Source organism: Adiantum capillus-veneris, chromosome 18 (genome assembly GCF_014529385.1).
Source record: "Adiantum capillus-veneris isolate H3 chromosome 18, ASM1452938v2, whole genome shotgun sequence".
Lineage (NCBI taxonomy): Eukaryota > Viridiplantae > Streptophyta > Polypodiopsida > Polypodiales > Pteridaceae > Adiantum > Adiantum capillus-veneris.
The window spans coordinates 14,181,585-14,469,942 of record NC_140948.1 but is presented as its reverse complement, the minus strand read 5'-3'; the positions used below and the strand labels follow the sequence as shown (position 1 = coordinate 14,469,942).

Sequence of the window (288,358 nt, the reverse complement as noted above, 5' to 3'; positions counted from 1 at the left end):
ACAAATTGACTAGTATAGTCACAATAGAAGCTCCACATAATTCTACTCCACATTTGATACCATATCTGAACTTTGATCCAAGTGTGGCTGATGTGCACGAGTGAGGCCTTCTTTGGCTTTTAGAGCATGTCTTTCTGGAATCTTTATTCTAGAAAATGGTCCTTCTTTGTTGGGTCTCCAGGACCAAACAATTGCATCTATAGTTTCCCACACTTGTGGGTCCTTATAGTTGACAGCCCAATAACCCTTCCAACAATTACTGTAAGCTTGAGTATCTGTCATCCCACTTTTTCTCGCGCAAGGTGCCCAATATTGAATCAAGAGTTTTCTGTAGTTTGGTGATGTAGGCTCATTATCAATGTCAGATAAAGCCATTGCAAGCCACACTGGATAGATTTCTGTGTCACTCGGAACAAGCATAAGAAAGTCACCTTGGTGCACATCAGACATAGGGTCAAACTCTTCCCTTGGCCTATCTCGTTGAGGCCCACAAAAATGATCGTTCAACTCTTCAAGGCCTAGGAATCTTTCTGCTCCTTGTTGCAAATTCATTGTAGTGCTTTGTAGATGAGAATATTCTTGAGTTTTTGGCCAAAATATTTCATACAAGACTCCCTCTGATATGATTGCTTTTCCAATCTCTTCAATGACCTTACTCCAATAATCTATCACGGGTCTATAATATCGCGGAATACTTGAACCATTCCCTAAATTTTTCCAAAATTTTATATAGTTCTTTAGCCCCAAAATGACTTCTTCGTGGGCCTTGACATACTCCGCCATTTGTACTAGAGGTGGATCTCCATGTGGTAACATTGGCTTGCCTTCTGTGTCTGTTTTCCAAAGGCGAATACTTCCACTCCAACTTGATACACCTACATGTGCCTTATATTGCATCATTGGTGTCTCATCCTGCATAAAGAACCTGAACTGAAGCGGTTTGGAATGTCCAACAAGTATGTCTTGTCCATCACAAAGATAGCCATCACAATATTGCTTGAAATCAGGGATCTTTGTGAGAAAAAATGGAGCTGGAGATGAAGATGAGCTGTTTCGTAATGTATCCATCAAATGTGGCAAAGTATAGGTTTGTGTAACTCTCAACTTCTCTGAAAACCTACTAAACATGGCGTCTATGTCCTCATGTGTATGCCCAACCATTAAAAATCCCAGCTGGATGGTTTTGAAAACACCCCTTGCAACAAGCATTGACAAATAGGCAAATAAGTATCGATTTTTGTTTTCCCCTGCACAATTATCCAATTGTAGCAACAAGTTCTCTGGCAATCTGCGAAATGTTGACCCCAATTCCTCTTCTGCAATTTCTGACGACTGCACAATGGGCTCTTTTCCATCACTCAAGTTATGGTAGTCCAAAGCATCCCTTGAGTTCAAAGCATGTAGTAGTGAAATATTGCTCCTTGGAAGTCCATTTGTTACTAGATCACCAAGAGGATGCTTATCTATCCTCTCGAGGTTATGTAAACAATTAGCAATTGAGCCAATTGTAAGATTTGGATCAGCTGGCCACAAACCATTCAAGACAAAGTGTCCGTAATGACCTTCTCCATGTCCATGAGTGATCATGCCAATCAATGCCACCTGCAGATTATATCCTGAATCCACACCCTTGGGAACAATGCGTAATCTAGGAATGGCAGTCTTCTTTTGATCCATCTTATCATGGATTATGCATACATATTTTTGTGGTTGAGTTTCTGAATACGTGCGCCATGCATAATATAGGCTTCTGCAACTCTTTTGTTGTGCCATGTGAACTTCTCTCTCCCTCAAGAGAAGAGCTCTCTCTTCAAGAGAAGGTTTAGCTTCTAACCTTGCCTTGATTGAACTACAAATATTGCACTTAGAGAACTCACTCGTCTTTGTTAAAGTGACATGTGGGTACTCTTTGTTCCAAATTCTACCAAAAGAAGATTGGGATAGCTTCTTCTCATAGCCCATTTGGTCAAGTGTCGTGTTGATTTCACATAAAATATCCACTTGTTTGTATGTTGATGGAATCACCAATTGAGTCTCTCTTGAGCCATCTAGCAGTGTTCTACTTCTATGTGGCATTTTCTCAGAGTTATTTTCCACAAACTCGTTTAGTAGTGCTCTTGCTAAACTAGTATGTTGAAGTCCCCTTCTCAATGTACATGTGTTCCCATGTACATATTGGCGCACACCATTTTCAAAGTTCTCCTTGTATCGATAAAATGATGTCTTTGGTATTCCATGTAGCTCATACCATGCTCTACAACAAACAATAGAGCCATTTAGCCTGAATTGGTATCGTGACTTCTCATCTTTCTGATAACATATAGAAAGAACATCATAAACATAATTAGTGCGTGATTTTTGAGACTCTCCCCAAAATTGTTGTCGTAACCTTGTCACCATATCACGATCTGCAAATTGGCAGCATTTTTGTGCACAACAATCAATGCATGATACCCTTTGAATTGATTTGTTTGAAAGGTAAAAAGTCGAAGCTGGTGCTGCTTTTGATTTTTGAGTCCTGTTCATGAAAGTGTATCGTCTCTTCCTTGACAACTGGACAACATTACTCCCATCAAGTTTTTTTCCAACATTGCCATCGTTGGATACATCCTCATATGTAGCATGCATGCCATCAACAGGAACAAAGCGTTGTAATGGGCTCCCATTCAACATTGTTGTCTGCTTGATGGGCCACTTTAGCAAAGTGATGCTACCCACTTCAACCACATCATGAATGCTTGCATTTTCTCTTTCAATACCCACACCCACACAATCAGGACCAAGTTCCTGAAAGTTGACATAATCATGTGGAAATACATATAAGATGGTCCCTTCATTCATGGTTTGCATCATTGTGTCATCTTTTAAAAGGACCCTCTGATTTCTCCAAGACTCTCGAATCATTGCTTCAAATTCTGGGCTTGTCATAGGTATTGCATCTGTAACTAGAGGATTAGAATGATCATGTTCTTCATCACCATTGTAGCTTTCGTGTGGATCAATTAAGTTCCCATTTAATACAAAAGATTGCAAAAGAAGCTTTGACCATCGAACAGCACTCCATAATGAGCCTTGGAGAGATGAAGTATCCATTGTAGGAAAAGGTAGGACCACATCCTTCAAGCATTCCTCCACTAGTATGGAGACATTTCCCAGCCCTATCTTTGTACCACCACAAGTGGAATATGGATCTGTTCTACACACACAACCAATACCAAAGATTTCATTGTCAAGTATCATATGTACTTTCTCCCCAGATTCGAAGTCCATCCTGTAAGTAAAAAGATTACATTGTTAAATCCATAGTTATAGAAAAATACTCTTCAAACCAAAAATCATGCTACAACATGAAAAAGGTTTGCATAGGTTGGACAAGTGGTGAACCTTGAGACCAAATCCTCCTTGCTATATTAATGGAAGCAAGGTTGGACAAGTGGTGGACCTTGAAACCAAAGCCTCTTTGCTATATGAGAGCATAGGTTGGACAAGTGGTGGACCTAGTTGTAATACCCACTGCCACCTATCAACTACTATAGGACTATGCTTTCCAATGTCCAAGTATCCCTTGAGTCTTTCAAAGTTGAACACGTGGTGGACCTTGAAACAAAAATCCCCTTTCTATATCAGAGCATAGCTAGGACAAGTGGTGGACCTAGTTATAATGCCCAATATCCAAGGTGAAATACCTTAGGACTTTGCTACCTTGCTTGCCAATGTTTACGTAGCCCCTCATTTCTTTAATGGAAGTAAGGTTGGACAAGTGGTGGACCTTGAAACCAAAGCCTCTTTGCTATATAAGAGCATAGGTTGGACCTAGTTTTAATACCCACTGCCACCTATCAACTACTATAAGACTATGCTTTCCAATGTCCAAGTATCCCTTGAGTCTTTCAAGGTTGAACACGTGGTGGACCTTGAAACAAAAATCCCCTTTCTATATTAGAAAGGTTGAACACATGGTGGACCTTTAAACGAAAATCCCCTTTCTTTATCAGAGCATAGCTTGGACAAGTGGTGGACCTAGTTATAATGCCCAATATCCAAGGTGAAACACCTTAGAGCCTTGCTACCTTGCTTGCCAATGTTTACGTAGCCCCTCATTTCTTTAATGGAAGCAAGGTTGGACAAGTGGTGGACCTTGAAAGCAAAGCCTCTTTGCGATATGAGAGCATAGGTTGGACCTAGTTGTAATACCCACTGCCACCTATCAACTACTATAGGACTATGCTTTCCAATGTCCAAGTATCCCTTGAGTCTTGCAAGGTTGAACACGTGGTGGACCTTGAAACCAAAATCCCCTTTCCATATCAGAGCATAGCTTGGACAAGTGGTGGACCTAGTTATAAAGCCCCTCCTTTCTTTAATGGAAGAAAGGTTGGAAAAGTGGTGAATCTTGAAACCCAAACCCTTTGGCTATATATAGAGGATATCTTGGACAAGTGGTGGGCTTAGTTGTAGTATCCAATGTCCAAGGTCCAAGGTGAACTATGTAAAGACCTTACTTCCAAAAACAGAGTCGTACAAGTGGTTCTCCTTGAAACCAAAACCTCCTTAGTGTATTAGAACATAGCTTGGAGAAGTGGTGGACTTAGTTGTAATGGTGAATGTCCAAAGCAAACTATTATAGGACCTTGCTTCCCAAATCAAGTTTGGACAAGTGGTGGATCTTGAAACCAAAACCCCCTTACTCTATTAGAGCATAGCTTAGATAAGTGGTGGACCTAGCTGCCATGGAAAATGTTCAATCTGAACTGCTGCAAGACCTTGCTATTAAATGTCTAAGTAGAGCTAGCTTCTTTAATGGAATCAAGGTTGGGAAAGTGGTGCATCTTGAAACCAAAAGCCCTTTATTGTATTAGAGCATAGCTTGGACAAGTGAGGGACCTAGTTTTAATGTGTGATGTCCAAAGAAAAGTATTACAAGACCTTGCTTTCCAATATTTGAATTGGTCAAGTGGTTAAAACTAAGTATAAAACTTTGACCATTTTCTTCTCGAATTGCCAAAAAGCTAGTTTTAGACACCCCTAAATGAAAATGGTTTAGGGTGGCCTTAAACAATGTTTTTTCAAAGACTTGAACAAAAGGGTTGTCGAAGAGTAATGACAATTTATTGTGGCTTGAAGTGCCTGAGTATGTGAAAACAAGCCTAGGTTTTCCACGAGGCAAAAGGTGACATAATAAGAACATTGGAAAGTTAGGATTGACCATGTGGCCTAAACTTTGGCAAGTGAAGTGGTGGCCAAGTTTTGTGGCACAGTGTGCACTTGGTCCTATATGTGTTGACCACTTGGCTAAATCTAGGACCATAAGGCCAAACCTTTGGCACCTTAAATATAGTATGGGACATAATCTAGAACTGCTATAGTAAATTAGTAGTATAGCTAATATGTTAATATTTGTATTATATTTAAGTATGTGCTAATATAATTTATGTTCAAAATTTCACTAATGAAGAATGTTCCCATTTAGCACTCCAGATGCGGGGTCTTAGGGCAATGCCACAATGGGGTGACAAGGCAGCGCTTCCACGTGAGGTTTGGGGATAGCGCTCTTGATGGGGATGTGGAATATAGCGCTCTCGATGGCGGGGCTTGGGAGGTTGATTTTGGGATATTGTTCTGGGCGCCCAAAGATTTTTTTTTTTTTAAAGTGAATTCCTAGTATAGATTTATGCATGTTTTTCATATTTTCAACCATGATTTCTTTAATTTTGGCCGTGTGAATTGGTTAATTTTTTATATTGCTTTTGTTTTTTTTAATCCTATGATAAAACATGGACTTGTAGCATACGTGGCATTTTAATAAACCCTATCAAAAACACAGAAAGCACACACGGATCGCACACAGTTGGAGTATACGCGCGCGTAGAGGAGCAAGCTCGGCATCGTACACAACACACAGGTGGAGTGCACAGGATTGAAAGTTCGCGCACAAGACAAAGAAACAGCAGCGTACACAACGCTTTCCAGAAGGGCAGGATCGGGCAGTCTTCTCAGGAGACATTGCACACCTCACGAATAGAGAAAAAACAGGTATTTCTCTCTCTCTCACTCTCGGTCTTTCTCCATATAGAGAAGATGGTTCTCTGTAACTCTTCTTGCACACACACTCTCTCGTCAAAAGACAGAGATACATAGTTTAAACGTATCCCCGCACACATACACATATTCCCACACATCGTCTTCCTCTCTTCCACATACATAACCACAGTGAAATCTGTTATCTTGCTGTCTCTCTCTTGAAAATACATGCACATATTCCCACACATCGTCTTCCTCACTTCCACATACATAACCACAATGAAATCTGTTATCTTGTTGTCTCTCTCTTGAAAATACGTGCACATATTCCCATACATCGTCTTCCTCTCTTCCACATACATAAACACAGTGAAATCTGTTATCTTTCTCTCTCCTCTCTCTAAAAAACAGTTATTTATCTCTCTCTCTCTCTCTATCTATCTATCTCTGTATTTGCTATCTCTCTCTTGAAAATACATGCTCATGTATGTGTGCGTCTGTGTTATCTATGTGTATGTATGTATATTTGTGTTATTTCATTGTAATACTCATACATAATGCAGATACACAATTACACTTAATTACGATATGCACACATAGTATATATACATACATAAATATCACAAATAACTAACACATTGTAATACTAGTAAAATTGAATGGAAGACTTACTTGCGTGATCTGTTAAAGTCGATTCTTGTAGCGAGTTCTGGATGTATGCTGAGCTGATTTTCCTCTAATCCATTTGTAGATATGATTGTAACTTCTGTTTCTCAAAAATAGTAGTGTTGTTTAGTGATACACCTAATGGACATAAATGGTTTAAACTAGGACATGTAGACCAAAAATACGTGTATTTCTTTGGATGAATATATACACTTTTTGGTGACCCTTACCACAAGTGGTGGACCTTAAGACCAATGGACTATAAGGACCTCCAAACAATACCTTGTACACTCAATCCTTCTTGGTATCTAGGTTGGACAAGTGGTGGACCTTGTTCAAATTCTCTAACCACTCTCTCTAACATGGTGACATAATTTAGGTGTGATAAATTCATATATATGCAAACTAATATCAGTTTAGGCTTGTTAATTTGAATTTGTTTGAATTTATGTACAATATAATGATTTGAGGTTTGCATATTTGAATTTAGGTGGTATAATGATATCTTTTTGTGGTAAACTTGAATTTAAAATCAATTTTGCGTGGAATATTTTAAATTTAAGTAGTAAAATTTAAATTTTTATAAAAAAGTTTGAATTTTAAAATTTGGGCGGGATAGTTTAAAATTTAGGCGGGATATTTAAGATTTGGGAGGGATATTTTAAATTTAGGCGGGAAGGTTTTGAATTTATAGCGAGATCTCCCTTACATAAGAGAGTATAGGTTGGACAAGTGGTGGACCTTCAAGCTAGAGCATCCATGCTACTGGACATGATAGGTAGGGAATCTAGTTGAATATTGTATGTATAATATATATGTAATAGATCTAGCTTGGACAAGTGGTGGACCTTGGAATAAAACCCCATGTAAAACATATCATGCACATTCCAAGTGGTCAAAAAAAATATCATTTAGAATATAGCCTTATAGGTTGGACAAGTGGTGGACCTTAACACCGAGATATTCTTCATATAATGACATAGCGTGGAAAACTGGTGAATCTTGAGACCAAACCATGCTACTAGCGATAATAGCTTGGACAAGTGGTGGACCTTGAAAGTAAACCCCCCATCTACGAAATATCGTGGGTTTAAGGTATTTCGATGGAGCCTAGCATCTTGGAGACATCGTGCATCTTGCTTCTCTTCATGTTTCAATGGAGCCTATCTTGGACAAATGGTGGAGCATCCTTCTCTCCATGTTTCAATGGACCCTAGCTTGGACAAGTGGTGGACCTTTACTTCTCTCTATTATTCAATAGAGTTAGCTTGGACAAGTGGTGGACCTTGGAACCAAACCCCCATTTAAAACCTATCATGGTCACTCCAAGTGGTGAGAAAGAATAACCTTTAAGATATAGCCTTATAGGTTGAACAAGTGGTGGACCTTAACACCCTAATATTCTTAATATAATGACATAGAGTGAAAAAGTGGTGAATCTTGAGACAAAACCACTCGTGCTACTAGCACTAATAGCTTGGACAAGTGGTGGACCTTGAATGTAAACCCCCCATGTTTCAATAGAGTTAGCTTCGACAAATGGTGGAGCATCCTTCTCTCCATGTTTCAATGGACCCTAGCTTGGACAAGTGGTGGACCTTTGTTTCTCTCTATGTTTCAATAGAGTTAGCTTGGACAAGTGGTGGACCTTGGAACCAAACCCCCATGTAAAACCTATCATGGTCACTCTAAGTGGTAATAAAGAATAACCTTTAAGATGTAGCCTTATAGGTTGGACAAGTGGTGGACCTTAACACGCGCATATTCTTAATTTAATGACATAGAGTGGAAAAGTGGTGAATCTTGAGACCAAACCACTCAGGCTACTAGCAATAATAGCTTGGACAAGTGGTGGACCTTGACTGTAAACCCCTCATCTACGACATATCGTGGGTTTAATGTTTTTCAATGGAGCCTAGCATCTTGGAGACATGGTGCACCTTGCTTCTCCTCATGTTTCAATGGAGCCTACCTTGGACAAATGGTGGAGCATCCTTCTCTCCATGTTTCAATGGACCCTAGCTTAGACAAGGGGTGGACCTTTGCTTCTCTCTATGTTTCAATAGAGTTAGCTTGGACAAGTGGTGGACCTTGGAACCAAACCCCCATGTAAAACCTATCATGGTCACTCCAAGTAGTAAGAAAGAATAACCTTTAAGATGTAGCCTTATAGGTTGGACAAGTGGTGGACCTTAACACCCACATATTCTTAATAAAAGTGGTGAATCTTGAGACCAAACCACTCAGGCTACTAGCAATAATAGCTTGGACAAGTGGTGGACCTTGAATGTAAACCCCTCATCTACGAAATATCGTGGGTTTAATGTATTTCGATGGAGCCTAGCATCTTGGAGACATGGTGCAGCTTGCTTCTCGTCATGTTTCAATGGATCCTATCTTGGACAAATGGTGGAGCATCCTTCTCTCCATGTTTCAATGGACCCTAGCTTGGACAAGTGGTGGACCTTTGTTTCTCTCTATGTTTCAATAGAGTTAGCTTGGACAAGTGGTGGACCTTGGAACCAAACCCCCATGTAAAACCTATCATGGTCACTCCAAGTGGTAATAAAGAATAACCTTTAAGATGTAGCCTTATAGGTTGGACAAGTGGTGGACCTTAACACGCGCATATTCTTAATATAATGACATAGAGTGGAAAAGTGGTGAATCTTGAGACCAAACCACTCAGGCTACTAGCAATAATAGCTTGGACAAGTGTGGACCTTGAATGTAAACCCCTCATCTACGACATATCGTGGGTTTAATGTTTTTCGATGGAGCCTAGCATCTTGGAGACATGGTGCACCTTGCTTCTCCTCATGTTTGAATGGAGCCTACCTTGGACAAATGGTGGAGCATCCTTCTCTCCATGTTTCAATGGACCCTAGCTTAGACAAGGGGTGGACCTTTGCTTCTCTCTATGTTTCAATAGAGTTAGCTTGGACAAGTGGTGGACCTTGGAACCAAACCCCCATGTAAAACCTATCATGGTCACTCCAAGTAGTAAGAAAGAATAACCTTTAAGATGTAGCCTTATAGGTTGGACAAGTGGTGGACCTTAACACCCACATATTCTTAATAAAAGTGGTGAATCTTGAGACCAAACCACTCACGCTACTAGCAATAATAGCTTGGACAAGTGGTGGACCTTGAATGTAAACCCTTCATCTACGAAATATCGTGGGTTTAATGTATTTCGACGGAGCCTAGCATCTTGGAGACATGGTGCAGCTTGCTTCTCGTCATGTTTCAATGGATCCTATCTTGGACAAATGGTGGAGCATCCTTCTCTCCATGTTTCAATGGACCCTAGCTTGGACAAGTGGTGGACCTTTGTTTCTCTCTATGTTTCAATAGAGTTAGCTTGGACAAGTGGTGGACCTTGGAACCAAACCCCCATGTAAAACCTATCATGGTCACTCCAAGTGGTAATAAGAATAACCTTTAAGATGTAGCCTTATAGGTTGGACAAGTGGTGGACCTTAACACGCGCATATTCTTAATATAATGACATAGAGTGGAAAAGTGGTGAATCTTGAGACCAAACCACTCAGGCTACTAGCAATAATAGCTTGGACAAGTGTGGACCTTGAATGTAAACCCCTCATCTACGACATATCGTGGGTTTAATGTTTTTCGATGGAGCCTAGCATCTTGGAGACATGGTGCACCTTGCTTCTCCTCATGTTTGAATGGAGCCTACCTTGGACAAATGGTGGAGCATCCTTCTCTCCATGTTTCAATGGACCCTAGCTTAGACAAGGGGTGGACCTTTGCTTCTCTCTATGTTTCAATAGAGTTAGCTTGGACAAGTGGTGGACCTTGGAACCAAACCCCCATGTAAAACCTATCATGGTCACTCCAAGTAGTAAGAAAGAATAACCTTTAAGATGTAGCCTTATAGGTTGGACAAGTGGTGGACCTTAACACCCACATATTCTTAATAAAAGTGGTGAATCTTGAGACCAAACCACTCAGGCTACTAGCAATAATAGCTTGGACAAGTGGTGGACCTTGAATGTAAACCCCTCATCTACGAAATATCGTGGGTTTAATGTATTTCGATGGAGCCTAGCATCTTGGAGACATGGTGCAGCTTGCTTCTCGTCATGTTTCAATGGATCCTATCTTGGACAAATGGTGGAGCATCCTTCTCTCCATGTTTCAATGGACCCTAGCTTGGACAAGTGGTGGACCTTTGTTTCTCTCTATGTTTCAATAGAGTTAGCTTGGACAAGTGGTGGACCTTGGAACCAAACCCCCATGTAAAACCTATCATGGTCACTCCAAGTGGTAATAAAGAATAACCTTTAAGATGTAGCCTTATAGGTTGGACAAGTGGTGGACCTTAACACGCGCATATTCTTAATATAATGACATAGAGTGGAAAAGTGGTGAATCTTGAGACCAAACCACTCAGGCTACTACCAATAATAGCTTGGACAAGTGTTGGACCTTGAATGTAAACCCCTCATCTACGACATATCATGGGTTTAATGTTTTTCGATGGAGCCTAGCATCTTGGAGTCATGGTGCACCTTGATTCTCCTCATGTTTCAATGGAGCCTACCTTGGACAAATGGTGGAGCATCCTTCTCTCCATGTTTCAATGGACCCTAGCTTAGACAAGGGGTGGACCTTTGCTTCTCTCTATGTTTCAATAGAGTTAGCTTGGACAAGTGGTGGACCTTGGAACCAAACCCCCATGTAAAACCTATCATGGTCACTCCAAGTAGTAAGAAAGAATAACCTTTAAGATGTAGCCTTATAGGTTGGACAAGTGGTGGACCTTAACACCCACATATTCTTAATAAAAGTGGTGAATCTTGAGACCAAACCACTCACGCTACTAGCAATAATAGCTAGGGATAACCATTAAGATATAGTCTTTCAAGAGGTGAGAAAGAATAACCATTAAGATATAGTCTTATAGGTTGGACAAGTGGTGGACCTTAACACCCAAATATTCTTAATATAATGATAGAGAGTGGAAAAGTGGTGAATCTTGAGACCAAACCACTCATGCTACTAGCGATAATAGGTTGGACAAATTGTTGATCTTGAATGTAAACTCCCCATGTACAAAATAACGTGGGTTTAAGGTATTTCGATGGAGTCTAGAATCTTGGAGATATGGTGCAGCTTGCTTCTCTTCATGTTTCAATGGAGTCTATCTTGGACAAATGGTGGAGCATCCTTCTCTCCATGTTTCAATAGACCCTAGCTTAGACAAGTGGTGGACCTTTGCTTCTCTCTATGTTTGAATAGAGTTAGCTTGGACAAGTGGTGGACCTTGGAACCAACCCCCCATGTAAAACCTTTCATGGTCACTCCAAGTGGTCAGAAAGAATAACCATTAAGATATAGTCTTATAGGTTGGACCAAGTGGTGGACCTTAATACCCAAATATTCTTAATAAATAACACAGAGTGAAAAAGTGGTGAATCTTGAGACCAAACCCCTCATGCTACTAGCGTTAATAGGTTGGACAACTGGTGGACCTTGAATGTAAACCTTCCATGTTTCAATAGAGTTAGCTTCGACAAATGGTGGAGCATCCTTCTCTCCATGTTTCAATGGAGCCTAGCTTGGACAAGTGGTGGACCTTTGCTTCTCTCTATGAGAAGAATAAAGTTAGCTTGGATAAGTGGTGGACCTTGGAACCAAACCCCTATGTAAAACATATCATGGACATTTCAAGTGGTGAGAAAGAATACCCTTTAAGATATACGCTTATAGGTTGGACAAGTGGTCGACCTTAACACCTAGATCTTCTTTATATAATGACATAGAGTGGAAAAGTGGTGAATCTTGAGACCAAACCACTCATGCTACTAGGGATAATAGCTTGGAAAAGTGACTGACCTTGACGTTAAACCCCACATGTAAACAATATCGTGGGTTTAAGGTATTTCAATGGATCCTAGAATCTTGGAGACATGGTGCAACTTGCTTCTTTTCATGTTTCAATGAAGCCTATCTTCCACCAATGGGGGATCATCCTTCTCTAAATGTCTCAGTGGAGCCTAGCTTGGACAAGTGGTGGACCTTTGCTTCTCTCTATGTTTCCATAGAGTTAGCTTGGACAAGTGGTGGACCTTGAAACCAAACCCCCATGTAAAACATATCATGGTCATTCCAAGTGGTGAGAAATAATACCCTTTAAGATCTAGCCTTATAGGTTGGACAAGTGGTCGACCTTAAAACCTAGATCTTCTATAATATAACGACATAGAGTGGAAAAGTGGGAAATCTTGAGACCCAACCACTATGCTACTAGGGATAATAGCTTGGAAAGTACTGACCTTGACGTTAAACCCCCACATGTAAACAATATCGTGGGTTTAAGGTATTTCAATGGATCCTAGAATCTTGGAGACATGGTGCAGATTGCTTCCCTTCATGTTTCAATGGAGCCTATCTTGGACAAATGGTGGAGCATCCTTCTCTCCATGTTTCAATGGAGCCTAGCTTGGACAAGTGGTGGACCTTTGCTTCTCTCTATGTTTCAATAGAGTTAGCTTGGACAAGTGGTGGGCCTTGGAACCAAACTCCCATGTAAAACCTATCTGGTAACTCCAAGTGGTGAGAAAGAATAAAGTTTAAGATATGGCCTTATAGGTTGGACAAGTGGTGGACCTTAGCACCCATATATTCTTAATAGAATGACATAGAGTGGAAAAATGGTGAATCTTGAGACCAAACCACTCATGCTACTAGAGATAATAGGTTGGACAAGTGGTGGACCTTGAATGTAAACCCCCCATGTACAAAATATCATGGGTTTGAGGTATTTCAATGGAGCCTAGCATCTTGGAGACATGGTGTAGCTTGCTTCTCTTCATGTTTCAATGGAGCGTATCTTGGACAAATGGTGGAGCATCCTTCTCTCCATGTTTCAATGGACCCTAGCTTGGACAAGTGGTGGACCTTTGATTCTCTCTATGTTTCAATAGAGTTAGCTTGGACAAGTGGTGGACCTTGAAACAAAACCCCCATGTAAAACCTATGCTGGTCACTCCAAGTGGTGAGAAAGAATAACCCTTAAGATATAGCCTTATAGGTTGGACAAGTGGTGGACCTTAACACCCAAATATTCTTAATATAATGACATAGAGTGAAAAAGTGGTGAATCTTGAGACCAAACCACTCATGCTACTAGCGTTAATAGGTTGGACAAGTGGTGGACCTTGAATGTAAACCCCCCATGTTTCAATAGAGTTAGCTTCGACAAATGGTAGAGGATCCTTCTCTCCATGTTTCAATGGAGCCTAGCTTGGACAAGTGGTGGACCTTTGTTTCTCTCTATGTTTCAATAGAGTTAGCTTGGACAAGTGGTGGACCTTGGAGCCAAACCCCCATGTAAAACATATCATGGACATTTCAAGTGGTGAGAAAGAATACCCTTTAAGATATACCCTTATAGGTTGGACAAGTGGTCGACCTTAACACCCAGATCTTCTTAACGTAATGACATAGAGTGGAAAAGTGGTGAATCTTCAGACCAAACCACTCATGCTACTAGAGATAATAGGTTGGACAAGTGGTGGACCTTGAATGTAAACTCCCCATGTACAAAATATCATGGGTTTAAGGTATTTCAATGGATCTTAGCATCTTGGAGACATGGTGCAGCTTGCTTCTCTTCATGTTTCAATGGAGCCTATCTTGGACAAATGGTGGAGCATCCTTCTCTCCATGTTTCAATGGACCCTAGCTTAGACAAGTGGTGGACCTTTGCTTCTCTCTATGTTTCAATAGAGTTAGCTTGGACAAGTGGTGGAACTTGGAACCAAACCCCCATGTAAAACCTATCATGGTCATTCCAAGTGGTGAGAAAGAATACCCTTTAAGATATAGCCTTATAGGTTGGACAAGTGGTGGACCTTAACACCCAGATCTTCTTAATATAATGACATAGAGTAGAAAAGTGGTGAATCTTGACATCAAACCACTCATGCTACTAGTGATAATAGGTTGGACAAGTGGTGGACCTTGAATGTAAACCCCCCATGTACGAAATATCATGGGTTTAAGATATTTCAATGGAGCCTAGCATTTTGGAGACATGGTGCAGCTTGCTTCTCTTCATGTTTCAATCAAACCTGGCTTGGACAAATGGTGGAGCATCCTTCTCTCCATGTTTCAATGGAGCCTAGCTTGGACAAGTGGTGGACCTTTGATTCTCTCTATGTTTCAATAGAGTTAGCTTGGACAAGTGGTGGACCTTGGAACCGTACCCCTATGTAAAACCCATCATGTGCATTCCAAGTGGTGGTAAATAATACCATTTAAGATATAGCCTTATAGGTTGGACAAGTGGTGGACCTTAACACCCAGATCTTCTTAATATAATGACATAGAGTGGAAAAGTGGTGAATCTTGAGACCAAACCACTCATGCTACTAGGGATAATAGGTTGGACAAGTGGTGGACCTTGAATTTAAACCCCACATATACAAAATATCATGTTTAAGGTATTTCAATGGAGCCTAGCATCTCAAAGACATGGTGCATCTTGCTTCTCTTCATGTTTCAATGGAGCCTATTTTGGACAAATGGTGGAGCATCCTTCTCTCCATGTTTCAATGGACCCTAGATTGGACAAGTGGTGGACCTTTGCTTCTCTCTATGTTTCAATATAGTTAGCCTATATTAGACAATTAGTAGACCTCCAATCTCTCCATGTTGTCTAGAGCTAAGCTTGGACAAGTGGTGGACCTTACTTCTCCCTTCCCTTAGTTTACTAGCTTAAATGATCACTATGTATACTTGCTTAGATCTAGCTTGAACAAGTGGTGGAACTTGTATTCACACAAACTTAATCCATTACAAAAAAGTATATGTTAAAATAACATTTGGTTTTTTTTGTTTCAGGAAAGATGGCTCCAAAAAAACAGGTTGCAAGGGTTGCTGTCTCAGTTGACTATACTTGCAATGATCTTAGGAAATGGTATTTGGACATACATGGTATAGAGGGTGCACAATTTCATAAGGTGCATCTATTTATTGCCAAAAAGGAGAATGACAGCTTGTTTGAAGATGTTGGACAAGTTGTGGAAGCATCTGTCTCTGTAGTTGATAGTCATCCAGAGGTGGAATGCATTGACATTCTAGTTCCAATGAATCTAGAATTTCAACTATCTCCAGGAGCATATGCATTGGAGCGCATGTCTAGAAACAAAGAAGAGACAATGTTTTCTCGAGGATGGAAGTTTGCAGAATCAAATCCAAATATCACAGCAGATCAACTTCAAAGCTCCATCATTGCCACACTACAACGAAAAAAGGTGAAAGCTTCACGACCACCATCCACAAAGAAGCAAGCAAAAGTGCAGAAAGTAGAAGCTAAGCGAACTAGTTCCATTTTGGATGTAGACAAGGCATCTTTGGCATCCTCATCAACAGAGGGTTCAATGTCAAAGATGAGAATTGTGGATCCAGATGTTTTAGAAGCTGAGGCCATGAAAGGACAAGAAAAAGATACAGGTGGAATGAATAAGTACATAAATTATTTTCCTTTCCAATATAGGGAATTTGATATCCCTATTCAAAATTGTTGGCTTGCTCCTGATCACTATAATGCACGTATTATGGATAAAAAACACGCTGAAAGTGTGTTATTTGGATTTTCACGGAGTACGACCAAGCCTGCAGCATGTGCATATTTGATGCCTGTTCGAAATGCAAAATCAAAGAAGGGGACTCCTTTGGCAGTAGAAGAGGTAGAGGAGCAAAAAATTAAAGATTATCATTATTGGATTCTTGATGGGCAGCATTCAATCTATGCTGCAAAAGTTTTGCTTCACAATGAACAAAACAACAAAGAGATCTTTGAAAGACTGATTAGCGTGTATAAATTTAGAAAGGCTCGCATTGTTGTGAATGCTCCTCCATTTGTTGCAACTGCTATATCTGCCATTGCAAATGAGGAGGCTCAGGCATTGTATGTCAAGCAACCTTACAGCCAAATATTGAGACATTTACGGAGTCAATGGATCTTCTCAGGACGACCACCAAAGGCAGCAAGTGGAATTGCAGAGGGACATGCATCTCGTGCCGGATGGGATGTAAGTTATTTTCTTTGTCTTTTTGATAGTGTTTAATTAACAAATCTTGCTCAATAGTTTAATTATTTCTCTATTTCTTTTCAGGGTTTTCTTCGATTGGCAAGAATGAGTGCAGCAGCAAGTTGGATTGCTAAACAGGCACACATGGTCACCTACTCTGATTTAGTTTATGATTGCTGGATAGAAATCATTGAAAATCTAGAAGAGGAGAATAAGAAACCCCCAACAACTGTATTTAGATATCTTTGTGGCCTTGAGGAATCAGAGGTAAAGACTATTCAAGAAGAGATTAGAGATGAGAAGATTTTACTGTCAAAGAGTGCAAAGGATGGTGATGCAACTGACATGTATGATCGAATCAAGCAGTTGAAGCAAGACAAATTGATTCAAGATGCACTTCTTGAAGGCTTCAACAATTTGAATGAGTCTTCACCATGTAAAGACTGGGAGGAGGTGGTCAAAATGTATAACATCAATGATGTTGTTTATAAAACAATTTTAATGCTATGCGAGGAATGGATCAGATCTAGTTTGACGCGTGGAACAAAGAAAATGGCTTTTCCAGATGGAGCAATAAAATACATGCAATGGGCAATTCACCTTCAAAAGGAGAAAACTGAGCCTAGAGATTTGCCATGGTCAATCTATGTGGTGAGCCTACAAATGGAAGGCAATCTCTACTTGATGCGCCACTTCAATAATAAAGTGCCTATTGGCTTATGTGTTTTAGATATGACAAAAAACGTTGGAGGCAATTTGAAGTGGAGTGAGGAGACATTTAACAATGCTTTGGATGGGATCTTGGCTATTGCTGGAGGGTCAACAGATCCTGGATTTGTCTTTCTTGCATTTGTGGATTTCACTAACTTCACAAAATTGCAATGTGCCTTTCACGCCATGGGAGATAATTTGAGCTACCATTGTTGTGGTGCATTGCATCACTTTCCATCAGCTCCTTGCAAAGGAGCAATTCAATTCCTAACAGTTATTGCCTTCTTGGGACAAGGCAATGCATTTGAAGACCTGAGAAGAAGATCAGAGGAACATCCCATGCCAATTGATTGTTCTCTTCTTCAAGTAGCAGATAACGATATGTCAGATTTGCAATATTTGGAGGCCAAAAAAAGAGCTTTGGTCAAGCACTACATTCGTACATATTGTTTTGAAGACCGCAAGCTTGTTGATGTTTTTGGTGATGGCTCCTTGGTTGCACAAGAAGGAATACAACAGAAAAAAGAAGTCATCTGCTTAATTGATAGTGTGGAGGAGGCAAAAAGCATGGAGACCATGCTGCTAGACTTTGTTAAGTCTCATGAAGATATAGAAAAATGGGCTGGACTTCAACAATCCACTTCGCAATCAGGCGACATTGTGCCTGTTACAGAGGAGTGCTCTCCACAAAGAGAAGAAGAACAACAACAACACCATCCTCTGTCAATGGAGGACTTTTTGGAAATGGAGACACGTATGTTTTGAGTTTCTTGTGCATGTTAGTGTTTCTTGTTACTGATTTGATACTCTTAATGTTAGATTTTGCTTTATATAGTATTGATTGAGCTTGTATTTTTTATCTCAAGCATTCAAGGTTTGAATGTAAATAGTAAATTACTTGAGTTTTTGAATGGTGGATCTGTAGACTAAAACTAAAACATTTAATACTCACAAAGACTTAATTACTTAAGAGCTTGAACTCAATAAGTTTTGGACCTTTTATCAATACCCCCTTGATATGATACATTAGATCGTAGCATGGTTAAATGGTGATGCTTCATAAATTGAACCTAGCTTAGACAGGTGCTGGAGCCTAAATTTAAACTAACCTTGCTAGAAGGGAGCTTATGTTTGGACTTTGAGAGAAATAGCATAAGTAATCAATTAGAGCATAGATTAGACATGTGGTGGTGGCCGGCCTTAGAGACCAAAATCTTAATGAGCTTGGAAAGGTATTTAAGTACTGCAATTTACTTAGTTTTAGTACTCATTAAATGCATAGCTTGACAAAAGGTGGACCTTACATGGATCCTAATTTCAAGAGGTGTGGTAGACCTTCAAAACAAGCTCATATAGCTTGGACATGTGGTAGACCTTGCATGAAGACTAGTTTAGACAAGTGTGGTACACCTTGTAACCAACACCCATTTGTTATATTAGCTTGGACAAGTGGTGGACCTTGCTTTTATGTTTCAATGGAGCATATTTTGGACAGGTGGTAGACCTTGTTTCTCTCCATGCTTCAATGGAGAGAAACTTTAGCTTGGACAAGTGGTGGACCTTGTTTTTATGTTTTAAAGGAGCATATTTCGGACAAGTGGTAGACATAGTTTCTCTCCATGGTTCAATGGAACCCACCTCAGACAAGTGAAGTACCTTGAAACCAAACCCCCATAATACAACCTACTAAATAGGTTGGAAAATTGGTAGGATATGAAACCATCCATGATAGAGCATAGTATAGGTGAAAACGTAGTGGTCCTTATATCAATTACCCATGCATAGCTTGGACAAGTGGTGGACCTTGATTCTCTCTATGTTTCAATGGATCCTATCTTGGACTAGAGATATATCTTACTTAGTTCCATGCTTCAATGGATTGTAGCTTGGATAAGGAGTGGAACTTCAAACAAAACTCCACAGCATAGCATATATTAACAATTCATGGGTTTTATAGAGATTGTCCTGCCTATTTTGGAGAGTTGGTACACCTTTATTCTCCATTCTTCAATGGATCTGAGGTTGGACAAGCGGAGCTGGAGAAGTGGTCAACCTTAAAATGAAACCTCCCATGCTACAACCCATCATAGATCGTATATGTAGTGGACCTTGAAACTCTTTTATGTCCCTAGCTTAGAGAAGCATTGCACTCTTGATTATCTCCATACATGAAGGCAAGGTTGGACAAGTGGTGGACCTTCAAACCAGAATCTCTATGCAATAATAGGCAAGTGGTGGAGCTTGTTTTCTCCTTGTTCCAATGGAGCCTAGCTTAGACAAACAATGGAGCTTGCTTCTCTCCATGTTTCAATGGATCCTAGCTTAGAAAAGTGGTGGAGCTTTGCTTCTCTCCATGTTCCAATGGACCATAGCTTAGACAAGTGGTAGACCTTGAAAAACACCCCTCGTATACAACATATTATGGGGTTTTCATGTTTCAATGGCTCCTAGCTTGGACAAATGGTAGAGCTTGCTTCTCTTTATGTTTCAATGGATCCAATCTTAGCCAAGGGGTGGACCTTGAAACAAGAATCCCCCCCCCCATGTACAACGTATTATGGGTTTTGAAAGCACTGGGAGAAAATAATAGCTTTGATAAGTGGTGGACCTTGCTTCTCTCCATGCTTCAATGGAGCCGAGGTTGGACACATGTTGGAGAGAAGATGGTTGCCCATGAAATAAGACCATGCATGCTATAATCAATCATATGTTGTACACATGGTGGACCTTGCAATTGTTTTATATGCCTAACTTGGACAAGTGGAGGACCCTTGATTACCTCCAGATATCAACAACAAGCCAAGTTTGGACAAGTGTAGTACCACCAAACCAGAATCTATATGCTACAATAGAGTATAGGTAGGACACGCGATGAACCTTGATATCAAACCATCCATGCTACTAGAGATGATAGGTTTCACATGTGGTGGAACCTTGTATCAATGTTCTATGTGTAGTTTTTGACTAGTGATAGACCTTGAAACTAATCCCTCTAGGCTACAAGAAAAAAGAGATGGATGAGGAGGCTAGACTACTTTTGTTGCATCAATGCATCCCATGTTACCACATATACTATAGGGTTCTTGGATAAGTGTTGGATCTTGTGTCAATGCTCCATGTCTAGCTTGGACAAGTGGTGGACCTTGGTTCTCTCTATGCTTCAAATGGGCAATAGATTGGAGACACAGTGGCCTTTTTTTTCCAATGATTTTATTTTTTGGAAACCTTGGAGGCACCATGTAAGAGGCACTCTAAGTCTTCCATACAATGGACCTATTGGACTATAAAATAATGATATCTTTCTTTGATATTGTCATTATTTTATGCATAATATTTTCTTCTTTTTGCAGACACAAAGGAGTTAAGTGATATAAAATCTAGATGTATTTCACACTATGATTGGCATGAAGATCCTTTTGGGACACCAACTTTTCCTATTCCCAAAGATGTAATTTTCCATATTAACGGTGTGGATTTTGAAGTGCGACTTTCATGTATTGAAGGAGCTGGTTATGGGCTATTTGTGCATACTACCCTGGAAAGTGGTTTGACTATTCTAAACTATGGAGGGCATAAGTATAGATTTCAAGACTGGAAAAAGATATGCAAAATATTTCCAAGAGCTTATAAATATTCTCTTCTAGAGGATCCAAACATAGAAGAAGAGGAAGATCAATCATACATTATTGGTTGTGTAGAAGAAGGAAACGTGTCGGGCTATATAAATAGTTCTCACAGTACAAATGTCTGTCCCAACGTACGCTATACATTTGATCCAAATTTGCCACCTTGGCATAAATGCACCTCTTCACACATCAAGTCAGAAGAATATGGCCATGTATGCATTGAGACTATTTGTCAAGTTGAAGCAGGAGAAGAGTTGTTTGCTGACTATAACTTTACTTGACATTGTAAAGTATTGTACATGGATGGAAATCTCAAGTACATCATTTTCATTTTTCATGGATGAAATCTCAAGTGAATATAACATTTGATTATTGTTTAGTTTATGCTCAACGAGAATCTAGAGTGCTCTTATGCTTTGTGTGTTGTCTAACATATTTGACTACCTTGGCCATAGAATCTTGATTCTACTCTAGATTTGTGATAAATCTTACCAAAATTTAATCAATGTCTAGGTTGGACAAGTGGTGGGGCTTCAAACATTACTGTCTTAAACAAGTGGAGTTATCTTACTTGAATAAGTGGTGGCCTTTGAATCCAAATCTAAGCCAAATCTCTAATTATTTTCTTGTAGTCTAGGTTGGACATTTGGTGGACCTTGTATCCATGTTTCCTCAACAAGGGTGGCTTTTAGTTTTCACTTTAAGTACTCATCTTTAATAAAGTGTAGGATGGAAAATGTTGAGTTAGTAGATTGTATTTTAGACAAGTGGTGTTTGGTGTACGAATGCTGAAAATGGTTGCAAGGATTCTAACAACGACTTTACCTTAAATAAATTTCTTACTAGGAGTTCTACATATAAATATGGTGAATAAAATTCTAGTGGTTTTGAGATACCATTTGTGTGTGTGTTTTCTTAGATTCACAAACTGGGATGGATAACGCTCCTATGGTTCAGTCAACAACTATAGAATCCATAGATTCTATGGTTTCTAAAGTGCCCAAGATGGATGATATTTCTATACTAGAGTCTAGTGTTGTGCAACTTGAGCAAGCTTCCAATAATGAGAACCAAGAAATCGATGCTTCAAAAATGCAACATACATCAAAAGAGACTGAAAAGTCCACTCACGAGCTATTGCCAATTGGTACTACGTCATGTAGCGTAGATGTTGAGAAATCCATGCTTACAATTATATTGGATTTAAATGGTCTATTGTTGAAACGTTCCCCTCAACCATCCTCACACCACAACTCAGTGCAAATGGATTCAAAAAGATATATTATACTCAGGCCAGGTTGCATCCAATTCTTGAAGACTATTTTACAAAGGTTTAATGTTGCAATTTGGTCGACAGCTACTAGGAATAATGTGTATCAAATCCTTGCAGCACTAAACAACTTAGCTGAGGATACATTGCCTTTCTTTGCAATTTGGTCGCAAGATGTTTGCTACACCGCTCAAACTCAAAAATTGTTTAGACCCGACAATCCAAACGTTGAGGCAATGTTCAAGCCTCTAGCCAAAATTGCCATGGGGTTTGAATGTGATCCACAAAGAACAGTGCTTATTGATGACTCTCCTTACAAGGGATGTATTTCACCAGCAAACAATTGCATTTTTCCACCACAATTTGATGCTGAGAAGATGGTTGACAATATGCTCTTGGAGGAGCTACTGCCATACTTGATTCAGCTTGATGAGAGAAGGGATGTGCGTGATTTAATTGCTTCTAATCGTTATGGACAACCTATAGTGACAAATGATAGTGAATACAAACAAATCATGGAGTATTGGAAGCAGAAAAATGATGTTTGGTCAGCTAAGGTGTTCTTTACAAGAAGAATACCACCTGCAAAAGGTGACAGAGATGAAACTATCATTGAAGATGCAAGTGACACAAGCCACCGCAATGAAATGAGAAGAGCCCAAATACAAGAGATCTTGGCAAAGGAGCGTACACCCATTGAAAGCATGAAGGCGTCACAATTGACCACTTTAGCTAGGCAATTGGGTTGTAACACAAAAGGAGTTTTGAAGGCAACCACAGCAAAGGCTTATATAAATAAGGTGAAAGCTGAGAACAATCTTCTAAGGCTGGATAGAAAGCAACCCTAAGGTACTAGTGACATGTCATATATTCTTGATACACATGCTTGAACACTCATGTGCATGGTATCTAACAAATCTTTCTTTTTATTCCTTCTTGCAGGATCTTACAAAGGATACTACTAGATGGAGCTCAATCAATAGAGATTTTGATATTTTTGCTCAAAATAATGAAGCAGTCACCTACATTTTTTGTTTATCAATTTCTTGAGAGACTTTATTTTAGTTTGTAATCATCAAATGAAATGAAAAGTATCCGTCTTATTAAGATTGTTGATCTTTTTCTTGTTCAAACCTTTCAATTGTGATTTATAGTTTTGTTAGCATGAGATTGTGCTTTTTTAGTTTGAAAAAAACTGTCAAAGATCCAAGTCTTTTTGGCTTTACTTAAGTTATTAATTGTGAAAGATCCAAGTTTTTTTTCTTTACTTAAGTTATTGATTGCCTATGTAATAGTCCTTAAAACAATATCGGATGGCTTTCTTGCTCCCATGTCTCACATTGGTCTTTAGGTAAGACAAGTGGTGACCTTGAAAGTATGGTCTCATATCTCGATCAAGTGAAGAGACATGAAGCTTAAATATCACTACTATGTATCTAGTGTTAAATCCATCGAGACAAAGACTAGATAGCCAAATTGCAGTCGAGTTTAAGTGAAAAATCCATTTGAGCTAAGGTAAAACTTATAGTGCCTCATTTTTCTAGGATTCTACCCCATCAAGGAAGTTATAATCTAGCACAAACCAATTAAGACTCTTTTGGAGCCTAGATAGGACAATTCGTGGAACTTATGAAACTTATTATTGAGTTAGAGTCTAGTTTAGATAAGCAAAAGATCTTCAAACCAGCACTTGGTCTTACTATTCAATATTCAAAGTCCCTTGAGGCTAACAAATTACATACCCACTTGTAACCTAACTAATGAGTAATTATATAGATCTAAGCAAGTATATATAATGAGTCTTCAAACTAATAATCCAAGGGAAGAGAGTAGCAAGGTCCACTACTTGTCCAAGCTCAGCTCTAGACAACATAGAAAGATGCTAGTTCTACTAATTGTCTAATTATAGGCATGGAGAAATGATAGAAGGTTGACCACTTGTCCAACCTATCATCTCTAGTAAGATGGGAGGTTTGGCCTTAAGATTCACCATGTAACCAACCTATACATCATTGTATTATGAAGAGTAAAAAAGCAAAGCTCCACCACTTGTCCAAGCTAGTTCTAAAATCCACATGGAGATAAGCAAGCTCCACCATTTGTCGAATCTCTCTTCCATTAAAACATGAAAAAACTCATCTATGTTGTACAGGGGGACTTTTTTCCAAGGTCCACCACTTGTCCAAGCTAGGATCCCTAGTAGCACGAGTGTTTTGGTCTCAAGATACACCACTTGTACACTCTATGTCATTATATTAAGAAGAACTATGTATTAAGGTCCACCACTTGTCCAACCTATAAGGTTATATCTTAAATGGTATCCTTTCTCACCACTTGAAATGCCCATGATATGTTTTACACGGGGGTTTCATTCCAAGGTCCACCACTTGTCCAAGCTAACTCTATTCAAACATAGAGAGAAGCAAAGGTCCACCACTTGTCCAAGCTAACTCTATTCAAACATAGAGAGAAGCAAAGGTTCACCACTTGTCAAAGCTAGGCTCCGTTGAAGTATGGAGAGAAGTAACCTCCATCATTTTTCCAAGATAGGTGCCATTCAAACATGGAAAGAATCAAGATCTACCATGTCTCCGAGATTCTAGGCTCCATTGAAACACCCTAAAACCATGATATTTTGTACATGGGGTGTTTGCATTCAAGGTCTACCACTTCTCTAACGTATTATACCTAGTAGCATGAGTGATTTGGTCTTAAGATTCACCACTTATCCACTCTATGTCATTATATTAAGAATAACTGGGTGTTAAGGTCCACCACTAGTCCAACCTATAAGGGTATATCTTAAATGGTATCCTTCACCACTTATCAAGGTCCATCACCACTTTTCCAACCTATAAGGTTATATCTTGAATGATATTTTTCCTCATCACTTGTAATGTCCATGCTATGTTTTACAAAGGGGTTTTGTTCCAAGACCCACCACTTGTCCAAGCTAACTCCATCCACCACTTGTCCAAGATAGGCTCCATTGAAACATGGAGAGAAGGATGATCCACCATTTCTCCAAGATAGGTTCCATTGAAACATTGAGAGAAGCAATCTCCACCATGTCTCCAAGCTAGGCTCCATTGAAATACCCTAAACCCATAATTTTGTACATGAGGGGTTTACATTCAAGGTCCACCACTTGTCCAACCTATAATCCCTAGTAGCAAGAGTGGTTTGGTCTCAAGATTCACCACTTGTACACTCTATGTCATTATATTAAGAAAAATATGTGTTAAAGTCCACCACTTGTCCAGCCTATAAGGTTATATTTTAAATAGTATCCTTTCTCACCACTTGAAATGCCCATGATATGTTTTACATGGGGGTTTCATTCCAAGGTCCACCACTTGTCCAAGCTAACTCTATTAAAACATATAGAGAAAGAAAGGTCCACCACTTGTCCAAGCTAGGCTCATTGAAACATGGAGAGAAGGAACCTCCACTGTTTCTCCTAGATAGGCTCCATTGAAACATGGAGAGAAATAAGCTCCACCATGTCTCCAAGTTGCTAGGCTCCATTGAAATACCCAATACCCATAATTTTTTGTACATGGGGGGTTTACATTCAAGGTTCACCACTTGTCCAACCTATTATCCCTAGTAGGTTTGGTCTCATGATTCACCACTTGTCCACTCTATGTCATTATATTAAGAGGAATTAGGTGTTAAGGTCCACCACTTGTCCAACCTATAATGTTATAGCTTGAATGGTATTTTTTCTCACCACTTGTAATGCCCATGACATGATTTACATGGGGGTTTTGTTCCAAGGTACACCACTTATCCAAGATAAATCTATTGAAACATAGAGAGAAACAAAGGTCCACCACTTTTCCAAGCTAGGCTGCATTGAAACATGGACCTTAATACCAAATTATTTCTAGTAGCATGAGTGATATTTTGTACATGGGGCGTTTACATTCAAGGTCCACCACTTGTCCAACCTATTTCCCTAGTAGGTTTGGTCCCAATTTCACCACTTATCCACTCTATGTCATTATATTAAGAATAATTGGGTGTTAAGGTCCACCACTTGTCCAACCTATAAGGTTATATATTGAATGGTATTTTTTCTCACCACTTGTAATGCCCATGATATGTTTTACATGGGGTTTTTGTTCCAAGGTCCACCACTTTTCCAAGATAACTCTATTTAAACATAGAGAGAAACAAAGGTCCACCACTTGTCCAATCTAGGCTCCATTGAAACATGGAGAGAATGATGCTGCACCATTTATCCAAGATAGGCTGCATTGAAACATGGAGAGAAGCAAGCTTTACCATGTTTCCAAGCTAGGATCCATTGAAACACTCTAGGGGGTTTTATTTCAAGGCCCACCACTTGTTTAACCTATTATCCCTAGTAGCATGAGTGGTTTGGTTTCAAGATTCACCACTTGTACACTCTATGTCATTATATTGTGTTAAAGTCCACCACTTGTCCAACCTATAAGGTTATATCTTAAATGGTATCCTTTCTCGCCACTTGAAATGCCCATGATATGTTTTACATGGGAGTTTCATTCCAAGATCCACCACTTGTCCAAGCTAACCATATTCAAACATAGAGAGAAACAAAGGTCCACGACTTGTCCAAGCTAGGCTCCATTGAAACATGGAGAGAAGGAACCTCCACCATTTCTCCTAGATAGGCTCCATTAAAACATGGAGAGAAGTAAGTTCCACCATGTCTCCAAGATGCTAGGCTCCATTGAAATACGCAAAACCCATGATATTTTGTACATGGGTGATTTACATTCAAGGTCAACCATTTCTCCAACCTATTATCCCTAGTAGGTTTGGTCTCACAATTCACCACTTTTCCACTATATGTCATTATAATAAGAGGAATTGGGTGCTAAGGTCCACCACTTGTCCAGCCTATAAGGTTATACCTTGAATGGTAGTTTTTCTCACCACTTGTAATGCCCATGACATGCTTTACATGGGGGTTTTGTTCCAAGGTTCACCACTTGTCCAAGAAAATTCTATTGAAACATAGAGAGAAACAAAGGTCCACCACTTTTCCAAGCTAGGCTCCATTGAAACATGGACCTTAATACCAAATTATTCCTAGTAGCATGAGTAACATTTTGTACATGGGGGGTTTGCATTCAAGGTCCACCACTTGTCCAACGTACTTTTCCTAGTAGGTTTGGTCGCAAGATTCACCACTTGTCCACTCTATGTCATTATATTAATAATAATTGGGTGTTAAGGTCCACCACTTTTCCAACCTATAAGGTTATATATTGAATGGTATTTTTTCTCACCACTTGTAATGTCCATGATATGTTTTACATGGGGATTTTGTTCCAAGGTCCACCACTTGTCCAAGCTAGATCTGTTCAAACATAGAGAGAAACAAACATGCACCACTTGTCCAAGGTAGGCTCCATTGAAACATGGAGAGAATGATGCTCCACCATTTATCCAAGATAGACTCCATTGAAACATGGAGAGAAGTAAGCTCCACCATGTTTCCAAGATGCTAGAGTCCATTGAAATACCCAAAACCCCTGATACTTTGTACATGGGGGGTTTACATTCAAGGTCCACCACTTGTCCAACCTATTATCCCTAGTAGCATGAGTGGCTTGGTCTCAGGATTCACCACTTGTCCACTCTATATCATTATATTAAGAAAAATTGGGTTTCCATATCTAAATGGATCTTTGCTTGGATAAGTGGTAGACCTTGAGACCTAAATACCCATTCTACACTAGAGCATTGGTTAAGCCTTATACACTTCAAGCATACCTTTAACAACAAGTAATAGTTATTAGTTGACTTAAATCTAGTTGAACTCCATGGTATTGAGACTAAGAGAGAGTGTAGCATAAAAAAGAGTCAGGATTTTAATTTGACTTTCTTTCTATTAATGAGTAGATCATAGATGGATTTTGGTATCTAATAAAACCTTAGGGTAGACAATGTAAAAATCATGTCTATTGTTGTGTTTGCATTAAGTGTTCTTGTTCTTTAATTTCAGAACCATTACAGAAAAATGGATTGGCTATATGCTGGCATAAATTGAAGAAAACTATTGAATTACCCATCCAACCTCCTCCAAGACCTTGTCCAAGGAATGAATCACCTCCTTATCACCTACCACTTGCTTTCAAGGACATCAAAAGAGTACTTATCTTGGATCTAGAGGGGTTACTTCTCAAGACAGTTGAAATGAAACATGGAGATTCTATGCCATCTTGGGCTCAACACATGCGACTTGTGGAGGACAAAGATGAAGTTTATCATGTGGTGCGACCAGACGCACAAAGTTTTTTGGATTTTTGTGCTGAATACTTTGAGCTATGGATATGGAGTTGCTATAACTTAACAAGGGTACAACGCATCACACAAAAGTGTTTTCCTGAGCAGTATACCAAGTTCAAGGTGTTTATGAGTAACAAAAATTGCCAAAATCCAAATATCATGTTAGGATTTACAAGGGTTTATCACAAAAATCTGAGTGATATTTGGAAGATATTTGAGGATTTGGATGCAAACAATACCTTAATTTTTGATGACACTCCATATAGGGTGATGTGGAACATGCCAGGGACATATCTTATATTTCCAAAGATGTGGAGGCAAACTTCCGAGCAACTTCAAAACTTCTTGCAGAGAACCATAATTCCATGGTTGGTAGGATGGTTGTATGCAAGAGATAAGAGAGTCTATACATATAACACAATTGTAAATCAGTATAGTGATTCTGAGACAAATTATGTCCTTGGTGTGTACTTGTCAACACGAAAGCATTGAATAAATATGGCTATAAGATGCTTTTTTTATTCTAGTGTGTATCTTTCAACATTTGTATAATTTGATATAGTCTTTTTTTTTATATATAAAAGGTGTGTCAATTTTATGAACACTTGAATGGAGTGCACCCTACTCTAAGGGGACTTCAATGTACTATTGGAGTGCATCCTATTGTAAGGGGACTCTGATGTATTGCTAGAGTGCACCCAAATTTTTGGGGACTCATTTTTTATTTGATTGGGGCCTATGTTGGGTCATATAGTAAAAGAAATTCATTTTTTGTCAATTCATATCGAGGTTGCATTTATTTGGAACTATGAAAGAATTGATGTTTGATGTCAAAATAAAACTTGTAAGTGTGGATCAGAGAATTCATGGACTTTAAATATGTGAGAGGGATCTTTTTCTTGGGCACAAATGTTTGCTTCAAGAATTTTGTCATTACATACTTTATGTGAAAGAGTTTTAGAACCTAAAAGACTTTGAAAACAAAACTATGGAATCTAAGTGCATGTATTCTTGAATGGCTTGAAAGTTGATGTATACATGCATGTCGCCTTGATGAAGATTTAGATCTGACAAGATGGAAAGATATAATTCTTGGACGTTACCTTTGTCGATTTGGTAATAACATATTTAACTTTCTTTTAATATGGGTGGAAAATATATTATTATGTGCATTTGGAAAATATATTATTATGTGCATATTTAACTTTCTTTTAATATGGGTGGAAAATATATTATTATGTGCATTTGAAACCTAATTGCTTGACCTTCAAACCAAGATTCCTATGTTATTTTTTCATATACTTTTTTATACTGAATTAAGATTGTGGATGCAAGGTCCACCACTTGTTCAAGTTAGATCTAAGAAAGTATATATACTGAGTCTTCAAACTAGTAAACCAAGGGGAGAGAGAAGCAGGGTCCATCACTTGTCCAAGCTCATCTCTAGACAACATAGAGAGATGTTATGTCTACTAATTGTCCAATATAGTCATGGAGAAATGATAGAAGGTTGATCCACTTGTCCAACCTATCATCTCTAGTAAAATGGGAGGTTTGGCCTTAAGATTCACCATGTAACCAACATATACTTCATTGTATTATGAAGAGTAGAAAAGAAAAGCTCCACCACTTGTCTAAGGTAGTTCCAAAATCAACATGGAGAGAAGAAAGCTTCACCATTTGTCCAAGATAGGCTCCATTAAAACATGGAAAACCTCATATATGTTGTACATGGAAGCTTTTTTCCAAGGTCCACCACTTGTCCAAGCTAGGATCCATTAAAACATGGATAGAAACAAGGCTCCACAACTCGTCCAACCTTTATAGCTGCGAAGTGTACCGGTTGTCTAAACTAGGCATGGGAAAATAATAGAAGGTCCACCACTTATCCAATATATTATCTCTAATAGCATGGGAGGTTTGGTCTCAAGATTTAGGAATTGGCTGACCTGTATTTCATTGTATTATGATGAATTTGGTTTTAAAGTCAACTACTTATCCAAGCTATAAGTTTATATCTTGAATGGTATTCCTTCCCATCACTTAGAAAACCAATGATATGTTGTACATGGGAGGGTTTGTTACAAGGTCCACCACTTGTCCAAGCTAGTTTCATTGAAACATGGATGAAGACAAGCTCCACCATTTGTTAAAGCTAGACTCCATTGAAATCTAGAAAATCCATTCTATGTTGTACATGGGGTTTTTGTTTTAAGGTCCAACACTTGTCCAAGCTAAGATCCATTGAAACATGGAGTAGAGAAACACTCCACCACTTGTCCAAGCTAGGCAACATTGATAGTAGTTGGTTTATTTTGAAGATCCACCACGTGTCTAAGCTAACTCTATTGAAACATAGAGAGAAGCAAAGGTCCACCAACTGTTCAAGCTAGGCTCCATTGAAACATGGACAGAAGCAAGCTCCACCATTTCTCCAAGATAGACTCCATTGAAACATGGAGAGAATCAAAGGTCCACCATTTCTCCAAGCCAAGATCTAGTTGTCCAACCTATAAGGTTATATCTTAAATGGTAATCTTTCTAATCACTTGGAATACCCATGATATGTTTTACATGGGGGTTTTGTTCCAAGATCACCACTTGTCCAAGCTAACTCTATTGAAACATAGAGAGAAGCAAAGGTCCACCACTTGTCCAAGCTAGTCTCCATTGAAACAAGGAGAGAAGCAAGCTCCATCATTTCTCCAAGATAGGCTAGCATGGATAAGTGCACCTTGAAACCAACCTTCCTATAAGGCAATAGAGCATATGCTACATATTTTATGTATGCCCCATGCCTCAAATTAAGAAGTTATAGATTAGAAGTGGACCTTGCTTAAATGTCACATGCAATAAATTAAGGAAAAATAGCCAAGTGGATTGTATTCCTCAATGGATCCTTGCTTTCACAAGTTGTGAACCTTGAGTCACTTTTACATTAACTTGGACAAGTGGTGGACCTAGAAACCAAGCTCTCCATGTTGAGATAAGTTGTAGGTAGGACATTAGAACATAGACAACGATAATGGATGCAATATACTCCTCTCCTAATAATCCAATTGATTGAAACCATGATATTTTAGTTGTTTTCATTGTGTATTGTATGTGCATAAATTGGAATGAGACCTTAAGAAAACTCAAATTTTTGACAAAATGTCTATATTTTATACATGATATATTGAAAGTTGTCCAACCTAGGAATTGGGATTTTCCCACTTTACCTAATATGGTATTTGCTAATTATTTTTTAAAATTAAGTGTGTAACACAAATTGACCTACACTTTGCACCTAATTTGATACACCTAGGAATTGGGATTTTCCCACTTTACCTAATTGTGACTAATGAACTTTGTGTGTATCCAAATAATACTTAATTCTCATCAAGAATTCATGTGTGTGCATAAAACTCATTGTATGTGTGCATGCACCAAAGAGGAAAAAAACAATCAAAAATTTCAAGTATGTGTGCACCTAATTTTTAGTGTGTGCATGCATATAAAGTGATGGAATTGATGATACATGAGTATGCAATCATGTAAATGATGAGTATGTGAGGATAATTCAAACATTGGATAAACCTAATTGTCAAAAAATTGGGCAAAAATTGAGTGTGTGTACCCATCCATGACCACTTGATTTTCACTGATTGATGGTCAATTGGGACACCTAAATGGTTTTTGATTATGAAATTTTCATGAAAAGTGTGTGCAATCATTAGGTGTAAGCCTAAATGCATTGGCAATTGAGCCAAATTTGAACTTTTGTGCTTAATTTTTGAGTGTGTGCATTGCTTGATTGGGTCGAAATAGTGTTAATTTTTGAGAAATTAAGCATGCGTACATTCATTTATGCTTGATTGAGTTTGAAATTTGTGCATTCTTATGTGGAATTGATGTAATTTTTTCATAAAATTTTGGCCTACATTTGGGTGTGTGTGCTTACTCAATGGCATGTGCAATCCGGTGCTTGTAATTGCAAAATCATGTAAGACACTGCCCTTGTAATATAATTTTTGTTTTTCTTTGTTTTTTCCGCTTGTAGCTGCTTTGTAGCTCCTGTATACCTCCCCCCCTCCGAGTCTGAGTCCTCCCGGACGACTATGAAGTGTCTTTGGGTGAAGCATTGTAGTTGTTTTGGTCATAAGTTCCCAATGCAATTGTAGAGCGACGATACAACAGTCTTTCCAATAAAGCTGCTCTTTGTTTGATTGAAGGATTGGTGGTCGGGTTTTGGGTTGGTTTTGGCACTTCGGTTATTTTTTACCAATTATGATGATTGATTCGGCCAAATAGTTGATATGGGTATCACAAATTGGGTCAAATGTGAGATAAATTACTCAACTAATGTCCAATTGTGAAAATTTTTAATGTATTGATATGATGAACTTGGCGATGATGGCATTCATTTGTGCGTAATTGTATTCAAAATTCACTCGTGTAGCCATGCAAATTTAAACCAAGTCCAATATTTGAGCAATCGGAGATGAGCATGCTATTAAATCGGACTCGAATTGGGTCAACAAAGTTTGTTCATCCATATGAAGTATGTGCATTATACAATTGATGGATGGAAATCAACTTCAATGCATAAAAATTTCCAAATTAAAAGTGTGAGATCGAGTAATCCTCAATTGGGGACAATGTGAAGGAAAATCAGATTAATGGTGCACAAAGTAATGAGAATGTTTGGAATTTTGATGAAGAATTGCCTTTAATTCTCAAAAAATATATAGGACAACATCTTGTTTGTATTACGGAGAAAATATCAAAAATTGTTGTAATTGCCATCTCTTTGGAGATCCTCACATGAGGATTAAGGCTTTCAAACAAAATTGAGAACTTTAAATAGTCATGTACTCATAAGAAGTCTACATTATTTTTTAACTTATTTAACTTCATTCACCATGCATGATATATGAGAAAAATGACCCAATCACCATGTAAGAAATCTAAGTAAAAGCTCTTTTGATTTAAAAGCCATTGACTTAAAGAATTAGTCAAGCAAATCTACAAAAGGTTGGAAAGCTTTTGGTGGGAAAGTAGAGTAGGTTTAAAAAAACCTTATGTAGAGAGTGTAACCATACATATCTGAACCGTGATGTCCATAAGCAAGTTTATTTGATATAGAGTAAGACCTATACCTTACTAGTAAGTCAAACAAATTCTAGATTCCTAGAGTACACAAAGTTAAACTCTTTATGTAAGGTACTAATGCAAACTTTCTATATCAAGCCAAACTGCTTACAGGTATAAACCGGTTCACAATCAATCCAAAAAAGTTCAAATTATGACAATTATACTAACAATTGGTGATAATACACAATTATTTAATGTTTTAGAAAAAAGTTAGATACATTAGTCCTTGAATATTTGAGTAGCATCTTGTTTGATTTATTGATATGGTTTCCAAAACAAACTGTAATCAAATCCCACTTGATTAAGTTCATCCACGAGATCAATTATTCTTCACTTCCCTACTCATCTTGTACCCCGCATGCAAAGGGGGACAACAACTAATTCAGTTAGACTTTCAAAGTTCCTTGCCATTTCTAGTAGTGATCACACCTCCCATCCAATACCATGTTGGTAAGTTGAACCAATTTCAAGAATCTAAGAGTGTAAAGAGATGAACTTTATGTGGAAGGTATCAATGCAGAATTCCTACCTTGAGCCAAGTTGTCCATAGGTATAAACTGGCTTACAACAATCAAAATAGGCCCCAAATTTGACAAATATACTAACAGATGGTCATATTATTTCACAATTTTATAAAGCTTCCGAAAAAAACCATGTCAGATATACAAAAAAAACGCTGCATGCCATCTGTAATCTACCCACATGTCATAGTCACCAATTTTTACTATCATATTGTACTTATATCTATACAGTTTGGGAAACATATCTTCTAAATTTTGAATAAGTTTTCAAAAAGTTAGATACTATCTCATGAAGAACCCTCTACAGGAGGATTTAATAACCATAGATCACCTAATGTAAAAATTCAGTGTAATGTAATTCAAGTACACCTAAAATATCTTGCAGAACCAAAATTGGCCAGATTCTAAGTAGGTGCACGAGCACCTACATGTGGGTAATCTTAAAATGTCCATCCATAGCCAAGGTTGATGAGGGCTTCCATCGCACATATTTTCATCATATGGCACAATCCAACATCCTGCCATCCCCAAAGGTGTATGTATGAAAGAGGTCCTTTGTAGGCTGCAAGAACCAACCAATGCAAACTGAGAAGCTGCTTCCTCACATTTCCTTCCTTGATGGGGGTAGGTTGTCACTACACCATGAATCATGTGTGTGTTGTTGATGCAAATAGGTTGACATCAAGGTGGTATCTTAGTATCGATCCCATGATAGGTACCATGTTTATATTCTACATCATGACCTCCTATTGACATCATAATGGGCAAAGTGGTAACACATCATGACGGGGCTACCGAGTAGAACTATTACTTACGGGGAGGATGTACATCATGTAACAAGAGCCATCATGCGTGAAGGCGGAGAGATGGGATTGCAAAGAAAGGCCAGCAGGGCATTGAAAAATGTTGTAGAGAAATAATGTGTAGGGTTAATTAAGTGTTTTCAAAATTTCTTAGTTAAGGAGATAATACTCCGCATTCAAGCCCCAAAATGTGAAGCAATCTGTCCTCGGATAAGATCGCTATCCCCTCATCAAAGGAGGGTCGGTTCATGCCAAGTTAGTGTAGGGACTCCATCTTGGCATGGGAGAATCATCTTATAAAGCCTGTTATGCTCATAATTGAGCCACTATACGACACATTTTTGGAGAAAAATGATGTTAAACATAAAAACTACAAACTAGTGTGGGAAATAAAGAGATAAGGAGAGGGAAAGGGTGAAGGAACCTATAGGTTACCAGCATATGGTGAGATAAAGAGAGTGTGTCTGAGAAGCATATTCAGTGTCGCCGATTGGTCCACCATGTAGAGAAGGATAGAGAGATAGAGAGAGATAGAAACAGCCAAATTACCAGAGACGGAGGAATTTTCTCAAGGGTAAGCCAAGGCATTGTTGTCAAGATAAAAGTGTGTGTGTGTGTGTGTGTGTGTGTGTGTGTGTGTGTGTGTGTGTGAGAGAGAGAGAGAGAGAGAGAGAGAGAGAGAGAGAGATTTGATGAAGAGAGCTGAGCAAGGAAGCTTTTCTTTGGGAATGGCAGTTGCAAGGGCCCTAGAAGGTTCACTGGTAACAATAAGGGGACGTCATTTGTCTGTATTACATGTCCTTTTTGCTTTTACTTACACAACCATTCTTTGTAAATTGTACCTTCTCTCCTTTGCATATTCTCCCCTTTCTTACAAACATGTGTTCTTATATAATAAGCCTCAATGAATCCCTAAGGCTAGTTGACAGTAGTACATGTAGCTTGGAAATCATCAATGGCCCCTAGTCTTTATGTGTTATCCAAGCAAATGCATACACATGAAGGTTTGGATGTAGATTACAAACCTTGCTGTTTTGTTGAGATGGACTCATACTTGTCTATTCAAAATGTGCATTGTTGTGAGTATTTATGCTTTATGCGGTACACATCATAAGAATATAAACTTGTCCATCTTAGGGTTGTATGAAAATCTTGATACAAGTTGCTGCTCTTTTGAAGTAATGTAAGCGTGTCTTACTTCACCCTCAATCTACATCTTGTTGGTGCATTTGATCTCAATGATTGATTTTCTCTCCAATGTATCCATAGTTTGGCTTTATGCTAGTGAGAGGAAGTGTTAGGTGCAAGCCAGTAGGATAATTGATTACCACTTTCATACAATTTTCACAAGTGACACATCAATGTAGTACCTTGTTTGTTCTCTTAAGAATTTTGGTTCATCCGCAATGAGCTCAATTTCAAGCTCCCCTTCAGCACCTTCATTTTAATACAATATTCAAGATTGTTAACATCATAAATGGGGTGATCCCTCACATCAAAGGGCCCTCATGCCATCAGCTTCTTAGATTCTCATATCTCCAGTGAACTCATTCTCTTTAGTGGTCACCTAAAGGCTCATTTTTCATCCTGTTGACTTGCTTTACAGAACTAGAGCTGGTGGAGGCAATAGAAAATCTTTGAATTTTTTTGACAGAATGTGGATGTGGATTTGTGTATAGCTATGTGCATTCATGTGGATAAACCTTGACATTTCTTTGAGAGGGTACAAAAAGTTTTCAATAGTATCTGACATAATTGCACTAATCAAAAGTTTATGCCCTTCAGATCTGTTTAAAGCTCAAATTGTAGGGCCCATGATAGAATCAAGGCTAACTTCTGTTTGAAATGCAACACATTCTACTGAAATCTCTCCAACTGACAACCTCTTGTACTTAAAGCTATGGGATCACCTTGCATTGTATTCATGGAGACCTTCCTGCCCTCTTCATGGTCTCCCTCTATTGCAACTCCCCACTTAGATTTCATCAATGAGGGTGACATAAGCAACATGCCTTTCTCCCTCATCTAATTTGTCTTTTGATATGGAAGTAGCTCTTTGATATCTTTGTAGTAGTTGTGATTCGTACTAGCATATTAGCTAGGATGAGTTCGATGTGCTCATGGTTGATCCCTTGTTAGATTATGTCAATCATATATTGATGGAGGAGGGCACTAATGCCGCACATGCATTGTGGTGTCAAAGATTCTTATTGCACCATTGTGAGTGGCTTGTACAACATTAATGGAGGAGGGCACTAATGCCGCACATGCATCGTGATGTCAAAGAGTCTTCTTATTGTACCATTGTGAGTGGCTTGTACAACATTATCAGTGATAGTTTGTCCCTTGAGTCTCCTCTTTGAATTTTTTTTGTTTTGATGTCTCACATAGAAAAGATTTATCTCAAGATAATAGCATCCATGAGAGCCATCCTTTGCATCCATCCAATAAAAGCAGCCATCATGATCTACATCTTGATATAATGAAATTCTACAATGCGGTCAACAAACCTTCACCAATGACACACATCATCAAGAGGTGTCACACAGCTTTGTTCTTGATTTTGGTGTGTTTGAGTGAGCATGATGTAGGAGAAATCAACAACTTTATGTGAAATAGTTCATAATCTAGAGACAACTCATGTCCATCAATGTAGTACTATCATTGGAGACATTCATAGCTCTTTTTGTTGCCCTAACCATGCTAGGAGTTCGGACCCTGCTAGTGTAGCTGAATCAAACACTTCCACAGGTGTCTAGTTCACATCTTTGTAACTATGGTCTTTTAGGTGTATTTTGGTTGTAGTCTCGCCATGTCTGAGGTATATGTGGTCGTAACCCCAGTCCTGGACCATCTTTAATTGTCGCATGAATGGTCTTCCCGAGATGATCTTGTAATTGTTCTTTTTGTCGAAATCGACTATTGCAAATGTATGCTCATACTCGATTCCGCACGAAGTGACAATTACTTTTTCTAAGAGCCCTAGAGGCTTCTCCATGAACCCATCTGCCGATTGCGATTTCATTCTGGTAGCTCTCAAAGCCGGTTTTCCCCATTTTTTCCAGATTTCCTTAGTGGCAATAGTGACTCCTACTCACTGTCTAGAATAGCTTTGGAAACTACTCCTTGGAATTCTACTGGTAGCGTGGTGTTTCCATCTTCTCCCTTGCAATATTCTCCAACTTTGTTTAAAGGTACTGGCCTTGTGTTTAGTTGAGGCCTATCCAATTCTCTGATCCCTTCTTGAAGCTTCAAGGTGGGGTCTTTTAATCTAAATTTTTCTAAGCATTTGCCTACTGTGGTCCACATGTTTGGTCGTAACCTTAGGAGTTCAGCTAATGTGATTGTGCATGCCACCGGGGTGGACAATAACTCAATCAACCCTTGTGAATCCATCACTCTGTTAGAAGACAGTCTTTAAGATGGGATTTCTCTCACCTCATACTTGTCTTCATACTCTCCTAGGTAAGAGGGTAGAGTTTTTAGTGAGTCTGGTTGGCTCCGCCCTGAACTAATTGATCCCTGGTCTCCCCCTTGTGAATGTATATCAAAGTTCATTTGTGATCTTGCCTCAAATTCTTCAATAGGAGGTAAGATCTCATTTTTCTATTTTCTCGCGCTATTCATGTGGTAACTCACCTTGTTAGCTTCGTTGGCATCACGGACTTGCTTCCACAGGTCATCCAGACCGTTACAATCCTTACCCATTTCTACCAATGTTTTATGTTGGAACCCGTCACTTGCCTCATCTGTTGTGTTTGGCACTATGATAGGTTCTCCCCTAGACTCAGAGGCATTCGTGAGTCTCTCTTTTGTGTCTACTTGTTTCTCTAAAGTTGGGTTGATAGGGGTTGGAGCTGGTACTTCATGCCAACTTGCAGGTTTACTTTTCTATCAAGGATTGAGCTGTTTCAATCATCTTTCTACACATTTCCAACCTCTATTTTTCTATCTCAGCATATGGATAAGTCATCCACCTTTGCTCTTGGGTTTGGTTTTTTTTTAGTCTGGATTCGTAGGCTTTTAACAATGCGTCTAACTGCTCATTTACCTTTTCTGCCAATACTGATCCTCCTGATCCTGCACTTTTGGGTTCTGCTATTTCCTTGGGTGCAGTGCTACGGTTGCCGCAGTGTGTGAGCTTAGGCTAGCTAGATCCTCTAACCGCTCTAATCTAGCTTAGGCTAGCTAGATCCTCTAACCGCTCTAATCTATCCTTGGTGTGTTTTAACTCCTCAGATAGAGTCGTTTGCTCTCGTTCTCTCCTGGCTTTCATACGCACCTTTCTAGCTTTCCAAGTGCTTCTCTGATTCTTCACTTCTGAACTTGGGGCATCGGTTTTTGGCTCTTCAATTATGGGTTCGTTCGTCATTCTTTGAGCTTGGGCTCGTGTCATTGCCTAAATAGGTATTATTGTCTCGTTTTCTGACCCTCCACTGGAAGGCACTGCTTCCAGCATGTTCAAGGTAGTTTTTGCTCGTTTGCTCAGGTTCTTAGGGCAATCCGGAATCAAATGAGTAACTCCGCATTCCGTCCAATATGCGTTGACTCAAATGATTTCTTCATGGGGACAATCTCTTAGCCAATGGTCTCCACCACACTTGTAGAGCAGGATCCCTTAGGCTGTTGAGGTGCTCCTTGAGCTCCTCTTTGTTGGTATGCGTGTCTCTGTCCGCCCATGCCTCCGCTATGAACAACAATATTCGTTCATCCAAGCTATATCTTCCTTCTCCTACTGCCTGTGCAGCTGTTGGTGGTCCTGCACTTCCTATCATGCTCCATGGTTCTGGCGTTGAGGGTTCTTCCACTGGATAATAGATAGAATTTGCAGCATATCCATTGGGATCTTCGTAATATGCATGCATAGGCACCAAAGCCTTCTCTTCTGATTCGGTTATGATTGGTGTGTATCTTATGCCGACTGGTCGTAATCCTGGTAGGGGTGGTTGTTTCCCCAACACTGGTTGTGGTCTTTCTACACCTACAGGTCCTGGTAGGTTGCCTGCTTGATATCTAGGCATCGATGGAAGTTGAGGAGATGCTACCTGAGCTTGGGGAGCATACGGTCGTTCTCTCACATACCCCTTGTTATAATAACATTCCTCCGTCCCATGGTTTGTCCATTTTTGTTCAATAGCACACAATTATGGCTGTTTAGCCTGAGGTTTGGCGTACAGGTTAATCTTTTTTAGCACTTCCTCTACAAGCTGATCCTGGCTTACAGCTACTTCTCCTTTCGGTGTTGTCTTAGCGGACTTGCTTCCACTTTGTTGTGAGGATGAATCGTCGTCAAGATCCTTGAACTCACCCTATATGTAGACCGCACAATTGTATACAAGGTAAAGAGCCTCCTTAGTTAACTCGTTTAACGTTTTGCTCCTCTTAATATGTAGGTCCTTCTGGAGATTTGCATTCCTTAGTCCTTGAATAAATATAAACATAAGTCTGGACTAAGTTGGCAGTTCTTCCACAGTGCAAAACTTAACATATCTTTTTAGTCTTAGGGCCGCCTTTCGCACAGATTCCCCTTCTTTCTGTTTGAATTTATGGATTTGTGAGACTGTATTATGAGCTATTCCCCTTTGTGAGAATTCCTCGATAAACTCGTCAAACACCTCCTCCATAGACTCAAAGTCTCTACGCTCCACAGAGTCAAACCAAGTAGCTGCATCATCCTCTAGGGTTAGTCCAAACCTTGCAAATTGGGTAGGGAAGTCTAACACCTCTTCAGCTCTAATTACACGCACAAAGGCTGCTACATGATCTCTAAGATCTCTATTTCCCGTGTATTTCTTGTTTACCCATTTTTGCACTTGAGAAGGTATAATTCTACAATGGTCTACAAATCTCATCATTGGATCTCCACGTCCTAATCGATATACTTCCTCTGGCCTTTGGTAGTAGGCGGGCTCCTCTCCCAGTGGTGCTCCTAAGCCATAATTTCTGAGGGTTCTTGCAAGAGATGGTTCATCTCTTTGAACTCGCTCTATGGGTGGTCTTCCAGGCTCTCTTAACCCTTGAGTTTTCTCACCCTGATACCGTGAATAGAGTGGTGGTGCTTGTAAATCCCTTAGCCCTTGTGTGGCTTGATAACCATCTCGGTTTAGGTTTTGTTCTAATGTTGCAATCTGTCAAAGCCATGCCTGCAATGATGGTTGGGTTGCTAGTTGGCTCTGGTTGTTGAATGTCTGTTGTCGAGTAGAATGTGAGGTCGCGTCATATTCTTTTGAAAATGGATTTTTCGACTTGCTAGGGGTGTAGGTGGCTCTTGGCACTTCTTCTGGGGCATATGTTGATGCTCCTGGAACTGTTGCCTTTTCTACCTCCTCTGGGAGAATATATTTGTATTCTCGCCCGTACCTATCACAACAAAAACGATATCCTTCCCCATAGCAATTTCATAAGAGAATAAGTAAAGAACTTGTCTTTGCTTAATTAGTTTGGGTAGGGTTCTTTGCAACGAAAGTAAGAGATTATTCCCTCACTCTCATGCTTGTAAATTCCCGCGTTCTCATTATAAATTGAGACCCTGGTTGTTTTCTTATCATACATGAAAAGCGCTCAAGGTCGATCAATGTTTGGTGGCGGTTCTTGAGTTTCTGAAACCATTTTTCCTTTTGCCACATTATCTCCATATCTGTTGTAATCCTCAGGGTTACTAACTATCAGATAGTGGTTCCCCTTTTCGTCTCGGAATCTATCTCCATCATCATAGACTCGAATTATCTCCAGTCTCTGAGCCGGTCTTTCTTCAATACAAATACACTTGCGTCCTCAATAGTCACAATAAACTAAGGCTCCCCTCAAGTTTGTTCCTTCTAAGAAGATTACAGTGAACTTGGAATCATTCAAATGATTTAGGGAGGTGCTTCCTCCTGGCATTAGTCCGTCATAGGTGAAACCTTCTGGCTGTTGACTACCCATCATGAAGAAGGATTTATCGGATGAAGTGTCAGTATCACTACCCTCCTCAATAATTGGTGCTAGTGGATCTAGCCTTGCCTGAGTTACACTCTCCTCGGTGGACACTAAGCTACCCTGATCACCTGCCACCTTTTGGTCTCTAAAAATGTATCTTCCTGATCTTAAATTCATCAAACTTAGCAATGCAATTACACAAATCCAACCACTCACCTGGCAAAGGATCAGTTTCCGCACAACTTCTTGCTTTGCCACTGAATATACCTGTACACAAGCGTTTAATTTCGACAATCGAATCAAAGCATCTAACCGCTAGAGGTGATTTTAGTAATGATTGGTATAACTGGAGAGTTAACCTCACTACTGTATTTATACACTTCTGATGTTCTGGATTAGGTCTACTAATCTGGAACTGTACTTCCCTCGGATGTTGGTCAATTTACCTGAAAAGTCTTAATTCCGCTTTTGCTCCATCAAAAGGTCAAACAAGGTCCAAATTCACTTCTGAAAGAAGTTCTGGAATCCTTCAGTCAAATGGAACAACACTGTATAACCTCGGTCAAATTTTCTCTTTACTAAGTCCCAGTAGACATCCTACGCGTAGGATGTTGTCTCCTGCTCTGGTTTGCCTGGATTTTTGCACTAAAGATTTCCCTTGATGTGCGAGTCCATAGCTGTTTTTACTTTTTGATTTGGACACCTATAAGCTGGTCAATGGATTAGAAATTTGTTTCGACAGCCTGATGTTGGTCTGACCAGTCAAATCAACTTCAATTTGGACTAAAATTGACTAGGAGGCTTGCCTCAGGCTATACAACACCCTGCTATGCCTACAGTCAGTTTCTGGCTTCAACTTCATACATTAGACATTCTACGCGTAGCATGTCTAACTGCTCAAAATGGCTTCAAATGCAAAGCACAGACTCCTCTTGAGGTGCTGATCACTTTGATATGCTCAAATTTGGAATTGGAGTGCTAAATCACCCAAAACACATCCTACGCGTAGGATGTCTTTTTGGCATGTTTGACCCCAGACTTGACCCACAGCTTCCCCTTGATGTCAGCAACCCAGTGCTATGCTTAGATTTTGGTTTGAATTTCAAAAGACCCCAATTTTAGCTGTTCCAGTCCTTTTCAGTCAAAAATGCTAAAGTTTGCTTAGAACTCAATTTTCACACCCAATTGAGATGAAACCTTTCTCAGTCACTCAATATATCATGCAGATCATACCCATGCAGCCATCCTATGGTTTTGGTCTTTAAATAATGCCTTGGCAAAATTTGGGTAGGATGTCTGGCAATTTCTGTCTATGTGGCCTTATCCTGTCAAGATATGGTCAAATTTTCACTTTCCATGTGAAAATAGGGTAAACCCTACCTTCTGAACACACTGGTCAACTCAAAATTCCAAAATTTCTACCAGATCAACCTGTAGACATCCTACGCGTAGGATGTCTCCTGGCTTAAAATGTATTTTTTTCCTGACAGAAATGCTCCTGATGCTCTGCAGCTCTATCAGAAACACTCACAGTAACTTTTGGACTTCACTTCAGCTTTCACACACTCTTTTGCGTCTTTTACAACCTTGTGATGAACCTAATAGCAAGTATAACATGCATGAAGTACTCTAGATCATGAATCATGATGTCCTCCTACTTACCCTACTCCTACTCATCATGTGAAATGGTGATAATGGTGTTTTGGTTGCTTCCTGGCCTCTCCGGACTCTCAAGCTCTCCTTTCACTGCATCTACCACTCAAACTCCTACTCTTCAACTCAACTAAGACCTAAAACTATCTCAGTCTACCTAAATCTACCTAAGTCGAAGGATCTAGGCCAGACACACGCTCTCTAGACTCCCTCTAAGACCTAGAGAGTCCTCCACCCTCTGATCCTATCTAAATGTAAAACGAGACTCTTGGTAAGCCAAAGAATCCCTATCCTCAAGGACTAGTCTCGGTCACCTACCTAGGGTTTTCGTCCCCGGTAACGGTGCCAATGTTGGCTGGATACGCCGTGACGGACGTCAGCATAGCGAGAACTCACCTAACAAGATTTGTCAGCTAAGAACGAAGCTCGACCCGCATACACGTGGAAGCAAGTATAGAGTGTCAATCTGCACTGGACCGACTCCCGACTAATTCCTACAGAGGTCTCTACCCAATGTCTAATCTACAGCCTTCAGGAGTGCATAAGAGGAGATTTCCTACAACGCTTCCTAGAGCCAAATACCCATCAAACGATCTCGAAATGCCATAGAACTTGAAGGAGACCCTACTAACACCAATAGGTCGCTCTCCCTAAGGTTTATGAACCAAAATCTCAACCCAAAACACTCAGTGCAAAATCACGTAGTATGTCTGGCCGAAATTTGCAGGTTGTCGTTTCCGAAAACTAAAGTGTCTAATGTGTAGCTCTACTCAATGCGAACGCGTGGATATGCTGCAATGCAAAAACGGACAATGTATGCTCACCGAATCACCAGATGAAGCTCGTAGGTCGAGCTCGCAAAACCGGACCGTACGCGTGCAATGTAGGTATTGGCGCGTAGCTCTCATCAGGGGCAACACGCTGCACTTCTTCTCACTCGATTCCGACCACCGGTGCACACGTAGTGTCAAAATAAGCTCTCACTCTCTCTCGTACACATTACGCTCACTCACAGACTTCACTTTTTTAAAAGGGAAAATTACCAAAATACCCCTCTAATTTGTGAAAATTCCCAATATACCCCTCAAATTTCAAAAATTCCCAAAATACCCTTGTATCTATTTTTGTTGGATCTTCAAGATTTTCTAATCTTTATTCTTGTTTGACAATTGAGATTGGTTTTTGAGTGCTTAGCATGTAATTTTTTGCAAATTACCTCCCAAAGAAAAGGCAACTATGTCTAAAAATAATGAAGGAATTCATCTCCAAATCCTACATAACCAGCTCAAAATTTAGTTTTAGCATCCTGTATGGTAGACCATCACTCTTCTTATGAAAAGCTACAAGTGTTTTTGTTTTTCAAGAAATTTACTCTCACAACCAGGGGTATTTTGGGAATTTTGGAAAATTTGAAGGGCACTTTGGGAAATTATGACAAATTATGGGGGTACTATGGGAATTTTTGAAATTTGACGGGTATTTTGGGAATTTCCACAAATTAGAGGGGTATTTTGGTAATTTTCCCTTTTTAAAATGACAAAGGTTTTTTTCATTAAGGTCAAAAAGTGGTATAAATACCTTACAATCTCAAACCCTAAAGTTCCAATTTATTCATCTACTCAATTTAAATGTCAAAACTAGGATACAATCTGGAAACTTCTGTAAGCCCCAATATTTACAAAGGTGAAATGTCGGGTTTTCTCAATCAATGAATAATTACAAAAAATAATAATCCGCCGAGCAGTCATTTTCCGTAGGGTGTGTCCAGCTTCTAACACCTTGTATATGGGATATGGGGTGATTTGGATCAAGAAATGTGGCTCATAACTCAGAATTTAGCTTACAAATACTTTTTTGCGTTTTTTGGTAATTTTTCAAGTTATATGTGATCATTTTGGCTCATACTTGAATTTTGGCATGTTTTAGGTGTGTACAAATGATATGTGAGGTGATGATGTAACTTTCAAGCAAAAACAGTGCAAAAGTAAAAAATCGTGATTATATACAACTAGCTGTCACATTTTTCTTGCAAAACTTAAAAATTTTGACCTAAACACATTCTCTACACCTAAAACAAGTCCTAAATTGAATATGGTAAAGTTTGGTCTTGCCGGCATCACTTTGTGCTTTGTCGACTCTGAAATCACCGATTTCTGTGACTACACTACCTGTGGAGTTGGTAAGTCACTTTTGAGGCTTTGGACTTGTCTGCAACATAGTCATGAAGCAATTCATCTGATTTTGGCCCATTTGGAGTCAATTTGACCTCGTATGTCGAATTTGACGCTTTCTAGCCTTCCAGATGTTTACTGCTTTTCGAGGGCTTTGCTTGATTGATTTCATGAAACCAATCATATACATTGTATGTAAACCTCGTAGGCAAGCTGTCTATGGAGTCAGAACCGAATTCTAGCATCTGCCAAAAACCTAGCTTTTCTACTGAGAACCCCCTCGATCCCTGCCGAATAGTCAACTGATGATATAGAAAGGTTCTATTATATTAGGGAATGCTATAGTTCAAATCCCATCCGATTTGGTTGAGCTAACAGGATGCTATGGTCAGTTTTTGGTCGTAGGTCTTCGTGCATTGTTCGGATTCTAGGGGTTTTTCCAGGGATTTAGACTAGCTACCGGCCATACAAAATGGATCATTGATGAGTAAAGAACTTACCCCTCATGTCTTGTGTGAGAGGGCGCTGAAAACGGACAACTGTAGGCTCCAGAAAGTACACGCAAAGAAGCGGAAATGCTCTCTCTCCAAGGGCAACAAGTGGAAATGAGGTGATTTTAGCTTACCTTGGGTATCTATACTCGGACTTCCCAAACCAATTTTTCCCAGATTCCCCTATTAGTCTTACTAGGCCGTGAAATCTATGTTAGACTCAAAAATTTTCCCAATCGGATTCATGTAGCTCATTCTGCAAGAATTCTACAAAAGTAAGTCTGGCCGCCTAATTTAGGCTTCCCGCTTCCATCTTTCGATTTCATTGAAAATTTTTGTGCTTGTCCACCTTGTCTTTTTTATCACCACCGTGTCTTCAATTTTTCCATCTGAGCTCCCTTGCTATTTATTATCAAATTTTGACCTATTTATTGAGAAAAATCAAAGAAAATAACAAAATACACTAAAAAAGCAAAGTAAAAATCCCATAATTAAGAAAATCCATTAAAAAACACAGCTTTATTGTTTTTTATTGGATTTCTTCATTTTTAAATCTCATTATCGAGAAAAATGATAAAAGATAACCAAAAAGGACTATTTCTTGATGATTTTTTGATAGTATATACACTATTTACACTCATGGGGAGATATTATTCCATAAATTTTCCCTTTTGATGATATATAAAGGAATTATTAGTTAATTTTGCAAAAAATAACACGTTAACCTCAAACCTTTTTCCTCCCTCTTCAAACATTGCCCTTAATTACTTAGTGCCCTTCCACCCCTCCTAGATGGCGTACTCCGGGACAATTGTGTGCATAGGTTGAACAATCGTGTCTTATGCATAGCCTTGGTTGGCTCTACCATGATTTGAAGATCAATGCAGTTCAAACCAATATGATGTGCAAGAGTTGGGTCTTGAGTAATCAACTCAAGGGTTTCTTACGTCGAGGCTTTCTGATGTTGTCTTCCAAAGATCTTGTAGCTTGTGTGCTCTCTGCTTGATTGTGCCATCAAGATGCTTCATCACGCTGATTGCCTGAGATTTTGGCATCAACAATGGTTGTTGTCGAGCTTTTTCTCGCCATTGGTAGCTTGGTTTGCTTGGTGCAGAATGGTGTAGTGGAGTCTTCTAAGACTTAACTCTCCATTGCTTGATTGGTGAAGATAAGTGCTCTTTTTTCTTCCAAATCCATTTCATGTTAATTTCCTTGCTCGGAGAAGCTCAATTCTGTGTTTTGAGCTTTGGAACCACCTTTGGTACTGTCGATGATGTTTTGGGCACCCGGATTTGAATCGGCTTATCCTTAAGCTGTGCTTTTGGTACCCAAATTTTCCTGACTCCTTGCATGCTACTAATAGCATTTGCTTGTCGAGAGGATGGAGAAGATTGATTACTTTGTGGGTTACTTTGTTGATAATTGCCTTTCCATTCCTCCTTGCTTGGTGCAATTGGAACAATGAGTTGTCCGCCTTTAGGTGATAGCTTGAGCTTATTTGTATCCCAATCTGGTATTGCTTTGTATGTCCGCATCCATGGAATTCCAAGAATCATCGTCTCATTCATGTGTTCATCTGGTAAGCATACAAACTTATGAGGGCATGAACATCCATATACCATCACGTTTAAGTTGACTACTCCCAATGTTGGTGTTGGGTTCTTGTTGCATCCTTTGATAATCGCTATTCCTGATGTCAATGCTTAACTTATTGCCTTCTTGTATGTGGAATAACTGACTGCATTTACTTGAGCTCCTGTATCGATCAATGCATTTGTGCTATGGTTGTTGAGCTGTACTTTGATGCGAAGGTCCATTCCATCTAACCATTCATCATCTGTTGATACGACATCTTTCGGCAATTCCCACTGTTGGTCCTCTATTTTCAGAGTGTTGATGGGAATCAGTATTTGTTGATTCTTGAGAGCAGCCTTCCGTTTGAGTACCCGAAGCTGATCTTCCTCTTGGCTTCATCAATAACCTGATGTCGTTTAATCCTCCTTTGCTTGGATGCATGCATTCTTTCTACAAGTTCATTGGTTAGCGAAAAATTTTATTTCTTTAAACGACATCCACTAATCCAATTAGCCATTGGTTCACCATCTAGGGTGGACAACTTAACTGCTCCACTTGGAGAAACATCTTCAATGATAAAATGTTCGTTTTCCTTTTTCTTAAACTTGGGAATGTGTTGCTTAAGGGAATAGAATAAAACTAAGTCCCCTTTCTTGAAGATTTTTGTAATTAGATGGGAATCAAAAAAAAAAAATCTGCTTTTGTGCATAGATGTGAGCTACGTATAGTTAGCCTTTGCTCATCTAGCTTTTCTAAATTTTCTAGTCTTTCTGACAATTCATGTCCAGTCCACTCAAGATCCTTTGCTACCCTTAGTGTCGGCAATAGAAATTCTATTGGCAGTATGGCATCAAGACCATAAACAAGGTTAAAGGGTGTAGCATTTGAAGCTATTTTGGATGAAACTCGATAAGCCCATAGAGCAACATGGAGATTCATTTCCCAGTCTGTCCTTCGTGAACTAACCACTTTAGTCAATACCAAGCTAAAAATCTTATTCGTATGCTCAGCTTGTTCGTTTTCTTGTGGGTGATAGGGAGCTGATTTGTTATGGATGACCACATTGGGCTTTATACCCCAACAACCTTCCACTTAAAGTCCAATGTGGTACTTTAAGTGTGAGAGAAGCTACTATACAAGCTAATATACAAGAGATGTAGAGAAGTGATGTACTACCCTACACCTAACTGCTTGCGAAAATGCGCAAAGCTCTCTGAGGGAAGTTCTTTTGTAAGTAGATCAGCAGGATTTTCTATGGTGTGAACTTTGACAAGCTGAAGTTGCTTATCCTCGAGCATCTCCCTGATGAAATGATACTTCACATCCACATGCTTTGTCTTTGAGTGATAAACTGATTGCAAGCCAATTGTATAGCACTTTGACTATCACAATATAACACAGGCATCTCTTCTTTGATTCCCAAATCTGTTACTAGTCGATTAAGCCAAATTGATTCTTTGCATGCCTCTGATGCTGCAACATATTCACCCTCTGTATTAGACTGAGTAACACAATCTTGTAATCTAGAACGCCATGATACTGCTCCACCAGCCAATGTAAAGACATACCCTGATGTAGACCTTCGGTTGTCTAAGTCACCTGCATAATCTGAGTCTGTAAAACCCTTTACACTTAGCTCCTGACTCCCATAGCATATACGCATACTCTTTGTAGCTTTCAGGTATCTCAATATTCCTTTCACTGCCTCCCAATGTTTCTTGCCTGGGTTTGACATGTATCGACTTACTACTCCCACTACAAATGCAATGTCTGGGCGAGTAGCAATCATTGCATACATCAAACTACCCACTGCAGACGTATATGGAATCTTATCCATTTCAACCTGTTCTTCCTCAGACACAGGACAATCTTATTTGCTAAGTTTCACATATGGTGGCAATGGAACACTCAGTGCCTTTCCCTTCTCCATATTGAAACGTTGCAAAACCTTGTCAATATACTCTGTTTGACATAACCAAATCAACTTCTTTGATCTGTCTCTCTCAATGCGCATACCAAGTATATGACTTGCCTCACCCATGTCTTTCATGTCAAACAATTTTGCCATCTTTGACTTCAAAGCTGAAATTTCTTCCAAGTGCTTGCCAGCAATCAACATGTCATCCACATACAAAATAAGGATCAGCCAACTACCATCCTTAGCCTTCTTTGTATATAGACAGTGATCGAACTCACTACGTTTGTAGCCTTGAGAAAGCATAAACTTGTGGAATTTATGGTACCATGCCCTCGGTGATTGTTTTAAGCCATAAAGACTCTTTAACAACTGGCATACCCAATCTTCCTTGCCTTTCTCAACAAACCCTTTTGGCTGCTGCATGTAAATTTCCACATCTAAATCACCATGCAAGAACACTGTCTTGACAACAATTTGGTGCAACACCAAATCTAATATGGCAACCAATGCAAGAAAGCATCTCAATGTAGTCATCTTGACCACCGGAGAGAAGACTTCATCAAAGTCAATGCCTTGTTCTTGCTTAAAGCCCTTGGCAACAAGCCTTGCTTTGTACTTTGGCTGACTATCATGAGCGGTGATCTTATACCTGTAAACCCATTAACAAGGTAGAGCCTTTTTGCCCTATGGTAATTTAACTAGCTTCCATGTCTTGTTTTTATGCAGATCTGTCATCTCTGACTGCATGGCCAATCGCCAATTCCCGGAGTCCTTCATTTGCACTGCTTCCTTGTAACATGAAGGCTCATTGCAATCAGTCAACATGACATAGTTCATAGATGGAACAAACCTATCAGGAGGTCGCGTGACACATCCAGATCTACGCACAATAGGTGGCTCAGGCTCAGCCACAACCTGTGGTTCCACTCTATCCTGTCCTTGCTCCTCTTGAGCCCTGACATTTTGTCTTGCATGTGCAGGTCCATCTTCTTGGAAGACAACTCTTCTAATCTCCTCAACCCTCTCTGGTTTAGAATGATATTTGGATTCATTAAAGTGAACATCATTGCTGCGGACAACCTTTCTGGATTCGGGATCCCAAAGTCTGTACCCCATCTCACCAGAATTACCATAGCCTAGAAAGATGCACTTTCTACTCTTTGGCTCAAGTTTGTTCCTAAATTCCTTTGGAACGTGAGTATATGCCTCACAGCCAAAGACTCTGAGATGCTTGTATGAGGGCATTTTGCCTGACCATACCATCTTTGGCACTGAATCCTTTTGCAAAACCTTGCTAGGAGATCTATTTACAAGATGAACAGCTGTTGATACAGCTTCAGCCCAAAACCCATTTGGCAGCTGTGCATTAGACAACATACTTCTGACCTTCTCTTGTATGGTCCTATTCATCCTCTCAACAACACCATTTTGAGGAGGATTGTAAGGAGCAGTAAGTTCACGTTTTATACCTTTTGACTCACAAAAGTCCTGAAAGGCCTTTGAAACATACTCTTCACCATTGTCAGTGCATAAGCATTTAAGCTTCTTGCCACTCTGATTCTCCACAAGTGTCACAAACGTTTTGAAAACACTAAACGCTTCATCCTTGTGCTTGAGAAAGTAAACCCATACTTTCCTCGAGTAATCATCTATAAATGTCATAAAGTAAGAAGCTCCCCCTAGAGATAGGTTAGGCATAGGTCCACACAAATCACTATGAACAAGTGCCAACTGTGTATCTCTTCTACTGCTTCTATGCTTATGTGGCTGCTGTGTTTGCTTACCATACAGACAATGTTCACAAAATTCAAAATCATTAAATGAAAAGCCAAGAAAATAACCAGAACGAGACAAGATTTAGGTTCATCAAACTTGACACCTTGAGCTGACAACTGACTATAGATTGTGTTGAATTCATTCAGATGATTGGACATAGGTGTCCCTTCTTTCATCTTCAAGTCAACAAGCTTCTTAAGCTAGTATACCTGTGAAGCTGCACTCTGCTTCTCATAAAGATCACTCAGCTTTAACCACGCTTGATAAGCCGACATCTCGTCTGCTACATTGAAGTAAACGCTTTCTTCCAAAGTCAGCATAATGGTAGAAAGTGCCAATTCATCCATTTCGCTCCATTCATCTTCGTCCATATCTTCTAGTTTTATCCCCTTGAGGTTTATAGGTTTTATCTGCTTCTTTTGTACCAACACGTGCCAAATCTCGTGCTTCCACAATGGGAAATTGGTTCCATCCAGCTTCTTGATATTGTAAAGAGCAGTGTCCTATGATCCAGCCATAGCTACGCTTCACAGTAGTTTACTTTCCTGGGAAAAATTCGGCAGAGTTTCCCCTATAAACTGACCTCTGAACCAATATCAACCTGTCAAATGAACCAAGAAAACTTCAGACTCTGCATAAATTTCGACAAAGTCTCCTTTGTAAAATGGCTCTGGTGTACTCAAAAATAGACCAAAAAACAGCTCAAAAAACACTGTCTCTCTGACACTGTAAGCTGTGGTTAAACCTGTCCTGCACATGTACTGTCTCTGACTGTCCTGTCACTGTCCTGTAAGCATAGACTGTGACAATGCCTCAACGGCAGTAAAGCAAAGATGCAATCCCAACTGTCTAACTCACAGTCAATACATCCTAGATGCCTATCTAATGTGCTCGAGGGATCGCTCCAAGACCTTATCACCGAAAGGATCTCAACATTCGAGAATCCCCCAGCTCAATAAAACCTCACTCGACCCTCAACAAAGGCTGCAGTAAATCTGACAGTACATAAACTTCCCACAAAGTCATACATCCACAAATTTCCCACTGTATGCTGTAACCGCTGCGGCGGTTGTTTGCTGCGTGACTCACAGCATGCAAACCCTCAACAGACATACATCATCTCTGACAATACATCCCATGTGGAAGTACCTGCAATGTAAGGATGAAATCTGGAATATCAAGCAGCAAACACAAGCTACCTGATGAACTAGTGGATGTCGCCTACAGTCTGTGTAGATGCGCCCGTGTCGTATGTGACACGCCTCCAAGAACTGTGGGCCGTCCTTCGATGTGTAGACAGCCACAAATCAACACTCTGGGAGTGTCGATATCCTCAGCACCTACAGTCGTAGGCCGAAAACCCCAAATTTGCAGAGTCGGATCTGCACCCGCTGAGACCACGTAGTCGAAAATGGCCTGCGCAGAACTTTGTCGAAGCCGAACGGTGACCGAGATGACCTCATAATTAAATTCTGAGCACACCGAGCCCTACGGCCCCCTCCACAAGATTTGGGGCCGTGTCTTTGCCTGTCGAATTTCACTCCAATCTGAGCTAGTGACTCTAGCTTCCTACAGTGCTGCCCCGAGCCTCGATCTGAGCTCTGATACCATTTGAAGGAGTACGAGTGGAAGTGCGACGCGAGAGAGAATGCGAGAAGAAGAGCACGACGATATGGTGAACTCGCTCTACTGTAATGTGTAGAGCATAGTGAGTTCTTATTAGGTTTTTACAAAAGAATATGTATACATACCTGGCGGCCCGCCCACTTACCTGGGCGACCACATTGGGCTTTATACCCCAACAATTAGGTTGTTGGAGTTCCCCTCTACACGCATCCTCTTCCGCGACTTTTATCCCATAGGATGTATGACTTTGTGTAGACACTGGATCTCATCTTATGCGTCAGGTTCAGTCTTGAGACAGATACAGGTTCTGTCATCGCCCAGACAGGAGATAGTGTATGCTCACAGGATAGCATATTACATAGATTTTTAGATTTGTCACTGGTCAGCTATTTATGGTTGTTTTTGAGCTATCTTTTGGTTTCCAGAGCTCAGTTTACAGGAGAAACTCTTTCAAATTTTTTCAAAATACTGACAATTCTTGAGGAGAGGTGTTCAGCTTGTTGTTTACAGCTTGTTTATTGTGTACAGAGGCGAGTTTACATGGGAAACTCTATCGGATTTTTCTCAGAAGTAAACAGTTTGGCAGATACGGCATCTTCTCAAAGTGAGACTCTTTACAACATAAAGAAGCTGGATGGCACAAACTTTCCATTATGGAAGAAGCTGATTTGGCAAGTTTTGGTGCAAAAAGAACAAGTGAAGCCACTGAAGCTCAAAGGGGAGAGACCAGAAGGTATGGCTGAAGATGAGTGGGAAGAGCTTAACGAGTTAGCTTGTTCCACAATCATGCTGACACTGGCAAAAAAATGTTTTCTTCAACGTAGCAGAAGAGACTACAACGTATGGTGTATGGCAAAATCTATGTGGTATGTATGAGAAACAAAGTGCTGCTTCTCAGATTTACTGGCTCAAGAAATTGGTGGATTGGAAGATGAAGGAAGGGACAGCCATGTCAGATCATCTCAATGAATTTCACACAATTTTCAGCCAGTTAACAGCACAGGAGATAGTCTTTCCAGATTCAGTGAAGGCTATGTTTCTCTTAATCACTTTGCCAGACAGTTGGGATACTTTTGGCACAGTGTTAAGTAATTATGTCGCGCCAAAAGGTCTTACAAGTGCCAATGTAGATGGCAGCTTGCTCACAGAGGAAGTGAACAGGAAGAACATTGACAAAGGCAAAGGCAATAGTGTTTTGGTCGTTCGAGGGAGACAATAGTCTAAAAAGAAGAAGGATAATAAGGGACAAAACCAAAGTAAGTCTCGTGACTCAAAGTCAAAGGATGACATAGAATGCTACCGTTGTGGCAAGAAGGGTCACATGAAGAGAGATTGTACGAAGTGGAAACAAGAAAAAGGCAAAACAAAGAGTTCTGAGCAAGATGAAAAGAAGAGTTCGGTGAAGATTGAAGAGGTGAATGTCACAGGATCTGGTTCAGACAATGATTCTGGTATAGCAGCTGGTGACATCTTCCTCGCAAGCAATCTTGATTCTGTTTTCTTGACTGCAGAGGATGGACATGCTATCAGTGATTGGATTATCGACTCAGGGGCATCTTTACATGTTTCTCCGCACAAAGAGAGGTTTACATCATATGTGGCTACTAAAGATTATGTCAAACTTGGCAATGAGAAGATTTGTGACATACTTGGAGTGGGAGATGTGCAGTTGAAGTTTCAAAATGTCTCTTCTTTATGGCTCAAGAATGTCAGACATGTTCCAGCAATCCGAAAGAGCTTGATCAGTACAGGGAAGTTGGATGATGCGGGTTATGTGATAGTTTTGGGGAACAACGCTTGGAAGATCTCCAAAGGTTCAATGACTGTAGCACATGGCAGCAAGTCAGGAACTATGTACACTTTACATGTTTCAGAGGTTAAAAACCATGTAATTAATGTGATTGAGCAGCCAAGTGTGTCATTGTGCCGTCGTAGGTTGGGACATATGTCAAAAAAGAGGAATGGAAATAATTTCTCGTTACGGTTATTTGCCTGGCTTTTTATTTCAAGATTTCGAGTTTTGTGAGCATTGTGTTTATGGTAAGCAAACACAGGAACCACACAGATCAAAGAGGAACTGTAGGGACGAACGGTTAGCTCTTGTGCACAGTGATCTATGCGGACCAATGCCTAGTTTGTCGCTAGGGGGAGCAGTGTACTTTTGTACCTTTAGAGACGACTATTCTCGCAGAGTATGGGTTTATTTCTTGAAGCACAAGGATGAGGTGCTCAAGGTCTTTAAGACATTCTTGCAACTTGTGGAGAGAAGCTGAAATGCTTAAGGACGGACAATGGTGGAGAGTACGTTTCCAAGGCTTTCCAAGACTTTTGTGAAGCAAAAGGGATAAAGCGGGAACTTACTGCACCATACAATCCTTCACAAAATGGAGTTGCATAACGTATGAATAGAACCATAAAAGAGAAGGTCAGAAGCATGTTGTCAAATGCTAAGTTGCCTGATGGATTTTGGGCAAAAGCAGTGGCTACAGCAGCCCATTTGATCAACAGGTCTCCTGTAGAGGAAGTTATAAGTGATTCGCTTATTGGCATTTGTCGTTGAGGCTTCTTGTGGTATCTTGAGTTGGCTGGCAGATTTTCTTTGCAAGGAGCAGTTGTAAATCTGCCGCTCTTTGTTTGATTGTTTTCCACTGGTTTTGAATTGGCGTAAGTGGTTCCTTTGAAGTCGATATTGTCATAGCTGGTGGAACATTCTCTTTTTCTGCTTTGATGACTTGGGTCTTATAGATCCTTATAGTTTTTGTTATTGATTCTGTTTGTTTCTTCGTGCTGTTTGCATGATGTGGCTTGACCTTGATAGTTGTAGATAACTGCTCGATTGTCATCTTTGGTTTCCCTTCTTGTGTTGTTGGTCCATTTTGAATTGGCAATTTTGGCCGCCATACCAATATAGTCCATTGCGTATTCGACAGATTGACTATTGTTCTTTGAAGTTTTGCTGGCTTTCGGTGTTTTATCTGTTCTTCTGACTCCTTTTTTTTTGGAATTAGGTTGTCGTGCCTTACCCAAACTTTGTATTTCCCCTTTTGATGTAATTGGGCCTCGTCAGCTCTGTACGTCGTACCCAAACTTGCCTGGTTCCCTGCATGGTTGCTGATTTTTGATAAGACGTTGCTGGACTTGTAAACTTTGTTTATTGTTGGGCAGATCTTTGCGGTTGTATTGACTTTTGTTTCCTCCTTGACCTGAATTTTTTATATGATAAGAAGGGTTCTGAAAAGTTTTCATTTCTGAACAGTGCTTCATCAGTATCCAAATCAATGAATATCCTGTTAGCCTTCATCCATGACACTGCTAAGATACACAGCGTTGCTGATCTACCTGGTGGTAGTACATGGAATTTTGTAGTGTACGGGTGTGCCTGCACTGTGATTGGTATTATAATAGACCACAACGTGGTCACCTCATCACCCGATGCTACTTTCAACCGGTGTGTCTCTGGGATCGTCTTCATTGTTCCAAGTTTCTGAAAGAGCTCAAAGCTGATGACACTCATTTTTGCTCCAGTGTCAAGCAATGCATAGATTTCAACTTGTTTTGTGTCTGCATAAGCTTTCATGTAAGGACTACACCATGTATCTTCCAAGTCGTCGATGATGCTATCGTCCTGAGCCCTAAGGTCTGTCATGGTCTTTTCTAATTCGTCGCTTTGTATATCCGCTTCAATTGTTTGAGATGTTGAAAGAGGATATTCGTCAGTCATCATTGGGGTGACCATGTTTATTGTCCTGAGAAACTGCCTTCGTTTAGCAATCCGTTCCTTTGCTTCTTGTTGTGCCTGGTCCTCAATTCTTTGTTGTTCCTGTCTATAGGTTTTTCCATAATGCAGTTGAAACAACATTTCCGGTGTTAAAGGTAGATGATATTTTTTTAAACGACACCCACTAATCCAGCTCGGCATTTCTTTTCCATCTAGTGTCGACAGTTTTACTGCTCCGCTGCACGATATTTCTTGGATCAAATAAGGCCCCATTCCCCTTTTCTTTAGCTTTTTGGCATGTTGTTTAAGGGTGTATACCAAGACATAGTCTCCCGTTTTAAAGTCCTTGTTCTTGATATGTTTGTCAAAAAACTCTTTCTGTTGTCTTTTTTTGCATATATGACCGCTACAGCATTGAGTCGTAACTCATCGAATTTTTCAAGGTCCTCTAACCGTTCGGAAAGTTCATGCCCCGTCGAGTCCAATTGTTTGGCTATCCTTAGTGTGGGGATCAAAAAGTCAATAGGCAATATTGCATTTAACCCATATACCATATTAAATGGTGTAGCATTGAGTGTTGTTTTATATGCAACTCGATAAGCCCACAATGCCGAATAGAGCATCTGATCCCAATCTGTTCTTGTTTCACTAACCAGTTTCGTAAGAACCGTGCACAATATTTTGTTGGTCGCTTCCGCTTGGCCATTGGCTTGTGGATGATAAGGCGCAGATTTGCGATGAATTACCATAAACTCATTTAAGAGATGTTGGATAACTTCATTTACAAAGTGTGTCCCTCTATCACTCACCAGCTCGATTGGAAGGCCATAACGTGTAAACACATATTCATATAAAAATTGTGCCGTGGTTCTAGCGTCTACTTTTGTTGTTTCTTTTGCTTCCACCCATTTGGTCATGTAGTCCGTGGCCACTATGATTTGTGCTTTGTGAACGATACACTGGTGGAGTGATAGGACCAACAAAGTCCAATCCCCATTTAGCGAATTCTCGAGCACTCATCATTGGTCTTAAGGGCATTTCGTCTCTTTTAATTGGTACCTTAGTGCGTTGACATTCATCACACCTTTTCACGAATTTTGTTGCATCTTGAATCATGGTCGGCCACCATATACCTGCAACCATAATGATTTTTACGGTTCTCTCTGCTGAAAAATGACCTCCTGCTATGCCTGCATGAGCTTGTTCCAATAATGGAAAGTAGTCATTTTCATGAGGAACTAACCTCAACTGGTCATCAGTTCCTCTTTTATACAATTGGTCACTAATGAGGGTATACCTATTCGCTTCAATTTGTAAAGCCTTTTGTCTGGCTTTGGACCAATCTCCTGGTAGCTCCTTATTAGTCAAATATTCCACAATAGCATGACTCCATGCGGGTGCTACTGTCACTTGGTATAATGTGGCATAATCCACAGTGGTATTGGATGTGCAAAAGTCGCATTTCTTGATGTAATTAGCTACATCGCCTGCCACTCCTGGCCAATACACTCCAAGTCTTCTTAATTGTTCATACATCATTTGATTTCCTCTATGGAACCCCCCTGTTTGTGTATGGGCCTCCTCTAGATACGCTTCGTACTCCTCTGGGCCTATTCACAACCTTAGAATCCCATCGTTTCCATCCTCCTCCACAATTTTTCTCAACATGTAGTATGGTATGATATCGTAGCCATTCTAATCACAAAATTTGGTGGGAGTGACTTCCTTGACGCATACATCCAGTGTAGCCAAAATTTGAGACCATTCTAGGGGTTCGAGCTTCTCTTCAGGAAAAGGTTCTCTTATATAGGCATCGTCTTCCAAGACCCTCTCTAGTGTCCTTTCATTGTGGTCAAATTCACTACATTGAGATGCCCCGCACATCCATATCTCCTTTTTCTTACAAAGCCACACTGGGACTTCTAATCCACTAATGGTGACTAAGTCAAATTCTTCCACAGGGGTCCTCGTGACATCATGGTGGCTATGATTTTTCATGTTTACGCATGTAGTAGTTTCAACATGTCTTAGATACAAATAATCATACCCCCAGTCCTGCACCATTTTGAGTTGCCTCATGAACGGCCTACCAAGGATAATTTCATAGTTGTTCTTCTTGCCGAAATCTACTATGGCAAAGGTATGTTCGTACTCTATGCCATAGGAAGATACCACAATTGCCTCAAGCAATCCTATAGGCCTTTCTATGTGCCCATCCGCTAGTTGCAATTTCATTCTAGTTGTTCGTATTGCTGGTTTTCCCCATTTTTCCCATAGCATTTTGGTTGCAATGGCAATGCCAGCTCCACTATCAAGTATTGCCTTAGTCTCTATGCCGTTATACTCAATTGGTAGGGTTGTGTTGCCATCTTCACCTTCACAATACTCTCCTACCTTGTTGAGTGGCACTGGTCTAGTGTTGACTTTCTTCGGTTCTCTGTCATTAAGCTCGGTTTCGAAGACTTAAGAGGCATCCTTATGCCAAATTTTTCAAGACATTTTCCCACTTCCGTCCACATGCTTGGCCTAATTTTTAACAATTCTGCCAATGTGATTGTACACTTGACCGGAGTGGTCAACAAGTCTGTCAGGATTTTAGTGTCCAATTGATTTGACCCGCCTATTCTCTGAGAAGGTACTCTTCGAATTTTTGATCTTGCCTCATAGTTCCCCATATATATATGATGGCAAAGTTCTGAGTGATTCTGGTCTGCTATCGTCGGATGCAACTGAACCATTATCCCCTTGAAATGATTTAATGTCTAAATCCCATGGAGGCTTATTCAAGTTCAGCTCCGAGAAAGGCGCTGACTCGACTGTTTTTGTCTCATATTTTTCTTGAGCTTTTCGCACAGTTTTCCATAGCTCTTCCAGCCAATTTTCTTCCACAATAGGGGAATATGGTGGAAAATCTTTCAATGATTCATAAGTGCTATTAGGTACGTCTCTTGCATCCTCTACATCCGGCAAGGATTTAACGTTTTCTATCTTGTCGGGTATCCTTTGTTTGGTTTTGTGAGGTGTTTCATTGTTTGGTGGTTTGATTACTCTATCTCCCGCTTCCATAGGTGGAGGTTCCAGTAAAGCTTGTGCAATTCCAATCAGCTGTTTGCACATCTCTAGTCTCTGTTTTTCTATCTCTGGATATGGATATGTCATCCACCTTTGCTCTAGAGTCTGTCTGTTCTTCAATCTTGCTTCATATGCTTGCAAGATTGCATCTAAGGGTTCATTGATCTTATCTACCAATACCGACCCTCCTGAGCTTGCACTTCTTGGTCCCTCCGTTGATTTTAGAGAGTCGGACTCTCTTTGCTATTTAAGTTGCTCTCGAGCTATCGTTAGATCAGTTTCTACATCTTTTTGTTTTCGCTCACGTCTAGCTTTCATTTTCGCTCTTCGTTCTTTTCAAGGATTATCACGACTGACGCTAGACTTGTCAGTCTTGATTTCTTCTTGATTTTCATCGTTACTCTTGGGCTGATTGTCATTTTTCCTTGCTTGGGCTCTCGTCAAGACCTTAACAGGAATCGGAGTTTCGTTTTCTGACCCTCCATTGGAAGGTAACGCTCCCAGCATACTCAAGGTAGTTTTTGATCCTTTGCTCGGGTTTTTCGGGCAATCAGGGATCAAGTGAGTAATTCCACACTCGGTGCAATATGCGTTGACCCTAACGATTTCGTCATGAGGGCAGTCTCTCAGCCAATGGTCTCCACCACACTTGTAGCATGGTCCTTTAGGTTGTTGAGGTGCTCCTGGAGCTCCTCTTTGTTGGTGTGCAATTCTTTGCCCGCTCATGCCTCCGTGGGCTATGAACAACAGTGTTCTTTCATCCAGGCTATATCGTCCTTCTCCCGCTGCCTGTGCAGCAGTTGGTGGTCCTGTATTTCCTATCATGCTCCATGGTTCTGGTGTAGAGTGTTCGTCCGGTGGATAATAGACAGAGTTTGCCGCATATCCATTGAGCTCCTCGTAGTATGCATGCATAGGTACTAAAGCCTTCTCATCCGACTCAATTATTGTGGGTGTGTATCTTATGCCGACTGGTCGTAATCCTGGTAGGGGTGGTTGTTGTCCCAACACTGGTTGTGGTCTTTCTACGCCTACAGGTCCTGGTAGGTTGCCAGTCTGATATCTAGGCATCGGTGGGACTTGAGGGGATGTCGCCTGAGCTTGCGGAGCATATGGTCGTTCTCTCACATATCCCTTGTTATAATAACACTCCTCCATCCCATGGTTTGTCCATTTTTGTTTAATCGCACACCATTTTGGTTGTTTAGCTTGTGGTTTGGAATACAAGTTAATCTTTTTAAGCACTTCCTCTACAAGCTGCTCTTGGCTTACCGCTACTTCTCCTTTCAGTGTTGTTTTAGCAGATTTGCTTCCGCTCTGTTGCGAGGAAGAATCATCATCAAGATCCTTGAACTCACCCTCTTTGTAGACCGCACAATTGTCCACAAGGTATAGAGCTTCCTTTGTTAAATCATTCAACGTCGTGCTCCTTTTCATATGTAAGTCCTTTTGAAGATCTGCATTCCTTAGTCCTTGGATAAATATAAGCATAAGTCTGGACTGAGTTGGCAGTTCTTCCACGGGGCAGAACTTAACATATCTTTTTAATCGGAGGGCTGCCTTTCGCACAGACTCTCCATCTTTCTGTTTGAATTTATGGATTTGTGAGACTGTATTATGAGCTATTCCTCTTTGTGAGAATTCCTCGATAAACTCGTCAAACACTTCCTCCATAGACTCAAAGTCTCTTCGCTCCACCGAGTCAAACCATGTAGCAGCATCATCCTCTAAGGTTAAACCGAATCCTGCAAATTGCGTAGGAAAGTCTAACACCTCTTCAACTCTAATTACACGCACAAAGGCTGCTACATGATCTCTTGGATCCCTGCTTCCCGTATATTTCTTGTTTACCCATTTTTGCACTTGAGAAGGTCTAATTCTACGATGGTCTACAAATCTCATCATGGGATCTCCCCGTCCTAGTCGATACACCTCCTCTGGTCTTCTGTAGTGGCCAGGTTCCTCTCCCAGTGGTGCTCCTAATCCATAATTTCTAACAGTTCTTGTGAGAGATGGTTCATCTCTCCGAACTCGTTCTCGGGGTGTTCTTCCAAGCTCAGTTGACCCCTGAGTCTTTGGCTTACTCTCTCCTTGATACTGTGCATAGATTGGTGGTTCTTGTAAATCCCTTAACCCTCGTGTTGTTTGATAACCCTCTCGGGTTCGGTCTTGTTCTAATGTAACACTCTGTCGAAGCCATGCCTGCAATGATGGCTGAGTAGCTGGTTGGTCCTGGTAGTTGGACGTCGGTTGTCAGGTAGAATGTGAGGTAGCGTCATACTCTTCTGAAAAGGGATTTATCGACTTGCTAGGGGTGTAGGTGGCTCTTGGTACTTCGTCGGGGCCATAGGTCGATGCTCCCGGAACTGTTGCCTTTTCAACCTCTTCTGGGAGAATACGTTTGTATTCTCGCCCGTATCTGTCAACAAAAACAATATCCTTCCCCATAGCAGTTTCATAAGAAAATAAGTAAAGAACCTTGTCTTTGCTTAATTCATTTGGGTAGGGTTCCTTGCATTGAAAGTAAGAGACTATTCCCTCGCTTTCATCCTTGTAAATCCCTACATTCTCATTATAGGTTGGGACCCTGGTTGTTTTCTTATCAATCATAAAAAGCGTTCCAAGTCGATCAATGTTAGGAGGTGGTTCTTGGGTTTCTGAAACCATTTTCCCTTTTGCCACGTTATCCCCATATCTGTTGTAATCCTCAGGGTTACTCACTATCAGATAGTGGTTCCCCTTTTCGTCTCGGAATCTGTCACCATCATCATAGACTCGAATTATCTCTAGTCTCTGAGCCGGTCTTTCTTCAATACAAATACACTTGCGTCCCCGATAGTCAGAATAAACTAAGGCTCCCCTCGAGTTAGATCCTTCCAAGAAGATTATAGTGAACTTTGTTTCGTTTAAAGGATGTAGGGAGGTGCTCCCCCCTGGCATTGGTCCTTCACCGTTGAAACCTCCTGGCTGTTGACTCCCCATCATGAAGAAGGACTTTTCCGACGAAGTGTCAGTATCACTACCCTCTTCAATGATTGGTGCTAATGGGTCTAGTCTCTTCTGAGTTACACTCTCTTCGGTGGATGTGGTACTTACTTGACTTTTGACACTTTTAGCTCCCGACTTAACAAAGGCTCCTGACCTTAAATACATAAGAATGAAAGTTTGGTTGCAAACTTAAAGCTTACCTGGACTCCTTCTTCCTGTGTGGCTTTGTGCTGATCTCCTTCTGGGATCTACACAAGGATGGTTAGTCTGTTCACAAGGGTTTTCCCTGAATTACCAAAAATATTTCAAGTATATACAGCAACCCCTTAGTCAGTCTTCTGGTGGTCCAATTTCAAATATGAAATGATGGTTGGGATCTATATAGAGAGTATGTCCTAGCAGTATAGTCACAAATTGCAAAAAGTGTCTGATTTACTACTTTCTTAGTCTATCGCGATAGACCGACAATTTGCTCAGCATAAGTCAATTCAAAATTGTGATTTTACCCTTGAGTTCCAGATACCCTCTATAGCATATCCCTCAAGTTTTATGAAGTTTGGACACTTGGGGTTGGATTTTGGTCCCATTTTAGTATTTCAGTCAGAGCTTGATTCTCTATCTGACCCTCAGATTGACCTTCAATGATCTAAATGCCTTGAATTTTGGTGTGTCTGCTATATAGGCCCTGATAAAGCTCTCCCTAGGGGAAATTTGAAAGAAAAGTTCCCAGGCAGCACTTTCCTTGGTCTATCGCGATAGACTTGGCACTTTCTCCAATTTTAGCATTTTTTCCAAGTTTTCTCCACAGTTGTTTCAGCCTCCCCTTGTGTAGTGTATTGACCAATTTTGGCACTATTTGGACATTTGGTCAAAGACTTCTTGCCCTTGTCTCTGAATTCAGACTCTAAACACCAGTTTTGAAGTTTTGTGGTCAAGATGGTGTTCAAATTCACCCAATTTTTGTGAGTACCCTTGTATTGATGTGTGAACCCTGGGGCATAAAGGTTTTTTTCCTTGTTGCTAGTCAATCACCACCTTCATCAGTCTATCGCGATAGACCAGGTAGAGAGCAAAGGGGATTTAATTTTTTGTCTGTTTTTGCATAGTCTTGTTCCCTGTGCCCATATAAGTCTATTCCCCAAGTTTTATGAAGTTTGGACTTATTTTGACCTTAAACTCAAGCATTTCACAAATTTTCACTTTCCTCTAACAATTCACAACTCCATTGCACTTGAAGTGATGCAAATTTGATGACACTTCATCTTAAACTTGTGAACACCAGTCGTACCTCATGACACAGTCAGTTTACCCTAGGCTAATGGTTATATCTCTTCTTGGCCTCTTTAGGTTCACTTAGTGTTTCCTTATGACAATCACCTGTTTCTTTTTTGTTGGTTTTGCTCGCAATTTTTATGTTTTCTTGAGTGTTGGATCATAAACTTCAATGTAGACTCTTTTCACCCTTTTCCAGGGTATATGAGGTGGGTTTTGCTTTCAAGGCAAGCAAACAGCCTTATTGTTTCTTCTTTTTGTTTGTTTTTTGCGGTTTTACAGTGTTTTTCTACTCTATTTCTTCACATGTATAACAAGCATTCAAAACCAAAAAACATAACTCCACATTATCCTACTTAACTAAATCTAACTAGTCGCAGACCCTCGGCAAGACACAGGCTTCCTGGCTATCCACTAGACCTCAAGATACTCTATCCTGGATCTTGTTCTAAAAGTTTAAGCTCTCTCTACTCAAAACTAAAGTAAGCCAACCATCACACGAGTGACGTAGATTTTCCTACTTAAGGTCTTGTGTCCCCGGCAGCAACGCCAATGTTTTAGGGCAAAACTACTCCACTGTTCATACTCACGAGCACGACACAGACAACATACTTATCATCCGATGACACGACTAACCCGTAGGTGCACGTAGGCAATCTCGTTAGCTTGTCAGGCTGAGACCAATCTACACATACGCACTTTTATGATGCATCAATCACTAACCCTGGTAGAATGCAACCCACTCTATCCCTAAACGCTCACAACACAGTTTACACGTCCAATGAACTCGGAATCGCATCAAACTTACTAGGCACCATCCTCTCACTAGGATATACTTACCTATAAGTCTAATCTCACCAGATTTGAACCCTAGTTATCTCGAATACAGTTGCGATAGACTAACAGGTCATAATCCAAAAGTGGGCGAAACTTAAGTTTATGAGTATCTATGTTTAGCTCTTTCTCATTCCATAAAGCACTTGATTATTGAAAACAGACACTGTTTGTGCTACTTACAAGCAAAACAAGCTCCAGGACGGATCGATCGCGATCAGCTTGAAAAGGTGAATGCGTGGCGTGGGCGCGTAGCTCTCGAAGAGACTACCGCGATGGTGTGGTCACGTCGTGAATCCGGTGAGGGAGAAGTGCGTAGCGAAGAGGATAAGACACTCTCTCTCTCTCTCTCTCTCTCTCTCTCTCTCTCTCTCTCTCTCTCTCTCTCTCTCTCTCTCTGAGTCGTAAGACACAGGATTAATATTCAAATGTTGTTCAAAAAATGGTTCTAAGGTGACTTTTATACTTTTAGCTCAAAAATGTACATGGGGTTCTCTTACTCACTATTACAAAGTGGGAACAAATCTGAGTCCTGGCTAACTAATTAATCTTTACATAACCCAGACAAATGGATCAAAATGATATGACGTCTTTTACATAAAATGGAAATTTGATATGCTTTACAAGATGGGCTCATTACAACAGTTGGACCAATGGGGCTCCAACACAACGCATCCTACGAAACACTACAAGCTCGAAACAGTCTCAAATCATATCAGAATGACTCGAAATTGGAGGGCAAGACTACAAGGATATATCCTATATGGCCAAACACCTAAACCCTGAAAACCATAACTGTAAGATCTCTAATCGCTGTCGCGATAGACTCAAAACAGCAATTTCCAAAGTGTCCGGAACTGATCTACAAAGACATCAACACGAAGAGCTTCTCGCCCTGATTCTAACGACTACTCGATCATTCAGAACGGATGTCATTTGAGGTACTTACGACCAAATATAGCTCGTAGCAGGCGGGCTCGGGATGTGGTCCTCGGCTTGCATTGATTGCGTCGACGCGGAGAGCTCCTCGATGCTAACACGCTCCTACTCTCATATCTGCAATGTGATTAGTGTGCGCGACGGTGTGTGTGTGTGTGAAGCTCACTACTGTGTGCTGCAGAACCCACAACTGTATATTAATTGAGATAACGTAATGTGTCCTTTACAAAGCCTTAGGTTTCAGCTTATATACCAAGCCTTCAAACCTAATGTCCGGCCAAATGACTTGAATTGTCCCTAGGCTTCTACAGAGCTTAATTACAAGAAACTGAGTTGTCTTTACTCATCATACAAACATCTGCGGCCAAAATACAAGTGCCGATTTAAAATATGAGGTTCCCGTAAACATTACAAAAGTGGCCGTAATGGCTCAAAATAATAATAACGGGATATTCGATGACGTCCATGAACTCGTATCTTCATGTTGCAGCATCCATCTTCATCTTCATTACTTCATCACCATGTTCATGTGGAATCTTTATAGAATCTTTGAGGAATCTTAATGGAATCTTTTTGGAAACGTTGTTGAAAGGGCGTCCTTTCAACACTCTCCCCCTCCGACTTCTTGTCGTCCCCGACAAGACCCTATGCCTTTGCTGGCCTTGACGAGTTCTTGATGTCTTGGTGTTGATTGAAGTTGTTGTGGCAGCCTCTTCGATAGTTGGTTGCTTTGCGTGATGTTAAAGCTGCCTTGAAGTTGTACCTGTAGTGTATCTGAAGCCTGGAACTCTCCCCCTCCGATTGGTTGTTGTATCTTGAATTGCATGAGGTTGTATCGACTTGTTGGTGCAGCAGGTTGTTGTCATTGTAGCTCTAGTATTTGCTTTTCATGTGGTTATTATCTAGCAGTTGTACCTGTAAGTTGACTTGAAGCTTTGTCAAGCTGTTTTTTTAGCGGTTCTAACGCCTCTTCTAGAAAATGTTCTCTTATGTAAGCATCATCTTCTAAGACCCTCTCTAAGGCATTCTCATTTCTCCCAAAGTCACTACACTCCGATGCTCTGCACATCCAGATTTCTTTCTTTTTGCCCATCCACGGATGGTCTGTTGATCCACTTTGTGTTGCAGAATCAAAATCTTCCACGGGCATTCTAGTTACATCTTGGTAACTATGATTTCTCATATTTACACGTGTTGTGGTTTCAGCATGTCTCAAGTATAGATAATCATAACCCCAATCTTGTACCATCTTGAGTTGCCTCATGAATGGTCTTCCAAGGATGATTTCATAGTTATTTTTCTTGCCAAAGTCAACTATGGCAAAAGTATGCGCATACTCTATACCACAAGAAGACACCACTATCGCTTCTAGCAATCCCATGGGTCTTTCCACATGCCCATCCGCTAACTTTAATTTTATTCTGGTTGTTCTAAAGGCGGGTCTACCCCATTTCTCCCATATTCGTTTTGTTGCTATGGCAATTCCTGCTCCGCTGTCAAGTATAGCTTTCGTTTCAATCCCATTGTACTCGACAGGCAAAGTGTCATTACCATCTTCTCCTTCACATTACTCTCCTACTTTGTTCAGAGGTACCGGTCTTACATTTGATCTAGGCTTCTCGATCTCATCTAGCTCTTTTTCCAGAAACCTTAACGGGCTTTTGATCCCAATTTTTTCCAAGCATTTTTCTATATCCGTCCACATACTTGGACTGATTTTCAAAAGTTTTGTCAACGTAATTGTGCACTTCACTGGCGTGGATAGCAAGTCAGTCAAAATTTTGGTGTCCAATTCTTTTGTCCCTCCTAGCCTCTGTGATGGAACTCTCACAATCTCAGACTTTGCCTCAAAATCTCCCATGTACTGTGGCAAAGTTCTTAACGATTCATGTCTACTGTCTTCGGAGGCTACCGATCCTACGTCACCATAATATGACCTCGCATCAACACTCATTTGTGGTCTATCTAATGTGATTTCAGGAAATGGTGCTGGTCCAGCATCCTCTTCTCTTTTTTGGGCATCTCGAACAGCCTTCCATAACTCCTATGGCCACTACTCCTCAACTATAGGAACATAGGGTGGGAAATCCCTCATTGATTCATCTGTTGTATTTTGGACTACCCTCGAGTCTTGCGACCTTGGCAGTGGTTCTTCCCTATGATCTACCTCTTCTCTAGGCAATTCGTCTACTTTAATGCTCTCGTCTTTGTGCACTGGGGTGACTATCCTATCCTTCAATTCTGGTGGAGGTGGTTCTAGCAATGCTTGAGCAGTTTCAATGAGCTGCTTACACATTTCTAGCCTCTGCTTCTCTACTTCAGGATAAGGATGGTTCATCCATCTTTGTTCTAAGGTCTGTCTATTTGCCAATCTAGCCTCATAAGCCTGTAAAATCACGTCTAAAGGCTCATTCACTTTGTCCACTAGGACAGATCCTCCTGAACTAGCACTCTTGGGTGCTTTAGCTGGTTTAAGGGTTTCAGATTCCCTTTGCTGTGTCTGTTGCTCTTGAGTTGTTTCCAACTCAGCTGTAACAACCTTTTCTTCCCATTTTTCCCTTTCTAGTCTCGCTTTCATTCTAATCCTTCTTGCTCGTCTAGAGTTTCTATGGCTTTTGGAACTCTTACTAGTCTCTCAATCTATAGGCTTCTGCTCTTGCACTTTTGCTTGTGCTCTTGTGACAACGTTTATTGGAGCAACTTGTTTAAGCACCTGTTCTTTTGCAATTGTTTCTTGCTCTGTTGTTGTTGTCGTCTCTCCTTTAATTGCGGCTCGTTCTTTCTCTAATTTGATGGTAGAAGGAAAGGTAACATGTGGTTGCATTTTACCTTTCTTTCTTGGATTCTTAGGACAATCCAAAATCATATCTGTGACTGCACACTCATTACAATATACATTTACCATGATATCATGGTGTGGACAATCCTTAATCAAGTGATCACTACTACCACATTTGTCACATGGACGTATTGGTTGTTGTGGCAATACTTGATATTGACCTTGAAGTGGCCTCTGATCTACCACATATCTTTCTATTTGAAGCTCATGATTCACATATGCATTTCTAGCAGCTATGGGTCTTTCACTTAAGAAAACTTATTCCGCTACAAGATGATATCTAGGCGGTTGAGACATAACATGCTCAAACCCTGGTGGAGTCTTAGGTCTATATTCAGGAGAATGTTGCGTCAGATGGTCCCCTCCACATGTCATGCACCTTCGTCGTTGAGGAACTCTATAGGCTAGTACTCTGTCAGAGTAGTTGATGCGTTGCATCACATTCTCTATGATTTGCTCCTCAACATTTACTTGGTTTTGTCCTAGATTCCCTCTTTGATCCTCAAGATCAGCGGTTTTCTTTTTCTCACTCGCATCATTTAGCTTCTTCTGACCATCTTCATAGAATTTGAAATTGTCAACTAGGTCAACTGCCGCTTTGGTCACCTCTTCCAAGGTTTGGTATCTTTTCACGTATAGGTCCTTTTGGAAATTCTCATTCCTAAGCCCTCTGATGAAGCATAGGATCTGACGTTTTGGCGTGGGTAACTCTTGGGTAGGACATCTAGCAACATATTGCTTGAAACGCAGTATTGCATGTCGCAGTGTTTCTGTTTCGCCTTGTTTAAATTCCTGAATCTTAGGAAGGGTGTTATGTTTTATGCCCCTCTTGGTGATTTCTTGAACAAATTCATCCAACATTTTCTCAACGGTTGTGAACTCTCTCGGGTTCAATAGTTCAAACCATGCTTGTGCATTGTCCTCCAATGTAAGTCCAAAACCCTCATACTGCGTGTGGAAGTCCTCTACTCGTTCTGCTCGTAGGACTTGCTTGAAAGCCGAGACATGGGCGTATGGGTCTCCTATGCCATTATACTTTCTATTTACCCATTTTCTTAGCTGAGATGGTCTTATACTTTGGGGTGCAAAGTATGGAACCATACTCCTCTTTGGTATCGTTTCATCTCTCGTTATCGCTCTAGGAGGAAATCCAGGTGGTGGTCCCCTCTTTGGAATTCTCTTAGAGGTTCCTGTGTTTGGTGGATGTATCTGAGGTCCTTCATTGACCAAATATCCACTCATCTCTAATTTGGTTCGCGGATTTGTGCTTTCTACAGCTCTATATTCTCGTCCATACTTGTCAACAAATAAAGATGTCCATTGTCGGTCGACCTCGTATGTATAGACATATAAGAGCTTGTACTCTGTCAGCTCTTCTGGGTAAGACTCTAAGCAACTGTAAAGGTTGAATTGATTTCCATTAATATACCTATATAGTCCTTCACTTTCATGGTTATACGTCCAAACTCTCTCCACAAAATTGGTCTTTATGTACTATAGGTTTGGAAGATCTATTCTGGGCAGGTGCTCATCTATCCCTGCAATCCATGTGCTTGTATAAGTTGAGTCTGAGTCTGATGTAGACATGACTTCTAGGCTTAATAGCTCTAGCTTGCCGTAGTAATACCTCTCTCAGTGTGTTCAAGTAAGTCTATCTGATCACTAGAAAATAGACTTAGGATAACTTCCCAATGTCCAAAATCCACCAAATTTTGTGTGTAACCTCCTGAGAGGCTAAACAAGCTATGCTCCAGAGGGTTTTGAAAATTTCAATTTCTTTGGCCCTGCTTTGAGTCTATCGTGATAGACTCAGCAAGTACCCCTTTTATAGGTCAAACTTGAACTTTGACTATACCCCTGTGTTCCAACACCTCTCCTTAGTCCTCCTACCAATTTTCAAGTGGTTTGGATTTTTACTTTGTCAGTTAGACCAGATCTGGTGTTTTCTACAAGCTGAATCCTCTCAAATGGTCTTAGACCTACTTTCTGATGTCCAAATGACTTCAAAATTTTTATGTGTCCTTGAGAGCACCTTTCCAAACTATGCCACACAGGTTTTTTGAAAAATTCAGTTTCTATCTATCACTGGGTTCTTAGTCGATCACGATAGACTCACCAAGTATGCTAAAATGACACTTTTTTCAAATTTTCTCTTCACAGATGTGTTCCCTACCCTCCTGCTTACCTTTTGCATTTTTCTTTGCGTTTTTTTCTCTTTCAAGTTCTTCACAACCATAAGTCACAACCAAACACACAAGCCATAAAACCTAATCTAAACACACAACAAAATAATATAACCCTACCTCAACGTCATGGTGGACCACCTCGATGAGACGCACTCAGTCAAGAGATCCGCTCTCTGACTTCCCACTAAGAAGGCAAATGGTGACAACACTCTAGAAAACTCTAAAGAAACGCTATACTATCAAACACGAGTGATGCAGTCTACGCTAGTTTAGGTGCTTCGTCCCTGGCAATGGCGCCAATGTTAACGGGTACGTCGCGACGGACGATGGAGCACAGCGAGAACACAGACCAACAAACTGTCAATCCAAGGACGTAGCTGACCCGATTAGGGCATGGAGGCAATCTCTGGGTTGTCAACCCTGAGCTAGACATGAACAAAACTCTACAGTCACTAATCCTACCACAACACTACCATATAGCAAAGAAACAGACAACGCATCCTACAAAACACTACAAGCTCGAAACAGTTTCAAATCATATCAGAATGACTCGAAATTGGAGGACAAGACTCACAAGGATATATCCTATATGGCCAAACACCTAAACCCTGAAAACCATAACTGAAAGATTTCTAATCGCTGTCGCGATAGACTCAAAACAGCAATTTCCAAAGTGTCCGAAACTGATCTACAAAGACATCAACAAGAAGAGCTTCTCGCTCTGATTGTAACGACTACTCGATCATTCATAACGGATGTCATTTGAGGTACTTACGACCAAATATAGCTCGTAGCAGGCGGGCTCGGGATGTGGTCCTCGGCTTGCATTGCTTGCGTCGACACGGAGAGCTCCTCGATGCTAACACGCTCCTGCTCTCATATCTGCAATGTGATTAGTGTGCGCGACGGTGTGTGTGTGTGAAGCTCACTACTGTGTGCTGCAGAACCCACAATTGTATATTAATTGAGATAACGTAATGTGTCCTTTACAAAGCCTTAGGTTTCAGCTTATATACCAAGCCTTCAAACCTAATGTCCGGCCAAATGACCTGAACTGTCCCTAGGCTTCTACAGAGCTTAATTACAAGAAAATGAGTTGACTTTACTCATCATACAAACATCTGCGGCCAAAATACAAGTGCCGATTTAAAATATGAGGTTCCCGTAAACATTACAAAAGTGGCCGTAATGGCTCAAAATAATAATAACGGGATATTCGATGACGTCCATGAACTCGTATCTTCATGTTGCAGCATCCATCTTCATCTTCATTACTTCATCACCATCTTCATGTGGAATCTTTACAAAATCTTTGAGGAATATTAATGAAATCTTTACGAAAACGTTGTTGAAAGGGCGTCCTTTCAACAGTATGTCGTTTGAGAAAGAGTCTCTATGGCTTGAAACAGGCACCAAGAGAATGGTACAAAAAATTTCACCAATTTATGCTTTCTCAAGGATACAAGAGAAGTGAGATAGATCATTGCCTGTATACTCGACAAGCTAAGATGGTAGCTTGATAATCCTCATCTTGTATGTGGATGATATGTTACTTGCTGGTAGACAAATGGCATAAATTTCAGCTCTTAAGTAAAAAATGGCAAAGGTTTTTGACATGAAAGACATGGGTGAGGCAAGTCATATACTGGGTATGCGTATCCAGCGAGATAGGTCAAAGAAGATGCTTTACTTATCTCAGGAAGAGTACATTGACAAGGTGTTGCAACGTTTCCATATGGACAGGGGAAAGGCATTGATGACACCATTGCCGTCATATGTGAAACTAAGCAACCAAGATTGCCCACAGTCTGAGGTGGAAAAGGTTGAAATGGATACGGTGCCGTATGCGTTTTCATGTGGGAGTTTGATGTATGCAATGATTGCTACACGTCCGGATATTTCATTTGCAGTGGGAGTGGTTAGCAGATATATGTCAAATCCCGGCAAGAAACATTGGGAGGCAGTGAAAGGTATCATGAGATACTTTAAACATACAAAGAGTATGCACATATGCCATGGTAGTCAAGATTTGAGTGTCAGAGGATACACTAACTCAGAGTATGCCGGAGACTTGGATAAGAGGAGATCTACATCAGGCTACGTCTTTACATTGGTTGGAGGTGCCATATTATGGCGATCTTGATTACAAGATTGTATTACGCAGTCTACTACGGAAGCTGAGTATGTTGCAGCAAATGAGGCATGCAAAGAAGCTATTTGGCTTGGTAAATTGGTAGCAAACTTGGGAATCAAAGTAGATATGCCATAGTTATATTGTGATAGTCAAAGTGCTATACAATTGGCAAAGAATCCAGTGTTCCATTCGAAGACTAAGCATATTGATGTGAAATATCACTTCATTAGGGAAGTACTTGAAGACAAGCAGATACAACTGCTGAAGATCCACGCCAAGGACAATCCTGTTGATCTACTCACAAAGGGACTTCCAGGAGAGGGCTTTGTGCATTGTCGTGAGTTATTGGGCATTGGATAGATGGCAGCTATGTAAATCTTTTTACATTTATGTTCATAGATTTATAGTTACTTAAAGTGCCACATTGGACTTTAAGTGGGAGGTTGTTGGGATTAAAGCCCACGTGGCCTCTTATATGGATATGGCCGCCGGCCCACCTAACACTCTTATCACTAACTCTTTGTTTATACTTGTGTGAATAATAAGATTTGGGATATAACCCTTCAATGAATTCTCTACGTACTGTGTAAGCTCTCGGTCTGTGTATCTTTTTGTGTGTGTGAGTCGATCTAAGCTCCGCTCTGCGACTTCAGGCAGTCCATATCTTGTGAATACATACTCATATAAGAATGCGGCACTGGTTTTGGCATCTCTTTTGAGATGCTTTAGCCTCGGCCCACTTGGTCAAATAGTTCGTAGCTACAATGATATATTGAGCTTGGGTTCTATAAGCAGGTGGTTGTATTGGCCCAACAAAGTCTATACCCCGTTTTGTGAAAGCTCTAGCCCCCATCATTGGTCTTAAGGGCATGCTATCTACACGTGTTGGCATTTTTGCTCGTTGACAAGCATCACACCTTCGAACATATTCTTTGGCATCTGCAAAAACTGTTGGCCACCATATGCCTGCCATCAAGATTGCTCTTGCGGTGGTTTCACTAGAAAAATGACCTCCAGCTAATCCAACATGTGCTTGTTCTATAATTGGAATATACTCGTCTTCATTCACACAAAGACGCAAATGTTGATCCTTACCTCTCTGATACAATTGGTTTCCAATAAGAGCAAAGTCTCTTGCTTTAGTTTCAATTGCTCTTTGACGGTGTTTACTCATATCCTCAGGAAATGTTCAGCTTGATAAGTAAGTAATTAGATAGTTACTCCACTTAGGAACAGGTGACATTTGGAACAATGTTACCTGAGGTATGGGTGTCTGTTTTTGACATTGAGGACAATCCTTTACAAAAGAGTGAATACCACTCCTCATAGTTGGCCAAAATACTCCAAGTCTCAAAATTTGTCGCATAGTTTGGTCTTCCGCAAAGTGAATTCCTACTATGGTAATATGTGCTTGACTTAGGTACTAGTTTTTCTCTTTAGGATTAATGCATAAGAGCAATATTCCGTCTCGATTCTTTTTGTATAGCCTACCAGCTAGTAATTGATACATAGCCGATTGCTCGATTAATCCGATTGTAATGCGAAGTGGTAATTGTGAATCCACTTGAGCTATTGTCATCAGTGATACCATGTTTTCCGACCATCGAGGTATCATCTCCACGAAGAACAAATAGGCATCTTTTAGATCATCATCTACCCCTTTAGGTGATTCTCCTCAAATAATCCTTGACAAATGATCTGCTCTTTGATGTGTAGTGCCCTTTTTTACAACCACAGTGAAATCAAATTCCAGAAGAATGATGAATCATCTCACTATTCTTCCTATGCTACATGGCTTGTTGACCAAGTACAACAAAGCTTGGTGGTCCACAAAGAACACAAACTTGTTGGCTAATAGGTAATGTCTATACTTTTTAACGGCATAGATCATTCCTAATCCTTCCCTTTTTGTGGTAGTGTAATTCTTTTCTGCCATGTTCAACTGTCGGCTAGCATAAGAAATAGGAAAATTGATATTCTCGTCTCCTTGTTGAGCTACAACCTATAGCAAAATTGGAAGCATCTACATGTATGTGGAATATCTTATTCCAATCTGGTGCTTTCAATATTGGAGCTGAGGTGAGAGCTTGTTTAAGCTTCATGAAGGATTCTTCACATGTCTCAGTCCACTCAAAGTGTGTAATCAAGCTATACATGGGTTTTGCAATTATACGTATATGTAAATGAACCGCCTGTAATATCCACAATGCCCCATGAAGGCTTAAACCCCCTTGACTGTTGTTGGTCTACGCAAATCAGCAATAACATGAATTTTATCCATATCAGTAGCTATGCCATTTTTAGACACTATATGTCCAAGAATTTTTCCTTGTCTACCCATGAATGTGCACTTTTCAGGATTTAAGCAAATCCTATAAAGTCTACATTTTTCGAATACCTTTTTGAGGTGTTCAATATGATCAGTCTGGATTGATGAATGTACGCTTAGATCATTCATATACACTTCCAAGAATTTCCTTAGATACTCTTTAAAATCATGGCTCATCAATCTTTGAAAGGTGGCAGGAGCATTAGTTAACCCAAAGGGCATAACCCAATAGGCAAAAATACCCCATTTCGTTGCAAAAGCAGTTTTATGCTTATCTTTTGGGTCACCCAAAAGTTGATTGTATCCCAAAAAGTCATCTAAGAAACTGTAAGCTTCTTTTCCTGCAACTCGTTCTAACACATGCTCAGTGATTGGAAGAGGAAAGTTGTCCCTAATGGTAGCTGCATTCACTTTTTTGAGATTGACACACACTCGTATTTTCCATTCTTCTTGGGTACTACCACAATTGGAGACACCCAATCTGTGTGTTCAATTTTATAAATGAATTCGGCTTCCTTTAGTTTCTCAATCTCTTCTTTGATCTTCCTAGCATATGTTTCATTGTATGTGTATGGCCTTTGTCTACTTGGTTTTGCATCATCTCTCATGGGTATCGTGTGTTAACAAATTTCTGGATCAACACCCTTGAGATCCTTGTAAGACCAAGCAAAGATATCTCAGTATTCTTTTAGTAAGCTTAGTAAAAGCTCTTCTTCATCTTCCGTTAGGTCATTTGCAATGTAGGTAGGCCTAGGTTCTTCCCCTCAGCCAAGTCTATCTTTTTCGCATTCTCAGGCCCTTCGTAGAACTCGCCTTGTTTTTGTAGTTCTTTAACAGGTTGTTCTACTATGATTTTTCTGTCTTGGAGAGCATATTTTTTGTAATGGGATGGAACACTCATTACATCTTTACCATCCTCTTCTGTGGTTTCCATTTCGGTTGTATATATCTCCTTTAGATCTTTCTTCAACTCTTGATATTTCTTTTTCCGCTCAATTCGTGTCATGGTTGGCTCCTTGTCCTGTTTGTTTGGCTTTGCTTGAGTATCCTTCCTTGTTTTTCTCAATGTTCTCGACATTTTTGGATTTTCATTTTAAGGATATCTGCCAATGATTTTGTCCTTCACACAATCATGTATCTCTATCTGCATCAGGAATTGTGTTCTACTAGAGACTGATGGCATAGGTCTAGTTTCCATTTTTGGTGTCTCTTTCTTGTCTATACCATTTCTGTCTTCTTAGTTTCTGGTTTGGAAATTCAAAAAACTTTTCCTCCCCTCCTTTCAAGAGTAGCTTAGCTCTCACATGTTCTTTTAAAATCTAACCCCGAATCTTCTAACTCATCTGTTGCATCGTAGTAGAGGTTTGAAAAGACTTGTTGAGCTTTCATCAAGTCCTTGGGTTCCTCAATTTCATCTTCAATGTGAAGGGTTGAAATCATTTGGATGGGAATTATGTCGTAGACATCTTCATTGCAAAATTGAGTAGGCAAAGACGTATTCACACATACATCATTGTCGCTAAAATTTGAGTCCACTCAAATGGCTCAAATAAATGCTCTGGAAAGGGTTCAGGTACGTAGGCTTCGTCTGTGCAATCCCTTTCTAGGATACATTCTTCTCTTTTTAAACTTTTGTTTTTTGAAACTTCGCACATCCAAATAGGAGTGTCTTTGTTTAACCAAGATGGAAGCTTAGTTTCAGCCGAAGAGACTGAATCAAACTCTTGTATGGGCATTTTCATGACATCTCTATAAGTGTGATCTTTTAGATTAACCCTTGTTATAGATCCCACTTGCTTCAAGTACAGATAGTTGTTTTCCCAATCTTGGATAAGTTGTACCTGTCGCATGAAAGGTCTTCCCAATTTGATTTTGTAATTGATTTTCTTCCCAAAGTCTACTATGGCAAAAGTATGTTGATATTCCATCCCATATGAATTAACTATCACTTTTTCTAGCAGTCCTAAGGGTCTTTCAATGTGTCCGTCAGCAAATTGCAATTTCATTCGAGTTTGTCTAATGGTTGGTTGTCCCCAGGATTCCCATAATGTTTTTGTGGCTATGGCTATGCCTGCTCCACAATTCAGTATTGCCATGGTTTCAATGTCATTATATTTCACTGGAAGGGTGGTGTTTCCTTCTTCCCCTTCATAGTATTCTCTGACTTTGTTCATTGGAATAGATCGAATCTCTTTGTTATGCATTTCGTGTTTCAATTTTCCCAAATTTTTTGCGATTAGCCCCGTTATCCCCACCTTCTCTAGGGTTTTCTATACATCATTCCATAAATATGGTCTGAGTTTTAACAGTTCTCCCAAAGTAAGAGTGCATTGGATGGGTGTAGACATGATTGAATGAATGTTGTCTACTTCTAGAGTCTTCTCCGCTGTTTTTACTTGAGTGGTCTTGCACACTATGGATTCATCTTCGTTATCTCCCAAGTAAGAGGGTGATGTTTTCGAGGTCAATGGTTTAGACATTCCTGAAGCTTCAAATCCGCAATCCCCGTACAAGGATTGTACATCCATGTACATATCAGGAGGTAGGTTATCCAACCAAACTTCCTCTATCGGAGCTGACTTTAGAGTTAGGCTCCCATCATTGATCTCTCTAACTTTTTCCCATAAGTGTCATGGCCAGTCTTCCTCTACGACTGGAATTCCGTCTAAGGCATCTTCATTGTCCGGCACTACAAAGTCTAGTTCTTTTGTTTCAAGGTGGGGTTCTACCACCACTTCGGATTTTTCTTTAGTGTCTCTTACCACCCACAAGCTCTTCAGGTTTTGCCATACTTTCGAACTTGGGTTTTTGTTTTTTCAGCATCTCTTGTGTGATTCTTACCAAATTTTGATAAGCTTCAAGCTTAGCTGCTTCCATGCCTGGAGAAGGATAGTTTTTCCATTTGTTTTTCATGTTTTGGCCTGCTTTAAGTCCTGCTTGGTAAGCTTATAAAGCTGCATTAATAGGCTCAAAAATTTATCAACCAAAATTGATCCTCGAGATTTCACAGTTGTTTCTTTGATTTCGCTTCCACGTTCTTTCACCTTTTCCTAGAATAGCTTTTTTGCTTTCTCCTCGATTTTAGCTCGTTATTTCTGTTTTGTCAATTCATACCTTGTGCTTCTGCTTTTTTTGGTCTTTTGAGAGGCAGCTTTTGTGTCCTCCGAATCTTCAGAGGAGTTATGTTTCTTTTTCTTAGCCTGAGCTCTAGTGATTACCTTGACTAGAACAATCAGTTCACTCTCAGATGAGCTACTAGGTATCACTTGGACTATATTTACTACTGTTTCACCCTTGTTTAAAGGATTTTTAAGACAATCTTCCAGAAAGTGTCCTCCCTTTTTGCAACATTGTATGCAATAAGCTTCAATCAGCTTGAGGTTTTTATCAGGCTCTGGGCATTCATTTTTCCAATGATCATCTGCACCACAGTTATGACAGTTTCCCATTCTTGGCTTAATCATGGGTCTTACCATAGGAGGTCTAATAACTTGATTAGCTACATAATACATTGGTGCGAGCTCTGGTGGAGCATAAGTCACAAGTTCTTCCATTAGTGGTGGATGTGAATTATACCAATCTCCTTCTACTACTGTAAATGGGCTAGGCTCCGCATATGGTGTAACAGGCACTAGTGCTTGTTCATCTATGACTCCTTCTGAATGCATGTACTTTACAGGCACTGCATTATGTCCTGGATACGGAGGTTGTTGACCCAACACAAGTTGAGGTCTTTCCGTACTCATCGGTGGTCTTTGAGCTGGTGCCATGTTAGGCTGGTATCTGTACATGGGTTGTCCTTGTGGCCTCATGGACAAGTACTGAACATTCCCATCATACTTTGGTTGGAAGTAGCACTTGTTGGTCTCATGGTTGGTCCATTTACCCTTGGTTAGTGGATGTTGTTTTCTCACTTTGATTATCCTTCGGGACATCTTCTTTGTTAAAAATATCACAATTGTCTCCTAAGTCAATAGCATCTGACACACTTGCTTCTAGGGTTGTATACTTCTTGCTATACAGTAAAGCATTAAGTTTTTTGTTTATCGGTCCCTCTAGAAAAAATGATGTTAGTCATTCTTCTGCAGGTATCTCGGGCTTTGGGCATCTGGTAATGTATTGTTTCATTTGAGTTGCTGTAGATTTGAGCTACTGTATTGTGTTTGATCCCCATTTTAGAACAAGCAGCTACAAATCCTTGAGCTAATGTGTTCAAGTCCATGATTGACCTTGGTGGGATGTTTTGGAACCATGTCAATGCTTTTCATTCTAATGTCATTCCAAACCCCTCGAATTGAGTATGGAAATCAAATATACTTTTTGCTCTTAGCACTCGCTTAAAGCTTGCTAAAGGCGGTCCGACCGTATGGATCCCCTGATCCACTGTATTTTCTGACCCATTTTTGAAAATCAGTTGGTCTGACACGTTTGTTTGGTTCAACTCCCGGTCTCATGGCAGTTGGTCCTGTTTTGAGTCCTTCAATCCAGTCTGTTGAAAATAGTGGCTCATGTAGCCCTGGACTGGCCTTAGTGTCACCCTGTTTTCTACGTGATGAGGTGGTTTCTGGTTTCTTAACATTACTCTCAGAATATCTCTCATAGTTTTCATCTCTTGGAATTGTTTCTGATCCTTGTCCCAATATCCAATCCCTTCTGGAATACCCTTGGTATTTGGTTTGTTCTACCTCCTCAAGAGTCATCATAACAAAGTTGTTGTTATAACAATCTAAACAGGTAGGTTGGTAGGTCTGTTGATCCCTTATCTTTGATCTTGAAGATATTAATGATCTTCATGGCCAATAGTTGTCCTGATTTGGCATGCAAAGTCCACGAAAGATCTTTTACGTTTCTATCCTCCCAACAATAGACTCCGATCCTAGGATTATCAGTACTAAGCCGTTTCAAGGGCTTCAAATCAACTTGATCATATCCATAAGTTGGTGGTCCTTCTTTTGCAACCATATATGGAATTATAGTGTTTACTTCTAGCTCCCATTTGTCTATCACGTCAGGGTTTTCGACTTGTAAATACTGAGTTCCGTTTCGATCCATGTACATTTTTCCTTGTTTGTTTGCCCTAATCTCTTCCTCGAACTCAATACCATGGTCATCAATGCAAATGGCATCCTCTTCATTAGGATCCAATTAAACCTAAGCTCCATGGCAATTAGTTTAATAAAAAGAGAGTATATGCTTATAGCGCACTGTCGTTTCGGTTTCCGAGTGAGTCGAATAGGAAGACATTTCAGATGTCGAATTAAAAAAATTGTATGAGACTTCTTCACGGATAGTGTGCAAGGAATTGCCTTGATTCACACTTTCTTCAGTGGATACTCTACTGGAGGTTTCTCCAAATATGCCTTGATTTCCTAGTACACGACCAGATCTAAGGTTCATAAAGACTTGCGAAGCCCTGGATAGAGTACTTACCTTTGGATTGACTTGTCGTCAATTTCCACTTGATTTGATTGCAACTTTCTGTCAAGCTACCGATTCCTTGTCTACAACCTGATTCATGTATCAATTTGATCAAGTTAGTTTATCTCTCACAAGACTGTATAATTTTTGCTAACTATTGTGGTTGGTCTGTGTATATCACTTCAAATCGAGCTATGGGAGTCAGCAATTGACTTTCAGATTTGACTTTGGCAAAACTCAAAGGATTTATCTGCAACTTGGAAATTGAGTGAACATGTACCAATTTGGATCCGATGGAACCCAAAATTGCCCGGTGGCTTTGTATTATGTTGGTCTAACACTGTACAAGTTCAAAAGTCAAAACTAGTGTCCTTGTGTAGCAGTAGTAAATAATCACAATTATTTACTTTTGCCAGTTTTTTGCAATCTTTGGCTTGGTTTGCCAAGTATACAACCTGTTAAGGTCCTTGGACAAGTTTCAACAAGTTTGGACAAAATCTGTTCAAGTTTATCAACTGTTTCGTGTCCGCAGACTCTGATTTCAAGAATCTGGCTTAAGTCTTACTTTTTTGATCCAAATTTCATCAAAATTGATTTGTGTGGTCTAATTGATATGCTTGACCTTGTGGTATGCTCAAATAAATAAAATTATCAATTTTTGAAGCAGATGTAAATAATCGCGATTATTTACTAGCTATATTTTTGCAAGTTTTTATCCCAACCTTTGCACAGATCTGTTAAGCACCTCAAGTTAAGGTCTCTAGACAAGTTTCATCATGTTTGGACAAGTTTTGGTCAAATGGTCATCAGTTTTCTGTCCGCAAATTAACTTTGCAAATTTGGTCACAATTTCTAATCCAATGATCCAAATCTTGTCAAATTTGGTTTGTGGGCTTATTGCCACATGGTAAAGCTAGTGGTATGCCAACTTGGTCAAAAAAGTTGAAAAATGGGACAGATGTAAATAATCACGATTCCGTACAACTGGTAACTTTTTGCATCTTTTTGGTCAACTGAGCATGTACACATGTTTATCACATCAATATAAGCCTATGAATCAAATTTCATCAAGTTTGGACAATGTTTTTCCCGATTTACACTCAAGATTCAGAAAGTCAGTACTTTTCTTACAAACTTTCTCCAAGTTAAGACACAAACACCATATATGATCCTACTTCTTGAGTCGGGATCTCTTCCAATTGAGGTTATGGGCATGGAAAGGGTTGTGGAGTACATGATAAAGATGTGTCAAAACCCCTTACATCGACTTCCTACAATTGCATGGGAAGCATGCAAAAAAGTTCAAAAGACGCATAAAAGCAAGATCTTGAGTACGGGATGGATGCAAGACATAAAGAAGTGGTTTGGGAGATAGGATGCATGATGCTTCAATTGACTCCCAAGTGAATGAAGCTTTTCTACAACACCAATGTGTTACGGCTTGGGAGAAATCCGATGGGTACTCACGCTTCATACATTACACCACCCATATTGCCCCCAACTACAAAACCATGTTCTTTGCTGAAAGAGGAAACCGTACTCACACTTACATGCTTAAGCATATCATCTTGTCGGCGATACGCACTATCGCAGCCATTCGGATTAGCTCCCATCCCTTTGATGCGAGACTGGGCGTTGGGGCAATGGAGAATAGTCAAATCGATTGTGCACATTATGCTCACTGAAAGTTCGAGAGTCCGAGTACCACACACTACTAGAGTGCTCAACTTTTGGTCACATCCAGACTTGCTTTTCTCACATTTTCATCCATGACTTAAACCTACACACTTTCCTCTCCCAACCACAGTTTGGGCTCTCCATTGCGACTCTCATCACCACAATTTTGGAGCATCAAGAGTCACTCATCAGCCATACACATACTACATCACATGTAACTTTGGTCCCATATAGAGGCCAAGTGTGTGAGGCCCATTAGTAAGCATTCCTTGTGCCAGTAAAAGTACAAAATCCTAAAAGGTGATTGGTTGAGAGCCTACCTTTTCGGTACCCTCTTCTAACTTGCACAAATTTCTTCAAAATATCAATGTTATTCTTGAAAAATGCGCCAAAATATATCAATGTTAGTCTTGAAAAATATCGCCAAAATCCTAAAAGGTGATTGGCTGAGAGCCTACCTTTTCGGTACCTTCTTCTAACTTGCACAAATTTCTTAAAAATATCAATGTTAGTCTTGAAAAATCCAAATATATCTTCATATCTCAGATTTGCATTGAATAGAAAAATCCTTCCCAAAATTACCTCTTTTTTGTTACGTGCACATTTAATAGCACCTTTACCCTACATGGATGCAGGTGAGGACTCTATTCTTTCTTAGGAACTTTTTTGGCTTAGCTGCTTTCCGTCATTGATGTACCTAAACCTTTTTCACACTATAGTCACTCCATACTACCTTATGTACAAAAGTACTAGAATGATACCTCATTCTCACATTAATGTACAAAAATAAATCAAAGACTGAGTAGTTTTTGTGCTACTCCTTGTCCCTTGTTTAAATCCAGCTGTCTTTTGAACTATTATGTTCTTTTGTGTATAACTATTAGTCTAAAAATAGCAACAACAAAAAAAAACACATGCACACACAGCTTGCAACACAATCATGGTGTGTATTAGTGACTCCCTATGAGTGGAGGGGTGTGATTATGGATGTAGGCTTTAGGCTTTGCTAGAGGAGAGAGAGGAGCTCCAAGAATAGGGCGTCCAATTTTTACCCCAAAAGCAAGCCAAGATCTTAGTCAGAATCCCTATGTTTACCTAAAAGCTAGTCTTGCTTTAATTTAGTTAATGCTTATTGGGGATTTCAATTTTTATCTTGAGCTTCTTCAGCATTTTAATAAACACTTCAAACGTTTTTGACATTTTATGAAATTTTTTGGGCTCTATGAGAATCAATAGTGAAAAATGAGATAAGTACAAAGACATTCATATTCGAGTTTATTTTGCACTACTTATATATGATTGATGGTAAGGGTTAAACTTATACTTGTTAGGGAAATCAATTTAGTATGAAGAACCATTTTGATTACAACAAATACTTACTGGTACACACACCCTAAACAAGACAATAGATTCGTTAGCCTTGATACATATTACAGGTGTCGACAAACCCTATCACTTGTTATCCATGTCCAACTTACAACCTTTTTAACCTTAAACTACTATCCAAATCCATGCGAAAAAAAAATCACGGAATATGTTTTTTTTGTCTTTTTGCAAATATATAAAGATTAATGCCTAATAGACTACGTTTTAAGGAGTGTTTTAGTTCTTTTTAGACTTTGTTTTTAACTTGAGATTAAAAAAAGGTCATCACTCCTTTTAGATCAAGTGAGATTAATAAGGTTATTTAATTACCCCAATTTTTCAAGGATTTTTCACTAATTTATTTACATAGGATAAGTTCTAATCAAAAGGCCACCATCCCATTCAATCCAAGTGTTTCATCCCCCAATTTTTTTGAGTCACATAAAGTCAATTTGTATTGCAAATATATTTTAAAAGTGCATGTTTACAAATATTTTTTGTAGCTTTGTAGGCAAAATACCTTGAGTACTTTCTAACTAGCATGCCAAAAAAAAAATCGCTACAGGTTCTTTACAGATTAAAAACCCAACAGTCAGGCTACCTCCCAAAAAACGGAGATTTGAACAAATGAACCAGGGTTAGTAAAATTTACCTCGAATTGGCTAAATCATTAGAGCCTACACAATTTTGTAACTTTATCAAAAATACTTAAAAGGTAAGATTTAAATGGTTAGCACATTCTAGAGTTATTAATGGACCACTAAGATGATAACCGACCACAAAGTTGATGTCCAATCTTCAAAAACGACTCCCCTACCATCGATATATGAAAAAATATAGCATATGTATCACCTAAATTAGTGGAATATGACCATTACACAAAATAGCTTTACAAAAAGAATTTTTAAGAACCATATGAGAAGGAGCTTAAACAACATGCTCAATCAATCCCATATCAAGATGTAGTGAGGCATGTCGAACATAGCCTAGCACTTGAAAACAACCAGTAGCAAAAACCCCACCCCCCTTTTTGTTTCACATGTTTTCAAATCAACTTACAAACAACCCTGACAGTAAAAACCACCATGTTTAACAGAGAGTAGTTTGCACCATTGTGTGCAAAGTAATACTCTTTAATTAAAAAACTGTTTAAGGCAATGGCTACTCAGATGTATAAACCAAAGCATGTTTAGGAACCAGCCTGCGAGGCTTTTCTTTATTTGAACAAATCCAGGCAGGGAAGTAAAGAAATCCACCAAACAAATCACACGATAGATAAAGATAGCGCTCAACCTAACTTTCCCAGACACGCACAATGCAAAGGTTGAGCCAATTCGTTTTCACTAAGTGGAGCATCCCCCATGATATGCATACTCAAATGGTCCAAGGCTCGAGGCAAGCAATTACACCACCTAGGGTAGTCAACAAGCATAGGTAGGAGAGAGAGAGAGAGAGAGAGAGAGAGAGAGAGAGAGAGAGAGAGAGAGAGAGAGAGGGAGTGAGATGGACAAAATCAAAATGAAGTTTGCGTGTTAAACCGCCTGTAGGAGGTGCGTGACAGAGAGGGAGAGAGAGTGAGCAAGGGAGGAGGAATGTCTAATGAGAGGCTTAGTAAAATCAATTACCCATCTCACCTAGGGGTTATAACCCATTTAAATGTTGAGTACTTGATTCTAGACAAAGTGTATCTCAAGCGCCCGTAAAGGGTAACATTCCCACGAGGGGTTTAAAGAGGGGGTTCCATACAGAAAAAGGGTGGAAGTTCCCCAAATCAGTGAGAGAAATCCAAAACTCAAAGCATAGAGGTTTTCTCTCACCCAAAACACTTGGTTGATTAGAGAAGTGGCTATTATTATAGGAATAGCAATAGTTTAAAGCTAAGTAAGGTTAAGGGTTCATAGCTCCTAATAGGTTGCCAAGAGATGTTGTAGCATGTGTGTATAAAATAGGGTTTAAATTAGTCAAAAGTAAATCAAAGTGGTGTGTGTGTGTGTGTGTGTGTGTCACCATCATCATCTGGGTGCTCTTGGTCCCTCAGTGAAGTGCTCTTACTCTCTTGCCTCCTTCTCAATAAGCAAGAAGAAGAAGATTCTTTCTCTTTTTGCAATGATAGTGCTCTTCACCGATGTCTTCATGGCATAAGCTCTACATAGCACTCTCTTACAAAAAATGTGAGAATCGTTTTGACAATCAAAATCAACCCACAAATGACAATGAGAAACTCTTTACTCTATAGCCATCTTCTCTTTCTCTCTCTACATCTCTTACGTGCTCCGTACACCAAAATCATGTCACTGAGTGACGGTTTTACCTACACTTAGGGATGTATGGACTTGTGTGAGTGTATTATTGGTTCTTGCTTATCTAGTCTTGATTAGCATAGTGAATTTTGCTTATGGTGTATATGCATTTGCATGAGTATGTAAAAGCATGTACGCTACCTACCTGTAGTAAGCAATCGAATTATTATTTTGGTCATATAGTCTTCTCCATATTAATCATATGAACCCTCACTCGCTCACCCCCCCCCCCCCCCCCCCCCCCCCCCCCCCCCCTCTCTCTCTCTCTCTCTCAGGTTTGGTTTCAACTGAAGGCTTTTACAACCACCATTATTTACTTCATCATTTATTTACAATTGCTTTCAACTGAAGGATTTTACAAGCACCATTATTTATGTTATTGGTGGCAGTGCCTACTTGCAAGTAGTGGTATAGGCATGCAATGTGTCCAATCTTCATGTTAGCTATATATATGTATATCTTGAAGCTATCTTAAGATAGCTTTATTTTAAGATTTCTTACTCTCTCTCTCGCCCAATGCAAGGTAGAAGGTCGTGTCTGATAGCTATGTGTGTGTGTGTGTGTGCACGCGCACGCGTGCGTGCATAGGTAGTGCCACCATTGGCTTGATAATGACAGCCTCTTGCTTATTTACAACACTCCTCTAATAAGGTTTTGATGTATCGTGAGCCTATGATTGGCCGTTTGACATTATCTAGGCCATTTCCTAATAAAAAATCTTAGGTATAAGATAGCGGAGGTGTTTAATGCAGTTAGTCACCAAGATCTCACTTTTGTGAAGATGGAGAGAAGCTAGATCAATGTCTTCGCGCTTGTCTGAGAGACGAAAACAATAGCATGAAATTGAAAGGGCACATTATAGGTACCGACATATGCTAACAATCGTCGCCTACACTACTTGAGCCCTCCCAATGAATTTCAGCCTCTATTTGATCACTCTATAGACATGATAACAAGTAAAGGAGGCCTTCCTTTACGATTTTCCATCACATTAATAAGGCAAGGCCATTGCATTCGTAAAATATTCCATAATCCAATACATGCAATCTCGACATGGCCTTTGCTATCTTGAGAATATTCTGTTTTGCAAAGTATTGCATAATCTTTGTTAATGTCGTCACCCCCCATACCACATGGTTTAGTTAAAATTGCTTTCAATTAAATGCTTTTACAACCATTGTTATTTACATTATTGTCGGCACTACATGCTTGCAATAGTGATATAGGCGTGGAACCTTTCCAATCTTGGTGCACATTTTAAAGGCTATTTTTAGCTTTTTTAAGATAGATTTATTTTAAGCTTTCTTACTCTCTCTCGCCCTATGCAAGGTAGAAGGGCATGGTTGTCAGATCTCTCTCTCTCTCTCTCTCTCTCTCTCTCTCTCTCTCTCTCTCTCTCTCTCTCTCTCTCTCTCTCTCTCTCTCTCTCTCTCTCTCTCTCTCTCTCTCTCTCTCTCTCTCTCTCTCTCTCTCTCTCTCTCTCTCTCTCTCTCGCGTGTGCCTGTACCACCCTTGGCCCAATAGTGATGGACGCTTGTTTATTTACAACACTTCTTTGCATTACTTGGTAGGCCTAATGAGTTTTCAAGTATCATGAGCCTACAATTGTCCGTTTAGCATGATCTAGGCCATTTCCTAATCAACTCTCTATGTAAGATGGTGAAGGGATCCTCACTAGGACCTCACTTTCATGAAGATAGAGAGAAGTTGCATCAATGTCTTTCCACTTGTGTGAGAGATTGAAACAATGGCATGAAATAGGAAGGGCACATGATAGGCATTGGCATATGTTGGCAACCATCATCTACACTACTTGAGCTATTTCAATGAATCTCAGTCTCTGGTTGATCACTCTATGGATGTGATAACAAGTAAAGGAGGCTCCCCTTTATGATATGCCACCACATTTACAAGGCAAAGCTATTGCATTCCATGCAGTATCCCACAAACCAATATATGCCGGCTCAACATGACCTCTGCTACCTTGAGAATGTTCTCCTTTGCAAAGTAATTTCTTTAATAGATGATGGTCACACCATACCACATCTTTTCTAGAAGATTCTCAAGTTTGGTATGAGAAGGGACATGTTCTCACCCTTAATTCTTATCGGTGCCTCTTATCCCTCCTATTTGTGGAACCATAACATCACAAAAATAGTGGGCAATGCATTACAAGCTATGCCCTTGTAAAGAGACACCATGAACATGATACGATTCATGAGAATTTCACTTTTATTATTTAGATCTCCCACTGGCACGATCTATGCACATGCCACAAGCAACTCCCTAAGACCCACAAATCCGACCGCTTTTGCCATACTATTTTTGATAAATTGATTGCCCTTTGGTGCCGACTTTAAGGAGGTCCTCTTATCCCCATTTAGGGGGGTTTGATGAGATGTCAGAAATCAGGATGCTGGTTGTACCATTTCTCATTGATGTACCCCAAAGAGTAGGCTTTCCAACATATGTAGCTACATAATTAGCATAATGTTCAACTTTGCAAATGTCTATGTTGCTTAATTTTTCCATAGATTGATCATCTTGGTTAACACTAGAATGGTAACAAGACACTTTTATGTCCTTGGACACTTTTGTGTCCTGTTAAGTGACCATTTTGCTTGAATTATTTGAAGAGTATGAAAATGAATTTCTAGGTGCTATATATCCACAAAATTGCCTTATGAGCTGAAAAAAAACTTAGCATTTTTTTTTGAGTATCGATCTCACCATTTACCTTACTCTTGCACAACATTTTTGAACCTAAACTGTGTGAAAAAACGGGTCTTGTTTTTGGCTTTTTTTCAATTTTTGGCAACTATACCACTCTAAACTTCATGTTTGTGAGGTTTAGATGGCTAGAGGTTAGGCCTTCATAGTTCTGAACATGTTTGATGCTTGTAGGGAGAGCTAAGTGTTAAAATTGAAAGTTATGACCAATTTACAAGAATTGCATAATCCTGTTTTTTGGCCAAAATTAGCACTTTTATGATTTTTTTGGTGGCTTTCTTGATATCTAAATTCAATTTTGATTGCGTAAGTGTAATGGATAACATAAATCTAATATTCCTTGAGTTTTGGGGGACCTAATATGCTATATATCATAGTATATAATGATGGTTGAATTTTTTTATTTCTGAAGAATACGATACATTTTAGAGTAGCAAGTATAACTTTCTCAATATTGCTAGTTTCTTAGGCCAATTGTGTGTATTTTGTAGGTAGTGACCATATCTAATCATAGACTACAAACTTGGCTAGATATTGAGTAGTTTCTATGGGTTTCTAGAGGTCATAATGCTAAACCCAATTTTTTCATGTTTGCTGTATTTAGCACTTTATCATTGCCCCCAAGGTTCCAATTGTAAGAGATCCATTATCCTTTTGACATGCTCCATGGCTCCTTTTGAATCCAAAGGCCCAAAGGAAACTAAGAAAACATGTATATAGTATCTGTATTGAGCGTGACTATAGAAACTTTGATGATAGGTCCGTAGAATGGCAAAAATGCAACTTTTTTGTACCTTTTTTTTTGCCCAAAAAAAAAAAAGTGAGGTAAAAGCAACCATATGTTTTGGTCACCAACCCATTGAAGTTAACAGGGCATTTTATCTCATGTCCTACAAAAATCTCCACTCTTATTTATATGCAATCAACCGTAAGAAATTGCTGTTTTGGGCAAAATGCACTGGTCCATCAACTTTGGAGGCTTGTAGTGACCAAGAGATGAGAAAAATTACAAGTTTCTCATTTTTCCCATATGTAGTAGTTATTGAAATATAAGCTCATGAAAGGATTTTTCAAAATGAGTGGATCTACTATGGTTTTGGAATTTTTTCCCAAAACCCTGAAAGGACACTTTTATGTCCTGTTAGGTTACCATTCTAGTGTTAAAGCTACAAATATCCTCCTTTATAGGTTTGTACTTTTTTAAAATTGTTATAGCTAAGGTCACTAATGGCTCCAATGATAGTACTACATTGATGGACATGAGCTATCTCTAGATTATGAACTATTTCACATAAAGTTGTTGCTCTCTCCTACATCAAGCTCACTCAAAGACACCAAAATCAAGAACAAAGCTGTGTGACACCTCTTGAGATGTTGTTGACCCCAATGTAGAATTTTATTATATCAAGATGTAGATCATGATGGCTGATTTTATTGGATGGATGCAAAGGATGGCTCTCATGGATGCTAGCATCTTGAGATAAAGCTTTTCTATGTGAGACATCAAAACAAAAAGAACTCAAAGAGGAGACTCAAGGGACAAAATATCACCGATAATGTTGTACAAGCCACTCGCAATGTTGCAATAAGACTCTTTAACATCACGATGCATGTGCGGCATTAGTTCCCTCCTCCATTAATGTTGTACAAGCCACTCTCAATAGTGCAATAAGACTCTTTGACATGACGATGCATGTGTGGAATTAGTGCCCTCCTCCATCAACATCTGATTAACATAATCTAACAAGGGATCAACCATGAGCACATCCAACTCATCCTAGCTAATATGCTAGTCCAAATCACAACTACTACAAACATATCAAAGAACTACTTCCATGTCAAAAGATAGAGTAGATGAGGGAGAAAGGCATGTTGCTTATGTCACCCTCATTGATCAAATCTAAGTGGGGAGTTGCAATAGAGGGAGACCATGAAGAGGGCAGGAAGGTCTCTATGAATACGATGCAAGGTGATCCCATAGCTTTAAACAAGAGGTTTTCAGTTGGAGAGCTTTCAATAGAATGTGTTGCATTTCAAATAGAAGTTAGTCTTAGATCTATCATGGGACCTACAATTTGAACTTTTAACAGATTTGAATGGCATAGATTTGATACACAAATCCACATCCACATTCTGCCAAAAAATTCAAAGATTTTCTATTGCCTCCACTAGCTCTTGTTCTCTAAAGCAAGTCAACAGGATAAAAAAGGACCCTTTAGGTGACCACTAAAGAGAATGAGTTCATCATAGATATGAGAATCTAAGCAGCTAATGGCATGAGGGCCCTTGGATGTGAGGGGATTACCCAATTTATGATGTTGACAATCTTGACTATTGTATCAAAATGAAGGTGTTGAAGGGGGGCTTGAAATTGAGCTCATTTTGGATGAACCAAAATTCTTAAGAAAACAAACAAGGTACTACATTGATGTATCACATGTGAAAATTATATGAAAGTGGTAACCAATTATCCTACTGGCTTGCACCCAACACCTCCTCTCACTAGCCAAAAGCCAAACTATGGATACATTGGAGAGAAAATCAATCATTGAGATCAAATGCACCAACAAGATGTAGATTGAGGGTGAACTAAGACACACTTACATTACTTCAAAATAGGAGCAACTTATATCAAGATTTTCATACAACCCTGAGATGGACAAGATTATATTCTTACAATGTGTACCGCATAAAGCATAAATACTCACAACAATGCACATTTTGAATAGACAAGTATGAGTCCATCTCAGCAAAACGACAACATTTGTAATCTACATCCAAACCTCCATGTGTATGCATTTGCTTGGATAACACATAAAGACTATAGGCCATTGATGATTTCCAAGCTACATGTACTATTGTCAACTAGCCTTAGGGATTCATTGAGGCTTATTATATAAAAACACATGTTTGTAAGAAAGGGGGGAATATGCAAAGGAGAGAAGGTACAATTTACAAAGAATGGTTGTGTAACTAAAAGCAGAAAGGACATGTAATACAGACAAATGACATCCCCTTATTGTTACCAGTGAACCTCCAAGGCCCCTTGCAACTGTCATTCCCAAAGAAAAGCTTGCTTATTCTTGTTAGGCTCAACTCTCTCCATCAAATCTCTCTCTCTCTCTCTCTCTCTCTCTCTCTCTCTCTCTCTCTCTCTCTCTCTCTCACACACACACACACACACACACACACACACTTTTATCTTGACAACAATGCCTTGGCTCTTTCTATCTCTTTCTATTTCTCTATCCTTCTCTACATGGTGGACCAATCAGCAACACTAGCAATGCTTCTCAGACACATTCTGTTTATCTCGCCATATGCTAGTAACCTATAAGTTCCTTCACCATTTCCCTCTCCTTATCTCTTTATTTCCCACACCAATTTGTAGTTTTTATGTTTAGCATCATTTTTTTCCAAAAATGTGTCGTACAGTGGCTCTATTATGAGCATGATAAGCTTTATAGGATGATTCTCCCATGCAAGGATGGAGTCACTACACTAACTTGGCATGAACCAACCCTCCATTGATGAGGGGATAGCGATCTTATCCAAGGACAGATTGCTTCACATTTTGGGACTTGAATGCGGAGTATTATCTCCTTAACTAAGAAATTTTGAAAACACTTATTTAACCCTGCGCGTTAGTTCTCTACATCATTTTTCAATGCCCAGTTGGCCTTTCTTTACAATCCCATCTCTCCGCCTTCACGCATAATGATGCTTGTTACATGATGTACATCCTCCCCGTGAGGAATAGTTCAACTCGGTAGCCCCCTCATGATGCGTTATCGCTTGCCTAGGTGATATGTGTCAACACACACACACACACACACACACACACACATATTATGATGTCAATAGGAGGTCATGATGTACATCATAAACATGGTACCTATCATGGGCTCGATACTAAGATTGTCATAGTAACTAATATCTAATTCTCCTCAATGATTTCTCATGTAAACTGATCATTTAATATGGGGAAGTACTAGGGGAGAAAAAGCTAGAATATTGGTTAGGCTGGCAGACCAGTCATAGTAGGGATCCAAAGGAGGGAGGATAGGGATCCAAAGGGGGGCCATTTGCAAAAGAGATATGTGCATGAATGGTGCTTCAAAGACCTTAGGGGTTAGCCCATTAAGACTTCCAAAATGCTAAGGTTTCAAATTCAAAGGTAAAGTCCAAATGGTCAAGCTTAGTAGAATTGGATGCTTTTGTGAAGACCATAAAGTCTTCACATAACCCTAGATGAGAGAGGGCGAGCCCTAAAGGTAGGGGAAGAGAGAGAAGAGGTGACAGAATACACACACACACACACACTCAAGGCTTCCCTTTACACAAAGGGCATAGTGGGCACATGTCAGGTTCCTAGCCCAGTTGCCCCCAAAGTGCATTCAAATCCTATTGGATGGCCATAGAGTTGGACTAATGAGAATTAGGCTAGAGTAAATCTAGTTTAATTCGTTTAAAAACACTTGATAAAAGAACCAATATAAATTAATCTCTCTAGAAGACTATTGGACAGTCTACCAAGGGGTCCAATGAGCATTCAGCAGCCCAATAGCTTGCCTGATTCCTATTGGCCAGAAGACTAAGAGTTCCAATGAGAGTTTAATTGAATTATTTAAATACCTAACGCTCTCACAAAAGGGGAAAGGGGGCCACATGTCACAAGACTAGCAATTACGCTTCTAATTTATGATTGGCTAAGCTTTAGGGGGGCCAATGGGATGCCAGCATGAGGAAATAGCAAGAGGGGTCGACCAAGAGAGAAAGGGAACTGAATTTGCATAGGCATTATCACACACACACACACACACACACACACACACACACACACACACACACACACACACTCACACAACTCATGTGTGGAGCAAAGAACTCTCTCTCCTTCTCCAAGCTTTAATGGAAATCTCATCATCTTCTCCAAGCTTTTGAGAAGGGAGGCACCAACAACTCTTGTCTTTGTGATGCAAATCCAACCAAGAGCCAAGCTTCAATGCATGCTCATCTCCTCTACCATGCTAATTACTAAGCTCTACTATTAAGCGTGATTATGTGAGGATAAATACTTCTTCTTCCTCTAGATCTACTCTCATACCCCGCTAGCTCTTACCATCTTCGAAGGCATGTGAGGTCTTGGGTCTGAGATCGTGAGGGAATTGATGTTGTGCTTTTCAAGTGTAAGCTTGGTTCTTGAAGCTTCCATATTCATTGCACCAACAAGTTATTGAAGGAACACAAAGTATTGTATTGTAAAATGTCTCCCTTGATGGGGGGAAACCTATAATACAAAGCCTTTTGGAGGGGGGACTGGCTCCATGTAATTCCGGTCCTCAACTGTTGTCAATAGCTTAATTTCTCTCTCTTTTTGAAGTATTGTTCATGCCTATCTAACTAGGTGTTAATATTTCTTTGCTCTCTCCATCCAAGCACTCTTGCTATGCTCATTAGGAATCTATTCTTAATGAAATGCTCACTATGTCTATGTTATTTTTCGCTACACACAAGTTACTAGACCATTAAATGTTACATTGGTATCAGAGCACAAGGTTTCTGTTTTCTTGCTCAAGAAGAGAGGTCCTCAAGCTGACTATAAATGGTTGGTATTATTAATTGCAATTGAGTAAGTAGAATAGGGATTTTTCAGCCTTGCAGTGCGCATGCTTCGTGCAGATAAGGGGGCATCACTGTCGAGAGCTATGGTCTTAATAGTGGAGTCCTATGGGGCTTGCCTACGGCTTAACCACTATTGAACTATTAGGAGCTTGACAGGAGACGGTGTTGTTTTGGTGGTGAAAGACCCTCTCTTCTATTCCTTGCAATTAATGATATTCGAGCCACGAGTACATGAGCTTGAGTGCTTTTCTAAAGGGTTAAGAGGAGTAGCAACTAGGGCTTAAAGTGCCAAAGTACACTTAAAATTTTACACCTAACATGTGTTAGAATGGTTGACAATAGTAAAGATAGTGAAATTAATGTTGATAGCTTTGATTTTGCTAATGAACAGGTTACTAATGATGTCCCTATGCTTGTTAATTACCTTGTTACCAGGCTTCAACAAGCCATGGGCAATCCATCCCTCCAAATTGAAGTGTAATGGCAGCTACGCACTCATGGGATTCTCCAAACTCGCCACCAAGAAGAGAGAGTACCTAGGAAGCCTCCTTGTGAGACGTCCAAAAGAGGCATGTTTATGATAAGGGAAGAAGAAGAGGATTTGTACGAAGGACTCAAAAATCTACTACTTGACGATGCATCTCCTTCCCAACGGAGAACTCAAGTTTCAATGGTAGAGCCCCCATCGAAAGAATGAGAAAGAAGTGAGTCTCCTGCCACCTCGGCGGAGATGGCTCCACGAAGACGGCGGGCAAAACGCTCTCCAACAACCCCTAAACGGAGAAGACCATCGCACACTCTCCTACACCATAATCAAAGAGGGATGAGAGAAAACAAGAGAAGAAAAAGGCAAGAAAGAGGTCAGCCTCTTATCCATCTTCTTCATCCTCTTCCTCTTGTGAAGAAAGTGATGGTGCAGACAAGGAGGAACAAGGGAAGAAAAAGCGAGAAAGAGGTCACCGTCTTCTCCATCCTCCTCATACTCTTCCTCTTCTGAAGAAAGTGATGGTGCAGCTCTTGAACCACCTAAAAGAAGAGGCCATAGGAAATCCTATGCCATGTGGAAGAGGTCATCCAAGCTCAAAAAGTTCAAAGAGGGATGAAAGAACATCTCCTTTCTTACCTACGATGGCACCTTTGGTGCTACGGACAAAGTCTTGGCCTTCATCCAACAACTTGATGCGGCGTTTGGAGATCAGGGCTTCACGGAGTCCTCTAAGCTATGCCATGTAGCTATGCATTTTCAAAAGTCTGCCAGGCAATGGTGGTCTAGCCTACGTGCAAACAATGAAGCTCCACGAACATGGAAAGCTTTAAGAGCTTCCATCATGAAGCAGTTTTTGGTTACCGATGCCAAAGACAAAGTACTCACCGAAAGGCGAAGCTTGAAGCTCTCTCCCTATGAATCTATCCACAAATATGTAGACAAGTTTTGGGACGTACATCTCAAAGCCATTGTCTTCAAAAAGATGGATTTTGGAGAGCAAAAACAACAATTTTTTGTGGGTTTAACTGAGGATATGGCGGAGTATGTTAACTCCCAAAGGCCACACACCATATCTCTCCTCTCAAGCACGAGGATGTAATCCTAGGGGCACCATGGTTTCATCGCATGGCTGCCAATGTTAAATTCCCTGAAAGGCAAATCTACTTTAGGTTCAGGGAAAAAGATATGTACATAGATGCTAAGGAGTTGGGTAGTACCATACCTCTTGTACATAAGCAAGCTTTCAATAAGTCAATAAAGAGCTCTATTTCTGTGTATATGATTTTTGTTCAAGATTCTCAAAATGAACCTAATGCTTTAGCAAAAGAAAATATAAACAGTCAAAAGGAATTAGAGTTATCCAATTTTCTCAAGGGATTTCAAGATGTTTTTATTGACGACATCCCTTGTGAACTACCTCCTAAACGAGGCAATGATGACCATGCAATTGAACTTCTTCCAAGAAGTTCACCGCCTAATAAACCTCCTTATAGAGTTTCCCAAGCTCAACAAGAGGAGATTATGCGGCAAGTGCATGAGTTGGTTGAGAAAGGCACGGTTAGGCCTAGCTCATCTCCATTTTGTTCACTGGTTTTATTAGTGCAAAAGAAAGACGGCACATATCGTATGAATGTCGACTATAGAGCACTAAATAGGATCACTATCAAAAATAGGTTTCCCGTTCCACGGGTAGAAGACCTATTTGATAAGCTACAAAGGTCGACTTAATTCAGTAGGATTGACCTAAAAAGTGGCTATTATCAAATAAGGGTGGTAGATCAAGACATTGTAAAGACTGCATTTTGCACTACGTTTGGTCTTTACGAGTACATTGTCATGCCTTTGGGCTTGACCAATGCACCAGCCACATTTAGCCGCTTGATGGAGAAGCTATTCAGGCGTCACCAAGCCTTTACTGGAGTGTTCTTTGATGATATAATCATCTACTCTAACTCATTAGACGAACACAAGCAACACCTCCAGGTAATATTTCAAGTTTTACGAGAGAATAAACTTTATATTAAGCGAAAGAAAGATGACTTTTTCTTACAAGAGATTCAGTATTTAGGTCACATTATCTCTCAAGATGGAATCCAAATGGATCCATCAAAGCTAGAGGTAATAAAAGGATGGCCTAATCCAAGGAATCGACATGAACTATTAAGCTTTAGAGGTATGTGTGCATACTATAGACGCTTCATAGAAAAGTTCTCACAAATCGCAGGACCATTACATGACCTAACAAAGAAAAACGTTAGGTATATATGGTCCACCAAGGAGAACAATGCTTTCGAAAAGCTTAAAGAAAAGCTTATTCTCTCAACATGTGCTTACACTTCCGAATCTCTCAAAGCCATTTGAGGTCCAATGCGACGCTTGTGGTGATTGCCTTGGAGCTGTTTTGCTCCAAGAAGGGCACACCATAGCCTACGAAAGTTGAAGGCTCGACCCTGTTGAGCAAGCTCTAGGCATATATGAGAAGGAACTCTTAGCAGTTCTACATGCTCTAGACTCGTGGAAGCACTATTTATTGGGGACTCCTTTCATTCAGCACGGACGGATCACTAGAGCCTTAAGTACTTCATGACGTAGACCAAGCTCTTCGACAAATAAATGAGGTGGGCACATTTCCTTTCACAATTTCATTTTCATATTGTTCACATTGCTGGCAAGCATAATCAAGTAGCCGATGCACTCTCAAGAAGACCGAGAGTGAATGTGGTTTCCATAGCAACTCACAATGATCTATCTTCCATGATAGATGAGTACGCTATTGATCCAGATTTTAGAGATGTGATTTCAGCCCTTGCACTAGGGAAGAAAGAAGAACCATTTACCCTACAAGATGGTTATCTTCTCTATGGCAATTGGCTATGCGTAACTAGCTCACTACGTGAGAAAGTGATGGATGAATCTCATGCTCCTCCTTATGCGGGGCATAGAGGGATTCAGTCTACCCTAAAAGGGATAGAAACATATTTCTGTTGGCCTACCATGAAAGAAAACATACAAGAGTATGTTTCAAAATGTGTGGTATGCCAAAAACAAAGTTTGATAGAGGGAAGCAACCTTGATTGCTTCAACCTTTGCCAATCCCTAATTCACCATGGGAGAGCATATGCATGGATTTTATCTTTGGATTGCCTAAGTCTATCCATGGGAATACAGGAATATGGGCAATAGTAGACAGGTTTAGCAAACAAGCACATTTCATACCTATCAAAAAGACTATCAAAGCCCATCAAATGGCAACCCTCTTTATATCACAAATCTTCAAGTACCACGGCTTGCCAATGTCCATAGTGTCGGATAGAGATCCTAGAATGACCAGTAATTTCTGGAAGGGTCTCTTTGAGAATCTAGGTACAAGGATAAAATTCTCTTCGGCTATAATCCCCAAACGGATGGCCAAAGTGAAATAGCTAACCTAACAATTCTTGATCTACTAAAAGCCTATGTAACAGAAGTAGATCAAAGATCCCAATGGGAGAAGTACTTACTCTTAGTGGAGTATGCTTACAATAACATTGTACATACTTCCACAAGAAAAGCACCTTTCGAGGTAATTGAGGGAAGATCCAAAAGTCCCCTGCTACTTAAGGTACATGGAAAGATCTTCGCTGCAGATGAGTATAGTCGAGACCTAAAAGAATCTTTCCAAAAGATTAAGGATGCTATCTCTATCTCACAACAAAGGCAAAAGGTTGCTGCTAATAAGCACAGAAGAGCTCAAGCCTTCAAGAAAATGATTGGGTCTTGCTTAAGTTTCCCAAGGCTCGATTAAGGTACACGACGGGACGGAATCCTGCGGGACACCAAAAGTACTATGCTAAGTTGGCGAAAAGGTACTATGGTCGAACACCAAGTAGAGCTTGTCACTCTACTATGGAAGATTGATAGGACTATTGCACAGACATGCTTGCGGCATCTTAGGCTCTCAAGCACCAAATGGATTAGTCATCCCTTGTGGAACGTTGTCGTAGGGTAAAATAGGGATCCTCTACCCGCTAGAAAGAGGACTAATGACTAGGCTTTATCTTCTCTACCTCATAGTCAAGGACGACTATGATTTCAAGAGAGAGGTAATGTCATAATAACTAATATCTAATTCTCCTAAATGATTTTCTCATGTTAAACTGATCATTTAATACGGGGAAGTACCAGGGGAGAAAAAGCTTGAATATTGGTTAGGCTGGCAGACAGGTCACAATAGGGATCCAAAGGAAGGAAAATAGGGGTCCAAAGGGTGGACCATCTGCAAAAGAGAAATGTGCATGAATGGTGCTTCAAAGACCTTAGGGTTTAGCCCATTAAGACTTCCAAAATGCTAAGGTTCCAAAATTCAAAGATAAAGTCCAAATGGTCAAGCTTAGCCGAATTGGACACTTTTGTGAAGACCATAAAGTCTTCACATATCCCTAGATGAGAGGGAGCGAGCCCTAAAGGTAGGGGAAGAGAGAGAAGTGATGAGAGAATACACTCACACACACACACACACACTCAAGGCTTCCCTTTACACAAAGGACATAGTGGACACATGTCAGGTTCTTAGCCAGTCCAGTTGCCCCCAAACTGCATTCAAATCCTATTGAATGGCCATAGAGGTGGACCAAAAACAAGATGAACGGAGAGGGATGGAGAAAAATACAAGAGTAAAAAAGAAAGTGAAGAGAAACTGGACGAACCGAAAATACTAGAAGAGCCAAAGCCAGTGGAGGTGGTGGCGGAAAGAGCTTTAGAGTTGACAGATGATGATGAAAAAGACATGCACATGGTGCATGAATTGCTCAGCAAGATAAAAGAAAGGTCCAAGGCAAAGGAAGTAGAGATTGAGACAGCTAAACAAAGGGAAGCGGAGTTGCAGAGAAATTTAGAGAATGCTATGACATGGCCTGCAATGAATCTTCTATGGTATGAGCACATTCCAATAAAACTTTGTAGCTCATGTAGATTCCTTGGTTCAGGCCATTCATTTATCACCTCAAGCTTTAGTTTAATTCATTTAAAAACACTTGATAAAAGAACCAATAGAAATTAAGATCTCTAGAAGACTATTGGATAGTCTACCAAGGGTCCAATGAGCATTCAACAGCCCAATGGCTTGCCTGATTCTTATTGGCCAGAAGACTAAGAGGTCCAATGAGAGTTTAATTGAATTATTTAAATACCTAAAGCTCTCACAAAAGTGGAAAGGGAGACACATGTCACAAGACTAGCAATTATGCTTCTAATTTATGATTGGCTAAGCTTTACAGGGGCCAATGGGATGCCAACATGAGGAAATAGCAAGAGGGGTCGACCAAGAGAGAGAGGGGGCTGAATTTGCATAGGCATTATCACACACACGCACACTCACACAACTCATGTGTGGAGCAAAGAACTCTCTCTCCTTCTCCAAGCTTTAATGGAAAGCTCATCATCTTCTCCAAGCTTTTGAGAAGGGAGGCATACACCAACAACTCTTGGCTTTGGGATGCAAGCCCAACCAAGGGCCAAGCTTCAATGCATGATCATCTCCTCTACCATCCTAGTTACTAAGCTATGCTAAGCTATTAAGAGTGATTATGTGAGGAGAAATACTTCTTCTTCCTCTAGATCTACTCTCATACCCCGCTAGCTCTCACCATCTTTGAAGGTGTGTGAGGTCTTGGGTCTCACACTGTGAGGGAATTGATGTTGTGCTTTTCAAGTGTAAGCTTGGTGCTTGAAGCTTCCATCTTTATTGCACTAGCAAGTTATTGAAGGGACACAAAGTATTGTATTGTAAAATGTCTCCCTTAATGGGGGAAACCTATAATACAAAGCCTTTTGGAGGGAGGACCGGCTCCATGTAAATCCAGTCCTCAACTGTTGTCAATAACTTAATTTCTCTCTCTTTTTGAAGTATTGTTCATGCCTATCTAACTAGGTGTTATGCTTTTCTTTCTCTCTCCACCCAAGCACTCTTGCTATGCTCATCAAGAATCTATTCTTAATGAAATGCTCACTATGTCTATGTTATTTTCTGCTACACACAAATTACTAGACCATTAAATGTTACAAAGATACCGCCTTGATGTCAACCTATTTGCATCAACAACACACACGATTCACGGTGTAGTGACAACACACCCCCTTCAAGCAAGAAATTGTGAGGAAGCAGCTTCTCAATTTTCATTGGTTGGTTCTTGCAGCCTACAAAGGACCTCTTTCATACATACACCTTCGGGGATGGCGGGATGTTGGACTGAGCCATATGATGAAAATATGTGCTATGGAAGCCATCATCAACCTCGGCTATGGACATTTTAAGGTTACCCACAGGTAGGTGCTCGTGCACCTACTTAGAATCTGGCCAGTTTTGGTTCAGCAAGATGTTTAAGGTGTTTTTGAAGTACATTACAATGAATTTTTGCATTAGGTGATCTATGGTTATTAAATCCTCCTGTAGAGGGTTCTTCATGAGATAGTATCTAACTTTTTGAAAACTTATTAAAAATTTAGAAGATATGTTTCCCAAACTGTACAAATATAAGTATAATAAGATAGTCAAAATTGGCAACTATGACATGTGGGTAGATTACAGCTGGCATGTAGCGTTTTTTTTTTGGTATATCTCACATGGTTTTTTTCGAAAGCTTTATAACATTGTGAAATAATATGACCATCTGATAGTATATTTGTCAAATTTGGGACCTATTTTGATTGATTGTAAGCCAGTTTATACCTATGGACAACTTGGCTCAAGGTAGGAATTCTGCATTGATACTTTCCACATAAAGTTCATCTTTGTACACTCTCAGACTCTTGAAATTGGTTCGGCTTACCAACATGGTATTGGATGGGAGGTGTGATCACTACTGGAAATGGCAAGGAACTCTGAAAGTCTAATTGAATTAGTTGTTGTCGGCCTTTGCATGCGGGGTACAAGATGCGTAGGGAAGTGAAGGATAATTGATCTCTTGGATGAACTTAATCAAGTGGGATTTGATTACAGTTTGTTTTGAAAACCATATAAATAAATCAAACAAGATTCTACTCAAATATTCGAGAACTAATGTATCTGACTTTTTTCTAAAACATTAATCATTGTGAAGCATTATCACCAACTATTAGTATAATTGTCATAATTTGAACTTTTTTTTGGATTGATTGTGAACCGGTTTATACCTCTATGGAGTTTGGCTTAATATAGAAAGTTTGCATTAGTACCTTACATATAGAGTTTAACTTTGTGTACTCTAGGAATCTGGAATTTGTTTGACTTACCAGTAAGGTATAGGTCTTACTCTATATCAAATTAACTTGCTTATGGACATCACGGTTCATATCTCTGGATATGTATGGTTACACTATCTACATAAGGTTTTTTGAAACCTACTCTACTTTCCCACCAAAAGCTTTCCAACCTTTTGTAGATTTGCTTGATTAATTCTTTAAGTCAATGGATTTTAAATCAAAAGATACACACCAGCTTTTACTTAGATTTCTTACATGGTGATTGGGTCATTTTTCTCATATATCATGCATGGTGAATGAAGTTAAATAAGTTAAAAAATAATGTATACTTATTATGAGTACGTAACTATTTAAAGTTCTCAATTTTGTTTAGAAACCTTAATCTTCCTGTGTGGGTCTCCAAAGAGATGGCAATTACAACAACTTTTTAGTATTTTCTCGATGTTGTCCTATATTTTTTTTAAAAAGGGGGTACTACTTGGCTTTATTGATACATTTGCCATAATTTGACTTTGGTATATGGTTGAAAATAAATGATAGTTTGTAATCATTGGCCTTGTCCATATGTAAAATATGATCTACTCTATTGTATGGTTCAATAGTTTGTATAATAAAACTATTGTTAGGCTTTTCATTTCAAACACACACTTCTTCCTAGCTAGCCTTTGGTCGGGTTAGCACCATACAATGGCCGTAGATCAATTACATTAATACTAGCTTGACCCACCCAATCCAAAGGGATGGGTTGGGGCTCTGTAGATCCTAAATTGGTCAAACACCTACAAGCTACATCAATACTAGCTTGACCCACCCAATCCAAAGAGATGGGTTGGGGCTCTGTAGCTTTTAAATTGGTCAAGCACCTACAAGCTTACATATAATCCTTGTATTGTAATCAATGTCCACCTATGAATAGGGGTGGAATTTTAGTCCGTCTTTGTCTTGTAAGATTGGAGTATATTATAATAACCACCATGATGACATAGTTCACAAATTTGGGGTGACACATCGATAAAAAACATGAGATTTCAGGTATGTAGTTTTCATAGTACCATATTCTCCTCCTTGGAGGACCCCTTTATCCTACAACAATTTGGTATTCTCATATCAAAACCCTTTTCAACACATTACAGAAGATTGATTTATAAACATTGAAATTTTTAAGAAGCATTTACTGCAATTGGTGGGAGATAGTTCCACTTGGTGGACTGTACTCCACCAAGTGGATCTTTCCTTTGGGATGGGGGAGGGCCACACACACACACACACACACACACACACACACACACACACACACTTATCTTGATGAAAATGCCTTGTCTTACCCTTGACCAAATTCTTTCGTCTCTGGTAATTTGGCTCTTTCTATCTCTCTCTATCCTTCTCTACATGGTGGACCAATCGGCAACACTCACTAGGCTTCTCATACACATTCTCTCTTTATCTAGCCATACGCTTGTAACCTATACCTCTTTATCTAGCCATACAGTGGTAACCTATAGGTTCCCTCACCCTTTCGCTCTCCTTATCTCTTTATTTCCCACACCAATTTGTAGTTCTTTACTTTTAGCATCATTTTTCACCATAAATGTGTCGTACACTGGCTCAGTTATGAGCATAACGGGTTTTATAAGACGATTCTCCCATGCCGAGATGGAGTCCCTACACTAACTTGGCATGCACTGACCCTCCTTTGATGAGGGGATATTGACGTTATCTAAGGAGAGATTGCTTTACATTTTGGGACTTGAATGTGGAGTATGTGTGCTCGTTTTCGAACAAATGGTTGAAATCCAGAATCTGGAGATGATGCTTTCCAGGTGTCGGCAAGGGAAGTATGAAAGAACTCGGTCTCGAATGCTCTTTGTTTGGAAATGCAACGGGCGGCTATCCTCAGCACTATCTCAAACGGGCATGGGCTAGATGCGATCAATGGCTCACACCTTTTTTGGGGAGCGTGGGCATCGTGGACCGTTGATCTCGCGGCGTCCTCCGAATTTACCAATTTGCTTGAATTTATTAAAGCTGACCCGAATTTACACAGCAACGGGTTTATCATAAAAGAAACCCTTCTCCCATTGCTTTCAACGAGCACGCGCAGGTGAGGTGGTTAAGGTGATAGGCTTGCAAAGGTGGCGTTTGAGAGGGGGAGGGGGGGCGAGGACGCCCGAATTTACCTCTGTTCCCGAATTTACACAAGTCGCATGGAACGGCTCATATTGCTATCTCTTTCTCTCTCCACGAACGCTCTCTCTGGAAATCATTATGGCGTCTGGCGGTTATTATCTCCTTAACACTTCATTAACCTTGCGCGTTAGTTCTCTACAGCATTTTGCAATGCCCTGCCAGCCTTTCGTTGCAATCCTATCTCTTCGCCTTCAAGCATGATGGCGCTCGTTACATGATGTACATCTTCCCGTGAGGCCTTAAGATGTGGTACCGCTTGCCCAGGTGATACGTCTCCACAGGTCATGATGCAGAGTATACACATGGTACCTATCATGGGCTCAATACTAAGATACCGCCTTGTTGTCAACCTATTTGCATCAACAACACACACATGATTCACGGCGTAGTGACAACACACCCCCTTCAAGCAAGGAATTGTGAGGAAGCAGCTTCTTAGTTTGCATTGGTTGGTTCTTGCAGCCTACACATGACCTCTTTCATATATACACCTTTGGATGGCGGGATGTTGGCCTGAGCTATATGATGAAAATATGTGCGACGGAAACATCATCAACCTCGGCTATGGAAATTTTAAGATTACCCACAGGTAGGTGCTCGTGCACTTACTTCGAATCTGGCAAGTTTTGTTTTTGCAAGATGTTTAAGGTGTTTTTGAAGTACATTACAATGAATTTTTGCATTAGGTGATCTATGGTTATTAAATCCTCTTGTAGAGGGTTCTTCATGAGATAGCATATAAATTTTTGAAAAGTTATTCAAAATTTAGAAGATATGTTTCCCAATCTGTACAGAGATAAGTACAATACGATAGTCAGAATTGGTGACTATGACATGCTCAGGGGGCTCACCGTTCAGTACCCTCTATATAACGTGCATTCGCGGGATATTAAAAAACCCCTATTTTAACATATCTTTGAGTCTTGAGTTCCATGAGATTCACGTCTTGCTATTCACTTGCACACGCAATAGTTTCACTTCAGGTTGTCTCAGATTTCTTTTGGTGGTACTCATTCTCTTCTCCCAGGATTGAGCGGGAGGGGGCCTTCCTATCTTGGGGGGAGTCCTCAGCTTTAGCTCTAGAGCTTTCAGTGACATTGTTTGGTCTCTTCCGACCCAAGCTGAGACAGTTTTTACCTCCGGGCGTACTAATGAGGATGCTTCTCTTTTAGAGGGTGCTTCCACGTTATTATCTTCAGTTGACTACAGGTGCTCCATACAGTGGAATACCATGCACGGTGCCTTCGAGTCCTTGGTTTCCTTACCCATTTCTTGCGGCCTTGGATGGTGTGCTTCAGTCCACAGTGCAATTAGTATCTTGGCGGGTGTTTTCTTTGACCATTTTGGTGGTTGCTTCGTCTATCGGATTTGTGGTGTGATGAGGATGGAGTACTTTCGAATTTAGAAATGATCCGGATACCAGTAGTTTATGCGTTTATCCTCAGTTTTGACGCTTTCTCTTGAAGCGGTCAGTAGTAGTACCTTTTGTAGATGCTGGTTGTGCGACTTATGAGTCAATTGGCTCGAGGAGATTCTTGATAGGGCTGGATTTACTTTCAGCAAGCAACATTGTACTTTCCGGACGTCTTTCGGGAGTAGCGGTTGGATGGTATACTGGCAGGTACTATTCAATCTCGGAGTTCAGCAGCAGATATCCTCGTCCATGGAACCCTCTCTTTACAATTGCACATTGCTCACTCCAGTTTCTTGGTCTGACTTCCTTTCCAGGAGTTGAGAGGGAGTGTTAGAGTTCAGGCATCTCTCTTGGTTCGTCCAATCAAACCCAGTTTCTCCCAAGGACGGGTGGAGTGTTAGGGAGTGGGGGACTGTTTTGTGGCTGTGCCCGACCAGTGTGAGGTAGGTTTCTCATGTCGGGTTGTATCTAGCCATGTTTAGACTTGGGTTTTAGGCTTGGTTCTATGTCCAATTGCCTCTTGGAAGCCTGGGATATTGTATCCCATGTTCCTCCTATTTTTTCTAGCATCTAGTGCCCATCTCCTTCTTCTCTCCCTTTTTCCAGGGTCACGGAGCATGGAGCTTGGCTTGGGCCGAGTGGGCTTGGCACTATATAGGGAGAAGGGGGGGGGGTTCACCTATTGGGCATGTAGATGAGCCCCAGTAGGGAGGCGCCCTTCCTTGGGTGTCCTAGTGGGCAACCCTTTTAGGCCAACAGCCGGTAGGCAGGAGGGGGGCAGTCCAACACCTACATTTTTGGGCAGCAGGTAGCCAGCCATGCATGGCGTATTGGCCTATGTAGAGGGCAGCATGTGCAAGTGTGGGCAACAGACTAGCCTTGCATTTCGTCCTCACGAAATCCTCTTGTGTGCCATCTCAGGCTCAGGCAGAGCATCTCCACGACGATGCGGGCCTAGGAGAGCAAAGACATTCAGCCATCTAGAGAGCATCCATGTAGTGGCTAGCCTTGAGGGAGGCTGATCTCTCTCTCCGTGGGTAGGTTGGTGTCAATAGCAGTTGCAATTGTGTGTACCTCGGGTCTATCCAATTGGCATGTCAGTTTGGTCACTTGTATGAGCAGATTGTTATCAGCATGGAGAGCCTTTCCTAGATCTCTCTCTCTGTCTCTCTCATTCTCATATGTGTTCTAGATCGGAGTCGAGGTGTCCACCGGATCACGAGCTAGTGCTTGTCTTCTTTGCATCTGTCACGAGGACGTGGTAACTGCTAACCTTAGTTGTTGGTTTCTTTCCAATGATTTTTGTTTAATTTTTGAGACCCTCTTTTTGAAGTTGCAATGGTCGGACATTGTATGGCCAATGTGAACGGTAGTTTCACCCGCAGACGGGAAGTTGGTCGGCATTGGAACTTGTAAAGTAAAAGGATGTCTAGGCTCAGTTCAAGATCATGTAGGTCCCCCCGTCACACTTAGCAAGTTGGTTGATACTAGGAAGTGAACTTAATAAAGGCATAAAGTCAAGGTGGGATCACCAACAGAAAGTATCCGACAGTTGGGTCACATTGCACTTTTGGATGTGGTCCCAATGAGGATAGATGGTCAGACGACCAATGGGAGCCCAATGGAAGCATCTCCTAAAAATTAGGGAACTGCTATTTTGGGCTGTGAAATGTGTTCGCGTCATTACCTTCGGCATGACCAGGGGAACATTTTATTACTCTGCTGCAAAGTCAACTGATGCACCAGTTGAGAGATTTTAAAGCAGGAAGCCCAGTGCGGGGAAATTGCATGTATGAGTGCCAAGTGGCAATTTTTGGTCAATTTACCAAGTCTGGGAGAACAGAACTCATAACTGACTCTTTGGAGCACTTTTGGAGGCTGATAACTCTGATTTTCAGTCATTTCTCTCCATTTTTGAGCTTCCCATGACTTTACTAGGACCAAGGAGCTCATTTTCAACATTGGAAGGCATCAGATGTGTGTTTACAAGGCTGTTTTGCTGCGTTTTCAGCGATATGCAGGTTTTGGGCAGTCATGGAAATCTTCTTCTTTTTGCATCTATTTGTTTGCAGATGCATTACAGGTAAAGGGCAGCAGAGGGGGCGCTCGATTTATGCTGGGGGGATGCTTCATTGAGAGCCTGTTAACAGGTTAAGAGCTATGGAGTGCATGCTTTTCTCTCTATGTACAGTGTGGTGCTAGGAGTGATGACCTGCACACTACACACTGCTCTCTCTCCCCCCTATGTGATGCCCCACAAGAGGGCTCTTCATTTGACTGATGTACAGCTGTGTGGTTTCATGCTTTTGTGCTGAGGCAAGAGCCTCCTTGAGCAGGAACAGGGGTAGCTAGCTACTACTCCAAAGCAGGCACCGGTGAGGGTCATAACCTCACCGTACAGGTGCGTTTTCAGCGTTGTGTATGTGCTGTAAATTGACTGTTTTTCAGCCATACGGACGATAGAACCATTGGGAATAGTGCCCCACTGGCAGAGGACAATTAGGGGATTGTTTGGGGCTGAAAACAGGGCAAAAACCAGTAAATACAACGTGCTGAATATTACTGTTTTTGGGCAAGAATCAGAGGGTTTATGCCAGTGCAAGTGAGATCTAGCAAGGGAATTGATTTCGCACAGGTTTTGGGGTTGTTATGTTGTTGAAATTTGGCCAAATCAAGTAGTATCTAGCGGGATACAGGTAAAGGATTCCCAGGACTCTACTTTGTAATTTACCCTCTCAAAGTATAAAGAAATACCGAAAGGGGCGCCAATTTTGGGCCCTACAGGTTGTCGGCGTCTGCTCGGAGCATTCTAGCTTCCGAACCGTGTGTGTTCTTAGGTGTTAATCCCTGTTACAGGTTACTTGTGCAAAGTACTTTGTGTGTGTCTAAAGTAAAGAATTTCGGGTGAAAGCTAACGCCTACCGCCCCACGGGCCGGTTTCAGCATCTTCCGCTGCCACCTTTGACACCACTTTCCTAGATACAGATGAAAGAGGTCATTCATCGTCTATTAGAAAGGGGTAGGAGCGTTGGTTTACCCTAAGGGTAAAACTAATAACTGGTAATGTCCATACCGTGTATAGTACGAATTGCGGTTTCGAAACATCACGCAAATGTATCCATTTCTGATGGTACCTGCACCGTAGATTGATCGTGGTTTAATAACGAGCACCCGATAGTCGATCCATAAGGTCGTCCATGCGAGGCAACGTGTACTTATTCTTAACGGTGACCTTATTGAGACCTTTGTAATCTGTGCAGAAGCGGATCCTTCCATCCTTCTTTCTGGCGAGAAGAACCGGAGTGCGCCACGAAGAGTTACTAGGTTCAATAAAACCCTTCGCAAGATAGGCTTGAAGTTGCCTCGCTATCTCGTCCTCCTCTTTCAGACTGAATGTAAGGTTTCTGAGAGACGGGATGGCTTGTCACAAACTGGTGAGGTGGCAGGCCCCCGAACAAACAAACACACACACACACACACACTGATTGCTGACGTGGCAGCAGGGACAGATGCTGACGTGGTAGTACGGCCAACAGTATGGACCCCCGGAAATTCCGTTGATATGCTGACGTGGCAGTTCCGTACAGACAAGGCAAGATTTTGAGCTGCAGCTGTACGAAATTCCGCAAATCGCGCTGATGCTTTTTCTGGGCAGATTTTTGGGGTCAGTTGCTTTTGGAACAAATTGCTTTAGGGATTATTTGCTTTTGAGTTTAACTGCTTTTGGGGCTTTGCTTTTGGGCATCCCTTGTAAGAATAAAAGAGCCCTAAGAGCCTCACTCTTCAAAGCATCTGGACGCAGAGTCTGAGAGCAGAGGACCCTGGGGGAGTTGTACTTTGCTCAAAGATTAATATAAAAGAAATACCGAAAGGGGCGCCATTCTATGGGGCCAATCTCTCTGGGCATGGAACTACGCCGGGATGTGTCGACCAAATTGAATTGTGATTTCAAAGCTGTGAAGTATTTTAAGTGATCCTCTCTCGTGTCGCGATAAAATCTCGACTTGGGGTGTCGTGACAGAATCTCGACTTGGGTTGCCCAAGTTTATTACAGTGGTATCAGAGCGCGGCCGATTTCTCTTCTACCGGGAAATCCGATCCTTTTCTCGCGACACTTATGGATTCCAACAGAGATCAGTCGACTTCTTCTGCATTTGGGAATGCGGGAGGAGATAGCGAAGAAGATTCTCATGAGCAATCTGAGGAAGAGTATGGCCCACCTCGGCCTACTTAATCTGAGATTGAAGAGATGGAACGTTGACAAGTGGTTGACAATGCTACAAAGATGATTAACATTGCGAAGGATCCAAAATTTGCAAAATTTTTGACTTAGAAATCCTTCGAAGAAGTGCACACCCAGTGGCAAAAAACCACAGAGCCATCCATCAAACCGGCACTCAAGAAACCTTCTTCTTTGAGGATGTTTACAGAGCAAGAATTAAAAGAGGTGATTGATACACAGATCAATCGGCTTTTGGATGCGAACAACAAAGCCAAAAAGCACGACAAAAAGCAGAAGAAAGGAACTGACTCCCCGGGTTATTTGGGTCGTCAATCTACTTTTGCATCGGTGAAAAAGCAAAAGAAGCGTGTACGATTTGAAGGACTACCCAGTTCTTCTTCTTCTTCTTTTGACAGTTCTTCTAGCTCTTCTGATTCGAGTGAAGAAGACAAAAAAGGGAAAAAGCGAAGCAAAAATGAAAAGCTTCGTAAAGGGTAAGAAAAAGGCAAAGAAGACTAAATTTTGCCCAGTTTCTGACAGTTCTATTGAGGACTCATCCTCCGACAGTTCGGACTCTGACGATCACATGTTTTATGCCAAAAGAAAGCATTTTTACAGAGCCAATCAGTAGGTGATATGATCTTTGAAAATGAAAAGAAGAGGCGATTCAAGGTAGATGCTCCTCAGGCAGTTTTAGGCGGCCGGGGAGGGGGGGGGTAGAGAGAGAGAGAGAGAGAGAGAGAGAGAGAGAGAGAGAGCGCACAGAAAATGCTTGAGGAGCTTCCTGTCAAAGCGTCATCTCTTGGAGTCCATGGCAAGGCGGTGGGCGAAGCGGAAGGCTGTCCTGCGATCGTAGAGTTATTTGCTAAAGGAAATACGATTGCTTGAAGCAGTTGTTGACTGTTGCCCGAGTGGTTAAGTCAGAGCGCACGGAGCTAATGTTGCACCCGTGTGAGTTCGAGTTCTCTTCTAATCCTTTTTATGAGGCAAGGGCAATAGGCCTATGATAACCTTGAGATGTAATGCAAGGAATCATAAGGAATCTCTGATAGAAATGAATATAATAAAGGGAGAGCGAGTAGGAAGAGCGAGTACGAAATCAATATGATTTCCTCGACGACAAGGGCAAGAAGCCCAAAGAATTCAAAGAGGGAGGACAGACAGTAAAGTTTGAGCACTTTTCTTAGGGTTTTGAGATGCTCCCAAGGCTTAGCCTTTGTCCAATAGATTGACATAGCATTTTTTGGAGGCCGCTATACAGAGCACTCCATGATCAGACGGGCGGCATCCTTTCTGAAGGGCAATGCACGGACATGGTTGTCACAAACAGGAACGCATAGCAAGATAAAATATATTCGGATCAATAGGATTTATCACTTAATACTGAAGCCAGAGGATATAGAGAGAAATAGGTAGAGAGAGAGATAGAGAGTGAGAAGGTCGACACAATACTGGGGACCAAAAGATGGGCTGCCCCCCCCCCCCCTTAAAGAGAATCCTTTATTAGGGAGAATCTTTTTTTACAAGCACAAGAACTGGAGAAAACCCCTCCGTTCTAATTCTCTGACACGATGGTCGTTCCTTCCCGCAAGGGAAATCCGAGAGGCGAGCTCTCAATCCTTTTTCCGTCTATACTCGGAGTCTAGACTCCGTAGACATTTTCCAAGCGTAGGCCGAAGCCTTCCCGCTTCTCCTTTGCGATGAAGTACCTGCAAACACACACACAAACACGCGACAACAATTCGTATGGCGAATCCACAATAGATACCTGTCGCTCTTGCGTGGGAAAAGCGACTTCCGTGCTTCGTAGTCTCTTGCATCTTCTGGCGGCACAGTCTTCTCTTGCTGGCGCTGGCAACTACTCTGAGTGAGGGCATGTGGTGCTTTTATAGCTCCCTGGCCACAACAAGAATAGCTGAGCACAGGCTGGCCGCAGAGATCGCGTCGGATTTTTTTTAAATTTAAATTTTATAATTTTTGTTGTTTACCGGAAATAGGGAGAGAGAATTTGCTAGCTGGTCTTGTTGCTTTATTTTCTAAGTGGCTGCCCACTTATTAAGTGGGTAGTCGGCATATTTAAAAATTGGTCTGAACCTGCCCAAAAACTCAATAAAACCTTATAAGTTAAAACAATGCTTTTCACAGCACTTCCCAAGTGTCCTTGGATGCAACCACATGCACAAATGCAATGCAGGCATAGATTCCTCGCGGGAAAGCGTCTGCTCTTTTCAGAAAACTCGTTAAAATATTTCGCTTTTCAAGAAAAGCTTCTCAGAACCCATCTTTATTCAAGTGCTTGCTTGTCCTTGTGCGTAATTCCAACACAGTTCGGAATTTCCTCCTGACTATGGATATTCTCTTTCCGATGCATCCGTCACCCACCTTGTGACGCGTCAAGAATACCCATCACCTAGTCCTTTCCTACCGAACTTACGGTACAATCTCCTTCGCGATGCTCTATGTCACCCATCCTATGACGCATTAGAGATGTCCGTTCTGGGATGGTCGGATACTTCTTCCCGATTCTCCCTGTCATCTATCCGATGTGACGCATTAGAAGTACCCATTCTTGGTGGCCTTATAGATATTCCCGTTCTCAGTGCTCCCGTCATTACTTTGAATGACGCACTAGGAATACTATGTACTCGGATGTCTCCAGTGAGAAAAACCCTCTCACTTAAAACTCCAATAATTCATTTAGAATTATGTTCTTGGTGTTCCAAGCGAGAAAACCCTCTCACTTATAAATCCAATAATTGATTTAGAATTATTTTTTTGTCAAATAAAGCCAATTTAGCAACATCCCTCTCACTTATAAACAGTCGTCCTCAACTGTAGAGGTCCAACTGAACTGCCCGGAGAGAAACCGAAAAAATTCAAAATCTTGCTCAATGGTGAGTTGAGACGGTCCTTTCTCATAAAAGAACTTAAAAATTTAAATTAAACAAAAATTCAATAATTTAATACTTACCTTATCGGTTCATGTCCTTCCTCTAGTACCTTGAGGATATCCTTCACCAATCATCAAACTTACGAGCCATGTAAGAACTCGTCGTTCGTGTCTTTCCAACAGATTGGAAGTTTCCTCATCCGAGAATCTGTTAACTCACTTTCGCCTTCTCAACCTAGAGAAGAATAATCCTCCTAGAAATCAATCTAGGTATCTGTCCTTGCGCATAATCCTGCGCAGTTAGTCCAGAGAGTATTAAACCTCTTGTGTCCTCCCACATAGGGAATGCCCAAGTCAAAGAGCATTAAGCTCGATGTCTTTCTTTCACAAACAGTGTTTGCGATCACATTAAAGAAGGTTCTTGTCCCGGGCCGTCGCTCAATGTAGGCGGACGGTTCCAATCCGAAGATTCCTTGTGCACGGCGGCACTTCTTTCCAATCTTTCCTCTTGCGAGTTATTACCACCAGCAGTGTTTTCCACTACTTGCTTTGACTCGCTCATGTTCCTATTGGGAAAACCGATCCCAATCTTCTTGGATGCCTTCCTCAAAGCGTAGAGGAAAAAAAATTTGTCGGTAAATTCAGCCTTGAATTGAATCCAAGTCTTGTTGTAAGTTCCTTGCAGAGCTTTGGTATACCACCAATTACTTGCAATTCCCTTAAGGAATTTGGTCACATGTCTCACCTTCGACGCTTCTGAGAAATTGCCATTTGCAAAAGGCAACCTCAAACTATCGAATTAAAGCGGTAGCTTTCAGGACATCTTCCCTTCCGTCAAAAGTATCAAACTTGACCGGAGTGTTCAGAGGTCTAAAGACCTTCATATCTTCCCGGAATAACGGGATTTCATGGCTATGGTTCTGGATTGATGTTCATGGATATTTTCTGAGTTTTGAAGTATCTTGAGCATTCCGCTCCTCGGATTCTCTAGGTTCTTGAGCATCATGCTCTTGTCGCTTTCTTAGAGAATCCCAAGTCTTGTGTCGACTTCTTGCAGAGAGAGAAATTTTACCAACTCTGCGAGATTTTTCCTGTAGGGCTTAGGGTTCCGCCTGCTTACTTTTCTCTTGGCTTGTCGTGGCTTCTTCCCGTATCTTTCCAGAATCGTCCTCCTTTACAGAGAAAGAGAGGAGACCATGCTCTGATACCACTATCACAAACGGGAGCGGATAGCAATATAAATATATTATGATAAATAGGATTTATTACTGTGCTGTTCATGTATTTATTCTGAAAAATGTGCTGTTCATGTATTTATTTTTGACTTGAGTAATGAACTTCGGTCATCCTTCCCTATTATATTTTACAGCTCTTCAGGATATATGTGAGTATAATGATATAACTGAAGGTCAGCTGATACGCGCTCCCGAAACAATTACAAGCATGGAAATGTTTATGCAAGGTGTCCCCCAGATATACTGCTTGTCTTTCTTCCAGCATCTGGTGTCTCTATCACTCGTGCAACAGAGTATACTTTCTATGGACGGTCTTCACAACTGTCCATCTTTACGAATACTGCGTTTGAACGAGAATTTCATTGAAAGGTCATTCTCTTATTCACATGCTCATATGCTATTATGATAACAGGCTTTCAGCTATTGAAATTTGTATCTATGAATTGTGCAGGCTCGATGGGCTTGAAAATTGCTTAAGACTTGAGGAGCTCTATTTGCATAGTAATAAGATACAACATGTCAAGAACCTCGCACACCTTACAGCTCTTGAGGTTCTGTGGCTGGCTAACAATGCTATACAGGAGATTGAGGGTCTTGGACATTGTGTGAGGCTCAAGGAGCTCAATATGGCTCAAAATCCAATCAAACAGCTTGGAGAGGTCTCAAACTTGAAATCTTTAGAGAAGCTGAATGTTGCGGCCACAAATGTTGGATCATTTAAGGTCAGTTGGCTTAGCACCATAGTTACTAGGAACGGGAAACCGGAACGGGAACGCGGAACAAAATGCCATTCCCTGTTACGGGTACTCACGTTTGAAACACGGAACAGGGATTCGGAACGGGAACTTGGAATGGGAACGGGGAATGGAGACCTGAAAACGGCCATTCCTTGTTACTATGCTTAGCACTTGAGGGTGCTGATCTTTTGAGGTCCATCAATACGTTTAAATCTTGACACCAAAGGTATTTCCAGGAGAAATGGTTTTGTAGAACCGCTGAGCTTGCGAAGATCGTGTTAGTTCTCACAAAGGGCTCCCCCATGTAGACCTTACTAAACCAAACAACACCACCACCACACCCCCAAAACCACCACCACTACCACCCAAATTAGATGGAGCTGACTAGATTGCATTTTCATGTTGCCATGCATTTTTTGTCAAAAGTGTCCACCTGCCTTGCACGTGCTATCCAAGTGTCCACCTTCCTTCCAGGTACCTGCATGTGATGTCTTAGTGTCCACATGTGTGGCCCACTTTCCTTGCATGCTTTGCCAGTTTGAGGGCAAGTGTCCTCTTGCCATGCATGTGCTGCCAATGTGTTCACCTGCTGCTGTATTGAGTCAGTGAACACCTCAAGCTCCTCTCTTCTAGGCACCTTGTAGCACTACAGACTTGAAGCTCCTCTTGCCCACATAACTAAGACATGAAACCATTGTAGATAGTCATCACTGTTCATGGCTATGCGCCAATTTGGTGACAAGAGTAGTAAGCATGTGAGCACAGTGGTCTGCTTACATCTGAGTGGCTAATTAGCATTTGCAATATGCCACCATGGTGCCTCTATCAAAGGTTTGCCATGTAAGAGACTTGTCTGACATATGAAACATTGAGAAATCGAAATCCATGGTTGCATGGAATTAACACACAATCACATAGAAGGCTCCAACGTGTGGTTGTTATGTGTGTCCCTTACGTAAAATTTATGCCCCATCCATTTGTTTAGGGGTGGATATGTGCTACAATGAGACCCACACCATCTGTGACATAAGGTTATTTTTCTTTCAAAGCATAGAGCAGGTGTGTTCAGTGATCTGAGAAATTGCTTCAGAATTCCAAAGCAGCAAAAACATGAATTACGGAAGCATTATTGCTTGAACCATTTTTGGCTGCACTTGAAAAGGATATGCTTGTGATTTGCAATAGATGAACTTATCCATGGTCTTGCCAAAGATCCAAGACAACAATAATTGATTGACACTGGATAGCCAAGGTGCCTAAACACTGCATGTTTGTGCACTACATGTTCTCGGTCCCCCAAGACTTGCAAATGCTCCTCTATGCAAATAATAAGGGTAGATTTACATGTTTATGCACATACCCGATGCAAGTGCATAGAGAGACCATACTTGCATTGCTTTGTCGAGCTTTTATTTGTCTTCCTTTAGGAACATAAAAGAATCATTAGCAAATGCTTGGTCTACCAATTGTTGTCCCCAAGATAAGGGAAGTCCCATAATCTCATTGTGCATGCCAAATGAAGCGATAGTATGTGGTGGATACCAATGGAAAAAAGTAGTGGGTTGAGAGGCCTGGTTGAGAGGGCAACCTTACCTTACAGAATGCATGAGTGATACATGGTGTCAATGACTCCATTTATCTTGACACAAAGAGTTGAAACCTGCACTAATGGTGTATAATCTTGGACATATGGGGCTTGAACCCATAGCATGAATCAAATTTGCAATGGAAAACAAGCTAAGGTGATCAAAGGCTTTCTCCAAATCTAGTTGTCATAATCAATACTGAGCTAAACATTTAGAAGGTCGTGAAATATCGTGATGTGTGAATAACTTGCGACAAAGTACGATGCAAGTAATTAGGACTGACTTTTGTGATGATCTTAAAAGTTTCTCCTAATTTAAGGAGATAGGCTACCACTCTTGAAGATGCATGGAGATGAGACTTGGACAAATACTTAAATAAGCCCAATCTTCTAAAAGAAAGGATTTGTAAGTGGTTGCATCAAATCATCCGCATATTGAGCGAATTAAGCTAAGCCTTTGTGTTGTCTGGTCCTTACTGTGAATTTCTTCAAAGTGGAGTTTTTACCAACAGTAAGCTTCTTTAGTTTCTTTTGTCTAAAATGTCCTTTTAATTTGTTTCTCTCTGTTTTTGTTTCTGAACACTTAAGTTGAAGTTTGAATTATTTGCTTCAATTCCCTTTTCTTTGTATGTCCTGATTCGGCGTTTAGTAAAAGTGTTAGTCCACCTCTTTTAAATTGTAAGATCAAACTTTTCTAAGCTTATTACGGTTTTCATATAACTATTTATGATATCCTAAGGTGGCAGTTTGTTGACCTCTACAAATGGTTCATGCTCTTAGGAGGTTGCCAAGTTGTCAAAGCTACGAGTTTTGAGGGACCTTCGTTTTTTTGATTGCCAATGGGGAAAAAGCCCAGTTTGTTTGCTACACAACTATCAAGTATGTGCTTTTGCAATGTGCTGCCTGTAGTGTAGTATTGTTGCCTCTTTTTCAGCTTTAAACATAATCAGGTTTTGATTTTCCACGCAGACATATGTCCTCTTTCGTTTGTCAAGCTTACAACTTTTGGATGCAGAGCATGTAAGCGAGGAGGAGAAGCAAGCTGCCAATACAATATACACAAGAAAGCGGGTATATTATAACATGTGTATTAAGACTTTGAAGCATAGGAAGAGCGAGATCGTAAGTCTTAAAGCTATTAAGGAATCAAAGCAGATGAACACTTTGAAAAGGTTGTCCTTGTGCAAATTCAATTGCAAGATTATGCTGCCATGTTTGCCATACCTTTTCTTTGTCTTTATCATTCATAATGGTTTAATGAGTGCCCTTTTTTTTTTTTTTTTTTTTTGGTTTTTTGGGGGGGGGGGGTGTGTGGTGTTCTATAAAAACAAATTCTATATGAAATCCACTCACTTTAATGAGCTTTTCAATGCAATGAGACTTTTTGGGCGATATTTTCGATGGACATGCATTGGACACAAAGTGGACATTTTGGGATTAGTGTGGATTTTTCATTGTCTTTCTTAGAAGCCACTTTCACATCTTTCTGACCCTGGAGTGAAGTAGATGTTCTCCAATCCCTAGCGAATGTTTTACAAGCATTTGGTGCAGGGGTTTGCAAGTTTATTTTAGAACCGTCGCTTTTATCTCTTTTTAGCATTCTTCTATTATTGTTTTAAGTTTGTTGACCACTTGGGTGATTGAATAGGCTTGGAGCTGGCCGAAAAACAAGCTCATTGCTTGGGCCATGACGAAAATATGTATTTAAAACTTTTGGTCTGGAGACTTGGTCAATTCTCTGCACGCTCACCTAAAAATTGTACGAGCAATTATCTAGGCGTGTCTATCTCCGAATAATTTTGGGGCTTTACAATGAATGTGATATGGATGATTCTCCAAGAAAGCTGGTATGAGAGTGGTGACCTCTGTCCAGTATGCTCAAGTCTTGTGATCTCAGACAACAAGGTAGGTACTCTGGAAAACAGCAACTCACTGGATTAGCATTGCCCATAAATTACTAGAGATTGATGACCGGTTGGCAGGACACTCAGCTCTCACAGTACAAGTGCAATGGGCTGCAGAGGCTAAGGTGCAATGGAGGATTGTAGTGAGCTGCAGACTCAAGACTCTCACTGCTGATGAGGTTACAAAACAGGGAACGCCTGTTTGGAAGCTTACACGTGAAAACTTCAATGACTTGCACCTTTTGCGGTTTCTCCTAGGGAACGCCTATGCGCCATGCTGGAAACAGGGATTCGCTGCAGGATACGGATATGTGGGACGTTCGTTAAATTTTCCAAAACGAGTTTAGCCTAGAATAGTAAAAAAAAAGGTCCAGCGCACCATGTAGCCACGATGGTTGATGCGGATGCATACATTGAAAGCGAGCCGTGCAAGTACCAATGACGGAAGATTTTTGAAGTCGAAACATGTGTTCAAGCCTAAGAGAGACTCTACAGCCACCTCGGCGTGAGCGGCTAGCCTCTCTGTCTCTCTCTCTCTCTCTCTCACACACACACACACACACACACACACACACACACACACACACAATTTTTTTTTCCTTTGTAAATCTGTTTCGATTAATTTACAAGTGGGAAATCTCAAAAGGAGGAAACCCACTGGAAAGATCAGATAGAAAGGAAGGAACACAGAAGTGTTCTGTAATGTGAAAGATCTAAAAGCAAACATAGAAGAGCTAAAGGATATCTAAGGTTATGTCCCCTACATCAAAGGTAAAATGTAGAGATTGCCTAAGCGAAATCTTGAACGAAGGAAAGGGATCCACATCATGCTGATGGAACATGCAACAATTGCGTTGTTGCCACAAAGACCATACTGACCAAAATCTGACCCATGTGAAGAAGACCGCACATTGTTGAAGGGAAGTTGGGAGAATGCCAAAAGCCTAGAATTGTTCGTGGAAAAGTGCCGAGGGAAATTGGAGGCACATACATGCTGATATGCGGTCAAGGAAGGCCCTAGTGAAGCGACAATCCCAAAGCAGATGTTTGACGGTCTCATCACAGGCTGAACATCTGACACAAATCGAAGACGGATTTCCGCGATTTACGCTGGCAAATTTTGGGCCTCTTTTGCGTGTGCTTTGACAATAGATGCTTTTGGGTGTTTGTGCTTTTAGAACTAATGCTTTTGGGCTTGGGTACTCCTTGTAAGTTTATAAGTGCGCAGAGGGTCACTTCTCGGAGAGCATTGAGGGAGATCGCCAACAGCGTCTGGAATCCTGGAAAGGACTCTTCGCCGGCCCACTCTGACGCGTGGGTCATGCGATACTTGAAGTTCATAAAGGTCTGCAACGCTTACTTCTTTGGGCCGCGCCGAAAGCAATACAAAGTCATCTGTGGCTCCTTCAATGCTTCAACTTCGTCTATAGTCATGCGTCTACCTTCTTCAAGAATCTCCGAGAACATACCCATCGAAACTTGTCTTTCTGATCTAAATCTATGAACTGAGGATCACTATGGAAATGCCGATGCTTGTTGCTCAATCTTTCTTGTGCTCTTTCGAATATTGTGTCATGCCAAGGAAGAGACATGGAATGTGAATTCCTTGAATGCAAACATTTCATCTTTTCAGGAGTAATCCGCATACATCTGTGCTCATTCATGAGAGAATCGTGTTCATCGTGCTTTATTGCATGCTTGTGAAAAGGGATCACATAAGGACGGTGATTAAAATACAGGAAAGCATCACGAATGAAACACTCGAACAATGCGTACTGACTTATCATTCGAACACATAATACTTCCTGTGGGGGTTCTTTGGATCTCGACTCGAGAGCCAAGATCGGTTCGTCGTTGATTGATCGAATCTGCAACGAGATTAGTTTCACTAGAAAAAGCATCAACTAAACCATCATCCTTGTGAACAATGACATCTTTATCATGCAAATCATCATGCTTATCATTATCATGAAATTCATCATGCTCGTGAATAATCACATCTTGATCATACAAATCATGTGTGTCGTACTTTGGAAAAGAAGAGATTGAGAGAGTTTCCTTCTCTTGATTCTTTTAAATCTTCGCCTGCACATTAGAAATGAGAGATGAAGAATGAACAACTTGCTCTCCACGAATGACAATGGGGATGCGTGTACAGGCTTTTGGGCACCGGGCAGTGAAAAACAAAGAATTACAGCCCGTTGAATTTCTGTGAGAACTCACCAGAAAGCTCCCAAATAGCGAGGGAATCCGCCCTAGGCAGGTACTTTTAACCTACAGCGGTTTTTGCGTCGTTATGTTGCCGAAATCAGGTCGGAAACCTGCGTTTTCAGCCTCGCCAGGTTTGGACAGCTTTGTGAAAGCCTGTACTAAGTGGTCGGATCGTCTATCTTAAATTGAATAAAGAAATACCGAAAGGGGCGCCAGTCTTTGGGGCCTATAGGGTGTCGGTTTTGTGTGCGCAGTGACATTCTAGTCGTTGGACGCAAGTGTTGAATCTCTCTCTCTTTCCCATCAGTACTCTGTGTGTAATTAACAGGTTGTAGATTTGGTACCGCCCTATACTATGTACAGGCTGGTTATATGGTTCCATCGACGGGATAAGACACTTTTTCCTCAAAGAGTGTGTCGTGGATTGTTGTGGGTGAAAGGATATAGAGTTGTGAACTATGGAAGAAAGGAGAGACGAGGGTTCTGAAAAGGAAGCATCCTCTTACAGTGGGTAGGAGGAGCATAGGGTTGTTGACAAAGGGAAGCGACCCATGGAGCCGGAGGATGAGGATCATATGTTCAAAGTTCGGTTCTTGAAGATCATGGATATCTTCGAGCAAATGGCTCAAAATCCGAAGTTAATAAGTACTTACAGGTTCGTAAACGGGATGTCTCTCCCGTACCACGTGAAAAAGACGGTTCACATGCAGAGGGGTCTCATGACACTCATGGAAAGGCTCCTGTGGGAGAGCAGCAACAGGTGGTGAAGACACCCAATGTTTCTACAGGTCCAAAAGAACATGTGGTATCTGGACATCAGGCTGTGAATGGTCAAGGCAGTAGCCGTTCGACAGACCATTCCATCGTTTACTTCATATCCTGGTTACTTTGGTGGTGGTTCATTGTTTCAGGCTATGGCTAGACCATCCACAGGTTTACAAGGGTACATATCAGGAAATGTGTTTTGGGTAATGCAACCAAGTGCGGTTAACCCTATGTACGGAAACATAGGTGTTCAACCAGGTTTTCAGGGTGCTTATGGCAATTTTGGGATACCTGGAAGTTTGGAACTCATTTTGGCATGGCTTGTTTTTCACAGCAAAATGCTCACAATGCGAATAACCCTGGTAAAATAGGTGATATGGGTGTTGGAATGCTTGACCGAGAAGTACCTCTTCTTAAATCACCTGTTGATGATAATGTGGTTACTACGAGCCAGCCAAAGGAATACAAGGAAGGCGGGGTAGCCATGAAGTTTGACACTTTTAATGGCACACAGGACAAAATGAAGGCCTTGACCTTCATACAACAATTTTATGCGGCATATGCAAACTTCACAGAGTCTTCCAAGATACGCAAGACTGCCACCTTTTTGAAGGGTAATGCGTTGAGATGGTGGACCACATTGTTAAATCAGGGCCAAGCACCTACAACATGGGTCCAGTTTAAACAGATATTTCTCACAAACACTTTTGAGGTGGATGTGATCACGGCATGGTATGATTTGAATGCGTCAAATTGTACAAATCTGGAAGAGTACAATCAGAAATTTTGGGATGCCTTGTTACCCATAAGCTCTTACAGGTTTGTACCTTTGACAAAACAGATTGAAAGGTACTGTTGGTGATTGCCAAAGGAAATCAGGGACTACTGTACCAAGACTAATGTCATCAACATTATGCAGTTGATTGAGAATGCGACAGTGGCCAATAACTTGTTGCAGGGTAAATTCAATGGATTTAAAGCCAGCAACAAGGAGTCCCAGGGCAAGCAATTTTCAGCCAAGGGCAATGTCACAACAACTCTCACTGTACCACCTTTCAAGAAGAAGTCTTTCGGAGGACAGAGGCAGTTTAAACCTTCTTCTGGGCGAAGCCAAGGGAAGAAAAGGCATTTTTCTAGCAAGACATCTGAGGAAAGGAAAGCTCTAAGAGAGGCCAAGAAATGCTACATTTGTGAAGAGAAGGGACATTTTGCTAATGAATGCCCATAGAGGAAGTCACAGGATAAAGATGACACGTCATACCATAAAGGGAAGAAGCCAAAGCCAAGTGCAGGACTTGTCCCAGATTTGGTTGGTGATCAATCAAACATAGATGCCACGGAACTGTGCAGAGCTTGGGGCAAAGTTAGAGACCAAACAGTGCTGGTTTTCTTTGATCGAGGAGCCTGTGTAGATTTTATATCACCAGAATTGGCTTCAAAGTTGGGCATTCGTGTAGAGGAGATGGGTATGATAGGTGAGGCAGGTTTGGCATGCCCAGGTCATTCAGAGCCTGTTACTCCCATTTTGGGGAAGGTCCGTTCGCACATTCAGAGTTATGTGGATGCGGAAGAATTCCATATTATGCCACTTGAGGGCTGTGATGTGTTATTGGGTATCCCATGGTGTTACAGGCTGCATGCTATGGTGGATACTCACATAAAAAAAAAAAACCCTTGTACATAGAGGAAAGACTCATGTCCTTGATGTAAAGCTTAAAGGCGAGTCTGTTCCAGTTGTTTCTGCTTCTGCTATTTCATCTGTAATAAAGAATCATCTTTCTACGTACTTGATCTTTGCAAAAGAAGTACCTGAAGTTGTATCTAATTTGTCTACTTTAGATAAAGACAGGTCAACTTTTTTGAGTGGTTTTGGTGATTGTTTTTCGGACTCGCTGCCAGGGGAGTTACCTCCTGAAAGACCCGAGGATCATACCATAGATCTTGTGCCAGGTTCTAGTCCACCGAATAGACCACCATACAGGGTTAGTGCAGCCCAGCAGAAAGAGATTATGAGTAAGGTCAACGAGCTTTTAGAGAAGGGGCTGATTCAGCCCAATTCATCCCCTTTTTGTTCACCTGTACTCCTAGTGCAGAAGAAGGATGGTTCATGGCGCATGTGCATTGACTAGGTTCCCCATACCGAGGATAGATGACATTCTTGAATAGGTTCCCCATACCGAGTATAGATGACATTCTTGATCGGCTTGAGGGAGCGTCATGGTTTACAAGGATAGACCTATAGAGCGGGTACCACCAGATATGCATTAGGCTAGAAGATGTCCATAAGACTGCGTTCAGGACAACATTTGGTCTCTATGAGTTTCTTGTCATGCCATTTGGTCTCACAAATACTCCTCCCACATTTAATAGAATGATGGACATAATTTTTAGACCACATAGAAACTTCGAGGGTACCTTCTTTGATGACATGATTGTCTACTCAAAGTCTGAAGAGGAGCATAGAGCTCACTTGACCGCAGTTTTCAATGAGCTACGCAAGAACAGGCTACTCATCAATGTGAAGTAGAGTGAATTCTTTTTGGAAGAGATTCACTTTGTTGGGCACATTGTTTCAAAGGATGGGGTACGCATGGATCCCGCTAAAGTGGAAGCAATTAGGTCATGGCCAGACTTGAAGTCCGTACATGACATTCGAAGCTTTCTAGGCTTATGTTCCTACTAAGGAGGTTCATCCGAAATTTTGCTGAGATTGCTTCTCCACTCCATGCACTGCAAGGAAAAGGAGTTACTTTCAAGTGGACAACCAAGAAAATTCTAGCCTTCAGACACTTGAAAGAGAAGCTGACTTCAGATCCGGTAATCATTTTGTCAGATCTTTCGAAACCTTTTGTGGTTCAGTGTGATGGGTGTGGCCATTGTTGGCAGTACTTCATGCTCTCACTAGTTGGAAACACTATTTGCTAGGGGCTGATTTTGTTGTCCAAACAAATCATCAAACCTTGCGATATTTTCTCACACAAACGAAGTTGTCTGAGAAACACATGCGGTGGGCAAACATCTTGTCAATGTTCCATTTTTAGATTGTGCATAGGGAAAAAGAACGTGGTGGTTGACGCGTTGCCACGAAAGCCCCAAAATTCAGTAGTGTCAATTCCGTACCATTGTGAATTAGACGAAATGCAAACACAATATGGTGAAGATTCAGATTTTGCAAGGATCTATGATAAGCTTGTTGATGGCCAACATCATGAGCACTATATGCTTAAGAATGGCTTTCTCATGATGCATGAAAAGTTATGCGTTACTAAACAGTTACGGCCAAAGGTTTTGATGGAAAGTCATGCTCCACCTTATGCTGGACATTGTGGAATTGATGCGACAGTGAAAGGGGTTGAGGCATTCTTCTATTGGCGAGCTCTGCGTCAAGATTTTGACACATTTGTACGATCATGCTTAGTTTGCCAAAAGGTCAAATTTGACAGGCAAAAGCAATCGGGATTGTTACAACCATTGCCGATCCCTGAAGTTCAAGAACTATCCATCATTGGATGCTAAATGGATGGAAGAGTCTGAATTGGTTGATTCACCTCAACTATTGCAACTATATCTTGAAGCCTTTCAAATGGAACCCACAGTGACTTGATGTAGCTCTATGGCGCAATGTGAGAGCATGGTTCATGATGCTTAAAAGAGTAGCTAAGCAATTGTATCTACTCTTTCCATACAGAATTTGGTTAGAGAAGTTTGTGCTTGAGAGTACACCAGAAGACTTCTATGCCTGGTATATGTGTGATAGCCAGGTTGGTGGGATTGTTTAATCGTCCAACGCTACATTTCCGGAAGCATGTATATCTTAGATTCCCATCATAGAATATATGTGATATCAGGAGATATCAGCATGTATTATTGGCATGCAAGCGAGGTCGTTTGCAGTATTTCAAGAGTGGGGTGTGTCACCAGGAGGTGTATTTTTCATGTTGCTTTCTTTAAATATGTACTACATATTTTTATTTATTTTATTTTTATTTGTTTTCCCCGGAACCTTTGAAAAGGTGCAAGTAGACATTGCATGGCCAGTGTTAAACGGCTGCGGACAGGTTTCTCACATCGGGAGTCTAGACCGGTGAGTCTGGGACTGATCAAGCTAGTTAGCACTGAATTCTGATGAGTATGGAAGCTTGTTGCGCCAGACGGAATTTGGGCCACTCGGCAAGTCAATTATAACTTTATAAGTCAGTGCTCTTTTTATTGTCATTTTTCTTCTTAAGGCTTTGAGCATTAACTCAAAAAGGGGCAAACTGGACACATGGCGGCTCCTGGGAAATTTGCCACTTCCAGCATAAAGAGGAGGCGCCCAATTTGAGAGAGGAGGCTGAATTTTACACTAAGTGAACTTACAGTGTGTGTGTGAGTAGTGGGTGTAGGTCTACAGCTTTAATGGAAAGCTTGCCTCCTCCTCTGTCTCATGTAGCGCGATAATTTGCTCTCGTGCATCTCTCTCTCTCCCATTTGGCACGGTAATGCCCCACTAGTTGGGCTACTCAGATGAATATGTACAGTTCTGGGGGTTTATGCGCGTTTGCCAAGGCAAGAGCCTTTTGAACAGGAACCGGATTAGCTAATTGCTAATCCCCCACAGGTACACACAATTCCATCGCAAAAAATTGAGATTTTCTCGCGTGAAAACTCGTCCAATTCATAGAGGAACTATCCCATTGCGTGCGGGAGCACTTGGGACACGCGTAGGCGTGTTCGCTCCGCAAATACGATCCGAAATAGGGAATTACAGTCTGCTGTGTTGTTCTACAGGTTTAGGGTTTCGCACCTAAACTGCAAGGAAACACCAGGGGAACCTCGTGAGAGCCTTGGGATGCGTGTACAAGCTTTTTGGCACTGGCAGTGAAAAATAGAGAATTACAGCCCGCTGAATTTCTGTGACAGCTTACCAGGAAGCTCCCAGATAGCGAGGGAATCTGCCCTAGATAGGTACTTTTGACCTACAATGTCGTTATGTTGCCAAAATTAGGTCGAAAACCTGCGTTTTCAGCCCTCGCTAGGTTTGGATAGTTTTGTCAAAGCTTGTACTAAGTGGTCGGATCGTCTATCTTAAATTGAATAAAGAAGTACCGAAAGGGGCGCTGGTCTTTGGGGCCTACAGGGTGTCGGTCTCGTGTGCGCAGTGACATTCTAGTCGCTGGACGCAAGTGTTGAATCTCTCTCTCTCTTTCCCATCAGTACTCTGTGTATAATTAACAGGTTGTAGATTTGGTACCGCCCTATACTGTGTACAGGCCGGTTATAGATGGTCTTGAGTTCTTGAGGTTCTTGAGGATCTTGAGTCTTGAGGTTCTTCTGTAGCTTGCAATCTGTTTAGAGAAGGATCTTCTCTTCACCCGAGATCTTCTCTTTCCCGCGGGCGCACCCCTTGGCGGCCTTGCGCTCACACCAAGGTTGCTTTTTCCCACCTCACGTTGATTGGCCGGCCGCTAAGTGCACGGTCTGGTCTCAATGAGTGAAAAGAGAAACAAGGGGAGGCTGGACAAGCCCTTCTTTCTTGGGTTTCCTGTCACTCTTCAAAAACACAAGTAGGAATCGACACGCCCAAGAGAACTTGGGTTACGTGCGACCGCAACAAGCAAAAATAAATTCTTGTGGTTCTTTCCTTGAGTGATATAGAACACTGCCAAAGCTCTGATACCAATGTAAGGTGCAGCGGAAATGAATGTTGAACTTTGCTCAAGATGAGTGCTCCGAACTGTGCTCAAGGTTCCTTTTACTTACGGAAGGGAGGAAGGCCTTCCGTTCCTTTAGTGAGAGAGTGCAACTGATCACAAACAAAGTGGTAAACACTGTGAATGAAGGTGCTGAGACTGAGAGATAAAGAGAGAAGAATACGACACCAGAATGTTGTCAAACCCTCCTCTGAAGGCCCCACTCTCTATGGCTAGAGCGGTCTACTATTGATTGCACAAATCTCTACAATGCAAAGGACTTGCCGACGATGAGGATGGCCACGAGACGGGCTGAAATCTGAAAACATTAATGGCTGAAATCTGCAAATCTTGTATCTGCTGAATTCTGACTCTATGTCGATGACGACGGCGATGGCAACGATGCAACGACGATGCGCTGAAAACGTAGATGCTGAAATCTGCGTTTCTGGGACTGAATCTGCAAACGCTGGCTGATCTGACCGTGTGGTGAGGATCTGCTGCGGGAAGGTGAGATTTGCGAGGTTTGGGGGATGCGGTGTGGAGTCTACACGCTGAAAACTGAAAACGCTGTAGAGAAGGTGATGACGCCGGAAAATTGCAAAAACGCTAGGCTGAAATTCTGATGCAAAAACGCTGGGCTGATTTGAGGCCTGATGCAAAAACGCTATGGTCTTGCTGTGTCCTGCTGTCGCCAGGTTGATCTGCAAATGCAAAACGCTGGGCTGATTTGCAATGTTGAGAAAATGTTGGCTGGTCTTGGTAGCTTGAAATGGCTAGGTCTTCTTGCTGGTCTTGCTGAGAAGGTGTACTTGGTCTGCTGCCTCTTCTGCCAGAATACACTAATGCTAGGTTTCTTTATATACGTGCTTGGCTAAATTGCCCTACCCAGTTTCCCAACAAAGTCACTTATTAATAATAAGTGAAAATGACTAAAATAGGGAAAATAGGTTTTTTGCACTGTAAAATGCTCCTGATGGAATGTGATGGTAATGCTGATGATCATGCTGTGTGCAATGAGAGGATATGCAGTAAGTGTCTGGTCATGCACAGTCTGCAAACAGACTCACAAAAGTGCCAGAACACTCCCTAAGCTAGGCTAACTGAACTTAACCCATTTCATGAAGTAGCTTGTCCACGTACACATAGGGTTAGATGTGCACGTGACACTGGAAGCGATCCTCTGACAACAAACTTCCCAAAAAGGGCTCTACTCTGCTGTGCTGAGTCTATGATCCCCAACCCCCTTTGAGAACAAGGTAGAGTGATGACTTGCCAAGCCACTTTGGCCCGGGCTATCTGAGTGTCGCGCTCTGACCAAAGGAAATTCCTGATCAGCCTCTTCACGAGGCTGATGCAGAAACTCGAAAAGATCCAACAAGATGTGATGTAGCACATAGTAGCCAACAACACCTGGTTGGTCACTACAACTCTGCCTGCCCAAGAAAGTTGTGCGGAGCTCCAATGTAACAGCTTCCTCCTGATGGATAGGAGGAGGGGAGCAATTTGTTGCTCAGGAGACAAGTCCAAGCCAACCTAAGAGCCCAAGTATCGAACTGCAGTCCCTTGGGAAATCCATCTGAAACCCTCACCTGACAGCCAATTAGGCGTACGAACACTACGAACCGAGAAAGCCACTGTTTTTCTTCACTTGATCAGTGTGCCTGATGCACAACAAAAAGTCTCAAGAGTCTGCTCACACCTGGGAAGGTTGGCCTCCTGGCCCTCCAAGTACAAAGCTGAGTCGTCTGCAAACTCAGCATCGAGTAGCTCGTCGCCCCGAATAGGGAGCGCTAAGCCACGTAGACCAACTTGCTGTGAAACCAAAAATCTGCTCATCGCCTCAGCGAACAGAAAGAAGCCCATCCTACGTAGAGTGCCCTCCAAAAAGTCCAGTCAACTCTATCGTAGGCCTTCTCAAAATCTAGAAGAAGTATCACCAGATCCTCACCACGGAGCCGCGCGAGGGCAGATGCCTCCCAAAAAGTAAAGATGTTGTCAAGAATACTACCCTCCTTGACAAAACCTGTCTGTATCCCATGTATAATGCTTTCTAGAAGTGGCTGAATCCTGAAACTAAGAGCCTTGGAAAGAATTTTGTAGGCCGAGTTGAGGATGGTGATGGGCCGCCACTGTCGAATCTCATCCAAGGAGCCACCCTCCTTGGGAATGAGGTAAATGAGGCCCTCACTCATGCTGTCAGGCATCTCTCCTGTGTGTAGGATGTATTGAAAAGCGCTACAGAGATCTGAGCCAAGCAAGTCCCAGTACTCCAAGAAAACGCTGGGAGTCAAACCATCCTCATCTGGACAGCTGCCACGGGGAAGTGCTCTAAGGGCTGCGTGGAGCTCATCTAACCGAAGAGGTAGCTCAAGCCTCTGGCGCATCTCCTCACTCACAAGACAAGGCATCTGTGCCCAAACCTGCTCTTTGCATGTATTCTGATGCTTTGACTGAGGCTCTGCTGACAGCAGGTCACGGTAAAAGTCAGTAGCAACTGCACGCATGTCCTCTGGCTCTGAAGCAACTGACCCGTCAGGCCTCCTCAACTGACTGACCCTAGCATGCGCATGTCGGGGTCCCACTGTCTCAAAGAAAGCCCTTATCACTCTGTCACTTACCTTGGGTCCACTGAGATGGCTGTTGATGGAAAGCAAACTTATGGCGCCTCTCCTCTGTGCTGGCGAGCTCCTGGCGAGCCTGGTGCAACTGCTCCTCCAACCAGGGACTGTCTAGATGCTGCTCTTGCATCCTCTGCAAGGAAGCAACGCCCCGTTGGAGACGCTGCGCTTCTCCTCTCTCGCCTCAACCAGACGGGCTATAGACTCCTGATGAAATAGCCGACTAAGCTGAGCAAGGACAGAGGCTACTCTGTTAGCAGGCGAGTCTTGCATGTCTAAGCCCTCTATCCAAAGAATCACCACTCACTCTCTTAGCGCAGAGTCTAGCAAGGCCCTCTCAGGGATGCGTAGCATTGTGCTCCCTCTCCTCTGTCTATCTGTCACTGTGAGGATCAGTGGTGCATGGTCTGAAAAAGAAGTCCCAGCCAGAATGCAAACTGTCCCACCCAAGTCACAGAAGTGGTCAGTAGTGTAGAAGCGATCTATCCGAGGTAGATTCACTCTTCCTACTCTGTGGTCCGAACGAGAGAAGGCCAGGCTGTCTGGGGTCTCACAAAGCTAGAATGCTGCCACACATCTGAAACCCGCAGTCATACATAACCTCTCCCAAGGTGCCAACTCAACTCCATGCATAGTAGTATGGCTACCTCCAATCTTGTTAGAGGGGTCCTCCAACATGTTGAAGTTACCTCCAATGCACCATTGCTGTGCCTACGGCAGAGACTCTACAATGTGAGACCAAAATTCTGCACGTGCACTCGCCACATTGGGCGCATAGATGTTCAGGAAGCCCAAGAGGCAACCCTGAACTTGCATAGTGATCCACTGAGCCCTGCCAGGCACAATAATCCCTCTGTCCACAATGGCATGCTGCCAAGAGTCCGCAATAGTCATAGATACCCCTCCCTGGATGCCACCAGGTCCAAATACAGCTGACCAAAATGTCTCATACCGCCCCACGCAAAAGCTGACCTCAACGTCTAATGCGGCTCTCACACAGATGATGCTCCTGTAGCATACGAAGGTCAATCTCTCCTCCCACAAGGCACCGCTGAAGCTCCTGACACAGTCGGCCCCTCTGGTGTTGAAACTGGGGCCCACTTAATCCCTACACGTTCCATGAGACAATCCTCATGGGGAGCGAGAGAGAACTGATGCTATAGCAATAGCTAATGGTGCTATCTTCGAGGCAGGCTTGGATAGGGAGCAATCCACATCCGAGCGTCCCCGAGATAGGCGTGATTGCAAAGAGTGTCTAGCCCAAGCCCAAGAAGAACGAGCCGTGCGCAAGGCAACCTCCTCTGTCCAAGAGTCCTTATGTATGAGTACTTGGCGGGCTTTGCGAGCCAGCAAAGAAGTGAACCACAATGTGTCTACTACCTGCTGAGTCTGGAGGTGTCACTGAAAACTTGGCCAACGGCCACAAAGTCTGAACCAAGCCTGTAACCCCTAGGTCTCCCATGTGATGAGAGAACTCGAGGGCTTGCGCCTGTAGCCACTCCAACACTGAGTCTAAAGTCTACTTAGGCTGGTCCCTGCCGCATAGGGGAAAAGAGAAGCCAACCGCCGAGTCCAGGGCCTCTATCCCTCTAGCTGCAAGGATGAACTCTAAAGCAAGCTGCCTCAAAGTCTAGTGAGGGGTTGTCAAGAAACCGTGTAAAGTCGGAAGCTTGTCAATCCACGAGGAACTGCTGCAAAGGGGGACGTCTACACCAGTAGGGGGGTTCGCAAGAAAGGCTCTCTCTCTCTCTCTCTCTCTCTCTCGCTAAGCGATTCGTGGCAAAAGTGCTGCCAAGAGATCTCCTAGCAGCCTAGGATGTTCTCGCCCCCTGGGACAGATGCGGGGAAGAACCTGGAGGAGATGTGGAAGCAGGGTGGCTCATGGGAGAAAGAGGAGAGGGGGAGCGACAGAGGGAGGAGGGCAAGGTGGAGAGGCGGAGGGAGGAGGCCGGGGGGGGGGGGTGGGGAACTCAGGGGGAGGAGGTGCTGTCAGAGGTGAGGCTGAGGTGGAGGGTAGAGCGGGGAACTCGTCGTGCTGAAGAGGGTCGAATCGGTTCCGTGTGGAAACCCACTATTGCTGGACTGGAGCTTGGGGACCAGTATGAGTGCCAGGCTGGCGTGGTGGCCCCCCGTCGATGTCGACCACGAACCTGCTGCCAGCGCTCCTCCGCTTGAGCCCGAGGCTCGGAGGATGGCTTTGCCTACGTACCCTGTGACTGTCTGCTGCTACTGGCCAGCCCTTGAAGGCTGGGGGATGCGGTGTAGGTTGGGGTCTCCTCCGTGGATAGGCCTTCGCAAGATGGCCCATCTGACGACAAATAAAACACTGATTCGGGAGGATAGAATACTCCACGCTCTGACGGAACCAACCTCTACTCACTCGAGGTAGTAGGATGACCTTCGGGAGAGTGTGGGTGTCCCGAACCAGAACATGCACTGTGCGGATGCCGGCCGCCTTGGCAGCTACAGCGGCTGCGATGCGAGGTGTCTCCAGGACAGTCCCAATCGCTGAGCCTATCTTGGAAAAGAGCGGAAGGTACTCCCTCCGCAGGCTGGGGAAGCAGACTGAGATGGACAAGTCTGCCTCCTCGACAAGAACGTAGGTAGCTGGGTCGAAACCGTGGCCGCACTGTCGAAGTGTGCTCGAACTGCTCGGATTGCCAGGGGGCTCACCACAGTGACCTTGGACGCCATCTCGGGAGTCTCAAACTCTATCTGGTAGTAGCCATGTCCGAGAAGCTGAACATCGAGGATCTTGCCCACCTCTACGAGAAGGCAGGCCTGAAGGAGATCGCGCACCTCCCCTTTGCTGGGTCTGGTGCCGAGAATCTTGCAATTAGCAGAGGTGGCAGCAAAGGGGAGGTTCGCGATCTCCTTCAGGCCTGCCTTCTCGTAGAGGTGGGCAAGATCCTCGATGTTCAGCTTCTCGGACATGGCTTGCTCGCTTGCTCTGTCGATGATGGAGCAAGTCAGATGGTGGGTTTTGCTTGGTCGGGTGAGGGGGCTGCAGTGGAGTCCCTCTGTGGCAAAGTAGAATCCTCCATCTGTGCCTGCTGCTGCAAGGGCGAACAAAGGGGAGTTGAAGGCGTCAAAACGAACGAAGTGAGTCGGTGCCGCTGTGAACCAGCTCCAACAGAGACACGAGGTGGGGGTGGGGGAATGTGGGCATTGCGAGGAGGGGGGGGGGGAGTGAGAAGCGGGCGGTCCACTCAGGCAGCGCGTGCGAAGGGCTGGCAGGGCAGGGCAGGGCGGGGCTGAGGCGGGATAGGGCAGCGTGGGGGGGGGGGAGCTCAAGGCGATGGTGTGAGGGCGTGCGTGAGCAGCAGCAGCGAGCGGACACGGTATTTCTTTATCTCTTGAGTAATTCGGTGCATCCAAGTTTGCCCTTATTGTCTTCATTTTGGACAAATACCATTCGTGGTAGCCAACTCCTCGCTCTTTTGGGTGCCTAGCGTCAGGACTTGCTGGATTTGTTCATCTTGGTCAGTCTTGAGTTTCTACCTTCGGGACAACTTACCACATTGCGGCGGGGTCATCTTGCAAATATCTACATTGCTTCATTGGTACCTTCTCCTAGGAACTCAAAATCTTCTCCAAACATCATCTTCTTCAATCAGAGCGTACTGCATTTTTCCTGCTTGTTTCACTGTTCTCTCTAGTTTCAGTTTTCTCTCTCACCGGGACGGTGAGTGGTCTTGTGGCAGGCAACTTGTAGCAGGGCTACAGTGTCACCGATGCAGGACAGACAGCCAGTTCAGTTGGTCACAGTTGGTCAGGAGTTCACACTAGACGGACTCTCGCCTAGGCATTGACACATGGCAAGTGATACAAATGTTGGTCTAGTGGACATCGAGGCCAGATCACCACCACCTCAGTTCTGAGATAGGCTTAGCTGGATTGGGATATCTGCTAGCCATTGGTGGCTCCTTACATACGAGTGGTTGGGTCCAGGGTTGGATACGCGATCGATCTCATCTACTTTTGCGGTCAGTCGTCTAGAGTCTATCATCTTGAGTTATACATAGCATGTCTGCACCATCCCTGCACAGTTGAGCCTCGACACCCTCACTGTGCCCATGAGATCTGGGCTGGAGCTGAGTGTGCTGCCATGCCAAAGTCTGTATTGGTTTCTTTGAGTTAGTCGATGTTCATCTTGTTCATGTTCAGGTTCACTACTGAGTCGTGGTGTTGTTGCTTTGTTGTTCATTGTTTTTTGTGTTGCATTTTGTAGTGAGACCTCAACACACTGCACTGAGGAGCACCCACTATAGAGGGCACGACACATTATTTCCGCTACATTTACACTCACTATTGGGCACTCGCGACGTTAGTGGGGATTTCGTGGTATTTAGTTAATACTATGCATGATGGAGCTGATGGTTATATTGTCTTGTGGGTGACTACCATAGGTCTATACCTTGCACTTTCCTTTAAGGGTGAATTTGGGCTTATCCAAAATGATTTTATTATTGCTTTGTATCTAGATACTTTTGAACTCTTTTTGGGAATACTGTTTGTAATTTGTTTGAAATAGAATCTATCTATGTTGAACTTGTCTTGGTGCCGATTGAGTTTGCTTGATTCTTGTTTTGATGCTAGTTTCAAAGCTGTTTGGAAAATCTGTGGATGACGTAGGGTGCGGTTTGGGGAGTATCTAGCTGTATTTGGTCCTCTAAATAACGTAGGCTGCGGTGTGGGGAGCGTTTAGTTGTAATGTAAATCTCTGAATGATGCAGATTGCAGTCTGAGGAGGAGCGTTTGGTTGTATATATGGCCTATGAATATTTCATGGCCCAGACTTCGGTTCTTGGGGGGTGTATTCATGGGGAAGTTTCTGTCTGTATGTCTTGAGATTGCATTTGTAATCATCTGTGTTGCATCGTGATTTGTGAAGCATATGAAGTTGGTGCATCTCTACTTCCAAATTGGGTGCGATTGCCTGGGTATTTGATTTTAGTGCATCGAGGCACCCCATTAAAGATCAACGTGGTCTGGGTGTGATGGCTAACTTTGCTACACCAGAATATCAAGAGCTCCAATGTGGGATGAGATGACTGGATGTCCCTCAGATTGTGAAACTGTATTATGTAATGCATGCTCAAGAATGTTCTGTTTGGTATGGATAGACATTAGCATGTAATATCATCGGCCTTCCACACTTATTGCCAACTTTTCTCAAGGTAGGAGCCTGAGAAGGATCTTCTTCAATTTCTTTATGGCCTTTCTCGTATGTTACTTATTCTTCCTCTTTCCCTACCCTCATTCCCTCCACCTTTGAAGGTGTTTGAGGTCTTGGGACTGAGGCCGGGGACAAGTTAATGCTTTCATTAAGTTGATTAAGTGCATAATTTCGATGCATGAAGCTTTCCATCTTCATTGCATCGATTAGGTCTTAAGGAACACAAAGCTTGTATTGTACCAAGTCTCTCATTATGGGAGAATCTATAATACAAAAGCCTTTTGGAGGGGGGACCGGCTGCAAGTAAATACGGTCCTCAATTGTTATCAACTTCTCTAATTCTCTAGATAGGGGGGAGGGGTTAGGGTTTTCAAGTCTAACCCTGCAGGACCCTAAAATTGTGGAGATTGGTGATGTTGACCATATGTATGGATTTGCCCGCGTTTGCAGAAACCCCTGTTGACGTGGCAATCGTACGCACAACTGCATTTTACGCTGAGGCATAACTTGTGCTAGCTTTTGGCTTCTATTGCGTTTGGAAGCCATGGCTTTTCATGTGAGATATTTTAAGGCGTGGCGCCTTTAGATATGTACATGGGGGGCCACGCTCTGGCATTCTAGTGTTGAGGAAGCAAAGCAGAGCCTTTGTACTTGTACCTTGTTGAAGCAATTTAAAGAAATACCAAAAGGGGTGCCAAGGTTTTGGGGCAAGTGTATCTGGGAGTGGAATTCCACCACTTCATATCTCTCGTGTCGATTCTCTCTCTCTCTCTCCCCCTTCCCCCCCCCCTTCTTTTTTTTTAGTTTTTTAGTTGTACTCAAACATTGTACGAGATTCACCACTTGTAACTTTTTTGGTCTCATAGGTCACTTTGGCCTTCTGTAGACGTTAATATATCATTTCATTTCATTCTCTCTCTCTCTCTCTCTCTCTCTCTCTCTCTCTCTGTGAGGATACTTCAGAGGAGATACTGAGGTAGCTTGATGCTAGAGAGATGGGCCTATCCAAACTCTCACAAATGAAGAGCACGCTGAGTATGGACGATACTTGATAGACATGGGGATTGCACATGGATTGGCCATTCTGAATGGCCTACAAAGATTCCGGGCAGTGGGAGGTTTTACATGCTTTCCACATTGACATAGTGCTAGTACAGTGGATTATGTTATGGCTCTGTCAGGCTTCATTCCATCTTTTCACGATTTCATGGTAGGTCAGAGTAGTAGTTGATCACGCTATCTTGTCTTTCACTCTCACGTTTTAGTTCAGCACAACTCGATATACCTTCGCGAGAGAGACGGACTCTGTGTACACAGATGAGATATACAGACACCTATGCACTTAGGAGCCAGGACGGCCATTAGATGAGCTCACTCATATATTGATAGAGACGCTCCATAATGTAGATTATAGAGAGAGGTGCTCATGGGTACTGCCACACAGAAGAGGGTCTACTTGTCTCAGTTAGAACAGGATGTGTATTAGCTATTTATGAGTCAAGATTCAGGTGAGGCATGGAGGCTATTACATGAGCATTCACCACCATCCGCCATCACCTCCATAGAGACATGGGGGAATATGACACATCTCTCTACACAACATCATGAAAGCCACCCTTGCCTGACACACCAGTGACATGCCCAGAGACATATACTTTCTTAACTGCCGAGAGAGTAAAGAAAGCCATTGACAGGATGAGGACACGAGTGCACATGATCACGATCATTATAGTTTGGTAGCAGAGCATTTCATTCATGCCAGAGATATGCTTGCACAACCTCTTGCTATGATGTTTAATCGAGCCATGTGTGAGGGTTTTCTTGAGACTTGGAGTATGTCCACTATTGTGCCTATCTTCAAGGCGGGAAATCCCATGATTCTTCTGAATTATTGCACCATCATGGTCGGTCACACATCTATTCTTGAGCAAGAGTTGAGAAAATGGGCAGAGAGAGAGAGGGCATACGGGCATCATGGTAGGCAAGGTTCAAGAGAGTTTTCTCCACTCTTGACCATATTTTGACACTCGGAGCTATTATTGAGGAGGGTAGATCTCATGGCACAAGGATTTATTGTAGCTTTGTGGATATCTGTAAAGCTTTTGACATAGTGCTGAGAGCTAGAATACAAAGACTATAGGACATGGGGTGTGCCCACAGAGCTGATTTGGGAAATCTTGGCTTTATACAAGACAATTGAGGGCAGGCACGCACTACTCATGGCATGTCCGACATGATTCACTCCACTATTGGGGTGAAGCAAGGATGTCACCTATCTTAGACTCTTTTTCGGATGTATGTGGTTAGAGTTTTTAGACTATGTAGAGCGAGAGGGGGACAGAGGTGCTCTGCTAGTAGGGACATGGATTCTGCTTTTGTTATATGCTGATGGTATTGTGTTGATTTCAGATTCTCCAGAGGGGATGCAACGCCATTTATATGCATTGCATGTGTTTGCACAGCAGAGTGGTTTGTCTGTGAACCTTCGTAAAACCAAAGTGATGGTGTTTAACACCACAACACAGTGGGTCAGGAGGTCAGCTCCCTATCTTTACATATGGTCGCCTTTACGGATTCCAGATCGTCCTTGGGAGAGTATTGCAATGGACTTTGTTTTTGATCTTCCTAAGACTTAGAGTGGGCATGATGGCATATGGACTATAGTGGATAGATTCAACAAGCAGATTCATTTTGTACTAGTAAAGAAGACAATGAAGGCTGAGCATCTAGCAAAGCTGTTTAAACGTCTTACACATTCTTCGGTTACATGGGATGTCTACATCTATTGTTTCGATAGAGATTCCAGTTCACCAGTTTGTTTTGGAGAGCAATGTGTGAGAATGTGGGCACTATGCTCAAATTCTTGTCACCATTTTATCCATAAACCGATGGCCAATCAAAGATGACCAATTCATTGGTTTTGGACTTGTTAAAGTGTTACATCTCTGAACATAAGTCTCAAATGGGAGCGGTATCTGCCATTGGAGTTTGTAGACAACAACATTGTTCACACTTCGACGGGAAAAACACCATTTACGATTGTCAAGGCTGACAAAAAGGTTTCTCCCATTTTGTGCACCAAGGGTAAGATTTTCCAGGCGGATCACTTTATTCAAGATCGAGAGATGCCTATGCAAAGGGTAAGAAGGCTTTGGAGAAGTCTAAAGAATGGCACAAGAAGGTAGCAAACAAGCATTCCTGCGACTTGTAGTTGAAGGAAGGAGATTGGGTGTTGCTTCGGTTTGAGATGTCATGCGCCTTCGGAAAATGAAGGGTAAGAAGAAGCTTTTTCCAAAGCTTAGGATGAGATACTATGGGCCCTTCAAGATTTCTAAAAAGATCAACGATGTATCCTTTCGACTAGAGTTGCCAAATACTTGGAAGATTCACAATGCATTCTATGTGAGTCCCTTGAGACTTTTCAAGGAAGAAGTGCCAGAGGATAGGGAGCCTGAGGAGCAACTAGAGGTAGAAGAAACAGAGGAGATTCTTATACCTGAGCAAGTCCTAGCACACAAGGAAAGGAAAGCGAAGGGTAAGCTGGTTTGTAGGTATTTGGTCATGTTCAAGAATTATCCAGCTTTTGATGCGAAGTGGATGGAGGAGGAGGACCTGGGAGATACTCAATTACTAGAGCTTTACCTTGAGGCTTTTGGTTTATCTCGATATTACCATATACATGTGGTAGGGAGGGGCATTTTTTCCCTCACTAGGAGGTTTGTTTACCGTTTTCCCCCCAAGCATTGTATATACGATAATCACTCTAGGGCTAACTCATCTTTTCATTGTGCACTAAGCAATACATACTTTGTGTTGTGTGCCTTGAGCTTCTTGGTCTTCTCCAAGCTGTGTGTGTTTCCCTGCAACCCTATTTCCAACAATTGGTATCAGAGCAAGTTGCGTCCTCCTGGGCATAGTCTCTAGAATCGCCGGCACACGCTTGTCCACTTTCTCCGATTTGGGTGAGCTCAAAATTTCCTTTCGGGCTCATTTCAACATCCGTTTTCCACTACAGACAGTACTGTGCAGGCAATTTCGTCTTTTGTGCAAAATTTCTGTCAGTGCCATTTTATGCATACTAGGTCCTTCACAATCTTCTTTAGGTTGTGTTGTGCTACATAGCACGTGTTGGTCTCGCTTCGTTTCTCCTCTTTTCAACAATTTTCACATCAGGTGTAGGCACTCGCCATGGCTGACAACAACACAGATGTGCTCAAGATGTTTGCTGTTGAGGATAAATTGGATGAAGACAATTACCCAATGTGGGCTTACATGATGCAACATGTTCTTGTGTCAAAGGGCGTTTGGAATGTTGTGTAGCGCATTAATTTACGTCTTGGTTCTGTGGATACAGACGAAGTTGAGGATGTTGCAGGTTTTGGTGGTAGGGTTGCTACTGCTAGAGCTGTTTTGCCTACGGCTGAGCAATCTCGTTGGGATGTTAGAGATGCGCAGGCTCATGCATTGATTGCGTTATCTGTGAAACGCTCTATTACTCCTCACATTTGTTCAACTAAATCTGCAAAACAGGCTTGGGATATTCTGGTTGGTCTTTATGCAAGCTGCAATGAAGCTAAAATTACATTACTGCGTAAAGAGATGGAATTGAAGATTATGCATGAGGAAGATGACATTGACACTTTCCTTGATGGTATCAAGGGTGTTAGTGAGCAACTCATTGTTGTATTTTGGATAAGATGCAACGTTTGAAGTTTCCAAAGGATGGTTCAATTAGGGCTACATGTAGGTTGCAGCTTGTGTAAAGTGATATTTGTGTGCCTATGCAAACTCCGTCTTTAGGCAATTACCTGTACTTCGTGCCTTTCATTGATGATTACTCTAGGCATGTATGGGTGTATCCGCTTAAATCTAAGTCCGAAGTGTTTATGTGCTTCAAGTAATTTCTGGCTATGGCTGAAAAAGTTTCTGAATCTACTATGGATACCCTCCGTTTAGATCGAGCGGGGGAGTATATGTCTCATGAGTTTAATGCATTTTTGGCTAGTCGTGGGATAAAACACCAATGTACAATGCCGTATACACCTCAATAAAATGGTGTTGCTGAAAGGAAAAATAGGTCGCTTACGGAGATGGCACGATGTATGGTCAAAAGTCAAGGTTTGCCACATTCATTTTGGCTTGAGGCCATCATGTGTGCTACTTATGTACTTAATAGGTAAACGAAAGCTTTGCAGTCTATGACTCCTATGAAGCATGCCATGATAGGAAGCCATCTATCGATCACATGTGTGTTTTCGGTTGTTTGGCTTATGCTTTGGTGCCACAAGCACATCGCTGAAAATAGGATGATAAGGTGGTTAAATGCATTTTTGTTGGTTACAATACTGAAAGCAAAGGTTACGGGTTGTACCATCCGCAAACAAAGCGTATCTTGGTTTCACGAGATGTTGTGTTTGTGGAAGATTCTATTAAGCCTTGTTGTCATGTACTAGAGACAATAATGTAAGCTCACAGGACATTTATGATAGTTTATTGCCTCTTTTCAGTGGTGGGAATTTAAATGTAAATTTCAATGAGGCAAATGTACAGCCTATGGGGATTTCTGAAAATGCTACGGAACAATATATTTCTGATGCGGATGTACATGATGTACTTCATGTGCAAAGGGTTGAGAATGAGCAGGCTAGAGGCATCCCAAAATGACGGGTGCACACCTTTCGTGACAGTAAAGCGGATGCACCTTTGTCTAGTTGTACTTGTTCAAGTTCTCGCCATGCATGTTATGCATCAGATTGTTATGCTTTGGCTGTTTCTAGCTTATGTGATGTAGAGGAACCTCTTTCTTTTGATGAAGCACATAGTTAAGAAGATTGGAAGGTTTCCATGCGATCAGAATATGATGCACTTAAAGAAAACAACACATGGACTTTATGTGATTTGCCTCTTGGAAAAAAGGCCATTGGTACAAAGTGGGTTTACAAGTTGAAATGTAAGCCGGATGGTAAGATTGATCGCTATAAGGCTCGACTTGTTGCAAAAGGTTATGCACAACAAAAAGGCATAGATCATGAAGAGACTTTTGCTCCCACTTGTTATATGGCTACTGTGCGTTTTCTACGTGCATTGGCAGCTCATTTTGGATGGGATGTATATCAATCAGATATTGTCACTGATGGTGACATATTTAAGGAAGTTTATGTAATGCAACCTCGCGGTTTTGTCATTAAAGGGTAGGAAGATAAAGTATGCAAATGTAAGAAAGCTTTGTATGGGTTGAAACAATCTCCTCGTGCTTGGTATGAGAAAGCTGACACTCCTTTTGTTAAACGAGGCTTTCATAATAGTCCAACAGAAAGCACTTTGTATGTAAAGCGTGAGGTTCATGCACTTCTCATCGTTGTTCTTTATGTTGATGATTTGCTAATCACTGGACCCAATGAGACACATATTGCTTGATTTCAATGCTACTTTCAAGATGAAAGATTTGGGGCTGTTGCATCATTACTTGGGCATACAGTTTAAACAATGTGATGGTGGTATTGCCTTGTGTCAAACAAGTTACATAGAGACATTGCTATGTAAGTTTGGACTTCAGGACTACAAACCTATTGCTACTTCCATGGAAACAGGTTTGAAGTTGAGTCTTCATGATGCTGGTGATCTTGCCGATGTCACTCTTTACCAAACTGCTGTTGGGTGCCTTATTTATGTATGTAATACGAGGCCGGATATTCAGTTTGCAGTCTCACAGGGTAGTAGATTTATGCATTGGCAGGCTCTCAAGAGGATTTTTTGCTACTTGAGTGGCACTTTACATCTTGGCTTGTTTTATCCCAAGGGAGGATCATTGTTGCCATATTTACATGCTTTTTCGGACTCAAATTGGGTTGGTTGTTTTGACATGCGAGTGTCCACAAGTGGTTTTTGTTTCATGCTAGGCAGTTCATGCATATCATGGTTGAGTAAGAAGCAACCTATTGTGGCCACTTCCAGTCATGAGACTGAGTACAGGGTAGTCGACACAGCTACGGTTGAGTGTGTATGGCTCAGACGCCTTATGGATGATTTGGACATTGTCAACATCATCTACACTAACAGTCAGAGCGCATTGGTAGTTGCGAAGAACCCAGTTTTTCATGTTCGCACAAAGCATATTGAGGCGCATTATCACTATGTCAGGGAGAGACTCTCAGCAGGAGAGGTCAGATTGGCTTATGTGTCAATATAGGAAAACCGTGCAGACCTGTTCACAAATGCATTGCCTCGTGAGAAGTTCAAAGCTTTCCGCAAAGCTTTGGGCTTACTCCCCTTTGTGGATTGATCATGCACTCAGGGCATGGCACTTCCCTATACATTATGTGCCATCTCTTGTTCACCGCATCACTCCCAGGGGGGATTGTTATCATACACATATGGTAGTTAGGACCGCCGGGGCATTTTTTCCCTTACTCTAGGGCTAACTTATCTTTCATTGTGCACTAAGCAATACATGCACTCTGTTGTGTGCCTTGAGCTTCTTCGTCTTCTCCAAGCTGTGTGTTTTTCCTTGCAACTCTATTTCCAACATCCGAGTATTCCTAGAGTGCACATCAAATAAGCGGGTTGAATATGGTGCGATACGTGTTGCACGAGAGGGAGCCACTCCACTCCTTCGTCCCAAATTTCCCATAGAAGAACAAAGTCAACCAATTGCTCTTTGAGATTTTGGGGGTGCTGACAAGCTGACAGTACTGTGCTGAGTGACTTTATGATATGTACATAAATAATTTCCATATGTACATAAATAGGCTTGTGGTTGGGAATTCCTCAAGAACTCAATGAAACATGTACTCTCTCATTTGTTGTTTTTGTGTGAGTATGTGTTGAACATGAAATCACTTTAGCATTTTGTCTCATTGATGTGAATTTTGAGTGATGAGATTTAGTGCATCAAGACATTTGTAAAAGATCATTGCGGTCTCGATGTGATGGCTAAAGAAGTCATAATGATCATGGTTCATGTCTAAGATCCCGGCAGGGATAGAGATGTGAAGGTAATTATGATTGTTCAGTGCCTTGTGTCTTTGTATGCTGGAGTCTATGTCTATCGAGCTAATTTTTGTTTGTTTTGCAGGCATCATCGAGGGAAAGTACTCTTCTTTCAGAAGGGGGGGGGGGGTTATGTCACAAGAGTGATGACGTGGGCCATGGCATCCTAAATCTCTGAGAAAGAGAGTCAGAAGAGAACACAATGATGACGTCCCGGATGAGCCGTACGGTGCGTACATGGCAGCCTGTAAATTACGGTGCGATTCACAGAGCTGCCATGTGGCAGTTTTTATGCAAGTAGGAAGCTTTTGGGTGTGCGATAAGTTAGCAGAGCTTTTGGATGGGCGCCACCTTTTTGTACCTGTTGCTTTTGGGCCAGGGGCCTTTAATCACGTGCCTTGGGGATCGTCTCTAGTAGATCAGTGTGTGGTCACACAAATGGGAGCGACTCCTCGATAGCTGTACTCTGTTCTTCTCAATATCAATATAAAAAGAAAAGAGTGCGCGAGTGCATCTGGAAATGGAACTCTGCCGCTTCATGTCTCAACTACTTTTGAGTTTTGAAGTGCAAGTGTTAAAGTTTCTAATTTGTTTGTGTTGCCGTGAAGCCGGTTACGTTGTATGGTTCAAAGCAAGCAGTTTGTGCTTGTTATGAAAAAATACATGCATACTTAACGTGCATATAATTTTAAAGAGAGCACCATGCGTGCCAAACAAGAAAGTGATGTATTAATGATTGCTGTGTACTATGTAAATGACATGTTGCTCATTGGTTGTAATAAGACGCATAGCTTTGACGTTAAGGCTGGGTTAAGTTCTTGTCTTTTGAGGTGTCAAATTTTGCCTTTTTTACATCATTATTTGAGTTGAATTGAGCTTTGAGATATGAAATGTGATTTTTAGAACTGTTACTTAGGCATTCAATCTTAGTCAATGTAAAGCTTTGCACCAAACAAAGTTTATTGGAACATTGTTGCATAGACTTGGTTTTGATGATGGAAAACTTATTGCTGCGCCTATGGAAATAGGCTCAATGCTAAAGCCTAAACATTCACGTTGCTGGAGACTAATTTGATGTCATTCTCAATGAGCTAACTTATTGCTGCGCCTATGGAAATAGGCTCAATGCTAAAGCCTAAACATTCACGTTGCTGGAGACTAATTTGATGTCATTCTCAATGAGCAAACTGCTGAATGCTGTATCTATGTAAGCATTACTAGGTCATCTACTCACTCTACCTTAATTTAGATGAGGAGGTTCATGCGTAGTGCTTGTTCTAAGGAATGGCAGGTCGTTAAGCAAGTTTGCCAGTATGTGAGTGGGACTTAAGCATCTTGGATTTTGTATTCCAAAGCAGGATCTTTGACCAAATTTACATTTTTTTTTCCGGGAATCACATTGGCCAGAATTTTATGACACGTATGACCACAGGTGGTTCTGCTTCATGCTTGGCAACTCTTCATATCTTTCTTGTCTAATTAGTCATGTACTGTGGGTCCTTGCTGTGAAGCTGAATGCAGGGTTTCACAATTATGATTGTATGTGTTTGGCTAAGACACCTCAGACTGATTTGGATGTTGGGTTTTTCACTACGGTCTCCAATAACAGCCTGGCGATAATGGTAGCTGCAAGGAATCAAGTGTTTTTTGCTTGAGTAAAAGGATATTGAAGTGCATTATCAGTAAAGTTAGGGACAGATTCTTTGCCAGGGATGTGACACTTTTGAAGCTTGTTCCAAAACTTTGGGCTTTCTCCCTTTTGGAAGTAATCGCAGTCTCATCGGGTTGGGCACTTCCCTATATATTGATTGCCAACTCTTGTTCACTCGATCATTTCCAAGGGATGTTTCTGAACTCACCTCACATCACCATGGCACTCTTTCCCTCACTCAAAAGGTTTTTTTTCCCCTTTGTATGTTTGTATGCCCATCACTTTAGGCTCACTTTTCTTTGTACTCGCACACTAATCATACAAAATTTCTTGTTTGTGTGCTCTTTTGTGCTTTCTCTTCTCCTTGTTGTTGCAACCTAGTAACTGGCATTGAAGTCATCAAGAGAGAGTACTTACAGTATTGTCTTTAAGAAATATATTTATTACTCTTAAGAGTGGGCTGCAGGTTATAGTTTTGGAGCGCACCAGCCTTATAAGAGAGAGTTTATCTTCATATCTTTCCTCGTATTATGGGGGATAAGGACACGTAAAACGGTCCCTAAGAAATACTCAGCTTTAATTTAGAGAGTCACTAGAACAAAGTGTCTTAAGGTGTTTAGGATATTCAACCAACTTTACTATCTAATAAGCACTCGAAGACTCTTGAGGTGTTTAGAGGGGCACTGATATGAATTGGTCAGGGGGCATGGTGACAATTTCAATGAGAAGATGAAATTTTTCAAAGGCAAAATCCTTTATCACGTGTGAAATGTTTTTTTGATGTGTTTAAGGTTCTGATGCTTCGAAGGACTTTGTCAAACTGTAGCTGGAATGTGCAGGACTGACCTTCTTTTGTGCATTAAAATTTTCTTAGTTGATTTGATGAAACAGGACTTACAATGAACTTGCAAAATCAAAGAAAGATATGGAGAGCGAACTTCTAAAGTTTGGAAGCAGATCAGATGAGACAGACAAAAGAAGTGCGTGGTACTTAGAATACACAGAGAATATGAAGGCTTTAGACAATCAGCTGCACTCTATAATGAAACAGATTGATGTTTTGAGAGAAGAGACACAAGCAAACAGAGCCAGCGAACAAGATAGCATTGATCAACGGATTGGCTGGCTTATGGCTGAACTGGATACTGGTGGTAACGTACGAATGGAGGCTGGGAGCATTGAGAGAACTTGGTTTAAAAACTGTATTGAGCTTGTGGCCTCGACATTTTTGATACAAGACTTTGCACCTTTTGGAATAATTGGGGTGTCTGCTCGCAAGGTTACGCGTATATATAACAAATTTCTACAAGATCGGTTTGAGAATCATATAGAGAACAGAGTAGGTCATCCATATTAATCATTGTCATGTTGGCTTGCTGGTATTAACTTTCTTGCATTTTTCATATTCCCCTTTTTCTCGTATGAGGATCCTTCATTGTATGCTTTTGTTAATTACAAACTTAGACTGCATTTGCTGCCTTGATCCCTTCCTCTGATGTATGAAAAGTTCTGATTTTAAAAGAATCTGCTCGAGTATCGTACAGAAATAAAGCTGTGACAATTTGTTCTTTTTGCCTTGAACTTTGTTCGTCAGACCAATAAGAAGCGCTTACCTTGCACATACAGCAGCAATCTAAATTTTGGCTTAACACGATGCCTACTGCCCATGTCATGTGGATTTAAAACGTACTCTTGGTAGAAATAGAATCTTGCTTACCTGAGTTGCCCGCCCTCGGGTGAAATCTGTGAAATTTGAAGGCTCTCAAAAGATATCTATAAGGGAAGGGCTTGATAGTATTTAGATCCTCTTCTTCAAAAGATATAACATGAAGCTTAGTGCATTGTGGAGGCTGGTAAAAGGAGTCAGCACACACACTTCATACCAAGTGCTCACAAGATACAATGGGGGTGTTGAGGCTCAAATAGTGCAGGGTAAGTGTTGTGACAATGACTGAACTCTAGACCAAAGACTCGTACCACTAGACCACACAAGACCGACTATGTATACAACGGATACATGCCATCCATAAGTACTAAGAAATATCTCTGAGAGGCAGCTACACATATTCTGGACTGTGGTGGAAAGCGATAGGCTGGCCATGGTGTCCACTCGGCTACCACTCCGCCATGTCCCACGAAGCGCCTCTGGTCCACAAGACTACTGATGACCAAGTCCATCAGCCAAGTGACCGCCCAAGTGTGAACCAAGACCAACTGTGACTACCAGCATGAGAGAACAACCAAAACACATCTACAAGATTCCCAAGAGATAAAGGTTGTATATACAATGAAATTAGAGATGGCTTCATGACTACTGATGCTGGCTATGTGAAGGAGGATACTGGTGTGGATCAATTCTAGTCCATGTCTACTATGAAATATCTTATGAGAGACAGCTATACATATCTGGATTGTGGTGGAAAGCAATAGGTTGGCCATGGTGTCCACTCGGCCACCACTCCATGTCCCATGAAGCACCTCTGGTCCACTAGACTGTTGACGTCAAGGTCTACCTGCCAAGTGTGAACCAAGACAAATGTGACTACTAATTGCTGTCCACTGCGTGTGACACTTTAACCTAGCTATGAAAGGAACGGGTTATGGCGGAAACGAAAGTGTACCATTCATGATGTGATTAGTCTGCTAATTACAAGAGATTAGTGAGAGAGATCGACACTAATAGAGATAGCAAATCATGAGTAGATTAATGACAAATGAGAATGCAAATGGTGGATACAAAGTGGGCTCAAATGCTTGGGATATGAGAGGATACAAAGTGTGTAGCCTTGGGCTTATTTTATAGAGTTGGGAGAGAGTATGTGCTGATGTAAGAAATGGTGTCAAATATGTGTAGGCTTCCAATGTAGAGGGGGTTTCCACTAGTTGGTGGTGCGGATGTGTCACACACCCCAACAAGCCTCCCCGTGTGTGTCATAGTAGCACCCAAAAGTACAAAGGTATCCTCCCTTGGAGAATTTATCAACAGATCCTCCCTTGGAGAATTTATCACAGGATGCAAGACCAAAATCAAAACATCCTCCCCAGAGATTGGTCAACTCTGTGTAGGATCAAAGGTGCCTGTCCCTAGAGAATTTAACAGTTGAGTACGTGTCAAAAGGTGCCTCCCCTTGAGAGAATGTATGCTAGTCAAGGTGGTCGGCTCAAATACAAATGGAGCTTTCTCCGATGTTGGAGATCAAAGTTGAAGGCCTAAAAGCTTCAAAATTTTGTGTTTGTGATTTGTTGCTGATGTTTGCTGCAAAGTAGTAGTGTTGTTGATGCTTCTCCTCCCCTGGGACAAATGTGTTGTCAAAATCTTCAAAATAGATGCAGATGTCGGCATGACATGTGTGTGAGATTTTGTGCAAATAGGTGCTAGTGAGGATGGTCTTAACCGTTGTCCAGTAGTGTTTGATCCTTTACAAATTTTGTTATCTTTGTGAAGCAAGATGTGACCATGCTTCGTGTCCAATGCCAAGGTGAATACAAGATGCAAAGACAAGTGTGTGCAAATGCATGTGGTGGTGCTTTTTCCAATCTTGAAATTGGATAAATCATACATATCAAGGTGTGTACTTGAGCTTGTGTGAAGATTTGGCGGTGGGAAACGAGCTCTTGAAAAACCCATTGATGAACTTTTGAAAGCTCCGCTCGATGAGTTTGTGCTATGTTGCCGATGGGAAGCTCCTCTAAGTGGGGGGAGCTCAACACTCAAGGGCTTTGGCCCTTGGTGCCAAGGCCCCGTGAGAAGAGGCCTTTTGGGGATTGTGGATGTCTTCGAGCAGCGGGTAGCTCCGGGCAGCTCTAGCTAGGCACGGGCAGCAGGGCAGTATGCCGGGCTCTTGGGCAGGCGGGGTTGGACAGCCAAGAATGCCTAACAAGGATCGGTCGGATGCAGAGTGCGGAAGCAGTCAAAGTCTACGAGAAGCACCAGACGGGAAGAACTACTGTTAGGGGGCCGGGCACCACATGCCAATGGGAAAGAACAGACTGAATAACTTTAAGCACTTCAAATAACAAATGACAGAAAGAGATGCACAACACGAGACGGGAGTGGCGGAGTTCCACTCCAAGTGAGCAATGGCCCCAAACACTGGCGCCCCTTTCAGTATTTCTTTATATTGCTTGAACTTAGTACAATGCCGGTACTTGTGCTCTGCACCTTCACCGAGAAGAGTGCCAGAGACTGAGCCCTCTGCACATATTTGAAGGCCCTTGGTCTATGAAAAGCAGTTTACAAAAAAAGCTTCAAACTCAAAAGCATCTGGTCCCAAAAGTTGGCGCTTAAAGCTGCCCAGCGTAAATCATGAAAATGCGGACATCTACCATGTTAGCATGTCAGTGCGAATTGTGGGAATCCGTACAGGCTGCTATGTGGCACTGTCAGCTCAAATCATGGGCATCCGTACAGTTGCTACGTCATCATCTTCTACGCAAGAGCGTGTGGTCCTGCTTTATTTTAATCTCTTTAGGTCATTTGTGGATGGGGCCCCATAAGTTGGTGGGAACTCTATTTTAAAAATAGGCCACTCGGCTAGACTTTGTAAGTGTCACAAACGGGAGCGCATAGCAATATAAAATATACTCGGATAAATAAAATTTATCAATTAATATTGAAGCCAAAGGATATAGAGAGAAATAGATAGAGAGAGAGAGAGAGATAGAGTGAGAAGATCGACACAGGACTGGGGACCAGAAGATGGGTTGGTCTCCCCCCGTAATAGTATCTTTATTATTGAGAAGAAGTCTATACAAGCACTTGAACCGAACGTATTACGACGTTCGTTCTAGAATAAGACTTGATGGTTCCCGAAAGCCTCGGCTTCCGATTCCTAGGGCAAAACCCTATTCCAAGGAACTTCCGTTCCTTATTCCAAATCCTTGAGAACCAAGGTTCTCGCCTCTGGATCACACCTTCCAGACTCGGGGCATGGCATCCCTGCAACTCTTTTCTGACTCTGTTTCCAGAGTCCTGTTCCTGCAGAATAACTCCGCTTTCTTGGACACTAAGTCCTTCCCTTGGGAATTTCAACTTCCGGATCACATCTCGAGAGTCTACCTCTCTTCGATCCGTGGATCTGCTTCCCAAACTTGGGTACGAAACCCTTGGGCTGATCTGGCTCTAGTTCCTCATAGCGCTTTTATCGTGCAGAGGCTCATGCCTTCCTCTGCTCCTACTTCCTCACGAAGAGGAAGTACACCTGCAATCAAATACTTAGAGATCATAACATAAAAATCGTATCTTCAAAGTTGCGACGCTCGTAACGCAACTCGGTTCTCGAAAAAGCAATTTCCCGGAAGAGATCTCTACATAGAAAATCCTCTCTTCCAATCCTACACACAAAAGAGGTGTGTTCTCAGGTTCCTTCTCGTAAATCAGCCTCGTCTACGACGTTTATGGGCTGAAAACAGAGAAAAACAGCAGCTTGTTGCGATGGAAACACGCTCCGTAGGCACTTCTTCGCGAGGGAACTCGCGCACTTGGTCTTGGCGACATCTGGTACACTTGGGGCAGCCATGGGCATCACTGGCAACGTCTTCTTTACGGCTGAAATCTGCAGCAGCATCTCCTCCTTGCAAAGATTGGTCTTCCCATTGGGAGAGGGCGTGTGATGCTTTTATAGCTCCTTGGCCATGGCAAAGATAGCTGCTCGCGTAGAGATCGCGGCCGTTTTTTTTTTTTTTTTTTCGCTGTTCTGCCAGAAAAAGAGAAAGAGAAAACGCTGATTGATCTGTTCCCTTATTTATCAGATGGCTGCCCACTTATTAAGTGGGCGGTCGGCATATTTTAAAAATAGTCTGAACCTGCCCAAAAACTCAATAAAACCTTATAAGTTAAAAACAATGCTTTCACAACACTTCCTAGGCGTCCCTGGATGCAATCGCATGCACAGTTGCAATGCAGACATAGACATCCTCGCGGGAAAGCATCTGCTTCCCCGAAAAGCAATCCTGCTTTCTCAGAAAGCATCTGTTTTTCCTCAAAGTTTCCTCTGAACCCATCTTCATTCAAGTGCTTGCTTTTCCTTGTGCACAATTCTAACACAGTTCGGAATTTCCTCTTGACTATGGATATCCCCTTTTCAGATGCACCCGTCACCCACCTTGTGACGCATCAGGAATACCCATCACCTAGTCACTTCCTACGGAACTTACGGTACAATCTTCTTCGCGATGCTCTATGTCACCCATCCTATGACGCATCACAGATGTCCGTTCCCGGATGGTCGGATACTTCTTCCCGATGCTCCCCGTCACCCATCCGATGTGACGCATTAGAAGTACCCGTTCCTGGTGGCCTTACAGATATTCCTTCTCAGTTCTCCCGTCATTACTTTGAACGATGCACTAGGAATACTCTGTACTCGGATGTCTCCAATGAGAAAAACCCTCTCACTTAAAATTCCAATAATTCATTTGGAATTATTTTTCCTTGGTGTTCCAAGCGAGAAAACCCTCTCACTTATAAATCCAATAATTATTTTTCTGTAAGATAAAGCCAATTTAGCAACAGTAAGTTGGTAAAACTTCTTTTGCTGCTTCTTCTTAGGGTTTAGGCCCCTCGGCTGGGATATGCAAGTCGGCTCCATTCTTAAGTGGCTTGATACGTTAGTAGTTTGTGACATTATCTGCAAAACAACTCAAGTTAGCTCAAAAACTTCCGAGGGACAATCAATGTTCTCATTCCAGATTGGAGCTCTTGATATCCTTGGCCATTGGCTTCTCGAAAAAATCTCATCCAATAAGGAGTCTCATTCTAGATCAAAACTCTTGATATCCTGGGTCGTTGACTTCCCAGAAGTATCTCATCCAATAAGGAATGGTTGGCACATCACACTGCAACACAAATGCTCACATATGCATGTTACAAGACACAAGGAAGAGTGCCATTGAGCACTCTCCCGAGACAGACGTTCTGTGGTATGAAGCTACTCAAGGACTACCTCGTCACTCCCCCCGCAAATAATCTATAAAAAGGCCCGAGCCATGAGTTCAAAGGACTGGTACAACCAAACACTCCCCAGACCGTAGCCTGCATCGCTTTGAGGTTCAAGCATACAACAAAACGCTCCCCAGACATCCCATCTACGTCGTTTGGAGGCTTTCTAGCATACAACGAAACGCTCCAGAGACATCTTGTCTGTGTCGTTCCGAGGTTCAGACAATACCCAAACAACATTTCTCACTACTCCACTCGGGAGTAAATTCACCAATCAATTAAACTAGCATAAAAACAAGAGTCACACAGTTCAATCGGAACCAAGACAGGTTTAAAACAGATACCATCCATTTCAAACAAATTTCAAACAATACTTCCTCAAACAGAGGTCAAAAGTATCTAACTACAAAACAACTAGAAAATTCATTCAGGTTTTTTTCGGACAACCGAACTTTGAGGACTACTGGCTTGTCCTTCTGCATCAGGGTAATTGTTCGGTTCTGGATGTGGAGAGTTGCATCATTCTTGTCGTGCCAAGGCATGCCCAAGAGAACATCGCAATTGTCCAACTTCATAATGTGGAAATCGGCTTTTCCATGATAATCTTGGATAGTCATTGGAAGATCACCAATGAGCGGTTCTAAGTTTGCCCCGTGGCTAGCTCGGCTTCAGTTTCTCCACCCTCTGCATCATAATCAAAGTGCATTTGCTTCAAGAATTCCGGATGGATGAAGTTCTTTGCATCTCCGGGGTCAAAGAAGCTAAGGGATTTCAAGCCGTTGACTTTGCCATAAGCTCCACACAATTCATTTCTACAGTCAAGGCGTATGCCATAGATATCAAGGACTAGTCCAATAGCGGGTCTAGCTCTCTTAGTTGGCGGTTTCCCTAGGGATCTTTCTGTTGTGGGAACAGAAGGTTGCTATAAAGAGGTCGTGGCTCGCTTGGGACATGTAGTGAATGTATGCCTTGTTTGAAAACATTCGAAGCATCGGCCTTCTTGTAAAAAAGCTTCTCGTTGAGCTGTGTCAGACGAGGCCTTTGAGGTTGGGTTTCACTAGACTCCCGAGAATTCGTTCGTTGTTACCGAGAGTTTTGGTTGGTGGCCAGAGTTGGTTCTATGGTAAACTCCAAGTTTCCCTTCATCAGTCCGTAGCCGACCGCGGCATGGTCCATAAGTTCTTGCATGGTCGAGACTTGCTTGGATAGACACTATTCGTGCAACGGTGATGGTAGTCCAATGGTGTATCACTCGCACTGGTCCTCCTACCAAGGAAATGAACTTAAAGAAAGGCACCAGAAGGTAGACATCAAGAAACCTTTGGTTATAATCGTCCATGGTCTCTGTGGCAAGCATTTTCAAGTTGAAAAGCATAAATGTTGTCGAATTGCTGTAGGAACTGCAATGATTTCTTCCGATCTTTCATCCCGGAAAAGGTGAAAAATTTGCCTGTCAAGCGGTTATCCTTGAAATCTTTTGGTTGGTTAGGCTCGTGTCCCAGGTATGGATAATAAGGTTAATTATACGGGCTCCAACCATTGTAACCTTGTGGCGGTGGTGGTAGGGGAGGTGGGGCAACGGTGGTGGCAAAGGTGGTTGCATTGGATCAGGTCAGATTGCTGCACCATATTTTGAAGACTCCCTCAATTGGAATAGATGGCTAGGACGGTTGGCGGTTGAAAGCTCTTGTACTTTCTTGTACCAGAGGAGGTACCTCTTGGGGCATCAGGAGGAGGTAACACGTAATTCAGAAACTATTGAAAACTTTGGAGCATCGGGAGATTCTGCTGAGGATGCCACAAAGCTCGTCGAGGAGAAACTGCAATTATTTTGCCGAATCCATGAACGCCATGTCTTGGGTTCCGAATGGCTTATGCCCTGTAAAACAGAGCGATGAAGACGGGAGTGCGCCCGATGCAAGGTTGGGAGTGACTAATAAGTCCGGTGTCGAGACACGGAGATTCTTTAATCAAATTTCTTGTAAACTTTGGAAGTGCCAACTTGCTCTGTCTGCTCTTTGGTGGGACCGGTATGCTTTCAGAAAAGCATACGCCTGAAGCTCTGATACCACTGTCACGGGGATAGGCACCACGTGCCAACGGGAAAGAACAAACTGAAAAACTTTATGCACTTCAAATAACAACTGAACAGAAAGAGATGCACAACACGAGGCGGGAGTGGCGGAGTTCCACCCCAAGAGAGCAATGGCCCCAAACGCTGGCGCCCCTTTCGGTATTTCTTTATACTGCTTGAACTCAGTACAATGCCGGTACTCGCACTTTGCACCTTTAGGAGGAAGAGTGCTAGAGACAGAGCCCTCTGCACATATTTGAAGGCCCTTGGTCAATGAAAAGCAGTTTACATGAAAAGCTTCAACCTCAAAAGCATCTGGTCCCAAAAGATGGCGCCCAAAGCTGTTTACATCCTCCCACGTGGCATTGCCAACACAAATCACGGGCGTCCGTACAGTTGCCATGTCATCATCTTCTATGCAAGAGAGTGTGGTCCTGCATTATTTTAATCTCTTTAGGTCACGTGGGCGTTCGTGCGTGCAAGCATCATGTTGTTTTTTTCTTTTTGCAGGGGTGGATGTAGTGGGTTCCTGAGTGTGGTGTTCTTCTCCCAATGACGGTATTTTGACGGGTTTGGTATTTTGACGGGTTTGACTGTGATAAGAGCTTCCACTCTTGCCTTTGAATCGGCGATCTTTGTCACACTGTTGCTGCTCTTCCTTGGTCATTGTCACTTCCTTGCTGGTGATTGCTATGTTGGCCTTCGACCTCGGCCTTGTTGACTCCCTCTTGTGATGGTGCTTTTTAGCGGCTACTTGGTGGTTGCACCCAGGACACCTTTATATCGTCCATGGTGCTTTGCTGGTGGCTTTTCCTCAATTCTCGCTTGCTTTGTTGGCCTTTGACACCGACCTTGCCGCTCCCTCTTGTGGTGGTGCTTTGTAGCCGCTACCTGGTGGCGATTTCCTTATGGCTGTCGCTGGTGGTTCTTTTTTGGGATGGGCCGTTACAGTGGTAACAGGATTCTGGTCAGCTTCTTATTTCCCATCCTTTACCCTCCTATGCACTGGTTGCTTCTCAACGGATCCTGGATGCTGTCTAGGGATTTTCAGCTGTGCCTGGTTTTCCTCTTCACAGTTGTTTGGAGGTGTCAATCTTTCAAAGTCTTTGGTCGATGCCCTCTCCCTCCTCCTTCAGTAGTTGCAAGGGCACTCCTTGGCGCTCGAAGCTTCTGCCTCTCCCATAGAGAAAGAGGGTTTTGCAAAAGCAACTCCCAGTATGTGTATGAGTCTACGTACTTAATCACTTCCTCACCATAAGTAAAATTTGGTGCTGATGCTCTCACCCACTGCAACTTGGTGTTACATATCATCACCTTGTCTTGCCAAGGTTCACAAACAAATCTTTATCTTGTACATCTGTATCCCGTCTGCGGAGTCAGCAATCAGAGTAATATCTTCCACATAAAACAACATGGGTATCCAAATTTCTTGATAATTGTGCACCTCTATCACCCTATTTATCAATGTAGTCTGATACCTCAGAAATACACTTATTGAAAAGTGTAAGAGATAGCGGACATCTCTAGGATTTGTTACGAGGGATGCGAAATATTGGTTAGCACATGCGGAGCTCTCTGTTGGCATTCACGGGCACTTGATAGACATTTCATGAACGAGGCAGATGATGTCGACAGAGCCATTTCATAGAGTGGTTCTTGTGCCTTATAGCAATGGTTTTAGCATAGCTTTTCCTTCTTGGCCTAGAGAGGATGACTCCAACTTGCAGCTTTATATTTATAAATTAGCGAATTGGCACTAAGCATATTGGGTGGGACATTTCATGGAAAGATATGCACAAGTTTGCAGCCGTAAGTCCAGCATGATAGAGTGCCTTGAGGGGAATTTGGTGGACCGTCTTATATCTCTGTGGAATTATTTTCTGATGGAGATTTGGAGAGCAGAGGAAAGAGTAATTCTTACATACTTGGTTGATGCTTTTGTTTCTCTAATAACTTGGCACGTTTTTGGGTGAAAATAGTGTAATAGCATTTGTTTCTAAGAAATGTCTCTCTTTGTTTCTCTTCCTGATTTAACCAGGTGAAGAAAAGACATGTAGACTATTTGCTTTATGGTGAAAAATATCAAGGCAAGGAAGAACTTCAACATATAATAGAGGAAGGATTTCCGTATTCTCCAATTAAAGGCACATCTAAAGTAGATGTACCTGTTATGCTCTCAAATTCTATAGGATTGGCTGATATATGCAGAGTACAGGTGCACTTAAAAACTAGCCTCTAGACCTTTTCTGAGGCCACCATGCTATATCGACATTCTTAAGCTTGACTTTCTTATGTTCATCTTATTTTGAAGCCTGTTTGTAAAGTTAGAGGATGCATGATTGTAGCATTATATATGCGAATTCAGACACATTATCAAGGTTCTGTATGCCGTGACGCCTCTAATACTAAAGTTTTTCTTTCTTCAGAAGAAATTGAATTAAAGCATATGACCGAGGTTCTCTAGTGGCGAATTTGTGTAAGCCGAAATAATGAAATTGTATGCCAACCATATAGCTGTTTGGACAATGTGAATGTGTACTAACTCAAATTTTCCAATGACGATCTCCCCCCCCCCCCCCCTTCGCACACACTTTTTATTTTTTTGGGTATTGATTGATTTACAAATGGGAAACCTCAAAGTGAGGAAAACCCATCAGAAAGATCAGATACAAAGGGCAGAACACATAAGTGTTCAGTATAGTGAAGGCTCTAAAATCAAACATAGAAGAGCTGTAGGATATCCAGGGATATGTCCCCAATATTAAGGACAGAATGTAAGGATTGCCGAATTGAAATCTTGAACGAAGGAAAGGGAACTGCATCATGCTAATTGAACATTTGAAAATCGCGTTGACGCCACAGAGACCAAATTCTGACCCATGCGAAGAAGACCGCAAATCGTTGAAGGGAAGATGGGAGAATGCCAATAGCCTAGAACCGTTTGTGGAAAACTGCCGAGGGAAAGCTGAGGCGCATACATGCTGATATGGGGTCGAGGAAGGCCCGCATGAAATGACAATTCCAAAGCAGGTGTCTGGCAGTCTCATCAGAGGCTGAACATCTGACACAACAAGAAGAGCTACTGATGTGACGTGCACTAAGGAGAGTTCCAACAGAGAGAACTCCCTCCAAGAAGCACCATAAAAATAGATGCTCCTTCAGAGGCAAATGGCTCTTCCAAATTATAGTAAGAGCCTTTATCCAACATTGATCAGATTTTTGCAAAGACCATATTGCATTACTATTATGTCCCGCTCATAGGAGAGGGGATCTAGCCCAGACACCGCCGGGATGGGCGTCCAGTGTCTGGGCGGGCGTAGTGTGAACCCGGCTAGTGTGGCCGACCATTATTATAAAAGGGAGGCCAAGGCCTCATTTGCAGTTATCGACCCCCACTGGCAGAGTGCCAGTGGTTAGCCCACGAGGTTAGGAGTGCGCGAGGTCACCTCGAGGAGGTGAGGCCGGGTGGTATGGGACGCTCGGTCTTACAGGTGCATGCTTACGTCCTCGGACGCTGGCCCAGCACGGGGGAGCTGCCGGATGGTGGCTATGGTTGGGTGGTTCGTACGACGCGTGTCTGTAGGCGGTCTGTGTAGCCGGGAGATCCATTCTCTTCGTTCGTTTCATGGTATCAGAGCCGGCTTGGCTGCACGAAGGACCGTGTACACACCTACGGATCGGTTTGAGTCGGGGAGCCTCAATATCACGTAATTCTTGGTAATTAATTGCTGAAATTTCTTGTTTTTTCTTCTCGTATGTGTGTTTGCAGATGCAAATTACCGCTCTGTCACTGATTTTTTTAAAACTCAGTAGAAAATTAGAGAACTTTTATTAAATTTGCTGATTTTCGATGAAAATCAGTAAATTCTTCATTAATTGCCTGATTTAAGGGTCAAATCAGCACAAGTACATTATCTTATCATTCTCTGTACCCTTGTTCTGTGCGAAGCACACACACACAGAGAGAGAGAGAGAGAGAGAGAGAGAGAGAGAGAGAGAGAGAGAGAGAGAGGGGGGGGGGGGGGGGGGGGGGGGGGGTAAGCGAGGGGCTGATCGTTCTTCTGATGTGGAGGGAAGAGACAGCGTGGGATTCCAGCATGGAACTAGTGTGGCTTTTCTTTTATATGCTTGTCGCATGTGGGGCACAAGCGTTCACAAGGCCCCCCCCCCCCCCCCATTGTACTCGCGCTCACCCTCTCTCTCCACGCGTGGACAATACCTGTAGCCCTCGCTGATTTTTTTTTAATGCTGGCAGATTTTGGCCTTGCGTTGAGTTTCAATGCCACATTCTTTTAATCAAGTGCACCTTTTTATTAAAGATGCCTAGGTCACTTTGGGAATTTTTAAAATAAGTGTGAAACCTGCTGGTTGATAAAAACTTCTTACAGAGACTGAGAAAGTTTTAGAGAGCTTCACATTTTGGGCTCCCTGCTCCTCTCTTGCCACTCCTCTCTCTCACCCGCTTGCACTCCCGCGCTCCTGCCATCACCTGCTCGCCTTCGGACGCTCACGCCGACGCGTAGAGCTCCTCGAAGCTCAACTTTTCGCCACCGAAAAGTGCAGAAAAGGTTTCAGTTTTGCCTGAAACCTTAGTTTTTCACGAATTTTGCCATGGATTCCTCCAAAACGGATCCGCAGCGTGACGACGTGCCAGGCAACATTCAAATTTTGTTCACGCATGCTCTATACACATGGATTACAAGTACTTTCAGAGCTTTGACTAGGGTGTTACCTGGAAAACGCGAATGTTCAGACGAACAGTCGCTTGGCCTCTCTAGAAGGGGCCGTGCAGGGGTCAGCGTAACCGCGAAACGTTTCAAACCCGAAACGTGGCGTTTCATCCCAAAACGTTTTACCCTAGGCTAAGGCCTTACTGAAAAGTCTGACTGGAACGCCAATTTTGTGTATATATAGAGTTATGTATCGACAAAATAGGTGTTCACAGTGCAGTGAGTAGAGACACATGCTATGTTAACCTTGAAATAACATATACATAATAAATAAATAACTATTTAATGACCAAATTCTCTAAAGGAATTTTTTTATTTCAGGCGTTTCACCTTGCAGGTGAAACATTTCGGCTGTTTCACCCATTTCGGTTGTTTCACCCGTTTCCCGTTTCAGGCTTATGGAGTGAAGAAGGAGGCTTGCTTCGGATGTGGCGAGATGGGTCACCGTATCAAGGATTGCCCCAAGAAGAAGACAAAGAAACTGCAAGGTCGTTCTTCAGTTCGGATTCACGAGATCTCAGGTAACTCTGATATCATTCAAGTTGAAATCCATCATCTAGCGCACAGTTCATGCACTAATTGTACTTTTAGCACCAAAGTGTTTGATAAGCACGATCTTCTCTGTTTTTCCAGAAGATCAATGGTCACGTCGTGACCGTACTCCTTGATAATGGAAGCTCACACAATTTTGTGGATGCAAAATTGGTGTAGAAACTGAGCCTGCGGACGCAGACAATGACCATGAGTATCGCGTGAAGATGGCTCGTGGTGAGGATACGGATGTATGGAATCAGATGGTTCCAGACTTATACATGTATAATCGAAGTTCTAATGATGCAAAAGAATTGGATCACTATGGAAAGTCACTCCACAATAGTACTGGAATGCTCATTGCAAATGGTGTATCTCTATGGCAAGGCACCAATAAATTTACATGTAGAAAGCACAATGGTGATAGCGTGATTGACTATATGTTGTTTTTGGAAGCCACTCTAGAATGCATACAAAGCTTTACACTTGGTGAATGGAATCCGGAATTGGATCATAGGATGTTATGTATTGACCTGAAGTGTGATAAAAGGCCCAAGCATGTAGCCTCCAATCATGATGTGAATCATTTGTACCTACGTCTAGACTTTGAACAAGCACTTATGTATGTTGATATGGTGGACGAAATGTTAAGCATGATAGAGCATTATTAAGAGAGCCTAACATTAGAATGCAAGTGGAAAGTTTTCAAAGAATTAATTTGCTCTTGTGCGAAGGAATGTTTTTTGATGAAACACATGTCTCGCAAAAGGTCTAAGAAGGGTAGCACCAAGAAGAAATGGTTTGACATGGAATGTAGTCAAGCCCAAAAAACACTTGCTAAGATTGGATGCAAGCAAAGAAAGGAAGTTTACTTGGAACGTTTGCACACATACAAAGCACTTGTTCAAAAGACAAGGAGAAGGTGAGAAGTTAAAAAACTTCTTTTAGCGCAAGAAAAAGCACATGCATGTGGCAAGTTTTGGCAAAATTTAAAAGGCAAGCACGTTGAGAGCTTTGGTGACTTGTCGCTCGAGCTAACTGATTACAAAGAGAACCTGGATTTCCACATCATGCGCTTGGACAGAGCAGATGTTATTTTAGGAATTTCATGGTTTTATGATAAACAATACTCATTGTATATAGACTATGTACATCACTCTCTTGTTTTTGTTAAGCAGGACATGCCTCATGTATCTGTGTCGCTTTGTAATCATATTTCTGTAAATAATGGTTTTGTGATACCAGTTGTTACTGCTTTGGAAATGTATAAAGATACAAAGTCTTCTGATGTTGACTTTTATCAATGTGTACATCTGCTTGGTTTGATTCATGAGTGATACTTCTGTCACTGAATCTCGTAAAAATGTTTTATGTTCTTCTGTTGAACTTGGGGATTCCGACGAATCCAACCTTATCCGAGAAATTATGAGTGATTTCAAGGATGCTTTTCTTGATAATCTACCTCTTGGCTTTCCGCTTTCGAGAGAAGTAGATCATGGCATTGAGTTGGTGGCCGGTAGTCAGTCCTTCTCAAAGCAACCCTATCGGTTTAGTAAAACCGAGAGGACGAGATTCAGCGGCAGTTGAAAGATTATCTCGACTGGGGTTTTGTTCGGCCAAGTAAATCCCCGTGGGAAGCGCCAGTGTTAGTTTCTCGAAAGAAGGATAACACTATGCGCTTCTGCGTAGATTACAAGGTATTGAATAAGCTTGCTGTCAAGAATAAGTATCCGCTTCCGCGCATGGATGATTTGATAGATCGGCTCCATGGAGCGTCGTATTTTACAAAGATAGACCTGCGATCAAGCTATCATCAGATACGGATCAAACTAGAAGATGTTCCCAAGACAGGCTTCCATACGCGCTATGGTCACTACGAGTTTTTGGTCTTACCTTTTGGTTTGACCAATGCTCCCGCTGCGTTTCAACAGATGATGAATGTTTTGCTGAGACCGTTTCTAGGCAACTTCGTTGTTGTATTTCTTGATGACATCTTGATCTACAGCCGAAGTTTGTCTGAGTACTTAGCGCATATACGCGCTGTTCTCGAAGTACTGAGAACTGAGAAACTTTATGCCAAGGCTTCTTAGTGTGAATCCTTCAAGGAAGAGCTTTTGTATTTGGGTCACATCATTACTCGCGATGGAATTCGTGTTGACCTTGAAAAGTTGGATAAAGTGCGAAATTGGCCCATTCTGAAGAATGTGCGCCAAGTAAAGTCCTTTTTAGGCTTTACATGATTCTTTCGCAAATTTATCAAGGATTACTCTAAAGTTGTTGCTCTGCTTACGCAACTTTTAAAAGGAGGGGTGAAAGGGCCGAAGACTTTGGGTCTTCACCGTAAAGGTAATTCCCCTGTTGTTTGGAATGAGCGTCTCAACGAGAGCTTTCAGACACTAAAGCACTTGGTGAATACTGCGCCAATATTGCTCAGTGTGGATCCTAGCAAACCGTTTGTGGTTAAAACGGATGCTAGTGATTATGTCATTGGTGTGGAACTATACCAGGATGGACGTCCTGTTGCGTTTGAAAGTAAGACACTTTTTGACACTGAGATGCGTTATCCAACGTATGAGAAGGAGCTTTACGTCATAGTCAACGCCTTGAGAAAATGGCGGCACTATTTGTACGGCTCTACGTTTGTTGCATGGACAGATCATCACTCCTTGCGCTATGTCTGTGATCAGGGTGATCTCAGAGTCTGGAAGGCTAGATGGATTGAGCTTATGCAAGAGTTTGACTTTGAGATCCGTTATAGAAAAGGATCCAACAATCGAGTTGTCTATGCACTCAGCAGGATTCCTGAGGTTAACGCCTTGTCTATGGCTGAAATCTCGACAGATATCTCTCTCTCCGAGGGCTATGTTGTTCCGATAGCTAGTTTGGCAAGATATGGAATGAGGTCGGAGCGGGGCATGACTCGTGTACAGGCTTGGGTGGTCCGGAGGCCCAAGTGAGTCGTGCCGGAGAGACGAGGCAGCGACAATATTCCATTAGAGGTTGACTATTGTTCAGAAATGGAAAAGTATGCGTGCCCGAAATCGATGAGGTTCGACAAAGGATTTTGTTTGAATGCCACAATGTTCCTAGTGCTGGGCACCTAGGCATCCAGAGAAATTTGGCTTTGGTCAAGCGATATTTCTATTGGCCAAGGATGCACTCTTACACAGAGAGCTATGTGAAGATATGCGCTCAGTGTTAGGTCAATAAGGCAGAGCGCCTTAGGAAAGCTGGCCTGCTACATTCATTGGAAATCCCAGATGCCAAGTGGCAGAGTATTTCCATGGACTTCATCGTTGGTTTGCCAATTACTAGTCGGGGGAATGACGCCATTTGGGTTGTGGTCGATAGACTCACAAAAATGGCGAAGTTTATACCAGCCAAGTCGACAGTAAAAAGCCACGAGTTGGCGGTCTTATTTGTCGACCAGCTTTACAAGCTGTATGGTCTGCCAGAGGATATCGTCAGTGATCGAGATACTAAGTTTGCTGGCCGATTTTGGCGAGATGTGTTTGCTCATCTTTAGACGAAGTTGAGTATGTCGTCTTCTGATCATGCTGAGTCCGATGGACAAATTGAGAGGATGAACCAAACGTTAGAGAACATGTTGAGAGCCTAATGTCTCTCAGAGGCAGTCTGATTGGAAAAGGTATCTTCCACAATTAGAATTTTCCTATAATAGCAAGCAATTTGCTAATGGATTTAGCCTGTTCATGTTGATGTATGGATTTGAGCCTAAATCCCTAATTGCTATTGGCCTAGAAAAAGTCAAGGAACGCCAAGCTCGTGATTTTTTGTATGACATGCAAGAAATGCTGGAATTGGCTAAGGATAGTATAGGAACGGCTCGTGATCGAGTCACTACTTATGCTAATCAAAAGAGATCTCCCAAGACTCTAGATGTGGGACAATGGGTCTATGTGAAGATACCCAAGGATTCCAAGACTATGTGAACGGGAAAGCATTATAAGCTTTCAGCTAGATATTGTGGTCTATTCTTGGTCACAAAGAAGATTGGCCAAGTTGCCCATAAACTGGCTCTTCCTTCGGATGTTAGTGTACATCCAGTGTTTCATGTCAGCCGCCTTAGAGTAAAATTGGGTGAAGCCGACGTTGTTGTGCCTATCGAGGAAAATGTATGGCAAGATATGCAAACCGAGTATATTCCTCGAGAACCAGAGGCAGTTTTAGATTATCGTACCTGTTATTCGTGCCAAAAGGCTTATGACTAGTACTTAATTAAATGGAAGGGTCAATTTGAAAGGTTTGCTACTTGAGAACCAGTTAGAGCTTTGAAAGATTAGTATCCCCACTTCATTGATGAGGACATTAATGGTTCTTAAGGGGGGAAGTATGTTATGTCCCGCTCATAGGAGAGGGGATCTAGCCCAGACGCCGTCACGATGGGCGTCCAGTGTTCGGGCGGGCGTAGTGTGAACTCGACTAGTGTGGCCGGCCATTATTATAAAAGGGAGGCCAAGGCCTCATTTGCAGTTATCGACCCCCATTGGCAGAGTGCCAGTGGTTAGCCCGCGAGGCTAGGAGTGCGCGAGGTCACCTCGAGGAGGAGAGGCCGGGTGGTATGGGCCGCTTGGTCTTACAGGTGCACGCCTACGTCCTCAGACGCTGGCCCCAGCATGGGGGAGTTGCCGGATGGTGGCTATGGTCGGGTCGTGTCTATAGGCGGGGTCCGTGTAACCGGGAGATCCATTCTCTTCGTTCGTTTCGATTACAATGGTCAGCTAGCCAAGACTCGTGTAGGAGAGAAGCATAAATGTTGCTGGCAGAAATGGCAACAAAAGGTGTGTCCCCTAAAGTCCAATCCTACGTATGGCATCCATTGGCTAGTGGTGGAATGGGTAGGAAAACAGCTAGTATGTCCTCAAGCACGCTCCAAATTTGAGGATAAGTATATTCCTAGACGTGTCAACCACATCATCCACCATGCGTATGCCTCAGTAAGAAAGGAAGTATGCTTGGTGTGGCGACTGGTTGGGAAGAGTAAGAGAGAATGCCCTACTCCAGTGAGTGCTTTCCAAGCGTAGCAAATTTACATTTGGTTGTTTTTGTGCCATGCCAAGAAAGATGAGCCTTAATGGCTTTCCAAGCAACGAGTAAACTAGAGGCAACCGAGCAACCAGGAATGTGACCAACCATCTTGCCAAACACAATCTCCTTGAGGGACGTCTACAAGTGTCCAAAGGCGGAAGTGGTAACTGTCAAAGTCGACGATGCGGAAGCGTAGAGAGAGAGAGAGAGAGAGAGAGAGAGAGAGAGAGAGAGAGAGAGAGAGAGAGAGAGAGAGAGAGAGAGAGAGAGAGAGACCCAACCATCGGAAAAAAGTAAAGACGACATGATTTGCTTGATCGGTCCTGTCGCTACCAAAAAGCCATTGTCGTGATGATAAAGATTGCCTAATTACCACCTTTCAAATAGAAGAGATAAAACTCCATATTTGGCAAGCCACAGAACATCGAATAAATTTGTGTTGGCTTGTTTCTTGGCAAGTTAGGCTGAAAGGTTTCTTCGCTTTAAGTTAGATGCCAGAGGTAAGCCTCTTACCATAACTTGCCAAAGAAACATTTTTTGTTGAAAAAGAAATTGAGAATGCCAAGCACCAAGAAGAATCCTCTTCCACCAAGACGCCCTTTTTCTTTTTCTCCAGACTTTGTTTGCAGCATCAGCAAGCCAACCTTTTCTGTTGTACTAGACAGTGGTATACATCATTAGCTGAGGCTTTTCTTGATCATATGTGCTTATGCAAGATCCAATCATCCCAAGCATGTGCCGAATCAAGAGAATGAAGTTGTCTCAATACTTGGAGCTGTTCTTGCAATTGTGTCCAAAGAAATTGATCGCCACTAGGGAGGCGAAAGTGACTGCGTGCATGATGAAAAGTTAGCATTTGAAGCTGTCCAGGAATCAATGTATCAGATAGCCTTGCTACACCCAATCTGGCCATGTGATTAAAGTGACGTCTACAAGAGGACATCTGTGGCCAAGAAATAACACAAGAAGTTGCTAAAACCTCACTAATAAGAGAATTTGCATCTCGAAGAGAATTTGGAGATTTCCATGTATTATATTTGAGCACTTCCAGGACATAACCAAATGATGCAAAGTGAGTGAGGTTGCTATACGCATTGATTGTGAGGCATTCAAAATATCCCACCAAGAAGCATTTATGCGTGTCTTGTCATGTGCAATGCGAGCATCCTCAATAAGTGCAACTGCCATACTAATCCATGGTTGAGCATCATTGCACATTGCTTGAAAAAGGGTCCATGTACGTGCAATAAGATGCAACCAAACATCCAATAATGCTGCCCCACCTAGACATTTTGTACGTGTGACATACTCCTAAGATATCCAAGACATGAAAGTTGTCAAAGCTTTTTGAGACCAAGGCAATAGAGGCAAAAAGAAGGAAAGCATGGAGAGCATTATTACTTGAGCATTTTCAATCTTACATGGAATGGCCATGCTTGAGATTTCCAATAAACAAACTTATCCCCGATACGGCCTAAAACTTAATCAAGTAATTGCTTATTGGAAACATTGACTCCAATAGGATATCACAAGTGACAAAAGTTAGTACCCCTTCGTACAACACAACCACACTAGCCAAGTTGTTCTGAATCTCTCTCTGTGCAACTGATAAGAGAAGATTTTTGTGCTTTAATATGTAGACCAGATGCTTAGGCAAACAAAGACCATGCAGACATAGCACGATCAACATTATGTCTTTTAGACTTTAAAAACATGAAGGAGTTATCAGCCAATGCTTGCCCAATTAATTGATTTCTTGTAGGGAGAGAGAGCCCAACTATCTCCCCATTCTTAGCGAAGTGTGTAAGAAGTGAAAGCATGGGATGAGTGACCAAGGCAAAGAACAGAGGACTCAATGGACAACCTTGTCGCAAAGAATGAAAGCGAAAGAGATTTTGTGACTTCACCATTGATGAACACATAGGACTTAGAGCCATCATTGGTTGTATGAACTAATTGCGACATTCTTTTACCAAAACCCATACATTGCATCAATTCCGTCACAAAGGCCAGCTAACATGATCAAATGCTTTCTCTAGATCCAATTGTATCATGATCACCTCTTGTTTGGTTGCATGTGCATATTCTAACCCCCTCCGGGCCCGCCTCTCTCTCTCTCTCTCTTTATGTTCCAAAGTCACACATGGATGTAACCTTTTGGTCTCATAGGTCATTTTGGCCTTTTAAAGACGTTAACATAACATTTCATTTCATTTCTCTCTCTCTCTCTCTCTCTCTCTCTCTCTCTCTCTCACACACACACACACACACACACACACACACACACATTTTTTTGTAAATCAATTTGATTTAACTATATGTGGGAAACCTCAAAGAGAGGAAAACCCACCGAAAAGATGTACAAGGAAAGGAACACAACAGTGTTTGGCTGTATAAAATATCTAAAAGCATTCATAAGAAAGCTGATGTATCTCTGCTGTGATATCACCAACTTCCAAGGCAAACCGCAAAGACTGCCGAAGGGAAATCTTGAAGAAAGGTAGGGGATCTGTATGAATGCGATGGAACATATAGCCATTACGTTGTCGCCACAGGCTCCAGTATGCCCAAAACCTGACCCACATGAAGAAGGCTGCAAAGCACTGCAATGCCGGCGAGAAGATACCAAAAATCCAAAACCGCTTATGGAAGACCGTCGTGGGAAAACGTAGAAGCATACACGTAGAAACCTGACGAAGGAATTCTCGAGTGACACAGCAATCCCACAAGAGGTGACAAACATCCTCCTCGGCAGATAAGCAACATACACATGATGAAGGGCGGATACGGCGCATCCTAAGAAAGGTACCCACTGGGAGCACACCAAGTAAACACCGCCAAAGAAACAAACGCTCTTTCAACGGTAAACGGCTTTCCCATATTGCAGATATAATCCTGCGCCACCAAATATCTGATTTATGCATGTGCTAAATAGCGTTGCAATGATCAGCAATCCATGGACGAGGCAGAAGAAGAGCATATGCCCGACTAGCAGAAATATCTTGAAATGGCATTTCCCCAAGCTTCCAGTCAGACATCCGATCACCATCAGCCAAAGGTGAAACTGGCAAGAAGCCTGTCAACATTTGCTGTAATTCTCTCCAAAACTGGCGATAGTGCATGCCCAATCCAAAGCGGCGAGCGACAAATGGACTCGAAAGTGAAACCAGCTGCATCCACCACATCCTCAACCACTCGAATGCCACTGCAGGAGAGGAAATACGCCTGGCGAGGCGAGCGGTCGACCAAAGTAAGAGAAAAAGCCCGACTCCAATGATGGCTCTCCGCACGAAGTGAGTTTTCTTCCCTCCGAGCATTCCATGAGAGATGAATCGTAACGTGTTTCCATGCAGAAAGCAAGGTGGAAGAAAGTGGGCATCTAGGAATACGACCATCCATCTTACCAAATACTGCCTCCCACATGGATGATTGCCAGTGACCAAATGAGGATGTAAGAGTCCAAGGCTGAGATTGTTGCACAAGTGTAGGCAAAAGCATAGCCTTCCTAGCAATGACATGTCTACGCAAGTCCAAAATATTCAAACCACCAAAGCGCTTTGGTGTACAAAGTTTTGCCATCGATATCAAGCGCAAACCTTTTTTGTGAGCACGCGTTTGCCCCAAATGAGACAAAATGGCCGACATGAGAGAGTCAAGACAATGGTGGGGCCAATGCAATAATGGCAAAAAGAACTGAACATATGCCATGGGGATACTCTGAACAATTCGCAGGCGAACACGTAGCGGCTAGGTAGAAAGCTTCCAATAATGCAATTTAACATTCAGGCGATTCATAACCCAATCCACTTTTTGCGTGAGTAACATTCCATTCAATTGGATAACCCAAATGCCTAGTGATTACATTTGGAACAACAATCTCTCCTGGCCACAACAGAGCATGCCAATCACAAGAACGAAGCGGCAGAAGCTTTGATTTACGGAAATTGACTTTAAGACCAGCCGCAAGCGCAAACAATTCCAAAGCGTTCATAATCTCTTGAACATCGTTTTGCTGATTGCGGGGCATAAATAGCGAGTCATCTGCATAAGCCTGCCGCAAGCGCAAACAATTCCAAAGCGTTCATAATCTCTTGAACATCGTTTTGCTGATTGCGGGGCATAAATAGCGAGTCATCTGCATAAGCCTGCCCAATAAAAGTATGACCCGATGGTAGTAGCAAACCATGAAGACACTGCGCAGAGGTCAAGTGATCAAGATACATCAACAAAGGATGAGAAGCAATTGCATACAACAAAGCACTAATAGGGCAACCTTGCCTAACCGAACAACCAAACGGCCACGATTCTGTCAATTCCCCGTCCAGGATTCCCGAAGACGTACTACAATCATACAAGACATAAACCACATTGGCCAACTTAGGACCAAGTCCTAGACATCTCATTGTGGCAGCAATGAAGTCCCAGTGCAGAGTGTCAAAGGCCTTTTCAATATCAACTTGCATGCTTAGCATATTCCATGCCAATCATAAGATTGGCCAAATTGTCCATGATTTGACGACGAGGAATGAAACCATACTGAGCCTAATGAAGTCCTGTAAACAAATAGTCCTTGATGCGGTGGACCAACATTTTAGCCAAAATCTTGTATATCACCGGCATCAAAGTTATGGGCCGCCAATGAGAGAATTGCTCGCAAAGCGCTTGCTTGGGCAACAACTTAAGTAAGCCCTCTTTCCATGAAATTGGTAGATCCTGTTTTTCCCATACCACATTTATCATGAAGATCAGGGGTTGTTTAAGAGCATCCCAAACTGAGAGGAAAAATTCCACAGTAAGTCCGTCCCAACCAAGAGATCTCCATCGGCCCAATGCAAGCAAGGCACCATGCTATTCGGCGACAGAGAAAGGATCCTCAAGGCATTGTGCCTCCTGCGAAGACAGGATCGGACGAACATAAGAAAGCAACAATTCACGCGCTCGACAAGCTATCGAAGAAGGCTGAGATGGAGCAGCAAACACCTTACGGTAATGTGAAACCATAACCTCAGCCCCCGCTTCGAAGAAGTCCAAGCACCCGAGGGAAGCATAACCCGTTTAATGGACTGTGAGACTCTCGAATGATACAAATGCTTAAAAAATTTCTTCGAAGCACAACCTTTATCCATAAAGGTCTGTTGTCGTGCACGCGTCTGCCACTTAGCAAGCTTCCTCTTATCATTTTGTTGAATACACACTTTAGCTTCACATAACTCCGTCATCTCAGAGTCAGACAATGGACGGAAATCAGTCAACTGTTGTAATCGTTGACTAACCTGTTTCGCATCACCGACATTCTCCCAAATAGGCTGCATATACTGTCTACATAGTCAGAAATCACAGTTTGTACTCTCATGACAAAACGATACCAAGCAGCATCCAAATCAATATGCATTTGAGCCAATAGCGGAGGAATAATATCGGCAACCATGTGACAAAAAGCTTCATGAGTAAGATAGGCATTATTAACATGCAACAAACGTTTCCTGTGAAGAGGCCGATCACAAAGAGACTGTCCAAAATATGACGACAGCAAAAGAGGATAATGATTCGATAACTGCAGAGCATAATCTATCCTCATGTCACGTACAAATTCTTCATACTGTTGCCCATTAAGCAAATACCAACGATCTAATCGTGCTCTGTAAGAGGAATGAGCAGCATGCTGAAAGGTAAAACCAGAGGCATCAGGATGCAAAGAACGCCATATATCAAATCATTTGAGCAGAGGCAACAAGAAGATCCCAGTTATGTTTCTCCACAAGCAGCATATGCGAATTTCCTGTGGTGCTGTCAAGCAAATCAGGAGTATTATTGAAATCTCCACACATAAATGCATTCGATGTCCATGGGTGAGACGAGATTTCTCGCCACAAAGCAGCTCTTTGCCCAGAGGCCGTATATGCATAGGTACCTCCAAAGTCATAAACTCGACCATTCAACAAACACTGTACCCCACCGACCATGCGGATCATTGTATAACAGAACAGGCCGAAGCTCATGTCGAATCAGCATCAATACACCAGAGAAATCTTGCGAGTGAGCATACGCAATCCAATATCCGGCAAAATAGGAACATTGACCAACAAACTTGTGCTGATTGTGCTCTTGCATATACAACTATGTCTGTCCTACATGTATGTACATAGTGCTAGGTCAGCCGCCATTTGTCCAGGTTGCATAACCCACGCACATTGTACGAGATGCATTTAATATGACTTTGCATTGGAAACATATATACACAAAGCAACAAGTATCAAAATCAAGTGGAGGTGCCCATAGACACGTCTCCATCCACTGCATCCGTACGAGGACCCATCCTCTGAGTGAGGGCAGGAAACGTGTCCACAGTGTTCACATGCGATGTGGAAGCCTCACCAAGAAGTACATCTTTGTCAGTGCATCGCTTTGTCCCATGCATCAATCAGCGCGCGATTGTCATTGCATGGAAGTTGCTTAAACGATGCATTCTTGTTAGCATTAACAGAAGGAACATAATTACGAGTAGAAAGTGGCGTGCGAATCTTCAATGCTTTTTTCGGCACCACCCATGTATTGACATCAGCAGGTCCAACATTTTTGCCTTTAGCAGCAGTCCCATTCCCAAGATCAGTAACTTGCTGTACCTTGCCTTTCCCTTTGTCCACATTTTAAGCCACTTTAGCAGTAGAAACTCCACTTTGCTTGGCTTCACTTGTGGGTTTTCCAGTAGGGATAGAGGTGGACAAAAAAACAGCAGAGGGAGGGGGTTGCAAGACCGGCTCTGGACATTCGGATTGCATATGACCAAATTTGCCGCATCGAAAACATGAATTTGCAAATTTTCCCCATTTAAGTTTAAAGGGGCGCTTGCCTACCCATGGATCACCTGAGTCAACCATAATTCCATCAGGGGTAATCTTGTCCGTGTCCCATAGAATACAAAACCTGTTGGTATTTGCATCCAATTTTGGAGGACAGATAACCTTTCCAAGCTGCGCAACCAACAACGGCAGGAAATAACTCCACGTGCGAGGGAAATCAACAATTTCCACCCACACCGGGCATTTGTGACGAATAAGACTTTGGTAGTCTTTAGTGAGTGCCCACAGGAGAACATGTGTCATCTGCGTATTAAAAAAGAGGGGAGACATCTCAAGCAAAAGATTTCGAGCTTCTATATCTGCGAGCAAAACTTCATAAAATCCGCGTGCCCCAAAGTAGACACCACGGACAGCTTGTCGCTTAAGGAGAAAATCGACCCATTGGCCGACATCTTGCGCAGTAGGCATTTTCCCCGAGAAAAACAGAATAACTGCATTCATAGCGTACTGCGCAACTGGGTCCATGAGGTCCTGTACCGGAATGCGCACCTCAAGAGCAGGCACTTGACCATTCTATGCCTGTCGAGCCTCCTCAAAGTCCTCATACAAGCATGCCTTGATCTCAGAAGCTGCCTCCGACGTGGGTTCCATCGCTTTCCGACGCTTAAAGACGCACAATGAGTCAAACATAAATTAAAAGAAACCCCTTCTTCAAACAAAACCGATTGGCGAGAAAATTCTGCAATTTACTGTGGAGAAAACCTTGCAAATAACATACGAACCACAGCTATGTACAAAATTCACCGAAAGCAACAACCAAAACCCATAGCAATATACATCTGCTGAATTCTGCCCAAAGAAATGGAGCTTGACTCAGACTCTAACCTGTATACAAACTGCTCTGCCAGTCCTGCACAGCGATACCACAGCTTGGCGTGCAAAACCTTCTGCACTGTCACTGACAGGCGTACTGGGCAATACTGCACTTCTCAGCGGCGACGACGAGCAGGAGGGCGCGTTGCTTACTACTTACTACTGAATACTGCTGCTGTGTGCAGGGAATTCACGCGACAGGAGAGCTCCATGTGCTGTCTCACACGACATCGCCTTCAGAGTCTGCACACAAACACACACGCACACGCGTGCGCGCACACAGTCACACACCCCTGCTGGCGCCCCCCCCCCCAACCCCCCACCCCCCCCCCCCCCCCACCCCCCCCCCCCCACCTCCCCCCCCCCCCCCCCACCCCCCCCCCCCCCCCCCCCCCCCCCCCCCCCCCCCACCCCCCCCCCCCCCCCCCCCCCCCCCCCACCCCCCCCCCCCCACACACACAACACCACACACACACACACACACACACACATACACACACGATCATGCACTGACCGATGCGAGCCATCTCCAGATTCTGATACACATATATATACCACTTTGTATTTGTCTCTAATATAACCCACCCCCCCCCCCCCCCCCCCCCCCCCCCCCCCCCCCCCCCCCACACACACACACACACACACACACACACACCGTGCCCTCTCTCTCTCTCTCTCTTTCTCTCTCTCTCTATGTTCCAGAGTCACATGGATGTAACCTTTTGGTCTCATAGGTCATTTTGGCCTTTTGAAAACGTGAACATAACATTTCATTTCATCTCTCTCTCTCTCTCTCTCTCTCTCTCTCTCTCTCTCTCTCTCTCTCTCCACACGATCATGCACTGACCGATGCGAGCCATCTCCGGATTCTGATACACATATATCCACCACTTTGTATTTGTTCTCTAAGATACACACCCACCTTTTGTATATGTACCCCTCACGCTCTTGATACCCACCCTTTACAACTCTAGTTAGTTTCTTTCTTTTTATTCAGACCTTGAACTAGATTTACCATGACGTAATGTATTAGATTCACGATGATGTAATTCATTGGTCTCATAGGTCAGTTTTGCCTTTAGAAGACGTTAATACAACGTGTCATTTCATTTCATTTATCTCTCTCTCTCTCTCTCTCACACACACACACACACACACACACACGCTTCTTTTTTTTGTAAATCTGCTTTGATTAATTTACAAGTGGGAAACCTCAAAGCGAGGAAAACCCACGAAAAGAAAGGGATACAAAACACGGAGCACTATGAGGCTCCGAAGGCTAGAAACAGTCAAAATAAATCCTGTAGGTTTCAAGAGTGATGTCTCCAGCGTCATAGGCAAAATGCAGTGCTTGACCAAGAGATAATTTGAAATAGGGAAAGGGGTCAACAAGAGTGCCCTGGAACATTAAGGAGTTCCTATGATGCCAGATGGCCCACATAGTCCAAAATCTGACCCAGGTGAAGAACACCGCAAACTGAGATTGCTGTGACCGAAGCACTCCAAAAAGCCAAAATCGTCTGTGAAAAGAGCCAAAAGGAAAACACAGCCGAAGAGCAGTCGACACTTGCCGAATGAAGGCTCTGGAGTGACGACAACACCACAATAAGTGTGGCACGGTCTCGTCAGCTTCAAGGCATCTGGGGCAGCGGGAAGGCGCAATATGCTGAGCATGCAACACACTGCCAACAGGTAGAGCTCCCACCAAGCACCGCCACAAAAAAACACGTTCCTTCAAACGCAAATGACTCTGCCAAACGCGAGACAATGTGTGTTTCCACCACAAGGATGACTCGGAAAGCGACCATAGCTGATTACCCCGATGCACAATCCATACATCAGACTGAAGAATGGCATAGACACTGGCAACTGAGATGCAGTCCAATCTAGTAGTAGCCAGATTCCAATCAGAGAAGCGAGAGTCTTCATCCAGAGGAGGAATGGGCGAATGAGCAGCAAGCATGTTTTGAATCTCCCGCCAGAGAGGAGAATAGTGAAGACCCGACCGAAAGCGGGAGACGACATCAACGAAAGAAAGAACATAACCCGAGTCATCAACCACCTGATGCACCTAACAGATTCCTTTTTGGGAAAGAAAATACGCTTGGCGAGGAGACCGTTGAACCAAAGTCGAAGCAAAAACCCTGCTCCAATGCAGACTCTCCAAGCGAAGAGAGTTACCCCCAAAGGATTGTCGACCATCCCAAGCCAAATGCGAAGTTACAACCTTCGAATCAATGATTAGAGAAGAAGTAAAGGGACATCCAGGAATGCGTCCTTCAAGCTTCCCAAAAACAACATCCCAATAAGTCAGTTGCCAATGACCAAAAGAAGGGGTGACAATGTGCGCACATAAATGTGTGACCATGAGAGCCCAGGGTTGCTACTGCTCCACCAAAACTGACAACAACATAGCTTTCCGAGCCAGAAGATGACGTCTCAAGTCCAAAATATTCAACCCTCCAAGCCGCTTGGGAGAACATAGCTTGTCCATAGATAGAAGCCGAATGCCCCTCTTGGTAGACGAGGTCCGCCAAAAATGTTCTAAAATATTGGACATGAGAGACTGCAAGCACAACCGAGGCCAAGATAACAAAGGCAAGTAAAATTGCACATAAGCCACAAGGATGCATTGGACAATCCTGAGACGCACATGAAGTGGCCACGTGGACAATTTCCAATAATTCAACTTGGAATGTAGACGTTGGAGCACCCAATCCGTTTTCTTCATAGCCGATACATTCCAACCCAGCGGATAACCCAAATGGCGAACCAGAACATGGGGAGGAACAATCTCCCCAGGCCACAATATCTTATGCCAGTCACACTCTTTCAGAGGCAATAGCTTGGATTTGCAAAAGTTAACTTTGAGACCTGCTGCCAATCCAAACAAGTGAAGAGTATGCATAATCTGTTGTACATCATCATAGTTATTACGAGGCATGAACAAAGAGTCATCCGCATAAGCAACTGTCGACTAGAAGGTAAAGTAAGGCCATGCAGCCTACCAGTGGAGGTCAAGGAATCCAAATACATAAACAAGGGATGAGTAGCGATCGCATAAAGCAAAGCACTCAGAGGGCAGCCCTGCCGTACCGACCGTCCCAAAGGCCAAGATTCTGTGAGAGAACCATCCAGCAAGCTTGCAGAAGTACTGTTTGCATACAAGAAAAAGCATGACACGGGATAGCCTAGGCCCAAAGCCCAAATGTCGCATGGTATCCTCAATGTAATCCCAAAGAACAGTATCAAATGCCTTTTCAATGTCAAACCTGCATGACTAATACATCTTGTCTAGTATATTTTGCATGTTCCATACCAATAATGACATTTGCGAGGTTATCAGTAATTTGACGTCGCGGAATGAAGCCGTATTGAGATTGATGCAAGCCTTCATGCAGAAAGCATTTGAGTCGGTTAGCAAGCATTTTTGCCATTAATTTATATACCACAGGCATAAGTGTAATAGGCCGCCAATGTGAAAATTCTTCACACAATGCATGCTTAGGGATTAGCTTGAGCAAACCTTCTTTCCAAGAGGAGGGTAATTCCTATTGTTCCCAAGCTGTATTCATCATGAATAATAAAGGCAACTTCAAATAATCCCAGAAAGACAAGAAGAATTCCACAGAGAGACCATCCCAACCAGGAGCTCTCCATCGACCTAAATCAAGCAAGCTGGCATACAATTCCGACTCAGTGAAAACAGGTTCCAAGTCTTGAGCCTGCCGCAACGAGAGAATGGAAGTAACATGTGATAGAAATATGTGACGCGCTTGGCGAGCTTCTCTCATGGGAGAAGAAGGGGCCTCAAAAATCTTGCCATAATGAGAGCGTAGGGCTAGTGCAAGCTCTCGGAAAGTGGAGGTCCACTCCCCTGACGGTAATTTAACTCTCCGTATAGCTTGAGACTGCCTCGAGTGATGCAAATACTGAAAGAATTGTTTACAAGCACATGCTTTATCTGCAAAAGCCTGTTGACGAGCTCGAGTCTGCCATTTGGCCAATTTCCTGTCATCATTGTGCTGTAATATTGCACGAGCAGAAAACAACTCAGTCATTTGAGCATCAGTAAGAGAAGAATGATTAGCCAAGTGCATTAATCGGCTACAAGCATCCTTTGCCTGGTTAACCTGTTCCCTTAATTGTGACAATAATCCCTGCCATAATCCTGTATAACTGATTAAACACGCATAACAAAACGAAACCATGCTATGTCCATGTCAACATACATCTGGGAGAGCAAAGGCGGGATGATATTCACAATCATAGTGCGAAAAGGCTCATGCTTGAGATAAGCAGTATTGACATGCAGAAGTCTTTTCTTGGGTAGGTGATCATTGACATCAAAAGAGCCAAAACGAAGTTTCAAGCATATGGGAAAATGATCCGAGAGACACATAGCATAATCAATCCTCATCTCGCATACAAAGTCATCATATTGTTGCATGTGAAAAAGTTACCAGCGATCCAGCCGAGCGCGATACATGGATTGAGCATTGTGCTGAAAAGTAAAGCCTGGATCAGTTGCATGCAAAAAGGGCCACAAATCAAGCCTGTAGCAGGGCTACAATGTCACTTCACAGGACAGACAGTTAGACAGTTGGTTACAGTTGGTCTGGTTCACACTGGATAGACCCTTTGGGCTGGGGAGTGACACGTGGTAAGGTACAGACGGTGGTCTAGTTGACATCGTGGCCAGGTCACCACCACCACTCAGTTTGGAGATAGACTTAGCTGACTGGACATTTATGAGCCGTTGGTGGCTCTTTATGATTGTACATGTGAGTAGTAGTGAAACCGGCCCGAAGGGCGGTAGGCGTTGGCTTTCACCCGAAATTCTTTACTTTATACACACACACAGAGCACTTTGCAAAGAGAACCTGCGACGGGAGTTAACACTTGAATACACACACGGCTCGGAAGCTAGAATGCTCCGAGCAGACGCCGACAACCTGTAGGCCCCAAAATTGGCGCCCCTTACGGTATTTCTTTATTCTTTAGGAGGATAAATTACAAGGTAAGGTCCTGGGAATCCTTCACGTGTATCCACCTAGATACCATTTGATTTGGCCAAATTTCGGTAGCATAACAGCCCCAAAACTTGCGCGAAACCAATTCCCATGCTGGAACTCACTTGCACTGTCGAATACCCTCTGATTCCTGTCCAAAAACAGTAAATTCAGCATGCTGTATTTATTGGTTTTTGCCCTGTTTTCAGCCCCAAACAGTCCCCTAACTGTCCTCTGCCAGTGGGGCACGATTCCCAATGGTCCTGGCGTCCGTATGTCTGAAAAACAGTGAATTTACAGCGCATACACAGCGCTAATTTTGCACCTGTACGGTGAGGTTATGACCCTCACCAGTGCCTGCTTTGGAGCAGCAGTTAGCTACCCCTGTTCCTGCTCAAGGAGGCTCTTGCCTCAGCACAAAAGCATGAACCCACACAACTGTACATCAGTCAAATGAGTAGCCCTCTTGTGGGGCATCACATAACTGCACGTAGGGGAGAGAGAGAGCAGTGTGTAGTGTGCAGGGCATCACTCCTAGCACCACACTGTACATGAGAGGGAAAGGAAGCACTCCATAGCTCTTAACCTGTGACAGATTGCATAATGAGGACTTCCCAGCTTAAAAATTCAGCGCCCATTTTTCTGGAAGAGGCAAGTGCATGAGAATTTGCCACTTGGCGCATTTTCAAGCATTTTCCCGTTTCGGGTTCGCCGCTTAAAAATATCCCAACCGACGCCTCAGTTGACTTCGCGGCAGAGTTATAAAATGTTCCCCTAGTCATACAAGAGGTAATGACGCGAACACATTTCACGGCCCAAAATAGCAGTTCCCTAAATTTTAGGAGATGCTTCCGTTGGGCTCCCACTGGTCTTCTGACCATCTATCCTCATTGGGACCGCATCCAAATGTGCAATGTGGCCCAACTGTCGGATACTTTTTGTTGGTAGTCCCACCTTGACTTTACGCCTTAATTGAGTTCACTTCCTAGTATCCACCAACTTGCTAAGTGCGACGGGGGGACCTATATGATCTTGCTCTGAGCCTAGACATCCTCTTACCATACGAATTCCAGTGCCGACCACTTCCCGTCTGCGGGTGAATCTACCGTTCACATTGGCCATACAATGTCCGACCGTTTGCTACTTCAAAAAGAGGATCTCAAAACAAATAAAATAAACCCCATTGGAAAGAAACCAACAACCAAGGTTAGCAGTTGCCACATCTCTGTGACATGGTTAATAACTGCCACGTCCTCGTGACATACCCCCCTCTTGAAATCGCAAACGTCCTCGACTGCATACCATAAATACACGCCACTGATGATCTTGTGCTATTAACACTCTTTTATCATCGCATGTATCCGCAAGAAAGGTCGTAACATACATAGATACAAATGACTTAATGAGGCCTTCATACTTTTGCCATTTCCATCTATGGTACTGAATTCATATGTACATTTGATGTACTAGCTCTATCATTACCCCTCCTTTGCACACGTTGGGTTGGGGCATAAGTAGTCTGTAACCCAAAGTCTTCAAGGTAAAGCTGCAATACATTTGGTGACTCTCACAGTTCATGCTCTTCCATCCACTTTGCATCTATAGGCGGATAGTTCTTGAACTTCACCAAATAGCGTCTTGCAACTTGTCCTTTAACTTTTCTGTCCTTATGTGCCAAAACTTGCTCAGGTACCAGGATCTCATCAAGTTCCTCAACTTCTGGCTGATCCTCAACTGGCATATCTTCTGGCACATCACCCACGAAGGGTCTTAGAAGACTCACGTGAAACGCATTATGAATCTTCCACGCATCAGGCAGTTTCAGCCTGTAAGCCACATCGCTGATCTTGTCAATCACTTGAAAAGGCCCATAGTAACGCATGCTGAGCTTAGGAAACAGCCGTTCCTTGCCCTTCATCTTCTTTAACCTTGCCTTTTCGAACCTTAGCAGAACCCAATCACCAGGTGATAACAACAATTCACGACGGTGACGATCAACAGCCTTTTTCTGCTTTGCCTGAGTCTTCTCCAAGGCAACTTTAATTTTCTTATACATCTCATCCATGTTCTCAACATTTTCGATCTGCCTCAAAGATCTTGTCCTTTGTATGCAAAATGGGAGGAGCCTTTTTGCCGCCTTCAACAATTTTAAAAGGTGCTTTGCCAGTAGACGAATGCACCGTATTATTGTACGCATACTCAAGCATAGGCAAATACTGTTCCCACTTGCCCTTATTATCTGACACATAGCATTTCAGCAGATCTAAGACAGTAGAATTGGCCTCTTCTGACTGTCCATCAGTTTGTGGATGAAACGAAGACGAGAACTTGAGCGTAGTACCCATGTTCTCAAACAATCCTCTCCGGAACAAACTTGTCATGCGAGGATCACGATCACTGATAATCGATTGTGGCATACCATGGTACTTAAATACATTGTACATGAACAAGCGTGCCATCTGATCAGATTTTATCTTCTTCCTGACAGGGATAAATTGGGCCTGCTTGCTGAACCTGCAGATAATGGTCCATATACCATCATTCCCTGTTGGCGTTCTTGGAAGATCAAAGATAAAGTCCATAGCAATGCTTTCCCATGGCTTATCCGGAATCGGCAGTGGTTGTAACAACCCTGGTGCCTTTTGCCTGTCAAACTTGACCTTTTGGGAAACTATGCATGCTCGCACAAAGGTATCCACATCTCTCCTCAAGGTAGGCCAATAGAAGAATGTCTCTACCGCCTTAACTGTTGCATCAATGCCACGATGCCCTGCATACGGTGGGACATGACTCTCTTCCATGACCTTATGTCGCAGTGGCCTAGTGACACAAAGTCTGCCATGCATCATTATAAAACCATCTCTGAGGAGGTAGTGCTCGTGATGTTGCCCCTCTTGTAACTGTTTAAAGATCCTTGCAAAATCTTCGTCAGCAGTATACTGTTCCTTCATGTCATCTAACTCATGATGATAAGGAATTGACACAGCTGAAATTTGTGGCTTTCTTGATAACGCATCAGCCACAACATTCTTCTTACCTTCCACATGCATAATCTGGAAGTGGAACATGGAAAGAATGTTTGCCCATCTCATATGCTTTTCGGATAACTTTGACTGTGTCAAGAAGTATCGCAAGGTCTGATGATCTGTTTGGACAACAAAATCAGCACCTAAGAGGTAGTGCTTCCAGCTAGAAAGCGCATGAATCACGGCCAAGAGCTCTTTCTCATAGACTTGCATAGTCCTCTCTGGCCCTTGCAAAATTCGGCTTTCATAGGCTACTACCCGTCCATCTTGCATTAGCACTGCTCCGATGCTACTGCCACACGCGTCACACTGGACCACAAATGACTTCCTGAGATCTGGCAAAACAATAACTGGATCTGAAGTCAACTTTTCCTTTAAGAGACTAAAAGCTGAAATCTCTTTTTGGGTCCATCTGAAAGTGACCTCTTTCTTTTGCAATGCGTGAAGAGGCGATGCTATCTCTGCAAAATTTCTGACATCGTGCACAGTCTTCAAGTCTGGCCATGTCTTGATAGCTTCGACCTTTGCGGGATCCATTCTAACACCATCCTTTGAGACTATGTGGCCCAGAAAGTGGATCTCTTCGAGGAAGAATTCACTTTTCTTAGGATTGACAAGTAACCTGTGACTGCGCAGCTCTTCGAACACAATGGTCAAGTGACGCCTATGCTCCTCTTCATTCTTCGAATACACAATCATGTCATCGAAGAATGTTCCAACAAACTGTTGATGCGAGTGGAAAATCCGGTCCATCATTCTGTTGAACGTGGCAAGAGCATTTGTTAGCCCAAACGGCATCACTAGAAACTCATAAAGACCAAATGTCGTTCTAAACGCAGTCTTGTGCACATCCTCTGGGCTTATACGAATCTGATGGTACCCACTCTTAAGGTCTATCCTGCTGAAAATTGCAGCACCCTCTAAACGATCGAGAATATCATCAATGCGAGGAATAGGAAACCTATTCTTGATGGTATTCTTATTCAACGCACGGTAATCAATACACATGCGCCATGAGCCATCCTTCTTCTGCACTAGGAGCACTGGGGAGCAAAAGGGTGAAGAACTAGGCTGAATCAGCCCCTTCTCTAATAACTCCTCAACCTGGCCCATAATCTCTTTCTGCTGCGCCGCACTAACCCTGTAGGGAGGTCTATTTGGTGGGCTACACCCTGGCACCAAATCTATCCGATGGTCCTCAGGTCTCTCTGGCGGCAATTGCGATGGTAATGAATCAGAAAAACAGTCACTAAACTTTTGCAAAAATGCTGACCTTTCTTTATCTAACACAGATAAATTTGACTGATCACTATCTGAGACATCACGTGCAAAAATCAAGTACACAGAAAGATGATTCTTTATTACAGAAGTGATAGCAGAAGCAGATACAATAGGGACTGACTCTCCTTTAAGCTTTACATCCAAGATGTGAGTTTTGCCCCTATGCTATACAGTGATCTTTTTGTTGTAGGCATCCAAGACTCCATGCACTCGGAACATCCACGGGATCCCCAACAAGGCGTCACAACCTTCCAGCGGCATGATGTAAAACTCTTCAGTGTCCACATACGACTGAATATGCAGACGCAGTTTTCCAATGATGGGAGTAACACACTCTGAGTGGCCAGGACATGCCAACCCTGCCTCTGCGGTGTACCCCATCTCTTCAGCTCTGATGCCCAGCTTCATAGCTAACTCTGGTGAGATAAAGTTGGCTTTGGCACCTGGATCAAAGAAGATGAGTGCCGTCTGATCCCTAACTTTACCCCATGCCCTGCATAACTCCCTGGCATCTGTGCTGGGCCTGTCACCCACCATGTCTGGCACTAAACCTGCCGTGGGTTTAGGCTTCTTGCCTTTCTGGTCTTCTTATCCTCTGAGTCAGCTGGCCTTTTTCTTTGTGGACAATTGATAGAAATATGACCAGGCTGCTCGCATATAAAGCATTTGTTCTCAGCCATTAGGACCTTCTTTTCCTCGAGCGACTTGCGCACAAAAGGCATCCTTTTCTGTTTCTTTGCCTGCGCTCCAGAAGTCCCAGCTGAATCCTTGTCCTTGGTGGCCTGTTCTGACCCCTATGACGCATCAGGAGCCGTTTTCACAAAGGGCTTCTTCGCTGAATTTTTCTTTTGCTGCTCTCCTTTGTCACTGCTCGGAAATCCACTGTCCTCTCCTTTCAACAAGGCAAGACCAGTGTTCGCAACTTCCATAAGCTGAGTAAGGGTAGCCACTCTGTTCTTTGTACAGTAATCGCGAAGCCCTTTAGGCAGCCCACAACAATACTTCTCTATCTGCTCTGTCAATGGCACAAATCTGTAGGAGGTCACTGAGAGTAATGCTTTACAAAACCTCCTATTGTACTCCAGCAAGCTCTTGTACGAAGCTGCCGTAAGCTGGTGCCAATCTGTCAGGACATCGGCTTCAAATTCATTTGATAGCCAAGCAGATGCAAACATTTGCTTGAAGTAAACCCAAGTGGCGGGTGCCTGTCCTTGCATTAACAATGTCGTCCACCATGTAAGCGCATTGTTCTTTAAGAAAGTGGCAGCTTTCCTGACCTTCGAGGCCTCTGTAAAATTCCCTCCCGCATAAGCTGTATCAAACTGCTAGAGGAAAGTGAGTGCCTTTGTCTTGTCCTCGAAACCACTGAAGGTACTGAACTTTACTGCTGCACCACCTTCTTTGTAAGCCTTCGGCTTCTCTAGTGCCCCCAAGTTGTCATACGGGATGGTCTGCAACATGGGCACTGTACTAGGCATGATCGGCACGTGTTGGCCATTCACATTTTGCGTCAGAGGTGCGATATCTGGCTGCTGTCCAGAAAAACCAGCCATGCCAAAATGACCCTGTGGCACCCCAAACTGGCCCTGGTTGCCGTGGAAACCTTGCTGCATGTCGATAGTACCATACATGGGGTTCGGCATGATGCCTTGCATACCCCCGAACACTTTTCCTGGCATGTACGGCTGACTTCCAGACGCATAACCAGCCATACTTTGGAACACTGATCCACCCTCGAAATACCCAGGATGTACCGTGGGTGGTGGAAAAACTGAGTGCATAGCCTGGTATCCAGCTCCCTGTCCATTCAAGACAGCATGCTGGCTCTGAAAGGTGGCGGGCTGAACTGGCATAACCTGTGGAATAGGCGTTCTAGCCACCTGTTCAAGCACGGGAGGAACCTGCTTTGGAGCCCCCGACTCCGCAACATGCGAGTGTTCCCTTTCCTCCTGCGCCTCATGAAGTACCTGGGCTTGAGCTTCAACAAGCTCCGTACGCGGCGTAGGTTGCCTATTTTGCTGTTGCAAAATAGGCAACCTACTTTGGAGCCCCCGACTCCGCAACATGCGAGTGTTCCCTTTCCTCCTGCGCCTTATGAAGTACCTGGGCTTGAGCTTCAACAAGCTCCGTACGCGGCGTAGGTTGCCTATTTTGCTGTTGCACTGGTGGCACTTGCAAGAATTCCATAAACCTCGGATTCTGCACCAGCTGCGAAAAGACATTCACCGCGGCAACTAATTGAGTCTTAAACGCATCATCCTCAAGTTGCCCTGTCATAAAGCCCTGTACTACTGGAGGGACATTCACGTTGACAGGAGGTACAGACTGACGTGGCCGTGAGCTCTCGCCAATATCAAAAACCATAGGAATCTCCTGCCTGTCCTTTGAAGAGGAACCCTCTTCCATAATTCCCTTCCCCTTGTCGGCCATAGTGTAATTCCCGTGTTCTTGCACTGTGTGTCTTTACCCTGAGCAATCCAGGCTCACTCTTTAAGGAAAAAGTGATTGAGATCCCGGCAATGGAACCATGAAACCGGCCCGTAGGGCGGTAGGCGTTGGCTTTCACCCGAAATTCTTTACTTTATACACACACACAGAGCACTTTGCAAAGAGAACCTGCGACGGGAGTTAACACTTGAATACACACACGGCTCGGAAGCTAGAATGCTCCGAGTAGACGCCGACAACCTGTAGGCCCCAAAATTGGCGCCCCTTACGGTATTTCTTTATTCTTTAGGAGTATAAATTACAAGGTAAGGTCCTGGGAATCCTTCACGTGTATCCACCTAGATACCATTTGATTTGGCCAAATTTCGGCAGCATAACAGCCCCAAAACTTGCGCGAAACCAATTCCCCTGTTGGAACTCGCTTGCACTGTCGTATACCCTCTGATTCCTGTCCAAAAACAGTAAATTCAGCACGCTGTATTTATTGGTTTTTGCCCTGTTTTCAGCCCCAAACAGTCCCCTAACTGTCCTCTGCCAGTGGGACACGATTCCCAATGGTTGTGGCGTCCGTATGGTTGAAAAACAGTGAATTTACAGCGCATACACAGCGCTGATTTTGCACCTGTACGGTGAGGTTATGACCCTCACCAGTGCCTGCTTTGGAGCAGCAGTTAGCTACCCCTGTTCCTGCTCAAGGAGGCTCTTGCCTCAGCACAAAAGCATGAACCCACACAACTGTACATTAGTCAAATGAGTAGCCCTCTTGTGGGGCATCACATAACTGCACGTAGGGGAGAGAGAGAGCAGTGTGTAGTGTGCAGGGCATCACTCCTAGCACCACACTGTACATGAGAGGGAAAGGAAGCACTCCATAGCTCTTAACCTGTGACAGATTGCATAATGAGGACTTCCCAGCTTAAAAATTCAGCGCCCATTTTTCTGGAAGAGGCAAGTGCATGAGAATTTGCCACTTGGCGCATTTTCAAGCATTTTCCCGTTTCGGGTTCGCCGCTTAAAAATATCCCAACCGACGCCTCAGTTGACTTCGCGGCAGAGTTATAAAATGTTCCCCTAGTCATACCGGAGGTAATGACGCGAACACATTTCACGGCCCAAAATAGCAGTTCCCTAAATTTTAGGAGATGCTTCCGTTGGGCTCCCACTGGTCTTCTGACCATCTATCCTCATTGGGACCGCATCCAAAAGTGCAATGTGGCCCAACTGTCGGATACTTTTTGTTGGTAGTCCCACCTTGACTTTACGCCTTAATTGAGTTCACTTCCTAGTATCCACCAACTTGCTAAGTGCGACGGGGGGACCTATATGATCTTGCTCTGAGCCTAGACATCCTCTTACCATACGAATTCCAGTGCCGACCACTTTCCGTCTGCGGGTGAATCTACCGTTCACATTGGCCATACAATGTCCGACCGTTTGCTACTTCAAAAAGAGGATCTCAAAACAAATAAAATAAACCCCATTGGAAAGAAACCAACAACCAAGGTTAGCAGTTGCCACATCTCTGTGACATGGTTAATAACTGCCACGTCCTCGTGACAAGTAGCTGTTGGGTCAGGATCATCTTCTTCACCTCTGGGTCCTGTGACATAGTTGTCTAGAGTGAGTCGATACACGGAGCACGTCTTCACCATCCCGGCACATCTGAGCCTCGACACCCCCATTGTACCTGTGAGTCCTGGGCTGGAGCTAAGTGTGCTGCCACGCCAGAGTCTTGTATCAGTTCTTTGAGATAGTCGAGTCATATGTTCTGGTCTGCCGTTGTGTCTCTGTGAGCTCAATTGTTGTCTATTTGTTCCTTTGTTTTGAGTCTATTTGACTGAGATTGTCACGCATATTGCACTGAGGAGCACCCACTGTAGAGAGAACGACTCATTATCCGCGCTACAGGTGCTCTCATTTTGGCGATCACGGTGGGACCTCAACTGAAATCCGACTCTGTGAGGTGCAAATCTTGAAGCTAGCTTGGTCTATCTAGGTTCGCCTACGTTGCCTAGCTTCGCCGACCTTGCCTTGCACTGTTCTCCTCTCGCCTGGTCCAACTCGCCCTAGTCATCTCTCGCCCTGGTCCAACCTGTCCTCGTCCCTGGTCTAGACCTCCTCGACCCTGGTCTAGTCCTTCTCGTCCCTGGTCCAGCCTAGTCTAGTCACTTGCCTGGTCTAGTAGAGTCTAGACTAGTCTTCAGTCAGTTCAAGGTTTTCTTGCCCAGAGCTTGATTGGTTTGGTGGCCGCTGCATGACCCATACAAGGCGGTCAGTCGAGCGTCAAAGCGCACTCCTGAGTCCTTTGAAGTACTACAACAGAAGACGACCCTTGGAACCTGTTAGAAGTCCATCAACCTCATCACCCATACCTCCACATACGACGTCACCCATTCCTCCCTCCGGTTCCACATCTTCCAGGTCACCTTCTCTAGTAAAGCTCTCCTATTCTGCTATAGCAGGCTACTGAGCAAGAGGCTCAACAAGGGGCCATGGAGCCGTTGGCTAGCGTTTTGGCTAAGGTAAACATCAAGTTCCCTATATTCAAAGGACTCTCTTCATAAGATGCTGACGACCATGCAAGGAGGTTTGTATCTCTCTGTAGGGGTCGTGGTCTTAACAGGGAAGATGCTTATTTGGTACTCTTTCCATCCACCTTGGATCGCTTAGCAGACAATTGGTACAGCTAGTTTGTAGAGAACCATTTTGTAACCTGGGCAGTCTTAAGACAACAGTTCTGTGCAACTTTCGGGCCAGGTGACTCCCAGGAGAAGGTGTTGGATGAGTTGGCCAACATGGTGCTCGAGCCAGAGGAGACTTTTGCAGAACTTATGACGAAAACCAAGTCTTTGGTTGCCAAGCTTCCCCAGCAACCAGGTGAATTTATGGTTAAGGCTTCCCAAAACTTCTCAGCAAAAACTACGAGTCTCCGACCCGACGCCACTCTGGAGGAGTTCATCTGTCACGTGATACATCCAGCCCTATGTGTCCGTGGACAAGCTACACCATAGCAGGGTTCAGTCAGTCCAGTCAAGTCTAGATTAGCAGTGATCTGGCACTTTTGTGAGTCTATTCGTAGACCGTGCATGCCCAGTCACTTAGCATAGATGCATATCCTCCGGTTGCATAAGCATAAGCATTTCCATCAGATTCCATCAGAGACAGTTTGGGGATTTTTCAAGTGACTTTAGCTTATTTTTCCCTATATTTAACATTTTTCACTTATTTATTAAGTGACTTTTGCTGGGTACTCAGTAGGGCAAATTGGGTAAGTTAATATATAAGCAAACCCAAGTTAGCACAAATTGGCAGATGAGCCAAGGAGCACAGTAGGCTACCAAGCAACAGGTGTTCCCTCCCTCTCTCAGCAAGACCCTCTCCAAGCCAACTTGGTGAGGTCCCTTCCACCCGCAGCCATCAGCTTTTTGGAATCGCCCTCTTCTAGCAGATCTTGGCGTTCCCATTACCATCAGCCATCGCCAGCATCTTCCATCAGTTGGCGTTTTTCCCTTAGCACCAACGTCAGCGTTTTCAGCCAATTCGCTAACGCCAGCCCCCAGCTTTTCTAGCGTTTTTCAGCAGTAGGGAACCTGCTGTATCAGTGTTTTTCAGCCAAGGTTTTCACCCTAAAAACGCAGCCTAGACAGCAGATACATCAGCGTTTTTCCTCATCAATTCAGCCCCGAAAAGAACAGTCAATTTCAGCCACAAATCAGCATCAAAAACCAGTCAATTCAGCCCCCAAAAGTTGTGGGGGAGCAGGAGAGAGAGCCCACTTGCTATCCTATGCAATGAGAGTGAAGGAGAAGAGGAGAGTGGCGCAGAAGAAGCTTGCGCAGAGAAAAACGTGAGAGAGAGAAATCGTCCAAATCTGGGAGAAGTCACGCTATTTTCTTTTTGGGCTTCACATTTGAGTATATGAGTAAGTGACTAGGGGGCCATTCACACTTGGGCCCCCTCACTTATAAGTCTTTTAACTTATAAGTTAATAAGTACAAGGCACTTAGGCCTTTATTCCCTAACAACCTCCCACCTAAAGGCAATGTACCTTGGGAGATCAAAGAATCAACTAACTATGATACATCAGCTGATCATGCACTTACTCATCCAACACCCATCATCTGACGGCAATATGCAAACCGCTCTGCTGGAAGACTCTTGGTCAAAAGATCTGCAGGATTGTCATCTGTGTGCACCTTGACAAGTGTAATGCACTTGTCATCAAGCACACTCCTGATAAAATGATACTTCACCTCTATGTGCTTTGTCTTGGCATGAAAAACAGGATTCCTTGCAAGCATAATAGCACTCTGACTATCACAGTGTAGCACAGGAACCGGTGACTTAATGCCAAGCTCTTCTACCAAACGCATGAGCCACAAAGCTTCTTTGCATGCCTCAGTGGCAGCCACATACTCAGCCTCAGTGGTAGACAAAGCAACACATTTTTGCAGTCTAGAAATCCAAGAGACTGCACCTCCTGTGAATGTAAACACATATCCAGAGGTAGACTTCCTGCAATCTGGATGTCCAGCAAAATCTGCATTTGTAAAGCCATGCACAGATGTCTCACTCTTCCCAAAACAAATGCACAAGTCTTTAGTGCCTTTCAAGTATCTCAAGATACACTTCACTGCTTCCCAATGCTTTTTGCCAGGATTGCTCATGTACCTGCTTACCACTCCCACCGCAAATGCAATGTCCGGATGTGTAGCAACCATAGCATACATCAAACTGCCCACGGCTGATGCATAAGGAATCTTGGCCATTTCAGCCCGCATATCATCTGTGTTTGGGTAGTCATGTGCAGTCAGTTTTACATATGGAGGCAGCGGAGTACCAAGTGCCTTTCCCCCATCCATATAAAAACGATGTAGCACCTTATTAACATAATCTCGTTGAGATAGATACAGACGCCTGTTGAGTCTATCTCGAGAGATACGCATGCCCAAAATATGATTAGCATTACCAAGATCCTTCATGTCAAAGCGATTCTTTAAGCTTTGCTGTAATGCATCCAACTCCGTGACATTTTTACCCGCAATAAGCGTGTCATCAACATACAAAATCAGCAATAGAAAAGATCCATCACTTGCCGTTTTGATATACAAACAATGATCAGAATTACTTCTTTTGTATCCTTGAGACCTCATGAATGTATCAAACTTGTGATACCATGCACGGGGAGACTGTTTCAAACCATACAAGCTCTTCAAGAGTCTACATACTTTCTTCTCTTGCCCCTTTGACACAAAACCTTCTGGCTGCATCATATAGATCATCTCAAGCAAATCGCCATGCAAAAACGCTGTTTTGACATCCATTTGCTTTAACTCCATATCTTCAGAAGCAACCAGGCCTAAAACAAGACGTAATGTGGCAAGCTTTACAACAGGAGAAAAAATCTCATCAAAATCAACACCATGCTTTTGCTTGTACCCTTTAGCAACCAAACGTGCCTTGTACTTAGAAGAAGCATCAGATGTGACCTTGGTCTTGTAAACCCATTTACATGGCAGAGCCTTATGCCCTTTAGGCAAATCAACCAAGTCCCATGTATGGTTTTTCTCCAAAGACTGCATTTCCGAAACCATTGCTTTGAACCATTTCTTATTGTCTTCCCGTTGCATAGCCTCTTTATAGCAAGACGGCTCACCACAATCAATAAGCATGACATAGTCCAAAGACGGTTCATATCTATCGGGGGGCCTTGTCACCCGAGTAGACCTACGCACCCAATGATCCATAACAGGTGGATTTTCAGCCTGTAAACCATCAAAAACAGCAGGCTGTTCAGCCGGTTGCATCGCAACAACGGGCGGTCTAGGAGCATCAACCTGTTCCCCTACCTGTGGTGCATCAATGGCAACTTGTTGGGGCTGATTTTCAGCAGCTAATGGCTGATTTTCAGCACCATTTTCAGCATGTAAAGGCTGCTGAACATTGGGCCTTCTTGGCTGTCCATATGTAACATCTTCACGAAAAACAACCCGGCGCACTTCCTCGACCTTTGTGGGCTGTTTGTGCATGCAATCCTCATTGAAGATGACATCATTGCTGCGTATGATTTTCCGTAATGCGGGATCCCATAATCTATACCCCATTTCACCATCCTCACCATATCCTAGGAAAATGCATTTATGAGACTTTGGTTCTAGTTTGGTGCGCAGTTCACTCCGGATGTGAACATAGGCCTCACAACCAAACACTCTTAAATGTGCATATGAGGGTGGCTTGCCAGACCACACCTCCTCAGGCACCTTTCCACCCAAAGCCTTGCTAGGTGAGCGATTAATCAAGTGAATAGCTGTTTGCACAGCTTCTGCCCAAAAACCATGAGGTAATGCAGCATGTGACAGCATACTCCGAACTTTCTCTTGGATAGTCCGGTTCAACCTCTCTGCAACTCCATTCTGAGAGGGATTAAAAGGAGCCGTGAGCTCTCTTTTAATACCTTTAGTAGCACAAAAGTCAATAAATGCTTTTGATACATACTCCCCCCCATTGTCTGAGCGCAAAGACCTAAGCTTCTTGTCAGTTTGATTCTCAACAAACGCAAGAAACTTCTTGAAAGTATCCAAAACATCGCTTTTAGCACGTATTGGATACACCCACACCTTACGTGTAGCATCATCGATAAACGAGACAAAATATTTCTTTCCCCCTAAGGACAACTGTGGCATTTCACATACATCGGAATGCACTAAGTCTAACCTGTCAGACTTCAAAGAAAGAAACCTTTTGTGCGGTGTTTGACTGTGCTTACCATAAATACAGTGCTCACAATGAGAAAATTCAGCATACCTCAAACACGGCAAATAACCACAACGAGACAGAGTTTCCATTCCTCTTTTACTCATGTGTCCCAACCGGCCATGCCACAAAGAAACACTTGGCTGCTCGGTTACGGCGACACCATGGTCACGCACACTAGATACATGCAAAGGATACAAAGTGTCCGATTTACAACCCTTGGCTACAATCCGGGCCCCTTTACAAATTTTCCACTTGCTATCACCAAAAGTGGTGTGATAGCCTGCATCATCTAGCTGCCCTGTACTAATCAAACTCTTCTTAAGTTGTGGCACATGGCGCACTTTGTGCAAAACAAAAGTCATACCATCAGCAAAGGAAAACTGGACACTGCCAATACCTGCAATGTCACATGCATAGTTATCTCCCAAATAAACAGTGCCCTGCACCTCACGTGAGTACTGTGTAAACCAATCCCTATGAGGTGTTACATGAAAGGAGGCACCTGAATCAAGAATCCAAGTATGCATGTCCACATCAGAACCCATAGCAAGGGTATGTGCATCCACAGAAGAGGCATTGAGTACATCAGTGCTGCTGTCATTGTCACAACTACTAGCAACATTGATTTCCTCAATCAACACCGTGCTCTTCTTGGCATTTCCCTTGTCCTTTGCATCAGTTTCAGTACCCTTGTTCTTCTCTTTCTTCCACTCATAGCATTCCCGTTTATAATGCCCTTTCTTTCCACAATGATGACACACAACATCTTTCCTACGAGATTTGCTGCGTGCCCTGTCCTTACTGTCAGATTTCTCCCTCTGTTGAGACCTGCCTCTCAAGTGCAATGCATTAGAAGACCCACCTGTGGTGTTCTTCCTGTTCATCTCTTCCATCAAGAGAGAACTCTCTACATCTGCATACTTAAGTGAAGCACTTGAGTTACTAAGAGCTGTCCGGAATACATCCCAACTCTCGGGCAATGTGCATAGCAGAAAAGTAGCTTTGAACTCCTCATCAATCGTGAATTTCAGCTCTGTCAGTTGGCTGAAAATAGAATTGAATTCATTTAGGTACACTGACATGTACGTGCCCTCCTTCATACGGAGATCCATAAGCTTCTTAAGCCAATACACTTTACTGGCAGCACTCTGCTGTGCATACAACTCGTCTAAGCGCTTCCACATGCCCCATGCTGTCTGCTCATTCTCTACATTGAAGAGTAAATTGTCAGACACCGAAAGCATGATCGTGGAGCGAGCCAACTCGTCCACTTCTTCCCATTCTTCAACCTCCATATCAACCGGTTTCACACCCTGTAACTTAATAGGTTTCGCCTGTTTCTTCTGCAACATCACATTATAACATTGCTTCTTCCATATAGCAAAGTTATGGGCACCTTCAAGCTTGCGAATGTGCAACAAATTGCCACTTTCACTGCTAGAAGCCATTCTGAGTGATTGCAAACACTGAAACCCTGTTTGGCCGACCTAAACACGCCCAAATGTGCGCAATCGGGCAAAAAACAGCTTGCTGTTACAGAAAAACAGCGAGCAAATTTCACGCGAAATCACCCCAAAACGGCGTACATTCACTGCCAAACCCTTACCAAAGGTTTCCACAAGGTGTATACATCATTTGCTTGCTGAAATTCCCTGTTTTAGGGCAAAAATCAGACCTGTAAACACCTGTTTTGCTGAATTTTCAGAACCTCGTTGGTGGAAACACCTGTAAGATTGACCTGTGAGACTTGCCCTAATGAAATTGCATCAAATTGACCCCGAAATTGGTCAATTTCAGCAGAAATAGGCTGCTGTTTGCCAGTTTTTGAAACCCTAATTTTGGGGAAACTGTCACCAGAGGTCGATTCTACACGGTGAGAGGATCCCTTCGCGACAGAGTTGATCGAAAACGGTTGAATATCCTTCCCGCAGCGAGCAAGAACAGAATTCTGATCTGTGTTGCGAGAATGGCTCTCTTGGAAACCCTAAAGCTCTAATACCACGTATGGGGGAGCAGGAGAGAGAGCCCACTTGCTATCCTATGAAATGAGTGAAGGAGAAGAGGAGAGTGGCGCAGAAGAAGCTTGCGCAGAGAAAAACGTGAGAGAGAGAGAAATCGTCCAAATCTTGGAGAAGTCACGCTATTTTCTTTTTGGGCTTCACATTTGAGTATATGAGTAAGTGACTAGGGGGCCATTCACACTTGGGTCCCCTCACTTATAAGTCTTTTAACTTATAAGTTAATAAGTACAAGGCACTTAGGCCTTTATTCCCTAACAAAAGTGGCACAGAGTCTCAGCCTTTGCCCCTTTGTGGACAACAGATAAAGAAGCATCGATTCTAGCCCTAAAGTCTTCATCGACGTAATCCCCGTTTGCATCAGTCCATTGCATACGCATTGTACACCTTTGTGCAATCAAAGTAGACCACTCTCATCGACGAGAGTGGGGCCTTCGGAGGAGGGTTTTACAACCTCTTGGGTGTCGTATCTCTTTTCTCTCCTTCTCTCAGCCTCATTCATTTGCACGCACAATATCCACTCACTTTGTTCGTGATCATAGCACTCTCCATACAGACGGAAGGCTCTCTCCTTCCCTAAGAACTAAAAGGAACCTTAAGCAAATATAGATCACTAATCTTGAGAAAATACAACATTCATTCCGCTGCACCTAACTTCATCGCAGCTGCTACGAGGATAGAGGGGACTAGGAAGCTGTTCACCAACCCCCCTCACATAGAGACCCCCTCTGTGTTTTTGGAAAGTCCTTCTGATCCTTTAACTTCTTTACGCAGGGAACTGGAAGCCCTAAAGTTACAGCGAGCTCTTCAAGAGGAGAGGTCCTTCTCTCTTAGACAGGAGAAGCCTCCACATCACTAGGCATTGGAACAGATCAAGAGCGAGCTAGAAGAGCTCAAGGGTCAGCAAGAGACTAAGGCTACGGTTTGGTGTAGCTCATGCCGCTTTCCAGGGCACCCTCCACAGGAATGCCCACTTCGAGTTTACTGCCACTTCTGTGAAAATTTGGACATGAGGACAAGGACCGTTACTACCTCAAGAAATTGCGACAAATACAACAAAGTCTTGGTCCTACTCTTCAACAAGGGCCAGCACCTGCATCCAACATGGTTTCTCCTTCTGGCCAGCCACACCATATGCCACCCTTGCTAACAGCCCCTCCTATGCAAGGTATGCCAAGTACCTTTCCGTCTCAAAGCTTTTATCATACCCTTGCTTCCTCATCATCTCAAAGCTTCTATGCCTCCACCTCCAACTCAATGCACCAGGAGCAAGGACCACCTCGCCCTTCGACTTGCCCTTTGAATCGGCCCATTTTGTGCTACGGATGGGGGAATATGGGCATTACCAAAGCAAATGCCCCCTGCCAGAAGGGTCCCCTCCTTGCCGTCATTGCCCCGAAACGAAGGATCACTACAGTAAGGATTGCCCTAAAATTCGTGCATCCACGTCTTCGAACCCAAGTCAAAGCCAGAATGAGTTTGCCTTTCCCAAGCTCAATTTGATAGCAGTTAGCACCGTTTCTCAGCCGCCCCCTTCTACCCACGTGGTCACACCTCAAAATAAGCCGCCACAGTTGGTAGAGGAGCCATTTGGCGTCCTCACCCGGGCCCAGAGAGCCGCTCTCGGTCTTAGCATTCCAGCAAGTTCAACTCTCGCACACATTCTCACACCAGTGGATACCCTGCCTGCAGCTGTTAACAAGCCATCCCGCAGTGCCATGAAGGAATCCAAATCTTTACTCTCCGATCTTGATGAAGCTTTCTTGGAAGCAATTTCAGATCTACAGAAGATCAAGGTACCTGAGGAACAACATGTAGAAAAAGAAAAGCTTACAGCAGAGACAATCTTGAAGAACACCTTCCAACAAGTGTCCCTCTATGGAATGCTGCGGCAGCTAGATGCAAGTTTTAGCAGTGACACCCTTGCTGTTATTCAATCACTTTACCCCGGAGCAAGTTCTAGTGGCGGGCACCTCCCAGTGCGACCATCAGAGTCCTATATGATATCCAATCCCGCAGCTCCACTCACTGATTATAGAAGCACTCACCTGACAGTGTCTGTTTTGGGTCGGTAATTCTCAGGAGTGATAGTGGATGGTGGATCTGGCATCAACCTGATGCCCGAGTTCACTATGTTAGCTTTAGGTCTACAGCCTACTCGCCCTGCTCCCTTCACAGTTACATTGGTTGACTAGCGGACAGTCTACCCGGTGGGCATAGTGGACAATGTGCCTGTGCAGGTACAAAACTTTACTTTTAACTTGGATTTCGTTGTGGTTCGTCTTCTCCAGGTTGAGGGAGGATTTCCCTTGCTCATTGGAAGACCATGGCTTCGACACACTAAAGCACTTCATGAGTGGGGAAACGATGCCATACATACTTCTGGCTCCCCGATCCAACCCATTCTCTTAGAAGGAGGTATGGATCCCGTGGTGCAGCAAGTTTCTTTGTCAATGGAAACCAACGCTGAACAAGACCAGCCTACTCCACCTGACGGGTCAGACGAGGATCTGCTGGAGTGGTTGGATGCTACCAAATCTCTGCCCTCTTATGGAGTCTCTATTCACTCTTTGCCTGAAGGTACAACCTCTTCCAATGTTTCCACAGTAACTAAACCTAATGAGCCATTTCAGCCAGCTCAAAGGTTGAAGGTCACAGAAGCTACTCTTGATGCGCCCTTGGTGGAAGCCTTTGAATTTGGCGAGCCTATGAAGAAGCATAGAAGCGGGAAGAAATCTCCTCTACAGAGTTCACACCCCCTCAAAAATCAGCCCCATTGGTGTCTGCTTCTCCCAGAACAAAGCTCCCTTCACAGAGCTGCAAGCATGGACCAGACTCTGCAATCATACATATTGGGGTTCCTACCTAGTTAGAGGCTTAAGGCGATTGCAAGCAGTGCAGTGTTTTTAACTCCACTGTTGAGGTATATAAGGTCATGGGCCTAACACCTGCTTTAAGAAAGATGTACGGATGCAGTACCTAGTGGTTTTCCTTCACAGTTTTTTTAATAATCCTCTCATCGAGACAGTGAGCGGTCTTGTGGCGGGCAACCTGTAGCAGGGCTACAGTGTCACTTCACAGGACAGACAGTTGGACAGTTGGTTACAGTTGGTCTAGTTCACACTGGACGGACCCTTTGGGCTGGGGAGTGACACGTGGCAGGGTTTTCGACGGTGGTCTAGTGGACATCGTGGCTAGGTCACCACCACCACTCAGTTTAGAGATAGACTTAGCTGACTGGACATTTATGAGCCATTGGTGGCTCTTTATGATTGTACATGTGAGTAGTAGCTGTTGGGTCAGGATCATCATCTTCTTCACCTCCAGTCTTGCGACATAGTTATCTAGAGTGAGTCGATACACAGAGCACGTCTTCACCATCCCGGCACATCTGAGCCTCGACACCCCCATTGTACCTGTGAGTCCTGGGCTGGAGCTGAGTGTGCTGCCAAGACAGAGTCTTGTATCAGTTCTTTGAGATAGTCGAGTCGTATGTTCTGGTCTGCTGTTGTGTCTCTGTGAGCTCAGTTGTTGTCTATTTGTTCCTTTGTTTTCAGTCTGTTTGAGTGAGATTGTCACGCACATTGCACTGAGGAGCACTCACTGTAGAGAGCACGACACATTATCCGCACTACAAAGCCCATTACAGGTCGACATAAATTGGTCCCAAGATTGCCGTTCCATATGAAGCATGTGAGAATGGTGTATTATCCGCAAGGTTTGGTGTATTATTAAAATCCCCGCAGAGAAAGGCATTGGAACGCCAACAATAAGAAGAGATAGTACTCCACAACCGTGCTCTATCTGCAGAAGCTGTGTATGCATATAATCCTCCAAATTCGAAAACTTCTCCATTAACAATACATTGGATGACCATCCATCTCCCAGCCAGGTCACTAAAGACCAAGGTCGGAAAGAGTTCATGTCGAACAAGCATAAGCACTCCAGAATGTCCAGCTGATCTTGCATAATCTATCCAGTAGCCCGCAAAGTAAGAAGTCTGTTCTGCAAATTGGTGCTGGTTATGCTCTTGAAGAACCACAATGTCTGCTTTACATGTATGTACATAGTGTCAGGTAAGCCGCCACTTGTCGTGATTGCATAACCCACACACATTATAGGAGATGCAATTCAAAGAACTATGCATTCTATATGGTATATACAGTGGACGAGGAAACAGGAAAAGAAAGGGCGGAATAAAACTCAAGTACCAGTGTCCATCGACACATCCTCCCCAGCTGAAGGTGCTTGAGAAGGTGGGTCAATACTTGGACCTGGATAATTGAAAGGAAATGCACCTTGCGATGAAGAAGCTTCTCCAGTAACAACCTCCTTGTAAGAATGAACAACCTTGTCCCAAGCTTCATCCAAAGAAGTGTTGTCATTACAAGGGAGTTTTTTCTGACCAACATTCTTCAAAGGAGGCACATAATTATGAGAAGATGCCGGAACACGAGGTGTAGCAACTTTGACGGGTTTCTTGGGCACTATCCAAGTTTGAGAGGTCGAAACGTGTTCTTTTCCCTTGTCTTTAATATTTGGAGAAGTAGAAAGTGCAGACAATTGTACTTGTTTCCCCTTGCCTTTAATCGCCCCAGCTGAGGGAGAGGAGGTTGAAACTCCTTTAGTTTGAACCTCAGTAGAAGGTTTCGGAGGCGAGCGAGGTTGAGGAGCAGGGATGGCTTAAGGAGGTGGTTGCAGATATGGTTCCGATTTGCCACAGCGGAAGCAAGAATTTGCAAACTTGGCCCATTTAAGCTTAAATGGGCGCTTTCCAACCACTATATCCCCAGAATCGATCGAAATACCTGTTGGTGTGGGGATATCCGTGTCCCACAAAATACAAAAACGGTTTGTGTTGGCCTCTTGCTTAGGAGGGCAAATGACTTTGCCTAACTGAGCAGCCAACAAAGGAAGAAAATGACGCCAAGTGCAAGGAAAGTTGACCACCTTAACCCAGACGGGACACTTGTGATGAATGAGACTCTGATAGTCCTTGGTAAGAGCCCAGGGCAGCACATGAGTCATCTGCGTATTGAAGAAAAGAGGAGACATTTCAAGCAGAGCATCCCGAGCATCCATGTGAGCCAGCAAGACTTCGTAGAACCCTCGCGCACCAAAGTAAACCCCTCGGACTGCTTGTCGTTTGAGTAGGAAATCAACCCATTGGCCTACATCCTGAGCAGTAGGCATTCTACCCGGGGAAAAAAGAATCACAACCTTAAGTGCATATTGAGCAATAGGATCCATGAGCTCCTGTGTAGGGATGCGCACTTCCATAATAGGAGCGGATCCTTCCCAGGCTTGACGGGCATCCTGGAAGTCCTCATGCAAACATTTTTAGGAGGGCAAATGACTTTGCCTAACTGAGCAGCCAACAAAGGAAGAAAATGACGCCAAGTGCGAGGAAAGTTGACCACCTCAACCCAGACGGGACACTTGTGACGAATGAGACTCTGATAGTCCTTGGTAAGAGCCCAGGGCAGCACATGAGTCATCTGCGTATTGAAGAAAAGAGGAGACATTTCAAGCAGAGCATCCCGAGCATCCATGTGAGCCAGCAAGACTTCGTAGAACCCTCGCGCACCAAAGTAAACCCCTCGGACTGCTTGCCGTTTGAGTAGGAAATCAACCCATTGGCCTACATCCTGAGCAGTAGGCATTCTACCCGGGAAAAAAAGAATCACAACCTTAAGTGCATATTGAGCAACAGGATCCATGAGCTCCTGTATAGGGATGCACACTTCCATAACAGGAGCGGATCCTTCCTAGGCTTGACGGGCATCCTGGAAGTCCTCATGCAAACATTCTTTGATAAGACTCAAAGCATCCATCTCCGAATTGTCCATGGCTTTCAGGCTTATATATACACTGATCAGTTGAATCCATGTAAAGCTCTCACACACACACTCTTTTTTTTTTTTTTTTTGGGAGTTTTTCATATATGACTGCTATATACACAGGCAGACACACCCACCGGCTAGCTGTACAAAAACACACACCCCTTTCTCGCACAGAAGACAACGGCAGGACCGCATGCAGGCGAAATCAAACTTTCACCCCCGGTGCGCTGCGAAGGGCCTGCACAGGGTAGATGTTGTGCAGAACAGAGTTTGCGCAACAGACGAGGCTGAAGGATTCACCACACCCCCAAATCCCCCACAAGCGTACACACACACGCACTCGACATAGACACACACACACACGCAAGGCGGCTGTGATGCCACACGCCACACACACTGCAAATTTGACGAGCACATTCGTGACTTCTGTGCCCTGCTGTACTTTGCCTGTAAAGACGCTTTCAGTACCTGCTCACATCACATTAGGGGTACTGTCCAGCTCATCTAGGGCCACCTTGAGTAGGTCGCGCAGAGCCAAAGGCGTGCAGCAGGAGAGCTCGCAGAGCAGGGTCGCGCATAGGAGCAGCCGACTGCAGGCCCGCAGGGGTAGAATCAGCACGCGCTAGGGCAGGCTCGTGCACAGTGCAGGCTCGCGCAGGGCAGTTCCTGATGTACTTTCCACACACACGCAACCCCCCCCCCCCCCCCCCCCCCCCCCCCCCCCCAACACACACACACATACACACGCTCGCTCGCTCGCTCACATGTCACACACACACACACACACGCTCGCTCGCTCACACGCTCACTTGATTTCCTCTCTCTCTGTCTCTCTCTCTCTCTCTCTCTCACACACACACACACACACACACACACACACACACACACACACACACTGAAACCGGCCCGTGGGCGGTAGGCTTCGGCTTTCACCCGAGATTCTTTACTTTAGACACACACAAAGAGAATGTGCAAAGAAAACCTGCGACGGGAAATAACACTTAAGCACACACACGGCTCGGAAGCTAGAATGCTCCGAGCAGACGCCGACAACCTGTAGGTCCCAACATTGGCACCCCTTTTGGTATTTCTTTATTCTTTATGAGGGTAGATTACAAAATAGAGTCTTGGGAATTCTTTATCTGTATCTAGCTAGATACCGCTTGTTTTGGCCACATTTCGGTAGCATAACAGCCCCAAAACTTGCGCGCAACCTATTCCCCTATTGGAACTTACTTCCACTGGCATAAATTCTCTGATTTCTGTCCAAAAACCGTAAATTCAGCTCGCTGTATTTACTGGTTTTTGCCCTGTTTTCAGCCCTAAACAGTCCTCGAACTGTCCTCTGTCAGTGGGGCACTGTTCCCAATGGTTTTGGCGTCCGTATGACTGAAAAACAGTCAAAATACAACACATAACCAGCGCTGAGTTCACACTTGTACGGTGAGGTTATGACCCTCACCGGTGCCTGCTTTGGAGTAGCAATTAGCTACTTATGTTCCTACTCAAGGAGGCTCTTGCCTCAGCACAAAAGCATGAAACCACACAACTATACATTAGTCAAATGAAGAGCCCTCTTGTGGGGCATCACATAACTGCACGTAGGGGAGAGAGAGAGAGCAGTGTGTAGTGTGCAGGTCATCACTCCTAGCACCACACTGTACATAGAGTGGAAAGGAAGCACTCCATAGCTCTTAACCTGTGACAGGTTTCACAAATGAGCCCTCCCAGCAACAAGGAAAGTGCACAAAAATGTGTCACTTGACGAGATTACAAGCATTTTCCCGTTTTGGGGTTGTTGCCTAAAAATCTCCTGATTGGTTGCCCAGTTGACTTCGTGGAAGAGTTCTAAAATGTTCCCTTTGTCATCTCGAAGGTACTGACGCGAACATATTTCATGGCCCAAAATAGCAGTTCCCTAATTTTTAGGAGATGCTTCCATTGGGCTCCCAGTGATCTTCTGACCATCTATCCCCATTGGGACTACATCCAAAAATGCAATGTGGCCCAACTGTCGGGTATTTTCCTTTAGTGATCCTACCTTGAATTTATGCCTTTATTGAGTTCACTTCCTGGAATCCACCAACTTGCTAAGTGCGACGGGGGGACCTACATGACCTTGAACTGAGCCTAGACATCCTCTTACCATACGAATTCCAGTGCCGACCAACTTCCTGTCTATGGGTGAAACTACCGTTCACATTGGCCATACAATGTCCGACCATTTGCAACTTCAAAAAGAGGGTCTCAAAAATAAAACAAAAATCATTGGAAAGAAACCAACAACTAAGGTTAGCAGTTGCCACGTCCTCGTGACACACACACACACACACACACACACACTTTTTTTGTAAATCTGCTTTGATTAATTTACAAGTGGGAAACCTCAAAGCGAGGGAAACCCACGAAAAGAAAGAGATACAAGAAGCGGAGCACTATGAGGCTCGGAAGGCTAGAAACAGTCAAAGTAAATCCTGTAGGTATCAACATTGATGTCTCCAGCGTTTTAAGCGAAATGCTGCGCTTGATCAAGAGATAATTTGAAATAGGGAAAGGTGTCAACATAAGTGCCTTGGAACATTAAGGAGTTCCTATGGTACCAGATGGCCCACAAAGTCCAAAATCTGACCCAGGTGAAGAACACTGCAAACTGAGATTGCGGTGACTGGAGCACCCCAAAAAGCCAAAAGCGTCTGTGAAAAGAGCTAGAAGGAAAACGCAGCTGAAGAGCACTGACACTTGCTGAATGAAGGCTTTGGAGTGGCGACAACGCCACAGTAAGTGTGGCACGGTCTCCTCAGCTTCAAGGCATCTAAGGTAGCGGGAAGGCTAATATACCGAGCATGTAACACACTGCCAATAGGTAGAGCTCCCACCAAGCAGCGCCACAAGAAAACACGTTCCTTTAAAGGTAGATGACTCTGCCAAATGCGAGACGATGTGTGTTGCCACCACAAGGATGACTCGGAAAGCGAGCACAGTTGATTACCATGATGCACAATCCATACATCAGATTGAAGGATGGCATAGACATTGCCAGCTGAGATGCAGTCCAATCTGGTAGTAGCCAGATTTCAATAAGAGAAGCGAGTCCACATCCAAAGGAGGAATGGGTGAGTGATCAGCAAGCATCCTTTGAATTTCTCGCCAGAGAGGAGAATAATGAGGACCCAACCGAAAGCGGGACACTGCATCAGCGAAGGAAAGAACATAACCCGAGTCATCAACCACCTGATGCACCTGATAGATTTCTTTTTGGGAAAGAAAATATGCTTGGCGAGGAGACCGTTGAACCAAAGTTGAAGCAAAGGCCCTGCTCCAATGCAGACTCTCCAAACGAAGGGAGTTACCCACAGAGGATTGTCAACCATTCCAAGCCAAATGCGAAGTGATAACCTTTCAATCAACAATGAGAGAAGAAGTAAAGGGACATCTAGGAATGTGTCCTTCAAGCTTCCCAAAAACAACATCCCAATAAGCCGGTTTCCAATGACCAAAAGATGGGGTGACAATGCTGTCCGTTTTTTTTTGGAATTAAATGATGTAAACATTATCGTAAATAAATGGCTCATTCTCTAAACATAAAATTTGACCTATGTTATGTTGTTAGTTTTTATTGTAATTTTTGACACCGATAACAAGGGGAGGGAGTCGTTGACATCTGTCTTCCCAAGTAATGTCAATTCTAGCGGGTTTGTGCTTCTTGGATGGTGATAGGTAAGAGATTCTTTCCTTGGGATAACAACAACAACTGCAGCAATAACAGAAGATCATCCACTGTTCGGTTATTTTTTTTAGTGTTAGATGACCCTTGTATATGATTCTTTGATAATGACATGTAATACACTATATGTCCGTATCAAGCTTAAATGTCAGCATAGCTTTCCGAGCCAAAAGATGATGTTGCAAGTCCAAAATATTTAACCCTCCAAGCCACTTGGCAGAACACAGCTTGTCCATAGATAGAAGCCGAAGACCCTTCGTGCTAGACGAGGTCCGCCAAAAATGTTCTAAAATATTGGACATGAGGGACTTCAAGCGCAACCGAGGCCAGGATAACGAAGGCAAGTAAAACTGCACATAAGCCACAAGGATGCATTGGACAATCGTGAGACGCACATGAAGTGGCCACGTGGACAGTTTCCAATAATTTAACTTGAAATGTAGACGTTGAAGAACCCAATCCAGTTTCTGCATAGCCAATACATTCCAACCTAGCGGGTAATCCAAATCGCGAACCAGAACATGTGGAGAAACAATCTCCCTAGGCCACAATATCTTATGCCAATCACACTCTTTTAGAGGCAATAGCTTAGACTTACAAAAGTTAACTTTGAGACCCGGTGTCAATCCAAACAAGTGAAGAGTATGCATAATTTGCTGTACATCATCATAGTGATTGCGAGAATATGTACATCAATGTCAACCTGCATGACCAAGATGTATGTACATCAATGTCAACCTGCATGACCAAGACATCCTGTCGAGTATATTTTGCATATTATGACATTCGCAAGGTTATCAGTAATTTGACGTCGTGGAATGAAGCTGTATTGAAATTGATGCAAGCCTTCATGCAGAAAGCACTAGAGTTGGTTAGCAAGCATTTTTTCCATTAATTTATATACCACAGGCATGAGTGTAATAGGCCGCCAATGAGAGAATTCTTCACATAATGCATGCTTCGGTGTTAGCCTGAGCAAACCTTCTTTCCAAGAGGAAGGCAATTCCTGCTGTTCCCAAGCTGTATTCATCATGAACAATAGAGGCAACTTCAAATAATCCTAGAAAGACAAGAAAAATTCCACAGTGAGACCATCCCAACCAGGAGCTCTCCATCGACCCAAATCAAGCAAGCAGGCATACAATTCCGACTGAGTGAAAACAACTTCCAAGTCTTGAGCCTGCCGCATCGAAAGAATGTGAGTAACATGCGATAGAAACATGTGACGCGCTTGGTGAGCTTCTCCCATGGGAGAAGAAGGGGCCTCCAAAATCTTGCCATATTGAGAGTGTAGGGCTAGTGCTAGCTCTTGTAAAGTGCATGTCCACTCCTCTGATGGGAATTCAACTGCTTGAGACTGCTTGGAGTGATGCAAATGCTGGAAGAATTGTTTAGAAGCACATCCTTTATGTGCAAAAGCTTGTTGACGAGCTCGAGTCTGCCATTTGGCCAATTTCCTCTCATCATTGTGCCGTAACATAGCGCGAGCAGAAAGAAACTCAGTCATTTGAGTGTCAGTAAGAGAAGAATGATTAGCCAAGTGCATTAATTTGCTACAAGCATCCTTTGCCTGATTAACTTGTTCCCTTAATTGCGACAAATAATCCCTGCCATAATCCTAGATAACACATTGAACATGCATTAACAAAGCGGACCAGGCTATGACATACATCTGAGAGATCAAAGGCGGGATGATATCCACAATCAGGCGGTCATTGACATCAAAAGAGCCGAAACGTAGTTTCAAGCATACGGGAAAATGATCTGAGAGACACATAGCATAATCAATCCTCATCTCACATACAAAGTCATCATACTGTTGCATGTGAAAAAGATACCAGCGATTCAGCCGAGCGCGATACATAGATTGAGCATTGTGTTGAAAAGTGAATTCTGGATCAGTCGCATGCAAAAAGGGCCACAAATAAGGCCCATTACATGTCAACATAAATTGATCCCACACACACACACTTTTTTTTTTGTAAATCAGCTTAATTAATTTACTACGCCCAAAACTGTTTTTGGAAAACCATCGTTGAAAAACGTAGCCGCATACACATTGATACACAGCGAAGAAAAACCCTAGTAATGCAGCAATTCCACACTAAGTGGCGAACATTTTCTTTTGCAATCGAGCAGCAGACACAAGAAGAAGGGCGAATATTATATGCCCTAAGAGAAGTTCCCACCAAGGGCACTCCAAGCAAACAATGCCAAAGAAACAACCGCTCCTTCAAAGGCAAATGGCTTCCCCATAAGGCGGAGAGAAGCTTCCTGAACTCGTTTGGCGGAAATATCCTGGAAAGGCGTGTCTCGAAGATTCCAATCCAACATGCGATCACCATCAGGCAAAGGTGAAACAAGCAGAAAATCAACTAGCATGAGCTGAAGTTCTCTCTAGAACTGATAGTAATGCACGACCAATCCAAAACGGCGAGCAGCAAATGGAAATTGAAAGGTGTATCCGGCCTCATCCACCACATCCCCAACCACCCGAATGCCACGGCAAGAGAGAAACTATGCCTCACGAGGTGAGCGGTCAACCAAAGTAAGGGAGAACGCATGGCTCCAATGAAGACTCTCCAAACAAAGCGAATTTCTTTCTTGCCGAGCCACAGACACACTTTTTTTTTGTAAATCTGATTTGATTAATTTACCTGTGGGAAACCTCAAAGCGAGGAAAACCCACCAAAAAGATCAGATACAAAGGGAAGCACACAAAAGTGTTCTGTGATGTGAAAGCGCTAAAAGCAAACATAAAAGAGTTGCAAGATTTCGAGGGATATGTCCCCAATGTCAAAGGCAAAATGTAGCCATTGCCTCAGCGAAATCTTGAATGATGAAAAAGGGTCTGCATCATGCCAGTGAAACATAGCGACCAAAATCTGACCCATGCGAAGAAGATGGAAAATCGCTGGAGGGAAGTCGGTAGAATGTCAAAAGTCAGAATAGTTTGTAGAAAACTACTGAGGGAAATTGAAGGTGCATACCAACAGAAACGCGGTGAAGGAAAGCCCTGGTACAGCGACACTTCCAAAGCAGATGTCTGACAGTCTCATCAGCAGTAGAGCAATTGACGCAGCAGGAGGAGCTAATGCGACGCTCCACAAGGAGAGTTCCAACTGGAAGAATTTCCAGCAAACAACGCCAAAGAAACAGATGCTCCTTAAGAGGCAAGGGAGACTTCGAGATTGCAGTAAGAGCCTATCTCCACCATGGATCAAATTTGTGGAAATCCCAGAGCACATTGCAGTGACCAGCCAGCCAAGAGTCCCGCATGAGAGAAGCATAGATATGCCAAGCAGAAATCGCCTCGAAATGAGTGTCCCATAAATTCCAGTCCTGCATACGGCATCCACTGGCCAGTGGTGGAATGGGGAGTAAAATATCCAGCATATGCTGAAGCAGGCTCCAAATCTAACAGTAATGCGGGCCCAACCCAAAGTGTGCTGGAGCTTGAGAAAAAGCAAGAAAATTCTCAGATGAATCCACCACATATTCATCGTGCATATGCCACAACTAGAAAGGAAGTAGACTTGACGAGGCGACCTATTAACCAAGGTAAAAGAGAACACCCTACTCCAGTGAATGCTTTCCAAATGCAATGAATTCCCATCTACTTGCTGCGTGCCATGCCAAGAGAGATGATCCGTAACAACTTTCCAAGCAGAGAGCAAGCCAGAGGCGATCAAGCAAATAGAAATATTACCGACCATCTTGCCAAACACAATCTCCCAAAGGGAAGTCTACCAATGACCAAAAGCAGGAGTGGTAATATGCTGACATAGATCAACAACCATAGTTGTCCATGGATGAGACTACAATGCAAGAGTAGGCAATAACATAGCCTTCCTTGCCAATGCATGGCGACAAAGGTCCAAAACATTAAGTATTCAGTCGCCCCAAGACGCTTTGGAGTGCAAAGTTTCTCCATTGCTAACAAACGGAGGCCTTGTTTATAAGAACTAGTGCGCCCCAAGTGAGATACAATGCTAGACATAAGCAATGAGAGGCGGGAGCGAGGCCAGTGTAACAACGGCAAGTAAAACTGAACATACGCCATCATGATACTTTGCACAATACGAAGTCGAACATGTAGCGGCCATGTAGACAGCTTCCAATAGTGCAATTTAACGTTCAATCGTTGTATGATCCAATCAATTTACTGAGTATTAGTGACCTGCCAGCCGATGGGATATCCTAACTGTTTGACCACCACATGCGGATCGAGAATCTCGCCAGGCCACAAAAGAAGATGCCAGTCACAAACAACAAGAGGCAAGAGTTTAGATTTCCGAAAGTTAACCTTAAGGCCTGCTGCCAAGCCAAATGTATCCAATGCTTGCATAATTTCACGCACATCGTCTTGGTTATTGCGGTGCATGAACAACGAGTCATCAGCATAGGCATGGCCTGTGAAGTCTTTCCCATTGGGTAATTTCAGCCCATGAAGATGACAAAGCAAAGTCAAACGATCCAACTACGATAACAAAGGGTGAGTGGTAATGGCATACAACAATGCGCTGAGCGGGCAACCCTGTCTAACAGAGCATCCGAGAGGCCAAGGTTCTGTCAGCTCTCCATCAAGGGGGTTGACCATCTATGGGCCAAAACCAAGGGCCCGCATTGTAGCGGCAACGAAATCCCATTGAACCGTATCAAAAGCCTTTTCAATGTCTACCTTCATAATGAGAACATCCTGCTGGGTATACTTGGCATATTCCATTCCAATTAATACATTAGCCAGATTATCCAAAATTTGGCGGCGAGAAATGAAGCCATATTGCGCAGAATGGATACCACCATAAGAGGTTCCTTGATACGATTCACAATGGTTTTCGCCAAGATTTTATATATAACTGGCATAAGAGAAATTGGCCGTCAATGCGAGAATTGCTCACAAAGCGCTTGTTTAGGCAGCAATTTCAACAAGCCCTTTTTCCAAGACTTTGGCAAATCTTGATTCGCCCACGTAGTGTTCGTTATGTAAAGTAAAGGTTCTTTCAGAGGCTCCTAGAAAGCGAGAAAATTCTGCAGTCAGGCCAGCCCAACCAGGCGAACGCCATTTTCCAAGAGCAAGCAATGCCTAGTGTAATTCATTTTCTGTAAAATCCGCCTCCATGGCCAAAGCATCCTGCGGCAAGAGAATTGAATGCATTGTAGATAACAAAAGATGGCGTGCATGAATAACTTTAGTGGATGCCACGGGGGGAGTGGCAAAAACAGTCCTAAAACGGGACACCATGGCATCCGCAAGCTCAGGCTTTGAGGCTGTCCAGGCTCTTGGTCGGAACATAACCCGCTTAATAGTTTGAGAAGCCCTTGAATTATGCAAGTGCTTAAAAAACTGTTTTGAGGCACAGAAACGCTCGATGTCGAGCACGAGTCTGCCATATATCTAATTTTTGTTTTTCATTGTGATGCAGACATTGATGCCCGTAATATGTTGCTTGAGTTGTCTCCTCTGTTTTTTGGTACTCAAATGACGCATGTATTGCTATGGGCACTTACCAAAGACAATCAAAGCTTAATCCGTCATAAGTGCCCGGTATGGGTGGAAATCCTTGATTTTTCGTGTACTTGGCGCTACTTTCTTCCTATGCTCGCCTCTCATTTGGGAAAAGTGATTTGTCCTCCCAAGATTGATGCCAATATAAATCTCTTCTGTGTGCTTGGGACACGAATGTTCCCACCCCTGAAGGTATTACCATCAATTCGGGGGACCCACTCATCGGGAAACGCCCTTTCAAGCTTAAAATGGGGAAAATTTGAAAATTCATGTTTTTGATGTGGCAATTTTGGACATATGCAATCCGAGCCACACACATACACACACACATACTTTTTTCTTTTTTTGTAAATCTTTGGGATTAATTTACAAGTGGGAAACCTCAAGGCGATGAAAACCCAGAGAAAAGATCATATACAAAAGCAAGAACACAGGAGTGTTCATCAGCAAAAAGCTAAAAGCATTCATAGGAAAGCTGATAGTGATATCACCAACTTCCTAGTCAAAACATAAAGATTGCCGGAGGGAAAGCTTGAAAAATTGAAGGGGATCTGCATCAGCCCGAGAGAACATGCAACTATTTTGCTGACGCCACAGAGTCCAATAAGCCCAAAATCTGATCCACATTAGGAAAATCGCAAATTAGTGTAAGGAAGGCGGGAGAATGCCGAAAGCCCAAAACCTTTTGTGGAAAACTATAGAGGGGAATCGGAGTTGCAACCTAGCTGCTATATGGCGAAGAAACACGTGAGAAATGCAACAATCCCAAAGGAGGTGATTGACAGTCTCTTCTGCAGCGGAGCAACGAACACAACGAGAGGAGCAGATACGACGTGCAATGAGCAAGGAGCCTACATGGAGCATTCCAAGCAAGCATTGCCAAAGAAACAATCGCTCCTTCATAGGCAAGTGGCTCTTCCAAAGGGCAGAAGTGCTTTCATCCACCATGTAGCTGGCTTGTGCATCGACCATAGAGCATTACAATGATCAACAATCCATGGCTGAGGCAAAAAAAGAGCATAAATGAGGTTCTCATCTCAGTTCGGGCTTGCTGAGAGAGTGTACCCTTCCTGTTTTTCGAGCTATAGGGTGAGGGACGCTTACATCGAGTTGCAATAGAGGCCCTGCAGGTGGCAGTGTTGTTTTCAGAGGATTCGAGTGGTGGGCATCTGTGGGAGGACTTGTATCATCAATCTCGACCTAGTAGCTCTTGAGACTGGCACTGGAGACTGTGGGCTTGGGAGAGCTGTCCATTGGCACGAGTACAGTGGGATACTGGAGAGTGGATTTGGAGGGACCCCTTCTCCTCTGCAGACCACCCAGGTGTCCCTTTCTTTCAGTACACTGTTTGACTGGGACGGCACATACTGGCAGCACAGAGAGAGGCTCGCCCTGCTGCAGCACCTCATTGGCAGGAGAAGGGTCTCATAGCTGAGTTCTTGGCAGCTTTTTGGGAGAGGTTGTGGGACGCCAGACAACCGAGACGAGTCACTTTGTTCCAGTGGTGGCTGGTCGCACACAGAGCTATAGCAGTTGGGAGTTGGCTTGTACATAGTGGTCTCTCGGCCACATGTGCAGCTTGTGACCATCTTGTGGAGAGTCAGCGTCACTGTCTTTGGGACTGTCCTTTGGCACAGCAGGTGTGGCTTTGTATTCTTTGGCTGATGCCAACTCTTTCCACAACTCGACAGTTTACTTGGGGGGCGGCTGCTTGGTCCACCCTCACGGGCCCGGCACTTCAGTTTGAGCTATCATCCACTAGCAAGATGATAGTGACGCAGGGGGGTCGACCGACACTCCAGACTGCCACAAAGCTTACTCCATAGGAGTGGTGCAGTGAGAGAGAGGAGTGCTGGGAGCTCATCAATGCCTTGACACTCTTGTTCATCTGGCGGGCTCGTTGCTTTCGCATCTTCGAGGCTCGCCTTGTACCACCAGCAGAGACTGTTCGGGATCTTTGGCTAGAGCTGATCCATACTCTCAGACGACAGCTCGAGAGACTCCATGGCAGCTCAGACTGCATGCGGGAGCGCAGAGAGGCTTTCTTTCGACTGTAGCGTCCTGGGCCTTTCTTCACCATGGTCCAGGGTGTACTCAGATGGCATTACCGTCCACCTGTGTGGATTTTCTCTCCTCCCATCTCTTGATTTAGCCTCATTGTACATATATGCTGTTTTTTCATTGGGAGTCTCCCCATCATGATTGTTGTAGCCCTCTCTTGTAGAGGGGTTTGTAGCCCCATGGGCAGTTTCATTAACTAATAGAAGGATCTTTTTCTCGGAAAAAAAGAGCAAGAAGACCAAAGAATTCAAGGAGGGTGGACAAACACTAAAATTTGATACCTTTTCAGGTTTCCGAGATGCTCATAAGGCCCTCGCTGTTATTCAATAGTTTGACGTAGCTTTTTTTGAGGGCGCTACTTAGAGCACTCCAAGATTAGGAGGGTAGCGTCCTATTTGAGAGGAAATGCACGGACATGGTGGTCAACTCTTCGTTTACGAAAAGAAGCACCGACAAAGTAGTTAAAGTTCAAGCGACTTTTTAATTCCTCTTGGCTCACTCAGGAGTACGAACGTGATTTGATTACCGCTTGGAATCATCTTCGGATGACCAAGGAGACACATTGGATATTTATTACTAGAGATTTTGGGATGCTTTTCTACATGCCTCTTCTTTCAAAAAGATCACTTTTAAGTAGCAAATCGAGCGATTTTGCTGTGGACTTCCCAAAGAGATACGCGATTACTGCTTACTATAGAAGTCTGATTCCATACAACAAGCGATGGGACATGTAAGCCAGGGTTTGCTACGCATTCGAGTAATTTGACTTACCCAACTGATCAACTTTTCACACCGAGGACCGGACAAAATTCGACAAATGGTAACAGAAGAAAAGGGAAGTTTCAGAAAAAGAAAGATACACGTCCTCGCCTGACAGAAGAACAGAAATTCGAGTACCTCAAAAGCGGGGAGCTGTTTTGACTCGGGAGATATATCCTTACTGTGCCCCAAAAAGGCACCCAGCGGACAATCATATGATAGGCCAGAGAGTTCCAGAGCTGCCGAAGAACACGGAAGAAAAGGAAAGACGAAAATAGGATTGGTACCAGATTGTGTAGGGATCGACCCAGATCAAATGGACCAAAGCACTGAACTTTGTCGTGCATGGGGCAAAGTGCGAGATCAAGAAGCCCTCATCCTATATGACGGAGGAGCCAAGGCCAACTTTATTTCACCCGAATTGGCGGCTCGACTTGGAATTACACCCAAGCAAGTGGGGCCACAGGCGGAGGCTGTTCTAGCGGCACCCGGACGGGATGCTGCCATTACACTTGTCATTGGCAAACTTCATTTGCATTCTCAGGGGTATTTAGGACACGAGGACTTTTACATCATGCCTTGGAAGGGTGGGACATCCTCCTAGGAATCCCTTGGTTCCACAAGAATAGTGCCATGGTCGATTATAGGGTCACGAAAGCGACTTTGACGAATGAGGGGCCGAGAAATTGTACTTGATGTAAGCTGAAGGGCGAGTCCGTCCCACTTTTATCAGCTTCGACCTGTTCCAAATTAATGAAATCCAGTCTTTTTGTGTACTCGATCTTCTTGAAGAAACTAAATGATGAATAAAGGTCAAATATGCCTGATTTAGAAAAGGAACGACAATAATTTTTACCGCGCACAGGGTGACTATTTCTCTGAAGGCGGTACAGGCGAGTTACCACCTTCTTGTCCTGAGGATCACACGATTGATTTGATTTCCGGTAGTACACCAAACCGACCACCTTATCGAGTTAGCCGATGAGCCCAAAATGAAGAAATAATGAACTAGGTAAAAGAACTTCTTGGAAAGGGTCTCATCCAACCTAGCACTTCACCTTTCTGGTCATCGGTGTTGCTAGTATGGATCTTGGAGAATGTGCATTGACTATAAAGCTCTCAATAAAATCACCATCAAGAACAGATTCCCTATTACAAGGATCGATGGTATACTCGCAAGGATCCTCTTGTTTTAGCAGAATTGGTCTGAAGAGTGGATATTGTCAGATCTGAATGATGGATTGGATTTTCAGAGAGCAACGATTGTTTGTGGGCACTTTCTTTGACGACATCATCGTTTGCTCCAAGAATGAAGCAGAACACAGACATCACCTGTTGCAGGTCTTTGAGACATTGCGGAAGCATAAATTGGTTATAAATACAAAAAAGAGAGAATTTTTCTTGCCTGAGATACACTTCTTGGGACACACATTGTCTCAGCAAAAGGGGTAAAGATGGACCCAACCAAAATTGACACTATTCGTGATTGGCCTGATTTAAAGAATGCTTATGAAGTTCGAAGCTTTTTGGGCTTGTATTCATACAGAGATAGCTTCTCCTTTGCATTTTACTCACTCAGAAAGGGGTTCCTTTCACTTGGGGACCGACAAAGATTACCCCTTTCCAAACTCTCAAAGAAAAGTTGACTATGGGACCAGTGTTGGCCTTGCTAGACTTGCAAAAGCCATTCGAAGTTTACTGTGATGCTTGTGGTCGCACTCTGGGAGCAGTTTTGATGCAAGAAGGCCATGTCATTGCTTACAAGAGCAGGATGTTTTCATGTCCTGAGTTGGTTGATTTTCTAAAAAGAGCTATTGGCAGTTGGCCATGCTCTTACGTAGTGGCAACACTATCTACTCTCTGCTGATTTTACCGTCTTCACAAATCAGAAGAGTTTACGCTACTTCCTAACGCAGAAGCAACTCTTGGAAAAGCAGATGCAGTGAACTAACATATTGTCACAATTCCACTTCTAGATAGTCTATGTTCAGGGACAAAAGAACTTAGTGGCAGATGCATTGTCTCGAAAGCCCTTGCTTCTGGCTATTTTCGTGATACATCATCTCAACTTCGAGGATACGGTAGATCAGTATGCCACAGATCCTGACTTTGCAGACATCTTTCACCGGATACAGAGTGGGGCGACAATTGCAGGCTATTCCATACGGGACGGCTATTTGATGGGGAAAACGATGTTGTGTGCTGCACAGCCTTTGAGGCAAAAGGTTTTGACAGAGTGCCACTGCCTGTCTTTTTCGGGCCCCCACGGCATAAATACCACCTTAAAGGGTGTTGAGCGGTACTTTTATTGGTCGAGGCTTGAAAGGATGTGGACGAGTGTGCTTGGTATGCCAAAAGGTCAAGTTTGACATGCATAAGGCACCAGGACTTCTACGGCCTTTACCCATACCCTCTCGCCCCTGGGAAAGCATTGCCATGGATTTCATTTTTGATCTTCCCAAGACCCGATGTGGGCATGATGGCATTTGGACAGCCTTAGCAAGCAGGCCCACGTCATTCCGGTAAAGAAGACGGTCAAGCCTGATCATTTGGCGAGACTACTTGTTTCATAGATTTTTCGGTTACAAGGCATGCCTGAGTCCATCGTCTCGGACAGAGATCCCAATTTACTAGTTTGCTTTGGAGGGAAATTTGGGAGAACATTGGCACGGTTGCAGTTCTCATCATCATTCCACTCACAGACGAGAGTTTGAATTAGCAAATTCAGTGGTTTTGGATTTATTGAAGTCTTACAGTTCGGATTAGAAGACTCAATGGGAAAAGCACTTGCCCTTGGTGGAATTTTCCTACAACAACACAATTCCTTTATCGACCGGGAAGGTGCCATTTGAAGTAATCAAGGGTGCTAAGAAGGTTCCTCCATTTATAAGCACCAAAGATAAGATCTTTGAAGTGGATCAATATACGAGAGATTTGGACATTGCTTTTGCCAAGGTTCACGATGCTCTTGAGAAGTCTCAAGCACGTCATAAGAAGGCAGCTGATAAACATTGACGCGACTTACAGTTGAACGAAGATGATTGGATGCTCTTACGATTTGAGAAGGCACGCCTCAGGAAAATAAAGGGAAAGGAGCGTCTTTTTCTAAAGCTAAATATGAGATATTATGGCTTTTCCAAATTCAAGAGAAGATAAATGATGTATCCTTCGGACTAAAGTTGCCAGATACGTGGAAGATTCATAATGCTTTTCATGTAGTCTTTCGAAACCTTTTAAGGGTGAGGTGCCAGTTGACAGGGAGCCTGAGGAGCAACCTGAAGTAGAAGAGAGCAAGGAGATACTCGCTCCTGAACAGATACTGGTTGACAGGGAGCCTAAGGAGCAACCTGAAGTAGAAGAGAGCAAGGAGATACTCGTTCCTGAAGAAATACTGGCTCACAAGGAAACGAAAGTGAAAGATAAAGTGATACGGCGGTTCTTGGTGAAATTCAAGAACTATTCGGCATTGGATGCGAATGGATGGAGGAGGAGGACCTAGCAGATACTTCTCAGATATTGGAACTTTACCTTGAGGCTTTCGGTCTAGCTATGTCTATTTCGAGAGATCCAGCAGATCAACAGGGTTGAATCTGGTGCAGACGGGATTGCACAAGAGGGGAGTTACTCCGTTCCTTTGTCACAGCTTACCCTGATGGAATAAAGTCACTGATTTTCCATTGGATTTCTGGGATATGGATGTGGTGAAAGTGTTTTGCTTTATGACTTTATGAATGAAGTACTTTGAAATGGGAATTCCCGGAAAATTAATTTGATTTATGTGTACTCACTCATGTGATTGTGTTTGAGTGTAGGTTTGAAAGATGAAATGATTGCAGCATTTCGGTCTTGAGATTCTATGGACATGATCGCAATAAAATTAGTTAACCCGACATCAGTGCATTAGTGAGGTTTGGTGTGGATCTAGATGCGATTGCTAAACATGTTGCCGAGAGATCATGCTCCTAGATTTCGATGGATTTTATGTGATATGATTTGAATGTGATGTGGATGTTCAATGACTGTCATCTTTGTGCAAGTGTTGGATTTGTGTCGTCTAGTGCGTTGGTACTTAGAGTAAGTGTCTACTGAAGTAGTTTTTGGCTTATGTCTGATTTTGCAAGCGTAAATGAGGACGATTACAATTTTGTCAAGAGGGGGGTATGCCACAAAATGATGACGTGGCATGGCCATCCAGACATATAAAAATTGATTTTAAAAGTTGTCCCAACTTATGGTTCCTTTTTGACAGGGCTCGAGGGACACAAGCTATTAAAAAATAAGCCAAGAAGATGAAATGGCGTAGGAATGCTGACGTGGTAGTTGTACGGACGTTCCGTGATTTGCGCTGACTGATGACGTGGCAGCTGTACGGATTTCCGCGATTTGCGTTGCGAGCTTTTGGGAGCACTAATTTTTGGGACAAGATGCTTTTGAGTTGCAGCTTCCATGTACTGCTTTTGAGAGACCATGGGCCTTTAAAGATGTACCTAGGGTCTCTCTTCCACTCAGTTTGCTGATGAGCATTGAGTAGAGAGGGCCCGTGGAATTTGTAACTTTGCTCTGTAAAAATAAATACCGAAAGGGACACCAGACTTTGGGGCCAATACCTGTGGGCACAGAACTACGCCGGCCGTGTTGACTCTATTAAATTGTGATAAAGTTTGTGAAGTGTTTTTAAGTGATTCTCTCGTGTGTCGTGCCAAAATCTCGACTTGGAGTGTCCAAGTCTGCTACACTCTGCTAGTAGGCGAGATGCCACGGTCACCAAGGAGGAGATGTCACAGAGTGGTGACATGGCATGCTGGCACTATGATTCATGAGTGCTAACGTGGCAGATTAAGGACGGGTTCGTTGACTTGGTAGGTGTATGGACGCATGCCAATGTGGTTGATGTGGATTGTAGAGCGCTCTTTTGGCGCCGGTTATGAAAGCGTTAACTTTCAATTCTTTTGGCATCACTTTTTGTTAGTAGTTGACTGTGGTGCTCTTTGGCACTCCTTAAAATAACTAGATTTTTAAAGGTTTCTCTAGGGGGTGCTTTTGAAAAATTTGAACCCATGCCTAAAATAGAGAGGTCAAGGGTGCCATTAGAGCACATCGTACCAAGACTATGACTTTGTGGATAACTTAAGAGGGAAAGCGTGGCTCTCGACAATTATAACCTCGACTTTGTTCTATGGAATAAAGAAACACCACAAGGGGTGCCTAATTGAAGGGCCAATGCTTTTTGGAGTGGAACTCCGTTACTCTGTGTCTCTTGTCTATAGAGCTCTTTTTTAAGCTAAAGTTTGTTGCAGGTTGACATGTATGGTTACATACCATCAGTACATGTACAACGACGTGCAGTAGTAATCAAACTACAAAATTTATAACGTATTGTAGATGTTATGTACTATAAAATATAAGACTTGTTATTTTAGCCTAGATTCTTTTCTTTAAAGAATAAACATGAGGGCAAAGAGCTTATTGGGATAAAGAGCTAAGAAGGCTAGAGCCCAAAACCTTGGAAAAGATTGAAATTTCTTGATTGGTTCAAGTTGAAAAGTTGGCAAGAACTTTTAGGAAAGGTACATACCAGAATTTATGCTGATGTGAAACAACTACAAGTGAAAGATGATTTAGGTATTGTGCTACTTGAATTGGCATTGATTCAGAGAGTGGAACTTCTAGATTTCTATCTAGGGGAGCTATGGAGTTCTTGGAGGTTTGAATTGAAGGGGACAACTTGGTAGATCTTTCTTGGTGGAAAAGGTCTTGTCTTGGAATTTGTAGAGGTGAAGAGCTTCTCTATGTAGAGCTCATCAGGTATTCAACTGTTGAGTCTGGTGTAGTGCCTGCTGCATAAGGAGAGCCACTCCACTCTCCATAATAGATTGAGTGGATTGGAAAGAGAAGTTTTAAGGTGATGTCTTTTTAGCGTAATTATGGGTATTGTGGCTGACAGTATTCTGCCTTGGAACTCTATGCATGGTTGCACCTAATGATGTTTCGCTATCAAATTTCCGTGTTTGTTTGAGTATGTGAGAGGAACGATTGCAGCATTCTGTCTATGAGACACTACATTTCAAGGGGGAAATGTTTCAGAAATGAAACGTTGGACTCACACCAAAGAAGAGATGGCCTTGGTTGGTTCTCATTTGACAGCTGCATTAGCATTTTACAATTCTCATGAATGCATACTTAATTTTGTGAAGAATCACTGTAATTGTTTGATTGCTTTTACAAAATTCCTAATGGATAAAAATGGGGCGTTTCGCTTTTGAGCTCCTTTAGTTGGCCTCTAAGCTCCTTCTCTAGGAATTGCAGGCAATATCTGATGAATTAAGAATATCAAATTTTGAAAATCAAAAAGTGAGAGGGTGGCTATTAATTGTTAAAGCATATCTTGGAGTATCCGTTGAAGATCAAGATGGTAATATTCACTTCATCTGGAATTTGTAACATCCATCACTCCAATCGTCACGTTTCTTGTATTGCACTCTTGTCTTGCAATCATCTATATCTGGTAATTGTTTGCAAGATCTAGGAGTTCACATGCCTTTATTCAAATCAATTTGAAAAACTACGGGTGTTTGAGGTTACCGGATTTTAAGCTGAAAACTGGAGAATCATTTAGCTTCTGGTTTGCTGTAGCAAAATAATATGATTAAAAAATGAACAATGGCAAGCTAGTCAGTTTCCTCGCACGAATCCTTGATGTGAAATTTTATGACTGAGGATTTCCAATGCTCCCTAAGAGCATATGGATGGAGCCTTAAGGATGCATAATGTTTGTAATATTTGGAATTGTGCACCAATCAATACTTCGATGCTTTGGCTGTGTACCTGTTCCGGTCAACCTTACACAGAAAAGGTTTGGGTTCCTTGGTTTGACAGCAAAGAGAGAAGAGTTTGAGGGGTTTATTTTGCTATGCGGATCTACAAACTGATCAATTGAAAGAATCAGTTAACGGGACTCTTTGGTAGGGCCAGTTCTGGGTTTTGCCTTCTTGGGACAATGAAAATCGGCTTCTTGACTGTGCTTTCACTCCCTTAGTAATGCCTGACAAGAGACCCTTAGCAGAAGTTGAGTGACTCCAACACAGTGATCTCAATCTCCTAGCGAGGACTTGGTTTTTGTTGTACAGTAGGCTCTTATAAATTTGTAATGTAGACACGAAAATTGGTTCAGAGGTGCGTTAGGAGAGCATGTACAGGAACAGAGTGCGTGCTCGGATATGGACTCCGGAAGAATGCTATGTTTCTCCTAGTTCAATGAATTGCATAGTTGTCTTGCGGACATGCTTGTTGCTCGTGTTGGAGTAAGCGAGATCTACGACATTAGACATAGGCATTCAGGCTGAGGCCAATGAGCTCTGACGACGTGGCCCTTTGGTCTTTGTCTGCTGTATAAATAGAGTTATAAAAACTTGAGATATTATTCTTCCTTGCAAACAGAGTGTCACACTAGTTGAGTATGAATAAGACACTATAAATGTTCGCTGGTACAACTTTTTCATCTGAAAAATAATCTTGCTGATTATCTGTATACGTATTGGAGTCCTATTCTCCAGTAAATCAGCTAGATGTGCATCACCTGGATCCTCAAAACTAACAGTGCTGCCCTAGGAAACGTGACCATCTTTGTATCACCTGTCACACATAAAAAACGACCAAAATGGATATTACCAATTCTTAAAAGATAACCAGTTATGATTCTTTCTAGGAACCAAAGACATTCTCCAAACTCCACCACCATGTGTCATCGAGCCACCACCTGCCACAGTGGCCCATTCACCTTCTGGATCACCATAGTGCTGCTTAATCTCCGACACTCAACCACTCTTAAGTTGACCCAGGGTCGATAAGTGTTATGGTTGATGACATGCTGATGACTCCAAAACATCTGAGTGAGTGTACATGCTTTATATATGGAGACACTTTCTCTTTTCAGTTATCAACTCGATTGCCTCTTTTGGGGTCAAGTTGCAGGTAGTTGGAAAAGGTGATAAGGATAAACATTGATGTCAAGCATGTATTTGAAGTGCCATCAATCAAATTTACACTGATCACACAATCTATGGGTTCAGGCTAGATTGTAGTAGAGAAAGGACAGCGATCAATGACGAACGTCATCTTTATAACTAGAAGGTAAAAGAGAAGGGCCCCACATTTGGTGGTGCATTGTATCCAAAGAGGTCTGTGGGCTGTATTGCTGCCTCCCTGGGGAGGAATTTGGACCACTATCATGGGTCATGGAGTTTGTGGATCAGGATATGCATGCATTTAAACATGTAGGGGAAGCATACAGATACACACACGGGTAGAAAGCATGTGATAAATACATGGGCAGAATCATATGGAGGTTCCATGATGATTTGGCAGGGCATTATCCTTTCTAATCATGCTCTGATTTCTACACACATCTGATTTTCTATTTGTTTGGCATTGAGGTGAGGGGCTTGCATTCCTGATTGAGTTCTCTACAATCATTCTCTGTGTCAGATGCTATACTATGTAGTTATTTGGTCGGTTACTGTACTCACTAATAAGGATCAGACAGGAGGGCTTGCTTCATGTATGTTTTCTCAACAGCCCATGACTAACAATCACGTTTACCCATGTCAGCATCTTGCAAAATGCCAATTATAGTCAGATAGGACATGAGCGTGATAGGCCTCCACTGGCAGAGATAGGTGGTATCATAACCCTTTGGTATAGGATAAATCAACTGGATGTGTTGTAAAGCCTGCAACAGTGGATTTGCTATGGAAAGACTGACAAGTCACACCCTCCTCTCCCAGACAAGAAGCACTACGAATACCACAAACTGCACCATGCAACTTTGTAAGAGTGAACAACAGCGGTAACAAATGACACATCTCCCTAATGACCACAGGATCAGAAAATAGGGCATCAGAGTCTGGATCGGTAGTAAGAAACTGCATCAACATAATCAATGGTATTAGCAAGAACCTCATTAGCGTCAAATGTGAAAGGATTCAATATCAACTGTGTGCCAAGCACAGTGCACCTGTATATGATATTAGCTCGGATGATTGTTGGGCGGTTGTGACCTTTCTTGCCTGACCTTATACATGCGTCACAGACAGGCTTTGTTTAAAATCATTGCATCATGGACAACATCTCCTCCATCTATGAGGGAGTCGAGAGGGCAAGACAGTCAAGCCAGCCAATTGCTATCATCGTTATCAATATTCAGAAGGCGCATGATCAGGTTGATTGGGGCTTTTAGGGGGCACTTTACAGAGAGAATGGGATTTTTGGAACGATGGATCATTGGTGTGCCATCACAGTATAGATTCGCTTCTAATGCAGTTTAGTATTGGTGGATTTCTAAGTCGGCGCTTTGCCTTAACTCACTCAGTGCAGCAGGGCTGCCCGCTGGCTCCATATCTGTTCCTTTTCTTTGCTAAGGCTATGCCTATCTATCTATGGGGCATGACTCCATAGCTTTGCGGTCTTTGTACGAGGAGTCTGACCTCTTGGATCAAGAGACCGTAAATGACATTATATTACCTTAGGATTATGATGCACTTGCTCCTGACAGTTCGCAAGCAGCGCTCTCATCCAAGAATCCCCAATGATCCACGCACAAGTCTTATGGCTTTCTGGTGTGCGTGGATCATTGGAGATTCTTGGATGATTTCACTTGGCTAGCTTGTGTTTCAACTTGGCGTTTTTGGGGATTTCAGGTGGTATTTAATTCCTCTGCAGCGGAAATTTGAGCTAGTTTTGCCACTCATCCGGAGAAAGCTTGGTCATTAATCTTTGATGCATTTAGCTGTGTCTGGGAGAATGAGGTACTTCTTGTGACAGCTTGGTATACTATTTCCTGCTGGTCATTGCATTTAGGGATTCTATCTCAACTGTCCCGCTTGGTGCCAAGAGAGGAGGGTTTGGGCATCATTGATCGGGAGACATAGAGCTGTGACTTGCCTTCGAAGATCATCGTTAGAGGTCTTTTTCTTGGTGCTGAGCCTTGGAAAAAATTTTATGCCATTCATTCTCATGCCCCTGATATGGCTATATGATGGCCCTTGGAGGTTGATCTTTTGATATATTTTCACTGGTGCCCTCTATGCACAACTCTTCCTTCTACCTTCATGAGAGCCTTGGTGCGTATTTTGTGGGAGATGAGGAGTGATATGATTTGTCGGCAGCCCATATGGAACGGTTATGTAAGGGATCCAAACGGCCTTCACAAGTGGAAGAGAGGACTCATATAGATTGGACGAGATGGGAAGATGACCTTGCTCTGTCTATGTTTCATTGGTTAGAGGCTACACTGATAGATTCCAGCCTCTGCGAATCGAGGTTATTTTTGGTGGCTATAGACAGATTTTAGGGGTCAGAGACTCCTTCATATTTTCCTGGTCTCAGTTTGCCACTTATCAAAGTGGTTGGCTCTTGATGTAAAGGGGCTTGTATGGATCCAGTGTCCCCTTGTGAGGGATGCCTTCTCTTGGCGCCTAAGGATATGGGAAGGTCGATCACTCTCAAGATTGACATGGAACCCAGAAGAGTGGCTGTGGATTTTTTGTGAGACACCAGGGGATACTCAAGTGTGTATTTGTAGACCATCTTACTCGGGCATGAACCGTTCCCCACTGTCCTCATCGTATGCACAGTGTTGGCTTGACCAGAAGATCTCCCATGCTTCCCCTGAATGATGAGTCTTTGCAGCATTGCTTTTGGGTCTTTCCACATACTCATTTCGTTAGGCTAGCTGTATGCTTTTATGCGGGCTGGTTTGCATCATCGTTTTGTGACTGATCACTTAGCTTAAGCAGTTTCCAGGGTCACACTTGCTGTATGAAGGAAAGCCATGGATCCAGTAATCAGGCTCACAGACTTCGGCTATAGACAAGGCATTTTAGACATTCTGCTTTCCACTAACATCAGCAGGCGGCTCTTCCAGGCAGAAGGGGCGATCCTTTTTCAGAAAGTGGTCTCACGTTACTTGGCGCTATGCACCTCCTCAATAGCTCATTTCACACTCCTCACACATGCGTCCTTGATGTACATGTAGTATTCCTAAATTGATTCTTCTTAAAGCTTTCTACTCCCTATTGGTAACAGGCTCACACAAGCATCCCTGGAGATCTATGTGTACGCATAATACAATTCCATTTTCCTCAAAAAATAAAATCGATGCGTCTATTACCTCAAATCGGTACCATGCAATAAAATCGCGACTATCACCTCAAATTGATACCATGCAATATCTGATAAAAAATTGAGCAGATTTTTCATTTTGTTGTAACGAAGTAATATCTTGTAATTGACAGTGACCTATTGTCTCATATAATATTCGGCTTATGAGAAAATGCGAAATCAGTAACGCCCTTGAAAAAGTCAAGAATGCTCGACAGAAACATACTTGAGGAATAACAAACTTTTGAAACGTCTGGAGATTCAATGTAGGATTAATTTCAATCTATAATTTGAGAAATGTCTTGTTCTCTTCTTGCTTGTCCTTGGATATCATGAAGGTAATTATCTGTTGGGAGAGAAGAGCAGCGCAGGGGGAGCCACCTAGATAGAGAGTTATATCAAACTTCTTCTGAGCGTAGCTACCTACTCACATAGCTACCATGGCTCCTCCTTGAGTACATCTCAGAATTTTCCACCTTGGAGCAATGTTCATATCAAGTGAGACACCCGTGTCTATTCAGAGCATGCCCAGCACGCTGCCACCAGTAAATCAGGGGTATGATCACAAACCACAGGAGTAACTGTTTGCAATTCCACAACCCTTCTTATCTTCATTTTCTGATGAAGAAGATAGCAGATCCTAGCATGGATTATGCTTTCACATTTTGCATCTGATTAGAATATGACTTACTTCCTTATGCTTGTATTCGTAAGGAATCAACCTGTAGTGATGTTCTTCTTTTGGAGATGCCCATATATCTAACTTTCTTACTTTCTTGTTCTTGATAAGAACAAGCCCATCTTCTACAATCTCTTTCTTTGTTAGGTACTGTAGTTTCATTGTCCTTATCTTCTTAGTGAGTACCCTATTTTACTAGAAAAGCATTGCATCTTATTATGTTAAAAGACATCTCCCTAGTTATTGGTTATTTCATGGACATGTATCCTAGCAGATAGATGATGGACTGAAATTTTGAAAGTGAGTTTTCACGTTCTGAGGAAAAGGGAAAACAACCCCAATGCCGCTATACCTCATCCCTCACACGCTTTGGAAAATCGCCAACACCAGCAGCAAATCCACCTCTTTATGATTCACGGTACCCAAAAACCATATTAAGCTCCAGAAACACATGATGGAAGACGCAAAAAGCTGTGGAATTCCATTTACTGGTTCAGGTTGTTGCAAAAAGTCCTACACTTAAAATTAAAAAAATTTGAAAGCACCATCGTGTTGGCATACCAGATCGTGCCAAAAGCGCAAAGAGGACTTCTGTGATGGGACCCGGGTTGCGCAATTATGACTTCGGATGAGAAAGTTGGGAGTTTTTCAGCCTTACAACTCAGTTTCGACATCATCTGCTCCTCCTCTTTCATGTAGCCCCAAAAATGTGTTTTCTACCCTTTTTCGCTTAGAATCTTGTTTTTCCTGGATAAAGTGGCCACTTGTCCTTATACCACGCAACCTCCTGTTCATGGATGACACTAGTACTCCTATTTAACTATTTACATTGTATGATTTTAAGAGAGTCTCTCTGCCAGAGCGAGTGCTAGCCGCACCTCCCCCCCCCTGAGCGCGTTGTTCGGTTTTCCTCTCTTTTGAAGGACTTGGCGGGCTGTTCTTCGTTCTCCAACCCACCTCCTTCGCAATAGACCCGTCCTCGTACGCCTACACAATAGCAGACACAGATTGGAACCCCCCCTCCCCCACCCCAAAGCACGCTGTTCGGTTTTCCTCTCTTTTGAAGGAGTTGATGGGCTGTTCTTTGTTCTCCGACCCACCTCTTTCGCAATAGACCCGTCCTCGTACGCCTTCACAACAGTAGACACAAATGGAAGATTCTACTCCGCCTCAGAGGGACTTGACTGAAGCCCCCTTGATCGACACTGCAAAACCTACCATCGAACTTGCTCTTTCGTTAACAGAACAAGCGAGCTTAGCAGGAGAGGTGGAGCACCTTCAGAGGAGAGGTGCGCGACCTCCTCAAGGCCTGCCTTCTATCGGAGGTGGGAAAGATCATCGATGTTCAGCTTCTCAAGCGTGGCTACTACGAGATCGCGTTTGAGACTTCCGAGATGGCATCCAAGGTCATTACAATGAGCCCCCTGGCCATTCGAGCAGTCAGAGCTCATTTTCGATAATGGTGCCATGGCTTCGATCTGGCTACCAATGTTCTTGTCAAGGAAGCAGACCTACCCATTACGGTCTGCTTCCCCATCCTGAGGAGAGAGTATCTCCCGCTACTTTCTGGGATAGGTTTTGAGATTGGGACCGTTCTGGAGACACCCCACACGAGAGCTTCCATTGCGACTAGGAGAGCAGGCATACCTATGGGTACATGTTTTGGTTCAAGACACCCACACCCTTCCGAAGGTAGTTCTACTACCTCTGGTTAGTGGTGGTTGGCTCTATCAGGGTGTGGAGTATTTGGGGCTCCCAAATCAGTGCTTCATTTGCAGACAGATGGGCCATCTTGCGAAGGTCTGTCCATAGAGGAGGCCTCGATCCTCGACACAGAGCCAGCCTACCAAGGTTAGCGAGGCTCAGTAGGTAGAGATGCAGGGAGCACGTGTGGGTACCTCTCCCGAGACAGGTGCCCAGGCAGATGAGAGCTAACATCAGGTTCGTGGCTGTCGTCGTCAGGGACAGGGCCGCCAGTTTGGTACCCCCGGTGGTCGGCCTGTATGAGGCCCGCAAGAGTGGGTTCCCATAGGGAACTGTTTCGACCCTCTACATCAGGATGAGCCGACGGATACCCTCTCCACCTCAGCTTCGCCACCCACAGCCCCTCCCCCTCCGCCTATTGTCCCCACTTCTTTGCCTCCACCTTCACCTCCTCCACCTGCTCCCTCCGCCTCTCCCATCCCTCGTGCTAGTCCTTCCACCTTGTCGCTTGACCCCTCCTGCGCCTCGTCACCGGCCTAGGGGATAGGCCACAGTGCATTTTCCACGAGCCACTTGGCCGAGAGGAGCAACCCTACCTGCGGATGCCCCTTTTGGTGCAGACGTCGCCCTTTGCGGTAGTCCCTCCTGGGTGGACCAGTTTCGACATCCGTCACCGCTAGGACTGCTTCGACTATGACTTCACACGTTTTCTTGGCAACTCCTCTCCTGACCTTGAGGCGGCTTGTTCTCTTTGACACCACCAGATGTAGAAGGATGTAAACACATTATGGTATAGTTTTTTGCAGACACTCAGAGTGCACATTGCTATGTATATGTTCATGAGGACTCTTGGACAGAGGATGTAGCTCTACGGACTGCACGCCTTGCTTGGGTATGGGTCCAACCCCGACTCTCTCGAGGTCGCTCGGATGCGGGATTCTCCCTATCTAAGCCTGCCTCGAAGATTGCGAGATTGATTGGGATGGCAGCATCAACTCTCTCACTGATCCCATGAGGATTTTCTCATGGAATGTGCAAGGGCTAGGTGGACCCCAATTTCTATGCTAGAGGATGGACTTAGATAGTAGCTCCAAAGATGCCTTGTGGGTGGAGCGATCGATATGTATATGCTCCAAAAGCATCACATGTGTGAGAGCCATATGAGGTGCTGTGGACAGATTTTGTGTGATCACTATGTGACCTTTTGGTCAGTTGCTTTTGGGCCTGGTGGCATTCAGGGAGGTGTATGCATGACTATTGCGGATTCATGGCAGCAGGCCATTGCGGGCAGAGGCATCAGTGTGCGAGGTAGGGCTCGGTGGGTCATTACGCAGGTACATGGATGCCTTGTGGGTTTTTTGAGCATTTATGCACCCAACCATGCGAGTACATAGGCTGAGCTTTGGTCAAATTTGATGGAGCCCCTACCTCATGCAAAGTAGTGGTGCATTGGGGGGGATTTCAACATGCTTGAGGACCCTTCCGAAAGGATTGAGGGAAGCCATGCTACTTGAGTTGGTTGCTTCAGAACTGGTATGTATGGCTTTGAGGATCTCGGATGTTTAGCATCATGCTGTCTTTGCACGGCCCTCAAATAGCCTTTTATTCTCCCGGTCTGACCGTAGAGTAGGCGGAGTGAATCTATACAAGATAGATCGTTTCTATGCTAGTGATCACTTATGTGACTTGGGTGGTGCAGTATGCATTTTGTCAGGGACTACTTTCTTTGATCATGTGTCAATGTTTCTTACTCTACGCCTCAAAATGGGTGCCCCCTCCAGCTAAGGTGTCCTGCGGACTGCCCTCCTCCTGCCAAGTGTTTAGTTGTCCCGTTTGAGTTAATTCCCTAGTTCCCGCTGACTTATGATGTTATAAGTGACTTGCCGAGTGGCCCAAATTCCATTTGGCGCACACAGGCTTCCATACTCATCAAAATTCAATGCTAACTGGCACGACAAGTCCCATACTGACCGACCTAGACTCTTGATGTGAGAAACCCGTTCGGCCGCAACCGTTTCACACTGGCCATTCAATGTCCACTTGCACCTTTTCAAAGGTTTCGGGGAAAACAAGTAAAAAATAAAATAAATAAAAATATGCAGTACATATAAAAAGAAGGCAAGGAGAAATACATCTCTTGGTGACACACCCGGCCCTTGAAATACTGCTAGCGACCTCGCTTGCATGCCAATAATACATGCTGTTATCTCTTGATAACACATATATTCTATGATGAGAATCCAAGATACACATGCTTCCGGAGCTGTAGCGTTGGACGATTAAACAATCCCACCAACCTGGCTACCACACATATATCAAGCATAGAAGTCTTTTGCAGTACTCTCAAGCACAAACTTCTCTAGCCAAATTCTGTAGATACAATTGCTTAACTACTCTTTTGAGCATCATGAACCATGCTCTCACATTGCGCCATAGAGCTACATCAAGTCACTGTGGGTTCCATTTGAAAGGCTTCAAGATATAGTTGTAATAGTTGAGGTGAATCAACCAATTCACACTCTTCCATCCATTTAGCATCGAATGATGGATAGTTCTTGAACTTCACCAAGTAGCGTATTGCAACCTTTCCTCTAATCTTCCTATCTTTATGTGCCAATATCTGTTCAGGAACAAGAATCTCATCCAATTCTTCCACTTTGGGCTGTTCCTCATCAGGCATATTCTCTGGCACATCACCAACAAAGGGTCTTAGAAGGCTGACATGAAAAGCATTTTTCTAGCCTCCGGTAGATTCAACATGTAAGCTACATCGTTGTTAAAATTTGAAAGGGACCATAATATCGCATACTGAGCTTAGGAAACAAACGTTCCTTGCCTTTCCTTTTCCTTAACATGGCCTTTTCAAAGCGCAAAAGCACCCAATCACCAAGTGAAAATACAAGTTTATGACGGTGACGATTAGCAGCTTTCTTTTGCTTAGCCTGAGTCTTCTCAAGAGCAATCTTTATCTTCCTGTATGTTTCATCCATATCTTGCACATACTTGTCTGCCTCAAATATCTTGTCCTTAGTCTGCAAAATGGGCGGAAATTTCTTCTCTCCTTCCACTATCTCAAATGGTGCGTTACCTGTTGACATATGCACAGTGTTATTGTAAGCATATTCAACCAATGGGAGATGGTGTTCCCAAGTTGCCTTGTGCTCTGACACATAGCATTTGAGCAGATCTAGGACATTGGAATTTGCCTCTTCTGACGTCCATCAGTTTGCGGATGAAACGAAGATGAGAACTTCAGCGTAGTGCCCATATTTTCAAACAATGCCTTCCAAGAAAGACTCGTCATACGTGGATCCCTGTCACACTGACAATTGACTGAGGCATCCAATGATACTTAAAGATATTAGTCATGAATATCTTGACCATGTGTTCTAGCTTTATCTTCTTCCTAACAAGAATGAAATGGGCTTGCTTATTGAACCTACAAATGATAGTCCAAATCCCATCATTGCCTGTTTGCGTCCTTGGAAGATCAAAGATAAAGTCCATTGCTATGCTTTTCCACGGCGTGTCAGGGATCGGCAATGGCTGTAACAATCCCGATTGCTTTTGCCTGTTAAATTTGACTTTTTGGCAAACTAAGCATGATCGTACAAATGTGTCAACATCTTGACGCAAAGCTGGCCAATAGAAGAATGCCTCAGCCCCTTTCACTGTCGCATCAATTCCACGATGCCCAACATAAGGTGGAGCATGACTTTCCATCAAAACCTTTGGCCGTAACTGTTTAGTAACGCATAACTTTCCATGCATCATGAGCAAGTCATTTTTAAGCATATAGTGCTCATGATGTTTCCCATCAACAAGCTGGTCATAGATCCTTGCAAAATCTAAATCTTCAGCATATTGTGTCTTCATTTCATCTAGTTCACAATGGTACGGAATTGACACTGCTTTTGTGACAACACGTCAGCCACCACGTTCTTTTTCCCTTGCACATGCACAATCTGGAAATGAAACATTGACAAGATGTTTGCCCATTGCATGTGTTTCTCAGACAACTTCGTTTGTGTGAGGAAATATCGCAAGGTTTGATGATCTATTCGGACAACAAAATCAGCCTGTAGCAGATAGTGTTTCCAACTAGTGAGAGCATGAATTACTGTCAGCAATTCTTTCTCATAAACTTGCAAGTTCCTTTCGGTCTTCAGAAGTATTTATATGCGACTACTCGGCCATTCTGCATTAGAACTGCACCAAGACTATGGCCACATGCATCAACCACAAAAGGTTTCGAAAGATCTGGCAAAATGATTACCGGATCTGAAGTCAGCTTCTCTTTCAAGTGTTTGAAGGCTAAAATTTCCTTGGCTGTCCTCTTGAAAGTAACTCCTTTTCCTTGCAATGCATGGAGTGGAGAAGCAATCTCAGCAAAATTTTGGATGAACCTCCTTTAGTAGGAACATAAGCCTAGAAAACTTCGAATATCACGTACGGACTTCAAGTCTGGCCATGACCTAATTGCTTCCACTTTGGCGGGATCCATGCGTATCCCATCCTTTGAAACAATGTGCCCAAGAAAATCTCTTCCAAAAAGAATTCACTCTACTTTGCATTAATGAGTAGTCTGTTCTTGTGTAGCTCATTGAAAACTGCGGTCAAGTGATCTCTATGCTCCTCTTCAGACTTTGTTTGTGAGACACGCAGGAGAAAATATCTATTTAAACTAGACCCATGTTGTAGGTGCTTGGCCCTGATTTAACAATGTGGTCCACCATCTCAATGCATTACCCTTCAAAAAGGTGGCAGCCTTGTGTATCTTGGAAGAGTCTGTGAAGTTTTCACCTGCGTATGACGCATCAAACTGCTGTATGCAGGTCAAGGCCTTCATTTTGTCCTGTGTGCCACTAAAAGTGTCAAACTTCACGGCTGCCCCGCCTTGTATACCTTTGGCTGGCTCGTAGTAACCACATTATCATCAACAGGTGCTTTAAGAAGTGGTACTTCTCGGTTAAGCATTCCAACACTCATATTACCTGTTTTACCAGGGTTATTCGCATTTTGAGTATTTTATTGTGAAAAACCAACCATGCCAAAATGAGTTCGAGGTATCCCAGATTGCCATAGGCACCCTAAAAACCTGGTTGAACACCTATGTTCCCGTACATACCCTAGGGTTAACCACACTTGGTTGCATTGCCCCAAACACATTTCTGGTATGTACCCTTATGAACCTGTGGATGGTCCAGCCAAAGCCTGAAACACTGAACCACCACCAAAGTAACCAGGATATGAAGTAAACGGTGGAATGGTCTGTCGAACGGCTTGTTCATTACTGCCTTGACCATTCACAGCCTCATGTCAAGATACCACCTATTCCTTTGGACCTGTAGACACATTGGGTGTCTTCACCACCTGCTGCTGCTGCTCTTCCATAGCAGTCTTTCCACGAGTGTCATGAGACCCCTCTGCATGTGAACCCTCCTTTGCAGGTCGTAGGGGAGAGACATCCCGTTTAGGAGCCTGTAAGTACTTCTGTAACTTCGGATTCTGAGCCATTTGCTCGAAGATATCCATGATCTTCAAGAACCAAGCTTTGAACATAAGATCCTCATCCTCCGGCTCCATGGGTCGCTTCCCTTTGTCAACAACCCTTTGCTTCTCCTGCCCACTGTAAGAGGATGCTTCCTTTTCAGAACCCTCGTCTCTCCTTTCTGCCATACTGCTTATCTATGTATCCTCTCACCCACAACAATCCACGGCGCACTCTTTGAGGAAAAAGTGTCTTATCCCGTTGATGGAAGCATATAACCGGCTTGTACACAGTAAAGGGAGGGTGGTACGAAATCTACTACCTATGAATTACACACAGAGTATTGATGGAAAAGAGAGAGACTCAACACTTGCGTCCAGCGGCTAGAATGTCACTGCGCACACGAGACCAACACCCTGTAGGCCCCAAAGACTGGCATCCCTTTCGGTATTTCTTTATTCAATTTAAGGTGGACGATCCGACCACGTAGTACAAGCTTTCACAAAGCTGTCCAAACCTGGCGAGGGCTGAAAACGCAGGTTTCCGACCTGATTTCGGCAGTATAACGGCGCAAAAACCCCTGTAAGTCAAAAGTACCTATCTAGGGCAGATTCCCTCGCTATCTGGAAGCTTTCTAGTGAGCTCTCACAGAAATTCAGCGTGCTGTAATTCTCTGTTTTTCACTGTTGGGTGCCCAAAAGCCTGTACACGCATCCCAAGGCTCTCACAAGGCTCCCTTGGTGTTCCCTTGCAGTTTAGGTGCGAAACCCTAAACCTGCAAAAAAACACAGCAGGCTGTAATTCCCTGTTTCAGATCTTTTTTAGCGGAGCAGACACGCCTACGCGTGTCCCAAGGGCTCCGCACGCAATGGGACAGTTCCCCTCTAAATTGGACGAGTTTTCACGCGAGAAAACTCTCCAAACTCGTAATCTTCCGTGATGGAACTGTGCATACTTGTGGGGGATTACCAGTTAGCTAATCCGGTTCCTGTTCAGAAGGCTCTTGCCTTGGCAAAGGCGCATAAACCCCCAGAATTGTACACATTCATCTGAGTAGCCCAACTAGTGTGGCATTACCATATGTGCCAAAGGGGAGAGAGAGATGCATGAGAGCAAGTCATCGTGCTACATGAGACAGAGGAGAAGGCAAGCTTTCCATTAAACCTATAGACCTGCACCCACTACTCACACACACACAATGTAGGTCACTTATGAGGCTAAAATCAGCCCGAGCCTCAAAATGGGCACCCTCTCCAGCTTAAGTGTCTACAGCCTGTAGAGTGCCCTCCTCCTGCCAAGTGTCCAGTTTGTCCCTTTGAGTTAATTCCCTAGTTCCCACGGCGTTATAAAGTTATAAGTGACTTGCCGAGTGGCCCAAGTTCCATCTGGCGCACACCGGCTTCCATACTCATCAGAATTCAATGCTAATTGGCGCGACCAGTCCCAGACTCCCGAAGAGAGAAACCCGTTAGGCCGCAACAGTTTCACACTGGCCATGCAATGTCCAGTTGCACCTTTTCAAAGGTTCCAGGGAAAATAAGTAAAATAAAATAAATAAAAATATGTAGTACATATTTAAAGAAGGAAACATGAAAAAAATACACCTCCTGGTGACACTGATCACCATTGAGGAGTGGTGCCATGAGTTTTCCTACCACTGTCAGGCATCTCGGTGGATCTAGGTGGGCGGCAAAGCTAATGGAGAGTTTTTGAGATGGTGGGTCTCCACCATGCGCATACTAGTGTTCGACAATGGAGTCGTCAGGATGGGGCGGTTGCCACAGAGCCTGAGGACATATGGCCAATAGCTAATGACTTTTACCATGAATTGCTCTCAGCTGAGCCACACCCAAAGCGCAGGGATGCATGCAGTGAGTAGGTGTGGGCACATCTGCCTTGCCTCCTCACTGAGGAGATGCGATAGATGCTTGAGAGCCTCCTCTTGCCAGAGGAGCTTTAGGAGGCTCTCAGGGCACTCCCTTGTGGTAGTTTCCTAGGAGAGGGTTCAATCTATCTCATCCCCAAGGAGGGGGGATCTCCAGATGAGGTTCGGCAGTGACGGCCCATCACCATTATTAACTCAGCCTACAAAATTCTTTCGAATGCTCCAAGTTTGAGAATTCAGCCACTACTTGGGAGCATCATACATGAGACTCAGATGGGCTTTGTCAAGGAGCGCAGTATCCTTGACAACATTTTCACCTTTTGGGAGGCGATTGTCCTCACCCGCTTGCAAGGAGAGGATCTTGTAGTGCTCCTTCTCAGCTTTGGGAAGGCCAACGTCAAAGTTGACTCGGACTTCCTTGAGGACTATGTGCAGGATGGGTTTTTCAGATGCATGAATCAGAGGGGTGTCTGCTCTCTACAGGTGTGCTCACAGTCAGGTGTTGCTAGCAGGGTGTCGAGCGGACGGCTTCATGCTTACACGCTTAGTACGGTATAGCTGTCCTCTTGCCCCCTTCCCGTTTCTTTTCTACGCTGAGGCGATGAGCAGATTTCTGACCTCACATGAGGTTGGTTTGCGTGGCCTCTAGTTACCCATTCAAAGAGGAGCTTTTGGACGTTGAGTTTGCTGATGACTCAAGCATGCTTTTGAAGGTTGTGAGGCCAATTTTCATAGGTGTGAAGCATTTTCCTATGCGTTAGGAGCATTGATCAACTGGTGAAAATGGTTTTTTGGCTTGGTGATGCTCCAATGCCTGACTCGATGCTTGGAGAAGGCTTTCGTTGGATCCCTCTCTAGGGACGTCCATTTGCTACTTGGGTTTCCAGGTTGACTTGGACTTGTCACCAGAGCAGCAAGCTGCTCCCCTCCTAGCCATCAGGAGGAAGCTATTGCATTGGAGCTCGGCATGGATTTCTCTTGCTGGCAGGGCTGTTGTGGCCAGCTTGGTGCTCTTGGCCACCATGTGGTACATCACATCTTGTTGGATTTTCTCGAGTTCTTGCATCAGCTAGCTTGAGAGGCTGATTAGAAACTTTCTGTGGATCCATGCAGTTCACTCGGGCGGCCAAAGTCTCCTGGCATCATTGATCCAGCATGGCAGAATAGAGCCCTCCTTGGGAAGCTCATTGTCAGAGGTCTTCTTCCAGGGGAAGAGCCCTGGAGTTTCGCTTTGAGCTTACTTCGGTCTTGGGAGTAGTTGAGTGGGAAACTTGAGCAGCATCAGTCCACATGCATTGAGGAGCAGTTGAGGCATGGAACCCGTTGGTGAGTACACATCGAGGTCACATTGTTGGTAGTAGACAGGATGTCTCATGGGCTCCCATGGCAGAGGGTCCAACCCGCACCCTGTGAGACTAGCTGTGCGACACGAAGGGGGTACAAAACATGTGTCAGGACATCGTCTAGGCTCTATGTGTAGAGATGTACACGCCTCTCAAGCCGGCGGCTCCCAGCTGGATGGGGGCCTTCACTCGCCTTGAGGTCCTCTTTGCAGTTAGGGCCTACTCGGACTTAGGCTTTGCATGTTTTTTGAGTTTCAACGAGAGCGTCGCCTCCACAGAGTTACTACTGAGGCGGATTTGTGGGATTTGAGTTGTGGGCATCAAAGGAAGTTTCTGTGTGCTTGATCTTGATCCGACAGATCTTGAGACTGGACGTTGGAGGCTTTGAGCTTGGGAGAGTCATCCCTTGGTGCAAGTGTAGTGGGACCTTGGGGAGTGGTTTTGGCTGGATCCTTTTGGTTCAGCTGATCATCCACGGATCCCTTTCTTCCACTGCACAACACAACTGGGGCGTCACATAAATACTGGCTGCTCGGAGAGAGGCGCACCCTGCTGCAGCAGGTCACTGGGAAGAGGAGGGTCTCACAATTGAGTTCGTGACAGACTTTCGGGAGCGACCACCAAGGAGAGCCACCATGTTCCAGTGGCTAGTCGCCCATCGAGCTACTACAGGTGGGAGTTGGTTGGTTTACAATGGCCACCCGGCGGGTTGTGCCGCTTGTGACCACCCACTTGAGTCACAGAGGCATTGTCTATGGATGCTAGCCTTGTCGTTAGCTAGGCAGTACACTTGGGGTGCTGCTGCTTGGTCCACCCTCAGGTGCCCAACACTCCGTTTTCAGTTGTCCTCAGCTAGCAGGATGGTTGTGATACAGGAGACCGGCAGTCCGGCCTGCCATAGAGCTTACGCCTCAGGAATGGAGCAGTGATAGAGAGCTTTCTTGGGAGCTTATCTGCTGCCTGATTCTCTGGTTCACACAGAGAGCCCATTGCTTCCGCATTTTTGAGGCTTGCCCCATCCCATTGGTGGAGACTGTACGAGATATATGGCTGGAGTCACTCCATACACTTCGAGATCAGTTTGAGAGGCTGCAGGGCAGCTCCGACCGTATGCGAGAGTGCCGCCAGGCTTTCCTACGGATTTGGCTTTCTACACCATGGTCCATGGGGCTCCTAGATGGCACTAGCGGCCACCTGTGTGGTTGTTTCCTCCTCCCATATCCTGATTTAGCCGTCATTGTACATATCTCACGTTTTCATTGGGGGAGTCTCCTCTCATGCCGATGTACCACTCGCTTGTTGGGGCAGTTTGTAGCCCGCTGCAGTCTTATTGACTAATAGAAGGATCTTTTTCTTGGAAAAAAAATGAGAGTGTCTACTACCAAGGCTTGTGATTTACAAAATAAAAGCAATGCAAATCATCTCCTCTGTGGGCACACATGCGAAACAAAGAAAAGAAACTGTTTTTCTAAAAATGCCCAACCGCTTTCATGGTTAATATGACTGCATGAATTGTAGGCTTCTATCTTCGTACTCTATCAGTGCATAAGTTCAACATGACACAAAAATTTGTACCAACTTCAACTCAACTAAAAGGGATCATCACGGTGATACCATCTCTATTGTGACCACCCAGGGATTGGTATTTTAGACACTCTGGCTTGTATTATGTACAACTGAAGAAAATGGACAGAAAAAGCAAGAGAGCATAATTTTGAGTGGAACTTTTCAAATTAAATGTGCTCCACCAAAAAGGCAGAAAAGCTTTTTTAAACACTCAGCTTGTCTCTGCTTGTAAGTTTCAATATTCAAGGTTTTATATGTTATGTTCCTTGTAAAACCGCTGGATGTTTAGGAGATGAATGCGTATGCCTCCAGTTATCTAATGCGAAAATCTTTGATTGTGCAGCTGGGGCTGATTTTGGCATTGTCATTAAGGAATTATACCCAAATGCAGACTCTGTGTATAGGATACACCCATCAGATCCAACACAGAGGTCTTGGTTCGTATTCGACTCATACCTAGTGGTTCCTGAATATTTGGTTGAGTTTGAGTATGTCTATGGAAATGAAGCTTCTAGAGGCTGTTCACCTTGGCAAACACAAAGGGCCAATCAGGATGGCGAATATTTACTTCCCAAAAGCAGGTTTATGATGGGGCTCCATTCAGATATTGAAAGCAATATTCTTACGGCTTTCCAGGACACAAATACACCAATTCTAAAATCAAGAATGCAATGTGGTCAATCAAAGTCTCCGATTCCCATGGAGAGATGCTACCTATGTGGCATCTCAACGCTGACAAGAACTTCTTTGTGTGATCTCGCCAAAGTCACATACCTGAATCTTCATAATAGCAGCATGAATGTACTAGAGCCAATGAAGGGCCTGTCCAATCTTAAAGTTCTCATCTTATCATTTAACAATATCTCACATATAGGAGATGGATGTAAGGCATTCCCCTTACTAGAAATTCTGGACTTAAGCTTTAATCTTCTCAAACGGATTGATGGTCTAGGTTGTCTGAAGGAATTGACAACATTAGACTTGTCAGGAAACCAATTGTCTACAACAAACGATCTGGAACATCTTCTCTTTCAGGTTAGTTGTGAATTCACCAATTGTCTAAAGCTTGAATTGTGTAGACAATTACTTATGGATAGGTTTTGCAGTCAAGTAGTGTATGTGCTGCCTATGACCACGACTTGGCATGCTGGGCAGGACCTCAGGCTACATCCATTATGAGGGATCCACATTATTGTTACCCTTGATTTGTTTAGAGCAGAGGATGGCTTTTTGTGCAGACTTGTTGTTTCTTGTTTCCTTCGTTCTGTTCATAAAGCTGAACACATCTTTGTTTGTAAGCGACTTTTTTTACTCTTAACAATAAGGCTAACTCTTAGGGTTAGGGTGGAAACACTAATGAAACATTCATAATAGAGAGATTACAATGAAAATATAACTTGCTTATTTAAGAGTGTATACAAGAAAGGTTCTTTTATAGAATGAGCCAAGCATCTGGGGCTGACATGGGATAATTGAAGGAATCACGACATCGTGGCGCAATTGGAAAACTCTCTTTGTAGGGATGCTTTTTTTTTTAATACTGAAAATGAATTGCACTCAGCATTACTTGCTCTTGGTCGATGGCGTTCCCCTTTTTTTTTTTTTTTGCAAGAGAAAGATCCTTCCATTAGCTAAGAATAATTGCCTGAAGGCTCCACACCACCTCTACGAAAGAGGGCTACATTAGAAACACGGGGAGACTCTCTTAGTGAGAAAAAGTATGTACAATGAGGGCTAGATCACGAGATGAGAGGAGGAAAAAGCCACATTGGTGGCCGGTAGTGCCATCTAGGCACACCCTGAACCATGGTGAAGAAAGGCCCTGGGTACCAGTCGCAAGAAAGCCTCTCGGCGCTCCCGCATGCGGTCGGAGCTGCCCTGAAGTCTCTCAAACTGACCCTGAGTGTATGAATTAGCTCCAGCCAAATGTCACGAACCGTCTCTGCCGATGGGACAGGGCGAGCCTCTAAGATGCAAAAGCAGCAGGCCCGCCAACCAGAGTGTTAGGCCCTAGAAGAGCTCCCAACACCACTCTCTATCAATGCACCTCTCCTGAGGGATGAGCTCTTTGGCAAGCTGTAGTGTAGGTCGACCCCCTTGAATCACTATCATCCTGCTGGTGGAAGCCAACTCAAAATGGAGCGCACGACCCGTAGAGTGGACTACGTTGCAACACCCCAAGTGTACTATCAAGCTGTGGAAAGGGTTGGCAACAGCCAAAGAACCCGAAGCCAAACCTGCTATGCCATGGGGCGGTCCCATAAATAGTGACGTTAACTCTCCAAGGGATGGCCATAGGTTGCACATGTTATTGAGAAGCTGCTGCGTACCAACCAACTCCCAACTGATGTAGCCCTATGTGGAACTAGCCACTAAAACATCGTAAGTCTCCTTGGCTGCCTAATATCCCACAACCGCTCCTAGAAGCCTGACAAGAACTCGACCGTGACACCCTCCTCCTGCCAGTGAAGTGTTGCAGCTGGGCAAGCCTCGCTTCGTGCTACCAGTATGTGTCGTTCCAAGCGAGCTATGTATTGGAAAAAAGGAGTCCCAGGGTGATCGGCTGAAGAGAAAGGATCCCGCTAGAACCACTCTCCCGGGTCTCACTGTCCTCGTACCCAAGGGAGGCTCTCCCAAGCCCAAAGCTGCTTGTGTCTTGACTCAAGATCTACTGGGTCAAGATCTATGACACAAGTCCTCCCAGAGATGCCCACAACCCCGTTCCTTTGAAAACAACACTCAACAACTAGTGGTGCCTCTACTGAGACTTTGTGAAGACGACCCTCTCCCTGAACCTCAAAGAACATGTGGGGTACCGACTCCGAGCAAGCCCTAACTGCAATGAGGACCTCCAGACGTGTGAAGGACCCCATCCATCTTGGAGCTGCTGCCTTAAGAGGGGTATGCCACCAACAGGTTTAGCCTCTGTAATATCCCAACTCATGCTCAGCACCCCCCTCATGCCTCGTAACTGGATGCTCTGAATCTCCTCGAGAACGCGTGAAAACTATAGCCTGTCACCGAGAGTGCGGGCTAGACCCTATGCCATGGGACCCCAAGAAACGTGAGGCCTACTACCAACCAAGTGGCCTCTTTGTGTGCTAACCATGGGGTTCCACACAAGAGGCTGCCTCAAGTGCTCCTCCATGCAAGTGGGTTGGTTCTGCTCCAGGCCACTCCGTAGCTGCTCCCATGATCTAAGCATGCTCGCAGCAAAGCGGTCCTCCCAGCTCTTGCTCAGGCCAACGCGGCGCATCTCTGTTAAAATCCACCTGCCCGTATGAGGGACTCGAGGACGAATCCGGTGTAGCAACAGCTCCTTCCAAGGCTCCTCTCCTGAAGAAGTCCTCTAACCACAAGCTTCTCAAGGAGGGCTCTCCTCTGTTGTGCTAAGTTGATGATCCCCAACCCTCCCTGAGAACATGGTAAAGTGATGACCTACCAAGACACTCTGGCTCGGGCTGGCTGGGTGTCGTAGGAGCCGAAAAGATCCAGCAAGACGTGATGTACCACATAGTAGCCAAAAGCACGTGGTTGGCCACTACAACTCTGCCAGCCAAAGAGAGTCGTGCTGAACTCCAATGAAGAGGAGCAGTTTGCTGCTATGGGGACAAATCCAAGCCTACCTGAGAGCTTGGATAACGTACAAAGGTCCATCTGAAGCCGACCAATCAAAACCCTCTAGTTGATCAGTGCTCCTAATGAACAACAAAACACCTCAAGAGCCTGCTCACACGTATGCAGATTGGCCTCATGGCTGAAAGCGGCGTGTAGGGCGGTAGACTTTAGCTTTTACCCGATCTTTACAATGTTAGTTTCATGACATAGAGGAACTTCACGAATAAGGTTGTGACTGGAATTAACACGTCAAACAATCCACGGCCTGGCAGCTAGAGTGCTACCAAGCAGACAACGACACCTTGTAGGCCCCAAAGACTGGCGCCCCTTTCAGTATTTCTTTATTCTGATTTTTTTTCTTGAGAAAAAGGTCCTTCCATTAGTTAAGAAAAACTGCCCATAGGGCTACATCAAAAGCATGAGGAGACTCTCCCAGTGAGTAAACAAAATATGTACAATGAGGCTAAATCACAAAATGGGAGGAGGAAAGAGCCACACAGGTGGCCGGTAGTGCTTTTTGGGCACACCGTGGACCATGGTGAAGAAGGGCCCTGGGCGCCAAAGTTGCAAGAAAGCCTCTTTGCGCTTCTGCATGCGGTCGGAGCTGCCCTGAAGTCTCTCAAACTGACCATTGAGAGAATGGATCAACTCTACCGAAAAGTCACGAAGAGTCTCTGTCGGTGGGACAGGGCGAGCCTCGAAGATGAAGCTACAAGCCCGCAAAATGAACCAGTGTCAGGCCATAGATGAGCTCCTAACACACCTCTCACTACACCACTCCTTGGGGCTTGGGGGGGGGGGGGTTGTGTAAGCTCTGTAGTAGGCTGAAGTGTAGGTCGACCCCCCTGGATCAATATCATCCCGCTGGTGGAAGATAGCTCAAACTAGAGTGCAGGGTCCGTGAGGGTGGACCAGGCAGCAATAGCCCAAGTATAGTGTCACATTGTGGAAAGAGCTGGCATCAACCGAAGAACCGGAAGCCAAACCTGTTGTGCCAAGGGCGGTCCCACAAACAGTGACGCTGACTCTCCAAACGATGGTCACAAGTTGCACACGCTGCCAAAAGGCCACTATGTACTAGCCAGCTCCCCACTGCTTTAGCTCTGTGTGCAACTAGCCACTGGAACAAAGTGACTTGTCTCGGCTGTCTAGAGTCCCACAATCGCTCCCAAAAGCCTGACAAGAACTCAACTGGGAGACCCTCCTCCTGCCAATGAAGTGTTGTAGCAGGACAAGCCTCTCTCCGTGCTGCCAGCATGTGACGCCCTAGTGGAAGAGTGTACTGAAAGAAAGGGATCCCAGGGTGGTCGGTTGAAGAGAAGGGGTCTCTCCAAAACCACTCTCCAGGTTCCCACTGCACTTGGGCCAGAGGGCAGCTCTTCCAAGCCCAAAGCCTCCAGTGGCCTATCTCAAGATCTTCCGGGTCAGGATCTATGACACAGGTCTCCACACAGATGCCACTACTCGCATCCTCTGAAAACAGCACTCTGCAACCTGTGGAGCCTCTATTGAGACTCTGTGTAGTGGATCCTCGCCCTGGATCTCAAAGAACATGGGAGGTACATACTCCAAGCAAGCACGAACTGCGCTGAGGACCTCCAATCGCGTGAAGGGCCCCATCCATCTGAGAGTTGCTATCTCTAGAGGGGTGAGCCACTTAGCTGGTAAAGCCTTTGTAATGTCTTGGCACACGCTCTGCACCCCTTTCATGCCGCGTAGCTGGATGCTCTGTACCTCCTTTGGCAAACCTGAAAACTGAAGTGAGTCGCTGAGAGTGTGGGCTGGGCCCTTTGCTGGGACCCCAAGAAACACAAGGCCTACTACCAACCAAGTGGCCTCTCTAAGTGCTAACCATGGGGTTCCAAACAAGGGACTATCTTATTGATGACCTGTCAAGCTACGTTGGCCCGAGCTAACTGGGTGTCACGCGATGACCAAAGAAAGCTCCTGATCAGCCTCTCTAGCTGGCTGATACACGAGCTCGAGAAGACCCAGCAAGACGTGATGTACCACATAGTAACCAACAACACTTGGTTGGCCACTACACCTCTGCCTATCAAAGAGAGCCGTGCCGAACTCCAATGTAGCAGTTTCCTCCTAATGGACCGGAGGAGGGGAGCAGTCTGTTGCTAAGGTGACAAGTCCAAGCCAGCCTGACAACCTAAGTATTGAACCGCAGTCCCAGGGGGAATCCATCTAAAACCCTCACGTGGTGATCAATCAGGCGTAGCAGCACTGCCAACCCAGAAAGCTACTATCTTCCTCCAGTTGATCAATGCACCTGATGCACAACACAACACCTCAAGAGCCTGCTCACACCTGTGCAGATTGGCCTCCTGGCCCTCCAAGTACAAGGCTGGGTCGTCGGCAAACTCAGCATCAAGAAGCTCATCTGCCCTAATAGGGAGCTCAAGACCACGCAGACCAACCTGTTGAGAAGTCAAGAATCTGCTCACCACTTCCCTTGCGATTTGAAAGATTTCCAATGAGCCGTAGGTCAATTTCAGCGTGCTGTAACTCCCTGTTTTGTCACTCTCAGGTGCCCAAATCCCTGTTTAAGCATCCCAAGGCTTTTCGGAGGCTCTCCTAGCAATGTCCTGCAGTTTAGGTGCGAAACTCTAAACCTACATAAAGACACAACAGGCTGTAATTTTTTGTTTTGGATCGTTTTAGACGAAGCGAACACGTCTACGCGTGTCTCACGTGCTCCCGCATGCAATGGAACAGTTCCCCTTTGAAATGGATGAGTTTTCACGCAATAAAACTCTTCATTGGTATAATCGTATTGAATCTAGTTGTTCCGAGGCTCACTCTTGTTGCCTGCTTCCCCCTCGCCATCGCTGTCTCCCCCCTCCTCCCTTCTCCGCGCTGCTCCTTGCCCGCCAAGACTGCAAGCGCGCTGCCTCCAGCCCATTCTATGAATGTACTCCCCCATCCACCTACTTGCAACGGTCTAGACCCACCTCGACAGCAACAGACACAGAATGACAGCCTCTGCTCCACCACAGAGGGACTCTTCAAAAGCCCCCTCACCCGACCCTATGGAGCCGACCCTTCGACTTGCTCTTTTGCTAGAAGAGCAAGCGAGCTTTATGGCCGAGGTGGGACGTTTGCAAGCCTCCTCGGTTATCTGCAAGATTATTGGCACTCGACCCAACCAAGGTGAGGTTCGGGACTTACTCCAGGCCGACTCCTCTATGATGTGGGCAAGAGGAGAGGGTATTATGAGAAAGAGTTCGAGTCCCGAGAGATGACGGTCAAGGTGATTTCAATGAGCCCCCTCGGTATCCGAACCGTCGGGCTTACTTCAGATGATGGCACCATGGTCGGTATCCGAACCGCTTGGGCTTACTTCAGATGATGGCACCATGGTTTCGGCCCTACTACAGATGCGCTTGAGGAGGAGGCCGACTTGATTATCTCGGTCTGCTTCCCAGGCCTGAGGAGGGAGTACCTCCCTCTTCTTCCCGAGAATGGTTCCATGTTTCGGACAATTATGTAGTCACCATGCATGGAAGCTTCAGTTGTGGCCAAGGCCACATGTTTACCTATTGTGCGGGTTCTTGTTCGAAACACACACTCCCTTCATAAGGTGATTTTGTTGCCTCGTGTGAGCAGGGGTTGGATCAGACAGAGTGTGGAGTATTCGGGTCTGTCGAATGAGTGCTTCATTTGCAGGCAGATGGGCCACTTAGCAAAGGCCTGTCCTCGTAGGAGATCTTGACCCAGAGCGCTCCCAGACAGCCTGGCCTTCCCTCCTTCGAACCGCAGAGTGGGAGGAGTGAATCTATCGCGGATAGATCGCTTCTACACTAGTGACCACTTCAGTGACTTGGGTGGGACAGGCATTTTGGCAGGGACTTCCTTCTGGGACCATGCACCAGTGATCCTCACAGTGGCAGTCAGGCAGAGGAGGGGGAGTACGATGCTTCGCATCCCAGAGAGGGTCTTACTGAACTCTGCACTCAGAGAGCGAGTAGAAGCTCTCTGGATAGAGAGCTTGGATATGCAGGATTCTCCTGCTGATAGAGTGGCCTCAGGACTAGCTTAGATTAGTCGTTTCTTTCTCCACGAGTCTTTGGCTCGCCTGGCTGCAGCGAGAGAGGAGGAGCAGCGTCTCAGACGAGGCGTTGCTTCGTTGCAGAGGATGCAAGAGCAACATCCAGACAGTCCTTGGTTGAAGGAGCAGCTACAACAGGCTCGCCAGGAGCTTGTTAGCACAGAGGAGCGGCGACATGAGTTTGCTTTCCATCGAGGACGAGCATGGACACAAGTGGGTGACAGAGTAACTGGTGCTTTCTTCGAGGCGGTGGGACCTCGGCATACGCATGTCAAGGTCAGTGAGTTGAGGAGGCCCAATGGGTCAGTTGATTCTGAGCTAGAGGACATGCGTGCAGTTGCTATTGACTTTTACCGTGAGTTACTGTCTGCAGAGCCTCAGTCAAAGCGTCAGGATGCATGCAGGGAGCAGGTGTGGGCTCAGATGCCTTGCCTTGTGAGTGAGGAGATGCGTCAGAGGCTTGAGTTGCCACTTCAGCTTGAGGCGCTGCACACGGCTCTTAGTGCACTTCCCCGTGGTAGCTGTCTAGGTGAGGATGGATTGACTCCCAGTTTTGTCTTGGAGTACTGGGACTTGCTTGGGCCAGATCTCTGTAGTGCTTTTCAATACATCTTGCACACAGGAATGATGCCTGACAGCATGAGTGAGGGTCTGATCTACCTCATTCCCAAGGAGGGTGGCTCCTTGGATGAGATTCGATAGCGGCGCCCCATCACGATCCTCAACTCAGCCTACAAAATTCTTGCCAAGGCTCTGAGTTTGAGGATCCAGCCACTCTAGAGAGCCTTATACATGGGACTCAGACAGGTTTTGTTAAGGAGCGCACTATCCTTGACAACATCTTTACTTTTTGGGAGGCTTCTGTCCTAGCGCGGTTCCGTGGTGAGGATCTGGTGATTCTTCTTCTCGATTTTGAGAAGGCATACGACAGAGTTGACTGGGACTTTCTAGAGAACACTCTACATAGGATGGGCTTCTCAGATGCTTGGATCAAAGGGGTGTCAGCTTTGTACAGATAGGCACACAGTCAGGTACTTTTGGCAGGAGGTAGAGGTGATCGCTTCATGCTCACACGTTCGGTCAGACAGGGCTGTCCTCTTGCCGCCTTCCTCTTTCTGTTCTATGCGGAGGCGATGAGCAGGTTTTTGGTGTCGCACCAGGTTGGTATACGGGGCTTAGCACTCCCTATTCGGGGAGATGAGCTACTGGACGGTGAGTTTGCCGACGACTTAGCCTTGTACTTAGATGGCCAGGAGGCCAACCTTCACAGGTGTGAGTAGGCTCAGGAGGCCTTTTGTTGTGCATCGGGCGCACTGATCAACTGGAGAAAGACAGTGGCTTTCTCGGTTGGTAGTGCTCCTGTGCCCGATTGGATGCCAGGAGAGGGCTTTAGGTGGATTCCCCCAGGGACTGCAGTTCGGTACTTGGGCTGGCAGGTTGGTTTGGACTTCTCTCCCGAGCAGCAGATTGCTCCCGTTCTCTTGTCTATCAGGAGAAAGTTGTTACATTGGAGCTCAGCACGACTTTCGTTGGCTTGCAGAGTAGTAGTGGCCAACCAGGTGTTGTTGGCGACTATGTGGTACATCACTTCTTGCTGGATCTTCTCGAGTTCTTGTATCAGCCATGTAGAGAGGCCGATCAGGAACTTCCTTTGGTCAGGACGTGACACTCAGATAGCTCGAGCCAAAGTGGCTTGGCAGGTCATCACTCTTCCTTGTTCACAGGGAGGGCTTGGGATCATTGACCCCCAGCATCGCAGAGCAGAGCCCTTCTTGGGAAGTTCATCGTCAGAGGACTTCTTCTAGGTGAGGAGCCCTAGAAGGAGTTCTTGCTACAGCGGCTTCGTGCTAGGGTGCCTCAGGCAGGAGGCCCCTGGCAACCTTCGACCAGATGGATCTTCACAGAGATGCGCAGAGTTGGTTTGAGCAGGAGACTGGAGGACCCCTTCGCTGTGAGTTTGCTTCGCTCTTGGGAGCTCTTGCGGCCAGGCCTAGAGCAGAGATAGCCTACTTGCACGGAGGAGCGCCTGCGAGACAGCCACTTGTTTGGAACCCCATGGTTAGCACTCAGAGAGGGCACTTGGTTGGTAGTCGGCCTCATGTTTCCTGGGGTTCCATGGGAGCGGATCCAGCACACTCCTTAGGTGACTGGTTACATCTTTCAGGCTTGTCAGAGAAGCTACGAGGCTTTCAGCTGTAGGGCATGAGAGGGGTGCAGAGGATGTGTTAAGACATCTCAGAGGCAGTACCAGCTCAGTGGCTCACGCCTCTTGAGTCAGCAGTGCCCAGATGGATGGGAGCCTTCACACGACTGGAGGTTCTGTTCGGGCTTGCTGAGAGACTGTTCCCTCCCCGTTTTTCGAGCTACAGGGTGAGGGACACTTACAACGAGTTGCAGTAGAGGCCCCGCAGGTGGCAAGAGTCCCGTTTTCAGAGGATCCGAGTGGTGGGCATCTGTGGGAGGACTTGTGTCATCGATCCTGACCCAGCAGCTCTTGAGACTGGACATTGGAGGCTGTGGGCCTGGGAGTGTTGTCCACTCGCACGAGTACAGTGGGACCCTGGAGAGTGGCTCTGGAGGGACCCTTTCTCTTCTGCAGACCACCCAGGTGTCCCCTTCTTTCAGTACACTGTTCGACTGGGACGTCACATACCGGAAGCACAGAGAGAGGCTCGCCCTGCTGCAGCACCTCATTGGCAGGAGGAGGGTCTCACAGCTGAGTTCTTGGCAGCCTCTTGGGAGAGGTTGTGGGACTCGAGACAGCCGAGGCGAGTCACTTTGTTTCAGTGGCTGGTCGCACACAGAGCTACAGCAATTGGGAGTTGGCTGGGGCATAGTGGTCTCTCGGCCGCATGTGCAGCTTGTGGAGAGTCAGCGTCATTGTCTTTGGGACTGTCCTTTGGCACAACAGGTGTGGCTTCGTGTTCTTGTGGCCACCTTGTGGAGAGTCATCGTCATTGTCTTTGGGACTGTCCTTTGGCACAGCAGGTGTGGCTTCGTGTTCTTCGGCTGATGCCTGCTCTTTCTACGGCTCGGCAGTACACCTGGGGGCAGCAGCTTGGTCCACTCTCACGGGCTCGGCACTTCAGTTTGAGCTATCTTCCACCAGCAGATAGTGATGCAGGGGGGGAGACCTACACTCTAGACTGCCACAGAGTTTACTCCACAGGAGTGGTGCAATGAGAGAGAGGAGTGTTGGGAGCTCATCAGTGGCTTGACACTCTGGTTCATCTGGCGGGCCCGCTGTTTCCGCATCTTTGAGGCTCGCCCTGTACCACCAGCAGAGACTATTCGCGATCTTTGGCTAGAGCTGATCCACACTCTCAGAGGACAGCTCGAGAGTCTCCAGGGCAGCTCCGACCGCATGCGGGAGCGTAGAGAGGCCTTTTTTAGACTCTGGCGTCCTGGGCCTTTTTTCACCATGGTCCAGGGTGTGCTTTGATGGCACTACCGTCCACCTGTGTGGCTTTTCCCTCCTCCACTCTCTTGATTTAGCATTCATTGTACATATGTTGTTTTTACATTGGGAGAGTCTCCCCTTCATGATTGTTATAGCCCTCTCTTGTAGAGGAGGTTTTAGCCCTATGGGCAGTGTCATTAACTAATAGAAGGATCTTTTTCTCAAAAAAAAAAAAAAAAGATGGTGCTGACCCTCCTGCATTCATCCTTGGCACTTCTCCAAACATCTGCCCATGAAATACTTGCATGCTTGGCATCATGCCATGCATACCTCCAAATGGTCCTGGAATATATCTCGGCATGGCGGCTCCATAAGCCCCATATCTCCCAAGTTGCATGATTAAAAATCCTTCCCTGCAAGCCTTGAAAAAGTAGGAACTCTACCCCTGAAAACTTGAATTTTTTCCCACCATCTGCTGCCATCCACTCTGATGGTTTGTCTCCCTATTACTTGAGGTATGGATGCCTTTAATTGATGCCTTGATTTGAAGATTTGATGGCATCGTCACTTTCTTCCACAGTATGAAGTTTGTATTTATGGCCTTCTCCTCCATATGCTTGGAATATTTGAGAGATCCAAGAAGTGACCCAAGTTTTTAACCTCAGCCTGCCTATCATCATTGTTGTCAAAGGCAGTCATTGTTTGGTGCTCTTTTGCATTCTCCTCCTCGACTTGATTTATTCTTCCACTTCTTCACTTACAGCGTCTTGCTGGTTGTGCTATGAAATGGTCTCCATGGTGTTGATCTAGTATAGCTTCCAGATCTGATTGCCCAGTGGAAGAGCAATCCACATTGCCTTGATACCACTGAAACTAGGTGATACTAGTAAAACACAGAATTTAACTGCACAGAATTGATACCACAGATACTTGGATGACAAGCTGGAAAAATTTCAAATCAACATACAATCACCTACAAAGAGTAAGAGTGGTGGAATTATGTTGGCATCTAAGGTAGGCACCCTTGGCAATATTTCTGTAATTATTGATGCTCAGCAATTTACAATAACTCTCAGCGACTAAGAGAACCCCCAATCAACTCTGGCTGGTTAAAAGTGGGACGTTAGGCGCTCGTATGATTCTTGAGTTGTTAAATTGAAATAGCAATTGGCGTTAGCATGCGGCTAAGAGCATCTGCATCAGTAAACGCTGGTCCAGGATAGAAAAAGCATGTGTGTGAGGAAATCCGGCTGTGCCATTACAATGCCACATCAGCTGCTACATCATCAATAGGCTACGTCAATTGCCACGCCATCAATTGGCCATGTCAGCAGTCCGTAAAAGAGCGTGCGTGGGAGTATACATACATTGTTGACTAGAAAAAGCTACACTGGCCAAGTCCAATAAAATAGATAGGGGAGGGAAGCAAGGACACCGATTGCACAAGGAGAGAGGGAAGGAGGGGAGGATGGATGCTTGCACAGGCTTATAAGCATGCATCATTGTTTTCCTTGGAATTGACCATATGAAAAGATGCCTACACAAAAGCTAGTGCATGAGTTTTGTGCTTTATAGCCATTATTCATAGCTCCAACTGTATCACTAGTTTTTGTTTTCCAAAAGCATGAGAGACAATTTTAAACACTTGCCACACATGAGCAGTTCCTTTATGACAATTTTTTTTGAGATGTTGTGTTGTTTATTTGCATAAGTTTTCCCCCCACGAATTGATCTTTCCATTGGTTAACAAACTGTCCATAGGGCTACATCACCCCACTAGAGTATTTATTTCCATAAGTTGAGTGGCATACTAAGCAGGCATACAAGTGAAAAAAGAGGACCTTTTGGATTTACATCAAGTTATTCTAAAGCTGATTGACAGTAAGTATCTGTAGCTGTGTTTCAGGTGCCGAAGGTTGGGTATTTGAACTTACGATGTAATCCTGTGGAAGAGCTTAAAAGCTACAGAGAGATTGTCCTTAAATCACTTCTTTTTTTAACTGAGCTGGATTGCAGACCTGTTGATGCAGGTACACATTCTTTAGCTTGGCCAATTCCATGAACTTTACCTTATGATATGATCAATGCAGCTTAGGTTCCTTTATAATGATAAGTCTGGACAGAAGTCAACCAAGTGATTGATTGCTCAGTTAATGTAGTATTGAAACTTCTGCTAGCTGCTTGCTATGCTTATCACTTTTAGAAGAAATAATACCACCACATTTTATCCTCCATGAACATGCTTTGTTAATTCGGCAGAGGAGTCTTACCAAAGATTGTTAAGGGTGACTCCCCAAATCATGCAGTATTGAATGGTCCATTATTTTGACACCACAAATGTAATTTCCCATACTCTATCTCTTTGTTCTTCACAATGTCTAAGGACATAGAATGTTGCATAATGTGTGATGTGAGTGATAATATAACTATTTTAGCTGTACTGCTAGCTGCTGATGTCAATGAATAAGAACAAATTTCTGGGCACATATGATTATTATGAATGTGTTGGATCCAAGTAGTTGTTAAAAGTCTAGCTAAGTTTAAACAAAAGCCAGATGTAGTTCAAAGCGCACAAGTACAAGCACATGGACGAAGAATGCGTCCTAAGGCTGCAGAATATTTAATTTTGAACGTTCTAGAGTGTTTTCAATGTTTTGTCCATAGCCAATGATGGCTTGGACAAGTGCACGTAGTTTCCTTCTCTCCCGCTTTTTAATCCTTTTGAAAACCATCACTCCCCTCTCTCACACTATACATGTTAGCTTTCTTCCACATCTCCTTGAGCGTAGCGATCCTCCTATGCATGCCATCTCTTTCTTCACTCCATCTTTGAAGAGTAGTGCTCCTCTCCTTCCTCCACTCTTCCACTTCATTTCTCCATTCGCTTATTTCCTTCTCTATTGCCGACATCCTCTTCCCTGTCCACATGAAGGAGGCTTTGTGGGTGGCCGCGAGGTATGCGTCTTCTTACAGTGGAGGAAGCCATTGGCACTTCTCCGATGCTTCTCATGAGGCTTCACGCGGGCTTCACATGGCTTGCTGACCCATTGCTGTGCTGCGTGCTGCTGTATCTTATGTTATCATAAGGAAACTAAACTTATTGCCTTGTAACCTGCTTGCCCATCGACCAGCTAATGTTTATTGCTTTGCTTGAGTATAAATCTTCTTCGTGATGGGTACAAATTTGTATATGTACACATGAGACATATTGGCTCGCTGCTGCTACCCCTTGCACACGCCCTTCCCCCCCTTCCTCTTCGTGGCGCTCGCTTCTCCCGCAACCTCCCCCCTTTCACTTGCGCGCAGCTGGTCCCATCCTACTGCCCGCCACTGCACCATTTCGCCAGCACTTCCGCCATTCACGCTGCTGTTGATGCAGCCCTCCATCACCAAGTCCTATTAAAAAACCCCTAAAATTTGCGCCAATCCTCTACCCCCCCCCCAACACACACACACACACACACATTTTTTTTGTAATGTCAGATTGAATTACAAATGGGAAACCTCAAAGCGAGGAAAACGCATAGAAAGTATAACAAACTGTTAATCAGAAAGAGTCAAAGTAGAGCTGGTAATGGCTAACAGGGAGCTCGTCCAAGTCATAGGCAACTTGAAGAGACTGTCTAAGAGATATCTTGAAGAAAGAAACATATTCTACTTGAATTTGGTGAAACATGAGGGAATTCCATGCTTTCCACACTGTCTAATAGTATCGAGAATCTAACCCAGCCGAAAAAGTATGCATACGGCCGAAGCAAAGGCTTCAAGCACTCCAAAGATCTAGAAAAATTTACCAAATTGTAATCCAGGGAAACACGAGCGAAGAGCTGAAGAGATGCTATCCATAAACTGTCGCATACGTAAACAAGACCATAGTAGATGTGGAATATTCTTAATGCCTGCACCACATCAAACGCATCGCGAAGAGGCCAATCTCCTAAGCGCAGTAATTTGCCAGTCGGGAGAATCCCAACAATACATCTCCACATAAATACATCTCCACATAAACACATCTCCACATAAACAATCGCTCCTTGAGAGGTAGCTTAGCATGCCACACTTTCATAACTTTACTCCGCCACCAAGTAACACTCTTATTCATATTCCATACCTTGTCACAATGTTCTTGGATCCAGGAAGAGGACTCCAAATGATAGTACACTTTCTTTGTTGCTATCGAACCAATCGAAGAACCAGCATAGAGCCAATCGTAAATTCGATTGTCTTCAACTAGCGGCGGGATGGGAGATATAGAACGACCAACTTCTTAATAATGTCCCGCATGCGCATGTAGTGTAACCCAAGTCCAAAGGTAAGAGCAGCCTGTCTAAACGAGAGCACCCGTCCTTCAGCATTTATCACGTCTGTTATCCTGTCAATATTTTTGTGGGAGAAAGTAAGCCTATTTAGGAGAGCGTTGAACAAGAGTCTGAGCAAAAACTCTACTCCAATGCAAACTCTCCAATCGAAGAGAATTTCCACAAACGTCATCTCTACCATTCCACAACAATTCTCTCGTAACTTCCAGTCTGCCACTAGAGTGGAAGCAAAGAGACATCCCGGAATTGTAGCTTCAACTTTACCAAAAACCACATTTCAATACGACGGTTGCCAATGGCCAAAGGCTGGCGTGGAAACCACATGAGAACACAAAAATGCAAGCATCTGCGTTTAGGGCTGTTTTTGCTCAACCAACACCAACGACAAAGTAGCCTTCCTTGCTTTAACATGAGCACACAAATGAAGGATATTCAGACCACCACAACATTTTGGAGTACAAAGCTTATCCATCGCAAGCAATCGCAAGAATTTTTGTGAGAGGAAGTGGACCAGAAGTGCTCCAGAATTTGAGACATGAAATCCCGAAGATGACAGGGTGGCCAATGCAACAATGGCAAGAAAAATTGCATGTATGCTATCAAAATAGACTGCACTATTCTGAGTCTTACATGGAGCGGCCAGGTAGACAATTTCCAATAATGCAATTTAGACCTCAGTTTATTCTAAACTGATTGCAACAACTTCGCATTGTTAACCGACCAAGCCAACAAATAACCAAGATGTCTCACAATTTGTTCAAGCTTCACCGTTTCACCTGGCCATAACATAGCATGCCTATCTATTTGATGCAGCTGCAACAATTTAGATTTTCGAAAATTCACTTGCAGACCTGCAGCCAACCCATAAATATGTAGTGCTTCCATAATACAATGAACATCCTTAGGTTGATTTCTAGGCGAGAACATGGAGTCATCCGCATACGCTTGTGCCACAAAATGATCATGAGCTTGCAGTTCCAGTCCATGTAGCTGACCAGATGCTGTTAAGAAGTCCAGATACAACAGCAGAGGATGTGTAGCAATAGCATACAACATGGCACTCAAAGGGAATCCTTGCGTGACCGATTTTGTTTTCAACGGAAACAACAACGTTTATGGCATTGACCAAGATCCCATAACCGAGTTAGCTCACCGTCAAGAATTCCGGCAGATTGACTCTTTTCGTAAAGAAAATAGACTATCCGTCGTATCTTGGGCCCAAAGCCCAAAGCCGTCATGATCTGAGCAATGAAGTCCCAATGAACAGTGTCAAATGCTTTCTCTATATCAATCTGCATGATAAGCACATCTTGTCTAGTACATTTTGCATACTCAATTCCAATAAAAGCATTGGCAATACTATCCATAATTTTTCAGCAAGGAATAAATCCATATTGAGTCGGATGTATGCCAGAAAACAAATGGTCAGCAGCACGAGTAGCTATCATTTTCGACAACAATTTATAAATAATCGGCATAAGTGTTATTGGAGGCCAATGCGAAAAGTATTTACACAATGCTTGCTTAGGCAACAATTTCACAAGTCCTTTCCATGATTGCGGCAAAGATTGTGTGGTCCATGCATGATTTATCATGAAAAGGAGAGGCTGCTTAAGGGATTCCCAAAAGGGAAGGAAAAATTCCACCGTAAGCCCGTCCCATCCAGGCGATTTTCAACGACCAAGATGCAACAAACTGTCGTGCAACTTATCCTCAGTAAACCTGGCCTCAAGGGTATCTACATCATTCATTGTCAATATAGGATGTACATATGACAATAATAACTGTCTGACTTGCAAAACCTCACTCAAGGGGGCTTCAGGTTTGGCAAAAACCATAAAAGCGTATTCCCTAGATCTAATTTTTCATTTTTCAAGTTTTCTCTTATCATTATGCATCAATGAGGTTTTAGCTACGCATAATTCCTCTTGTTCTGAATCAGTAAGCCTTCTCATATTTGCAAGACTTCCCAAGGCTTGGCAGGTCGCCTTATCTTCCTGCACTTTATTTCTCAACTGGTACATGTATCAAGAACCATAATCCTTTATGACTGCCTGGATGCGCATGAAAAAACGATACCAAGCCACATCCACATCAATAAACATATGAGAGACAAGTGGAGGAATTACTGCTTCAATAAAAAAATGTTGTATGTGAAAGATACGCATTATTAATGTGCAATAACCGCTTTTGAAGGAGCGGGGAATCTATATCTAATGCCTCAAAATAGACCCAGAGCCAAAGAGGAGAATGATCAGATAATGTGAAAGAACGATGAATCCTCATATCACATGCAAACATATCATATTGCGGAGTACCCAGTACATAGCAACGATCCAATTGTGCTCTATATCTAGAGTGAGCATTATGACTAAATGTATAACCCTGCTCTGAAGAGTGGGTGCTGGTCCATAAATCCAAGACACTAGTATTACTGGCCATGGCATCCCAAGAAGAGCATTCAAAAGCTCAACATATGCGAATGACTCGTTGTGTTGTCCGCGTTTGCAGGTGCATTATTAAAATCCCCTCCCAAAAAAGCATGTGAACACCATGGGTATTTGACCAACTCTTGCCAAAGATGACTTCTTTGTGCCAAGGTAGTATAAGCATAAATACCAACAAATTCTAGAATGTTCCCTTGGACAAGACATTTAACTACCATCCAACGCCCCGCTGGATCATTATGGGCTAAAACCGGGTGCAGTTCATGACGCACCACCATCAAAACACCCGAGAAAGAACCAGTACCAGCATAAACAATACAGAATCCCGCATAATACGAAGATTGACCTACAAAATCATGCTGATTATGCTCCTATAACACCACTGTATTTGCTTTATTTGTATGTACATAATGTCAAATTAACTTCTACTTCTCATGGTTGCACAATCCGCGTAGATTATACATAAAGCATCTAAGAGGAGAATGCATCTGTACAGTATTTACAAGAGAAGCATGGGGCACTATCATCAAGTGGTATTGCCCATGGGCACATCCGCCTCCATACCAACAGTCAATAAAGCGGACTCCATATGCCTTCCTTGGTGAGGATTCTGATGCATAGACAACGACCCAGATGTTGATCCAAGTAGAGCATCTTTATATGAGTGTACCACTATGTCCCATGCTTCAACGAGCGACTTGTGATCATGAGATGTAGATGTAGAATATGCACTACTTCTCGCATCCAAAGTAGACACATAATTTCTTGAAACAGGCAAAACACGAAGCTTAACTGGCTTCTTTGGAGTTTGCCAACTATCAGTAGAATCCGTCATTTTGGCTTTACCTTTGGTATCTGCCTTTGCAGCAGGATGCACATTAGGCATGCTTTTATTTTGATCTTTTCCCTGTTTAGCCTGCATGCTTCCATTAGCATCCCATCTTTGGTCTCACAAATGAAGAGGAGGGGGAGGCAACATGGATTCTAGATGCCGGAACAGCAGAGGGTGGTAGTTTCAGCAAAGATTCCTGGCATTCAGACTGCATATGGCCAAATTTTCCACAACTAAAACATGTGCCTGCAAATTTTTCCCATTTGAGTTTAAACCGCCGTTTGGCTACCATTGGATCCATAGTGAGGATGATGCGAGAAACATTTTTTCTCACTTAGCATGGATTTTTACACGTTGACATTTTTTTGGCCCAAATGTGAGCTTGGGTCATTATGAGTGAGGGAGCCTGTGAGAATCTCAACTTGTGCACCCGATTGTAGCTGCTGCCTCAAAATTCACATTGAGTGCCTCACCTCCTCTCTTCACCCATGAGCCGCTTCGATCTTGCCTACCATTGCGATGCCCTAGAATCTAGTCATTTGGAGTCATTAAAGTCTACAATCTTGTTGGTTTTGAAGGCTTTATATTTTGCCATCTCTTGCTTTGCTCTAGTATCTATTGACCTTTGTCCCGACTCTCGACTCCTTGATTCAGCTAGATTCTACATTTGCTATGGTGTTTTAATGCATTTTGTGGTTTTGTGCTGCTCTCTAGTGTTTTAATTGCAAATTGTTATATATATAAACTATTTTTTAGGGTGCCGTATGGTTTATCACGTATGGATTCTTCGGGGGGTCTGAATCGGGCTTATTTCAAGCTTCCATACCAGCCCGAGTGAGACGCATGGTTGATGCTTGAAAAAACTATGATTGGATCACCAGAGTCAACCGTTATTCCTGATGGCGTCAGCATATCTGTATCCCACAACACACTAAATTGGAATTAGTATCCAAGTTTGGGGGGCATATCACTTTGCCCACCAACTGAGCAGCTAGGAGTGGCAAAAAATGCTTCCAAGTTCGTGGAAATCTAACTATTTCTACCCAAATTGGGCACCTATGTCGTATCAAGCTCTGATAGTCTTTAGTAAGCGTCCAAGGCAATACATGTGTCATTTGCATATTGAAAAACAAGGGCAACATTTACAATAATTGCAAGTGAGCTTCCATGTCTGCCAATAACACCTTATAAAAACCACGGGCACAAAAATACACTCCTTGGACAACTTGTCTTTTCAACAAGAAATCAACCCATTGACCTACATCTTGTGCTGAGGGCATCTTGCTAGGGAAGAACACAATGACCGCATTCAACGCATACTGTGCAATCGGATCCATAAGCTGCTGCTGAACCGGAATAACCACTTCAGTAACTCGCTGATGACCTTCTCAAGCATTCCGAGCTCAGCAAAATCCTTTGACAAACACTCTTGATGATGTTTGCAGCATCCATTGAGGAAAGATCCACCTTTTTTTTAACGCTTATATACAGATTCTTTTGCGATATCCAATCAAAACTGCACTTTTATATTTTTTATTTTTTTCAAGCTTTCTAGAAAGGACTCTGCTGAACACACCGACAAAAAGAACCTCATGCTGAAAGTAAACACACAGACACGTCCACGGTCGCTCACACGAGTAACTGACAGAAGGGCCGCGTGCAGATGAAAATAATCTTCAACCACCGGCGCGCTAAAGTGTAGGAGTTGCGGAGGGCAGAGTCGCACGACAAACAAGTGGCAGAAGCGTACACTTTTTTTTTTTTGTAAATCAATTTGATTTAGCTATCTGTGGGAAACCTCAAAGAGAGGAAAACCCACCAAAAAGATGTACAAGGAAAGGAACACAACAGTGTTCGGCGGTATAGAATAGCTAAAAACATTCATAAGAAAGCTGATGTATCTTTGCTGTGATATCACCAACTTCCAAGGCAAACCTCAAAGACTGCTGAAGGGAAATCTTGAAGAAAGGTAGTGGATCCGTATGAATGCGATGGAACATATAGCCATTACGCTGCCGCCATAGGCTCCAATATGCCCAAAACGTGACCCACATGAAGAAGGCTGCAAAACACTACAATGCCGGCGAGAAGATACCGAAAATCCAAAACCGCTTATGGAAGACCGTCGTGGGAAAACGTAGCCGCATACACGCAGAAACCCGACGAAGGAATTCTCGAGTGACACGGCAATCCCACAAGAGGTGACAGACATCCTCATCGGCAGATAAGCAACGGACACATGATGAAGAGCGGATACGGCGCATCTGAAGAAAGGTACCCACTGGGAGCACACCAAGTAAACACCGCCAAAGAAACAAACGCTCTTTCAACGGCAAACGACTTTCCCATGTTGCAGATATAATCCTGCGCCACCAAATATCGGATTTATGCATGTGCCAAATAACGTTGCAATGATCAACAATCCATGAACGAGGCAGAAGAAGAGCAGATGCCCGGCCAGCAGAAATATCACGAAATGGCATTTCCCCAAGCTTCCAGTCAGACATGCGATCACCATCTGCCAAAGGTGAAACCGGCAAGAAACCTGACAACATTTGCTGTAATTCTCTCCAAAACTGGCGATAGTGCATGCCCAATCCAAAGCGGCGAGCGGCAAATGGAAACTCAAAAGTGAAACCATCCGCATCCACCACATCCTCAACCACTCGAATGCCACGACAGGAGAGGAAATACGCCTGGCGAGGCGAGCGGTCAACCAAAGTAAGAGAAAATGCCGGACTCCAATGAAGACTCTCCGCACGAAGCGAGTTTCCTTCCCTCCAAGCATTCCAGGAAAGATAAATCGTAACCTGTTTCCATGCAAAAAGCAAGGTGGAAGAAAGAGGGCATCTAGGAATACGAGCATCCATCTTACCAAATACTGCCTCCCACATGGATGATTGCCAGTGACCAAATGAAGATGTAACCACATGCTGAGTCAAGTGTGCAAACATAAGAGTCCAAGGCTGAGATTGTTGCACAAGTGTAGGCAAAAGCATAGCCTTCCTGGCAATGACATGCCTACGCAGATCCAATATATTCAAACCACCAAAGCGCTTTGGTGTACATAGTTTCGCCATCGATAACAAGCGCAACCCTTTTTTGTGAGCACGCGTTCGCCACAAATGAGACAAAATGGTCGACATTAGAGAGTCAAGACAATGACGGGGCCAATGCAACAATGGCAAAAAGAACTGAACATATGCCACGAGGATACTCTGAACAATACGAAGGCGAACATGTAATTGCCAGGTAGAAAGCTTCCAGTAATGCAGTTTAACATTCAGGCGATTCATAACCCAATCCACTTTCTGCGTGTGCGTAACATTCCATCCAATTGGATAACCCAAATTCCTAGTGATTACATTTGGAAGAACAATCTCTCCTGGCCACAACAGAGCATGCCAATCACAAGAACGAAGCGGCAGAAGCTTTGATTTACGGAAATTGACTTTTAGACCAGCCGCAAGCGCAAAAAATTCCAAAGCGTTCATAATCTCTTGAAGATCATTTTGCTGATTGCGGGGCATAAGCAACGAGTCATCTGCATAAGCCTGTCCAATAAAAGTATGACCCGAAGGAAGCTGCAAACCATGAAGATGGTGCGCAGAGGTCAAGTGATCAAGATACATCAACAAAGGATGAGAAGCAATTGCATACAGCAAAGCACTAATAGGGCAACCTTGCCTAACCGAACAAGCAAGCGGCCACGATTCTGTCAATTCCCCGTCCAGGATGCCCGAAGACGTACTACAATCATACAAAAAATAAACCACATTTGCCAACTTAGGACCAAATCCTAGACATCTCATTGTGGCGGCAATGAAGTCCCAATGCACAGTGTCAAAGGCCTTTTCAATATCAACTTGCATGACGAGCACATCTTGCTGCGTATACCTAGCATATTCCATGCCAATCATAAGATTTGCCAAATTGTCCATGATTTGACGACGAGGAATGAAACCATACTGAGCCTGATGAAGCCCTGTAAACAAATGGTCCTTGATGCGATGGACTAACATTTTAGCCAAAATCTTGTATATCACCGGCATCAACGTTATAGGCCGCCAATGAGAGAATTGCTCGCAAAGCACTTGCTTGGGTAACAACTTAAGTAAGCCCTCTTTCCATGAAATTGGCAAATCCTGTTTTTCCCATGCCACATTTATCATGAAGATCAGGGGTTGTTTAAGGTCATCCCAAAACGAGAGGAAAAATTCCACAGTAAGTCCATCCCAACCAGGAGATCTCCACCGGCCCAATGCAAGCAAGGCACCATGCAAGTCGGCGACAGAGAAAGGATCTTCAAGGCATTGTGCGTCCTGCGAAGACACGATCGGACTAACATAAGAAAGCAACAATTCACGTGCTCTACAAGTTGCCGAAGAAGGCTGAGATGGGGCAGCAAACACCGTACGATAATGTGAAACCATAACATCAGCCAATTCTCGCTTCGAAGAAGTCCAGGCACCCGAAGGAAGCATAATACATGTAATCGACTGTGAGACTCTCGAATGATGCAACTGCTTAAAAAATTTCTTCGAAGCACAACCTTTATCCATAAAGGCCTGTTGTCGGACACGCGTCTGCCACTTAGCAAGCTTCCTCTTATCATTTTTTTGAATAGACACTTGAGCTTCGCATAACTCTGTCATCTCAGAGCCAGACAATGGCCGAAAATCAGCCAGCTGATGTAATCGTTGACTAACCTGTTTCGCATCACCGACAGTCTCCCGAATACTCTGCATATGCTGCCTACCATAGTCAGAATTCACAGTTTGTATTCTCATGACAAAACGATACCAAGCAGCATCCAAATCAATATGCATTTGAGCCAACAGCGGGGGAATAATATCGGCAACCATGTGACGAAAAGCTTCATGAGTAAGAGAGGCATTATTAACATGCAACAAACGTTTCCTGTGAAGAGGCCAATCACAAAGAGACTGTCCAAAAGACAACGACAGCAAGAGAGGATAATGATCCGATAACTGCAGAGCATAATCTATCCTCATGTCACATACAAATTCATCATATTGTTGCCCATTAAGCAAATACCAACGATCTAATCGTGCTCTGTAAGAGGAATGAGCAGCATGCTGAAAGGTAAAACCAGAGGCATCAGGATGCAAAGAACGCCATATATCTATCATTTGAGTAGAGGCAGCTAGAAGATCCCAGTTATGCTTCTCCGTAAGCAACATATGCGAATGTCGTGTAGTACTGTCAAGTAAATCAGGAGTATTATTGAAATCTCCACACAAAAATGCATTCGATGTCCATGGGTGAGACGAGATTTCTCGCCACAAAGCAGCTCTTTGCCCAGAGACCGTATATGCATATGTACCTCCAAATTCATGAACTCGACCATTCAACAAACACTGTACAACCATCCACCGACCAAGCGGATCGTTGTATAACATAACAGGCTGAAGCTCATGTCGAATCATCATCAATACACCAGAGAAATCTTGCAAGCCAGCATACGCAATCCAATATCCAACAAAATAGGAACATTGACCAACAAACTCGTGCTGATTGTGCTCTTGCAATACAACTATGTCTGTCCTACATGTATGTATATAGTGCCAGGTCAGCCGCCATTTGTCCAGGTTGCATAACCCACGCACATTGTATGAGATGCATTTAATATGACTCTGCATTGGAAACATATGTACATAAAGCAAGAATTTTCAAAATCAAGTGGAGGTGCCGATAGACACGTCTCCATCCACTGCATCCGTGCGAGGACCCATCCTCTGAGTCAGGACAGGAAACGTGTCCACAGTGTTCACATGCGATGTGGAAGCCTCACCAAGGAGTACAGCTATGTAAGAGTGCATCGCTTTATCCCATGCATCAATCAGCGTGCGATTGTCATTGCATGGAAGTTGCTTAAACGATGCATTCTTGTTAGCATTAACAGAAGGAACGTAATTACGAGCCGAAAGTTGCGTGCGAATCTTCAGTGCTTTTTTTGGCACCACACATGTATTGACATCATCAGGGCCAACTTTTTTGCCTTTAACAGCAGTCCCAGTCCCAAGATCAGTAACTTGTTGTACCTTGCCTTTCCCTTTGTCCACAGTCGAAGCCACTTTAGCAGTAGAAACTCCACTTGACTTGGCATCCTTTGTGGGTTTTCCAGTAGGGAGAGAGGTGGACAAAGGAACAGCAGAGGGAGGGGGTTGCAAGACTGGCTCCGGACATTCGGATTGCATATGACCAAATTTGCCGCATCGAAAACAAGAATTCGCAAATTTTCCCCAATTAAGTTTAAAAGGGCGCTTGCCCACCCAAGGATCACCTGAGTCAACCATAATACCATCAGGGGTAATCTTATCCGTATCCCAAAGAATACAAAACCTGTTGGTATTCGCATCCAATTTTGGAGGACAGATAACCTTCCCAAGCTGCGTAGCCAACAACGGCACGAAATGTCTCCACGTGCGAGGGAAATCAACAATTTCCACCCACACCAGGCATTTGTGACGAATAAGACTCTGGTAGTCTTTAGTGAGTGCCCACGGGAGAACGTGTCATCTGTGCATTAAAAAAGAGGGGAGACATCTCAAGCAAAAGATTTCGAGCTTCTATATCTGCGAGCAAAACTTCATAAAATCCACGCGCCCCAAAGTAGACACCACGGACACCTTGACGCTTAAGGAGAAAATCGACCCATTGGCCGACATCTTGCGCAGTAGGCATTTTCCCCCGGAAAAACAGAATAATTGCATTCATAGCGTACTGCGCAATTGGGTCCATAAGATCCTGCACCGGAATGCGCACCTCAAGAGCAGGCGCTTGACCATTCCATGCCTATCGAGCCTCCTCAAAGTCCTCATACAAGCATGCCTTTATCTCTGAAGCTGACTCCGACGTGGAATCCATTGCTTTCCGACGCTTAAAGACACAAAGTGAATCGAACATAAATAAATAAAAAACTCCTTCTGCAAACAAATCCTACTGGCGAGAAACTTTTGGAGTCTACTGTTGAGAAAACCTTGCAAATAAGATGCGAACCACAGCTATGTACATGCTTCACCGAAAGCAACAACCAAAACCCACAACAATGTACATCTCCTAAGTTCTGCCAAAAGAAATGGAGGTTGACTGAGACACTACCCTGTATACAAACTGCTTTGTCATTCCTACATAACAATACTCCAATTGGCGTGCAAAGCCTTCTGCAGCTGTCACCAACAATCTGGTTTTGCAACACTGCACCTATCTCGAGTGACACAGCAATCCCACCAGACGTGACAAACATCCTCCTCGGCAGATAAGCAACGAACACACGATGAAGGGCCGACACGGCGCTTCCGAAGAAAGGTACCCACTAGGAGCACACCAAGTAAACACTGCCAAAGAAACAATCGCTCTTTCAATGGCAAACGGCTTTTCCATATTGTAGATATAATCCTGCGCCACCAGATGTCTGATTTATGCATGTGCCAAATAGCGTTGCAATGATCAACAATCCATGGACGAGGCAGAAGAAAAGTATATGCTCGACCAGCAGAAATATCTTGAAATGGCATATCCCCCAACTTCCAGTCAGACATACACACACACACACACACACACACACACACACACATTGCCTCATTCAGTCAGTCGTAGCAGCCGCCCTCCATCCCCCTCCAAGGTTCTTGCAGGCTGAGGGTTTCTCTTCGTCTTCGGGTACCTGCCACGACATCGTCTCCCCTTCTTCGACCGCAGCAGCAGCAGACACAGATGGAGGCTCAAGCTCAGCCAGAGGCCCTCAGAGCACTTCCCCGTGGTAGCTGTCCAGGTGAGGGTGGTTTGACTCCCAGTTTTTTCTTAGAGTAATGGGACTTGCTTGGCTCAGATTTCTACAGCGCTTTTTAGTACATCCTACACACAGGAGAGATGCCCGACAGCATGAGTGAGGGCTTGATTTAGCTCATTCCCAAGGAGGGTGGCTCCTTGGATGAGATTCGACAGTGGCAGCCCATCACCATCCTCAACTCAGCCTACAAAATTCTCGCCAAGGCTCTGAGTTTGAGGATTCATCCACTTCTAGAGAGCGTCATACATGGGACACACATAGGTTTTATCAAGGAGCGTAGTATCCTTGACAACATCTTTACTTTCTGGGAGGCATCTGCCCTCGCGCGCCTTCGTGGTGAGGATATGGTGATACTTCTTCTCGATTTTGAGAAGACCTATGATAGAGTTAACTGGGACTTTTTGGAGGGCACTCTATGCAGGATGGGCTTTTCAAATGCTTGGATCAGAGGTGTGTCAGCTCTTTACAGACAGACACACAGTCAGATACTTTTATCACGTGGTAGAGGAGATCATTTCATGCTCACACGTTTGGTCAGTCAGATCTACCCTCTTGTCCCCTTCCTCTTTCTGTTCTATGCTGAGGTGATGAGCAGGTTTTTGGTTTCACAGCAGGTTTGTCTACGTGGCTTAGCGCTCCCTATTCGGGGAGATGAGCTACTGGATGCTGAGTTTGCAGACGACTCAGCCTTGTACTTGGAGGGCCAAGAGGCCAACCTTCAAAGGTGTGAGCAGGGTCTTGAGACCTTTTGTTGTCACGAGGACGTGGCAATTGCTAACTTGAGTTGCTGGTTTCTTTTCGATGATTTTTGTTTAATTTTTGGGACCCTCTTTTTGATGTTGCAAATGGTCGGACATTGTATGGCCAGTGTGAAATGGCCGACGGCCAAGAGTTTCACCCGCAATCAGGAAGGGTGGGTCACCACGAGCTAGTCGGGCCAATCGGCACTGGAATCTGAGCAGTAAAAGGGTGTCTAAGCTCAATTCAAAGTCATTTAGGCCCCTCGCGACACTTATAAGTTGGTGGGTACTTAGGAAATTAACTCAAAAGAGGCATAGGGGACACATGGCGGCTCCTGAGCCGCTTTCCCAGCCCATTTCAAGAGAGGGGGCTGATTTCAGCCCATAAGTGAGAGCTACAGTGTGTGTGTGAGTGGTGGGTGCAGGTGCTCACAGCTCTAATGGAAAGCTTGCCTTCTCCCTTGCTCTATGTAGCGCGACGATTTGCTCTTGTGCATCTCTCTCTCCCCTTTGCACATATGGTTATGCCCCACTAGTTGGGCTTCTCAAATGACCATGTACAATTTTGGGGGTTTTATGTGCGTTTGCCAAGGCAAGAGCCTTCTGTACAGAAACCGGATTAGCTAATTGCTAATCCCCTTCAGGTACGCACAGTTCCATCGCAAAGGAATGCGAAAACGGAGAGTTTTCTCGCGTGAAAACTCGTGTGATTTACAAGGGAACTGTCCCATTACGTGCGGGAGCACTTGAGACACTTGTAGGCGTGCTCGCTCCACCCGAAACGGTCCAAAACAGAGAATTACAGCCTGCTGTGTTTTTTTTTTTCCGAGAAAAAGATCCTTCTATTAGTTATTGAAACTGCCCATAGGGCTACAACCACCTCTTCAAGAGAGGGCTACAATAAACATGATGGGAGACTCTCCCAATGAAAAAACCAGCATATGTACAATGGGGCTAAATCAAGAAATGGGGGGAGAGAAAAGCCACACAGGTGGTCGGTAATGCCATCGGAGTACACCCTGGACCATGGTGTAAAAAGGCCCAGGACGCCAGAGTCGAAGGAAGGCCTCTCTGCGCTCCCGCATGCGGTCGGAGCTACCCTGTAGTCCCTCAAGTTGTCCTCTGAGAGTATGGATCAGCTCTAGCCAAAAATCACGAACAGTCTCTGCTGGTGGCACAAGACGAGCCTCAAAGATGCGGAAGCAACGGGCCCGCTAGATGAACCAGAGTGTCAGGCCACTGATGAGCTCCCAACACTCCTCTCTCTCACTGCACCGCTCCTGTGGAGTAAGATCTGTAGCAAGCTGGAGTGTAAGTCCCCCCTCCTGCATCACTATCATGCTGGTGGTGGAAGATAATTCAAACTGAAGTGCCGGGCCGGTGAGGGTGGACCAAGCCGCTGCTCCCCAAGTGGATTGTCGAGCTGTGGAGAGAGCAAGCATCAGCCGAAGAACTCGTAGCACACCTGCTGGGCCGAGGGACAGTCCTAGAGACAGTGACGTTGACTCTCCACAAGATGGTCACAAGCTGCACATGCGGCCGAGAGACCACTATACACTAGCCAGCTCCCAGCTACTGTAGCTCTGTGTGCGACCGCCACTGAAACAAGGTGACTCGCCTCGGCTGTCTGGAGTCCCACAACCTCTCCCAGAAGGTTGCCAAGAACTTAGCTGTGAGACCCTCCTCCTGCCAATGAGGTGCTGCAGCGGGGCGGGCCTCTCTCTGTGCTGCTAGTATATGACGTCCCAGTCGAACAGTGTACTGAAAGAACGGGACTCCTGGGTGGTCTGCAGAAGAGAAGGGGTCTCTCCAGAGCCACTCACCAGGATCCCACTGTACTCGTGCCAGTGGACAACACTCCCAAGCCCACAGCCTCCAGTGTCCATTCTCAAGAGCTGCTGGGTCAGGATCTATGACACAAGTATTCCCATAGATGCCCACTACTCGGATCCTCTGAAAACAGCACTTTGTCACCTGCGGGGCCTCTACTTCAACTCGCTGTAGGCGTCCCCCATCCTGAAGCTCGAAGAAAAGGGATGGAATAGTCTCTGAGCAGGCCCTGATTGAGATCAGAACCTCCAGTCGTGTGAAGACTCCCATCCACCTGGGTGCTACTGGCTCGAGAGGCGTGAGCCACTCAGCTGGAACTGCCTCTGAGATGTCCTGGCACATGCTCTGCACCCCTCTCATGCCCTGTAGCTGGAAACCGTGCACCTCCTCTGGCAAGCCTGTGAACTCTAACCAGTCACCTAAAGAGCGCGCTAGACCTGCTACCATGGGACCCCAAGAAACATGAGGCCGACTACCAACCAAGTGGCCTCTCTAAGTGCTAACCATGGGGTTCCAGACAAGGGGCTGTCGAGGCGCTCCTCTGTGCAAGTAGGCTGTCTCTGCTCTAGGCCTCCCCGCAAGAGCTCCCAAAAGCGAAGCAAACTCACAGCGCATCTCTGTGAAGATCCATCTGGTCGAAGGTTGCTAGGGGCCTCCTGCCTCAGGCACCCTAGCACGAAGCCGCTGTAGCAAGAACTCCTTCCAGGGCTCCTCACCTCGAAGAAGTCCGAACTTCCCAAGAAGGGCTCTGCTCTGCTATGCTGGGTCAATGATCCCAAGCCCTCCCTGTGAACAAGGAAGAGTGATGACCTGCCAAGCCACTTTGGCTCGGGCTATCTGAGTGTCACGTCCTGACCAAAGGAAGTTCCTGATCAGCCTCTCTACCTGGCTGATACAAGAACTCGAGAAGATCCAGCAAGAAGTGATGTACCACATAGTCGCCAACAACACCTGGTTGGCCACTACTACTCTGCAAGCCAAAGAAAGTCGTGCTGAGCTCCAATGTAACAACTTTCTCCTGATAGACAGGAGAAGGGGAGCAATCTGCTACTTGGGAGAGAAGTCCAAACCAACTTGACAGCCCAAGTACCGAACTGTAGTCCCTGGGGGAATCCACCTAAAGCCCTCTCCCTGCATCCAATCGGGCACAGGAGCACTACCAACCGAGAAAGCCACTATCTTTCTCTAGTTGATCAATGCGCCCGATGCACAACAGAAGGTCTCCTGAGCTTGCTCACACCTGTGACGGTTGGCCTCCTGGCCATCTAAGTACAAGGCTGAGTCGTCGGCAAACTCAGCGTCCAGTAGCTCATCTCCCCGAATAGGGAGTGCTAAGCCCCGTAGACCAACCTGCTGCGACACCAAAAACTTGCTCATTGCCTCCGCATAGAACAGAAAGAGGAAGGGGGCAAGAGGACAGCCCTGTCTGACCGAACGTGTGAGCATGAAGCGATCACCTCTACCTCCTGCCAAAAGTACCTGACTGTGAGCCTGTCTGTACAAAGCTGACACCCCTCTGATCCAAGCATCAGAGAAGCCCATCCTGCGTAGAGTGCCCTCTAGAAAGTCCCAGTCAACTCTATCGTATGCCTTCTCAAAATCGAGAAGAAGAATCACTTAGTCCTCACCACGGAGCCATGCCAGGGTAGAAGCCTCCCAAAAAGTAAAGATGTTGTCAAGGATACTGCGTTCCCGGACAAAACCTGTCTGAGTCCCATGTATAAGGCTCTCTAGAAGTGGCTGAATCCTCAAACTCAGAGCCTTGGCAAGAATTTTGTAGGTTGAGTTGAGGATGGTGATGGGGCGCCACTGTCGAATCTCATCCAAGGAGCCACCCTCCTTGGGAATGAGGTAGATCAGGCTCTTACTCATGCTATTAGGCATCACTCCTGTGCGCAAAATAAACTGAAAAGCACTACAGAGTTCTGGGCCAAGCAAGTCCCAATACTCCAAGAAAAAACAGAGAGACAGCCCATCCTCACCTGAACAGCTACCACGGGGGAGTGCCCTAAGAGCCGTGTGCAGCTTCTCAAGCTGAAGTGGCAGCTCAAGCCTCTGACATATCTCCTCAGGCACAAGACAAGGCATCTGTGCCCAAACCTACTCCATGCATGCATCTTGACGCTCTGACTGGTACTCTGCAGACAGTAACTCACGATAGAAGTCAGTAGCAACTGCACGCATATCCTCGGGCTCAGAAGCAACTGACGCGTCTGGCGTCCTCAACTGACTGACCTTGGCATGCGAATGCCGAGGTCCCACTGCCTCAAAGAAAGCACCAATCACTCTGTCGCCCACCTGGGTCCACTGAGATGCCTGTCGGTGGAAAGCAAACTCATGTTGTCTCTCCTCTGTGCTAACAAGCTCCTATCGAGCGTGCTATAGCTGCTCCTCCAACCAAGGACTGTCTGGATGCTGCTCTTGCATCCTCTGTAACGAAGCAATGCCCCGTCTGAGACGCTGCTCCTCCTCTCTCGCTGGAGCCCGGCGAGCCAGGGACTCCTGGAGAAAAAAACGGCTTATCTGAGCAAGGCCTGAGGCCACTCTATCAGCAGGAGAATCCTGCCTGTCCAAGCTCTCTGTCCAAAGAGCCTCTACCCGCTCTTTGAGTGTTGAGTCCAACAAGACCCTCTCTGGGATGCGAAGCATCGTGCTCCCACTCCTCTGCCTATCTGCCACTGTGAGGATCACTGGTGCACGGTCCGAGAAGGAAGTCCCTGCCAGAATGCCCATTGTCCCTCCCAAGTCACTGAAATGGTTACTAGTGTAGAAGCGATCTATCCGCAATAGATTCACTCCTCCCACTTTGCGGTCCGAACGAGAGAAGGCAAGGCTGTCTGGGGGCCTCACAAAACCAGAGTGCTGCCAAACAGCCGAGACCCTCAGAGTCATACAAAACCTCTCCCAAGCTACCAACTCCATGTACAGTAGCATGGCTACCACCAATCCTGTCAGAAGGGTCCTCCAACATGTTGAAGTCCCCTCCTATGCACCAGTGTTCTGCCTGCGGCAGAGACTCAACTGTCTGTGACCAAAACTCCATGCACAGTAGCATGGCTACCACCAACCTGTCAGAAGGGTCCTCCAACATGTTGAAGTCCCCTCCTATGCACCAATGTTCTGCCTGCGGCAGAGACTCAACTGTGTGTGACCAAAACTCTGCTCAAGCACTCGCCATATTGGGAGCATAGATGTTTAGGAAGCCCACCAGGCAACCGTGAACTTGCATAGTATCCACTGAGCCCTACCTGGCACAATAATCCCTCTGCCCACAATGGCGTGCCTGCAAAGAGTCCGCAATAGTCATACATACCCCACCCTGGAGGCCTCCAGGTCCAAAAGCAGCTGACCAAAAAGTATTATATCGTCCACGCAACAGCTGACCACAACGTCTAATGCGGCTCTCACACAGATGGTGCTCCTGAAGCATAAGGAGATCAATCTTTCCTCCCACAAGGTAGCGTTGAAGCTCCTAACGTAGTCGGCTCCGCTGACACTGAAACTAGGGCCCACCTAGTCCCTGCACGTTCCATGAGACGACCCTCATGGGGAGCGACAGAGAACAGATGCTACCGCAGCAGCTAGACGGGCTATCTTTGAGGCTGGCTTGGATGGGGAGTAATCCGCATCCGAGCATCCTCTAGATAGGCATGACTGCAACGAGTGCCTGGCCCAAGCCCAAGCAGAGCTAGCCGTACGTAAAGCAACCTCCTCTGTCCAGGAGTCCTCATGAATGTATACATAGCATGGCAAGCACTGTGTATCGGCAAAGAAGTAAACCACAATGTGTCTACATCTTGCTGAATCTGGAGGTGTCACCGCAAACTTGGCCAATGGCCACAAAGTCTGAAGCATGTCTGTAACTCCTAGTTCTCCCATGTGGTGAGAGAACTATAGGAACTGTGTGTGCAACCATCCCAACACTGAGTCGAGAGTCCACTCTGTCTGGTCCCTGCCGCAAAGGGGAAAGGAGAAGCCAACTGCTGAGTCCAAGGCCTCTGTCCCTTTAGTTGCAAGGAACAGAACATGGACCCTGAAGCAGGCTGCCTCATGGTCTGCTGAGGGGTCGCCGAGAAAACGAGTGAAGTCGTAGTCGAAGAAGTCCCATCGGTGCTGGATGTTAATGCTCGTCAGACCACGAGGGATAGCTGCCAGGGGAGACGTCTGTACCTGTAGAGGGGGCTGCAAGAAAGGCTATCCTTCTCTCGCCAAGCGACTCGTGGCAAAGGCGCTGCCAAGAGATCTCCTAGCAGCCGGAGAAGGCCCTGTCCCCTTGGACGACTGTGGAACTGAAGCAGGAGGGGGAGGAGAAGGAGCAGGGGGGAGCGGTGGAGAAGAGGAGCGGGGGGGGAGCGGCAGAGGTAGAGAGGCGGGGGGAAGAGGCAGCGGGAGCAGGAGGTGTTGGGGAGGATGAGAAAGAGGGGGGGAACTTTGGGGGGGGAGGGGCTATCGAGGGTGAAGCTGGGGTGGGGGCTGGAGCAGGGACCTCATCTTGCTCAAGAGGACCAAACTGGTTCCCCGTGGGAACCCACTGCTGCTGAGTAGGCGCCTGAGGACCACTCTGAGTGCCAGGCTGTTGCTGTGGCCCCTGTCGTCGTCGACCACAGACCTGCTACCATCCCTCCTCCGTTGAAGCTCCAGGCTCAGAGGGTGGCCCTGCATGTGTGCGCTGTGTCTCTGTCTGTGTCTGTTGGCCAGCCCTTGCAGGCTGGGGCTGAGGCTGTGGTGTAGGTTGAGGCCTCCTCCGTGGACAGGCCTTTGCTAGATCGCCCATCTGTTGACAAATGAAGCACTGGTTCGGGAGGCCCGAATACTCCACACTCTGTCTAAACCAACCCCCACTCACCCGAGGCAGAAGAATAACGTTCAGGAGCATGTGAGTGTCTCTGACCAAAACGCGAATTGAGGGAATGCCAGTCGCCTTTGCAGCTATTGAGGCTGCCGTGCGAGGTGTCTCCTGTACAGTCCCAATGGCTGAGCCGATCCTGGACAAAAGTGGTAAGTACTCCCTCCGCAAACCCGGAAAGCAGAGGAGAAGGGAATGTCTGCCTCCTCTACTAGAACATCTGAAGCAGGGTCAAAACCATGTCTCCACTGTTGAAAGTGGGCTCGTGTTGCTCCGATGGTCAATGGACTCATGGCGATGACCTTGGACGCCATCTCGGAGGTCTCAAACTCGATCTGATAATAACCTCGTCCGAGTATCTGTAGGTCCAAGATCTTGCCCACCTCTACGAGAAGGCGGGCCTGGAGAAGGTCACGCAGCTCTCCTTTGCTAGGTCGGGTGCCGAGAATCTTGCAGATGGCAGAAGTTGCCTGTAAGCGCTCTACCTCTGCGGCTAGGCTCGCTTGCTCTGTCGGCGAAAGAGCAAGTTGAATGGTGGGCTCAGCGGGGTCGGGAGAGGGGGCTTCGGATGAGTCCCTCCGTGGCGGAGTTGGAGCCTCCATCTGTGTCTACTGCTGTGGCAAAGAAGCGGACAGTGAAGAGACTCTGCAACCGAGCGTGCCGAGCACTGTTTGAAGAAACAGTGCTGCAGAGCCAAGTGCAGGAACCTTGGGGAAAGAAGAAGACGCGGGAAATAACGGATAAGGCTGGCAGTGTGCGAGTTTTCAAGAGGCAGCGGGCGGGGGGGGGGGAGTGGCGGCGCGAGAGGGTTGGGCAGACGGGCTTAGGGGCAGCGCGAGATGAGGACAGCGGGCGGGTACGCGCAGTAGAGGGGTGGGCGGGCTGGGCTGATGTGCGCAAGGGCAGGCGGGGGGGGGGGGGGGGGGGGGGGGGGGGGGCATGCAGCAGTAGCGAGCAGTGGGATATTTAGTTATTTACTATAGCCCGCTCTGTTTTTCGCAAGTTTAGAAATTCGCACCTAAACTGCACGGAATTGCCAAGGGAGCCTCGAAAAGGCCTTGGGATGCATGTACAGGGCAGTAGGCACCTAATAGTGGCAAAACAGAAAATTACAGCATGCTGAAATTGACCTGTAGCTCACTGGAAAGCTTCTATACCGCAAGGGAAAGTGTCCTTCATGTGTACTTTTGACCTACAGGGATATTTGCGCCATAATGCTGGCAAAACCCGGTCAAAAACTTGCAATTACAGCCATGGACATGTTTGGACAGCTTGGTGAGGATTAGGTGCAAGCGTTTGGTTCGTTTATTTGCCAGGGGAGCCTCGGGAAAGCATTGGGTGCTTGTACAGGACAATTTAGAGAGATTTCCTGCGAGGAAGCTCGTCTAATTCAAGGGGCAAGTGACCCTACAGATGCAAGAGCTCGAGGGCTATCCACAGGAGTGATCTGCACGCGGATCGGAGCGCAAAACAGAGAATTCAACGAGTTGCAATTTCTCGCCAGGTTTTGCAAAGAGCTCTAAAGTGTGTGGAAAGTCTATGTTTGCTTGGGATTTTGTCCGTGGAGACTTCTACTGTGGTTATGTTGCCGAAATCGGGTTGGAGTAGAAAAATTTCAGCCTGATAAAAGTGGGACAGCTTGTAGAAGTTTACAGGTTTTTCTCAAGTATAATAAGATTAAAGAAATACCGAAAGGGGCGCCAGTCTTTGGGGCCAACAGGGTGTCGTTGTCTGTTGGGTAGCGCTCTAGTTGCCTAGCCGTGGTTTGTCTTGAAGTGTTTAATTCCAATCACAGGCTTATTCGTGAAGTTCCTTTGTGTCCTACAGTCTAAAGTAAAAGTTTCGGGTGAAAGCCAAAGTCCACCGCCCTATGGGCCGGTTTCATTTGTTTTGCATCAAGCGCATTGATTAACTGGAGAAAGAGAGTGGCTTTCTCGGTTGGTAGTGCTCCTACGCCTGATTGGCTGCTAGGTGAGGGCTTCAGATGGATTCCCCTAGGGAATGCAATACGATACTTGGGCTATCAGGTTAACTTGGACTTGTCTCTTGAGCAGCAGATTGCTCCCCTCCTCCTGTCCATCAAGAGGAAGTTGTTACATTGGAGTTCTGCATGACTTTCTCTGGCAGGCAGAGTTGTAGTGGGCAACGAGGTCTTGTTGGATACTATGTGGTACATCACTTCTTGTTGGATCTTTTCGAGTTCCTGCATCAGCCAGGTAGAGAGGCTGATCAGGAATTTCCTTTGGTCAGGGTGTGACACTCAGGTAGCCCGGGCCAAAGTGGCTTGGCAGGTCATCACTCTTCCTTGTTCTTAGGGAGGGTTGGGGATCATAGACCCAGCATAGTAGAGTAGAGCCCTTCTTGGGAAGTTTGTTGTCAGAGGATTGCTTCCAGGGGAGGAGCCCTAGAAGGAGTTTTTGCCTCAACGGCTTAGTTCTAGGGTGTCTCACGCTGGAGGCCCCTGGCGACCTTCGACCATATGGATTTTCACAGAGATGTGCAGAGTTGGCCTGAGAAGGAGACTAGAGGACCGTTTCGCTGTGAGTCTGCTCCGCTCCTCGGAGCAGCTGCGGAGAGGCCTGGAGCAGCATCATCTTGCTTGCACGGAGGAGCGCCTGAGACAGCCCCATGTTTGGAACCCCATGGTTAGCACTCAGAGAGGCCACTTGGTTGGTAGTAGGCCTCATGTTTCTTGGGGTCCCATGGTAGAGGGTCCAACACGCACTTTAGGTGACTTGCTACAGTTTTCAGGGTTACCAGAGGAGCTTTAGAGCATCTAGCTACAGGGCATGAGAGGGGTGCAGAGCATGTGTTAGGACATCACAGAGGCAGTACCAGCTAAGTGACTCACACCTCTCGAGTCAGCAGCTCCCAGATGGATGGGGGCCTTCACGCGACTTGAGGTTTTCATTGCAGTTTGGGCTTGTTGAGAGAGTGTACCCTCCCTGTTTTTCGAGCTATAGGGTGAGGGTCGTTTACACCGAGTCTCGGTAGAGGCTCCACAGGTGGCAGGGTGAGGGTCTTTTACACCGAGTCTCAGTAGAGGCCCTACAGGTGGCAGAGTGCTGTTTTTAGAGAATCCGAATTGTGGGTATCTGTGGGAGGACTTGTGTCATAGATCCTGACCCAGCAGCTCTTGAGACTTGCCACTGGAGGTTGTGGGCTTGGGAGTGTTGTCCACTGGCACGAGTGCAGTGGGATCCTGGAGAGTGGTTTTGGAGGGACCCTTTCTCCTTAGTCGACCATCCAGGTGTCCCTTTCTTTCAGTACACTGTTCGTCGGCTGGGACGTCACATACTGGCAGCATGGAGAGAGGCTCGTCCTGCTGCAGCACCTCATTAGCAAGGGGAGGGTCTCACAGCTGAGTTCTTGTCAGTTTCTGGGCGAGGTTGTGGGACTCCAGGCAACCGCGGCGAGTCACTTTGTTCCAGTGGCTGGTTGCACATGGAGCTACAGCAGTTGGGAGTTGGCTTGTACATAGTGGTCTCTCGGCAGCATGCGCAGCTTGTGACCATCCTGTGGAGAGTCAACGCCATTGTCTTTGGGATTGTCCTTTGGCACAGCAGGTTTAGCTTCATGTCCTTCGGCTGATGCCAAGTCTTTCCACGGCACGGCAGGGGGGCAGCTGCTTGGTCCACTCTCACAGGTCCGGCACTTCAGTTTGAGCTATCTTCCACCAGCAGGATGATAGTGATGCAAGGGGGTGGACCTTCAGTCCAGTCTGCTATAGAGCTTACTCCACAGGAGTGGTGCAGTGAGAGAGAGGAGTGTTGGGAGCTCATCTACGACCTGTTACTCTGGCTCATTTGGCGGGCCCGTTGCTTCGGCATCTTTGAGGCTCACCCTGTACCACCAATAGAGACTGTTCGTGATCTTTGGCTAGAGCTGGTCCATACTCTCAGAGGACAGTTCGAGAGACTCCAGGGCAGCTCCGACCGCATGTGGGAGTGTAGAGAGGCTTTCCTTCGACTTTGGCACCCTGGGCCTTTCACCATGGTCAAGGGTGTGCTAAGATGGCACTACAGTCCCTCCTCCCATCACTTGATTTATCCTCATTGTACATATGTTGTTTTTCATTGGGAGAGTCTCCCCCTTATGATTGTTGTAGCCCTCTCTAGTAAAGGTGGTTGTAGCCCTGTGGGCAGTTTCATTAACTAATAGAAGGATCTTTTTCTCGGAAACAAAAAAACTGCTTGCCCATCAGGTCCAAGTCGACTTTTTGCTTCCGTGATGAACTGGCGTTGTGACCTAATGCTGCCAACTTGGGCACACCAGCGCGCTGATGTGTGTGTGTGTGTGTGTGGTGGAAGCCCTCCGCGAAGTGAAGCCCTGCGCCCTGTGTGAAGAGCTTGCGCGACCCTCGGCCCCTCGGGCTATCTTGCACTATGTGCCTTCTTGTTCGTGTTGTTTTTGTGCCTCGTTAGCAGAATTGGGCAGACCACAGCTTTTGCCAGCTCTAAGTGTGTGTGTGTGTGGGTGTGACGACTTCTATTGCAGCCCTGCGCGCTTGACTCAACCCCTTGTGGATGCCTTGTGTTTGTTCTATGTTCTGGTTGGAGTGGGTGTGTTTGTTTCAGCCAGTCCTTTGTGTCAGTTTTATATTTGATTCAGGTTTAATGCAGTGTGATTTTCTATGATTACAGTGATTTTGTATAGACAAGGGGAAGGTGCAGTTTGATATAACTTGGGTGTGGCTTCATGTACATAGTTTTGTGGTCTCTGTATGGAGTTGTCGGTTTCTAATATCTTTAGTTTTGAAGGGTGTGTGTAGGTGTGTGTGAGTGTGATTAGGAGAGTGGTTTTGTCATTTGATGGATCTGCCAGATCACTGCATTTACAAACGCCGGAAAGCCTTGGAGGATCGGCTATGGAGCCCTTGACCTTCATCAAAGAATGTTTACATGAGGATTTTGAAGATGCGCGTGGAGCTTGGGAAGGGCTTGCTCCTACCATGGAAGTGCGCATTCCGGTGCAAGAGCTCATGGATCTTGTTGCTCAATATGCCCTAAATGCGGTGATTCTCTTTTTCTCGGGCAAAATGCCTACTGTTCAAGATGTAGGCCGGGTTGATTTCCTGCTTAAGCGGCCAGTAGTCCAAGGGGTTTTCTTCGGCGCGAGAGGATTTTATGAAGTCTTGTTGGCAGACATGGATGCTATGGATGCTTTGCTTGAAATGTCTCCTCTCTTCATCAATACGCAAATGAATCATGTATTGCCCTGGGCTCTCACCAAGAACTATCATAGCCTTATCCGTCACAAGTGCCTCGTTTGAGTTGAGGTGGTCGACTTTCCTCGCACTTGGCGTCACTTTCTTCCCTTGTTGGCTGCCTAGTTGGGCAAAGTCATTTGCCCTCCTAAGCTGGATGCAAACACAAATCGTTTTTGTATTACTAACATCCCCACTCCAGTATGCATTTCAGTCGATTCTGGGGATGCAGTGGTTGGAAAGTGTCCATTCAAACTCAAATGGGGTAAATTTGCAAATTCTTACTTCCATTGTTGCAGCAAATTTGGTCATATGCAATCCGAATGTCTGGAACCAAATCTGCAACCACCTCCTTCAGTTGTCCCTACCCCTCAGCCTCTCTCACATTAGAAATGTTTTGTTGAGGTACAAACCAAAGGTGCTTCAACTTCCTCCTCGGCAGCTAGGGCAACTGAAGGCAAAGGAAAACAATTACAATTGTCTGCGTTGCTTGTTTCTCCAGATGTTAAAGACAAAGGGAAAGAACAAGTTTCAACCTCTCAGGCTTGGATAGTATTAGGAAAACCGTTAAAGCCGGTGTTTCGGCATCTTCTCACAACTATGTGCCCCCTTTTAAGAATGTTACTCAGAAAAAACTCCCTTGTAATGACAACACTTCTTTGGCTGAGGCCTAGGACGAGGTTGTTCGTTCCTACAAGGAAGTGGTTACAAGCGATGCCTATTCATCGCAAGGTGTCCTTGTTTTCAGTCCTCTTGGTCCAGGTTTTGACTCATCTCCTCATGTACCTACATCTAGGGAAGATGTTCCGATGGGCGGTTTTGACTCATCTCCTCATGTACCTACAACTAGGGAAGATGTTTCGATGGGCACTGGTACTTGAGTCCTTTTTTGCCTTTTCCTCGCCCACCGTATATACCATATAGGATGCATAGCTCTTTGAATTGCATCTCCTATAATGTGTATGGGTTATGCAATCACGACAAGTAGCGGCTTACTTGGCACTATGTACATACATGTAAAGCAGACATAGGGGTTCTTCAAGAACATAACCAGCATCAAAATGTTGGGCAAACTTATTACTTTGCGGGCTATTGGATAGCCTATTCCGGATCAATTGGCTATTCTGGAGTGTTTATGCTTATTCAACATGAGCTCCTCCCAACCTTGGTCTTCAATGACCCGGTTGGGAGATGGATGATAATCCAATGTATTGTTAATGGGGAAGTCTTCAAATTTCGCGGATTATATGCATACTCAGCTTGTGCTAATAGGGCACGGTTTTGTAGTGCCATCTCCTCATATGGTTGGCGTTCTAATGCATTTCTCTGTAGATTATGTGCATACTCAGCTTGTGCTGATAGGGCACGGTTTTGTAGTGCCATCTCCTCATATGGTTGGCGTTTTAATGCGTTCTAATGGTCAGCTGGCTATTCTGGAGTGTTTATGCTTATTCAACATGAGCTCCTCCCAAGCTTGGTCTTCAATGACCCGGTTGGGAGATGGATGATAATCCAATGCATTGTTAATGGGGAAGTCTTCAAATTTCGGATTGTATGCATACTCAGCTTGTGCTGATAGGGCACAGTTTTGTAGTGCCATCTCCTCATATGGTTGGCGTTCTAATGCATTTCTCTATGGGGATTTTAAGAATGCTCCAACCCTTGCGGATAATACTACTAGGCACTCTCACATGCTTCATATGGAATGACAATCTTGGGATCAGTTTATGCTGACATGTAATGTGTTGGATTTTTGGTCCCTATTGCATGCGAGTATCCAGGATTCACTTTCCAACATAATGCTCGATATGTATCGCGCTCGACTGGTTCGCTGGTATCTTTTTCACATGTAGCAATACGATGACTTTGTATATGTAAGATGAGGATTGATTATGATATGTGTCTCTTGGATCATTTTCCCGCATGCTTGAAGCTCCATTTTGGCTCCTTTTTTATCAATGACTCCCTACCTAGGAAGAGACTTTTGCATGTCTATAATGCTTATCTCAAACATGAGCTTTTTCGCACTATGATTGTGGATATCATTTCGCCTTTGACCTCTCAGATGCATGTTGATATGGACCCAGCCTGGTTTCACTTTGTTATGTGTGTTCAATGTGTTATCCAAGGTTATGGCAAGTATTATTTGTCACAATTAAGGGAACATGTTAAAGAGGCAAAGGATACTTGTAGCAAATTAATGCACTTGGCCAACACTTCTTCTCTTACTGAGACTCAAATGACTGAGTTGCTCGCAGCTCGCACTATGTTACGGCATAACGATGAGAGGAAATTGGCCAAATGGTAGACTCGAGCTCGTTAATAGGCTTTTGCAGATAAAGGACGTGCTTCTAAACAATTTATCCAACATCTACATCACTCTAGGCAGTCTCAAGCTATACACAGAGTTAAATGGGAGTGGACCTCCTCCATACGGGAGCTAGCACAAGCCCTGCACTCACATTACAGCAAGATCTTTGAGGCTCCTTCTTCTCCCACGCAAGAAGCTCGCCAAGTGCGTCACTTGTTTCTACCGCATGTTACTCCCATTTTTTCGATGCAGCAAGCTCAAGACTTGGAATTTGTTTTCACTAAGACGGAATTGTATGCCAACTTGCTTGATTTAAGGCCGGTGGAAAGCTCTCGGTTGGGACGGTCTTACTGTGGAATTTTCTATCTTTGATACCCAAGCATGCATTATGTGAAGAATTCTCTCATTGGCGGCCTATTACGCTCATGCCTGTAGTATATATATTGATGGCCAAAATGCTTGTTAATCGCCTCCAAGTTCTTTTTGCATGAAGGCTTGTATCAATCTCACTACGATTTCATTCCTCGACGTCAAATTATTGATAACCTCGCAAATGTCATCATTGGAATGGAATATGCAAAAATACACTCGACATGATGTCTTGGTTATGCAAGTTGACATTGAAAAGGCATTTCATATTGTTCTTTGGGATTACATTGCGGATACCATGCAACATTTGGGATTTGGGCTTAGGCTATCCCGTGTCGTGTTTTTCTTGTATGCACACAACACTTCTGCAGGTTTGTTGGATGGATCTCTCATAGAATCTTGGCCTTTGGGATGCTCAGTAAGACAGGGAGGCTCTCTCAGTGCTTTGCTTATGCAATTGCTACACACCCCTTGCTTATGTATTTGGATTCTTTGACCTCACTGGTAGATTGCATGGCCTAACATAACCTTTTGGACAACACTTTGTCGGTGAGGCCTATGCGGATGATTCTTTATTTATGCCTCGCAATCACTATGGTGATATATAGCAAATTATGCGTACTCTTCACTTGTTTGGATTGGCTGCAGGCCTCCAAGCTATCACCTTTGAAAGAGTGCAATTGGCATAAGATATTGTGGCATAGGGAGGTTGTTTCTCCGCACATTAAAGTTTTCCATTTGGGTTATTCGTTGGCTTGGGATGTATCAGTTGTGCAAATACTGGATTGGGTGCTCCAACGTTTGCATTCCAAGTTGAACTATTGGAAACTGTCCACGTGACACTGCATGTTCGTCTCCGGATTGTCCAATGCATTCTCGTGGCTTATGTGAAATTTTACTTGCCTTTGTTATCACAGTTTCAGTTGCACTTGCAATCCCTTATGTCTAGTATTTTAGAGCATTTCTGGCGGACCTTGTCTGGCACGAAAGGTCTTAAACGTCTTTTATCTATGGACAAGCTGTGTTCTCCCACGCGACTTGGAGGGCTGAATATTTTGGACTTGCGACGTCATGTTCTGGCTCGAAAAGCTACGCTATTGCCCGTCTTGGTGGAGCAGCAACAATCTTGGGCTCTCATGGTCTCGCATTTGTGTATGCGTATTGTCACACCATCTTTTGGTCATTGGCAGCCGACATATTGGGATGTTATTTTTGGAAAACTTGAAGGACGCACCATGGTTGTGGACATCATCCCGCCTTTGACCTCTCAGATGCATATTGATATGGACACAGCCTGATTTCGCTTTTTTATGCATGTTTAATGTGTTATCCAGGATTATGGCACGTATTATTTGTCACAAATAAGGGAACATGTTAAACATGCGAAGGATAATTGTAGCAGATTAATGCAGTTGGCTAACAATTCTTCTCTTACTGAGACTCAAATGATTGAGTTTCTCTGTGCTCGCACTATGTTATGGCATAACGATGAGAGGAAATTGGCAAAATGGCAGTCTCGAACTCGCCAACAGGCTCTTGCAGATAAAGGATGTGCCTCTAAAAACTTCTTGCAACATTTTACATCATTGTAGGCAGTCTCAAGGGACCTCCTCCTCATGGGAGCTTGCACAGGCCCTGCACTCTCATTATGGCAAGATCTTTGCGGCTCCTTCTCCCACGCAAGAAGCTCGCCAAGCGCGTCACTTGTTTTATCACATGTTACTCCCATTCTTTGAATGCAGTAGGCACAAGACTTGGAAGTTGTTTTCACTTAGACGGAATTGTATGCCAACTTGCTTGATTTAGGCCGGTGGAAAGCTCCCAGTTGGGATGGTCTTACTGTGGAATTTTCTATCATTGAGACTACTTAAAGCTGCCATTGCTGATCATGATGAATACGGTGTGGGAGCATAGGAATTGCCCTCCTCTTGGAAAGAAGGCTTGCTCAAGTTGATACCCAAGCATTCATTATGTGAAGAATTCTCTCATTGGTGGCCTATTACGCTTATGCCTGTGGTATATTAGTTCATGGCCAAAATGCTTGTTAACCGATTCAAGTGCTTTCTGCATGAAGGGTTGCATCAATCTCAATATGGTTTCATTCCACAACGTCAAATTATTGGTAGCCTCAAGAATGTCATTATTGTAATGGAATATGCAAAATACACTCGACAGGATGTTTTGGTTATGCAAGTTGACATTGAAAAGGCATTTGATATTGTTCTTTGGGATTACATTGCAGATACCATGCAATAATTAAGATTTGGGCCTAGGCTATCCCGTGTCGTATTTTTCTTGTATGCACACAACCCTTTTGACGGTCTGTTGGATGGATCTCTCACATAATATTGGCCTTTGCGACGTTCAGTAAGGCAAAGATGTCCTCTCAGTGATTTGCTTTATGGAATTGCTACACACTCCTTGCTTATGTATTTGGATTCCTTGACCGCCAATGGTAGATTGCATGGCCTAACATTACCATTTGGACAACACTTTATCGTTCAAGCCTATGCGAATGATTCTTTATTTATGCCTCGCAATCACTATGATGATGCGAATGATTCTTTATTTATGCCTCGCAATCACTATGATGATGTACATCAAATTATACATACTCTTCACTTGTTTGGATTGGTGGCAGGCCTCAAAGTTAATTTTCGTAAATCCAAGCTATTACCTTTGAAAGAGTGTGATTGGCATAAGATATTGTGGCCAAGGGAGATTGTTCTTCCGCACATTATAGTTCTCCATTTGGGTTATCTGCTGGCTTGGGATGTTTCAGGTGCGCAGAAACTCGATTGGGTACTCCAACGTCTACATTCCAATTTGAATTATTGGAAATTGTCCACTTGGCCACTACTGGTGCGTCTCAGGCTTCTCCAGTGTATTCTCATGGCTTATGTGTGGTTTTATTTACCTTTATTAAATAATAAAATCATAAGATTGAAATCATCATCATCATCATCAATGCCCGAGGAGGCCCAGCATCAAGCGTTGCCCGAGAAAGTATTGCATCAGTCATTGAAGAGCTTTGTCAATCTTTGCCTTTGTAAATAGTCGTACTTGGCGTCTCTCATATCGTGCTAGAATAGTCTTGATCCTCTGATGGAACCTCCGTCGATGGATGTCATGGTCGCCCTCTAGACGCGGGCGTCTAGCTCTCGCGAACTCAGTGGCCTTGTCCACTAAAATACCTCTCGTATAAGTGGGCTCTGTAGTCTGCTATGAAGCATGCTTATCTGGTGTGTTGAGTCCTTGCTCTAAAGAAGTCAGTGATCTCCCTCTATGAATGTCTCCCACTGCCTGGTCTCTTCAAGCGACTCCCCGATAATGAAAGCGGCCTCGTATCCTATAGTATACCAGACAATGACAAATATGATGTAACTCTGTCTGTGGCTCTATGTGCACAACAGGCATATCCTGGCTTCTGTTGGTACTCTCCTAAATCTGCCAGTCTCAATCTCTAGCTGATGCAATGATGTGCGCATCTGACCAATAGCACATCGTATCCCATAGGATAAATGAGTGTCCATATAGGCCGGTCCAATCACATATGCATCCTCTGATATTTGGAGAAGACGCTCTCTATAGAAAGCCATCTTCGTGCCCAACTCTTGTACCGATTGTATCCATGTGCTTTTGGTATCTAGTGGAATCAAATCCTGACGTATATAAGTCTAGTGATCTCTATCCATGTCAAAGATAGGGAGGGTGCATCCAAGGAGTACTAGAATGGGGCAGTCTATCCATGTTGAAGCCATGTGATTGAAACCATGATGTCCTCTGCCTATACGAGCATGTTGTGTCCCCCTGTAGCGCTAGCTAATGGGATGGCTCAAGGACTAGCCGAGCATATCTGTCTCTGGGGAGGTCCCTTTATGCATGAAGGAAACTGATCTAGTAAGGGCCTCATCTACAAAATGGGGGGCAGCTAGGTTGGCTCGAATAACCTCATGTGGCACTGAGGCCTTAGCCCAAATCAGCCGAGAGATCATAGAGCTAAGGCCTCTCCATACATCTCCATTCATCAGTGCTATGAGATCTTCCACTAAGGGTCCCCAAATCTGAACCCCATAAAGCATAGCGGAAGCCACAAGAGTGTCAAAAATCCACAGCTTTGTTTGAGGTTCATGAAACTGAACCTGCGAACACACCTTCTCCAATTCTCCTAGGGCTACGTAAGCTCTCGTCAATCTAGTCTCTGCTGATCTCAATGAAAACACCGGTCCACCGAAGACTACCCCAAGATAGGTGTATGCATCTGTATACTCCATCGTGTCCTGGCCACGTGTAAAAGTGGGTGCTGACTTCCTGACTCACTCTGGTGTGGTGTTGAACACCATAACCTTTGTTTTCCCCAAGTTAACAGACAATCCACTATCGTGTGCAAATGTGTACAAAGCATCTAAATGACGCTGCATCTCCTCTAGGGAATCAGAAATCAATGCAATATCATTAGCATATAACAATATTGGGATCCATGTCCCTGCCAACTGTGCTCCTCTATCACCATCCCTCTCAATGTAGTGAGTAACCTCATCCACATACATGCCAAATAGTGTAGGAGATAGCAGGCAGCCTTGCAATAGTGGAGTGAACCAAATTAGAAATCCCCTCTGGAGTGCGTACATGCCCCACTACTGACTTGTATAGAGCCATGATCCCCCATATCAACTCATTTGGGTACCCCCATCTCCTGCAGTTTGCGCATCAATCTAGCTTTGAGCACTGTATCGAAGGCTTTGCCGAAATCCACAAAGCAACAATAGCTGTCTCCCACGTGATCTCCCCTCCTCAATAATGGCTCTGAGTGTCAGAATATGATCAAGAGTAGAGAAACCTCTCCTGACACCCGCCTGTCTTGCTGGCCGTACACCCTCTCTCTCTGCCCATCTACTCAACTGCTCCTCAAGGATGGATGCGTACAACAGTGCCATTGTGTGTCCAATCATGATAGTGCGGTAATTTCAAGGATCCATAGGGTCCCCTGAATTGAAGATAGGTACAATAGTGGACAAACTCCCAAGTGTCAGGTAGGCCCTCACACATGGCACGGTTGTACGATAGAGAGAGAGGCATTGGCCATATGATTCTTATGTATCTCTATTAAAGATCTCTAAATATATAGAAAAAAGGCCTTCTTCATTCACCACAAAGAGAGAAATAGAAGGTTGCTCCAAGGGTGTTTACACACAGCTATGTTTCATTTCCATTCCTGACCAGACCATGGTGCTCCATCTTCACATGGCGGGCAGGCTGCAACAAGCTGCTGTTACGCACTGCCGAAAGAAATGTTAGGAGGAAAACTGCAGATTAACTGTGTGTAAGCGTGTAGCTGCCCATCTCAAATGTGGTTTTCTCTCATAGGTGCTAGTGTTGGAAATAGCGGGCGCACACAGCAGTGTGTAACCAGCTGAAAGGAGAAAACTAACTGGGCACGCCAGCGTGATGGAAAGACGACATTGCTCTGGAATCTTAACCCTGCCAAGTTGTTTGATTTGGGGTTCCTACTGGCTTTCCTTGACTCACTTAATCCTGAGGGTTGCCAACCTCCTAGGCTCTGCTTGGTAGATACAATGGAGAATGGAGTGGCAGAGCAGGATGGCCAGCTGTGCCTTCCAGAAAGGGACCATATCAGCTTCTCCTAGTTCGCATGACTCTCGCTCTGGTTGTCTAGTCATACGAGTCTGACAAGGGCCTTAGAAGGGAATGCTAACCAGTTCAGGTGGAATCAAAGTGGAGTGCCAATTATCAAGCATTAAGCTTAGCCCTCCCTTGAATGAGCACCTAGAAATGCGTGTTAAGATGTGGGTGGAATCAGACATTAAGTCTGAGCCAAAGAAAACAGTAACACCTTTCTTTTTTGTTAGCACCTCCTATGCTACTACTTTAAATAAACTGGTTAGCTTTTCATTCATTAAGCTTTAGCACAGGGTAACAGTATTTTCTTTGAAGTATGGTAAATCTTAATCAAAAGAGAAATTGGGTCACTTGCTAAGCTTAAGCACAGGGTAACAGTGTTTTCTTTGAAGTATGGTAAATCTTAATCAAAAGAGAAAGTAGTATGAAACATCTCCCTAGGTACGAACATAAACCCTCGTGTGTGAGTCTGAAGTTTCACTAGTATGACAGCCCTACCTGATTGACTTCAAACCTTTACAAATCAGCATTTTGGTGTGGCATTAATAATAAGCTCAAGGATTTAGATATATTATGGCAATGACTTAAACCCAAATACTCAAATTTGGAATCAAAATATTTTGACGTATCTTAACATTGTATTTGTCGTATGTTCCTCGTTCCAGCAGCTGCTTCGTTTGAGCACATAAAATACTGGGATAAAAACAAGGTACAGAGGGAAGGGAATAACACAAGGAAGAATGGGGCCTTATGTGGTACTGCGCTTGAGTTACCGGAAAAGTTTGCTTGTAAAGATTCAAGAAAATATGTGACAAACAGTGAAAGCCCATTTGTGCTGAATTTGCATCATACAAAGAACTCCAATATTATTGTGGACTGTGATGTTGAGGAACTATGTCTCGAGTATCAACATCTGAAATCCATGCTCATATTTGGCAATCTTTCTAGTCTTCGCAAGCTGTTTCTATCTGGAAACGAATTTGTAGCACTTGAAGGTCTTGAAAATTGTACACTGCTTGAAGAATTAGTGCTTGAAGATAATTGCATCAACCAGGTACAATACACAGATATTTTTTATTCTTGGCCAATGACAGAGTTTTCACTCTTTTGGAAAGAAAAAGATCGCCGCCTGTATGTTTGAGCTGGTCTCGGTTGACTTTAGGTGAAGCTGGAGATCTGCTCACAAGCACTGTGGAAGCTAGAATTGGGAAGAAACAACTTGACATCATGTGTTGAGTTTAATGTCTTCAATGGACTGACTCAACTCTCGATTGAGAAAAACAACATTGAGTCCTTAAAGGCATGTCCTTCCAAGTGTATAACCTTTCTTTTTGCAATATAAGTTTTAGGAAAAGGAAGCTTAACTATAAAGATGAGACCACAAATTTAAACTCCACATGTACTTTAAAAAACTTGTTGATAATTTGGTAATATAGTCCCAACACCAGCTAATGTAAATAGTTACCATTGACATTGTATCGTTAACCATCTAGCCATGGCCCATCGAGTATTTATTACATTACTAAACTCTAGCTTTGTTGCATCTTGTCAAGATACAGTGGTAACATAGTACCCAACATTGAGCTATCGACCTTGCTCTCAGGAAGGGCTGAGAATCATCTATCCAGCACGGGTAGAGTAGAGCCCTCCTTGGGAAGCTCATGGTCGGAGGTCTTCTTCTAGGTGAGGAGCCTTGGAAGGAGATTTTGCTTCATCGTATTCGAGGCCGGGTTCCACAAACGGGTGGTCCTTGGAGCCCCTCCACTCGTTGAATTTTCACAGAGATGCGCAGAGTGGGCCTGAGCAGGAGATGGGAGGACGGATTTACTTTGACCTTGCTTCAGTCTTGGGAGCAACCGAGGGGGGGGGACTTGAGCAGCATCAGCCCACGTGCACTGAGGAGCACTTGAGGCGATTCCTCACATGGAGCGTATCGGTCAGTACACAGTGAGGTCACATGGTGGCAGTAGACCCCATGTCTCTCGGGCTCCCATGGCAGAGGATCGAGCCCACATCATAGGAGACTCGTCGCATTTTAAGCACTGCCTGAGGAGATTCAAAGAATCCAGCTGCGTGGCATGAGGGGGGTGCAGAGCATGTGTCAAGATTTCGTCGAGGCTATACCAATAGAGTGGCATACACCTCTCCAGCCGGGGCGGCTCCCAGTTGGATGGGGGCCTTCACTCCCCTTGAGGTCCTCATCATAGTTAGGGCTTTCTTAGACTCAAGCCTTTGGGTTGAGCCAGAGGGTCGCCTCCACACAGTTACTACTTAGACACCAGAGGTAGCAACGTGCTGTTTCCAATGGATTCGAGTTGTGGGCATCAGAGGGAGAACCTCTGTGCTTGATCCTGACCCGTCAGATCTTGAGACTGGACACTGGAGGCTATGGGCTTGGAGAGTCGCTCTCTGTCATGCGAGTGCAGTGGGACCCTGGGGAATGGTTTTGGCAGGATGCTTTTGTTTCATCTGATCACCTAGGGATCCCTTTCTTTCAGTATACAGCATGACTGGGGCATCATATACTAGCTATATGGAGAGAGGCCCTCCCTGCTGGAGCACGTGACTAGTAGGAGGGTCTCATAGCTGTTCCTGACAGACTTTTGGGGGCGCTTGTGGGATAGGAGACAACCAAGGAGAATCACCATGTTCTAGTGGCTAGTCGCCCATCGAGCTACCGTAGTTGTTGGGAGTTGGTTGGTCTAGAGTGTCCATATGGTGGGTTGTGCCACTTGTGACCACCCACTTGAGTCATAGTGGCATTGTCCATAGGACTTTCCCATGGTGCAGCAAGTTTGGCTTTGGATTTTACGGCTGATGCTAGCCCTCTCCTCAGCTAGGTTGGACACTTGGCCTATTGTATCTTGGTCCACCCTCACGGGCTCAGCACTCCATTTTGAGTAGTCTTCAGCTAGCAGGATGATTGTGATACAGGAAGGCCGGCCTACACTCCAGCCTACCACAAAGCTTACACCTCAACAGTGGAGCTATGATAGAGAGCTTTGTTGGCATCTCATTTGCAGCCTGACTCTTTGCTTCTGCACCTTCGAGGCCCGACCCATCCCACCGGTGGAGACTGTACGAGACATCTAGCAAGAGCTGATCCATACACTTAGAGGATAGTTCGAGAGGCTTCAGGGAACCTCCAAACGTATGCGGGAGTGCCGCAAGGCATTCCTATGACTCTAGCGTCCAAGGCCTTACTACACCATGGTCCATGTGGCTCCTAGATGGCATTATCGCCCACTTGTGTGGTTGTTTTCTCCTCCCATATCCTGATTTAGCCGTCATTGTACATACCTCACTTTTTCATTAGGAGAGTCTTCCCACATTCTGATGTAGCCCCCTCTTGTCGGGGCAGTTGTAGCCCATTGGGCAGTTTTTATTAACTAATAGAAGGATCTTTTTCTTGGGGGAAAAAAAAACATTGAGCTATCTAATTTGCTATAGTAACCGCCTACACATGCAACATACATAGTTAGCCCGGAGAATGTCTTCCCCACTCACACCAATGGTTAGTAAGACGAAATTCGCGCTCACAAACAAGCGCAATTCGACATTAGAGATAAAAATGAAAGCTTGGAAGAGATGGAAGAAGAATGAAGAAAAGAAAAAATAGGTTTTGTTTGCAAGCATGAGGAGAGGGAGAGAAGATGGAAAGAGGAGAGAGAGAGTCTCCAGGAGAGAATCTCTCTTCTAGAAGGCACTATTGCTACCCTTATGACAAAAGGAGAAAGGGGTACACACCGAAAGGAAGCCATCAAAGAAGAGATTACCAAGGAGATTGCAAGGAGCATTGAAAAGAAGCTCGATGCGAAGAAGAACGGATGGGTAGAAGTTGTCAAGAAGAACCTCAAGCAAAAGGCAACAGAGGAGGTCAAAAAGTGGATTGAAGTGGCCAAGAAAGAGAAGACCAAGGAGCCTACGCTCATCCCACCTATCATTAACATGACATTGGAGGAAGAACAAAGGAGGAGTATCCATAACTATGAACATGAAGTATTAAGATTGGCCACGCTCGCATTGTTCTCTTGCATATGCAGGATTGCTCAGTTGGAGCATGTGAGCGTAATTGGAGCGCCTACTCTTTGACACACACAAAGATTCGGAATCACCTAACATGAGGCTCATGCGAAGCTACCATTCTTTGGGGTCACCCAAGCAGGTAAGATCTACACATCTCTGATCTATCTCAGTGGCCAAGATTAATTTCAATATTCAAACTTCACTGATCAATTCTTCACATCTCTAATTTGCTATCGGTTGTACCTACAAAATTTAGATAGGTGGATCTGACGTAGCTAAAGATGGTGGATGATCCTAGCCCAAAGGGTGGACAGACAAATCACAGACGAGCAGGAGGAGACCTTGAGAGACTTACATAGAGAGCTTGAGAGAGTGGATTAATGTTGACCCGGTCACATGCATGAGCTCTCAGTATTCCTTTACGCCTTGCGGGTCCAGATCCAGAGCAGGCTGCTATTAATTTTTGAAACCCCAAACTTTTAGCCATTAATGCTCAACCTTGACATAGTTTGATTTTTCCGGGTGAAATTCCTTCACATGCACATGTAGTCAGACATTTGGGATACCTGTTAGGTTGGCATATCTCATGGGAGAAAATGACTCAATGGGTTATGCAAAGGTGAAATCAAAAGCTTGATCAATGGAAACTTTCTATATAGCCACTGCATGCTCGTTTACTGATTGTACAAGCTATTGTTATGGTATATACTCAATTAATTTTTCCATTGATAATGTGGAGGAAAGAGGACATACATCATTGTATGTCTTTAGCCATGGATATTATATGGAAAAATTGAACATGCTAAAAAGGGCCTTTATCTTATGTCTTTCAAGAGGCTTTGTACTCCAAAACAACATGGTGGTTTGAATATTCTTTACATACACTCTCATGCATTGGCATGAAAGACCTCTTTGTTGCTCGAGTTTGTATCTTAGAGACAGCCTTAGGCTATTACGTTGGAAGACATGTGTTTTAAGATGTCTTCTACATCGTTTATTGTCGGTCAAGGATTGGGATGATGGCAAGATTGTTGGTTGTCCACTCTCTACACAGTTGACTTTAGCTTGGAAAAAGCTTGTACGATTTCTTCACTGGACTCCACCATTGACGAATGGGTCTAATTCGCTTTGTTTGAAAAGTATTCATTGGAGTAAAGTTTTTCATGAACCATTGTTTGTCCTGGAGCCTAGGAAGTTTTATTTCCTTGCAAAAAATGGTGTGTAGTTCATGAAAGATGTATTGGATAATAGAGGTCAAATCTTATCTTTTGCACATGCTTGTATTAAACTTTTCCTAGGCTATTATTATCGTCTTTTATGGCGAAAGATTCAAAATTTGTCTTTTCCTCCTCTAGATTAGTTGGAAAGATTAATGGATTGGAGCCTATATTGGGCCACCCTTGCTCATGGTCCTTTGTCTCTACCTCAGATTTCTATGCATTCAATTTACACTTTGTTCCTTCTTGTAGTATGGGTTCATGCATTCTCCATATGCAAATAGCATATGGAGAATGCATAAGCCTTTGTCTTGGTAGAGAAAATGAGTCAGGATGGTATGGAGCAATAAGATGCTTTTAAAATGTTGACTTCTTCTATGGCATTACTTGCTTGCAGTTCTTCCAGTTGGGTCCTTTTTAGCCAGGCGCCATGTGGTATCCTCTCTTTGTCATGCTTGTGGTGCGTCTATTGAAATGCTTATTCATCTATTATGAAATCGTACTACCATTCACAATTGTTGGATCATATAGCAGAGCTTCTTTGAGATCGTTTCTCTCCTATGTCTTTCGCTAAACATTTTTGGCTATTTAGCATTCTTGCTCCTGCTCTTCGGCAATATAGACCATTTCTTTATTGGCTCCGGTATTGGGCCATGTGGACGATTTGGCAATAGAGAAATTGGTCTGTTTTTGGTGAGTTTCCGATTCAAACCTTTTCCTCTTTTAGACAATGTTTGCATGAGTCTCTTTGTGATTGCGTATCTCCACAAGAGTTTGACCATAATTGTATGCCCTTTTCTCATATGTGTTTTGCCTATGCCTTTGCTCGCTATGAACTTGTGCATTTCTTGTATATGATATACTTTGTGTGTTTTCCTCATTTTGAGGTTCCCACTAGTAATTCAAATGTGATTTACCCTAAGCACATCCTAGCACACAAGGAAAGGAAAGTGAAGGGAACTCTAGTCTGGAACTCTGGTCTCAAAGTACTTGGTCAAGTTCAGGATCAACCACCTTGCTCTTTATACCAAGTGGTTGTGTAGGACTCGGCAGATACTCCTCCTTTATTAGAGCTTACCTTGAAGCTTTTAGATTGGCAACGACCTCTCCAATTGTCGAGTCTGGTGGAGTGTCTGTTGCACACGAGGAGAGCCACTCCACTCTCTTGTCACATATCAACACAAATTCAGAAGAGAGTCACCCGTATATTTTTTTGACATTTTTTGGGGAATCGAAGCTAACATTTCTTTGCCTGGTGACTGCTATATATGGACATATAAACTGATTGTTCCAACAAATATGCTTACTCTTCCAAATTGTGTATTTGTTTGAGTATGTGAGTTAGAATGTCTACCACATTGTTTCAGCAGCAGTGGGCTACAGCAGTTGGCAGCCCTTTGTGATTGTCCCACACGCACAACCGATGTGACTCGCAGCTCATCCGTACCAGACTTGTGCCATTGAGAGTGGACCAGCAGCCTAGGACACTCTCAGTGGCCGTGTTGCATGATGTGGGCGGTACAATGATTTACAGACCAGAGGACGACTTATGTGCTGTCCCACCCTTGACTTCTCCTCGAAGACCTTGAGTCAAGAGAGACACACATGATGAGAGCTTATCAGCGGTCTCACCCGATGATCAGCCCTATTGCTCGAGCTGGTCCAAACCTTGTGCGGCTAGAATGCTCTGGGAACGTTGCTGAGCCTTCAGTAGTCTCTACAAGCAAGACAGCCCTTCACGATGGAGGCAGCTTTAGTTTCAGGCATTATAGGCCACCTTTTTGGCTCCTCCCTC

At 43.7% G+C, this 288,358-nt stretch overlaps 1 protein-coding gene across 1 annotated transcript; it reads left to right on the top strand.

The window, feature by feature from the left end:
* The first annotated feature begins 104,480 nt into the window (after positions 1 to 104,480).
* Positions 104,481 to 283,830, top strand: LOC147435253 (uncharacterized). The gene is made up of 12 exons (XM_086487709.1): positions 104,481 to 105,144; positions 114,451 to 114,685; positions 114,768 to 115,038; positions 117,419 to 117,517; positions 117,608 to 117,810; positions 145,522 to 145,969; positions 158,769 to 158,895; positions 234,233 to 234,924; positions 246,874 to 246,997; positions 281,986 to 282,374; positions 282,483 to 282,620; positions 283,684 to 283,830. The coding sequence occupies exons 1-12, from the start codon at positions 105,078 to 105,080 to the stop codon at positions 283,828 to 283,830; spliced, it is 2,940 nt and encodes a 979-aa protein (XP_086343835.1). The 5' UTR covers positions 104,481 to 105,077.
* The last annotated feature ends 4,528 nt before the right edge of the window (positions 283,831 to 288,358 follow it).

What these genes read in the sequence shown, in the direction of transcription:
- LOC147435253 (XM_086487709.1), top strand. Translation starts at nt 105,078, where the DNA reads ATGATGAAAATATGTGCGACGGAAACATCATCAACCTCGGCTATGGAA. An exon ending in CAGATGAACACTTTGAAAAG is followed by an intron (nt 117,811 to 145,521) that starts GTTGTCCTTGTG and finishes TTGATGAAACAG; the next exon opens with GACTTACAATGAACTTGCAA. An exon ending in TCGGATTCACGAGATCTCAG is followed by an intron (nt 158,896 to 234,232) that starts GTAACTCTGATA and finishes TTGATTGTGCAG; the next exon opens with CTGGGGCTGATTTTGGCATT.